The sequence below is a fragment of the Myxocyprinus asiaticus genome, chromosome 36 (assembly GCF_019703515.2).
Source record: "Myxocyprinus asiaticus isolate MX2 ecotype Aquarium Trade chromosome 36, UBuf_Myxa_2, whole genome shotgun sequence".
Lineage (NCBI taxonomy): Eukaryota > Metazoa > Chordata > Actinopteri > Cypriniformes > Catostomidae > Myxocyprinus > Myxocyprinus asiaticus.
The window spans coordinates 14,034,171-14,277,330 of record NC_059379.1 but is presented as its reverse complement, the minus strand read 5'-3'; the positions used below and the strand labels follow the sequence as shown (position 1 = coordinate 14,277,330).

The following is a 243,160-nucleotide window of genomic DNA, read 5'->3' as shown; positions in this document are numbered from 1 at the left end:
CTTCATGAGAAAGATTATGAAAAAGAACTCCGCTAGCAGAGTTGAAAAAGCTGAAATGTAAGTAAATGTGTGAATTATTGCATATGATAAATAAAGATTTGTTTTGAATGCCCTTCATGAACATGAAACATCTCACATGCGTTCCCCACAACCAGCTTGAGCACTAGAGGGCAGCCACAGACAGGCTTTTCTAAGTGGTTTATGACTTGTTTCAAGATAGATGGATGGATGGATTGATGGATTGATAGATAGATGAAATGCTAAGAGCTGCTTAATGCTTGTTTATTTTTTTTTTTTTTTTTACCAATTTAATTTTACTTCAGGTTATTGAAGTAGTCATATTCCTAAATCTATGATTAGAATTTATTTTCCTTTAATAGATCTTTCTAATAGTGTGTGTGTGTGTGTGCGGGTTTAGGTGGTTTACAAGGACATTTTTTTAGGTTACAAACTAGTAATTACAAGGGTATTATGCTATAAATGTGGTTTATGTGGACATTTCTAGTGTCCCCATAATTCAAATCGCTTAAAAAACATACTAAACACTGTTTTTTTTTTTTTTTTTTTTTTTTTTTGGGAAAATGTAAAAATGCAGAAAGTATTTTATGAGGGTCAGGTTTAGGGGTAGGGTTAGGTGATAGAATCTATATATAATTCTTACAGTATAAAAATCAATATGTCTATGGAGAGTCCTCATAATGATAGCTGCACCATCGTGTGTGTGTGTGTGTGTGTGTATGTGTGTGTGTGTGTGTGTGTGTGTGTGTATGTGTGTGTGTGTGTTTTTTTATTTTATTTTAAATGGTATTATACAATGACCAATCGTGACAAATCTGGCAAAACTTTGCAGATTACTGTATGCAGATTTTGTCCCCATATATGTCATGTCATGGAAAGTATTTTAAAGGCAAGAATTTGCTGCACAAAGATACTGTACATGGTAGAAAAGTATCCACCCCCTGAGCTTAAGTTCATGGCTGAGGTGGCTTTGCATAACAGAACGTTTCTTCTATAAAGACAAGAACAACCCGTGTTCAGCCTCATTCCCACAAACTCCCTTGTCACCTAAGGTTCTTTATGAAATCACTAACACATTGAAAACACTAATGAGTTGACTCTACTCATTTGATTGAGTAAACTCATTCCCTCAACTGAACGCAATTAAAAACATATGTAATTACATACAATTAACTTGGTGATCATATAGAATGAACTTAACTATTTAAGGTAACTAGATGCAAGTAGACTAAACTCAGAATTATTATTTAATTATTGTGGTTTCTACAGTTGTTAATAATTTAAATTGAACTGATTCAATTTTAGATCAAACAATAGCATAGCTCACAAAGATCATAACAGATTCTAGGTCAGTCATTAAATAAACTTAAATCCCCAAAGAAATACATATATACCTGCACTTCAGCTGCACATGCAAAGAGAAGTAAAGTCAACAGGGTCCAATTTGACCAAAGGGGACACAGATCATCCTAATGGTGACATCACACAAAAAAACTATTTGCAGCAAAACAACCTCAAAAGAGCTAAACGTATATTTTCTTAATTAAAAATTTTAAATGCCCCATAACTTCCCTTTCACCAAGGAAACCTAATTTAATAATTCAAGTGCAAAGCATTATGGGTTATTAACACTTAAAATCTAGTTTTAAAGTCTATGGATTTTTAACATAAATATATTTATAATATATTTGAGTTATGAGCCCAAAACTTGACATTTCAAGTAATACTTAATTAAGACAACTTGATATGTCCAGTAATGACAAATTTAGGGTTTACAGTGTATGGTCTCACTAGGCTCACAGAGTCAATTTGTGGTGCCTCTGCTTCTGCCTGATATGTTTTGGATGCTGGTGTCCCTACCAATCTTCTTAACTAGCTTAACCAGCAAGTATCCCTTCAACCAGCTTCATCAGAACCAGCATTTTCTGTTGGTAAACTCCAGCTAGACCAGCCACCAAACTAGCACAAACCAACATAAACCTTGGAAGGGCATGGAAATTCATGTGACTTGACTCTAAGTAGTTAGCGACAATCATCAGCCAATACAGGGAGCAAGACTGAATTCTACTATTGCAAACCTGATTGAAAAATATCGACCAGTTCTCAAAAGCAAATGTGCTCTGACGGATCTGGTATTTATCTTAAATGACAGCCCTGATTTGAAATTGTTTTGCAAAAGTTTTATAATCTTTCGTAATGGAAATCAATTGCTAAATTCATAACATAACCAACGCAATAAGAGCACCAACCACTTTCTGGCTCCGCCATTGGTGTGCTTTTTGCAGAGAGCATTAATGTGCCAAAGATCTTAGGAAATACTGCCTTCTGAGTATAGTTTAAACATCTTGTAAATTTTTAATGCACCTTCAAGCTCATTTTGAAAGAAAAACACTGGACACTCTGTTTTTTGTACAGCCAGTGAAGGGAGACACAGCGGACACACATGAAACATGACATGGTGGTCAGTCTGTTCTGTCCAGTTTTAGGTGAACCCTGTCCATTTAAAGAGTGCCACATGGCTTGTATAAAAAAAGCCTGACTAATGAGTTGTATACCACTGGAGTATTAGCTTTCATGAGTCGGCTTTCCACATGGAAAATAAGGAAATTCCTCAGACTTCTGAGCTGCAGTGCAAATTGTCGGAATTAGATCTGTAGATGGAAAAATTAACACAAGCTCTCGACCTAAGAACCTTAATGCAACACCAGCAATGTTACTTACAGTCGAGGACCACAAAGTGATGTAGCTAAATTAGGCTATTGGTCCATCACTGTTTCCTTGTGTGTGCAGGTAGCTCTTCCTTAATTTTCCATATTCTATGCACTACAGGTCTACTGTTCAATGTCTCTGTTTCACTCATGTTTTCTCTGTGGTACTGGCAAGGGGGGCAGAATAAATAAGAGTATGAAAGAGCTAGGGACTTGTTTCTGGGTGCCAGAGCAGGGTGACCTAAGTGTGAAAACTAGAACATAATGCTATGACAGGCCTCTGGGATTCCCAGCAGAGTGAGGTTTTCTTATGAGTTTTTACTGGACACGTTTCCATTGGAAAGCAACCTTTGTAGTGGTCGTTAATCATGTGCACAAATATAAAGTGTTGTGTGCTTCACTTTTGCATCATGGTTCCATGACATGACATTTAAAGCTATTTCAATGGCTGCCTGTTTTCACTCCTGCTTCGCCACAATGCCCAAGCTGCCCGTTTCTGACGTACAGGTTCACAGAGCCAGTGGGATCCTGCAGAGGAGAAAACAGGCGTCCCGTGTCCATAAAACAAAACAAGTCACATGAGTGTTATCATTTATCAGTAATTTTCACTGTGAGTTCATTGATAAGTTAACAAGCCTCATCTTGAGACAGCCTTTTTTAAATGGATAGTTCACTCTAAAATGAAAATTCTGTCTTAGTTTACTCACCCTTATTTTGGTCCAACCAAACCTGTGTGATTTTTTTTTCTTCCATGGAGTGCAAAAAGAGATGTTTTGAAGATTATTTGGTTGATATTTTTTATGCAAATAAACTGAAAAGGACTAAAAGCTTAAAAATGACATAAAAATATCATAAAAGTAGCCCATACAACTCATATACTATATTCCAATTCTTCTGAAAACATACGATAGCTTTGTGTGAGTATCAGACCAAAATTTAAGTAGTTATTCACTGATAATCTTCCACTCCAGTGAGCTGTTAACTCTAGAAATGCTGCGACTTGATCGAGTGAATGAGTTCTCGAGAACCAGATCAGTCTGATTTGAGAACGAATTATTAAGACCACTTTTGTGATCTGGATCAACAGATTCACTGAACATTTCAGGTTCAAATTAATGATTCGCTCATGAATAAAACAAAGAAAAAAAAGCTGTTGACTGGTTTAAGAAGACTTAGATGTTAGGGATGTTCACAACAAACACGTTATTGTGTCCTTCCGTGATGTTTTTTCATTTGTTGACAAATGTCTTTGACCGTCGCTCTGTGTCAAGTCTTTTTTTTTTTTTCAGGGTCTTGCATAGAAGCACCACAATTTTTTAGACGGCATGTCAAGTTAAATAAAACTTTAACTGTTAAAATGCATCTTACCTGCGTTTGTGGCGCTACCTCTAGCTTTTTTATTTTTTTATTGAAAGGACACGTTTGGTGTGAACGGCTCCTTAGAATATATAGCATGAGAAGTATGGAGCACTTTGTTAACACTTTACAATAAGGTTGTATTCGTTAATATTAGTAAACCAAATATGTTATCTATACACGAACTATGCACAATACTTTTGCAGCACTAATTAATCTTGGTTAATGTTTATTTCAACATATACTAATACATTTTTGTATTAAATGTTCTCTAAGTTAACATTGGTTAATGCATTCTGAAATAACATGAACTTACAAGGAACAACATTTTATTTGGATAAATTAACATTAACATAGATTACCAAATAAAGTAAAAATACTGTGTATTGTTCATTATAAGTTCATGATACCAAATGCATTTACTAATCTGAACAAATACAACCTTACTTTCATGATACTTTTATGGTGCTTTTGTGTCCATTTTGAAGCTTGACAGCCCCAGTTCTCATTCACTTTCATTATATGGAAAAGAGTGGGCAGGAAATATTTTCAAAAATGCATTTTTTGCGTTACACATGACAGAATTTTCATCTTTGGGTAAACTATTCCTTTCTATGGTATTGTCTCTTGTAAAGTAAAGAGAGGGTGCATTGCAATTGTTTGAAATTGAGTCATTCCCAGATGATCCTGCTGAGGTCACTCCCAAAATCCCAGAGATGAACCTAATTGCTGAGTTATGTCTCTTGGCTTAAAAACCAAGTCTTTCTTCAACAAATCTGCCCCTGGGGTCCAGTTATAGCTTGGTTTAGTGAATTGCATTCTCTCATGAGGTAATAAGAAGCATTAGGCTTGGCAGAGAAATCTGTGGAAAATAGATATCCAAAACTGGTAAGGTTTTCCAAATTGTGTTCAATTCTATGTACATGGGTCTACATAAAGTCACGTTACCTCCACTGGCAAACATTAATTAACAGGTATAAAGGGCAATGACTGCCCTTTACCTTGATGTAATCTTGGCTTACTGGTTGTTTTGACATTTACTTGAAAATGTCCAAATATAATATTTTTCTTATTTTACCTATGTTGGGTAATTAATGTTTCTCACTGATGTCAGGCAATGTGGTCTCTGTTTTATGGACAGATAATTGAGCAAGCACTTTAAAGTAACAATAAATTTTTGTTGGCAAATGACCTCACTAGCTAGCTTTTAAAATAACCTTTGTTAAATTACTTGATCTCCTCATAGTGTAGTAAAACAAATCTCTGCTAGAGAGTTTGAGGTTAAAACATTGGCCAAAATTTGTATCCTTCTTATTAAAATTATATGCCAATTATTAGGTCCCAGATATACTACATGGAATATGAACTCAGCTGTCCAAATGATTTGTTATGCAATATAAGAAGAGTCCCTTATCCTGTGCACTGACTGTAAATCTTTTTTTTAAATATCTTTGACCATTGCACTGCATGCCATGGCGCATCTTGAGATTTTGTTCCATTCCGCTGTGTAAGAACACGTTCTGTGTGAACAACCCCTTACTTACTTCTTATACAAAGGTTTAAGGATGGTTTATTTTGGGAGAAATTCAGAATTTCATTCATCATCCATTTTACTGGACAAATTTATCTAAAATGGAAAATGTCACCAATTCAGTGCTTTCCCCGTGGAAGATAGGTTGAATAATGTTTGAAATTATGCCATAATTGCAGGGCGTAGATTCCAAGGGGAATAATCAAAACAAGCAAGTACAACTTCCCCATTATTTATACCATGATCAGTGGAAATATGTAAATGCTTCATGCTGCAACCTCCCCAGTGTTCAAGCCAAATCTATGCCCTTGCATAATTACAGTGAATAAAACAAAATAGTTCTGAAAAACATGCATGTTAAATAAAACATTACAAACTGACATACCATCAGGTTTTTAGGATGGAACAGGAAACCAGCCAAACGCACAGCAAAGCAGCAGAAATGAATGTAAACCACAATTTATGACTTTTTGGGTGCTAATACTCCCAACCCTGGGATTAGCTCAGGAGACAGAGGAGATGAAAAGGAAAACATTTACAGAGAAGAGGGCATCTGTCAACAGACAGTACTGGAAAATGATTTTAGGTTTGGACTGCAGCATCAGCACATTCTTTTGCAACTGGCAGTATATTTGAAACATCACACTACCTTGTTTCCTCAGCAAACTCACGGATACCTTGGACAGTAGCCTTTCTCTGATGACTGCGTTATGTTCATTAGTCTTTCATAGTGTCCTTAACTGAACTCACCTTGCTGGATTGCCATGCCTGGTAGCAGGTCCTGGCCAAACACTGCATCAATTCAACTTCTTATACCTCTCAGTGTTCCCCACATGTCTTTGATAAGTTGTTCAAGTGCTTTCTAAAGAGGTTCCAAAACTTGCTCACATTTAGACTTCATCAATATTACTACTATAGTAAAACCATGGCTTATTTTTGTAAGGTTTAAACAAATAGGGTGGCAACATTACTTTGAACATAAATGTATAAATTACACTAATATAACTAGAAATCATCCTGTTTTACATAACTCAATCGAAATATAGTGATAAACAGCAGCAATCAACAAAATATTGTGCTTCAAAAATCAGGCAAAATCCCTTTAAAGCTGTGCATACTGGGCTCAAATGAATCACTGAATCATGAACCGACTCACTAAAATGAATCAGAGTTCCCAACGCTAGATATAAGGTAACCGTTTATTGTAAACTGTTCATTTACACAAACTGTCTGAAAGAAAGGTTTTTGGTTTTCCCAGTGCTTCGTATGAGAGAGAGAGAGGACAGTTTAGGTGAGTGGAGTGCATTTGTTCCTCGGCTCCCTCTGTATTGCATTCGCAATATAATGTCACAAGCGTTTTGTAAGGCAACACCGCAGCTAAATGTAGCTCAATCCTGGAAAAGCTACAGTATTGTAAAAATAGCCCAGCTACTGTCACGCTACTGAAACATTTTGTTAAATTAGTAGCTTCGCTACTTTTAGTGAACTACTACCCAACACTGAACACAGAGAACATATTCAGTAGAATGCATATATTCTGGTAGTAATGGAGTCATTAGTTGACAACATGAAACAAAATTACATTTAATATTGAGTATACATCTTTCAATTGCTCCATTAGATGACATATTTTTTTCCACCAGCCAACAAACCGTAGGTTTAGTAGGCCTGTTGCTGGATATAATAATCCTCAGAAAATACATCTGTTGCAAAAATGACCAGATCCACAAAGGCATCTAAGTGGACACGATGTTACCCAAACATGAGTGCCTTAATGCCTTTTTACGTCCGTATGCTCCCTGAGAAGGCAGCATTTTTCAGCTTTCGAACAAAGGCTATATGTCACATTAACAACATGCTAAAAGTGATGAAGTACAGCTGGTTGCCCAGCGGGATCACCCACTTACTTTCTTCATTCCCTTTTGCAGTATGTTGAAAATTAGTTTTGACATACATTTGGAAATGAAATTGATCCACCTCTGGTATGAAAGTGGCTTCTGGCGATCTGTTGAAAAAAATATTTGATTATAGCTAATAAAGTTCTCTGCTTTTTCTCTTCAGTCTTATTTTATGATTAGTACCTCTGAAACAGAGCCGTCAGTTCCCCAAACTCACCCTGCTATTACACAGAGCAGCTGAATGCCAATTAGGCAGCTCACCCTTGCTTTAAATTTATTCTTTAAACACAGACATATGTTTATCTCTGAAGTGTACATTTAGAAAGCAAATTTTAATTGGAAGGACCAGATTATTTGTGTAGCCTAGGGAGTTTTTTAAAAGGTTAGTTCACAAAATAAATAAATTAATGAATTAATTAAAATTGTTCCTCATGTTTTCACATTCATATCATTCTATACCAGTATGACATTCTTTATTCCACAGAACAAAAAAGATTTAGCAAGGTCAGGCAGAAAGATAGCCTCAATCACCATTCACTTTCATTGTATGGAAAAAAGATGCAATGAATTGAATGGTTACTGAGAGTAACAATCTACCTACTGTACCTTTTCTATTACATGAAAGTCATACAGGTTTTGAAAAAAACATAAAAGTGAGTAATTTATGACAGAATTTTCATTTTAAGATGAACTATCCCTTTTAGTGAGTCCAAAATAATAATAATAATAATAATAATAATAATAATAATAATAATACATAAATAAATAAAGCTACAAGAAATACCACATTAATTATTCATAAATAAATGTGAGTTTGATACAATTAAATTCAATAATTAAAATGTAAATTATTAAAAAATATTTGCTACTTTTACTGGCCTTAATCCTTTGATTAAATATGAATGTTTCTGACTGGATGAAAGAGCCATTAGCCTTTGACCTCTTTTTGGCATTCTAGTGTTTTAACAGCCCCCCCCCCCCCCCACCAATGTGTCTCCAAAAACGGCATGCCATAAAGGCACCACAAGGCAGTTATGTTACTTCAGGACTACCCACGCTGCATTACTCAAACAGGAAATCTGTTCTGAGAAGTCTCAAATCAAGAAATTTACTGTTTCTATCTTTTTGCCTGCAGCCATTCAAAGGATGGCTTGATGTTATATGAGTGTATTGTTTTCCTCTGTCTGATTATTTCCAGATAACCTCTGTGACTGTGGATAGATCAGGCAAAGTTCATGTAGGCCAACTGATGGAGGGGTGGAAGACTGACAGATAACTGAGGAATAGACTGGACTTAAAATTATCCCCAGGCAGTATTTCTAAAGTCCAACTGTTTAAAGGAATAACTGACAGCATTTTTGGCATAATTTGTATTACCACAAAAAATTATGAACTCCCTCCTTCTATTAAAAAAGTAAATATTGAGGTTACAGTGAGGCACTGACAATGGAAGTGAATTGGGTTTAAAGGCATAAATGTGAAGCTTATAATTTTATAAAAATGCATTAAATGTTCTGTAAAAACTCATGTATTACAGTATTTGAGATGTTTAAAGTAGTTTAAATGGTTGTTTACCGGGATTTCAGGGTTTTACGCCGTTGTGTTGTCATGGCAATGAAATAATTGTATATAACTTTACACAGAAAAGGGTGGTAAGCGAATTTATCACACTAAAATTATGCTAACACATATAGTTTGTGGCTATAGACCATTTCAAGGATGTAAACACATAACAAAGGAATTAGAATGCTACTGGCCTATGAGCACTTCCGGTATCATTATCAGGATCCTTTAAATAAGGCTCTGAGTTAACATATTTTCACAAAGAACATCAAATGTTTATCTGAAGTGACTTATCCAGACGTGTTGTTGATACTGAACATCTACCGAGAGAGGTGATGAAAATGTATCATAGTTTAGATGCTCACAACTATTTCTTCAGCAGAAAGATTAGGGATTATTGGATCATTTCTGTTTTCTATTACAATCAATGATGCCGTTCAGTGAAGCTGTCTGCGTGACCTGCGAACAAAGTAAGGATTTTTTTATTTTTTTATTTTTTTTGTATTCCTAATTTGTAAGTCATTTTGGATAAAAGCGTCTGCTAAGTGACTAAATGTAATAATAAATTACTTGCACAGCTTCATTCACTGTAATGGGAGCGATCTATAGTCACTTTTACAGCTCTGCCTCTCAGACTTACATTTAGTTGCCAGTTGGTACAAATTTCGTTCACCTACCAGAGATAAGAAATGTGCTACAGTTGTTAGTACTGCATTTATCCAGCTGTTTCGCTTCACTGCTGTAGTTCATGTGTCCCTTCGTGGATGTTTTTCAGTGATCTAAACACTTTAATTTCTGTTAGTTCCAGGAATCCAGGGAACATCCAGCCACCGAACATCGTCCACATTTTAATAATGACATTTTATGTATAATTGTGTTAAAGTCACTATGAATGAAGTGCCTCACGCTGTTGCATTGAATGAGTATGACAACTAGTAGGAAATGTTAAAGGAACATGACGTCACTTCCTTAAACCTATGAATAGTCCTTGAAATGGTCTATACTTTTGAATACTTGTTTTTTTTAAAGAAAAGGAGGGTCAAACTGAAATACATATTTGTGGTAATTATTCGATTCAATTTTATTTTACGAAAAAAACAAAAAAAAGAGTCATACAGGTTTAGGACAACATGACGAAGACTAAACAATGACAGAAGTTTCATTTTTGGGTGAACTATCCCTTTCAGTTTAACTAGCTTATTGAACTAAGCACCCTAACTTGTTGGTTTGGACTGCCTGACCGGGGGGTGCCAGGGCATATCAGGGGAGGCACAGAGAATTTTGATAAATTCACCAAGTAAAATCAAAAGATAAATAAATAAAAAAAATTATTGTGAAGATAAATGAAAATAATTCTTAATAGCACATCGTCCAGCTTAACAGACAGTAGATTTATGGTGTTATAATACAGTCAAATATCGAGAGCGCATGCATCTCAAGTGAGAATGCATCTGTACCGGTTGCGCAAGCATGAATCTCTCTGCTCGCAAGAGGATTTCCTGATACGTACGCTCTCAAATAGATGCTGCTCTATGAAATCTCCCTACTCTCGCTCAGAGAGTGTGTGAGCACTCAAAACCTGTCCTGTGCACTCACAAATCTATTATAAAGCCATATAGCTCTACCTTTGTTCATTCTTACAAATATTCTGCCTCTGAAGACATGATATATGTAAACAGAAACAATACCAGAATTTGAGAAATCAGCTCTCCATTTGGCCGGTAACTTTTATAGGAAATGCAGTAAAATTCATAGATGGTTAAATATTCTGATGCTTGCTAATGAACCATCAACTAAGAACATCTATTGCGACTCACGTCTTCTGTCACTTCAGTGGAAAACAGCTGAAAGACTTTGAAAACCCCTGGTTTAGATTACCCTAGTATGTTTAAAAACTACCCAAATTTAGAGTGTTGATTGCAAGTGTTGTTCTGGACCAGAACAAAAGAATGCAGTCTAAAGTGTAATCCATGATACATCTTGAAATAAACATATCTGTTGAGCATATGTAGAAATATGTCATGCAATGCTTGTTTGATTTTTTTTCATACTATCGGTCTTCGAGATTTGTATATCTGTAAATAATTAAACTTGGTTGTAATGATTCTTCATTATCCACATTGAGCTATGGTCTCTGTTTTATTCATTAATGATACTAAGAGAGTGTGTCCAAAGCCTAGCTTCACTCCTTCCCTGGTATGCCAGTATCTTAGCCATGCATGGTACAACAGTAATTACAAACCCAGATTCTGGACATATGTGATCCACTTCAGAGTGAGGCTGAGCCAAACCAAATAGAATTCTTTGATATACAGACAAGGTTTGAAAGTCCTAAAGGCCAAAAAGAAAAAAGAAAAGACAGAAGCATATGTAGGTCATTTTCAATTGCTTTGGTAATAAATTGACTGTGGAAGTAAGTGCTCCCTTAAAATGCCATTCAAAATGGTTTTCACATACTAAGAAATATCTGACAGAGTTCCTTGAGTTCTCTTCTGTGGTGCTTATCTATGTAGTGTAACATCATGGGTCTTATCTTCCTAAATTATTTGCTATCTCACAATCTTACATCTATTAAAGGGAAAATGAAGAATACAGTTTGATTTCTGAGGGCTTTGAAAATTGTGGGTATGAATAGATCTTACTACTCGTGCAAACTGCCAAACCAAGGAAGATGATCTCCAAGATGTCCATAGAGGCTTGGTAGTTCCATGAGAAACTGACAGTCTAATTTGAAGTTATCAAGGGATCTCCTACTGGCCCAATTCTTTTTGAGTTGTCTTCATATTTCACAATACAATGGCTCCAGAGGAAAATCATTATTGCTCACTGTTTCCATATCATTGCTTTCAAAATAGTTTTTATGGAGACCAGGTTTTCCTGACCACAGATGTTTCACAGCTACTGCTGCTGTGGATGGATATTCTGGAGACTGTCTGAGATGGTCATTGGATTGGACTGGATTTGACAAGACAAAGGCAAAAGTGTAGCTGACAGGAATAGGGATGTTTGTCACAGTATAGGAATAGGACAGTCTGTCACAATTTGGAAGAGTAAGGAAAGAGGAACTGCTGAGTTTTAGAGGGCTGGGGGTTGGTTTGGTGGTGGGGGTGGGGGGATAATGGGTGGACTGTGCTATCATTACATGAAGAAGGCTGAACAGATGAATATTATTTAGACTTATTTTTTAGTAATTCTCTACAGTCCCCATAGAGGTACAATTTCAAGCTTTTTTATTTATTTATTTTTTTTTTAATCTAATATTTTTACATGACCCTTGTATATTAATCGACAATTAATTCAGAGATTGTGTCTGTAGCACATCTCAAAAATGTCAAAAATGTAACATCAAGATATGGTTTGAAATATGAGGCCCTATTTTAAGAGCACCTGCGCTAAGTACAGCGCTATGCCATAAGTTATAAGCACAAAGTCAATGGGCATGGCCATAAAGTTTTGTTATTTTCATGCAAGCATGCATTAAATCCTGCCGCAAATGGGTTTGGCAAAATCGCCAATTTAAAGGGATAGTTCACCCAAAAATGAAAATTCTGTCATGATTTACTCACCCTCCTGGTATCCCAGATATGTATGACATTCTTTCTTCTGCAGAACACAAATGAAGATTTTTTGAAAAAAATCTCAGTTCTGTAGGTCCATACAATGCAAGTGAATGGGGGCGTAAAATACGGGATCGTCCCGTTTTTAAAGATAAAAAGTCGCGTCCTGTATTGTATTTTAATGTGGTCAGATGGCGTCACAGTGAAATCGTTCAAGATCGATAATTTAATCTTTATATTAGCTGTAAATGTTGCTTAATCAGGGTTGGGGAGTAACGGAATACATGTAACTGTATTCCATTACAGTTACAATTTAAATCATTGGTAATTAGAGCACAGTTACATTCAAAAAGTATTTTGATTACTGAAGAGATTACTTAGCATTTTATTGTCATTTGTTTCATTTAATATTTACAGGTGCATCTCAATAAATTAGAATGTCGTGGATAAGTTCATTTATTTCAGTAATTCAACTCAAATTGTGAAACTCGTGTATTAAATAAATTCAATGCACACAGACTGAAGTAGTTTAAGTCTTTGGTTCTTTTAATTGTGATGATTTTGGCTCACATTTAACAAATACCCACCAATTCACTATCTCAAAAAATTAGAATATGGTGACATGCCAATCAGCTAATCAACTCAAAACACTTGCAAAAGTTTCCTGAGCCTTCAAAATGGTCTCTCAGTTTGGTTCACTAGGCTACACAATCATGGGGAAGACTGCTGATCTGACAGTTGTCCAGAAAACAATCACTGACACCCTTCACAAGGAGGGTAAGCCACAAACATTCATTGCCAAAGAAGCTGGCTGTTCACAGAGTGCTGTATCCAAGCATGTTAACAGAAAGTTGAGTGGAAGGAAAAAGTGTGGAAGAAAAAGATGCACAACCAACCGAGAGAACCGCAGCCTTATGAGGATTGTCAAGCAAAATCGATTCAAGAATTTGGGTGAACTTCACAAGGAATAGACTGAGGCTGGGGTCAAGGCATCAAGAGCCACCACACATAGACGTGTCAAGGAATTTGGCTACAGTTGTCGTATTCCTCCTGTTAAGTCACTCCTGAACCACAGACAACATCAGAGGCGTCTTACCTGGGCTAAGGAGAAGAAGAACTGGACTGTTGCCCAGTGGTCCAAAGTCCTCTTATCAGATGAGAGCAAGTTTTGTATTTCATTTAGAAACCAAAGTCCTAGAGTCTGGAGGAAGGGTGCAGAAGCTCATAGCACAAGTTGCTTGAAGTCCAGTGTTAAGTTTCTACAGTCTGTGATGATTTGGGGTGCAATGTCATCTGCTGGTGTTGGTCCATTGTGTTTTTTGAAAACCAAAGTCACTGCACCCGTTTACCAAGAAATTTTGGAGCACTTCATGCTTCCTTCTGCTGACCAGCTTTTTAAAGATGCTGATTTCATTTTCCAGCAGGATTTGGCACTTGCCCACACTGCCAAAAGCACCAAAAGTTGGTTAAATGACCATGGTGTTGGTGTGCTTGACTGGCCAGCAAACTCACCAGACCTGAACCCCATAGAGAATCTGTGGGGTATTGTCAAGAGGAAAATGAGAAACAAGAGACCAAAAAATGCAGATGAGCTGAAGGCCACTGTCAAAGAAACCTGGGCTTCCATACCACCTCCGCAGTGCCACAAACTGATCACCTCCATGCCACGCCGAATTGAGGCAGTAATTAAAGCAAAAGGAGCCCCTACCAAGTATTGAGTACATATACAGTAAATGAACATACTTTCCAGAAGGCCAACAATTCACTAAAAATGTTTTTTTTATTGGTCTTATGATGTATTCTAATTTTTTGAGATAGTGAATTGGTGGGTGTTTGTTAAATGTGAGCCTAAATCATCACAATTAAAAGAACCAAAGACTTAAACTACTTCAGTCTGTGTGCATTGAATTTATTTAATACACGAGTTTCACAATTTAAGTTGAATTACTGAAATAAATGAACTTTTCCACGACATTCTAATTTATTGAGATGCACCTGTAGTCCTTTCAGATGGAAAACATTTATGCATATAAATGATGCGATCCAAAGTGCATTTGAACAGCGGTGAAACACTTCCTTATGATGTGTTACATTCATACGAGCAAACAGAGAAGTAAGTTTGAAGTAAGTTTGGAGCAAAAGAAATAGAAATAAACCTTGTGTATATTGTCAGCTTTACGCTAAGCTAAAATGCTATTTCTAGCCACTTTACATGCACATGTTACCAGGCACGATCATATTTTTTTATCAAGAAAATTTACGTTGGACCATAATTTATTTTTTTCTTGTAAGACCTTAGATAGTAGGGCAAAAATCGTATTCTTGATAATAATTTTTGTATTGTTTTCCTTTAAAAATATCTAAAAATCCTTAAAACAAGATCAATTTGATTGATCTTGTTTTAGAAACAACACTGCATAAGATATTTAGGTTTTTCAGAGAATGTATTTTTAACATGTGTATTTTGTCTTACTGTACTGGCAGAGTTTTTATAGTCAAAACAAGTGAAAAAATCTACCACTGCTGAAGAAGTAATCCAAAGTATTTAGAATACGTTACAGACCTTGAATAATCAAACAGAATATGTTACAAATGACATTTTACAGCATGTATTCTGTAATCTGTAGTGGAATACATTTCAAAAGTAACCCTGACAACCCTGCTAATATGGGTAAAGGGCCAACTAAAAAGTCCACACATATTGACCATAGCCCAGTAGGCAGGGGGCAAAAATATGAAACACCAAAATCAGAAGAAGGAGAAAGTTAAAGTGAAGGGAAAAGGGCTCAAATATGGATTTGTTTCTCACCCACACCTATCATATCGCTTCAGAAGATATGGATTTAACCACCAGAATCATCTGGAGTACTTTTATGTTGCCTTTATGTGGATTTTGGAGCTTCAAAATTTTGGCACCCATTCACTTGCATTGTATGGACCTACAGAACTATGATATTCTTCTAAAACTCTTTGTTTGTGTTCAGGAGATGAAAGAAAGTCATACACATCTGTGTGGCGGTGCAGGAAAAAATCCACCCCTTCCATGCCCATATATGGAACAGAAACAATTAGGTGGAAATGGTAAAAGGAAGGTAAAGATGGAAAAAAGGTAGAGTGGAGAGGATCTAGGAAAAAGAGAGGTGCACGGATTACCTGAGGGTGTACGAGATCAGTTCCTGAACTAGAGCGGGACGCACGCTGTGTTTGGCCGGTGTTAATGCCGGAGTGAAGGGGTTACGCGCCGCACTTCCTGATGCCGGCTGCATGAGTGTTGTCGTCTTCTAATGCTGAAGAGCATTGACAAGTAACCAGTTCAGGTATTCGACTTGCGTCTGCTTCTCTGGAACCTCAAGCTCCCCTGGAATAGTTCCCCCTGCCATCCATGGTCAGTGGTATAAACACACACACACACACACACACACACACACACCTGTTTGCATACATTCACAGCCCCACATTCGCACCTCGCTCAGAGTGAGTGAAGCGCTTAGAATTTTTTTTTTTTTTTTTTTCATTTTAAATTCAGTAACAATTAACCCTTCATTTCTTTTCTCCCTGTTTTTTTGTTTTGTTTTTGTTTTTTTTTTGGGGGGGGGGGGGGGGGGTTGATACGTTTGAGTGAAAGGGACACACAATTATTTAAATTTCAAAGTTTATTCTGGTTTTCGGGCCTGCCACCATTACATCTGGGATGGCATTAGGGTGAGTATATGATAAGAGGATTTTAGTTTTTGGGTGAACTAACCATTTAATCTGGAGGTTCTTCTCTGGTTATTGCGTCTGTGTCCTATTATATAGTCCATTTTCTGTCAATCACCAGCGATATAAACAAAGAGAGCACATTAATAAGAAGTTGGTAGTGTAAATGGACTGTATGCAATGAATTAGAAGAAATATGGACTATGGAAATATGGAAATGTGGACATTCTTTTGTGCATTAACTGGGTCCTTGTTGAATGTCAGGCATATTTATATGACTTTTATACTTATGCTTTAAGTATTAAGTATTATCCTTTTATATGCATGGGAAATGTGGTTCAGGATTTGGATGTAGGCTCCGTTAAATTATACACAACAGTGATAGTATCTACATACACTTCACTTTTTCTGGCCTAATTTAATTTTGAAATATTAAATCAATTTATTGAAACATGAAAAAATTAAACCAAAATATTTCTAAATTCAAATTATACTTCATACGAAATGAAAATATATTCAAAATAATAAAAGGATCATCCACCAGCCTCATTTGCAGTAACATAAAAAATCACTCTACAACAACAGGTGGAAAAATACCATTACAAATTATATCATAAATACAATTTTAAATATAAACATAATAATAATAATAATAAATGAAAAATGAACCATGACCTATAGATAGTTTAAAACAAATCTAATACATTAACATTTTTCATAATTTGATGTTCATCAATATTTTCAGAGTTTGGACATGAACTTTATTACCACCTGCAGGAGGAATATCCAAACTGCAAATGTAGGAACAGAATTTAGACTTTGTGCTAAAAAAAGACCTGCTTTTAACACGTCTTAAAGCAATGACTTATTTTCAGGAAAATAGCAAATTTCGATTTGCGCAACTTAATTACCAGACAATACACTCACAGTTTGTGTGCATATACCCACAGACAGAGCAAACAATCCCACCCACTTGCACTTGCAATTTCACGAAAATTGGATGAGACCTAGCGTACGGTCTTTTTGTGTAGTGCTGCGCTTTATGCGCTTACGAAAATAAAGTCATGTATTTATTAAAGAATTTAAACAATTCACATAGTCAGCAGCACAATGATTTGATATTTCTTTGCATTAATGTGAGTTCCTGAAATCATCGTGATTGGTGTTGTTTTTTTTTTTTTGTTTGTTTTTTTTATGAACACAAATGTGCATGTATATTTTATTCTTACACCTGGAAAAATACACAAACTCAAATGTAAAGTTTGCTTTAGTATGTAAGATGTTAGAGAAGTTGGCAAAGCACCTTCACAATCAACATTTACCTGTTTGAAATAATATCAGGGACTAAGGCTAATATGAATTACAGTCTGCATTAGAAATGTGGTTCTACTGCAAGCCAACAGAGGTATATATTTTAATATCAGCAGACTACGTTTGGTTGTGTGGGCCAAAAGTTTCCATCGCCTCTGCTTAAGGCTCGAAATACAGAGTCAGCTCAATAGGAATCCGTGCAACTGGGTATTTCACCTGATGGACTTCCAGTGGCGATGAAAATTCCCTATGCAAATTTAGCATGTGGTTTAACTTTGGTGAAATTTGCTCACATTAATTAGCTGCATTGACCAATAGGAAGTTGCTTGGTTTGGCAGTGACCTCTGTGTAGGCAGACTGATATCAGTCTGATTGGGCTTTTGGGCACGTGTGAGCTTAATTTTCCATGTAAAATGCCAATGAAGGAGTGCCAAAAGCGAGTTGTGAAGTGAGTTGTTTTCAGCTGTACATGCTGTGTAATACAATGAAGAGGAATGCTTCGTTTTTATAAACTGAACCCCCCGAAACCTAAACCTAACCATCAGTGGAGTAAAAATGTAATGTTAGAGGGGAAAATGCAATCTTCGACTCACACTGATCATTGAATATGCAAACGCAATAACTTCCTGGTTTCAACGCGAGATCCGAACCCGGGTCTCCCACACTGTTGACGAAACACGCTTTCAGCAAAGATAAATGTGACCGAGCCTTTACATCTAATTTGTCCCATTTTATCCTCTATGATTACTATATTTAATGCCTCATCTTAATAGTTCTCTCATTATTACTTATTAACATTTTTGTGACATTCATCGCCTATGCCTCTCTTCTGTGGTTTCGTAGCTTGTGGAGACAGATGGATGTCCCTGTAATGTTTGTGATACGTTATCTTAGTGTCAGATCCAGAATGACACTGTGTTCAGGGGAACCAAAATGGAAAACACCTGCAGTGATCATGGTGATGTGCTGTCTGGTAGAAAAATCTCAACATCTGGTTTCATCTGACCTCGCCAAATACTGTGGATGATTCTTAATGTCTTGTCCCTTTCTCTCACACTCTAATACCACTCGTTCCTTGGCCCCCCTTTTTTATTCGTATATCATATGGAAAATTCCTTTTTTCCCCACAGTGAGGACAGAAAAAAAGAGAGTAGTCTAGATTCCTCCACAGCAGCAGTGGTGATTGATAGAGATGTAACTGTTTTTATCTTAAAATGTTGGACAAAACAAATAGCTATAAATCTTCCTGTGTCCAAACAGGAAGACAGTGGCCCAGGAGAAAGCAGGGAAGAACACAGTGAAAACTTTATAGCAGCAACAATGTTAATGGCAGCTCTGGATGATTCCACCAGCCCAGTAGAATTAAATTCAAAATGCTGATGCCAGTAAATGGTGATTTCATTCATCTCCCATAACAGACTGATTTCTCTTTAAGTAACAGATTTAGTTAACTTCCAATATGGCATACCACAACATTGCATATTCATATCGTTTGTTTAACATATGGTTGGACCCATGGGCGTAGCAGACATTTTAAAATGGGGGGACACAGCTGTGAGTAGGTGGCTCGCACAAACCCAATAGTTACAGTGCAGTATTAATATTTTACAGTATATATTAATATATAAGTATGATAAAAGTACTATATTTATATATATGTATTATATACTTTTAATATTTGTAGTATTTTAAAGATTAAAGTAATGCAATTTAATTGCAAAATTAGCTGCAAAAATAAAGAGCATCTTGTGGAGCACTTCTGTTTCACACATGACAATAAAAGACTGAGCACAAGCTGGTCCTGAATAAATGATTTAATCAATTACAATAATGACAATTGTGCATGTGCACAATTTTATATTTTACTCTGCGCTTGTGCATTGTGGGTTTTTAATTTATCTAAGTGCCTCGAGTGTTTTGACTACATTCACCAAAATTCAGATCCATTTAATGATTCATTCAGTGACCATTTCTGGTGATGCCAGGTTTCCCTACAGTGTGTGAGCTGCTGAGCATGACTTTTACCAAAAGACAGCAATGATAGTTTATAATATTTATAATGAGTTTCAATATGGTCCATATGTTTTCATGTATAAAAATGTGTCTACATAACTGACTTCAGTAAAATGCATAAGTGTTCTAAGAACACAGCAGATCTATCTTTTTTTTCCCCTTCAGTTTGTCGACTGCACACTAACATAGAGGTAAAAAAAACAGAAGCTGGTATTAAAAATAGCTTTACATGTCACGTATTCCCTGGTTTTTGTCTAGACTTTTATGTTGAAATTCTTGTTTAGTTCCCCATTCCTGTTTCCTGTGTTAGTTTTGTAGTCCTTTTGTAGTTTTATTTTTTGATTGGTTCTCCCTGATTGTTTCCCCAGGTGTTCCCTGTTTTCCCTTGTGTATTTAAGCCCTTGTTTCCCCTGGTTAGTTTGTCAGTCTTTGTATGGGTTGTTTTTGTTTTTGTTTTGTTTTATTTTATTTTATTTTATTTTATTTTATTCTATTCTGAGTACTTTGTTTATCTTTTATTCCATTAAAGCTGCATTTAGATCCTCATTCCTCGCCTGCGTCGTCACATTACATATTCAACACAGATCTAGTAATCTGCTTAAACTGGCAAAAATAAATGATCAAACTTCACAATCATAATGTAAAAGAACAACTTAAAGGAATAGTTCACCCAAAAATGAAAATTTGCTGATAATTTACTCACCCTCAGGCCATCCAGGATGTATCTGAGTTTCATTCTTCATCAAAACAGAATTTAAGACTTTTAGGATTTCATTTCAGGCCTCCTCTAAACAATGTAAGTGAATATACTCCATTTTTTGACAGTTCAAAATGCATATTTAGGGTGCATCATAATAATCCACATGACTCCAGTCGACAAATAAAGTTCTTCTGAACACAAACGATTGATTATTTTTAGAAACAAAACAATACTTATTTACTTTTTAACTACAAATGTTCACTTCCATACATCTCTATGATGTAAGATTGTTGGTAAGGCCATGCGTCACGTGGAGGAGTCAGGAAGCATGTCATTGTTTACAAGAGAAACTTGTGCCGTTCACAAGTCAAAACAATATAAAATAATAATTTCCAAATAATAAAAATAAACAATGATGCGCTTCCTGACTCCATGTGTCGCGTGACCTTACTAACGAGCTTACATCATCTGTCATGAGCATACGTCACAGAGATGTACGGAAGCGAACATTTGTAGTTAAAAAGTAAATAAGTATTGTTTTGTTTCTAAAAATAATCAATCATTTGCGTTCAGAAGAACTTTATTTGTCAACTAGAGTCGTGTGGATTATTTTGATGCACCCTAAATATGCATTTTGAACTGTCAAAAAATGGAGTACATTCACTTGCATTGTTTAGAGGAGGAGGCCTGAAATGAAATCCTAAGTCTTAAATTCTGTTTTGATGAAGAAAGAAACTCAGATACAACTTGGATAGCCTGAGGGTGAGTAAATTATCAGCAAATTTTCATTTTTGGGTGAACTATTCCTTTAATAAAGACAGTGTGTGCTTAAAAGAAGGATTGTCCTTTGTTTTGTTTGTTTTTCTGCTGTGCATTTCAAGTAATACTGCCAATCGAGAACAATATACGGATAAATAAAACTTGTTTGTGTGTTCCTCATCTCTAGACTATTAATTTAGATCAACATCAATGGCAATAAAAAACATGGATAAATGAGCATTGTTGAAAGCAACTTAACTGAATGGGGCCTCATTGATTAGACTGTCTGACTGACAACCTATTACATAAGGGTTGTTTCAACTCATGAAACTCACCTGTGATTGGATGAATGGATGCTCAATCAGCTAAAAGTAACAAAACACGAAGAATCCTGTATACAAATCCACCATTTGGACTCGGTATGGGTTTAGCTTGAAAAAGTGCGGTGGACCAAATCACCTATTTAAATAGTGTGGGGGACTGATATGCCCTTGGTTGGACCATCATAACAGTGTTTTATTTATTTGTTTTACCTTCAAATTTAAGCAAGCGACTGTCTAATCTAAACACGGCCTGGATTTTGTTGTACCATCTAAGTTTTTCAGAACAGTGAGTCATTTACATGTGTGTTTCTCTGGAAAGTAGCATCTGAAGTTGCAGTACAAAGGAGAAATTAATTTATTTCTGTCTGGACAACCATGCACACAGAACTCTGACTTCCACAGGTGCAAAGCAGGAAGGAAACAGGGGTACGTCTTGTATTTTTCCTCTATAGTCTCCTGAAATGTAAAAGTGTACCCAAAGTCAATTCTCATATGTTGAACAACATTTGCTAAACCATATTGTGCAAATCAATGTCAAATCATCCGGTCATCAGGACTTATTCTTCCCTTGTGAAAAAACTGTTGAGACAAAACAAACCAACATTAAAGGAACTTTAAGTCTTCAACACATCTCACCAAAATGTGCCGGTAACTGAGATGAAATGTCTGTTGTTAGATGCTTCATCCCTCAACCAAGTGAGATTTCTTCCATGAAAAACCAAATTATTTTACTGATGCACAAATGTCTTTTCTTTCAACAGTCTGTGGCCACTCTTTGATAACTAATCACTAAAAACAAGCCAGACTATAAAGGGAACAATTTCCAAGTCTGCTCCTGGAACTTTCAACTTCACTGAGGGCTTATGTTTTAATGATATCTCAAGGCCTGTCTCTTGTGCTGTTTGGAAAGTACTTGGCATGATTGAGAAAAAAAAAAGTCATGTGCGATGACCTCACAGGTTCAAAATAAGTAGCAATCCTGTAATGATTTCACCCAAAGGTCCAGGAGAACGGAAAGGACCTCTAATGGTCTTTTATTTATCTTGATAAGCTCCCACACTCAAAGACAGTCAATAGAAAGATACAATTTATTTTTGTTTATATCTCCAGACTGTAATGTCTTACAGATGTGTACTTTATTCATCTGTACATTTAAAAATTGTAGCAGAGAATCATAGATGTGGCTTGGTGGGCCGTGCACACACTTGTGTAACAGCTATATGACAAAAAGCATAACATTTATATTTGGTCAGTAAAATCAACCAAACCTAATCACGTTCATTCTACTTAATTAAAACACACATGAAACTCTTTATTAATATTTTAGTAGCACTTGCCAACAAGACCCCAACTGCACTGATATTTGTAATATACTCACAACTTGATTAAACATATAAACAACAAGGTTTATGTTAGTGAGAAGGAACACTAACCTCCATGATGGTGACATCAAGTAAAATGTCATAATTAATAACACCATATAAAAAATAAACACACACACACACACACACACACACACAATTAAACAGAACTGTAATCACAACTACAACCCTTATTAACTATAAACAACAACTTTTTACATTCCACATGAGCTACCATATCTTGCATGGGCCAAATAATTAAATATTCCTGTCTAAGAGCCTATGGCCAATCCCGCAAATGCAGCTCCGCTGAAACAGCAAAAAATGTTCTTATTGACTTTAAATAATTCACAAACATTCATTCTAAACACAGAATACATTTAAAAACAATGTATTATTATTGAGTACAATGAAAAACATAATAAAATTAATAAAAAGAGCTAAATCTGATAACACAATTTTCTAAGGGCTAAATAGATTTTTTCGGTGCATTGGAATTATAAAGAGTAAGGTTTTTAATTTGCATCCTACATAGCAAATTCCATTTAACTGAATCTGAATCCAGTACACACACCAGTCGTAGTTCTCGGAGTTCTAGCTCAACGAATCTGAGGTGGAAAATGAATCCTCACAGAACTATTTGTCAGGCCATAAATAACCAAAATATGACAATGTTGAATTAAATTTGAAAACAGATTGTGCTAACTTGTGGCTATGTCATCTGGACACATATTCACAAACAAAAATGAAATATAGGAATATAGGTGTCCATCATTTAGAAGTTATGTAACTGCTCAGAGGGTTTAGATATTTACTCTCAGATGAGGACTGGAAACGATAAAAATAGCAAAAACAAATCATGCCAGTATGGAGTATGATATGCCAAATGACTGCATAATGAGGCTAATTTGGCAAAATGATCATATGGTTTAATTTTTTTTTTTTTTTTTTTTTGTATCAATTCAACTATGATGCATTACCAACAACATTCGAGACACAGGTTCTTATCCCATGGGAACCAGAAAGCAATCACATTAACAATGGTGATCTCAATTCAGAGGTTGCATTTTTACTTTAAAATGCCATTGTTACTCCACTAACAGTTAGGTTTAGGGTTAAGATTTTAGATAGGGATAGGGTTAATTAACTATGCATTTCTGTTGACTGTATTACATAAAATAAAACTAAAATTGCATCTCGCTTTAGCCACCACTGAGGGAGAGTGATTGGCGTTTCGTTAAGCACAGACCATTACAGCAGTATAACTTTCAACCTACTGTCACTGGATCCACAGTGTGATCAATCTGAATATAAGCACAATTGGCAGAACATGGCACTAGCAACACCTATGTCATTGACTCTCAGGGAACACACATACTGATAAAATGTATACCTTGTATGCACTGTGAATTGCTTTGAATAAAAGCAACAGCCAAATGCATTAAAAAGTAAATGGATAAGCTAAACATAGAAGTCAAAAACAGAGATGAATAATGCTTCATACTAGGAATCAAGTTTAGAACCTGAATTATAATTCACTTGGTTTAAGTAGCAAAGCAGACCCTTAGAAACCATTAAAAAAAAAAAAAAAAAAAAAGAAAAAAAAGTAGGCTAAGCAAGGCAGGAGAAAAAGTTGTTTGGTTCTTCTGAGTCATGCTGACCAATGCCTGACAGATTTTTGCTGTCTTGTTTCTTCTTCTGTACTGGACAAAGTGCTTTTCAAGAGGGGGTTGGGACTCACAGCCTGTTAAAGTAATCATATTCTGTTGTGAACCTCACCACAGCCTTGGGAGTTCTCTTGGTGGGGGGGGATCCTTGCTTGTGTCCTGTTCTAGACTATTCTGTATGTAGCCAAGTGGAGAAATTTCATGTAATTTAACTCTAGTCATAAATTGGATGTGGCCCCTTTAAGACTTGAGTTTTGTGACACTGGAGTTTTGCAACACCTGCTTTCAGGCATTCTCTCGTGTGAGAGATGTGAGAACATACATTGTGCAAGAGAGTCCCTGGTTTTGTTCATCAGTTGAGAATTCTATGGGTAAATATAAAATTTCACACAAGATGCTTATAAATTGCATTATGTGATCAGAAGAGTCATGTTAAAACTGAGTATTTGTTATGGATAAATTTAGTATTAATCTTATCTTATTTAAAGATTTATAGCCAAGTGTTTTCCAGTTGTGTAAATCAGTGTAATACGTGCTGTGAATGATATAAGCATGTATTAAGTATGTGTTTAAGTATATGGGTAAGCTAATGCCCTGTTTTTCCTTTAATTTGGGTATTAGCCTCTACCATATTTCATTTTTGTATTTCATTACTCTGTTTCATTTTTGTATTTTCTTTATTCCTTTTTTTAAAATACAATACAGCCCAATCGAACACTGTCCTTTTTCTGAGATAGCAGTCAGAAATAAAAAAAATGTCATGAAAGCACTGATCCGACTGAGCATCTCTGGGGGTCTTCCCGTCGGGAAGAACACCACTTAGCAAACAGACGCCACTTAAAGGCATACAGGCGCCTCGTAGAGGGGCCCCTAACCTGAGTGATCGTGTCTACCACCGCATCTCCGCGTCCCGTCCAGGGGCCAGACATGGAGATTCCAGAGGTCTGGTCGCGGGTGCCAGATGGTGCCCCATCCCTGAGAAAGAAGGTCCTTCCTCAGGGGAATTCGCCTGGGGGGGGGCTGTTGTGAGGAGCGTGAGGTCCGAGAACCACGTCTGGGTGGGCCAGTAGGGTGCTACCAGGACGACCTGCTCCTCATCCTCCCTGACCTTGCACAGGGTCTGTGCAAGTAGGCTCACAGGGGGAAACGCATATTTGCGCAGGCCAGGGGGCCAGCTGTGTGCCAGCGCGTTTATGCTGAGGGGGGCCTTGGTCAGGGCGTACCAGAGCGGGCAGTGGGAGGATTCTTGGGAGGTGAACAGGTGCACCTGTGCCTGTCCGAATCGACTCCAAATCAGCTGGACCACCTGAGGGTGGAGTCTCCACTCTCCCTTGAGGGTAACCTGCCATGACAGCGCATCCGCTGTAGTGTTGAGGTTGCCCGGGATGTGAGTGGCTCACAGCGACTTGAAGTGCTGCTGACTCCAGAGGAGGAAACAGTGGGCGAGTTGTGACATACAACGAGAGTGCAGACCGCCTTGGTGGTTGACATATGTTACCATTGCCGTGTTGTCTGTCTGAACTAACACATGCTTGCCCTGGATCGACGGCCGAAACCTCTGCAGGGCGAGCAGAATTGCCAACAACTCGAGGCAGTTGATGTGCCAATGCAATCGCGGGCCCGTCCACAAGCCAGGCCACAATTCGTGACCACGACACTCCTGGAGACCAGTTCTAGGGAACACCTGCCTGTAGAAATGAGAAGTCAGTCCAAGGGCTGAAAAGACGGTGACAGACCGACATGATGACCACGCGATGTGTCCCGTGGCACCATGCCCATCTTGGGACTCGAGTCTGAAGCCAGTGCTGAAGTGGTCTCATATGCATCAACCCGAGTGGGGTGGCAACCGCTGAGGGTGCCATATGCCCCAAGAGCCTCTGAAAGAGTTTCAGTGGAACCGCTGTTTTCTGTTTGAACGCCTTCAAACAGGCCAGCCCCCACTGGGCAGCTCGTTCGTGAGGCACGCTGTCAAAGAGACTGAGTCCAACTCCAAACCAAGGAAAGAGATGCTCTGAACCGGGAGGACCTTGCTCTTTTCCCAGTTGCCCGAAGCCCTAGTTGGCTGAGGTGTGAGAGCACCAAGTCCCTGTGTGCACACAACATGTCCCGAGAGTGAGCTAGGATTAGCCAATCATCGAGATAGTTGAGAATGCAAATGCCCACTTCCCTTAACAGGGCAAGGGCTGCCTCTGCGACTTTCGTGAAGACGCGAGGAGACAAAGACAGGCCGAAAGGGAGGACTTTGTACTGATACGCTTGACCCTCGAATGCAAACCGCAGGAAGAGTCTGTGTCGAGGTAGAATCGAGACGTGGACGTACGCGTCCTTCAGGTCGAACCAATCTTGATGCCGGATGCTTGCCAGAATGCGTTTTTGCGTCAGCATCTTGAACGGGAGTCTGTGTAAAGCCCGGTTCAGTACTCGCAGGTCCAAGATTGGCCGCAACCCACCGCCTTTTTTCAGTACGATGAAGTAGGGGCTGTAAAACCCCTTCTTCATCTCGGCCGGAGGGACAGGTTCTATCGCACCCTTCCGTAGGATGGTAAGGTAGCAGCGTTTTCGTCCTTCACCAAGGTTAAGTGGATACTGCTGAACCTGGGCGGACGCCTGGCGAACTGAATCACGTAGCCGAGTCGGACGGTCCGGACCAGCCATCACGACGGATTGGAAAGCGCAAGTCACGCGTCCAAGTTCCGCGCAAGAGGGACAACGTCATCGGATGTACCGGCAGGTGGGGCCTCGTGGCGGGGAGGAGCTCGAGGTGCCACACCATTCCACTCGAGGCGCCACAAAGATTCTCCTCCCAGCATTCGACCGGCGGATGGAGAGGTCTGCTTACCAGCTCCAGAGCAGTGGGTTTCGTCGTCCCTGGGTCGCCAGTCTCAAGGGCGCTTTGAAGACTTTCACGGGTTCTTGGCGGCCGCGAGACAGGTGGTGTCTGCTTTCTGTGGTGGGCTCCACGTCGGGGCCGGGCCGAAGGGGCGGGCTGCGGCGGAGCCAGTGCAGTCACCGCAGGGGGACGCCCTTGGCGATGAGCAGACGGGGTGCGGGATCTTGAGCCACACCAGGGCAGGATATGCCGGATAGCCTGCATCTGCTGCTCCACCGTCAAGAACTGCTGGGCAAAGTCCTTGACGGTGTCGCCGAATAGGTCAGCCTGGGAGATGGGGGCAGCAAGGAATCGTGTCCTGTCGGCCTCAACCATCTCGACCAGGTTGAGCCAAAGGTGGCGCTCCTGGACCACTTATGTGGACATCGCCTGCCCGAGAGACCATGCCATGACCTCCGTCACTCGGAGAGCGAGGTCAGTCGCCGAGCGCAGTTCCTACATCAATCCCGGGGCGGAATTACCCTTGTACAGTTCCTTTAGCGCCTTGGTGGACTTGCAGGAGAGCCATGGCGTGCATGGCTGAGGCGGCTTGTCCAGTGGCACCATAGGCCTTGGTCGTCAGAAACGACGTAAACCTACAGGCCTTGGACGGGGGCTTTGGGCACCCATGCCAGGTGGCAGCGCTCTGCGGGCATAGGTGCACTGCGAGCACCTTTATCCACCGGGGGATTGCCGAATAGCCCTTGGCCGCCCCACCATCGAGGGTAGTGAGGGCGGGGAAGCTGAAAACATCGGGACCGGGTAGTAAAAAAAGTGCCTCCCACGACATTGTCAGCTCTTCATGCACTTCCGGGAAGAAAGGAACGGGGGTGGGGCGTGGCTTTGAGCGGTGCCGCGAGCCCAGGAACCAATCATCGAGCCACAAGGGTTCAGGGAAGAGTGGAGGGTTCCACTCTAGCCGACGCTCGCGGCTGCCTGGGAAAGCATGTCATCATCTCCGCGTCAGCCTGTGACTGGGCAATCGTCCCCGAAGGGAGGAGCCCAGCTGAGGCTTCCGCGTCCGACTGGACAAGCCTGCTCTCCGATGCTGCACTCGAGAGCTCATCACTTTCGCGGGCTTTGAATAAGAGGTCGAACTCGCCGTGAGACGAGCCGGCGGACTCATCCAGAAGCCCGATCGGGGCAGACGAGCATGCTGGGGAATGGGAGGTCCGTGGGGGCCCAGCCTTATAGGCGTATCCCACCCACTCAGTATAGGGAAGTCAGAGAACATCTCACCATGCTCCTTAAGAAAGGAGTGATCCAAGAAAGCACTAGTGCTTATTCTTCACCTATCGTGCTAGTTAGGAAAACTTAATGGCAATCTCAGGCTTTGTGTCGATTACAGGCAGCTGAACTCAAAGACCAAGCAAGATGCTTTTCCTCTGCCTAGGATAGATGAAAACTTTGATGCACTACAAGGAGCAAAGTTCTTTTCTTCCATTGATTTAATAAGAGGATATCATCAGGTTGCTGACCATTGAGCTAGACAGGCATAAGACTGCATTTATGACTCCATTTGGGATCTTTGAGTATTCTCTGGTGCCCTTTGGAGTTTGCAAATGACCTTTGACGTTTCAACATCTTATGCAGGCTTCCATGGGTGATCTAATTTTTCAGATCATACTAGTATACATTGATGACCTACTAGTGTGCTTGCCCACTTTCCCTGAGCACTTGCAGAGACTGGAAGTAGTCTTTAACAGACTAAAAGAAACAAGTCTCAATGTTAAGTCTGAAAAGTGTCATTTCTTACAGTAAGAAATAACTTTATTAGATCATCAGATCTCAGCTCAAGGTATTGGTAGTGATCCAGGTAAAGCTGAAGTGGTCAAACAATGGAAAATTCCCAGTACAGTTAAGGAATTACGCTCGTTCTTAGGGTTCTGTAGTTACTACAGAAAGTTCATTGAGGGTTTTTCTAGAATTGCCAACCCTTTTCATGATTTAGTGAATCTGTGTATCAGGCAGTTTGGTGCCACAAATAGAGAGTTTAGTGCTTTGTGGTAATCAGAGTGCCAATCAGCGTTTGAGCTGCTGAAGGAGAAGCTTACTTCTGCTCCTGTGTTAGGGTAAGCAGATTTCAACCTTCCTTTCACACTGGAGACTGATGTAAGCATTGAAGGCCTGGGTGCTGTCTTATACCAGCAGAAGGGTGAGTGTAGGAGAGTCATAGCTCATACCAGTAGGAGACATCGTAAAGCAGAAAGGAATGACAGAAATTACAGCAGCATGAAGCTTGAGCTACTGGCCCTGAAGTGGGCTATCTCTGAAAAATTCTGTGAATATCTACTGGGTTCCAAGTTTGTGGTAATAACAGATAACAACCCTCTGTGCTATCTAAAAATGGCCAACCTCAGTGCAATTGGGCAAAGATTGATCGCTCAATTAGCTGTCTTTGAGTTTGAGGTGAAATAACACCCAGGACGGCATAATGCAGCTGCTGATGCCCTCTCTAGGCAGCGATCAGCAGGAGAGTCTGCCACTTCAGAGGATGCAGAATATGATAACTGTATTGTCATCTTCAATATCATAAACAAAGGAGCAGCCTTAGAGCCTGACTTAGTGATGGCTGGTGAAAAGTGCTGTAGGTTTAGACAGATTTGTGCTTTAAAGTGTGGAGTAGAGGAAGGCAGTAACCCTCAAGGAAGTATGCCTATTTTGCCGGCTTATACAACAGCTGAACTGAAGGATTTTCAAATGAAAGATCACACTTTCAGTTCTTTCAGAACCTTTAGGGAATGTAAACAAAAGCCCACCACTCGTGAGAGATCTGGTCTATCAAGGTCTGTACTGTCACTGATAAAGAAGAGGAAGTGTGTTAGAGAGCTAGATGGCTTGTGAATATACAACATTGTGGTGAATGTCAACAGCTGCTCTTACCCTCATGTCTAAAAGAACACATCCTTGAAAGTGTTCATGACAGTATGAGACATCAGGGCATTGAGTGCTTTCTAAACCTGTTGAGGCAATGACGCTTCTGGGTTGGCATTTATAATGATGTGGAGCAGTGGATCAAAAAGTGTGAAAGGTGCATCTTTACTAAGATGCCACAGCCAAGGATACATCCTCCTTTGAAGCCATTTCTGGCTATATAAATATAAAGTCTTCTCTCAGGTATTAACAAGGCTGGGTAGGGTGTTCTTTAGAGAAACTGTTAAAGAAGTGAAAAATATGTATTAAGTCATCAGGGACAATGATTTTAGCAGGGGAGAATGTAGCCAAGTGGAGAAATTTCATGCAATTTAACTCTAGTCATAAAGTGGATGTGGCCCTTTTTTGAGACCTCAGTTTTGCGACACCTGCATTCTCTCGTATTAGAGACGAGAGAGCGTACATTGTGCAAGAGAGCTCCCGGTTTTGTTCATCAATTGAGAATTCTTTGGGTAAATATGAAATTTCCACAACATGCTTATAAATTGCATTATGTGTTCAGAAGTGTCATATGTTAAAATAAAGTGTTTGTTATGGATCATTTGTGAAGGATGCATATGGATTGCATGTGGGAGTTTGACCACATATGTGAGAACTGGGAATGTAAATGTAGCATTAATTAGAGGTGTGCAGCAAAGCCATTTTCTGTATCTGTTACTATGACAAAATTATCTGTAACTGTATCTGTATTCGGATAGAACCGGATGTGGGCGTGGTTTAAACTGGAAGTGCGTCAAAACTCATTTTAAAATGTAACTCTCTTACATTAGGCTATAGCTTCTGTATATAAAGTATGCTTCAGATAGGCCTATTTAAATATAATAATAATCATAATTATTATTATTATTATTTAATTTTATTATTGATATATTCTTTATTTTTTCTCACCAGATGAAGCAGAATATGTAGGCTACATAAACTATGGAATATGTTGTTAACTGTGGTTTCTCCTGGTATTTTGGACATTAATATCTGCTGAAACAACATTTTCGTTTATGTCTGTGCAGTGTGCAAGTAACAATGTTATTCTGGAGGCATGAGGTGTCAAGCAATTGTAAAATGTCAAGTACACATTTTGCAACAAATATTAAATACAAATATTAATATTAAAAGAAATTAGAATGAATTAAGATAATCTAAAAACTGAAAGCACCGTAAATCTCTATCAGAAAGTTTATGATACACTCAAGGCTCATTTTGTGTTCACATATTTTTGTGGAGGACATAATTAATGAGTTAAATTACATGTGCAGAATTAGTGCAATGCAGTGGAATAAATTGCAAGATCAAGCCTCTATATATTTCTAAAAATTAAAAGCGAAAACAAATGTGCATGTTTTTTGTTGTTGTTTTTTGTAATCCTCCATGTGCAGGAATATTCTGAATAGATTTACACTCTACAAAGTATTTAAACCTTTAAAAAAAAAAAAAAATTGAATAAAGGATTACCCAGATAATTTCCTTAATGTGGATATAAATATGGTCAACTTACAGTTGAGCTCCACTATAAAATCATCACTTCTTTGGTCAGGAATTAAACATCGTGCTTAGGTTGGTTTATAAATCCTTACATGTGAATTGTGTGAAACATTTGTCGTTAATGTGATCAGACATTTCAAACAGACATTTCAAGAAGTGGAAAATGTGTATGATACAGTAAATACTCTTTACAAGCTTAGATTTCTAAGACGTGCACAATTAACAGAGACTGCAAATGGAGTCGAGAATGCGGCCATCCGATCTGAACTTAAAATCACCAAGTGCATTTTCATTCATAAGGTTTACATTCTAGTAATATTGGTTTCACTGACTCATCATTGCTTTGTAATTTTGTATATATTTAAAATATCACTTTATGCCAGTGCTCGTTGGGTGATCAGTCTCCCGCATATTTTTTCTAGTATTCTGATGAATTCGTTATTCATTTTCAAGCCTTTCCGAAAAAGGTATTCAGCTTCGGGCACATCCCTAGTATTAATCATATCTTATTTAATGATTTATAGCCCAGAGTGTTTCCAGTTTAGTGAATAAGTGTAATACGTACAAGCATGTGTTCAATGCATAAAATACTGTGAGTGTTTAAGTATGTGTTAAATGCATGGAATGAGTGATTTAAGCAAGTACTTAAATGCATAAAATGTTGTGAATGATATAAGCATGTATTAAGTATGTGTTGAAGTATATGAGTAAGCTAATGCCCTGTTTTTCCTTTCATTTGGGTATTAGCCTCTACCATATTTCATTTTTGTATTTCATTACTGTATTTTATTTTTGTATTTTTTGGTATTTTCTTTATTCCTTTTTTCTTTATTTATTTATTTGTTTATTTATTTTTTAAATACAATACCCCATTGATTGCTGTCCTTTTTCTGAGATAGCAGTCAGAAATAAAAATCCTGTAGTGATTATTTTCAACCCACTGGCTACATGTACAAAGGGCAACATGATTACAGCCTTGAATATTCCTTGTAACCTCACAAAGCTTACATCATTACAATGCAATAAGCTATGCTTGATTAGAGAGAACAATGTGAAAACCAGGAATCTTTGTGCAGGGGTTGGTCTCGTGCACAATACCTTTTCACTCTATCAAGACACTGAGAGTATGAGACATTCTGATCATAAGGGGATTGCCTGCAGTGTGTGAATGTGCAAACATGGTTGTTGTTCCCCTTGGTGTGGAAGCTCAACATAAATGCAAGACAGGCCAAATGGATATTTATCCAAAATAATATGGAAAGGTCTGTGGATTGGTTTACATTGAGTGCATTTGAATGAAGTCTCTGTCCCTAAAATTCTTTCAAATAATCTATGCTGCATTTACTTGAAAAGATGATTTTTGCTGTAAGATCAATTTACTTGTATGAGCTAATGAAACACAATCATTGAACATGTTGCAAAAACATCATTTCATTGCATGCAATCCATTTCAATTTGTCAAATAAATGTTTACGTAATCCATTCACACTGGACATAATTTTTGTTGGCATAACATTGCTGTAACTGGGCAGGATTTCCAGATATGTTGAAATTAAGTGTTATTGTATGTGATTTTGAGCCAGATGAGTGTGCTATAGAGTTTAATTTTCTGTTATGTTGGAATTCTTTTTTTTTTTAAATTTAGGAAAGGCTAGTCTGCACCTAGTTTAAACAGTATGTGACATTAATCTAAGAGTCATTTCTGGGTTAATTAGACATTAAAGATTGACCAAATAAAAGTTTTTGCCAACAAGTTTTGGTACTGTCTGTTATCTCCAAAATTTAGGATTGAATGTAATTAACAATATACTGTGCATCTATATTTTTACCCTCACTTTAATATGTATTTTTGTTTTGATTCAAGTGTTCTAAATATAAACTAGGTCATGAAACAAAAAGTATATGGAAACATGCCATGTCAGCACATAAATTCATTTATATTCTGATTTTGATAGATGGTGTCCCTAGAGAAAAGGAAAAAAGTCTGTTTGAATACTACCGGAATACAGGACATTTGTGACAAGTCATGGCTGATGATCTACTGTTGATGAAGTACTGCTCTTATAATATTACAATGTTTATGTCATAGTGTTTATATTGTAATACATTGTAAATGACTGTAAGAGTGAAAATTTTGTATCCTTTATCTGCTTGTGTGATCAGCTAGAAGCACAGACATTTCAGAATATAGTTCCAAGTGTATTTTGGTCTAGTTTACAGTTAAAAGTCCCACATTATGCAACAAATATTATTATTATTTTTTCTATTTTATTTTTTTTTCTTCTGGTTATTACTGGGATTTTAGTTGCACAAACTACGTCTGGGATTTCAATTTGGACTCTCGTCGCCTCTTGGGGCACATCACAGTATGGAAAGACTACAAAATACAAAAAAACTTGGCTAATTAATTGGTTATCAGGTTTTAACACCATCTAATCGGTATACTGGCCAGGGTTGTGCAGCATTCAGAACTGAATGAAGAATGCCAATTCAAATCCAGTTAAATTCCTGAATTTGGACTGAATTTGAATTGAGGTAGCAAAAAATATATAGAATTGCAATTTGAATTTGAAATGGAATTAAAATTGAATTAAATTCAAAGAAATTCATATGACTGTTTTTAAGTTTATTTTTTTTAATATTTTTTTTCTTCAGTATAACATGGAACATGTTAGAATATTATCTTATGCATTACAAATGGGGTATTTCCAGAAACATTACACTGTAAAACAAATTCTTAGATGAAAAATGCTGAAAAAACATTGAAAGATTTACTTGATTATTGTAATTTTATTTATTTATTTATTTATTTTAATTAATTTTATTTATTTTTTTCAGCTTTGCAACTTTCAGGAATGTAATAATGCAAATAATGAGAGTTCAAATTGGCCTGCACAAAACATTTATGTGGTTCAGTCCCATTTACTCTCTTCGCAGCATGCACTGGGACATGAATAATATGGTTGCATTGTTTGGCCATTTGCATAGTTCTATTTACATTGCTGTTGTTGATTTGTCATTGTAGGTAACTTGATGTTTTCCGATGTCAGGATGAGTTTGTTTCTCTACTAAAATTATAAATATCTTAATTATTACCCTTGTCGGGTTTTATGTACCAAATATATGATAATTTTTCAAAGTCAAAATTGCAGCTAGATAATGTTTAAAATGCCACCTACAGAAATTTGTATTTCATTTATTTCACTCTATTTAATACATTTTCATTTTAAGGACCATGGTGGAAGTACATATAATTTACAGGAACGCTCTAATTTGCTCGATATATTCAAATACAAATTGTGAATCTATTTTCATGAAGTTATCTGAAACAACATGGTGGACCATTTCTGGTGCTGTACAACAAAAATAAATCTTTTTATATTTTTTTTTAGAGAAAGAAATGTTAGGTCCAAATAAGTTAAGTAAAAGTAAAGTCTAAGTAAAAATGTAATTCTACATTTTAGGGAAAAAATAGGCATACTTGGTCAAAATTAATAGGCAGATGCTTTTTTGCACCCTGGTACAAATAATGGTAGATGCTATTTACACCCCAGTGCAAACAGTGGCAGATATTATTTGCACCCCAACACTGGTGCAATAATGGTAGATACTAATTGCACCCATACAGTATTTAAATACTAACATAGAATATAGGCATCACTGCAGTGTCTTTATTGTGTTTATTTGGAGTCCCACGGACACACTACCCCTTATTAAGCTCTACCCCTAAACCTAACCTTAACTTTACCTTACTTTAAAATAACCTTTGTTTAACTACAGTAACCATGTTTTCACGTGGGAACGAGTGCGATCGACAGACCCCGCCTCCAGATCAAACCCGTCTATGCACTCCTCTACATTCACCGTGACCAAATCACTGCAATTAAATCAACATTTATATTCATTTTAATCTATTATTTTTAGTGGTATTAAAGGAAATATTGAGTGGAAACAGGAAATCGAATGGGAAAAAGAGTGGGACAAAAGGCAGATTCGAACCACTACATATTAGCACACCGTCTTTACACCCCACTCCACTGCAACAACACCTATTGATATGTTTGTCATACATTTCTGTGGTTCCACCAGACTATTAGGGTGTTAGGGTTTATGTAGCTAATGAAAATCCCTGAAATTATCACATTTATTTTGAGACAAAATACTTATTTATCATTTTCAGTTTTGTTTAAAGGTAATTAAATCAAATATTTTTCAATAACTGTCGAATAAGTGAAAGGATAGCATTTGGGGTAAAAAGCCCCCCTGTTGCAGGGGCTAAAGACCCCTTTTAAACACAATGATTTTCTTAAGTGGGGGAATAAATTTGTTATGAAAAATGTTCACAGTGGGCTCTCATTGACTCATCCAATCATAACAGAGATTAGTTTGTTTAAAGAATATTGAGATGTAATAAAATGCCAAATGTGTTTGAAATTAACAGGAAATGGTTGACTTTTTCTGAAGTAGTTATTTTGAGTAAGCATCATCTTAATTTGTTACTCAAAAAAGTGTCTTGGTGTCTAAAAATTATTTGCAATAGTTGACAAATTGTGTTCTATAACTGTTGCTATCTACACGATATCTCTATAACCCTCCTGGGGGCCTTTTACCCCAAATGAGGGAGTCTTTTACCTCAAGTGTGGGGTAAAAGGCTCCCTCACCACCTTTATATCAAAAACTGAATTTTAATCGAAACAACCTTCCATTTGTCACAGTCTGTCTCCCTCATTTTCTTCAAGGACTCTTATTTTGAGGTTTTCCCCAGGACTACATCTCCCATAGTTCACTTCCCTCATCACTTCCAACTGTTCATCATCAACGTCACCTGCCTCCCATTCCCTCATTAGTCATTGTTTATATATATATATATATATATATACCCTCCTGTTTTGTTCATTCCTTTGTCGGTCCTTGAAGTGTTACGTTGTGTTTATGAAGTGTCTCCTTGTTATTTTGTTATGTTTAGCTTTATCGTTTGTTCCACTCCAGCATTTATAATTAAAAGTTTGAAAGAATCGACTCCTGCCTCTCCTCTCCTCTCCTCCTCTCTTCCACTCCGAGTACCCAACGTTACACCATTATTTCTTTTCACACAAATTATGTTGCTCCATCAATACTCAATAAAAATAAAATAAAAATTTTGACCTTGATACAAAAAAAACAAACCTTAGGGGGTGCCTTTAGTCCCTTTGTACCCTATCGGTTGACCTCTATTTGACATGACTGATTTTATTGTTTTTTACTCCCATTTACTGATTTCGGCCCGAGACAGCTGGAATAGACTCTAGCACTACCCGCGACCCTGCACAGGACAAGCGGCTATAAAAGATGGATGGATGGATAATTTCATTGTGGTTTTAAGGTTTCTTATACACTCAAGGATATTTGATTAGAGTTCAGAGTTCAGTTTCATGTTAAGAAACCCATTTCTAATGTTTGGAACCACTGTCAGCCAAAGAACGATTTTTTTAATGCTGGTTAGACAGCAGTAATTAGATAGATCTACTTAAATTTAATGTATTTTAAATTTCATATATGCTTTAAAATTTGTGTCTTTGCTGTTTTTGGATTATCATAACTGGATGACCATGTTGAAGGGGGAAAAACACAAGCCTTGATTTAGTTTTTGATTACTGGAGAAGCAAAACTCACTAGCCAGTCAAAATGATGTCTTAAAGATGTAAAACCTAAGCCGGGGTTATTAGCGAAATGATTAGAAAGGCACAGTAGATCATACTTGATTGGTCTTTTTTTGCGAATGTTTTCGTACAGCTGTGGGATTTCTTTGCCAGGCTTTCCTTCTGATCACACATCTGGGTGATTAAATGAGAAGATATGGAAAACATCCAGACAATGACCAAAAGCACAACGAATCTTGTTCAGGCAATCACATGCAACACTTACTCCAATGGAATTCTGGTTTTAAAAAACATTGCAGATAAATTTCAACACAGATTTTTTGGACAGGTGCACCCCATTCCCCTCGTGTTTCTTCCTGGGGTCTCCCATAGGAAATGTACAGCATCAGAGGTAAAAAGAAATGCCGGGTAGGCTGTAAAGATTTCATACTTCATAAGAAGTTCTAAATTTATATAACTGGAATTGTAAAGTGGGTCTTGGCTTCCCCTTCACATTTATAAGTGGGCTGTCTACCACTTATAAAAGAAGATTCTCACCATTTTAGATTTATGAGGTGCACCATGAGTTAGTTTTAACCAGGTGAACATGTGCATCTTGACCCAAATTCTGAACTCTTATATCAGGGTAGACTGCATTAGGCGTTGGCAATGTTCATTTTAAGATAGGATACTTGCAGTGCCCTGATTATTTATGGATATGCAAACTCAAAATATTTCTATGGTTGTAAATCTGTTAGGAACTGGTGGTGCAGGCTAACAACTGCCAAAGACCTGTGGAGAAACTGAATTTTAAAAATGGCCATGTTATCATATTTCTGAAGCAAATCAGATTTTTGCTAAACTGTATGATTTTATGTGAATTACTTCATAATCTAAAGCCCAAAGTCAGTTTTGTTTTTCTTTCTGCTGTCCGGTTCCTCGCACCATCGCGCGCACAGATGGGCTCTCCCTTCTATCAATCCACATCAGTTTGGTATTGTACTCCCACATTAAATTCCATAACCGTTCACCCCTCTTGTTCAAAATAAACTGTCCTAGCGGGATACATTTCCTCCTCTATGATACTACAATATATTAGGTTTGTACAGTATGTTAACTAAATAGCCAAAATACTTGGACATACATGAATGAGATTAAACCTGAAATAGAAATGTGTTTCAGTCACAATGCACATTATGTAGTTTAGAGACAATTTAGAGACATTTAGAATGTTAAAACTGGCTATTTCTATTTAAATAAATGTTGTATACTTAAAATGTTTTGTTTGTCCAAGAATCCTCTTGCAGCAATGCAGGTCTTTGGCATTTAGAAGCTGCTAGTTTAGGACCTGTGAGGAGTCTGTTTCTCAAACTTGAGACTGTGATTTACTTGTCTTTTTGTTGTGCATTTGGCCATCCACTTCCCTCTCTATCCTGGTTAGAGATTCTTTTATCAATACAGTAATGCATGGAATGGAATAGCCTTCATCTCTCTCTAAAACAATAGACTTTAGGAGAAAATATAATAAGAGAACGGTTCGCAACCCTCTACATAGTTGGCAGCTCCATGCATCATTCAGAGAGCACTCCTCACACACAGCGCCACGGGAAACTCGACTCGCAACTTATTTCAATACAGGTAATGTGAGAGGAACGACACGATACTCTAAGGAGCATACGCATTTTGGGTGAAATAGTCAGTTTTCTATTATATTAAATTATTTTGTATAGATACAGTATTTATCAGTATTAAATGGATTATAAGTATACTGTATTTATCATCAAAATGTATCTTGCTTCATCCACAATCTTGGATTTATGCATACTAGGATCACCTACCTGGGGAACATACAATTCTACCTTAAAATTTGGCATAAACAAGATATCTTAGGAGGCAGCATAATTAAGATACCTATCTTTTGGAACAGCCTTCGTTGTGGGAAACGCCTTTGATGATTTTAAGTGTTGTCTCCAGAGGAAGCTCACTAGATTTTGGAACAGACCCTCTGTGTCCTAGTGGGGATTTCTCTCCATTGCGTTCAAGCAAATCTCCAAAGCTTGCCAGGTAAGTGTGTTAAGGGGTTTTACTGGGGCACATTTGTGGAAAACACCATTGCACAGGGCCTCTGATTTCCTATATTTGTGGTGGAGCCCTGGAGGGAGAGCTGTCACTCAAAGTACGCAGGTCTGCAGAGTTGGGTATCGCCACAGGATGCTGGTGCTGATTATGGGAAATGGAGGCTGATCTCATGTTTGGCCTAAGCAGACTTATACTTAAAAAAGAGGTTAGAGCAACAGGCCAATAAGAAATGAACAGAATATTAAGGCTCCCATTTTTTGTCTATTTTTCTACCTCTGGAAATGTGTGTTTAGGCTTGGTGCTATCAATCAACTTATTTTAACATAAGTTTAAATGTATGATCTGCTGTACCAAAAGCCCCTGTCAGGAGGATCAAGAACATATTGAAAATTACTTATTTGTCTAAGCAGTCAATTTCCACTCTCTGAACATGCCTATCACATTTTGCCATTTGGGTGCGTCAGACTGTGCCATGACTCACCATCTCCAGTGCCTCTCCACAGGAATGTTCCTCTACCTCTGTGTGAGGCTGAATTCACATCTGGATGTGGGGATGAAGCCTGCCTCCCCATCTCAGCACTGGAACCTGTTTCTCTGTGACACGATTAGCACACATCAGCAGCCAAAGCATGGTAAACAGACTTCCCAGAGAAAAATATAATCGCTCAAAAGGAAAATGAGGTTGTTCATAGCTCAGGAGACTTAATTCTGTTCACAATTAGGATTTAAGTATTGACATTGCTTCAGAAGTTTTTGCTAAAGTTTGATGGGAGCAGGACTGGCCGATAAAACATTCTCAATATTTATAAATTAGAAAAAAACACATCCTCGATATTGATGATACACTTTTAAGTCATTTTTTTTTATATTTAGCCTATGTTCTACATCTAGACATTCAGGTCTGTATCGCTAAAAACGCAAGCAGTTCGGCAAAGTATTTGCTGGTGATCGGCTACCTAGCACTTCTGTCATGAAAACCAGTAATGAGGCTAGGTAGCTGCTAGCTAGTCAAAACATTCTAACGTGCTGACTTCATGGCAATGATTCAGTTAGCTAGTTGTGCGTATTACTTTGCCAGACTGCTTGCGTTTTCAGCGAGCCTGAAGCATTTTTAGCAGGCCTGAGCATAGGTGTCTCTAGCAAGCTATCCTGCTAATATGATCACTGTGTACTGAACACGACAGCAATGACAATACAATACAGCCAGACATGAACAACATTACTGTTTATTTATGTACCATTTAGTTTAATTTGTTTTGATGATCCATAGCGCTATCACATCCACAAATTTTCCGACACAGCAAGAAAGTCTTTTAGTGGACGTAATGACTTTTAGGCTACAGTAATTATGTCATGTACGGGTTACGTAGCCAACACACGATGAAAAAGAACACTGTTGGAAACTTAAAAATCAATGACAATGAGGTTACTCAAACGTTCACTAAAGACGATGAAATTGTGTCAAAAAGAGGTCACAAACCTTATTTAGGATTAAATCCTAAACTGAGTATATTCTTAACTTCAAATTAAAATGTTGGTTATCCTGAGTTGTCTTCTAAACAAACAAATTATTGGTAACACTTTACTTGTTTACTTAAGCAACATTTTTGTCCAATGGGTCATTTGATCAGTCGCAGCATTTGGGTTCCCATACAGCTCATAACTAAATAAAACAAGTTGCGTGAAGATGAGGGAGGATTATTGCAAGAAGTAGTCTGGCATTCAGATGTGTGGGACTTCTACTTTTCTAAAATAAACAACTATATAAAATAAATACATTTGATATTGAAGGCAATGCAACTCTATGTGGCACAAGCTAACAGGTTCTTTGACTTGTTTTCTGCTCAGTTTGCTTGGGCTTGCACGGTAAGGTCTGTTTTTGGCCATAACACATAGACGCGCATCTTTAACAAGGCAAGCCTTAGCCAAAACTGGCTGGCACACATCGCAATTTTGAGTCATTAAATTATATAAATCCACACATAGATTTACATTTACATTTATTCATTTGACAGACGCTTTTATCCAAAGCGACTTACAAAAGAGGAAAAAAATAAGCAAATCATCTTAAGGAGACAGTGGTACGAAAAGTGCCATATTACAAAGTTTCAATAGCATCAGAATAGCATTTAAAACAGATTAAAGTGCAACAAGGAATTTTTTTATTTTTTTATTTTTTTTGTGAATAAACATAGATAGTTAAAGTCTTTAGTTAAATATGCTCTGGGCTTTCCTGGTTCAGGTACACATTATGAGTTAGGTCACTAGCAGTTTAAGATAATCAGCAAAGAAGTCCAAGACCAAGCCTGGATTGGTAATCTGGCATTCCGGACATTTTCCCGGTGGGCCAACGCACTTTGGGGCCGATCAGGGGCGGACTGGCCATCGGGAGAACCGGTATTAAGCTGAAATGAGCCACAGCGTTATACAGAACGGACCACAAAATGGCGCCGCGATATGCCGAAGGGGGCAGCAATATGCAGAACAGGCAGTGCCAGGCAGTGCCCACATAGAGTTTGGTCTGCTTTTTGCTCTCAGAATAATACATGAGGAGATGCTACCTCAAGCAATGTTTTAAAAGGAGGAACTTCTGAAAATCGAATGTGGCACCGTGATTAACAAAAGAAATTAAATATGGCACTTCATGTCAGGTTGAGGTTGCAGACCTGTTCTAAGTGCTTGACTCAGTATATTTCTGCTGACAATGGCCAGAAGGACATATCAAATCAAAGAACATATGAACATGCCAACTAAATAGAAAACAGATCTTTAAACAGTCTTAAGGGTTCAGTCAGGATGCATTTAAAAGGAGGCACTCTTTAGAGTTTGAGTACACGTGAGCAGCTCAGCTTGATATTCTCCTGGCTGTCCAAAATCTCCACAGAGAACCCAGTATTGGATCTCGATGATGACAGACCTTCAGAGTACTTTGCTGGGCTCATGGGTGAGTTCCACTATGAAAATGAAAAGTAGCGTCTGGGTTTGGTTAGCTCCAATTAACCCAATTCAAACAGTCCCCACAGAAAAAAGGAACACGTCCTGGGGAAACACTCTCCCAAACTGGTGTTTTGTTTTGGATAGGATCCCCATCACACACACTAAGGGAGGCTAGGGACTTTAAACATACTTCACATCAGAGAGGAGGGGAAAAAACTTCAGCACAATTAATAAAGGCCACAGCTTACAAAAAAATCCTAAACAGACTTTTGATCTATGGGTTCACTCTTAGGTCTTTTTTGCAGCTAAATGTGGCAGGGTTGAAGGAAAGCTAAGCTGAATATTGTGCCATTTGAATCGTGACGAAAGCCTATGTTTTATTTACTATGAATTAAATGAGTCATCTTGAGGTAGATCAAGTGGTTTTGGAGGGATAAAAGGTTCTGATTAAGGTTATCTGGCTCAAAATCCTTCATGAAGTCTTTGACAAATGAAACCCTAGGATAATAAGTGTCTTGTAGTGATGCAATTTGCCATGAAAATAATACCTGGCTACATTTCTTAAATTATCAGCCACATGAAAAAACTTTTTTACAATATAAAAGCTCAAAATAAGTACTACTTTGGCTAGATAAGAGTAAATGTGCTACTTTGCTCTTGGAACTGTGTTATTAATTGATACTGTGGTATTAATGCACAGCCAAATTATTAAAATTTTTATTAAAATTTGGCAAAGTTTCTCAGCATTTAAACAAAAGCCTATTTCTACAGGGGTCTCCAGTCCACTGCTGAAATTAATTAAATGACTTCATCAAATGATGTAGTGTTTCGCTGATGTGGAATGATGTTTAGATGTGTATGCACAAGATTCCCAGTGTATGACCAAAGAGGGCGTTATGTTTAAATGAAATGAATTAATACAAGAATACAGCGAGCCTTTATTAAATCCTCAAAATCAAGACACAAGCAGAGTCAGCAGCTAGGGGCAAGTGTTATATACCTCCTGAACATTGAAACCATTATTGAGAGACTATTTTAGGAGCCCAAGGGCAAGGCCAGGAATGCATACACAGTAAGGACCATCCAGAAGGGGGTAAAATAAGCAAAACATTGAATAATACAATGCAGCAGTTTGCCTGTCGTTCTCACTTCAGTTCTGACAAGCTTTGAAAAATGGTACAACTGCCTCTCTCACCGCTTATCCATTTCCTCTACTGTCTCAGTGGTCATACATCGTTTATTTAGTCTTCACCCTCCTACCATATTTAAAAATGTCAAACTTGGGCATGACTCAGTCTGTTGAGACCTAATTACTCCATTGGTCTGCCTGTTCTTTTATTGTTTTCTTAAGTTCAACAGAGAAATCTTATGACCAGTCAAAAGTCATAACCAACAATCAAGAGTGGTGGCTCAGTGGTTAAGGCTCCAGGTTACCGATCAGAAGGTCAGGGGTTCAAGCCCCAGCACCACCAAGATGCCACTGTTGGGCCCTTGAGCAAGGCCCTTGACCCTATCTGCTCCAGGGATGCCATATCATGGCTGACCCTGTACTCTGACCCCAGCTTAGCTGGGATATGTGAAAAAAAGAATTTCACTGTATATGTGCAAAATGTGTGATAAAAAACTTTGTTACATTTATTTTTTTACTAAAATAGACCAATTCATGATTCTTTTGCAGTTGCTGATAATATTGGCCTTGAGTACAATAGATATAAAGAAAAACCATGATAGAGATTGTTAAAAGCAAATTAAAAGTTGACTACACCAAATCCTATCAAATGATATTAAAATCACCTACTTAGAAATTATGTGGGAAATCATCTCCATAGATCTTTCTAGGCAACACGTGCATTTAAAGTACATTTAATTTATGGCATGGTTTCTTAACCACAGATGCAGAACTTTCAAGCTCCTTTGCTAATCAAATTGGCAGAATTCAGAAAAGTCTGAATTTAAATGAACCAGCTCAGGTCACACTTTTCAACTTCAGTGGGAAAATGGAATTTATTTTACTGACTGATCCAATGACATCATCTCTCTTTTCCTGACTAAGAAATATTACCCACAGCCTGAGTTAAATGTTGCCCTGTCACACAGTTTGAATAAGGGATTGAAACTGGAGAGTCAACATAATACAATGCTTTCTAAAATACAAAGTTGGTAAAAAGCAATCTATTTACTGGATATCTCAATATTTCAAATGGAAACATAAATTATACTGTTCCTGAAAAGGTAACTGATCTCCCACTTAAAGTGGAAGTGTTCCCTGCAAAGTACGGCAAAATGTTGTTTCTAGCCAATTAGTCAGAGGTGGACCTGATTTCATTGATGATGACTTGAGGGATATATCACAGTCTACATTCTTTCTCTTCAAAAGAACAAGGAAAAAACATTATATTTACGTTCAGTCACTCAAAGTGAACTGTAAGCAGGCAGCCAAGAGAAGTTCTATAAGGTATAATTCATAACTCTTTCACTTTGCATTACTCATCAAATTAAATCACAAGTGCATACCATTTCTGACTTTTACAAGATTGGAAACTGTGTAAATTGCCCAAGCGGAAAGGAACATAAAAATTAAATTGATAGCAAAGTGAGAGAAACAAAAATTATATTCTAACAATAAAAATAATTTCCCTGGGGCCAAAGACCTAAGAAGTAAGATAAAACAGAAGCTGAGATAAGATAGGAATTCTACAGACTGCATCTCACATTCTCTTATTGTAAGCTCATAGACTTCAACATCAGTCTGGAAGTCATTAGCTAAATGTTCTATTTTAATGATAGATATATGAATACTTTGGGAACTGAAGAGAGGGGAAGGCTATCTCTGCATATTATGTAATGTGGGCATAATGTGTATGAAGTAAAAACGATCAGATGCTTTGCTATTAATTTTGACTGGGTTATGTGGCTATGTTATCACTTTGGAGACTGGAGCTACTAGACCAAGCTTCAAGGAACAAAGTGCTCAAACTACATTTGGATAGACCTTTGGAAATATGGTTTATCACATGTGGCCCCAAGAAAGCATGTTGGACACTTTAGTCACACTAAAAAATGTATGGACATCAAAATGAGATAAACAAAATATCAAAACAGGCAGTATTTTTTTAAAAAGAAAGGTAGCACAAGCAGACTTTACAATCAAAAAGTTGATTAGGTTTTACATTTTTAAACAATGCACATACAAATTAAGTCAAAAAGTATTTGGACAGTTTCTCATTGTCAGACCTTGGGGCCAGTTGGTTAAACGTCTTTGCACAAATGGCCAAGAAAAGAAGTTTGCAGCATCATTAGTTTGCAGATGCCACTTGGTTTGATATTTTGTAATGTAATTCAATATGAAATGAAATGCATATAATTAAAGTGTGGCTTAAGAATCCAAATACATTTTGGGGCCACTGTAGGCAAAAACGGTCCATCCAAAGCTGATGTAGTATTACCAGACTTGCATATTTACAACTTCAATTTAATTCACATGACAACATTTTACAGTATTTGCAGAACTCCAGTCTCCCCTTAGAAGACATATCTGTTATGTGCATTAGTTTACTATGCTCGCTTTAGTTATGGGTTGTAACGGCAACATAAATTCTATGAATTCCACTATTTATTACCTGTGAAAGAGGTGGTCAAAGAAAGAAAACAGATTGACGATGAAGATTGATGGTTCTCATGAAGTTTTGTTTTGTACTTGTTTCTTATTAGTGCACTAAAGCAGCTCATGCCTCCGGCGGATCCTCACTGGACGCTACTCGAGTTCGTGGAGGTGGCATTACAACTTTGCGGCTCACCATTCACTGTGGGTATGCAGGATGAGGACTTTGAATCTCCTCCCACAGTGGATTATGGTGGGAACCCCGGGCCAAAACCTGCATCTTCTGCTCCCTCGTCCAAGCCTTCCACGGCTCCTCCTTCTAAGCCTTCCATGGCTCCTCCCTCGAAGCCTTCCATGGTTAACGAGCCAGCGCCCACGCCAGCCACGGTTACCGAGTCAGCGCCTATGCCTGTAGCCTCGACCGTCCCAGAACCAGTGCCTGTAGCCTCGACCCTCCCAGAGCCAGTGACTGTAGCCTCGACCGTCCCAGTGCCAATGCCTGTTGCCTCTACCACCCCTGAGCCAGCTCTCGCCAAGTTAATAGACCTGGACTTGCTCCCCACCCTGGTTCCCACCCTGACTACCCTTCATCCTCTGCTGGTTCCAGCCAGCATAATGGACACCCTGGTTCCGTCCAGTGCCCTGGCCCTTCCTCCTCCGCTGGCTCCACTCAAGACATTTCCTCCTCCTCCTCCTGGTCAGCCGGCTCCTCCCAAGTCCCGTTGATTTCACAGGCAAGGGGATCTTTCGACCCTCCGACTCCACCTTGGCCCTCTGAGCCCTGGACTCCGCCTTGGCCCTCCGATCCCTCATCAACACCTCAACTCTACATCCCCTCGTCTCCACCGTGGGCCATCAGCCTTTCGGCATCACCGGTGTCCCTCGTCCCTCCAGCGCCGCCTTGGTCTGTCGGTCACCTGGCTCCACCTTCGGCTCCACCAGGGACCTCATCCCCTCCAGCTCCACCTTAGTCCTCAGTCCCACCGGCTCCGCCTTGGTCCTCCGAGCCTCCGGCTCCACCATGGTCCTCTGAGCCTCCGGCTCCACCATGGTCCTTCGAGCCTTTGGCTACGCTCCGGGCTCTAAGATCCCCAGTTCCGCCTCTTACGGCTCCGCCCTCTTCTCTTGAGTCTCCTCCTCCAGCGGTTCTGCCTCCAGATCCATTCCCAGCCCTGAAGCCGCCCCCCCTAGGCCCCCGGATCCATTCCCAGCCCTGAAGCCGCCCCCAAGGCCCCCGGATCCATTTCCAGCCCTGAAGCTGCCCCCCAGGCCCCCGGATCCATTCCCAGCCCCGAAGCCGCCCCCCAGGCCCCCAGATCCATTCCCAGCCCTGAAGCTGCCCCCCATGACCCCTACTGCAGCCAAATCTTATGAGAGCACTCCTTGATTGGTTTCACCTACAGCAAACTCTAAACATGTACATCATCTGTCTCATCTGCTGTAGGCTTATCTTCATTTTATGTGTTTTTGCCTGATTGCCTACTCTAAAATTGATGGAATGTCTACCTTTGAAAACATGCTCCATCCCTGTCTGAAAACACAAAGGAATGCAAAACTCTTGAGAGAACGGCTCAAAATTAAAGTCATACATCTTAAATTGTAAATGCCACATTGTGCTGTGCAGTGTTCATTGTAACTATTCAACAGCAATGTCAATATTTAAAGAACAGCTCCCTGAAATGTATTAAATTTAGGTCTCAGATTTTTCTGTCTGGACTAAATATGCATTACCAGGTTGTTCTTGTCATACATTACCTATTAAACTCTGCAACTTTGAAAAGTTTGTGTTGTAATTTAAGGAATTATGAAAAAAATAAAAAATAAAATAATAATAATAATAATAATAATATATATATATATATATATATATATATATATATATATATATATATATATATATATATATATATACAGTATATATTAATTTAGATAAAAAAAGTTATATGTCCTGTAACAAACATGTAATATAATATTAATTCTCAGTTTTTAATTTTAGAAGTTACTGCAAATATGTCAAATCAAATGCTATTTTCACTAAACTGTGATTATTATTAGAAACGTAACTAATATTTAAATTTCCATCTTTTAAAATTGTGAGTGTAATATGTATCCAATATATAATGACAGCCTAGGTGGACCTAAAATGTCCTACCTACATAGTCGGATTGACCCCGTTAGACATTCTGTAGCACTATATGGTTTACAGAATCTGGCATTTCTTCAAGTACATTATTTTTCCATTCCTTTTCAATATAAACCTTACCTCAATCTTAACCTTCTCACATAAGGGCTTCACCCTTACCATCCCCCCCCCCCCCCCCCCCAATTATAAAACAGTTATGAAGAGGGAGCACGCGAGTCCGGCCTCAAGAATTAAATTAGATTTTTTTGCATCCCTCTGTGAACTGTGTTACCCGTTTCGTGCGCGCATTTTACACTTTGCGCTTGAGGACCGGTGTCATCTCCAGGTTTTACGCAGTTACTTTTTGAAGTTTTTTGTGTGCTTACCATTGTGGAACTGACTGAGGAGTAGGACGGATAGGTATTTTCATCTAATACCGAAAATTCAACACACTCTCTCTTTTTATTTTTGTTATAATTCACGGAGTTCACCTTTTGTTCGGGTAAGGACATTTGCTTTACTATTGTTGCTGATTTTATGTCATTTATTAGCCTTTTTAGTGATATCGTCGCTAACCTATGTGTACGTTTCACCAATTTTGATATACTTGATAGTGTAGATGAACTAAAACACAGTAATTTGTTTTATTACAAAAATATACACAACCTCATTCGCAGATTTTGGAAACTTTGTGCATGACTGACATTTTCTCCATTGCGCACGGCGATGCCCAGTGAATGGCTTGACAAATGCACTTTGTTAGGTGTGTTAGGTGTGTTTTAAAATCTAATAATGTACTTTTAATGCTAGGTGAACAAATCAAGTTTTCAGCCGAGCAGGGCCTCTCGCGAGGGACAGATAATAAAACACTTTAACGTTCAAAGAAGAATGATTCTCCGAAGATGGAATGTCTGGTTGGCAATTTTGCTTCTTTGCACCTCCGTAAAAACTCAAGGTATAACATATATATATATATATATGTGTGTGTGTGTGTGTGTGTGTGTGTGTGTGTGTGTGTGTGTGTGTAATTTATGCCTTTCATGTAGTGAATGTTATTACTTTGACCCAGCAAAATTATTTGACCTTTAGATTGCTTATGTAATTATAGTTTTTTATTTATTTATTTTTTTTCTATAATAATTAGCTTTTTGTGTGTGTGCATAAAAGCATGTAACAAAGATTTGGTTTAAAGATTAGCATGTTGTTGTTATTGTTACTTTCGCGTTACTCTAATACATCATTATTATGTGATACAGCATTATAATATTTGCTACAGTTCAAAACGGTCTCTTTAAAGGGATAGTTAAACCAAAACTGAAAATGTTGTGATTATTTATTCGCCTTTATGTTGTTCCAGATCCAGATGCCTTTCTTCCTTCTGTGGATCAAAAAGATGTTAGGCAGAATGTTAGCCTTAGTCACCAACCATTCACTTTTATTGCATCTTAATTCCATACAATAGAAGTGAATGGTGACTGAGGCTAACATTCTGTCTAACATCTCCTTTTGTGTTCCATGGAAGCGACAAAAGTCATACAGGTTTGGAAGAACATAGGGGTGAGTAAATTATGTGATAATTTACATTTTTGGGTGAACTATGCCTTTAAGATGCAAGATTTAAAGCATGGATAAAATATGTATATTGTGCTAAAATTATACGGAATAAAAAAATGTGTAATAATAACAAAACATGTACCCTCAATATAGGTCCTTCCCCCTCTCCACATGCACAGCTGGAAGATGAGACCATTTTTGACTTGTTTGAAACCAGCGGAATCACACGTAAGACTGTGGGTTTGAAGCTTTTCAAGGGTCTGGAGAGTGATGCTCCAGCATACCGCTTCATCCGTTTCGACCAGCTCCCCTCTGTCAGCTCCACTGCACTTCAACAACTTCTTTTGCAGATACAAAACAATGAAGGCTTCATTCTGACAGCCACTCTGCGCCAGGACCGAACATCCCGTGGCACCATTCTTGCACTGGAGGGCCCAGGAGAGCGCCGCCAGTTTGAGGTTGTTTCAGATGGCCGAACCAACACTCTAGATTTGGTGTACTGGTGGGCAGATGGCTCACGCAACGTGATCTCTTTTGAGGATGTAGACCTCTCAGATTCGCAGTGGAAGAATGTAACTCTTTATGTGCATGGAGAGACCGCAACCTTGTATGTTGGCTGTGGACTCATTGATAGCTTCATTCTTGATGAACCTTTCTATGAGCACCTGAGTGCCACTGGTGGCCGTATGTTTGTCGCCAAAGGGTCCACCCGAGAAAGCCATTTTAGGGTATGTAATGTCACTAATGCTGTGTACATTACTCACAAAAATAAAATGGAGTGCATGCATTTATGACACAAGGTAGAAAGAGGTTCCTGTTAAAGCTCAACTGGTAGAGCAGGATGCTAGAAATGCCCTGGTCATGGGCAGGGATGGGCAGTATTTCAGATACATGTATTTGAAATATGTATTTGAAATACAAAATACTATATTGTACTTTGTGTTTTAAAGTCTTTGAGTTTGGTTTTAGTGTATTTTCAAAATACATGAAATACTTTGTGCCAGTCAGCCTCTTTGTTAGGCTGCTGATTTCCTGTATCAACTAGTTCAGGCATGTCCCCCAACCCCAGCTTTAATGCACGCGAACTGCAGATGCCAGAGAGAACAGCTCCATCTAGCATTGGGTGAGCTTATTTTTTGCATTCCTGCAAGGAAATATGGAGTCATGCTGCGTTCCATTCAACTTGGATGTGAGCTATTACTTGACATCTCCGATCTCCGACCATAAAGGCATTCCATTGCCAGATGCTCGGAAGATGACGTATAAAGGCCCAAACATACTCTACGCAAGTACGTGAACGCAGACGTACCTTGCTACGCAAGCTCGATTCCACACGTCGTTGCTTTGTGAAATGTGTCAATGCTCAATTCATAACCCAACGCAAGTATGCGCTGCATTCTCAGCATTGCCGCAAGGGGTGATAGAGCAGATTTTCTTCTTTCAATCAACAACTGTCATGGCGGACTCGGGCAGCAATTTGAGTTGAATCTTTTCGAAAAATAAATATGACTTTTTGTCCCCAGTCCATTCAAACGAACTTGTTTCTTCTCCGTGTCTCTTACCCATTCCTCAACTATCGACTCATCTACCACATACGGGCTGCATCTGAAAATGTAGGCAGCTGACTTGCTGCCTAATCAGTTTATGGCTTAACTGACAGCTGTTTTGAATGAATGGATCTCTTTTGGAAACTGGTTTCCGAACAGTTTGAAAAGCACCTTATTTTCATCCTGCTGCCGTGTACAGCCTCTGAAGGCAGCATTTTCCTGGTTTCAGATGCAGCACCGGTTTTGTGGTCATGCCTAAAAAATCTGTTGCCCTCTTGTGGTCTGAGGTTTGTAACCACCAGAGCAATGCAAGAGCACACATAATGTATGTACAACGGGACCACACATTGGCCATGCGTTTGCCAATTGCTTGCGTCTGCGTTTGCGTACTCGAGTGACGTATGTTTCGGCCTTTAGGAAACAAAACTGCAATGCTCCGGTTAGCATAGCAGCTGTTTGACTGTCACCAGAGACGTTTTATAGCAACCCAATTGATAAACAATGCTGCAACGCGAGCATTTGCAAGTACTCTGACTATAGCACGATGACGTAGTGGATCTAATCCCACGTGTATTGGATGTTTTAACACGTATTCACATTTTAATGTTTTATTTTATTACTGTAGCATACTTAACGGTTATTAATCCAGTATATATTCAAATAACACACATACACACATTTATATATTAGGGCTGTACAATTAATAAAAATAAAATCACGGTATGACATTGTGTGATTATTTAACTGCAAAGGGCTACAACGATTTAATTAAATTAATAGATAAATTAAGCCGTTCGCTTTAAAGTCTATGCACGCTGCTCTGTCCTGTCTGTATTGTGTATAAGCATTATTACAGTGTATTCAGAATGGTTCTGTTCTCCACAACTCCATCTTGTGCTCAGAGTAACAGATGTGCTCCATTTGGTTCCGTGTGTTGAGCGCATCATTTTTAAAGCACTCCAGATTCACTTTAATTTCACTTTTGCATACTTCCAAGTATGTTCGACCACTACATGTTAATATACAAATACAAATAATTCACCTCATGGCATTTATGTACAGCAGAGGAGATGTTAAAATGAGGAGCACATTATAGTGAGGAGTATATTGCTTAATTTTTATATTTGTTTTCTGTGGGTGAAGAGGAAAAACAAGGAAAAGTAATTTACGAAATCCATGGTTATGACCATTTTTAAAAGTTAAGCTATATTAAACAAATGTCTCAGTGTAATACTTTAATACTAAGTAATAATGTACTCAGTGTAATGCATAAAAACCTCCATTATGTCACCAAAATCCACTATGCAGAGGATTAGATCCACTGCGTCATCACGCTACAGTCTGCAGCGAGGACCCTCTCAGCATTTGTGCTGCAGGTGTACGGTTACCAAAAGAAAGTATAAAATACCATGTTTTATACACCTGTTTCTGACAGGCATTTGTTACAATGACATGTCATGCATTCATGCGGAAAACAAAATACGGAAGAAGCCAAACTTAAACAATTACGCAATGAACGATGGCAAAAGCCCTTTTTCTGTTGTACATTAGTGAATAAACCTGCATCACTTATAAACGACATATTATGATTTATTAATGCATGATATCTAACATATTATTAATTAATTTGCTTAAAACAAACCTTGAAGGGTGAGTCATTAGTTGACTGCCATATATAACAAATTAATATTATTGAAATAAATTACAGAAGTTAAAATAATTTTGCAAAATCATTGCTTTTCATCATGTTTCATGTCGAAATGCCCCAATGTCCCAACTCGGAAACTGTCATCTAGAATTCAGAATTTCCCACTCGTTAATATGACTTCGCGGGGTCATTCCTGTGCTCGGAACTCGTAATTACGATATTTCCGACTCCACTTGAAGGGCACATGTCTTGAAACTTTCCGCACGAGTTTCCCAGTTGTAAATCCTACTTGAAGTGGTGTTCCATTGCACATTTCCTAGTAGGAAGTTGGAAAATCTCACTTTCCGAGTTGAATGGAACTCAGCATAAGATAAAGTAAGGATCTGATGGTCGATCCTACTTGTTGTAAAAAACATAATAGTTGCTGGCAACTGTTATTTGATTTCCATTAAAAATATTATGGCAGATATGATACTTCTCGCCAGCCAGTACAATGCGTGTTAACACTGAGGAAATCAAACCTAGTCAGCAGCCAGCTAGTAAGCTAGTCTAACTATCGTTAGCGAGTTCACTAGCTGTTGTTAGCTAGATCGCTAGCTAGTAAGCTAAAAGGGAACATCATTCAGATTTGCCTTCAGTTAACATGAAGGAATAAAAGAGCACTGGCAAGGGGAAAATAGGGTTAGCACTAGCACTGGACATTAGCGCTAACTAGTCAGTCTTGCTATCTAATCAGTTATTGATGTTAGCTACTGCTTGTGAATTTACTAGATATTCAAGTGTGTAAATCATTACTCCTTGTTAGATAGCAAGAAAAGTACCCACTGTTTTACATGTGATTTATTTAAGAGGGTTTGCCACAAGTAAAAGCACACTGCAGTGTAACCTGGATAGAAATAAGTACAGAAATGGCTGCTATTTGGCATTTTGCACTACGTAAGTTTGTAATCATGTGCCTGTTTATATATAGTTGTCTTTAATTGATTGAAGAGGTAGGTGAAATGAAAACAAAAGTTTCCAAGCAGTTGTACACCAAAATGGTCTTTGTATTCAGAATAGGTCCAGATAGATTTCAGCCTAATAGTTATAATTGAATAGCCAATTTTACATGCATTTTGTGTATTTTCAAGAAACAAAATGCTTTATTTTATTTTGATACATTAAAACTGAGGTATTTTGTATTTTTATTTTAAACACATTTTCATGTATTTGTGCCCTTCACAGGTCATGGGTTTGATTTCAAGGATAAGGATACACACTTACTGATAAATGGAATATTTTAAATCCACTAAGTAACTTTGGATAAAAACATCTGACAAATGCATACAGACAACAAACAACAGTACAAATATAGGATGTCAATAGTCCATCAACATTTTTTACATTTTGCTCACTGTAAGGTAATTTAGTCAGCATAAATTGCAGTGCATGCCAAGCAAGTTGCTGGAAACTGAATAATAAATTATGGCTGATCCTCCAGTGTTCTGTAAATCCAACTTCCCAGTCATGGGGGATGTATGTGAACAGTGAAAACTGGCAAAGTAAGCCTGATTGCAGCTGTTGTTTCTTTCAGGGTTTGCTGCAGAACGTACGTTTTATCTTTGACACCCCGCTTGAGGACATTCTGGAGAGCAGGGGATGTGATTTTGGAAACCCAGGTAGGTGGGGCTTGTGAGTCTTAACATTCTCTTAGCCAGCCAGCAAGCCAGCCAGCCAGCCAGCCAAAAAAAAAAAAAAAAAAAAAAAGGATTTTTTAGAAATCAAGATGACGTTCCTGTTTGATGAAAATTGTTGTAAAGCATTTATAACTCACTTATAGGTTATACCACACTGACAAGAAGGGTTATTGTCAGGCAGGACAACCAGTGACATTGTTATTCCTATTTTGTGCTATGCACAGTTTAGAAATTATTACTGCATATGGCAGCTCTCATAAGTTACCCTTGCTCAACACAACGTGCTCTTAATAGACAAGGAATGTTAGTCTCACAAACCAAAGGTTAGACTATCAGCATTATTCTGGTCAATAGACCGTACATTTATGTTATTATGTTATGTTTAGGGTTGGGTAATAGCCATGCATGCATCATGCATTAGTTTGAGGTTATCTCATTTTGATATTGTAGAAAGATTTGATGCCATGAACGTAAACTTAGGCAAATCCGTTCCATAGCCGCTTATTGTAACAGCCGGTAGCCTACTTCGAAAACATGTTGTATATATTTATATTATGCCACTTAAGGCCAGGAGAGTGAGGTTTACACACTGCACAGCTATCACATAACAGCTGGCTACCATTACACCAATATATATTGGGATTATTTGCAAAAATACAGCTTCAATATGTATTACATACATGCAAACAAGGGGAGTAGCGGCTCCTTTTTTCCTCACTTTGAGCACTGTCAACTGAATGTCAGCCTTGGGTTGGTTATCATGGCTGTGGAAAGAATGGGGTCTTGAGCCTAACTGCAGCTTTTTAACATCTCTCCCTCAAGTGAAGTTTTTGGCTCTTGACTTTATAAATAAACATGCTTAGAGGGGCTCACACATGTGGTGACGTGTGTATATTCACTCAGATTAGCAGCAGCAGCAAGCCTGTTTGAGGAAATTATTATCTTGCAATTGCACTAGTATGCATGTATTAAAAGCCTGTATTTGCCTAAACTGGTCATCCATCAATCCAGTCTCAATGGGTTTTCAGGGCAGATCAGTACTCATGAATTAGGCTTAAGATTTGTGTGTTTTTGTAAGTGTAAGTGTGAAAAGTAATGCAACCACACACACACATTCACAATCCCATATACACACACAGAGACACACACATGTAGCCATTTGAGAATTAAATAAATTCTACAGATAGAAAACAGTACTGGCTTTACCCAAGGGAGAACAGACCAACATGCTATCATGATTTAGAGACCTTTTGAGTGTTTAGTGCACATTAAGCAGATATTTCAGTCCATACTGTTATAAAGTACATATATCCACAACTTATAAAGCTTGAGTATCTTTGATGTATTTTGAAGTGTTACTTTGTTTGTTAGTTAATTGTAATTTATGCACCACTATCAGAACGAAACAGAATTGGAAATATTATGACAGTTTCTTTCAAATAAGTTTCAAAGACATCCTCTATATTCCATTGTTCAGAAAAAGGTAGTCCCACCCCAAATTTACATGATTGGTTATGCCAGTGTTGTTATGTCTGGCCCAGTCTTTAGCAATATTCCCATTATACACCACTAGTAGTATCACACATTATCTTAAGAAGAGTATATTATTCTGCTGCGCAGTCATAGTCTAATGTACACACACTACTGCCCCACCCAAACTTTTATATTATACTATGTTCCTTCTGAACTATTTAAAAATAATTACAGAAAATTTTCACTTCAAAAGACTGCAATTGAGAGTTTCTGAGATTGGTCTGTGTGCCTAGAAATAGCTCATGGTTACACGCTTGTTACATCACAGGAGCGCATAAATAGTTTTTATTTGGCTTCCTATTACAATCTTCAAGTGCCTGAGTGTCGTGTATAAAGATAATATATTGCAAACAGGTTTAGTCAACACACTGTGAGAACCCCCCACTGATACCCTATAGTCTGCATTATCCGTCACCGCACTTGCCTTAAAGGCATGCACAATCTTCCTGTGAACATGAAGAACATGGTTGACTGCCATCCCATCCCCACTGCAACGCAGTGTAGGAATTAGTTGATTGTGACCGCCCAGGGAGTCCTGCTGATTTCCTTGCATTCATTAGTACTGCAAGCTTGGGATACAATTACCTTTCCAGACCATGTCTACTGTATCTGCATGGCTTTTACTGCCTTTTCCTAGTTCATTATTGTAAATGTTGTGGTGTGGGTAGGATATTTACTATGCTAGCCTCTTCTTACAGCAGTCATTTTTAGGGAATAGATACATCCACTAACATTAACCTAATAGAATATAACATTGTGTCCAAAACAGACATGATAAAGCGACAAGCAATAAAAGTGTTCCCATCCATGTTAATCAGAGTTTTTGTCCTGAACAGCCGAAGTATGCAACCACAACAAGTGACAAGCAACAGAACATTTCTGTAGCATCGTGCCTGGTAGCCCCAACCACTGTGAACTCTCAATGGTCCAAAATCCAGCTTCTGATAACAGAACATTAAAGATAAAATATTTTATGAATCTCTGTGATAGTGTTGCTTCGCTCTGCAGTTGTGGACAGACACAGTGCTTGTAGCTGGAATCGTATTGTATTCCATCTAGTTAGGACCAAGGTCAGGAAGACATTTCTATGCAGTGTCTAGTTTTTAGAAAGCTTGAAACTAGGAGTGGGAATCATCAAAGTCCTGGCGATCAGATATTATAAATTTAGTGGATTTATGATTCAAAGCTGTGATATATTGCGATCCTTTACGCACTTTTTCTCATTCATCTTCATTGGACTTCAGTGCTTTGCACATCAAGAACTGAACTTCCTTCTTTACTTCATGTTGGTTTCATAATGGAGTGTGGTGCTAAGGCATGATCTTAGATCTGTATTAGGATCTTTTTGGACAGTTTTGGACCTTATAAATGAAACTGTTTATTGACGAATACAATGGTCGAATAGAAATAATTGAGCATTCATTGACTTTACGCCTGGCAAAAAATATTACTGTGAAAAATATCAATTCACGGCATTAGCATATCTGTACATTATTGTGGGGTTCAATATCATGTAGCGAATTACAGTAATCCAATACACATTTCAAAATTCAGCAATGGAAATTCTATATGTTGAATCCTTTGCACAAAACTTTAAATATCATCTGATAGATCTGACAAACCTCAATATGTTCTATGGCTTTTAAACCAACCATCGGAGCTCATGTATTAATCATAGATTATTCTTCTGTAATTCTTCTGTCTTTTCCCAGTGGAGGTGAATGCAGTCAGTGAGAGTGGAGAGGTTGTGGACATTCCGTCCTCCATTGCCACCAATGTGATTGACCAGAACACAGATGTTCCAGCAACCAGCTCTTCAGAACTAATGTGTGAACGTTCCTGTGAGGAACTGGCCAACCTCTTCCAGGAGCTCAAGGGTCTCCGAGTTGTCGTTAGCAACCTCATAGACGGTCTGCAGAAAGTGGTGCGTCCTTAACTCTTGAGATGTTGAATAAAATTACTTTTTTTGCTTTGACAAACCCAAATGTATCCTCTGTAACATAAACATTTGACCTGCTTTTTTTGTTATCTCAAACAATAGCTGTAGGGGTATACTTTAATGGCAGGCATTACAGCATGAGATAGAACTGAAAGAAGTACCACCACACTGTTGTTATCCTGCCTTTGGCATCTGTCGAATTCCAATCCATTCCAGGCTTAAACAAGATTGAGCCATACCTTAAGTAGTGGGTATGGGACAGTATGGCTAGTTTTTCAACAACCAACCAGTTGATTAGTAATGTCAACAAGTTTATTTTTTTTTTGAGAAAATAAAAATATAACATTCAACAAATAAAGAAAGGAAAGGAGAAAATCAAAATCCCACAAAGGATACTATTGACAAGAGCTGAAATATTCTTAAAAAAATCTTCATTTGTGTTCAGCAGAAGAAAGAAAGTCATACACACCTGGAATAGTATGAGGGTGAGTAAATGATGAGAGAATTTTCATTTTTGGGTGAACTATCCCTTTAAGACAGAATAGTTGACTAGTTGATCAGGCAACCCACTGACTCGTTGATTTAAAAAATATGTAGTTGTGCACATCTCTAGCATACTTTGGGTTTTGTACCCACAACTGCTGTAACTGAGAAAAGACCAGATAACTTCCCTGTCTCTAAAGTTTCACATAAAGAATAGGCGTGCTGGACTGTCGAAGTAAACCGATTTTGTCAGATGTTAAATAAACCAGGGCTCACTGTAGCATTTTTTACTATCTCTGTATGCATAATCAGGGTAATTGGACAGTAATGTGGTATCTACCCAAATACCTGTGGCAGGAATGTGTGCTCAGTAAATCACTGCATTAGACATTTTTTGTTGCATGAAAATTTATAGCTACTTTGACTGCTGGTTATGTCTGAGTAAGTGGGAAGCCAGAATCCCTGTCTTTGAGGAATGACGTCCCATCGTTGCATGAAGAGATTCAAGTGTAATTCCCTTTAAACTGATTTTATTTTAGACAGAGGAAAACACAGCAATGAAGGAGGCGCTGAATAAGATGAAGAATCCTTTGGAGCAGAGCATGTGTTGGCAAGATGGCCGTTTGTTTGAAGATAAAGAGGATTGGATTGTTGATAGCTGCACTAAATGTACCTGCCAAGAGGGAAAAGTTGTTTGTCGTCAAATCACTTGTCCTCCAGTGGCATGTGCCAATCCATCCTTCATCGATGGAGAATGTTGTCCAGTTTGCCTTCGTAAGTGCACACCCAAACAAAAACAGATAAACACACATACATTTTTCCATTGGTACATGTTCTTTCTTATGATGTTGTATATATATTTGTCCAGCAATGGACAGTGAGGACGGCTGGTCTCCGTGGTCAGAATGGACTCAGTGCACAGTCACATGTGGAAGTGGCACCCAGCAAAGGGGACGCTCTTGTGATGACACAAGCAATACGTGTTCTGGACCCTCGATTCAGACACGCAAGTGCAGTTTGGGAAAATGTGACCGCAGAGGTACAAATACAGAACTGTTTTTTTTTTTTTTTTTTTTTTTTTTGGGGGGGGGGGGGGGTGGGTTATTGTTAAAGGAAAAGTTCGCCCAAAAAAGTTTTTGAAAAATTTTCATGAAGCTCTTGCTAGACATTGACTGTTCATAGTGACCACATCTGTCAAGGCAGCTATCCTTTAAAGCATGTGTCCAGCCCACTTCAAAAATGGTGCCTCAACATCATTGACATCCAAATGACATTGGTTCTCATGGGTGTAATAACTCAATTCAGTTCCGGACTCAAAAGCTGGTGTGAGCTTTGGTGGAGGTGAAGATTATCAGGGAATAACAACTTACATTTGGGTTTGTTCCTCACATAAAGGTATTGTATGGCTTCAGAAGACTTGGAATACAGTGCACAAGCCAAACAGTCTACTTTTATGTTGTTTTTTTGGGTCTTTTTTGTCTTTTTTTTTTTTTTGGAGCTTTACAGCCAAGGTCACTATGAACTGACATTGTATGGAAAAGAGCTGCTTACATATCCTTAAAAAATATGCATATGGGTTTGGAAAGACATGAGGGTGAGTAAATAATATCAGAATTTTAATTTTTTGGGTGAACAGTTCCTTTAAAGAGAACAGTTGGGGATTTATATGGTAACATTGTGTTTTGCCCTCTCAGTTCGTCAGGACGGTGGCTGGAGCTTGTGGTCTCCCTGGTCATCCTGTTCAGTGACGTGTGGAGAGGGACTGATCACACGTATCCGTCACTGTAATTCCCCTGTTCCACAAAGAGGAGGCAAAGACTGTGAAGGTGAAGGGCGAGAGACACAGAGCTGCCAGACAGAGCCCTGCCCGAGTGAGTATTATGTCCCAAACATGACAAATTAAAACTCAACCCCAAACTGAGCCCAGTCTTAACTGGAAAACATAGAAAGGGTGATGTCAGGGCTTATATTATCCTTATAGCAGGTAGGGTACAAAAATTGCTGGCAATTTGTTCATCAGGGAATTATGGGGAAGACACTTCTGACATGCTTAATGAATGAGATTCACCTCAGAAACAGCACATGACTGGGAACACCCTAAGATTTCTGCAATCTGTGGCTCTGAATGTTTAGGCCTCTGGCATCACTTTCACTGAGTATTTAGTTTCAGTGAAAAGCTTTGCCAGAGGTGTGAGAGCCACGTGTGTTTTCGCCTGCTCATTTGGGCATTTATGTGTTATTTCCACATAAGTGGGGAATGCGTAAGCACTCAGATTGCAGAATTTTGGAGTTATTATGTAACATAACATGAGGTCCAGATTCAAATTAATTGATTAAGTCATAGCTATCTTAAAAATATAGTATTCAACAGTGATATTTGCCTAGCTTCATTAGTTAGTTTCATTATAGAAGATTCATATCAGTTCTTTAAAGTCTGCATTCAAATATTACTAAGCTGTGTTCTCAAAGTTTTATATTGCATTTTTTTACTATGCCATTTGCATCAGTTGAACAATGATACAATAAAACAAAATAATAACCAGTTCAATTACAAGACAAAACTGAATAACAAGCAGATAGACTTTACATAAAAAAATACAAAAAATACAAAAAAAATATTAATTTAATAAAGTCAGAAAACCGCTGCTAGAGACGCCAGTAAAGGGCACTGAGTGACTGAGAGCAAGAATTGTGACTGAAAATGTTGGGGTGGGTCCCCGAAGAGGATTTTGAATGGATTATTTAAACTTCCAAAACATATTTGTACCTTCAATAATTAAATTAAATGACTCTTGCTCGAATAAAGATTTCTGTGGCAGAAATTCAAAATTTTGTCAGTCCAAATCCAGTCGAGCTTGGTGCCCCCTCAAAAAAAAAATAGGTGCATGATATCCCTGGTATCTCTACATAGTTGATGGTGGCTGGGGTCCGTGGTCTCCCTGGGCAACGTGCTCGGCAACATGTGGAGGGGGTCTGAAGAGTCGTGTTCGAGAGTGTAACAGTCCTGCTCCGCAGCATGGAGGAAGGAAATGTCTTGGAGACTCCATTGAGAATGAAGTATGCAACCGAAAGGAGTGCCCTATTGGTAAGAATCTTTTTTTTCCCCTCAGTTTACCAAAGTTGCTCAGATTTCATTTTTGGATAATTAACCCGTTTAAGAATGAATGATATGTAATAAAGTTTTCACACTAAAACATTGATGTGAGTTGTTATGTTGATTTCACAGACGGCTGTCTTTCAAATCCATGCTTTTCTGGAGTTGAGTGTAGCACAGCTTCTGATGGATCCTGGGAATGTGGGCCCTGCCCCAGTGGTTACCGTGGCAATGGAACTTCCTGTGAAGATGTCAATGAGGTTAACAAACTCACATCAGATTTATTAAATCAGAATAATTAGTGGTGCTTTATACTTCATACCGGGCATCAGACTTGCCCAAACTTTAAGTATTAAACTTCAGTGTCTAACTTGTACTACACTGTTAATGCTACAAACATGAATGATACCTCAAATCGTGTGAATTGAATGATCAAATGAAATTCCATTTTTTTCAACTGGTGGATAATAAAATGGGAAGAAATATTCAATAGATTTACATTGAAAAAGGGACCCAAGCCATATCTTGAGATCAGAATATCATTGATATTTGGAGGCGAGTAAGAAACCACCCTGAAGACCCTCGCAACCGTATAGCAATGCACTAGAGAGCACTCAGATCACCTGAACAATGACATAGCAATGCACTAGAGACCACTCAGATAACCTTAACAACCGCATAACAATGCCTTGGTAACCACCCACAACACCCTAGTACCATAGAATAGCGGTTAGTTTTGCATAGGCAACCACCATGTATGTACAGCATATACTATCGGGCAATTGTGATCCTTATACCACTTTTCTCTTCTTGTATCTCTCTTTATTACTTCCTTCGCCCTCTGTGGTGTGCAGTGTGATATGGTTTCAGATCTATGCCATAAGGTGGGTGGCCTACAGCAATGTGTGAACACAGACCCGGGATTCCACTGTCTGCCCTGCCCCCCGCGTTACAAAGGGACTCAGCCCTACGGCATGGGAGTGGAGTCAGCTAAAACCAACAAACAGGTCAGTCATACACACATCAGCTCACATACCACTCACTTAGCAGCTAATTTATGTCCATCCTCCCAGCAGATTCCCTTGACATTCTGGTTCATCTGTGTTTAAATAGACAACGTTTCATTTTCTGTTTCTTCCTCATGAATAGGTGTGTGAACCCTACAACCCCTGCAAGGACAACAGCCACAGCTGCCACAAGTATGCGGAATGCATCTTCCTTAGTCACTTTACTGACCCTATGTACAAGTGTGAGTGTCGTATTGGTTATGCCGGAGATGGCATCATCTGTGGAGAGGACTTTGATCTGGATGGATGGCCCAACCAGGACCTTGTGTGTGGAGCAAATGCCACCTACCACTGCAAAAAGGTATTGCATTAACACAATTATTGTTGTCCCATTGTGGACAAGTCAGTGGTCAGTTTAACTGGACAAATGTATACAACATTCAACATTATTGAAAGGGGAAGTTTTTTCCGATCCGATCCTAGTTTAAAGGAATAGTTCACCCAACAAGAAAAATTATCTCATCGTTTACCCTCATGCCATCCCAGATGTGTATGAATGTCTGTCTTCTGCAGAACACAAATGGAGATTTTTTGAAGAATATTTCAGCTCTGTAGGTCCATACAATGCAAGTGAATGGTGGCTAGAACTTTGAAGCTCCAAAAAGCACATAAAGGCAGCACAAAAGTAATCCATTCTTCATTGGTTCTCCAGTGGTTAAATCCATGTCTTCAGGAGCAATATAATACAGCATACAGCAACATTGGCCCAATCATTGTGTGAATTTAGGGTGGGACTATCTGTTTTTCTGACCAGATTGGGGGGGGAAACATGTTCAGAAAACATGTTTAAAAACATGTTTGTGGTTATTTTTGCATTTCCATTTGGTGACATTAGTGGTGCAGAAATATTACACTTTAACTTTTAAGGGTATACACTTTATGGGGAAATCAATCTACTAATGGCTGTAGATTTTCTGTTCCATGCAACAGTACTCTGTTTGCACCAACATTTTTTTAAATTTAATTTAATGTTAGCCAGACCTTCTTAAGGTTTATCTGTGATCTGGTGACTACTATGAATAGGTTTCATAATGATAGTTTAGTTTTAATAAACCCCACTGGACAGTGGCATCAAGTCAGGCAGAGGGCCCAGTGACCATTTACTAGAAGAATGTTTGGCTCAGTGTTTATTGTAGTGTGCCTTTTGGAATCGTATATTTCATTTACTTTAAATGTCTTTGTGATATAGTGTTTAGGAAAGGGTAGGGAGAGCAAAAGTAATAATTACATCATTCTTCTCCTGTGATGGATAATTGCTTTATTATGTCATGATACACAGTGGAGATAAAACAGGATCAGAATCTGAAAGACATCATTGTTTTGAAATATGGTAAACAAAGAGAGCCAAATGAGAAATCCATAAAAAAATATGTGCACAAAGTAAATAAAGGAAAATATTGGTAAAGCGAGAAAAACAGAGGAAGCCTGAAATTCTTACGTATTGCATGTGGATGATTTGATGTGGTTCATTTGATATGCATAACTATTATTGTCAGATGGTTTCCTGAGTACGTTTCTACAATAAACTTTAAACATATTTTGCAATCTCTGCAGGACAACTGCCCGACTCTTCCCAACTCTGGTCAGGAGGACTTTGACAACGATGGACAAGGAGATGCTTGTGATAAAGATGATGATAATGATGAAATTATGGATGAAAGGGTGAGCAGATTTGGTACATATGAGGTTTATGTAAAGCAGTGGTTCTCAACCGGTGGGTCGTGACACAATGATAGGTCACAGGTCTCCCAGGACTGTAGGAAAAAACAGCGCTAAAGTCTAATAATAAAAGCAGCTAATCATATAAACATGGGTAGTTAGGATAGAAAAATAAATAGGCCTATCATATTTTAAAAGAGAAGAGAAAATGTTTCCCATATTTTTTGTTGCTGACATCAAAAACTGTGCATTCAATCAATCTCTGCAGTAGTTTGGCCTCATACTCGAAAAAATATAAACAAATGACACAAATAAAAGATAATACAATCCAGATTACATTAATTACAGGTTCACTTACAATGAAGATAAACATGGTTTGTGCCAACTACAGTGTGTTATTTCTGTGGTGAATTATTGAAAGCAGAGAGCATGAAACTATCGAAATTAAAAATTTAGAAATCAGACACAAAATATCTGCCTATTAATGTTAAATTAATAAATTGTGAAGGTATTTTACATTTTGTACTTTAAATTACTAATTACTAAATTCTCAGTTTTAGTAATATGTTTGGTTGCCATTTAGGCTACACATTCACTCTAATCTGTTTTGATTTGAAAACTCAGTTTTCAGTTTCTTAACATTATCGTTTCTAAAGTATGCAATATTGGACAGCATTTTCAAAATGCTCTGTTTTCGTTAGAGGAATACGCTGTTTTAGTGTGAAGGCGTCAACATACCAAAATTGATGCAATTTTTTTCAAATTAAAATGTATTAGTGTGGAGTGGCCTCAAGTTCTAGTGTAAATTATACATTCTAAAGCAAAACTGTTTGAGAACCATTGATAAAAAGTTGATAAAAAATGTGCACTATGCATGTGGTTGCATGTACTGTACATTTATGACATATTTCTTCCAGGACAACTGCCCCTTGATGTATAACCCCAGGCAGTATGACTATGACAAGGATGATGTTGGTGATCGTTGTGATAACTGCCCTTATGAACACAACCCCACACAGACTGACACAGACAACAATGGAGAAGGAGATGCCTGTTCCTTTGATATAGATGGAGATGGTATAGTCCATTAAAAGTCATATGATTACTTTTGGATTGCAACAGTGTGAATTGCAGGTGTGTGATTCACATGTCTTTTTCATATTTTCAGAGATTCTAAATGAGCGAGACAACTGTGCTTTCATTTACAACACAGACCAGAAAGACACTGATTTAGATGGCATCGGAGACCAGTGTGATAACTGTCCCTTAGTCCACAACCCACAACAGGTCTGGATGAAAACAGACACTGTTATTTTGAAGTGTAAACAACTTAAAGGGACAGTTCACCCATAAATGAAAATTCTGTCATCATTTATTCACCGTTATATTGTTCCAAACCAATATGACTTTCTTTCCTAAATGGAAAACAAAAGGAGATTTTAGGTAGAATGTAAGCCTCAGTCAACATTCACTTTCATTGTATGGAAAAAAAATATTCATTAAAAGTGAATGGTGTGGCTCACAGTCTGTATGACTTACAGATGGCAAGTCATATGGGTTTGAAACAGCATGAGGTCGAGTAAATGATGACAGACTTCATTTCAGGGTGAACTTTCCCTTTAATTATTATTATTAATATTATTTTACCAATATAACCATCTTGTTTTCATAGACGGATACAGATAATGATCTAGTTGGAGACCAGTGTGATGACAACCAGGACATTGATGAAGATGGCCATCAAAATAACATGGATAACTGCCCCTACATTGCCAACTCTAACCAAGCCGACCATGACGGAGATGGAAAAGGAGATGCTTGTGATCATGACGATGATAATGATGGCATCCCTGATGACCGGGATAACTGCAGACTGGTTCCCAACAAGGACCAACTGGACTCTGATGGTGAAAACACATTTATACTTACTACATTATAATAGTCTGTTAGTCTCTAATAATACTAGTGGATTAATAATCCAATACATTTTCTGATGAGTCAGTTTTTGAGCATCCAAATCATGTAATTATTTTCACTGTAATTTGTGTGCTCATAGGTTGCATTAGACACAATCATTGAGGTTTTGTTAGTCTGTCAGCATGTCCACAGTCCATTCACTGACAGTCTGATGCATATTGCACTTATAACTGGAAAGCAGTTGTGGAAATCAGAAGCTCCAATCAGATTGCCTTGACAGCAAAATTGTGTTTAAAACGTATTGGGTTGATTGCTTGTGAAGAATAATTAATCTTTGGATTTGCCAAAAATTGCCATGGTTTGTGGCTTCACATTTTTAAAAGATGCTTTGAGGTACTCAGTAGCAAGCAAACTATACAGTCGAGAGCAGAACTGTTGTATATTACACTATAGTTTTCTGTCTGTGAAATCATTATTACTTATTACTTTTGTATGCACAGAAATGCTGATCAAAATTCTTCACTCATATCTTCTAATTTGGGATTTTCTGTAAAACTGTGTATGGAGACTGCCACAGCATATTTTGAAAATGTTTTTCCACGTCTGTTAATTATTCTGGTATCATCTATTTCAGATACGACACTTAAAAACAAAACAAACTGTAGTTGGTCACTTTTCATATCGGTCAAATGTCTCTCCCTGGCAAGTTGGCTGTTCTTGGCCATTAAAATTGGACCAGAATTTATGCCGCTAGTCAAAAGTCTGGGGTTTTTTTGAGAGGGTTTTGACTGTCTATACTCTTGACCCCAGACAGAGTAAGGAATGTGTTCAATGATGTGGCCTTTCTAGACTGCCTGTGGCGATGTGTCTGATTAATGATATCTGACACTGCAGCATCATGTGAACAGTTGCTCTGTAGATCATCAGAACACCACAGAGATAACCGATAAACAATGTCTAGAATTTTCCTCTAGGCTCCTCACACCTGTTTGTGTTAATATACAATCCTGCCTCCAATTTGTATGTCATGCAAGCCTCTATTGTTTTGGACAGTCTTCATATTTCCTATGAGGATCGTCCAAGAATCTGTCAAATAAAAAACAAAAGAAAAGCAAAGTGAAGGCATGTGTGACGAGGAGGAGGGCGTGGCGGCGCTGAATCGGCTGATTAGCGGGAGAGTGAGATAAAGGGGAGCTGGTGGCGCCAGTTCGAGAGAGAGAGAGATGCATGTGGCCACGTTGCATGTGTGTCTGTTTAGATTTTAGATCGCCAGCTGTGTGAAAGCCGTATGTCCTGTCAGTTTGAAAAGACATTGCACAATATTCCAGAACAGTCTGAAGGTCTGTACAAGGGATGTGCGAGACTAGTCAACTAAACAGTTCTGATGCTGCTGTTTTCAATAAATACAGTATGCCTTTTAAATATTCACTAAAGTTGATTCAGTGAATGTGTGTCATGTTCTATATTTAATGTACAATGATCATAATGCAAGGTGAGCATGTTGCAGATAAATGCCCCTTTTCAGTGGAATTTAGCTTTGGATTTGGAATAGATTAAGTATTTTAAATGGGTCACATAAACACATTTCTTTTTTACTGTTCTGAAAGTTGGTTTCTTTTTAGAGTAGTCGACTTCAAAATTTCCATTTAAGCGTCAGTGAAATTAGTCATTCAGCACATCCCTAGGCTGTACCAGGTTTGGTGGATGTAGCTTGAAAGTTATAGGAGTTAGTGTTAGAAATTTCGGTCTTGGTTTAGGAATAATAGTTTAAAAAAAAAACGAAACAAAGTTGGTAGAATTACAGTGTGGCTTTGTCAAGCCAACATAACAACAAATGCCCGACTCGTAGGAGCTTGCCAGCTGCACTTGAAGGCAGCATATATATAAGGAACTTTCAGAGCAGGTGGTGGTCAAGAAAGAGCTAGGTTCAATTGTTGCTGTAATGTCCTTATATCTTTCCTTAGGTGATGGTCGTGGTGACGCTTGTGAGAATGATTTTGACAATGACAATGTCCCAGATATCTTTGATGCATGCCCGGATAACAGCGCCATCAGCATCACCGACTTCCGCAAGTTTCAGATGGTTCACCTTGATCCCAAAGGAACCACGCAGATTGATCCCAACTGGGTGGTCCGAAATCAGGGCAAAGAGCTTGTGCAGACTGCCAACTCTGACCCTGGCATTGCAGTGGGTAATGAGCTTTGTCCTTGGCAGTACAAACATTTCAGTAGCTTGTTTCTCATACATGCAATATATGCAATCATATATTGATTTTGTATTCTGACATTGTTTCTGCACGATAACAGGCTTTGATGAGTTCAGTGCAGTGGATTTCAGTGGAACTTTCTACGTGAATACAGACAGAGATGATGATTATGCAGGCTTTGTGTTTGGATACCAATCTAGCAGACGTTTTTACGTTGTAATGTGGAAACAGATCACACAGACATACTGGGAAGACAGGCCATCCAAGGCATTTGGCATCTCTGGTGTATCCCTTAAGGTGGTCAACTCCACCACAGGCACTGGGGAAAACCTTCGTAATGCATTATGGCACACAGGCAACACCAAGCAACAGGTGAACAGTCTCTTGCTTTTTATTTGTCCAGACAGATTTCTCTTTTTTTTAATGCCATTACTAACAATAAACTGCCCCATAAATTTAAATTATTCAAAGCATTACCCTCTGTCTTAGTTCTTAAAATGATAGATGGCTTTACAATGCACCTTTTAGGTGCGCACTCTGTGGCATGACCCAAAGAACATTGGATGGAAAGACTTTACTGCATACCGCTGGCATCTCATCCACAGACCAAAGACTGGCTTCATTAGGTATAGACTCTGACTCTTGTTTAGTCATCAACACACTCTACTGGTTTTTCAAAGACACATACGTTTTTGTTTTAACTCAGTTTTTATCTGAACCTTTTGACCAATGAATGTCCATGACCAATAACTCTTCCATGACAATGGAAGTATTTTAATGACAAATGTCTTTGAAACAATAAAGCTTGCTGAATTGCACTTATTGAAAAATAAACACATTGCATTAACTGTGCTTGCATGTTTTGGGGGATATTGCACAAAATTCCATAATTAAAAATTCATAGTAAATATTCATCTTTCAAAGTTGAGTTCCAAAATATGCATTTTTTTTATTTATTTATTTTTTATTTCATCTTTATTATTCAGCAGGTGGTCCATATTTTGCTTTGCAAATACGCATCTAAAATTTCAGTGGCTCAAATTTGGTATTGCAGGAAAAGTAGTAGAATGCACAATCTTCACTTGTTGCTACTAGACTTTTCCGAGACAAATTATAATAGACCGAATATTACCTATTGAATTATAAAGATGCATTAAAAACAATGAATATTTTGGAACTGAACTTTAGAAGGTAAATATGTATTATTTAATTTTTAATGATGTTGAGCAAAATATCTTTAATTGAAATATTGACAGCTTAAATATACAACCATATGAAATTGCATGCCCAAAAAATTCAAGCACTGTTAATGTAATGCGTTCATGTGCAATTCAGTGTACTTTTTGTTTTAAAGACTTTTATCATTAATAGACTTCCATACATGACATTGACATGACTTTTCTGTTGTTCATGATAAGTGGATTTGTGATTTTATTTTTACATTTTCAGGATTTTATTAGTGTCCATGACTTTTCAGGACTGTATTAATTTCCATGACTTTTACTGGACTAGAAATTACAATGACTGCAGGAACCCTGATCATTCCAGTTAACCAAATGTTATTGTTGGAAAAGTTTATTTGTGGTACCATTTGTGTCTTTTTAGGAAATTTTTTTTTGAATGTTAAATAGCTATGTAAAATTTTGAATACTCAATATCATCCCCCCCCTAGAGTTGTAGTGTATGAAGGCAAGCAGATCATGGCAGATTCGGGTCCCATTTATGACAGGACGTTTGCTGGTGGGAGACTCGGGCTATTTGTTTTCTCCCAGGAGGCCGTCTTCTTCTCTGACCTCAAATATGAATGCAGAGGTAAACAAATGTGATATTTCTGATTTCAGTATCATAGCGAACATCGAACTTCAATCATTTTGTGATTCTTGTAATCTTCCTCTTTCCTATCATTGTGATTTTTCTTTGGTTTTGCAGATAATTGAGTTTGATTGGACTATCATGGACTTTGTCATGTACATTTTATCAAAACAAAACCGGAACAGAGCAGTGCATAAGTGGAAGCAAAATGTAGACTTTTTGCAGTAAGTGGCCACATGAGGGAAACACTTACATCCACAGACCAGAAGTGCCTTCAAGAGGTGAATATACCGTGCAGTGGACATCAAAATTGTGGGAGGAAACAAAAGTTTGGTTAGACCACCACATTCCTTTGAATAGTTGCACAAATAATCTTTGTAATGCTACAGTGAGTCCTGCCATCTTGAAAATAAACCCAAAGCTCAGTGCTGAGTGTTTTGTTTCATAACATTTAGTCTTTCATATGTGTCTTTCTAGTCATTCTTATGGAGAGAAATGTAATGCAGTAGTATTGTTTTTGTTGCAAGCGTTTAGTGGAGATGTATTATATTCAGACTTTTACTACTATCTACTGTAACTTATTTAAGTTCATTAGTTAACATCTCTTTTGTATTTCTTCTTGCTGGCAAATTGTAAATACTTATTTATTTGTTTACATTGACACATTCTTGCAAATGAAATTAAAAATGGATGTTTGCATATGTTATCAAATTGCATTCATGGTCATAGTCAGTAAGGCTTTATCATTGGCTATTGCTGTATCTACAGATAAAGTGAATGTGTTCTGATAGAAAGCGGACAAAAGAAAGTGTAAGATTAGTTCTCAATGTTACTTTTGTATATTCCTGAAGGTCAGCATTTCAGAAAAATCTGTGTTTCTCATTTCTGAATTAAATGTGTCTGAATGAAAATGACCAATTCTTAAAGCAATAGTTCAACCAAAATGTAATTTCAAACCCTTATGATTTTCTTCCATGGAAAATAAAGGGAGATGTTAGACAGAATGTCAGCCTCAGTCAGCATTCACTTGCATTGCATTATTTGTCCATACAATGAAAGTAAACAGTGACTGAGGCTTTCATTCTACCTAACATCTCCCTTTTTGTTCCATGGAAGAAAGAAAGTCATGCAGTACATACATTTGGAACAACATAAGGGTGGGTAAATGATGAAATAATTTTCTTTTTTGGGTGAACTATCCCTTTAATATCATGTTCCTTAAAGCCAAAACTAACTCATACTGTAGATGCATGTTTTGCAGTTTTAGCCGTTGTTTTTCATCCAAAGCATCTTGCAAACGCAATAGCAGAGACTTGCCTTGCTCATAGGTACAATGGTAATAAACCAGGATTGTGATCTCATTAACTATCAAGTTTCTAGGTCACCCTAATTTGGGATTGAACCTGCAATTTTTGAGTTATACCACAACCCTCTTTTATAAGCCCTTAAATTCAAGGAAAATAATAATTCAGAAAACGGCAAAGAGTAATCTAAAATCAATTCCATATATTAAAAAAAAGCTTCTATGAGCTGAGAAGGGAAAATATTTTATGCCTGTCACTAACATACTTTAAACCTCATTTGCATATATCAACTTAATTTCCAGTTGTTCTTATCAACTATTCAATCTATTTAACACAACGTGAACCACTTCATTTGACTATAAGATTAGATTCATCTACAGTGTACGGCTTGCTGCTAGTCACATTTTTTTGGTATCATAATTGTGAGTATTAACAGTTGTTTCTGATTTGCTTTTTTCACTCATATCCATTTTATGGCAAATGCTGAGTGTGATGAAATATTTTTTGTCAATAAAATGAAATAGACAAACTACATTGCTCTCGTTTGGGATAATTTATTTCCATTCACAGGTGCACTTTATCCAAATATGAGTCTGAAGGTACTCTTTGACACCCAAATAGCCTGTATATTCATACATTAATATATAAGATATAAAGCTTAAATTCTAAAATCAAGATTGAAGCTGTATTAAAAGAAATCAATACAGAGCTTATGCAGGACCTTAATTGACAAGCCTTGGTCTGAGGCTTTGTAACCTTGGTATTCTTGTAAACTATAGCATGAAAAACTCCAATAGCGGTGAATGAGAGACCACAGCAGTTATTTTAGAATTCCCATTAGCTCCAACAGCAAAAGAAAAAAAAAAAAAAAAGAAAATCCACGATGTTTCCACCACTTTCCAAAAAGAGGAAAACTATAGAGAGAGATGGATTACGGCAGTTTACTGTCACTTCCTTAGCTGTACTTGAAAGCTCATTGCAGCAGTGTTTTTATTTTTTAATTTTTTTATAAATAATGCCAGGGTAATACACTGATCAGCCACAACATTAAAACTATCTGCCTAATATTGTGTAGATCCCCTACGTGCCACCAAAACAGTGCCAACCCACATCTCAGAATAGCATTCTGACATGCTATTCTTCTCACCACAGTTGCACAGAGTGGTTATCTGCATTACCGTAGACTTTGTCAGTTCGAACCAGTTTGGCCATTCTTTATTGACCTCTCTCATCAACAAGGCATTTCCGTCCTCAGATCTGCCGCTCACTGGATGTTTTTTGGATGCACCAACAATCATGCCATGATCCAAATCACTAAGATCAATTTTTTTTCCCATTCTGATGGTTGATGTGAACATTAACTGAAGCTCCTGACCCGTATCAGCATGATTTTATGCACTGCTGCCACACGATTGGCTGATTAGATAATCGCATGGATGATTGTTGGTTCCAGATGGGCTGGTTTGAGTATTTCTGTAACTGCTGATCTCCTGGGATTTTCACACACAACAGTCTCTAGAATTTACTCAGAATGGTGCCAAAAACAAACATCCAGTGAGGGGCAATTCTGTGGACAGAAATGCCTTGTTGATGAGAGAGGTCAACAGAGAATGGCCAGACTGGTTCAAACTGACAAAGTCTACGGTAACTCAGATAACTGCTCTGTACAACTGTGGTGTGAAGAATAGCATCTCAGAATGCTATTCTGAGATGCGGGTTAACGCTGTTTTGGCGGCATGAGGAGGACCTACAAAATAAAAGGCAGGTGGTTTTAATGTTGTGGCTGATCGGTGTATAATACAAAGAATAATGTTATAAATGTACACAAAATAAATAACATTATATAATATTTTGCCAGATTTACGCTGCTAAATAAGGCAGAAACACGTCATAACAGTTGAGATGAGTGTGTAATTTAAATTTGAGATTTAATTCACAAATATAAACGGAAGCATAAACTTCTGGAATCTGTTCCAAATTACCTAACCATTTCCAATTTTGGTAGTGTTTTTTCTCCCTTCCATCCGGTGATCCTTGGGCTCACTTTGGAGCATTAAGATGAAAACAGTGCTCGGTAGAATTAAGAAAGCATGCTGTCCTCCAGTAATTCTTCTCTCTGAAAGAGTGCCCACTTTTCACTGCTTTCAGATGCTGCAATGTGATCTACAAAGTCAGAGAATGATGTGGTAGCAATATGTGTGAGTGCAAGTGTGTTTTTGTGCATGCAGCTGACACAACAGTGCAATTAAGGGGTGATTAAAGGGGAAGTGCCGTGTTAAATCTAATGATCACGCCACATAGCAACAGAAAAACAGAAAGGGATTTGTAACACGGACATGGAGACACGCATGTGGAGTATTTAAAGTTGAGCCTGTCCTTCTTGAAAACAGAGAATTTTTAGATTTTGGAGCACATCCTGAAATATGTCATCATTGCTTCTGATGCACATTAATGAAATGTTTTCATTCCCTTCACATTTTTTATCTCTCTAAAATTTGGCTGTTGCCTTACCATTGTTTAATAGACCTATAAACAAATCCAGCTGTGCTTACGGCAGACTCTATCACAGAACATTAGAAAATTATGAGTCTTCACTTTTCATTTGGAGAAAACCGAACAGGGTGTCTCCAGAGGAGATATCAGACAAGTTCTTGTTCCAGGGACAGGCACAATTTCAGCATCCAATTCTTAGTGCAGTGAGAGAGAAAGAGAGAGTGAACGATCTCAGAGGAAGCTTCTAAGAAGTTATCAAATTTAAGCCTCCGTTTCTGAAAAGAGCCATTATAAAGCAGAGATATTGCAATATTTAGCTTGAATTAAGCCCATATAATGAAAATGAAAGGTTTGAGATATTGCAGGCCACAGTGTTCTTTCATATTTTGAACAACAACTTCAGTGTAGCATAACATTTAAAGTAGTAAAGACACCTCTACTTAAATCTCCACGTTGTTAAAGGCACCTCCACTTAAAAGGGCACCTTTCTCCACTTAAATCTCTGTGCTCTTAAAGGCACCTCTGCTTAAAGGGCACCTTTAGATTTGTGAACGAAAGGGGCAGTGGCTTGGCCCCTGTAGCCCCTGTTCTGTACACGTCAGTGCATTAGTGGAGTAAAAATGTAATGTTAGGAGGAAAAATGCAACCTCCAAATTGTGCTTGTCACTGATTAGCCTATGTGAACACCATTACTTCTCGTTTCAATGCAGAACACAAACCCAGGTCACCCATGGTGCTGATACAGCACACTTCTGGTAGCACCACAAGGAAAGGTAAACAGTGAGGGAAGACAAAGCAAACATTTCAGTGAGTTGGCATAATGTGGCTGATACTAGGGTACGGTAACTGTTGGAAACAACATGCACAACTTCACGTGTGATCAGGTTTCAAACGGCCAGTTCGTAAACGTTAAAATCCTCACTGTTACAAAAGTATAGCCACAAAATGTGTGTAAACATGATTTTAGTGTGATAAAATCATGTACTAACCTTTTACTGTGTAACGTAGTCTAATTTTACAACTTCGTTGCCATGACGCCACAACACTGTAAACCATGTAAACAATGATTTAAACAACTTTAAAGCTCAAATAAAACACGTTTTAGAAGAATAACGAATGTAAGTGCTTTTTATAAAATTATAAACTTTGCATTTCTGCTTTTAAACCATCATAAAATTGGCCCCATATGTACCTCACTGTAACCTCGACTTTTGCTTTCTTTAAAGTAGGGACGAGTCAAATTATTTTTTTAAGGTACTAAACATTATGCCACGAATGCTGTCGACTGAAGTTAACTTGCATTAAACCCAGAATATTACTTTAACATTATTTGAGGTTGCTTTCCTGTTTTGTTCTACAGCAGAAATTACACACAGTCATAGGGCAGGACAATTATGAAAAAAAAAAAAAATGAAAAAAAAAATCATAATTGTCAATTATTTCCCTTGATATTGTAATAGCTAATTATTAATTCGATTAGTATAATTTGCATTAAAATACTTATTTTGTGTGGTGCAACTGCATATCATATTCTTTATTTAAGCTCAACTTTTAATGATTAGTTAATTATGGCAGCCATAATTTTAATCTTATTTTTATTTTATTTGATTAATTATGCAGCCCTACAGTCATAAATAAAACATGAATTTTGAAGCCACTGCGTTCTTTAAAAAAACATAAGCTGCAACAAGCTGCTATATAAAGACTACTATTCATACTAGTCTATGTATTCACAAATAATGATTTTGATACTTATGCTGTCTGATGTGCCTCAGTTCAGATGTCAGGATGGATATGAGCATTTTCCAGTTTTCCATCCTCTCTTTTACAATGACAGCTACTATCACATGTCTCTTGGCGTTGTGTTGAGTCTTGACAACTTCGGTCATTTTTATGGCAACCGCTGTACAGTAAATACTGCACACTGAATATTGTCTACACTGTCTGAACAAACAGATCAGAATTCAACACTTACAAAATGACAGTGTGAACATTCAGTCCTAAAGATCGGATCTGAAAAACAAATTGGATTTACATGCAGCGTGAACAAATCTGCCATTGACATCTGTGCCCTCTTTTGAAAAAGACCTGTACCTGCCATTTGGACCCATATATTTTTTGGAAGCCCACCCAAATGACAAACCCTTTTGTGGATACTGTTTGTGGAAAGATAATTGATTTATAAGTTCAGTATCAGAAATTGATAGTTATTATCACCGTTATCTCTTGCAAGTTGTGTGACCACAAGAGACTGTGTGACAAAAAGGCCGAACTACACCAGTCCAGAGCTAAACACACTAATGTCCAAAAATTCACATATAAACCTGGGAAACTGGCCTTTGGAAAATTGCTGTAGGTCAAAAGTATGCAGAAAGAAAGATGAGATGTCTTTTATCACAACGGTGTGTTTTTAAAATAATTTTGTCTGCTGATGTTGTCAGTCTTGTTCCAGCAGGGGTAGAGTGCAGAAGAGTAATGAACCATGGTAAATATGGAGCTCGGAGAGACTTCCAATGCAAGAACTGTATCGGGCTGTGTGGGCATAGATTCCTCAGTCGTCTATGAGACAATATGCTCTTGTTGTGGCCAAAAAGAACAGCTTGTTCCATTGACACCAGAGGAAGTTGAGGAACTGACAACATTTGCAGTTCTCACTACTCACCCTCAATTGTCATTAAGTGCTTAATTACATTAGCTTGCTCATCTGCATATTTGTCCCATTTTTGTCCAGTGGCTCGCTGTTACCATTTTCTCAGCGCTAGTCTGCACATATCTCAACACTTTTGCCAAATAAACAAATCTCCTGACCCAGAAATGTCTAAACTACTTCATGTTATCTAAACATCTTTACAAAAAGCAGAGATCGAAAGACCAGGCATCATTAATTACCTACATTAATCATATTTAACTAACAGCAAGACTCACAGTTTTGAGTAAGACTCAGAATAAGGAGGTTATTGGAAAGGGAATGACTTGGACATTGTTGTTTTACTTAATCCAAAGGTCAGCAATCCAAATTGCTTTCTTATGTTTACGCACAAATAACACTGGCCTTCATCTAGATTCTGTGTCAAAATACATGCCGTTCCCTTTTGGAAACCAAGCCAGTTTGCGATTTAAAACAGCTTGTACCCAAGAACTCCTCAGTTTATTAAGAAACCACATGTAACAATCCACAACAATCCATTTCACTCGTTCATGAGTAAAGGTGTATGTCATCTGCAAAGGTTACATGCTCATTTTGAATGCGTTTCATGTCAGTGCAAACAACTTAAAGAAAATGAAGATTTTTAGAAGAATACCTCAGCTCTGTAGGTTCATACAATAAAAGTGAATGGGTGCCAAAATTGTGGTTAAATCAATTTCTTCAGAAGTGATATGATAGGTGTGGGAAGAAACAGATCAATATTTAAGTTCTTTTTTTGCCTGAAATTATTCTCCCTGCCCAGTAGGGGGTGATATGCATGAAGAATGTGAATTACCAAAAACACAAGAAGAATGTGAAAGTTAAAGTGGAGATTGACTGAGCAGGAAGGATAACTTATGGTAAAATAGGACATAAATGTTGATCTGTTTCTCACCCACACCTATCATATTGCTTCTAAAGATATTAATTTAACCACTGGTGTCTTATGGATTATTTTTATGCTGATTTATGTGATTTATTGAGATTCAAAATTTTAGCACTTGCATTGTATGGATCAAAATTCTGAGAAATTCTTCTAAAAATCTTCATTTGTGTTTAGCAGATGAAAGAAAGTCATACACATCTTGGATGGCATAAGGGTGAGTAAATGAGAGAATTATGGCATATTGATGACATTAGTGTACATCAAAAGGATATTAACACTGCCACTGGTAATAAGATGAGCTAATGAAGAATGTATAGCACATTTCAAACACAAGCCACTGTTTCAGTTTCTGTGTTGAAGCCAGTCATGTATCTGAAAAAAGGTAATTAGCTTTCCTCTCAAAACACCAAAAATGTGCTGAGGTCATGAAGGTGGCAGATTAAATTAGGAAAGCATAAAATGATCCAGAAAGCCATATTTCTTGAATTGTGAAGAGATGTGCATTAACTTCACACATCTGTGCAGTAGTTTAATACCATTTAAAAGCGCATTCCTTCAAACAATGTTTAAGGGTCTTTATGAGCATTGCATTTTGATTTTATTTTCTTAAAGCTGATCAAATGTTAATTTTTCTTAGCAGGGTTATTACTACTATTATTATTATTATTATTATTTTCAATTACATTTAATTTGGTCAGTTTTCACTCTATGGCTGTAACTTGTAACTTAGTATTATCTGGATTGTTATGTCCCACCCCAGTCTAGGTTTGGGGAGGAGTAACAAAAACATTGTAGTACCCTTCTCCTGTCTCAGCACTCAAAAATAAGTCCACTTTTAAAATCAAATAATACATTTTAGTTCAAGAAACAGAAAAAGGAAGTATCAAAGGCTTCAGGAGGGACCAAAGACAAAACACCAAAAGTATAGTTACTAGGGGGAAAATCAGAACTAACTTACCTAACAACGAAAATGCAAATAAACAAACACAAATTTACCCTAGCTCCATAATACAAGACTAAACAAAATGGCACCAACCTCCCTACAACTTCCATATAATTTCACTATTTACAATAAATACAAAAAGTCACAAATTGAGTTTAAATTACATGAAATCCCCCTCAGTTATCAAGAGAAACAAGTTACCAACAACACAGTAACTTGCAACCAACTATTAACTGCTACAACAATGTGCCACAACGTGCACACCAACAACTGTCTGGAACGAGGGAAGGAAAGCTCCTTGCAATGGAGGTCTGCCTAGGCTTTACCATGCTTCACTCTCCCCACCAGCCAATCCTGACAGAGGAGTGATTGGCAATCATTATTGCAGACACCTGTATGTTGAGCAACCTGCATGGAAGAGAGAGACAGAGAGGGAGAGACAAAGCAAGAACAAAACAAAGCAAACCTCAACAACTGCAACAAAGCCAAAGCCATACATCCATGATGTATTTAAACAAATGAACAGTGAAAACAAACAGATAAAAGAATACACTTAAATACATCCAGGGACGTAACAGGATAGAAAGTTAGTTTGAAATTGGAAGGGTCTAAAAACAGCTGATGTATTTTATCGAATTATCAAGGACAAATATAAGTGCAGACTGTCTTGATTTCATGTGAACATTTTTATGTGGGTGGTGCAAATAATCACATGACCAGAGGCATTTACTTTATTAAAGGCAAACCTGTCATTATGCACATACAGTACCATATTTGCTATATATAATGTTTAAAGAATGTATTATTGATTTTTTTAATAAGATTGCTCAGACTCATAAATCATGCTCACAGGACAAGTAAACACGTTAGCAGTCAAAATTGTGACCAGTGGGGAAAACACTGAGCCTTATTTTTGAAAAGGCGACTTGATTGACTCCCATTATAAAATTGCAGATTTCAAAGTATCATTACAATAAATGAAACAAATTCAAATGAAAAAGATATATGCAATTATTCAGGGTTTATTATTTCCTTTTTCCCCACAATTGCAAGTTAATACAAAACAACTGTGTTACAGCTGTGACCAAGAATAAAGCACTTACTTTAACTTTATTATTTACAAATTTTTAAAGGCGTGTAGTTTATTTCATTGGACTAGTGAAGACATGTTTACAATAAGGAGTAAAAAACATGTCTTCACTTTAAGATTTGGGATTAAATGGGTTAAAATTTTCAGGGCCTTGTTAGTGTTATTGTTATTTAATGAGGCGGGTTGTAAGAATTTTATTAAAACTATGTCCAAAATTTTTAAATGGATGAAATAAAATTTATTTTAGTTAAGTTTCAGTTTTTACAATTATGTTCGTTTTTATTTTTATTTCATTAAACAAAAGTGTTCTAGATTTCATAAATGATAATAACACTGCTTCTTAGTTATTCTTATTGCTTCTTAAAGGAGGGCGACATAAATCAGAGAAGGTAATACAAGCCTTATTTCTCTGAAGAGTAATAATAATGCAGCATGCTTACCCCAACTCATGGACTAGACACAGTGTTAGAGCCCCTGTGGAGTGCACCTGCCAGGAGGGATGCCTTTTCCAGATGCTTCCTCTAAGCAGCATAAGCACAGCGAGCTCTCCTCTCCAGACCAGACCCTACATGACCAAAGTGAGACTTGGAGCTTGTTAGGAGATCCACTATGAGCCAGGAAATTTTTCCTCCTCTCAACCTGAAACATATGCGCATACATGCTGCATATGGCCCCAATCAATGACGTGCCCCAAGAAGTACAGCTGAAAACATACACGCTGAGTGGCAGCTTCTGCCAAAACACGCACACTGACTAACGAGTGGGCTGCCTGGTGGGTACATGGCGTCAGGGCACATGTGCGTCACAAAAAGAAGACAAACCAGGCCCAGCTGTCAAATGTGTCCTGATCTCACTTTCAGCCCTACACTAGTGCAACATAAGCCTGGGAACTTTAGGGGCACTTAGGATGGTCAAAAAAACTTAATTGAAGGCACTAACTGAGCTGCCAACCATTGAGACAGAGTGTTGACTCTGGCTGGATCCCCAGAAGGTATGCACGTGTTAGCTTCCTGTCTGAGAAGCTATTCCACGGTTACAGTGAATATACAGAAGTAGGTAAAGCTGTGCAGTCTTAGAGACAAGCTACAGACTAAAGACTAGCCCTGCGTCTAAACATGTGTACTTCCCTGCTGCACAGAATGCAAAAACATTAGATGAGCAGGATGTCCGAATACTAAATATTCATGATATAGTAGCCGAACAATACCCGGATGACGTACTGCATCTGTTGAGATTCTGAAGTGTGCAACCAGTAGTTATTTTGCTATTCCATTGGGCATGGGAGCTACGAAGCCAACTCAGTCTCATAACAAGTCATAATAATAGTCAGAAATGGTAAAATCATACAAAAATGTACAACTTTACACTTTGTGTTTGTTGATTGGTTGGTCTCTATTGTAAATTTTGTACGAGCCAAGTCGTATGATATCTTATGATTTTGTCATATCATACGAATTATAACGAGTTGTCATAAGACTATGTTGGAGGAGCCATCAGATTTGAAAAGTTGGAAACGAAATGTTGAAGAAATGTGAGCCGGGTGACCCTTTTAAAATGTAAGTGCTTTAGGTACCAAGAAAGTTGTTCTTTATGGTTAAATTGTACTTGTTAAATTGAGCAGCACCCAAGAAAAATTTTTCACAGTTGCTGTTAGTTTTTAATGGTCAAAGAATATACAGGTCAAAGGACAATCCCATTAAGGCAGATACATTATGTCCAGGAATGTATTTATAATACAAACCTACATACGTAAAGAACGAACTTCATCAAGGATCTAGAAGTTATTCAGTGAATTCGGTATATACTCTGAAAGTACAGGAATCAACAGGAAATAGCTCATTTGATTTATGTAGTAACCTTACTGTATGTTAGATGGTTGGGTAGGGACATAAGTTGCTGTTGTTTTCTACGGACAGGACATTTAAGCCATATGTGCTCACTGATATTTCATCTGTCTTTATTTTAAGTCAATAACTGGAAGAAAAAGGCTTCCTGTGAAGCACTAAAACGAAGTTGGAATGCTTTGAAGCATTTATGCTTCTCTGCAGTTCATTTATGTGCACAGGTGTAGATCAACAGCAGTGTCGACAAAGCCACCGATTAATCTTCATTTTGTGTCATCCCTTTGACTTAAGAAATATTGCAGGTCTTTAAAAGATATGAAAATATAAATAAGATCTGTATTACGGCACAAGTGAGTAATGGAAATAGCATTTTGAATAATGAATTAAGTATGTCAAAATGGCTTTAAACAGTAAATGAGAACCTAATGGTTGCCTCATAAAACAGAATGTGCACAGCACATCTCAGAACTCCAAGTAATAAACAACTTCCTCTATTTAATGTGGCTTCACATGAAATATGAGACCTTTAAAAAAAACACAAAAAATCGATAGCAGTTACTACTAAGTGCAGTACACATAGTACTGTTGGAACATCAAAAGGTATGCAGGCCATGAAACAGGAACAATAAATTATATCCAGGTGTAAGGTTGACAGTGTTCTAGACACAGTTTAAAGGACTATAACTCTACAGACGTGGCATGTTAAAACTGTGATATTTTTCCACTCACAGTACAGAGGATTGTGTAAAGCAAATATAAGGTGACCAGTAGAGTTTGCTATGCATTTCAATAACAAAGTCTGGACAATACCCAGACTAGATTTTAGACACTTTTCCGCAGCCTATATCTGACCTTTGAAATGTCACACCTCTGCAAACGTATTCAATTTTTGAAGGTGATGTTTTTATTTATTTATTTATTTATTTGTCCTGCTTACAGTATTTGGTGACATAGTTCCCTCTAGTGGTCATTTTAAAGAGGCTTCCTGTGTGTACCATGGTATATCACTCAGCTTTATGGTTTCAAAAATGGACGGGTATATGGCCCCCCAAGATTTTCCTTGCACCCCACCCCAGTCGGACGACAAAACGACCAAGGGGGAGATGAAAAAAGAACCTACTGCCCACCCAAATGGTCAAATTGCTTTCCCAAAGATTACACTCTAGTACTGGCCCTGGTTTCAAGGCCTCTTTGTATTAACAAAAATTATTAGATTAATGAATATAAGTAAATATTAGTGGGGTTTTCCCTAGAAATGATTTTAAAATAATAGTGAGTCATGAAATAAAATCAAATGGAAATATGGGAATTAAGTTGTGACAAAGACTAGATTTGACGAGATAACAGGTTTGCACACTGGACTTCTCTAAACCAACTTCATCAGGTATCCTGAGATGCTTTTTAAATAGTTTAAAGGAGTTCCCACATATGCAGGCAATTTGCAGCTTTATAGCTGTTTTTCCTTCACTCTCAATTCCAGCTCATCAATTTACTGTTTATTTGTCTAAGAAACTTTAAAGCATTTAAACAAAATCCTTTAGGTCAGAAGGTTTTTAAATTATGGTAGACTGATTTTTCTGTTAATCTATGACTCTGATTATCAGCGACTTCATCAGCACATCATAATAAATAGACTGTTTTTAATATTCAACTAATGATTGACCAGTTATGACATTGAGTCTGTGTGTAATAGTGTTATGAAGCCTGTGTGAGAGCAACAACCTTGACTACTGGCATTCATATCTCACCAGAGGTCTCACATTTCACTCTATCAATCAGAAATAACCCAAATGAGAAGAACAGAATATTAAGGGGAAGCTCTCACAGTATGCTCACTACCTAGAATGTATTTTTAAATGATTACCGTCATCCTATGATGCAGCAAAACTGCAGAGTAGCAAGAGGGACAAGTGTAACTGCCACATTAATACACAACTGGCTTTAAAACAGCCATTATAGAAATGAAATCTGGTATAAGACCACTGTTTAAAAGAGAGTTTATAATTATAAAACAATGACATACGGTTAGAGAGGTAAGGTGGAAGGAGAAATGAGCCCGCGTTATGATGACAGTGAAGGAACTTTTAACTTCAGGGAGTTTTTTGTCACGTCTACTTAGACAATGGTGAAATACCGAAATGTACCCAGACGTGTCTATTGAGATAACCATCTCCTGCACTGACCTCATGAAGGGTGGAGTGATGTTTTAAAAAAAAAAAGAAATGGTGGAAAGTTGGTTGTAATGACTTAAGAGCGATGGGTGATTGACATGTCTGAACAGTTTTATACATTTTCTTGTCAAATTAAATGATTTTTGGATGTTTTTGGGCCTAACCCATCCCTAATGAATAAAGGAGTGAAGGGAGTTACCAATCAACTTCTAAAAGATTATGGTTAAATCATCTATTTTAGAGTTTTTGTGCCTATAGCACAATACTACAGCTTCATTTATATTGTATTGATCTGATGCTATATTGAAGGTTTGACTGAAACAGGTCAACTTGCTGACAGGCCACACCACTACTTCCCTTCACTGAAACCAGAGAGGACATTTAGCAACAAAAGTGCTAATATAACCAAAAGCTTTTTGATGCATGTATCCTAGAGGAGGGCATAGAAAGGTTTCTCACCGTTAACACTCGTTTGAGGTCAAATCTTTTGTCATCATAAAAGACCATCCAGTCAGCACCTAGTCAAACCAGTTCAACCAGGCTACTGGAAGCAGAATATATATAAGAACTGCTGCTTACAGAGGATTTGACTTGAAAGAATGTGTATTGTTTCCTTGCAACAGCTGCTTAACTGCATCTGCCCTCTAAACGCAAATTTCTTTAGTTTACCTAAATGGGTGTGTCCTGGTATGATAAATGTGATGAATAGACCTGCTGGGTTAGGCCTGTGAAAAGACATCATGTCCTTCCTACTGCTGCAAAATTCTGAATCCCACTATGGTGAAGGTCAGGTTCCTGAATATTAATCAGGGAACGTGACGTTGCTTGGCAGCCCTTTAAGGGGCCGTTCACACCAAACGCGTTTTTGCGTCTGTCCGCGATTTTTTTAGCATCGGGTCAAGTTACAAAAAACTTAGAGGCCATTGGTTCAGACCGAACACGTTCATGTGCTAATCAAAAATTAGAGCTGTGTACCAAACGACACACTATACACGATGTGCTTACTAAATGTACTATGCACTCCGATATATAGTGTATGAATTTTCAAAGTGTAGTATTGTCCCAAATGGAACACTTAACGTTTTTTTATTATTATTACTACTACACAGAAGCGTTCGCCATTTTACAGCTGACGGAAGTGACGTTTCAAACCCAAGGTTGACCCTAGCTTTAGCTCACTATCCACCCTAAGTTCAACACTTATATCTCAATAATATACATATTCACACCATGGTATGATGGTAAAGTGTTTAAGTCACTTCTGTAAGGTGCTGTCTTCACAGAAGTTTCGCTAGTTGCCATATTCTCCATTATTTAAAATTGTTTTGCCAGATCACAATCTGGTAACTCCGCCCCTTCCGCTATGTATGGCAGGGAGTGTGCGCTCTGTGCATGAAGTATACAACATTCCACACTCCGTTTTGACGGTTCAAAAAGTGCATCATCCGGGTATTCGTAGTACACTTCTTTTTGTTGCATTTTCAGTGTAAACATAGGCCTACAAGTACTTGCACTACTTGCACTTCAAAATGACGTAAATTAGGCTGTGTCTGGTTTGGAAGGATGCATCCTCCTGAGGTCACATTTGTCGATCAAGGCTGTCTCGTTTCAGAAAAACGAGTAGGACACTACGAATGCAGCCTTCGAATGCGACCTTCTTTCACGGTAATTTGGAGGATGCATGAGGCATATCCTTCATGGGCACTCTCAACCCACAATTCTTTGCTTCAGCGGAAATGTCTAAAAAAGGAAATAACGGCAATTTGCCCGTAAATATGATGTTCAAATGCAAGGAATGTTAATTCCCAAGTTGAAGTACCTCAGTAGATGGGTGCAGAGTATATAATAAGTATCATTATATTAATATATAATTAAAATAAAGTATTAGACTAAAAGTACACCTGTAAAATCTATTTTCTTTTCTCTTTACATCATTTTAACTCTCCTAAAATGTACCTCATACATTCTCTTCCAGAGGGACTTTGTTCCCTTCTCACTCAAAGAGCTCGCGCTTGTTAAAGAGTGGCGTGCTGTCATAGCAACCATGTTACCTTCCGTTTCCGTTTGTCCTACGAAGACCGTCTCGTTTAAACGAGGCTTGTTTAAAGGAGGACACTCGGTATACTGCAGCCTTCAAAGGACGCGTCCTACCTAGCATGCAGCCTTCCAAACGAGACACAGCCATAGTCAAGGCGCTCCTGCGCGATACCCTGAAAAAACTGCTGGAGGAAGCGGTGCAAAGGTCAAATACGTAAATCTAGCGCATGTTTACATAGTAAACAATCCAAAACCTGCGCGAACGGACGCATAGCGCCTTCGGTGTTTTCCTTAAACTGTTAAAACCTGCATACGGTTCTTGGTGCAACATTTTGTTTTTTAGCACAAGTATACATTCTGTTTGAACAGCCCCCAAAGGCTATGGTCTAATTCATTAATATTAATTAGGCAAGTTTTCAGGGGCGGGATCGTCTCATGAATATTAAGATCCGTGTATACCCCATAGTACGATTCGTTAATGCGCCGCCTGAATGTCTGTCACATCAGCTCCGCAATACCGGCAGAAGACAACTAGGAAATTATATTAAGTGACAGCTTTAAGAGTGTTTACTGCCATTTATTTTCCGGGTTAGAAACATTCTATTCCTGTAATACAGCTGTATTGTTTCCCTAATATATTTTACTTCAGGAGACAATGCTTCAGTGTATATCGGGAAGTTCTTGTATACGTGTGGTAGAAGGTTACAAGTCTACGTGGTATTTTTTGGTCTTGGTGCTGGCGTATGTGTTATATCTGATATTCGGGGCTTTGGTGTTCTCCGCGGTGGAACTGCCGTATGAGGAGCTACTTCGACAAGAGCTAAGGAATATAAAACAGCAGTTTCTGCAGGATAATGAATGTGTGTCCGATGAGAGACTGGATGAGTTTCTGGCCAGAGCACTAGAGGCGAGTAATTACGGTGTGTCGGTTCTCAATAATGCCACCACTAACTGGAACTGGGATTTCACATCAGCGCTGTTCTTCGCCAGCACGGTGCTTTCCACGACAGGTGAGCACAGACAACTTTCTCATTTAATCTGCATTTATTTAAAAAGGACAAACTGTAATTATTCCCACCCAGGTATTGATTTACATGATTCAACAGTCCTTGGTCATTCTCTCCAAATATTCACCAACGCGAGTACAGGTGCATCTCAATAAATTAGAATGTCGTGGAAAAGTTCATTTATTTCAGTAATTCAACTCAAATTGTGAAACTCGTGTATTAAATAAATTCAATGCACACAGACTGAAGTAGTTTAAGTCTTTGGTTCTTTTAATTGTGATGATTTTAGCTCACATTTAACAAAAACCCACCAATTCACTATCTCAAAAAATTAGAATATGGTGACATGCCAATCAGCTAATCAACTCAAAACACCTGCAAAAGTTTCCTGAGCCTTCAAAATGGTCTCTCAGTTTGGTTCACTAGGCTACACAATCATGGGGAAGACTGCTGATCTGACAGTTGTCCAGAAGACAATCACTGACACCCTTCACAAGGAGGGTAAGCCACAAACATTCATTGCCAAAGAAGCTGGCTGTTCACAGAGTGCTGTATCCAAGCATGTTAACAGAAAGTTGAGTGGAAGGAAAAAGTGTGGAAGAAAAAGATGCACAACCAACCGAGAGAACCGCAGCCTTATGATTGTCAAGCAAAATCGATTCAAGAATTTGGGTGAACTTCACAAGGAATGGACTGAGGCTGGGGTCAAGGCATCAAGAGCCACCACACACAGACATGTCAAGGAATTTGGCTACAGTTGTCGTATTCCTCTTGTTAAGCCACTCCTGAACCACAGACAACGTCAAAGGCGTCTTACCTGGGCTAAGGAGAAGAAGAACTGGACTGTTGCCCAGTGTTCCAAAGTTCTCTTTTCAGATGAGAGCAAGTTTTGTATTTCATTTGGAAACCAAGGTCCTAGAGTCTGGAGGAAGGGTGGAGAAGCTCATAGCCCAAGTTGCTTGAAGTCCAGTGTTAAGTTTCCACAGTCTGTGATGATTTGGGGTGCAATGTCATCTGCTGGTGTAGGTCCATTGTGTTTTTTGAAAACCAAAGTCACTGCACCCGTTTACCAAGAAATTTTGGAGCACTTCATGCTTCCTTCTGCTGACCAGCTTTTTAAAGATGCTGATTTCATTTTCCAGCAGGATTTGGCACCTGCCCACACTGCCAAAAGCACCAAAAGTTGGTTAAATGACCATGGTGTTGGTGTGCTTGACTGGCCAGTAAACTCACCAGACCTGAACCCCATAGAGAATCTATGGGGTATTGTCAAGAGGAAAATGAGAAACAAGAGACCAAAAAATGCAGATGAGCTGAAGGCCACTGTCAAAGAAACCTGGGCTTCCATACCACCTCAGCAGTGCCACAAACTGATCACCTCCATGCCACGCCAAATTGAGGCAGTAATTAAAGCAAAAGGAGCCCCTACCAAGTATTGAGTACATATACAGTAAATGAACATACTTTCCAGAAGGCCAACAATTCACTAAAAGTGTTTTTTTTTTATTGGTCTTATGATGTATTCTAATTTGTTGAGATAGTGAATTGGTGGGTTTTTGTTAAATGTGAGCCAAAATCATCACAATTAAAAGAACCAAAGACTCAAACTACTTCAGTCTGTGTGCATTGAATTTATTTAATACACGAGTTTCACAATTTGAGTTGAACTACTGAAATAAATGAACTTTTCCACGACATTCTAATTTATTGAGATGCACCTGTATGTGACACTATCTGAAAAAGACATGTCTGATGTCAAGTGTAAAGTCGACCTGTCCTTCCTGAGATGTGTGCATTGAATAGTACCTCCTATTCTTAAAAAAATAAATAAAAATGAAAGAAAATAAATAAATAAATAAAAAGAAATGAAAAGGAAATGAAAGCGAATGGGCCAATTTTTGGAGGGTTTAAAGGCGGAAATAAGCTTAGAATTTTACAAATGCACTTAAATTAATTCTTCTATTAAAACTTGTGTATTATTTGTAAAGTTGTTTAAATCATAATTTTTATAGTCATTTTAGGGTTTTAGGTTTACGGCATTACGTCGTCATGGCAACGAAGATGTAAAATTGGATATAACTTTACACAGAAAAGGTTAGTAAATGATTTTATCACACTAAAATCATGTTAACACACATTGTTTATGTCTTGTGGCTATATTTTTGAAACACTGAGTATTTTATCATTTAGGGATTGGACCCCTTTCACTTCTATAAGTGCCTCACTGTAAGCCAGATTTATTTTTATTTTTTTAAAGAAAGGAGGGAAAAGTTGAAATTATTATTATTTTTTATTTATTTTTTTGTAATCAATATTTTGCCACAAATGCTGTTGATTACGCTTAACATTCATTGAACATAGATTATTCCTAAAAAAAATATATATATATATATATATATATATATATATATATATATATATATATATATATATATATATATCATTTGGAAGGAAGACTTAGCCTAAGCCTTTAAAGACCCCTGCTTAATGCATACAAATGTAAAGGTTAGTCTCTCTCTCTCTCTCTCTCTCTCTCAAACACACACACACACACACACACACACACACACAGAGAGAGAGAGAGAGTTTAGTATGCATATCCTTGTGAGGACATTTAATTGACTTCTGTTCTTAAACTAAGCTAATTATAATTTCTTATATTGCCAAACAGACATCTTTTTGCATTTTTAGAAAAAATAACAAAATAAACACATTTGTTATTTATTTATTTATTTTTTATGTTCAACTTAAATTGTGAGGACACTCTCACAAATATAGTTTAAAAAAAGTACACACAGGCATATTAATCTAACAGTCCATATGGTGCCCTGGTGGTTTTGTGCTTCATTGCGCGTGTGCTGTGGGTGCTTTGAAGGGTATCTGAAAGATAATCATACATTGTGTATTGATTCCAAAGCTTATGTAACTTAATCCAGCTGGATGTGAGTACAGCAACAGGAAGACTTCTCTCCATTCCGGCTGACCTTTAATTATTTGCCTAAGAGTGTTTAAGACATGTAAAACTGGTTATTTTGGGTAAAATGTTATAATATGACAGCAGAAAGTTAGATTACAAATCTCCTTAAACCAGAGATGTTCAACCTCTTTCAGCACAAGGACCCATTGGTGAATAGAGGCAAGGAGCCGGAACCCCCTCTAACATATTTTGTAAAATTGAGAGTTGCATTTTAAGCTTTGCCTAAAATAACAAGCTATAGTACTATATTTTTGGATTTACATTCTTTGCTATGATGCTTCTATTGCAAAGTGTTAAAGGTATCATTAATGATGCAGTCATATACTTGTTGTACATTCCTTACTTTAGCTTTGTTTGAATTAGGCCTAGTTTAAGACAAATAGTAATAGGCAGAGCCCCTGCTTTACCCCCGTGGACCCTCTACTGAATACCCCTGCCTTAAACCATTGCCTCAAAATGTCCAAAAAGCAGACAACCTATTTCAAGATGTTCATGTGTTTTGCAGGGTATGGTCACACAGTGCCTCTGTCGGATGGGGGTAAGGCCTTCTGCATTATTTACTCAGTGGTGGGCATCCCATTCACCCTCCTGTTCCTGACTGCAGTGGTGCAGAGGATCATGGAGTTCAGTACACGCAGGCCTTTGGAGTATCTGCACCGGCGCTGGGGAATGTCCAAGACTCTGCTGGCAGCCCTGCATGCTTCCCTGCTGGCCTTTATTATCATCTCCTGCTTCTTCCTCATACCTGCCATCATCTTCACAGTACTGGAAGAGGACTGGAATTTCTTGGAGTCCTTCTACTTTTGCTTCATCTCTCTTAGTACCATTGGCTTGGGTGACTATGTGCCTGGAGAGGGCTACCACCAGAGGTTCAGAGAACTCTATAAATTGGCCATTACCTGTAAGTGTCATGCCAGTTGAATTAGACATTTTTGGGTTGATAGGAAATAGTTAAATGATAAGGATTTTTTTCAATGCTACATTTTATTTTTATAACAACATATTTTATATTCATCCAAAAACTAATATATATATATATACAGTGGTGTGAAAAAGTGTTTGCCCCCTTCCTGATTTCTTATTTTTTTGCATGTTTGTCACACTTAAATGTTTCAGATCATCAAACAAGTTTAAATATTAGTAAAAGATAACACAAGTAAACACAAAATGCAGTTTTTAAATGAAGGTTGTTATTATTAAGGGAAAACAAAATCCAAACCTACATGGCCCTGTGTGAAAAAGTGATTGCCCCCTAAACCTAATAACTGGTTGGGCCACCCTTAGCAGCAACAACTGCAATCAAGTGTTTGCGATAACTTGCAATGAGTCTTTTATAGCGCTGTGGAGGAATTTTGGCCCACTTTTTCACACCACTGTATATATATATATATATATATATAGAGAGAGAGAGAGAGAGAGAGAGAGAGAGAGAGAGAGAGAGAGAGAGAGAGAGAGAGAGAGAGAGAGAGTTGAAGTCAGAAGTTTACATACCTATAGCCAAATACATTTAAACACAGTTTTTCACAATTCCTATCATTTAATCATAGAAAACATTCCCTGTCTTAGGTCAGTTAGGATCATTACTTCATTTTAAGAATATGAAATGCCAGAATAGTACACCTAGTAGAGAGAATGATTTATTTCAGCTATTATTTATTTCATCACATTCCCAGTGGGTCATAAGTTTACATACACTTTGTTAGTATTTGGTAGCATTGCCTTTTAATTGATGAACTTGGGTCAAATGTTTTGGGTAGCCTTCAGCAAGAATCTCAGAATAAGTTGCTGGAATTTTGGCCCATTCCTCCAAACAGAACTGATGTAACAAAGTCAGGTTTGAAGGCCTCCTTGCTCGCACACACATTTTCAGTTCTGCCCACAAATTTTATGTCTTGAGATGTTGCTTCAACATATCCACATAATTTCCTTCCTCATGATGCCATCTATTTTGTGAAGTGCACCAGTTCCTCCTGCAGCAAAGCACCCCCACAACATGATGCTTTCACCCCCATGCTTCACGGTTGGGATGGTGTTCATCCGCTTGCCCGCCTCACTTTTTTTCCTACAAACATAACGATGGTCATTATGGCCAAACAGTTCAATTTCTGTTTCATCAGACCAGAGGAAATTTCTCCAAAAAGTAAGATCTTTGTCCTCATGTGCACTTGCAAACTGTAGTCTGGCTTTTTTATGGCGGTTTTGGAGCAGTGGCTTCTTCCTTGCTGAGCAGCCTTTCAGGTTATGTCGATATAGGACTCGTTTTACTGTGGATATAGATACTTGTCTACCTGTTTCCTCCAACATCTTCACAAGGTCCTTTGCTGTTGTTCTGGGATTGATTTGCACTTTTCACACCAAAATACGTTCATCTCTAGGAGACAGAATGCGTCTCCTTCCTGAGTGGTATGATGGTGTTTATACTTGCGTACTATTGTTTGTACAGATGAACGTGGTACCTTCAGGAGTTGGGAAATTGCTCCCAAGGATTAACCAGACTTGTGGAGGTCCACAATTTTTTTTCTGAGGTCTTGGCTGATTTCTTTTGATTTTCCCATGATGTCAAGCAAAGAGGCATTGAGTTTGAAGGTAGTCCTTAAAATACATCCACAGGTACATCTCCAATTCAGTACACCTCCTATAAGAAGCTAATTGGCTAAATGTCTAAAGGCTTAACATCATTTTCTGGAATTTTCCAAGCTGCTTAAAGGCACAGTTAACGTAGTGTATGTAAATTTCTGACCCACTGAAATTGTGATATAGTAAATTAAAAGTGAAACAATCTGTCTGTAAACAATTGTTGGAAAAATTCCTCATGTCATGCACAAATTAGAAAAAAACTATAGTTTGCTAATATGAAGGCAGAACTGAAAAAGCGTGTGCGAGCTAGGAGCCCTACAAACCTGACTCAAATGTCTGGAGGAATGGGCCAAAATTCCAGCAACTTATTGTGAGAAGCTTGTGGAAGGCTACCCAAAATGTTTGACCCAAGTTAAACAATTTAAAGGCAATGCTACCAAAAACTAACAAAGTGTATGTAAACATCTGACCCACTGGGAATGTGCTGAAAGAAATAAAAGCTGAAATAAATAGTCTACTATTATTCTGACATTTCATATTCTTAAAATAAAGAAGTGATCCTAACTGCCATAAGACAGAGAATGTTTTCTACGATTAAATGTCAGAAATTGTGAAAAACTGAGTTTAAATGTATTTGGCTAAGGTGCATGTAAACTTCTGACTTCAACTGTATATATAAATGTGTTATATATATATATAAAACATTAAATGCAAATAATGTATTAGGTTTCAAATTACAATAGTAGCCAGAAATTTTACTAACTGTAAGTCTATGAAATCTGTTAATTCATACAGACACCTTTATTGAAAAGCTGGCATACGGTGAAAAACATTACTGATTTTTTTTATGCTTCCAAGACTAGTACAAGTCATTCTTGCAATTTCAACAAATCCATATCCATATTAGCCAGTTACAGGTACTAAGAAAAAGGGGTAATTAAAGTTCTCTCATCATATACTTACTCTCGTGCTTTTCTAAACCTGTATGACTATCTTCCATGGAACACAAAAGCAGATGTTAGGTGTTGGCTTGTTCAAAACATTGAAATAGCCATTTAAATATTTGTGAACCTATATTTGTCTTTCTTCTATGCAGTCTACCTGATATTGGGCTTGATCGCTATATTAGTTGTTCTGGAAACCTTCTGTGAACTTCAGCAGCTGAAGAAGCTCAGGAAGATGTTCTACACGAGGAAACAGAAAACAGAGGACCAACTTAACATTGTGGACCATGATCACCTCTCCTTTGCCTCTGTGTCTAACCAGGCATCCTCATTTAGAGAGGATAAGACTGATGTATTTCCGGAAGCCTCACCCACTGCTACCCCTAGTGGACCAAAGTAACGATGAGGATGTGTGAGCATCCTGTGTCTAGAATCCTTTGAGGCATGACACACTAATAATATTTCTGATTATATATCTACTAAGAGCATAAATGTATCGTAGTTATACTCTGCTGTCAAGTCCGCTGAAAAGATAGATCACTGTAGATATGGATCCTTGAAATAAAGACTGAAGTTACTTTATTGAGGAAAACCTGTATGAATGTTTAGAAAACAAAAATATGTCCATGCAGATACTGAAAAATGTGATGTGACCACAGCTGAATTCTGTGTGTGTATGTGTAACTGATAAATCCATCCATGATTTCTGAAACTAAATAGTTAAGGGGTAAGTGGTCACATACTAGCTTTACATATTCCGTGGCGAATAAGGAATGAACATCCTGTATTATAGTTTTCAGTTGTATTAACGCAGATCATGTTTTCAAGTTACCAAGTGTATGAATATTACTTACTCATTGCCAAACGATGAGATTTTTAGAATACACAGGGGCAGGTCCCAGGTGACATTATTTTGAAATGTACGTTCCTGTTATTGCCTAAGTACCTCATAAAGGGAATTTAAAAATAAATATAATTTCTAAAATTTTGTTAAGGGATTTAGACAATCAAAAATGATATAAATTATCATATTATTTATCTTTGCCTTTACAAGCCATTTGGTTCTTCTGAAGCTGTGCTGCTTATTGCAATAAGCCTTGTCCACCAGCTGGGGATGATGTTGTGCATTGAGTGCCACTACTGTTGTGTTGTAGGCAAAGCAAGGAATGCAAGTCACAATAGTGAATCTGAATGTTTTTAAAGATCTACTGGGCATATTACTGAAAGAAAAGGAATTATATCTTATATATATAGTTCTTGGTTTTATTTTATTGTTAATTGTATTGCATATGAAAGCCATGCATTTGTTGGATGTTTTCAGATGTACTTTAACAAATCAGAATAAACTGGAGATTTTTGTTTTAAGAGATTTTGTGATGCTCATTCTTCAGTGACTGGCTATGAATGGTGTACATACACAACAGAACTAAATGTAAGCCAAACACATTCGCTGGTAAACATTTTTAATAAATTCCCCTCTGGTTTCAGCCCTGATGCCTGAATGTGCGGTTAATCTCCCTCATTGTGCCCTCTCAGAGCTGTTTACCGTGAGATCATTGCTAGGCTATTTGCTACTGTGTTAAAACCTTGCTGGGGGGAGAGAGGCCTTGTGGATCTGAGCAGCTGTACGGTCTGTTAACAGTCTATCAGGATGTCTGCTGAGTGCTGTTAAAAGCGATATTTACTCTGCTGTTTGAAAGTGTATTTGATGCCGTCCCGTAAAAGTGGTGCTGAAATTGAGCCGAGGTTATGTTAACAAGTACCTGCAGCTGTGCTCACCTTGTTAAACTTACTTATTAAACAGAGTTTCTCTTAAGTAGCATTCTGCTAAGAGCATGTGAAACTGTAAGAGGCCTTCTAGAATTCCCACAGCCATTCCCTTAAATGTCTCGTCCATTATCTTCATCACAGCACAAGAAATATTATTGTTGGGAAAGCTGATCTTGTCAATGCATTATACTGGCATTAGAGGTTCTATTTCAGGGACTTTTAACTTTTCTTTGTCTTTGAAGGTACGTGCTTCGTTCATACCATGGAAAAATGTTTTGTTTGAGTCAGTATTCTGAATGAGTTCCTGTTAGTATTGGCTACTATTTTAGATGCACTGTATTAACCTAAAGGAAAATGTTCTTGCTCAGTGGTTGCTCTTTCATACCTCTGAAGACTTTAGGGAGGTCTAAATTAAGTTATGCTTCATTTAGTTTTCAACTTTGTCCAAGATATTTCTCCTAAAATTCCTTAGGAGATATAAAAATAGATACAAGTGAGACAGTTGTTGAAATACAGGAATATAGAGCTATACAATTACTGTGTGGTTTAGCTCAGATTATTTGGTATTGGATGTATTTGATGAGAACATGTCAATATTGAGTTCTTATTGAAATCACAAATCTGAGTACAGTCTGAGAAATTGTTGTGATCTCAAGTGAAATTCTAGAGGAGACAATTGCAAAATAATTAGGGTCTTTATCTCAGGAGAAAAAAAGCAAGATAATTTTGCATATGTTTCCATTTGATCTCTGTTCAATCTTATTTGCTATTTAGTAGAAACAACTGAAATATTAAATAGATCTCTTCTGTGATTTTTCTTTCCTATTTGAAAGTGTGATGTGTGGTACCAAAGCTAAATATAATTTGCCTTTTGAAGGACAGGGTTGGGAATAACAGAATACATGTAATGGGATTATGTATTTAAAATACAAAATATATGTAACTGTATTCCACTACAGTTACAGTTTAAATCATTGGTAATTAGAATACAGTTACATTCAAAAAGTATTTAGATTACTGAAGAGATTACTTTGCATTTTATTGTCATTTATTTCATTTAATATTTAGTCCTTTCAGATGGAAAACATTTATACAAAAAGATGATGCAATCCAAAGTGCATTTGAACAGCGGTGAAACACTTTCTTATGATGTGTTACATTCACACGAGTAAGTTTGAAGTAAGTTTGGAGCAGAAGAAATAGAAATAAACCTTGTGTAAATTGTCAGCTTTACGCTAAGCTAAAATGCTATTTCTAGCCATTTTACATGCACATTACCAGGCACGATCATATTTTTTTATCAAGAAAATTTACGTTGGATCATAATTGCTTTATTTTCTAGTAAGACCTTTGATATTAGGGCAAAAATCGTATTCTTGATAATATTTTTTTTTTTATTGTTTTCCTGTAAAAAATATCTAAAAATCCTTAAAACCAGATCAATTTGATTGATCTTGTTTTAGAAACAACACTGCATAAGATATTTAGGTTTTTCAGAGAATGTATTTTTAACATGTGTATTTTGTCTTACTGTACTGGCAGAGTTTTTATAGTCAAAACAAGTGAAAAAATCTACCAGTGCTGAAGAAGTAATCCAAAGTATTTAGAATACGTTACTGATCTTGAGTAATCTAATGAAATATGTTACAAATTACACTTTACAATATGTATTCTGTAATCTGTAGTGGAATACATTTCAAAAGTAACCCTCCCAACACTGTTGAACGATAAACATCCCTTTGAGTTTGCTGCAGACAAGGCTACTATGATGAGAACTACAAACTATTGAATGCAGCATTTGTTATTTATGAGTGCTTCTCCTTTTAACTTTGCCTTTGGTTTGTCCTTTGTAAATGCTAATAAACTCCACCAGAGAGCTTTGATAGTTCACACCCAAGAGTTTTCAATTAATCTTACTCTCCCTTGGCCTGTGTTAATCCTAGCCAGTCTGCCTCATTTGATGTCAGACCTCGCTACAGTGTGTGCCAAGCTCAATTTTGAGTTAAGCATATGCAGTGCAGACCTCATGGCTTCTCCCCACGGCATTCTCCATCGGAAAGTGTTGGGATGCTTATTGACGGCACTGTCAGAAGTTTTTGCTTGGCCAAGCACAGGTCTCCTGACTGAGGATTGTGCTGGGTGGAGACGGTTATTTTCGATCGATCGGTGCCAACCAGTTACAATGAGCTACCCCTCCTTCACCATGCACACACACACACACACACACACACACACACACACTGTGTCCCACACCCCCACTGCTAGCCATCTTTCAAAAACTGGCTGTGGCCAGTGTAGCCGTCACACTGCAGGGACAAGATCCCCACACATGATGTGCCGGCGCAATGCAGAATGAGAAGGAGAAAGACAGAGATAGTCTACAGAAAGACAGGTAAAAAAATTATTTGATCATTTTAATGACCATGGCACTGGATGCTTTCAGTTAGTTTTATTAAGACAGTTTTTTATTGCAGAGCATGTATCTTTTGATCTTTATTCTTGGCAAATTAAATTCTTGCTATATTTGAATTTTCTGCTTTGAAATCTCCATAGTTAAACAACTGGCAACAGCTTCACAGGGTTTATCACAACAACACTTTATTATTATTAATATTATAACTTGGTCATCTTTCTTTGTTAAACTTGCTGAAATGACTTAATGTTCTTAAACAGTAGCAATGGAAAAAGTGGTGTAATGTATAGTGGGAGAGTAAATCTGGTATAGTTATTAAAAAGATGTATTTATGAACTAACATACATGTATGATTATTATGAGCATGAATATAATTAGTCGTGTTTATTAAGGCAAACATCAGTTTAACTATTGTTCATACTTGCACAAACTCCTAATCTGATGTATTATATTTTGGCATGTAACTCACTCTGCACTGTTTGTGCTATAGGGACACGTGTGCTACCACTTTACTAAGCAATCAGGCTCACATTTTGCCTGGCAGATGATAAAATGGGAGAAAAGATTGCAAAGACAGATACTAAAGGATGAGCATGAGTTAAATCTAGGGAGTAGTTGGGTTAGGTTTAGGATTAAAGTTGGGGTGTAAAGAACCATCTAGCAACCACCCAGAACATCTTAGCAACTGCACTGCAATGCCCTGGCAACTAACCACAACACCCAAGCATCATGGCAGTGAGTTCTGCACATGCAAGCACATTTCACATTCTTTTTCTGAAATAAAAAAAAAAAAAAGACTTGTGCCAGTCTGCCTTATGGAATAACTTGCTTATGGAATACATAATTTAAAGAGCATGTATGAGCTATATGTGCATGGGATGGGTCTAAATCTATAGATCGGATAGTTAAACTATAGATCGCTTAGGTCTATTTGGATAGTGCCAGAGTAAAAGAGTCAGATTAAAGGTTGGATCAAAAAAGCCGTGCCTGAAATTCTTTCCTCTTGGGATGCCTACTCCCCTCCAATATCCACTTCCTTTCCCATCTACTCTTGGCCATTCATTCTTTTTCCCCTGCCATGCACTGCTGTCTCTGCTGAGCCAGACAGATGAGCTGTGCTTGGCTTCTGTCCTCGCTGCAATTTACCTGTCCAGCTGAGAAAGAGGTACAGTGAGGCAAGTTTAATGTTATATGTACCACAATGCAGCAATACAGCAAATGTTCACAAATGACTGTCTGATCAAGTAATGAAGCATCCAGTGATGAAGGTCCTTATGCTATGCTTGTCTATGCTGAACATAAGAGTGTGTATAATTACTTATAGACTTTTAATTTCTGCTTTTATTGCAGAAATATCCAATGTGTATTTCAAGGGGATTAATTTTGTACACCTTTTCATAGCTCTCCATAAGTATGATGCTATTAGCATGCATTAATATAAACAATATCACATTACCCTAATCGAAATGCATAATAATATAATTCAAGTTTCCATATCTTTTTGTTGGAAAAGTGTACATTTTAGTCAAGCATTGTAAAACAGACAAATGTAAATCTGAAAAGCTACTTCAAATATGACCATGTTTACTCTGACTTCAACACGTTTAACAAGATAACATAAAAAGGGAAGTGTCAAAACAGTTTCTACATTAATAAGTAAACATTCCATCCAATATATAATTAGAACAAACAATTTCCAGACACTAAAAGATGATATATTGTCATATTTAGGAGTTATAGAAGTTTTTCATCACTATAAAATGATAAATTGCAGGCTGTAATAAAGTTTTATGTATATAAAATGATTCAACCACGTATATGGGAGGAAGAAGACACAATAATTAGTAAATCGTACATTCTAGCAGCCCTCTCAGCAAAGTATATAGAGAGTGGCTTGTAAAATCATAACTTTGCATTTTCAGATGTTAGCACATGCATGGTGTGCGCACAGGCGGTCGTGTACAAAACTGCTGTGAACAGCTGTCCTCCACCTCAACGCACTAGATCCCCTTCTGTCTTTTTTCCACAACTCTTATTCTGAACAGTCACGATTCTTAAAATATTGAGTGTAAGTTTCTAACATTATTCTTTGTGTTATATTACCCTGTATTTAGTTTAAAAAAAGGAATCACCACAGCTGCGAGGGGGTTTCGATTACAGCTGCTGAGAGAGTGACTTTGGAGAGTTAGAGAGTGAATTTGGCACCTAATCCCATCTAACTGTCTTAATCCACCTCTCTCTGTTTTCTTTTTATTCTTCTTCTGGAAAGTCATTCAAATGTAATAGTGGACTTTTTCTTTGCTCTTGGAGCAAATAGGTAAGTGAAAATAATATTAGCTGTCATCTCCCATTTACCGCTGTCAAAGTTTAACCTGCAGTCGTTTACTTCCGCGTTCCAAAACCCGATCTATAGTTCCTAAAATGGGCTCATCGGAGTGCCAAATGAAACAACTTCTCTGTCCCAGAGTGAGTTACTGGATATATTTATTGCTGAAAAAACTACATAGGCTTCATAATATGCGCGTACGCCAGAACTAGTCACATTCTATGCATTGGTCTTGCAACTCTGACGCGACAAAACAAGAAACCCCTAATAAACAACGAGTGAAGCTGATTACACAGCAGTTTACACAGCACAAGCTCACACGCTGTTTGCGCGCTGGGCTCTGGACCGAATCTTGCATGCTTATAGTGTTGGGAGCTTCTTTTTTCTTGTCTTTTTGCATTGCGTCATGACTTGTGTCTCACGTTGCCTGTGTAGATGGAAGGTGTATTCCAATCGACCGTTAGGTCCTGCGAAGTGGACTTCACACGGTATTAAGCCATCTTAAGTGAGATTCCAATCTGCAGGGAACGTTTATGTTCAGTAGGAAGGGCACGGGGAGTAAGTGAACATCGATACATCACTTCACAGGAAGTGAAGAGGGATATTTACCACCAGTCATTGCGAACCAGTGGAGTACTAACGTAGTTTGTCTAAAATAAATGCTAAAATGAAATAAAAGGAGTTTGAGATGCTGTCATTTTTAATTAAGCTTAATTTACATCAGGTGTGCTTTCTGTGTGGTTGTGCTCAAGTGAAAGTGCACAAGATGCGACCGTTTAGGGGGGCGTGCAAGATGGCATCTGGTGAGGTCGTAGTTTTCAGTGGCTGAAAAACTTATTTGAATTACCACAATTTAAGTTGTGTTTGAATAAAAACCCAGTTGGCACGAATATTTTACTGTAGTCGAGAACAAAGTAGGTCAAAAATACTTTCCCAAAAATTTCGTATTTTAATTAGTGAAGTTTTGGCAATGCACGAGATGCGCGGGAGAGAGAAGAAACATGGCGCTCAGGAGAAGGAACCAATGAATGAGAAAAAAAAGGATTCAGTCAACTAAAATCCAATATCTCAACATTCATAAGTTCACACATGCTCAGAAGATGAAAATATAATGGAAGTTTCAACTTTGGGTCCTCCTGTCCCCAAAAAAGGTAAAACAGAACCGTCACTTACAGAAGTTCAAGACAATATTGTGAGGCAGCTGAGAGAAAATGAGAACAGATGGACTTTAAGAAATGATTAGACAGAACACGCTGACGATTGAAGGCTTGAAAAAACAACTTAATTTTTATTCAAAGAAGTTAATGATATCAAGACAGAGATAAAAGCTGAGCAAAAAAGAATCAGTGAACAAGAGAAGAGAATTACCGAGCTTGAGGACAAAGTAAACAACGCTGAAAGATATCAGAGAAGATGGAACCTAAGACTCTATGGATTACCTGAACAAGACAGCAAGGACCTCAAACAAAAAGTGATTGACATCTGTTCAGCTGTTCTCCCCGAGATGAAAGACACTCTGCACAGTGCTGTGGAGGTTGTTCACAGGCTTGGGAAAAGAGATGGCACCCAGCCAAGACCAACAATTTTGAGGTTTACCGTGAGATCCATAAAGGAGCTGCTGTGGACGAGAGCGAAGAAGAATGAATTTCTGCTCTAAAGGAAGCTACGTTTTGCAGAAGACCTTACAGTGAAGGATAAAGACACCCGGATGCAGCTGTGGCTGTAGGTGGAGGCAACGTGCAAAGATTTGAAGAAGGTGTTTTTTGTTGGAGCTCATGCGTTCATCAACGGAAAAGAGATAAGAGGAAAATGTTGAACTTAGACATCATACATGCAAGGACTTAGTTTCTGTTCAACTCCTTCTGGTTTTGGTGAGTTACTAGGAATTTTGTTGAGACGTTATAGTTTGGACGTGTTGTGGACGAGACGAGGACAGATGGTTGGAATATCTGAATATGGAAGTGTCAGAATGTCCAGCCTCCATTTATGGCTTTTTGGACATGAAACTGTGGAATGAAAATTCAGTTGCCTTCAATATATTCAAAGCTGGGAATTCATTTTGTTATTAATAATCTTTGTTAAGATGTCTTTATCAACATGTTTTTGAAAAGATATATATATATATATATATATATATATATATATATATATATATATATATATATTTTGTTAAGAGGTTTAAAGCAGATTTTTATTGTCTTCAAGAAACACGCAGTGCGCACAGATTTCAATTTCTGGAAGACTCATACGTTGCGTCCGAAATCATGTACTGTCACAGTATGTATTGTATTTAATGAGAAACGCACTTCTCGGCCAGTAAAACAGTACACTCTTTAGGCATGCGAGAGGCAGTATGAATAGAATTCAGACATGCATCCGGGAACGTACGCATGGTCCCGTGACCAGAATATATGACGTGACAACAACAACCATGAAAATAATCCACTCAAGTTTGGTTAAACAAGCGCCATTTAAGCACAATGAACAAAGTTCTTTGTGTATACAGCACTTACTGCTGAAAACAGCCTTCCGCCTCACAATTCTCAGCCATCTGTTTTAAATCCAGCGTCAGCACATGATGTCTCCTCAGCTCATGATGCATTGTGGGATAGGAAAGTGTTCAACCGATCCACACTTCGGATGCCCGCCTGAAGTAGTAGGTCATCCGGGCATTTCTCGCTTACTGAATTATGAATACTATGGATTCGGACATACTACTCCACTGGCATACCGTTTTTTGGCATACTATATAGTAGGGAAGTATGGATATTCAGACGCAGGGCCTGTAGGGGGATGACATTTGGTGTGCTAATGGTAGTACACAGTCAGCAGGTGTCGCTATATTAAAGGGAAATTTGAAAGGGAAAGTCGTTAGTACGAAAGCTCACAAATTTGGGAGATGGTTGATTTTAGTTATTAACATTAATAATGAGTGGTTTATTTTGGGAAATATTTATGCCACCAATAGCACTTTAAAGAACAAAGATCTTTTACAAGAATTTGAGGAGGAGATCAATCTCCTTTTAAATCAGTATATAAGTGCAAAAATTAATTTGGGAGGATATTGGAATTCAATTTATGATTCTCAGATGGATAGTTTACCCCCTTGATCGGCAAGTAATGTGAATAAGGTATTAAATAAATTATGTTTGGGTTTAGATATTATAGACATTTGGAGAATTAGAAATCCCGACAAAAAATTTATTTGCTTGGTGTTGCAGTGATATGTCCAAACAATCAAGAACAGACTTTTGGTTAATTTCAAGCATTTTGGAACAAAGAGTTTCAAAGGTTTCAGTAGAACCATCAGTTCTTATGGATCATAAAGTCTTTTTTTTTTTTGTTGTTTTTTTAGATATTAGTACACCTACACCTAATAGAACCAGAAGAAATAGCAACTATTAGAAATGTAATAACACTTTATTAAAGGATGATCAGTTCATGAGTGAAGCTAAATCCATTATATCAAATTGTTGGGCCAAAGCAAAAACCATTGGAATCATATGGTACACATTGGGACTTCATGAAATATAAAATCAGATTATTAGCGATTAAAAGAGGGAAAGAATTAGCTAAAGCTAAGTATCAGAAAGAAGAGGTTATTGTATAAAAAGAATTATAATAATTGCCATCTCTGGAAGAGTGACAACAAGTCCTGCAGAAAATGAGAAATTGCTAGAGCTGCAACTTAAATTAGATCAGATACATGAAGAAAAAGCAAAAGGGGCATTTGTCCATTCAAGACAAAAGTGTCTAGTAGCTAATAATTTTTTCAACTTAGAAAATAAATATGCTACATATAATTCTATAATGTGGCTCAAGATTAACGGGAACATATCTGAAGATCACAGAGAAGTCTCTACTTTTGTTGCAGCTTTTTATAAAACATTATACATTTTAAAAAAATGATGCAGCTGGTGACATTTCATCCTTTCTAAATTAACTTAAAGAAGATGCTAAGCAAATTGACATAGATTCTCAAAAAATTTGTGATTTACAGTTGTCTTTAATGGATATTGATTATGGGATTAGTAAATTGAAGGGTAACAAATCCCCCGGCACTGATGGTTTAGCCAGTGAGTTTTTTTAAAAGCCTTTTGGTGGGGTTTTTGAATTCCCATTGTCGGTATATAAAGAAGCCATAAGAAATGTTAAATTACCCATCTCTATGACTCAGAGCTTAATAACATTATTACCAAAACCTAACAAAGGTCTATTATTATTATTGGAGAATTGGCGACCAATAACATTGATCAACAGTGATGCAAAATTATTATCATTGATGTTTGCATCAAAAAAAATAAAAAAAAATGCCTTGGGGGGCCTGGGTAGCTCAGCGAGTAAAGACGCTGACAACCACCCCTGGAGTCGCAAGTTTGAATCCAGGGCATGCTGAGTTACTCCAGCCAGGTCTCCTAAGCAACCAAATTGGCCCGGTTGCTAGGGAGGGTAGAGTCACATGGGATGACCTCCTCATGGTCGCTATAATGTGGTTCTCGCTCTCGGTGGGGCACGTGGTAAGTTGTGCGTGGATGCCGCGGAGAATAACGTGAAGCCTCCACATGCACTAGGTCTCCACGGTAACACGCTCAACAAGCCACGTGATAAGATGCGTGGATTGACAGTCTCAGACGCAGAGGCAACTAAGATTCGTCCTCCGCCACCCGGATTGAGGCGAGTCACTACGCCACCACAAGGACATAGATTGCATTGGGAATTGTGCATTCCAAATTGGGGAGCAAAAAGGGGAGGAAAAAAAAAAAAAAGAAAATGCCTTGACCCAATTATAGATGACTTTCAATCTGAGTTTATGAGAGGAAGACATATTTTTAATAACATTAGATTAATTCTTGATATTGTTGATTACAGAGATTTTATTAAAGAAGAAAGTTTTATTTTATTTGTTGATTTCTATAAAGCGTTTGACACTGTGGATCACAAATTTTTATTTAAAACACTTGATTTCTTTGGGTTTGGGAAATACATTATATAAGCCATTCATACTTACAGTTCAATTAAACTCCCATTTGGCACTACTTCAAGGTTCCAGATAGATAAAGGAATTAAGCAAGATTGCCCAATTTGCCCTTTTTTGTTTTTACTGGTCACCCAAACAATGGCTCTTCATATTAAAAAGCAGCCCTTTAGAGGTATACAAATAGCAGATAAAGAAATAAAATGTTGCCAACTAGCAGACGACACTACCCTTTTTTTTTTTTGCAAGACTGCTCAGAGATTAAGAATGAACTAGAGAGTTTGAAAATATTCTCTTCGTATCAGGGTTGAATGTGAATGTTAAAAAATGTGAGTTATCCTCTATAAAAGATATACTCAATAATGTATTAGAAATTGAAGGTATCCCAGTAAAACATGTGGTAACATATTTGGCATAAAGATATGTAAGGACCAAACAGAGAAAGCTAGGTTGAACTATGGACCTACAATGGAAAAAATTAAGAAGAGATTTGATAGTTGGATGTTAAGGGATCTTTCTCTTAATGGGCACATATTGTTTTCCAAAAGTGAAGGTGTTTCCAGATTGGTATATGCTGCTGTGGTACTTGATGTTCCTCAAGAGGTAATTAAAGTGTGGACAAAATTATTTTCAATTTTATTTGGTGGAACAAACCCCATTATATAAAGAAGGATATATTATGCAATACTCGAGAACAAGGGGGTTTGGATGTGCTTGATTTTATGACATCAAATATTGAGTTTAAGGTTAAATGGATTAAGGATTATGTTAGTTGTAAGTATAAAATATGGTATATTTTGCCGAATCTCATATTTGAAATGGTTGGTGGTATTGATTTTCTACTGAAATGCAATTTTTGCATTGAAATCATCCCAGTTAAATTAGCACATTTTCATAGACAAGCCCTATTAGCTTGGCTACTTATATATAAACATCTTTTTTCTCCCCATTGATGCCTAATTTGGAACAAGAAAGATATCAAATACAAGAAAACATCTTTGTTTATTATAAAGTGGTTTGAAAATGGTTTAATCTTGGCAATACAACTATATAAGGATTAAGGTCAAATGTTCTTCTATTCAGATTTCCTTCAAACATATGGCATTCCAGTGACGGTTAATGACTATGCAATAGTTTTTGATGCAATTCAAAGCGGTCTCATGAGATTAATACAAGAAAATGGTGTCTATATGGTGTAAAATAGAAGTTTGAGTTTGAAACAAATTTACATAGTTGTAGCATTAAAGACAAATGTTATAATAACCGTTACATTAGGAGTTTGTGCACAGAAATTTCAATCCCTACTTCTAAAATGTTTTGGAATTCCAGATATGACTAAATTGATTGGAAAGCGGTATGGACTGTCACCTGAAAATATTGTATTACCAATAAAGTAAGGGAAGTTTCTTTTAAAATAATTCATCTTATATATCCTGTGAGCCATGTGCAACCAAAAATTAAGTCTGATATTGATGGAAAGTGTGTGTTTTTTAATGTCAGAAAAAACCTATGTCATTTGTTTTATGAATGTTTTTCTACAAAACATTTTTTGGATAGAATTGGAGTATTTCTTTTACAGAATAACAGACAGAAGAATGTATCTATGTAGTAAAGATATTTATTTAATTTTTGATCATGACACAAATTTCAAAGAAATGTATCTTATGAATGTACTTATTATTTATGGAAAATATTACATACACATGTAAATGGGCAAAATAAAACCCCAATTTTCTGTTTAAAACAGAAATGAAACTATTTTAAAATGCAAAGAATCACAAAACAAATAAGACTGAAGATTTGTGAAGCTTTGTCAGTTTCATTTTGGTATGTAGTGTATACCCTTATACTATAGTTTTGTTGCACTTATATGAACTATTGTATATTTGAATTTTCATTATCCAATGTGACGTATATGCTGTATGAAATAAACATTACACACATATTATAAAATAACTACATAACATTTATTTTTTTATATTAATAAGCAACAGTCATTAAACTTACGGGTTACAAATATAAATGTAAACAATATATATATATTATAACAATATATTTTTATAAGTATACACGTGGATGTATTATATAAATTTATATATATGGATGTAAGGTTATATATTGTAAATTTATATGTATTTACACCAGTATATTGTGTCATCTTACTTGAACCCCATGATCAACGCGACTCCAGCATTGTCTGTGTTTGATGACATAGCAGGGTATTCCAAATGAATGAATTTTGTCAAGTGAAGTGAACTTCAACAGATATCCCGTGCTCAGTGAGTAGGGAGCAGTGAACACTACATAGGGACCCTGCAGATTGGAATGCACCTGGAGTGTTTGTTTGACTTCAGGTTAGGTTTTCTTGTAAGACATTTCACAGAGATTCACAGTTCTCCCTCGAACATCTTTGTCTCTTCTTGAACTTTAGGGGAATAAGAAAGACTTCAGACATGAGCCCGCGCCGCCTGTCAGATATCAGTCCTCAACTCAGACAGCTGAATTCCCTCGTCATTGATGAAGATCTAAATGAAGAATTAAAGTCCTCGAGATCGGTAGAGTATCTCAACAACGCATCCATAGAAGAACGCATCCTGAGGATCACTGGTTACTATGGTTATGAGCCCTGGAGCCCATCTCTCAAAGGTATTACACTTAATTAATGCTTGTTTCTTAATCAAACTTGATGCCTTGATTATATGAAACAGAGCAGAATTATTAGAGATTTATATGAGTGTTTTATCAGTTAAGGGTAGAAAACTATAAGACTATTATATCAGTTATGGTATAGAACTATACAAGCATTATAATTCTAAAGAACAGTACAATGGGGCTAAAGGCACATTTGATTTGATTTTCACCCAATACACTATAATAGCTACAAAAACTATCACAGCAATTTCCTGAACACCTCTTTGTCACTGTGCACTGCAAATTTTTCCTGACTCATAAGATCATTATGTGTAGTGTCTAAAGGTTTATTTTGAGGCAGTTTGATGTAATACTTAATATTTTATTTAAATGTTTCACATTTATGCAACTAATGAAAAGCCCTGAAATTGTCACATTTATTTTGAGAAAAAATTTAGCCCTGTTGTACGTTACTACCTTGAAAAGGTAAAACATGGGTATATGGCACATTTTGTCAAAACTTAGTTATGAATGAAGGTCATTTAAAGTATAAAACTAAATTAAGGTTAAAAATTATACAGGATAAGCATTGTATAATTGCATTGCATTACTTGGCACTTGAAATAATCAGGTTGAGTCTTGTTCATTCCAAAAATGCAAAGATGGCTAAAAGATACAATTCTTTAATATTAGTTACTGCCAGCATGACAGGGTCTAACGGGGGCTTTTCACAAAGATGTTCCTTGTGCCACCATTTGCCCACCATAAAGATCCAAATGCCCCACACCCCATCCTCCAAAACTTGCATCTTGGTACCGGCCCTGACTGACAGGACAGTTTGTTCTTGGTTTTCATCTAGCTTTTCATCTATCGAGTTGTGGGTGTATGATAGATGTTTCAAATGCGAGAGCTAAACATCTTTGCTGAAGGTGGCGTAAACACGTTGATCAAAGACTTGTGCAGGATCCTCACACCCCTGAACCAATCTGGGCTCCTCCGCAACCTCATACACAATCTCTCTATAACAGTTCATTGTGGTCACACTTTTGAATACTAATGAAACAGTCAGAGAATACAAAGTCTATCACCAAGCACCGGCTTAGTCAGATAATTTATATATAAGAGACAATTTAGTTTCTCTGGGGTTAGTAAGTGTTTAGCCCATGGGACCCCTGATAAATCTATTGTGGTATTTGATTTAAACAACTGAGCACTCAGACAGCCATTCTACTATGCATGAGAAAGTAACTGAGCCAGAGCCCAGTTGTGCTTAGCCATCAGTTGCAGATGATGTCTCTTGCTATTCTCATTTCCATACTTCCACTGACTGCATCATAACGTGATGAAAACACAATTTGTGTGCACTCTCATGCACATTCATTATCCTTGTAAAACTGCACAGGGCACAGCAGAAGGGGATGAAAAGTTAATACACTGTTATGACATTGTTGTGCATTGGAGTTAACTCTACCCTCTCCTGTTTGTACTCACTGAACCTTACCACAACAGCTCCTTAAAATCCCAGTGATCTGCCTTGACATGTGTTGCAGCCTGCCAGAGCCACACACACACATACCCCCTTACTCCCATGCTGCTTCTTGTGCCAGAGTCAGCCAGGGAAACTGAGAAGCGATCTCAATACCGAGTCTGATCTCAGTTCAGGACACTCTGGGCTATCAGTAAAGGGTTAAACGTTCGACAACATGGCACCGACCGATCTCAGTGGAGTTTGTCTTTAGGAGAAATGGCAACAAAACTACATCTGGTTAGAAACTTCATTAAGTTTTACATTGAAACCTGTTTCAGTCAAAAGACTAGAGTTTCTAGTTTCATCTGATATGCCAGTTTGAAAATGTAATCAATTTATTGTGAAACGGCACGCTGTTAAACACAATGACCACGGACGTGGACTGTAGCACTTATTTTCCTTAGAAATCCTATAGTCATCCAAAAGCTGAAAAATGTTGCTTTCAGAGGCTTTATACGGAGTTAGGATGAGAATAAAAGTGCATTTCAAACTCTTCTGAGACAAGTGCAGACAGACAGCAACTGGAGGTTATGTTATTCACTAAATAGGGAGCAAGGAAGCATCCTATAGCTTTCCTATGCAGCTAAATTCATTCACTCCAACACGCAACATGGTTGGCAGACATGGTACAATGGTAATCAATACATAGATTTAGAATTTATGATGCTAAATTTTATTTCAACATGGTTGGCAGTGATTGGATAATGCTGGCCATTACTTTGAATCAGAATTAATTATGCTAATTTCTGACTGGTATAATGCTTCAGCACTGGCTATCCCTTGTTTGTTTGACAGTGTAAGAGAGAACATTGAGATTTTGTTGCCAAAGTAGAAAAAACATTGTAACATAACATTTAAATCAAGCCAGATCATTTTTATTTGAATAGTTTTTTATTTGTGCTTTTCCCAATATACATTGGTCCAAAGCAGCTTTACAGAAAATCTGCTGTAATGTTTGTAAAGTCTCAAAAACATGAATAACCAGCACTGCTGGAAACATAACAAACAATTTGATTTAAAAATCTGACTTTCAATAGCTTGGTATTATTTAAAATTCCACAAATTAGTCCTGCTGTCCCCATGTGAGGACATAAATTTTTTGGAAAACGATTCGCTCTTGAAATTATTTTATTTTATTTATTTATTTATTTTTGCATGTTTAATAGGGGCTACTATTGTAGTTACAAATAAAATTGGAAATGGAAAATGCAGTTGCGCTTGGGTCTCAAAAGGATATATAATTTTTTTTTAATCACAATACACCAAACATAAAAAATGAAGAACACTTAAGGGGGTCGCACACCGGACACGTCTGGCGGACAGAATGGCATGTTAAAAAATTTGAAAGAATTGCTTTCTGTGAATGTACGCACATTGCCACCGCCACTCGCCATCTGTCGGTGGCACACACCTACAACTCCGCAGGCTGCTCAAATTTCTGCCATGCCATGGAGTGCAACTCTAATATTTTCCATTAAGTTCGACCCAAATCATTATCAATGGACATATATTATTTACTCTAGCCTTGTTTTTTTTTTTTTTTATCCCCTTTTCTCCCACTTTGTAATGCCCAATTCCCACTACTTAGTAGGTCCTCGTGGTGGCGCGGTTACTCACCTCAAACTGGGTGGCAGAGGACAAGTCTCAGTTGCCTCCACTGCTGAGATAGTCAATCCGCGCATCTTATCATGTGGCTCATTGTGCATGACACCGCGGAGACTCCCAGCATGTGGAGGCTCATGCTACTCTCCGCGACCCACGCACAACTTACCACGTGCCCCATTGAGAGCGAGAACCACTAATCACGACCAAGAGGAGGTTACCCCATGTGACTCTACACTCCGTAGCATCCGGGCCAATTTGGTTTCTTAGGAGACTTTGCTGGAGTCATTCAGCACACCCTGGATTCAAACTTGTGACTCCAGGGGTGGTAGTCAGCATCAGTACTCGCTGAGCTACCTAGGCCCCCCGCCTTGGTCATTCTTTAAGAAGATAAAAACGTTAGTAACCTTTGTGTGTACTGTCTGCCACGTGAACCGTATCGACTTGCCCTGTGTTTGATACCTGCGCTGTGTCCTAGACGCGGCTTGACGCTTCTTGTCCGGTGTGCGACCACATTTACTCATGCTGTACATACCAAATAAAATGCATAAAATAGCTGCATTAAAAACAAGAATAAACTCCAGCCACTTGCTTTGCATCGAACTCCGGAATTCCATTCAGAAGTGATGATCCATTTGCCTTATTCCCATCGAAGACAATTACCCTCCACTGTGAGAGCTTCAGAGAGCTTAAAGGTGATAACATTTGGAACTCACTTTTTAAATGATTCTTATTGAAAAATCAGTTTGAAATTATCCAAGAGCATGGATTGTGCTCCCTTCAAAGTGCCCTGCAAAGGCATCATCAGCGCTTGTTAGAACACTGACAGACATGCTGACCAAATGTAGGGGGAGGGTGCGTTCTCCTTTTAGAACGCATTTGATTGGACAAAGTTTCTCAGCCGCTTTGTGACGTCAAGAATTTTCCTGGATCTTTTTAGCCCAGAAAGAGACTGCAAATTTTAAGTGCTTATATCTGCTGAAAGCGATTTATTAATTAATTTAATTAATTATTTAACTTAATTGTGAGAGATGTTTCCTCCAGTTACAGTTTGTCAAATATGTGATGTAAAAAACTAAGTTTGACAATGCTTTTTCACATCACACAACAACGATGGAGAGATGCTCAGACAGATGTGCATGGGAGCCTGTCTGAAAATGGCAAATAAAAGCTGAAATAATACTCAGTAATCTTTCTGTGCTGGTCAGAGATGGCTCAGAGCCACAACATACACCAAACTGGTCGTTTAAAGAGAAAACATTCTCAATTTTCTAAATTTTTATGGGGGTGAAATAAGCTGCATCAGTGGAAAAGCTGCTAAATATTTTATGAAATAGAGAATGGTAATAAGAGTTTAAAGTCTATTATTTTTATGTTCCTTTAATGTGAAAAGAATCAAGTTAATTGTACTGCCTTATAAATACATGTACTTCCCACACACAAAAAAAGGTGGATTCGCTGTCTGTTATACAATCTAGTAGAACTCTAGTGACATTATAGCAGTGCTGTCCCTGCTACATAAGGGCTTCCCTTTTTGGTTATACATAATAAAATCTTCAGCAGATGCTTTCATTTTCAAGGTGACTTACAGTACACTTATTACAGGGAATGTTCTCCTAGTTCCCTTACTACAGGGCACAATGGTAATAGGGGAACTCAGCAAATCTTCAGTTCATGGATTGCCCCTATATAGGTTTGAACCTTGGTCCTTTGGGTTTAAAGCCAAATCTTTAACCACTGCACCATTACAACCTAATTGATGTGCGGGTCAACGTGAGCAACACCGAGCTGGGAACAAATTAGCTCTCGCAGACTGTGGTCTGTGGTGTAACTGTAATAGAATAATCAGTCTCTTGCTCTATTGGCGGACTGCTTCTCAGGGACAGTCTGTCTGCCTCCCTGCCCTTAGTTCACTGACAGCTTTGTCCTAGATACATGCGCGGTTATTGCAATAAGATAAATGTTTCAGAGACTAACTTAGTATGAAAATGTTTTCTACAATTATTAAAAATCTAGAGGGAGAAATTTGTTTCACATATTCAGTACCACGGACAGCACTACACCACTTTTGCTGTCAGAATGCAAGTATACAGTATATTATTTTACAATTTTACAATATGTTTACAATATTATAAAGGTACTTTGTGTAAGTTGTTCCTTCTAAGGTTAAGACTTAGAAAAGGTACTGCAATTCAGCTTTGTCAGCATCATATTTGTCAGGCAAATTCTTCCTGCTGTACTACATGGCATTTTATGCAGAAACAATGGCAAAAAGTGGTGGTAGTTACATAATTTTCATATTACATAACCATTTTTAAAGGAAAAGTCATTTCTGCACCACTACTGCCACAAAAACGTAATTGCAATCTGTTTGTTTAAGTGGCTCGAACGTGACACAACATGACAACATTAGCTCAACCAATGGCATGACATTGGCTCAACCAATGAAGCCTGACTACCTGTTTGCCCAAACAATGCAAGGACAGGGAGAGTGTTCAAAAACTGTTTGAAAGCAGTCATTATTTTTGCAATTGTGTTTGGTACCACAAGTATACTTACACCTCTTGTTTGATACAGACACACACAAACAATTCACATGACCTTTGTTGTCTATATCTGCAGAGGAGGACCAATCTAGCATAGAGAGGGTGGAAGTGAAGGTAGATGGCCATGCTGCTTCAGGAACAGTTCAATCTGATCATCAGGAGAGACTGCAATCCTGTTTGCGTATGACCGCAGTCCATCTGCGCAGAGCAATATGGGGTGTCGCAGTGGTGATCTGCATCTGTTTGTCTTGGTCAGGCTGCACTCAGTTGGCCAAAATAACAGTCAGACGCTTGAATGTTACATTCACCCTCACTTGGTTCTCCACATCCTGGAACTGTGTCACCTTTCCTCTGTACTACCTGGGTCACCTGTGTTGTAGCAAGGACAGACACAGCCCAAGACAATGCTTCAGGTGAGAAGTGTTGTGTTTCATTTCATGCATGATATGAGGAGAAGGAGATGTTATTGCTTTTGTGACCTACAGAACTTTTCACTATGTTCCTAAATGAGAAGTCCTTGCAAAAGTGCTGCACTGTGTGAAAGTTTGGATTTAAGCAGACATACTCCAATTTAGATTGCAGAACCTAGTGAATGTTGACTTTGTAGTTCTGTTGGGCTGAGCTGCTCAGATAAATTTGACCCTAGCATAATTTTCTTTACAATGTCCAATGGCAATATTATCAGTTCAGCAAAAGATATTTAATGTTTTTTTGTACTAGGTAGCACTTTTGAAAGAATTTAAATGAATACAATAAAAGTTTTTCAGGTTTGTATCCAACTTGGATAGCTGATTTTATGAAGTTCTGCAACATGAACGCCACTGGACTGTCTCGGTGCTCTGTTCTCGTTTTGATGGTGTGAAAAAAAGCCAGGCCAGTGTTAAATTAAGAGAGAATACAAACCCTAAAATTATTCTTGGAGAACGGGTGCCTTTGTCACAGGGTTCTCATGGAAACTTGAAAATATCAGGGAATTTTATAAAAGGGATTTCCAGGCCTGGAAAAGTCATAGAAATTTCTACACAGAATATACACTGATCAGCCACAACATTTTGTGATGGCTACAAAACCAGTTGTGATGGCTACACATCTGGGTCAGAGCATCTCCAAAATGGCAGGTCTTGTGGGGTATTCCCGGTATGTAGTGGTTAGTACCTACCAAAAGTGGTCAACTGGAAGGAAGGAAGGACAACCGGTTAACCGATGACAGGGTCATGGGCGCCCAAGGCTCATTGATGTGCGTGGGGAGCGAAGGCTAGCCTGTCTGGTCCGATCCCACAGAAGAGCTACTGTAGCACAAATTGCAGAAAAACTTAATGCTGGCCATGATAGAAAGGTGTCAGAACACACAGTGCATCGCAGCTTGATGCATATGGGGCTGCGCAGCTGCAGACTGGTCAGAGTGCCCATGCTGACCCCTATCCACTGCCGAAAGCGCCTACAATGGGCATGTGAGCGTCAGAACTGGACCATGGAGCAATGGAAGAAGGTGTCCTGGTCTGATGAATCACGTTTTCTTTTAGATCATGTGGACGGCCGGATGCGTGTGCGTCGTTTACCTGTGGAAGAGATGACTGCAGGATGCACCATAGGAAGAAGGCAGGCCGGCGGAGGCAGTGTGATGATCTGGGCAATGTACTGCTGGAAAACCTTGGGTCCTGGCATTCATGTGGATATTACTTTGACACGTACCACCTACCTAAAGATTGTTGCAGACCACGTACACCCCTTCATGGCAACAGTATTCCCTGATGGCAGTGGCCTCTCTCAGCAGGACAATGCACACTGCAAAAATTGTTCAAGAATGGTTTGAGGAACATGAGAAAAAGTTCAGTGTGTTGACTCTGCCTCCAAATTCCCCAATCTTAATCTGACTGAGCATCTATGGGATGTAATGGACCAACAAGTCCGATTCATTGAGGCCCCACCTCGCAACTTACAAGACTTGGAGGGTCTGCTGCGAACGTCTTGGTGTCAGATAACATAGGACACCTTCAGAGGTCTTGTGGAGTCCACGCCTCGACGGGTCAGAGCTGTTTTGGTGGCACAAGGGAGACCTACATGATATTAGGCAGGTGGTTTTAATGTAGTGGCTGATCGGTGTACATATTTCTAGTTCTGCTCTGAAATGTTTAATGGTTTGTATATGTTCTTGCTGTCAACCATCCCCATTGAAATCAATGGATTTGCAGTATTCTCTGATGTAGCATAAACTCAATTTTTTCGGTACACTTTGACTTAAATTCAAGTGTGTCACATTCATTATAAATGGCCAGTACATGCTTTTTCCACTTTTTGTCATTTTTGTGTAGCGTTTCCTAGACTTTCTGGGGGATAATCAGTGATCCATGCCTTATTTTGTCCCCACAAATTTTTCCAATCATTTCTATGCCCCAACTTAGACTAGTTACAAATGTTACATGAAAGTGTGTACTGAACTGAATACATTGTTAGGATACATTATTTGTATATGATTGGATTCACAATAGAGAGTGTTGTCAGTTCTTGGGAGATGATGGACTGTCACTGAGGATGCTGCTCTCTCGGGTGGCCCCTTTTGGGGTGCTGTGGACTCTCACCAGCTATCTGTATCTGCAAGGCCTTCGCAGAATCCCTGCCACAGATGCCTGTGCCCTCTTCTGCTGTAGTCGTGCTTTTATCTTCCTAATATCCTGGATTATACTGCGGGATCGCTTCATGGGAGTGCGGGTAAGACTACATATACACTATATATACACACTGTATATTGCTACATAAAATGCTTTTATTGTGGTTATTACAGTGCATGGAAGGAAGCACTGAATTGATATTCCTCAAACATACTGGTTAGCAGATTTTTAATACCCTTACTTCAAGTGTTAAAACCTTTTAAATTAATTCAGCTTGAAATCCTTATCGTATAGACTCAAACTTTGTTTTGTAAATAATTTCAGCCTTAGGTTTGCTAGCCTTTTTGCTTTTTGAAAAGCGTATTGTGTATTGAAATACTGTACTGTGTTTGGTCTTTCTTACATAGCCTATATTCAACCATTTACCATAAACTGCACAGTGACTTGATGTGTATTTGATGTGTATAGCCGACTACAAAAAAAACAAAAAAACAACAACAACAAGACGCACACTGAGTGTCATGATAATGGAACAACTACATTGATGCAACATTTCAATTACACATCCACAAGTTCAATTACAACCAAAGTCTAAAACTTAAACTCACACAAATCTTTAACACTATTATTTTACTGTCTTGCAAGATGCATATCTAGTTTGTTTTGTTGGGTGTGTGTTTTTTTTAAAATATATTTTGTAAAAAGAGTTTTCCTATATTTTATCTAATCACAGATTGTGGCAGCTATTTTAGCCATTGGAGGCATTGTTATGATGACATATGCAGATGGTTTCCACAGCCACTCTGTGATTGGCATCTCCCTTGTGGTTGGGTCTGCATCAACTGCAGCTATGTACAAAGTAAGAGAAGATTAGAAGCTTGCTGATACTAGTATACCAACAAGCACATCTTAGACAGTCATACACCACTGACTTGGCCTTCTATTCCTAAAGAGATATTTCAAATTAGCATTTAATAATTTCATGTCCTATTTGGCTGTACAGCACTGTATAAGTTGTACATCTTTTTCATTAGGTTTTGTTCAAGCATGTTCTGGGAAGTGCAAAGCTTGGTGAAGCAGCAGTATATCTTACTGTCCTTGGTGGAGCTAATTTGGTCTTCATTAGTGCTGTTCCTCTGATCCTGCTTCTCACAGGGGCTGAGGACTTTGTTTCACCTGGAGATTTGCCATGGCTAAGTATATGTGGCATGTCTGCTCTTCTTCTGGGTAAGATGATCGACACACAAATACATCCAAACTCCTCAACATGTACACAGAAATCAGCATTAACTCCTTTAACTAATATCTTTACTTTTCCTCTTGTTGCCCAAGTGTTCAACTTCCTGTTGAATTTTGGTGTTTTGATAACTCTTCCTACTCTGATTTCTCTGGGTTTTGTCCTCAGTGTGCCTGTAAATGCTGGTAAGTCATACTTGCACCATTTGTTGTTTTTAAAACCATAACAAAAAAAAAACAAAACAAAAAAAAAAAAAAGCATCTATTTTGAACATTATTCATATGGTACTGATTACCAGTACATTAGTATCTTGATTATTGATCAAGACAAATTTTGATTTTCACTGTTACAATAGACTACAAAACTGAAAAATAAAATAAAATAAAGGTTAATGTATAGACCTTATTTACAGCAGCGCCATCTTTGATTTTTATTAGGATTGAAAACGAGGCAGTGTGGGATAAATGTACAGTCTCTTCAATGGACTGGTACTGCAGTTTAAAGTGTTTCTGGGTCAGTCCACGGACAAAACATTGAAAAAATATCTTTCTAAGAACATTCAGTAGATAAAAAATTCAGATGTGACCAAGGAGCTTTTACAGCTTCATACTGTGCTTGGCATTGAAGAGATGGTAAGTATATCCCTCACAGCCTCACTGTCATTCCCATTAAAAATCAAAGATGGCGCTACCGGATTTTAAAGGATTTTTTGTATTACGCTGTTAAACATGTCCAGAGGTAATCACCTACGGCTGTGTCTCGTTTAGAAGGCTGCATCCTCCGGAGGTCGCATTTGTCGGCTGCATACGTCATCGAGGCTGTCTCGTTTCAGAAAAGCGAGTAGGACACTTCGAATGCAGCCTTCGAATACGACCTGCTTTCACAGGAATTTGGAGGGTGCATGAGGTGTATCCTTCGTGGGCACTCACAACCCACAATTCTTTGCTTCAACTGAAATGTCTAAAAAAATAACACCAATTTGCCCAAAAATATGATGTTCAAACACAAGTAATGTTAATTCCCAAGTTGAAGTACCTCAGTAGATGGGTGCAGAGTACATAATATGCATAATTATATTAATATATAATTAAAATAAAGTATTAGACTAAAAGTACACCTGTAAAATCTATTTTCTTTCCTCTTTACATCATTATAACTCTCCTAAAATGTACCTCATACATTCCCTTCCAGAGGGACTTTGTTCCCTTCTCACTCAAAGAGCTCGCGCTTGTTAAAGAGTGGCGTGCTGTCATAGCAACCATGTTACCTTCGGTTTCCGTTTCCGTTTGTCCGACGCAGGCCGTCTCGTTTAAATGAGGCTTGTTTAAAGGAGGACGCTCGGAATACTGCAGCCTTCAAAGGACGCGTCCTACCTAGCACGCAGCCTTCCAAACGAGCCTGTGTTAGGGTGCGACCCCCTGCTTCTACTATTTTCTCGCAAAACATTTTTCTAAAAATCCTAAATGATCAAAAATCCCCAAAATGTATGTGAAACATCACAATATATGCACACAAATTTAATAATAATAATAATAAAAACCAGAGAATGTTTTCATAAAAATCTGATACACAGTTGTGAAACTTGAAAGAGATGCATTTGTAAAATAAACCTCTTCCTTCTGTCAGGAAATAGCAGCATTGTTTCTTTAAAATGTGCATAAAAGAACATATTAGTGTTCATCTCTAATAACTTGCTATTTTTGGAATTGTTGCTATTTTCAAAACAAATGGCATTTAAAATGGTGGTGCATGTTTTGTCACATTTCTCAAGAATTAGTGATTTATCATTTAGAAATGCCTAAGTGACCCTGAAAACCTTCTGAACTCCAGTCATAGATCGCTACATGTGTGAGATTCAGCTCAACAGTATCCGTGTTATAGCGGCGTCTATCATTTGCCTGGGCTTCCTTTTGCTCCTGCTGCCTGAGGATAGGGTCCAGTGCCTGCCTCAGTTGCGGTCCGTGCTGCACAGCCGGGAAGAGCCACAAGAGTGCGCCAGAGACAAACACTCAGAGACTCTTCACTTCAGGTCAAGAGAAGCCAGGATAAGCAACTCCAAAACGACCGGTACCCCCAGTATAAACTGACTTGGTGTCATATTCGTGCCATGGGCTCATTATTTGCACAATATTAGTTTCAGATTAGTTGTGGTGCAGTTTAGAAGAACTGCACATCAAAATGGAATGGCAGCAACTGCTAAGAGAGATGAGAAGACACAAAGTCCTCACAAGTTGATACAGTTGCATATAGGAGGGTGCTTTAGTTATCATATTTTATGATCCAAAGGAATATTGCACAATTCTATGCACTGCTTTTGAATTTGAATTAAATTGCTTTAAATGGAATGCAAAAATAATCAAAAAATTTGATTCTGCCATTGCTTTCCCTCATGTTGTTCCAAGCCCGTATCACTTTTTTTTTCTCATTCTGTGCAATACAAAAGGAGATGTTAGACAGAATGTTAGCCTCCTTACCATTTATTGTATGGAAGGGAAAACAAAATGCAATGAAAGTGAGTGGTGACTGGGGCTAACATTCTGCCTAAAATCTCCTTTTGTGTTCCATGGAATAAAGAAAGTATAACGGACTTGGAACAACTCACATGAGGGTGAGTGAATGATGACAGATTTTTTTTTTTTTTTTTTGGATGAACTATCACTTTACGTGTCACTACACTGTTACAGGTCTAAATGTTTGGAAACTGAACGAATGAGTGGGTAAGAGCAATTTTATCACCTGTCACAATATATGCTCTAACAGTTACAGTATATCTCATGTAGATTTGTATAATCAATTGTTGCTTCATGTGTTGAATGAAGTGCCTTTTTACTCTATATTGCCAGTTTCTCCAATGCTGATGCATTGTCACACTCTTCAACATACTATTCCTGATACAGTATGTGCTATAATCTCAAACTTGTTCTATACTCTGTGTATGTATTTGACTGTTATGGCCTCTCATGTAATCTGTAAGAAAGACGATACCCATGGATTCTTGTGATTAACTTTACAATATATCTCTATCAGTGGAAATACTTCTAATATTCCTGTGGAATTAAGGCTTAATGTAAACCTTTGTAAGGAAGATTTTTTTGTTACGTCTCAACAGCAATAATAAAGAATGAATACATACTTTGCAAGTTGTAAAATTACTGAAGATATTCATAAATGTTGTTTGGTTTTATCTGAAATGAATCAAGTTTTATTAAATCTATCAACAGTCTAGCATGCTTTTTCACTTAAATATATATATATATTCACCGATCAGCCACAATATTAAAACCACCTGCCTAATATTGTGTAGGTCCCCCTCATGCCACCACAAGATGCTCTTCTCACCACAATTGCACAGAGCGGTTATCTGAGTTGCCGTAGACTTTGTCAGTTTGAACCAGTCTGGTCATTCTCTGCTGACCTCTCTCATCAACAAGGCATTTCCGTCCAGAGAACTGCTGCTCACTGGATGTTTTTTGTTTTTGGCACCATTCTGAGTAAATTCTAGAGACAGTTGTGTGTGAAAATGCGAAAATCCTCCATGCGATTATTTAATCAGCCAATCGTGTGGCAGCTGTGCAGTGCTTATGCATATGAATGTTCATACAGATATGGGTCAGGAACTTCAGTTAATGTGCACATCAACCATCAGAATGGGGAAAAATGTGATGCCAGATGGGCTGGTTTGAGTATTTCTGTAACTGCTGATCTCCTGGGATTTTCACACATAACAGTCTCTAGAATTTACTCTGAATGGTGCCAAAAAACAAAAAACATCCAGTGAGCGGCATTTCTGGAGATGGAAATGCATTGTTGATGAGAGAGGTCAACAAAGAATGGCCAGACTGGTCCAAACTGACAAAGTCTACGGTAACTCAGATAACCGCTCTGCACAATTGTGGTTAGAAGAATATCGTCTCTTTTGGTGCAGTTTTGGCGGCACGAGGGGGACCTACACTATATTAGGCAGGTGGTTTTACTGTTGTGGCTGATCAGTGTATATATACACACACACAATCGATATACACCATCACAAATAATATTTTGTCAAATTAATATAGAAATTTGCTTCAGTTGTTGTTTAAATATATAAAAACAAAATCAGAATTCACATTATTTTACATATCATTTCAGGGCCATACACAGGAATTTCACACACAGAATGTGCCCTACAGAAGCAGACATGAGCTACTATTTTAAGCATAATTGATTACTTTAACTCTCCTATTACACTGTGGTATGATGAAATAAATGCACTAAAAAGCAAGGAATGGTAAGCACAGGAATAGACAAATATCATGCCAAGACAAACCTAATAATACAGTCCCCAATTTTCAATTTATAATAAAAATATGCTACGCTGGAAGCTTTTATTGTGTTTAACTACATGATAGCCATATGACCATAATACAGATTATTTAGGGCAAAAAGGGCCTACAACTAGAGACCTTTGTCCTCACATACTTTTATTTAAAATTACTAAAAGAGTAAAAGAGACTGGCATCTAAAATGTGCTTTTCTATAACTAAATAGGGAAACCTTCTTTAAAGATTTAAAGGAATTTTACGGGTCACATACATGTCAAGCGCAAAAAGCATTTGTGGCATAATATTTATTACCACAAAAATTTATTTTGACCCACCCCTCTTTTTTTCTTTAAAAAACGCAAAATTCTGGGTATCAGTAAGGCACTGGAAGTGAATGGGACCAATCAGTAAACTTTAAAGTACTCCATATTTCAAAAGTATAGCCACAAGATGTAAACAATATGCATGTTAACATAATTTTTGTGTGATAAAATCTAACCTTTCTAACTAACCTTTCTCTGTAAAGTTGTATCCAATTTTTACAACTTCGTGAACATGGTGATGTACGCTGTAAACTGTAATCCCAGTAAACAATGATTTAAACAACTTTACAGCTCAAATAATACACAAGTTTTAACAGATGTAAGAGCTTTTATAAAATTGTAATCTATACAGTTATGCATTTAAACCCTCCAAAAATTGGCCCCATTCACTTCCATTGTGTGCCTCACTGTAAACTTTTTATTTATTTTTTTCCTTTTTTTTTTAAGAAAAGGAGTGACAAGTGGAAATGAATTTTTGTGGTAATCAACATTATGTTAAAAATGGTGTTTATTGAGCTTGCCCTGGTATATTCCTTCAAAGGCACACAATAAACTGTATATATTGCAACCCTCTTGACCCAGCTCCTCAAAGTTAAAACCTATGCTTCTAAGAGATTTCAGAGGCAAGCTGAAGTCATCATGAAAAAATAAAACACAAACACACAGAAAAGAATTGGAATAGAAAAGAAAAACTCCCCTTCCATCTAGTATCCCTTCAGTTCCAATGGAACCAATAACGCATAACTCTCCTAAAGCCTGTTTATCCTTCACATGAGGTATGACGTGCAAATTCTTTGAAATGTAAAACCTTGAAGTATTAGTTCATCCAGAAATGAAAATTCTGCTGTCATTTATGTTGTTCGTGTCATTTATACACAAATGACTTTCATTCTTAAGTGTAACACAAGAGGAACATTTCAGAAGAATGTTGAAACTGCTCTTTTCCATGAAATGAAAGTGAATAGTGACTGGTGACTCCTTTTGTGTTCCATAGATGAAAGAATGTCATGCAGGTTTGGAAACACATGAGGATGAGTGAATAATAACAGAATCTTCATTTATGCATGAACGATCCCTTTAAATTGAGCCAAAACATGGATTTGGATCTTACAGATTACATCCTGCAGAAATAAACATTCAATGTTAAGAGAGCACAGCAAAGTAGCCCTGTCTTTGTCGAGCTAAATTATGTCTTTCTGGGTTGTCCTAGTGGACCGACGGAAGTACAAGTAGGCCATAAAAATGAGAAGTAATATTAGAAGTGAGAAGAGTAGCATAAATGTGACATATCCCCCATAAGGCATCAAGGGTGTTTCTGGAGCTTCAGCTGGGATCATGTTGGTCAGGTTTAGCATGTAACCCAAAGTCCAGCCTGCATCACTTTCTCCTATCTGCACAGGGAGATAGAGAGATTGTCAGCATTACTATCATCAACACACCTCTCAACACAGTCTTATTTTACACCCATATTTATTGAATCATTGTTTATAATTCAAAACAATGAAACATCAAGTTCATTTTTAAGTGCATAAAATAATAGCAACATAACGAACATTAATGACCAGAAAATCAACAGCAATGATATTGCTAAGTCAGAGCTTTCATCTAAAAACACTGAAACACTTTTAACCCTTACTGCTTACTGATAGTCCATCACCTATTCCAAAGCTGAGGCGAAAGATAATATCTTTTGAACAGCAAGAATATTCTAAAAGAGCTGAATATTTTCAAACAGCAAAGTTCCACTGAGTCACACAAGGAACAATTGTATCAAGTTTTATATCAAGTTTCATGCAGTGGACTCTACTGCATCAGCAGCAACCGTAGAGCGATGGGCTTTGTTCCATATTGCTGCACACATTGAGCAGTTGAACTATTTTGTACCCTGCGGGCAGGACCCTTAGAGATGGCATCTACTAGATCCTTTGAAGTAATTAAGTGCAATGTGTGAGCTGCACACCACTGGTGTAATTTCATTCTAAAAAATGAAATTATCTCTATAGATCCAGTGGTTAAATGCTGAGGTAGACTGCTCCATCTTCACCTGGCTAGCTAGTAGCGACACAACCCTCACCCTCCCTTTAGAAATCACTCGAAGACTTACCAAACGTATATCAGCGGTGTGCTGATTATGAATGAATAATGTAAAATATTAATAAGAGGATAAGAATGATCAATTAATTATTAACAATTTACTACCATTGCTTTGTTAATATGTAATCATGTAATCTGTAAAAAGTAACTGTAGTCCAATTACAAGTATTTTACAATATAATTTAATCCAATTACAAGTACTTGATTGTTGTAATCTAATTACATAATCCAGATTACATATAATCAGTTACTACCCAGCACTGTTTATCTGTTTCTTTACTCACAATGGTGCATTTGTGTGATTATCCTGGATATTTCAACAGAAAGGAGATCATGAGATTACATCTGTAACATTCCAATGTGAATACATCACACGAGAGACCGCTTGGACTCCACCCTCTCGTGAAGTTTACTGGAAGCATTGGATTATAGTTAAAAAGTACTTAAATATTTATCTTTTTTCATATCAAAAGCAACTGTATCACTTTAGAAGACATTAATTTAACCGCTGGAGTCGTATCAATGACATTTATGATGACTATCTGTGATTTTTAGAGCTTCAAAATTCAGATTACCATCCACTTGCATTTTAAGGGCCTACTGAGCTGAGATATTTTTCTTTTTTTCTTCAAATGTGTTCTGGTGAAGAAAGAAAGTCATTCACACTTGAGATATCATGAGGGTGAGTAAATGATGAGACAATTTTCATTTTTGGGTGAACTATCCCATTAAGCATACTTAACTGAGGCTGTACACTACACTGTACCCTAACATCTCTTGAAATTCAATTTAGCTTTCATTTACCTATCTGTAATTGGCCTAACTTACATAAAACAGAGGAGTGTTTGCACTGAAAAACAATCCCTGGTTAAGATGGATTGCGATTAATTAGTGGATAAGTTTTACACTGAAATAACACAGGCAAAAGTGCAACTGTTTAGTTATTTGCCCCTTAGTAGAGCGTGAATTAATTCATGCCATGTTTACCTTCTTAATGAAACTGATGTCTTTCCAGTTCTTTGAGGTGAAGTTGTATCCATTTTCCAGAAGAGTCAGAATGTAAGTTCCTGAGAAGCAGTATTCTGCAAGATACTTCTCTTTTATATTGGGATGATTTTCTACAATCTACAAAAGTCAAACGAGTTCATATTTAGACATCATGCCCCAACAAAGATTTTAACATCTTTTGAAGATAGAAAATAAATCATTTCACCTTTTGCCATGGGATGGAGCAGTACGTTGTCAGTTTCTGCTTTGCATTGTCTAATGTGTCAGTTGTCAGATTCAAATAGTTCATTACAAAGTAGAAAGCAGAAAAGGCCTAGAGATTGGAATGGGTGGGAGACAAGAAAGTTAACAATATTTATGACTTGTAACTAGCTATGATTAACTTCATTCATTCAAGCAATCTGCATTGTTTCTTACCCCAAAGTTTCCATCAACAGAAGGCTGGAAAATACCATTGAAAGAGCATCTTGAGTATTCACAATGGCTGGTATTAAAAATCTTTCTCACTGATTGTTGGCACTTCGTCCAATTACCCAACCCCACATGGGTTAAATCTTTATTTGGAAAGGTATTCACTTCTATGCAGGGGGTGTCAAAGAGACTCTGAAATGTCTTGTTGACCTTATATCCAGGGTGGAAGCAAGGGTCCTTTAACTCAATGGGGCCTGTCTTGGGAAAAAAACATTTAAGAATATAAGACAGTTATTCAAGAATCAAGTGTGGTCTGTACCAGTGGTTCTGCTTCAGGACCTAGATTTTACATAAAGACAAAGTGGCGACCCAACACATCACAGAATTGATGATTCACAAGCAAACAAAAATGCCTCCACATCCAATAATTAATTGCTCAAAACAAATTGCGGTCAGCACTAGTGTTGGGGAAACTACTTTGAAACTGACTGCAGAATTAAATAATATCACCTGATATATTTTTAATTAGGGTGACATTAAATTGAAATTTCTATTTAAAATGGAACTTTCTGAATTTCTTCTGAATATAAACTATTTTTAAAAAAAAAAAACAATATTGAGTATGCCATTCTTCACATGAATTTGTGCCAAAATACAATAGTTTGATTGGACGCAAAGCTTTTGACGTTGACAACAAAGATAAGGGAAGAGTTTTCTCCTCCCTTTTAAAAGTTGGTAAGCCTTTTTATTTTGCTATACTACTAACTATGCATGATAATGGTTAGTTGTGTTTTACTACTTGCATTTAGCATTGTTTTTTCCCTGCTGTTTGTTCAGAATAGACCTGTGACTCAACCCACAATTTGAGAATAATTTTCAATTGAATAATAAGCATTGTCATTACCTTATCAACCGCAAATGTTGACCGTAATTTTTCAGCCATGGAAAGCTTTAGAACCTGGTCCTTCCCATAACAGAGAAAGCTGTGGGTGTATAGGTGATAATCATTTCCGTACAGCCTGAAGTCAATAGAATTGTTGACTGATTCAATGTCATGTTTAGGTACAAAAGTTATCTGAGTAGATGCCCCACCAAGGTCCAGAGCTCCAAGGGTCCCAGTGGCCTGCAAGATCAAGATAAGGTCTTGCATGAAAAGCACACCCACGGAACAAACAGAATAATTACTTTGAGATGCATCAAGTGCACAATTTCAAGACACAACTTGTATTCAAGACAAAACTTGGGTGAACATATTTCTTAGATACAATCACTATACCTTTCTCAAGTTTTTGCTGAGGTAATTAACAGTGATCCAGCCGAAAGCTCCCTCCTCTTGGCCCGAAATGATACGAGCTCCCTGATAGGAGAAGGGGTACATTTGCAGAGAATGTGCTACTGAGTCTAGTACCTTTTCTGAGGCTGTTTCATTCTCCATCCTTGAGAAGATAAATATTATAATTCATTGACAGAGTTTTCAGCAATTCAATTTCAATTTTCAAAGTTTTATGTCACACACAGAGGCACCATAAAGTATTTGGACACTTAAGGCATATTATAAAAAATGTATTAATATTATTGCATTAGATAGGACAATATCAGCAATAAGCAAGTGGCATTTTTCTTAAAGAATGATAGCACAAGCATACATTTCAAAGACATTTCACAAAAAGAAGTTTGATTAGGTTGAAATAAAACAATGGATATGCAGTTCAAAATTAAGACAAAAGATATTTGGACACTTTCTGGTTGTTAAACAAAGTGGAAAAGGAACATGACCATAGGTATGTTAAGTAAATATATACAGTAACTACATTCGTGGTTACTCTGCTATGGTACCTGTGTAAACTTGAAAGGAACTGATTTCATGCATACACTAAAAATCACCTTGTGAAGTGTGAAGTTAACTTATTTTTGAGAAAAGGGCAAACAATATATGTTTTAAGATGACAACTTATGATAATACATTGAAAGATATTGTACAACTTGTCTCGTATGAAAAGGAATGACTATTATTTCTATAGAGACCAACCAATCAACAAACAATACAGGCAACACATTTAGCTAGCCTGCCATCCAACATTTTATTTTTAAGAAAGGAAACGGCTGTGAACAAATTTGGATACACATTCCATATTTATTTATACAATACAAATGACTGGTGTATGTCAATAACCTGTAATATGATTCTTTTTTCTCGTTCCACACCTGATTCTTTCTTATGTGGCAAGTTATTTTCCTATAAAAATCATGGTAAGGTTTAGGGTCTGGGTAAGGGTTTACAATTTATTTTTTTAGGTTCAGGTTTGGGGAAAAAATACAATAACATTACTTGCTGATTTGTTTATTTTTCTCTATGGGATTAAAATTTGTATGTGTTTGCTTGAGTTTACTCATACAATTTCTCACGATTCTTCCATCTCGTACTATTATTACAACTTGTCATGAGTCTGGGTTAAAAATAAAATGTATCATTGATTTTAAGTCTTCAGTTAGCCTACTAAAAGTTTCTCAGTTTGACATTTTTGTTTTCAGAATTATCCTCAACCCCCCTTATTTCTGAATAATTCTGATTCATGGCTGACATTTACAGTACTTAGAAGTAATTACTTGAGCAATCGCATGCCTGCTGTGGCCCCTAGGTAAACTGGTGTTTCCCTGTGTCTGTATGCAGGTATTATCTGCTTGGCCTCCTCCATACACACTTGCAGTGACGTGCCAGCCTTTTCTGGGTTAGCTGAGTAACTGGAGATGCCTTTGCCTACAGGGGAAACAGAGCAGCACACACCGAAAACCGGTTTCTCAGAACACCCATGCAGACTTTGCCTAAAGGCATTTTTAGTATGGAAAGTGCTTTTAGAAATTATGTGGTGTTGAACTAATTATTAACCCTTGTGTGGTATTCACTTTTTGGACCCTTTGGTACTGTTCGGGTCAAACTGACCCGGGACATTATTGGGGTTTTAAAAGCAATACAGAAATAAAAATGTACATAAAAAACTCCTTAACACATATTGTCTTTATCTCAATTCCAAACAATATAGATAACATATATGATTAATGTTTGCAATTAATCTCTGCTAGATCACATTTAACAATGGAAGTGTCATTCATTTTTTGTGATAAAGTTATAATTTATGTAACAAATCCACTATAATAAAGACTTGGATATCTTCAGAACAGAATGTCTTAGAGACTTGCGGATTTGCGCCTTTGAGTCAGGTTAGTAAGCAGCCAATAAGAATCACTCTGTTTAATGGTTAACCACTCCCTAGCAACCATTTAGAGCACCCTATCAACCAGCCCCATTGACATCCATTCAAAAAGGCTGAGAGGGATATCTTCGGATCAGAATGTCCTAGAGACATGAGAGTTAGCTTGTTTAACTTAGGTGAGCAATAAGTCTTCAAGTATCATCATGGAAACTACTTAGCCACGCCCTAGCAACCATTTAGAGCACCCTAGCAACCAAACCCCATTGACTTCCATTCCAAATCGCTTAGATGTGTATCTCAGGATCAGAATGTCGTAGAGACTTAATTGTTGACTTGTATGACTCAAGACAGAAAGCAGCCTTCTTAGTATCACCCTGGCAACTGCCTAGAAACCACATTGGCTTACCCTAGCAACCAAATAGCAAAACATATTTCTCTGCACCAGAAAATCGTAGAGACTTCCGGGTTGACTTATTTCACTCAGGATAGCAAGGAGTCTTGATAAGTATCACCCTGGTAACTGGCTAGCAACCATGGAACAACACCAATATCTCTGGACCAGAACTTCCTACTGTCATGTGGGTGGCCTTTTTCAACTTAGGGCAGTTGGTGGGACATTGTGGTGAGAAATTTTGCCACGGCAAGCACCACTCACATTTTCTTCAGGAAATGTACCTATCTAGTGAGTGAGTGAGTGTGTGTGTGTGTGTGTATGTGTGTGTGCGCATGTTTCTGTATGTCTGTCTGTGTGTCTCTGTAGGTTCCCACACTACAGAGGGTAAAGAGAGCGAGAAAGCGGGAGCAGACGGCTTCTCGGTGCTTGGAATGGAACAATGTAGCAGGTATATGTCTGTGTATGTCTCTCTCTCTCTCTATGTGTGAGTGTGTGTGTGTGTGTGTGTGTGTGTGTGTACGTGCGTGTATGTTTCTGTGTGTCTGTCTGTGTGTCTCTGTGTGTATGCGGGTCAAATTGACCCGAACATCATATGAAGGACATGAATGTGTGGGGTCATATTAGCATGTGTACTCAATTAATTTTTTTCTTTTACATATTCTTCACAGAAAATAAGCCAAGGCCATGGAGTTTCAGGTTGAAAAATGTTATTCTTGTATCATTTTTCTTTTAGTAAAAATTTGAAATGGGTCAGTTTGACTCGAACACCACATAAGGGTTAACATATTAAAGGGTTCTTAACCCTCATGCTCTGTTGATATTATCTTCATTGACTTCAAGGATTTATATATATTTTTTAAAAACAATTGTAATTTCAAAATTAAACTCATGTTTCCCTTCAAATTATTTTACTGTGTTCATAACCCAATCAAAACCAAAAACATGTAATGATGATTACTGAATCATTGACTCTCTATTGTAACAAAATAGGCATGCATATTTTAGAATAGTGAACTATCCAATATAGTAACGTTGCTTCTGTTTGGGGTCAATTTGACTAAAGAAAAGCAATAATTCAAATTAAAGTAGTTAGAAGTTTTCAACCTGATATTTCAAAGTATGCTATTTTTTCAAGCTATTAAATGACTTGGTGTATCTCAGATGCCAAAAATAACATGAAGATTAAATAAATGTCAAAACAGAGTAAAAACAGTAATGTAGCCATAAGTGTTCTTTGAGTCATCAGTGCTATTGCAATACAATCCATGTTACATTAGATCTTGAATACTGCACAGTAAAATTAGGGAACATGTACCTTTCACGTTGCAGGTGTGTTTCTGCTGTACCATGCCTGTGTTGTTCTCCTTCTCAGCTGGCCATTCATAGATGAACACAGAAGTATGGGAGGACCCAGCATCCAAAACTATTCCATACTGTATAGTTTACATAGATTTCATCAGTGAAATGTTCTAATCTTTACAAATCTGATGTCAACTCTTTTGCTGTAATATTTACTAAAGTGTTGCATTGTTAATTACTGATAGTGAATGGTTCATACCTTGTACTTCTGGAGTAAAGGCTTGTTCTGAACAACAGAAACTGACACCATTGTAATGATTCCCAGGGAAATAACAACAGTCAGAAAGATGAAGACTGGCCTGTGGCATGGGTTTTTCACTTGTACCTCTGAACAGAGTAAAATAAAGAAGGAAGGTTGGCATTTATTAACAATTTTAATATTTAACAGGCTCCGTGTTTGTTGGGAGTTTAATTTATTAATTTATAGTGTAAGCTATAGAGTTAAAGAAGAGAATAAATGATCCAAAGAACAACTGATGAAAAAAAAAAAAAAACTTACTGTTGTTAATATTTAAAAAAGTTTTTACATTCATCCTTCAAAGAAATATTAAAGAATGGTATACCCTTTTTAATGATTAACAACTGTATGGGCTGCTGTCAATATAATTTCAATTCTGCATTCAATTCAGGATATGAATCTATTTTTACTATTCCCAATACATTTTTCTTTTCCAAAATCTGCAATGCATAAATAGCATCAAAAAAAAAATTTGTTTTTCATTTGGCAAGATTAGCTGGATTCATGCCTTGCCTTGGTCAAGGCTTTGTGAGGTGTTTTAAAAAAAATAAATAAACAAAAGTTTACCCATACTGTCAGTTTAAAAAACAAACTTGAAGCCATGACATTGTGCATTTGCCGGTGTAAAAGACCTCTGTTCGGTAGGGAAAGGAGGAAGATGAGATCCGGTTGAGCAGTCAGCATAAAGTTTTAATGATACAAATGAACTTCAACAAAAAATAAAACACACACAAACATAACTCCGTGTGTCTCTCTCTCTCTTTCTCTCACTGGCGTCTCCAGCTCTCCTTTATCTCCCTCTTCCTCTGATTATGTGACTCGGTGCCGGCCATGCACCCTTACGGCCCAGCCACGCCCTCCTCCTCTTCACACTCCTCCACCGCCCGGTTCAGGCCGGGGAAACCTCTGGCTTGACGTAATCCCCTCCCTTCCTGGAGGGGAGGTGTTGCCTTTCCAGCCGTCCTTCTGCCAGCAGGTCTTCCCTGCCTCCTGGGACCCTGGGAGAGACGAGGGATGGAGAGGGGAGAGGGAAAGAGTGAGAGGGAGAGACAGAGAGAGAGAAGAGGGAGAGAAAAGCTGGCTCGCTGGTCCTGAACACGCTGTCCACTGGTCCTCTGCCACTCCGCCCCTTGGCGCATGGCAGCGGTTCCTCCGCTTCCTGGCGGACAGCAGCGACCCCTCTGTCCCCTGGCGGACAGCAGTGACCCCTCTGTCCCCTGGCGGACGGCAATGACTCCTATGTCCCCTGGCGGATGGCAATGACTCCTATGTCCCCTGGCGGACGGCAATGACTCCTACGCACTCTGGCGGACAGCGGCGGCGAGTTCTCCCAGACAGTGTTCTCTTCCTCCTTCCCGGGTTTCGGCACCAAATGTAAAAGACATTTGTTTGGTCGGGAAAGGAGGAAGCTGGGACACGACTGAGCAGTCAACATAAAGTTTTAGTGATACAAATGAGCTTCAGCATAGCATAAAAGACACACACAAACATAACTCTGTGTGTCTCTCTCTCTCACTAGTGTGTCCGGCTCCCCTTTATCTCTCTTTCCTGCTGATTAGGTGACTCAGTGCAGGCCGTGCACCCTCACGGCCCAGTCACGCCCTCCTCCTCGTTTCATGATGTGTATTTTGGTCTGATGTATTTTACTGATCAAAACAAATAGGCCACTGATGTGACGGTCATATTTTTTTGTCCGGATCTACTGTTTATTCAACATTACAGTAAAAATGCACTTCACAGAGTTCAAAGTCATTTTTATATTTTTCAGGTGTTTAAATGAAAAAATATCTACATAGATAAAGTAACCGCCAGAGACATTAAATAAAAGTTGAAATTCTTGAAAAAATAAATAAGTAGTCTTTTAGTATTTTTTCTTTAAAAAAAAAAAAAAAAAGCAGTTAAACAATTTTGTTTTAAAATATTATTATTATTTAAAAAATTGTCCACCAAATCAAAGTTGTAAACAACATGCTGGTAGTCCATTTTGTTGTCATGTGACAAAACCCCCCCATAAAATAGAGAAAACCTCTTTAGACCCTCACCATATTTTGATACATTTTTATGGAAAGGTACATTTTGTGCAGGTAAAAGTTTGATTTTTTTTTTATGATTTTTTAAATTTTATTTTTAGTAATTAGATTGTGTATACTTACGTGTTTTCAAGATGCAAGGAAAGTATTTTAACACCTTTTTCTAAATACTATGGATAACGTATTCTAAATACTTCTTCAGCACTGGTAGATTTTTTCACTTGTTTTGACTATAAAAACTCTGCCAGTACAGTAAGACAAAATACACATGTTAAATCAAATTGATCTTTTTTTAAGGATTTTCAGATATTTTTACAGGAAAAAAAATACAAAAATTATTATCAAGAATAGGATTTTTGCCCCAATATCAAAGGTCTTACTAGAAAATAAAGCAATTATGATCCAACATGAATTTTCTTGACAAAAAAATATGTTCGTGCCTGGTAACATGTGCATTTAAAATGGCTAGAAATAGCATTTTAGCTTAGTGTAAAGCTGACAATTTACACAAGGTTTATTTCTATTTCTTCTGCTCCAAACTTACTTCAAACTTACTTCTCTGTCTGCTCGTATGAATGTAACACATCATAAGAAAGTGTTTCAACGCTGCTCAAATGCACTTTGGATCACATCATGTATATGTTTAAATGTTTTCCATCTGAAAGGACTAAATATTGAATGAAACAAATGACAATAAAATGCAAAGTAATCTCTTCAGTAATCAAAATACTTTTTGAATGTAACTGTATTCTAATTACCAATGATTTAAACTGTAACTGTAGTGGAATACAGTTACTTATATTTTGTATTTTAAATATATAATCCCATTACATGTATTCCGTTACTCCCCAACCCTGTATATAATATATATATATATATATATATATATATATATACATACACACATCTTGAATTAATGTAGCCTAAATTGTTAGTTTACTTCCGTACATATAGTTCTGAAAACAGTTCTTGAAAAGTCCAATAGGCTATAGCCACTTCTCATAAGGTTGCTCTGTTGACAGGTTCAATTTAGTAAAGCAGAAAGTAGTTAGAGCATAAGACACGATTCGTGCATGATCCACCTATGCATTTTAAATCAGTGCGCCTCGCTGCGCTTTTCACCTACCCATCAAGACACAGAACATCAGCCCTTCATGGGCGGCAGACAGAGCTGTGTTGGCGGCACGAAAGAAAACAACTGCCGTGGTTTCTGCGGTAACTTCCAAACAAACTGAGTTTTAATTCACATTTGAGATTCCACTGATCGTGCGAACTTGCATTCCAGGTTATTTGAGTGTACGATCATTTACACACATGTGCGCGTAGCTTTTCTTGCCATACAAGAGTATATAAATGTGAATTTGAGGGAAACACCCATTTTGTTTGTGGAGCCAGGCTTGCAGTGACGCCACATGTGCCAGTGAGCGGAATTCCCTAGATCACCCCTTTTGGGGATCGACCCACTTTTGAGTGCCTGCATGAGCTGCATACAGATCAGCCTCGGTTAAACAAACATTATTTGAAGCTCCTGTCTTTGGCATGCAAGTCAGTGGCCAAGATATAAGTGTTTGGGTATATTTATTAAAACGATCTGAAGCTTTAATCTAACTATTTTAATGCATGAGCTTTTAAAAATATATTCATTTTATTACCTGAAATTGCACAGCAAATTCGTTTTAATACAAGTTAGGGAACTGTCCTCATATGAGGACACCATGCATGAAACGATTTATCCAAAAATAATACCATATTGTTTATTTTTTTACGCAATAGTTAACATTGATCTTAAAGGTAAGTGTTAAACTAATCAGAGAAAAGAGACAGAAATAACTCTGACTTTTTACCACTTAAAGGGATAGTTCAAACAAAAAAATAAAACTCCTGTCATCATTTACACCCATATCCCTGACATCGCCCCTAATGTAACTCCAAACCTGTATGGCCTTCTTTCCTCCGTGGAAAACAAAAGGATATTTTAGGCAGAGTGGAACTGAAAACCTCAGTACCCATTTACTTTCATTGTATGGGAGAAGCAGCAATAACATTTTTCAAAATTTCTCCTCTTGTGTTCCACTGAAGAAAAAAAGTCATACAGGTTTGGAAGTGACATGAGGGCGACTAAACGACAACAGAATTTTCCATTTTGGGTTAACTATCCCTTTAACTTCATGCACTGCATTTAAGGCATGTAGCAGATGACATGTTCCACCCAAACATTTTGACCAATTCCACACAATTCACCAGGGTCCTTTAAAGGGATAGTTCACTATAAAATTAAAATTATCTCACTATTTACTCACCCTTATGCCATCATAGATGTGTATTTCTTTCTTCTGCAGAATACAACCGAACATTTTTAGAAGAATATCTCAAGAATATCTCTATGTAGGTCCAGACAATGCAAGTGGATGGTGGCCAGACTTATGAAGCTCCAAAAAGCAGATAAAGGCAGCATAAAAGTAATCCATACGACTCCAGTGGGGTATTCAATGTCATCTGAAGCAATACAGTCATTTTTTGTGTGAGAACAGACCAAAATGTAACTCCTTTTTCACTTTAAATCTTGACAGCAGTCTCCTTGGTGATCATGATTTCAAGCTCGTTTACACTTCCTCTAGCACCATCTAGTGCTCTGTGCATGCGCCAGCACAAGGAAGTGTAATCGAGCTTGAAATCATGATCATGCCTAGAGATTGCAATGGCAAGATGTACAGTCAAAAAGTTACATTTATGTCTGTTCTCACCTAAATCCAACTTGATCACTTCAGAAGACATTGATTAAACTACTGGAATTGTATGGATTACTTTAATGCTGCCTTTATCTGCTTTTTTTAGTCACTATTCACTTGCATTGAAATGACCTACAGAGCTGGAACATTTTTCTAAAATTCTTTGTGTTCTACAGAAGAAACAAAGTCATACACATCTGGGATGGCATGAGGATGAGTAAATGGTGAGAGAAATGTTCTTTTTGGGCGAACTTTCCCTTTAACTGCTCTGAAATGACTCCTAGTGGAAAGCAATCATGTTCTGTTCATGATTATTTGTGTTGTTTCAGGTTCCTTATTCTTTGTGTCCTTCCCCTAATTGAAAGTCTGTTTATTGTGATAGCACTGTTGCTGGGACACAATGAAAACACTCAGTTGTATTCCAGATAAATCTGTAATGTTGCAATATTGTGTAGAATACAAATGGCGTCTCTGGCTTCCCTGTATCTCTCTACCGATGATTATTTGACTCAGTGCCGGCCATGCACTCTCACGGCCCGGCCACAACCTCCTCCTCGTCACACTGAGATACAGTTTAAGGAAAACTTACCCTGCAGATGACTATTGTATTTTATATTATTTTTTCAAACAAACACTGAGATGTAGTCTTGTGCTTGAATATCAGGTTCAGATACATCATCTTTGTTATTGTTTTTCATGCTTGGTTTTGCCGTATCCACCAGTTTACAGTAATTACTATTAAAATTCAGAATTTTAAGCATTGCCAATATGTTTAAAACATCTTATAGCCCAAATGTTTACATATATGAAATATCACATTTGACCTCTGATACAGATAGCTATAGCTTACTCTAATTTCCTTTCAGGACTCTGGTAATAATATACATTGCTTGAAGTAAAGACCTTAGCAGATTCCAAAGAAAAACAGCAGGACCACTGTTATGCGAACAAAAAATAACACCAAAATCAAACAGTTTATTCAATGGTCTTTTATGGAGAAACATGCCTCTACACTGTTTCTGTTCATTGCATTCTTCTAGACACCCATCCCAAATAAAATGCATCACCCTTGAGCTTTTACTGTTAGTTGATCTGAAGTTCTGCCAAATGGAAATTTTTACTAATAGAAACAGGGGCCAAAACCAATCACCAGTTGACATATTACTTAAAGGGATTTTCACCTACTATAGGCTTAGTCTCAGTCAGGGCCATAAGTCCTCCCAATAATCAGATATGGTCAGATTGTCCCCCTCAATAATTGATATCCTTGTTGCTGTTCTGCTGCAGTTCATTATGCACCGCTGTCTAATTGTCATTTAGTTGTTGCAGGAATAACGTAATGGTTTGAAAAAAATTATTTTTAGTGTGCATAGTAGTCTAACACCACTCGTCAATGTCTTTTGAGTTAGCCAATAAAATCGATGAAGGCGGGACTCAAATTTGAGAAGCTGAGCAGGAACCTCGTGGATTATTCCAGCGCCATGCATCAGTGCCAGCAGTTCAGGTTAAGAGTGTTAGTGTCATGTAAGTGTCAGTATATAACTAAACATGCAATACTTGCCCACTATTTTTGATTTAAATGTTGTACAGACCAACAGTAATTTCCAGTGGTGCAAACTATTCACCATTTGGCATAATTTGCCTTTTTGAATTAAAAAATGTCACGTACAGTACGTGATTCGTATTAATCATATTAATCATATTAATAAACATTAACGGAGCCGTTTTCAGCATTTCAGGCTCAAGACAAAAAGTGAATGTGTGTATATTGTAAAGGAATTGAATGAATGTGGTTATCTGGTAAGTTTCTTTCCCCCAACCCATAAAATGGTTTGATATCCCCCAGTGTTCAAGACATGGTTACGGTCTTGGTCTCAGTCACGATTCACTTTTATTGTATAATGTCTGACTGGTGTTTAAACAATATTAGGTAACAAATTGACACACTGACAGGTATAATTCCTAAAACAGCTCCATCAGCCAAAAGTGACGTGTGAATAATGCGCCATGATATTAGGTGATCCAGAGCTCACACTGATGAGACCTTACATCATCTCACCTTGACGTAGCATTTTAAGATGTCATTAAATTCCAACAGTACCGTAATAATGCACTTCAATGAAGTATTCGTTTCCCATTCATATGTGTGAGGCTTTTCTTAGAGAGATAATACAATATATTGTGCCTTGCTTACCATACTATCTAATAGTGTAAACTGAAACCCTGTCCATTTAATAGTAATCAACTGTTTTAGTGAGACCGCCAAAACGCCTCTTTAGCTCAAGGGGCTTAGATTACCCATGACACGTTTTTTTCTGTCTTACAGACGGGCAAAGACCAGAAATAAGTCAACTGAAAATGTGTGGAATTGTGGTTTAGGTCTGGGTTTATAAAGTATGCACTCAGAATTTCCAATAAAAGAGCAATTATAACACCCATGTTTGAAGTGCGTGCCAGTGTGATCTTGCAGTCAACATGAACTTGTCAGCACAAACACATGCTAGAGAAGAGCAGACTCCCAGCAGATGAGAAGACAGAACACTTCTTTGACTAGTCTTCTTGTGCCATGCTATTATATTAAAGGGATAGTTTTTTCTTCTGTGGGACACAAATTGAAATGTTAGGCAGAATGTATGCCTCACCATTCACTTTCATTGCATCTTTTTTCCACGTAGTGAAAGTGAATGGTGAATGAGGCTAAACTTCTGCCTAACGTCTCCTTTTGTGTTCCACGGAAGATAGTCAAATGGGTTTGGATGATGGTGTGTAAACATGAAGACAGAATAAAAATGTTGGGTTGAACTATCCCTTTAAATCTCAGAGTCTCTTTTTAACATTATGGTTTGAGAAAAGTGGTAAAGATCTCCACTTTGTCTCCATTGCAAACAGAGCAATAATGGTGACAAATAATCACAGATAATTTCCATTATTTGTCTTTTTTTTTTCTCCTTCAGAACATGGAATGCTCTCTATATGGGGAAATTACAAAGAATGAACTTGTGCCGACTGATATCACCATTTGTTTATCTTAGCATGCGCTGTCTGTTGTTTTTTGCAACGATTGCCTCAGGAAGTAAAGAGAGGAAGTAAATCAGATAACAGTAACAAACTTGACTACACTGAAAGTCTACACTGGTTATAACAATTTTCTCCATCATTTGATAATGATTTGATGATTGATAACTGCTATGATAATCAATTAAAAATATTCAGAAACATCTCTTTTAAATATTTTTTGTTAAACATTTATTGCACCAGGTAAATACAACTCAGTTTTGATCCTAAATATAGAAAGCTGAATGTTTGTGCTGAAAAGACAATAGTTTAATTTAAATACTCAGGATGCAGAGCTAATTCCAGCCTCATGTCAGTCAATTACATGACTGTGGTGACATTTTTGCAAAATTATATTACGTAGTTCCTTACACGGATCATGGATCACGGTCCCTGTGTTGTGTTTCAAGCAAGTTCAGTTTTCTCCCAAACAGTTAATGCTCTCTCGAGTTTTAAATCAACATAACCTACCTCCCTACCCTAAACCTAACCGATAATGTCATAAAAAAGAAAATGTGAAATGAAAAATGCAATTGCTGAAGCAACAACATCATTTACTTCTATGTCACTTTCAGCTCATGTGTCAACTCATGTGCTCTTCAGGACTCATACTCCAGACCTTTGGATCGCATGTGCAACGCTCTATCAGTTGAGCACTGTGTAACTTGTTTGTGCCCGAACAAGCTTGTAAATGTAGTTGGTTATGCAATGCAAACGTAAAAATGTATCGTCTTACAAGTAATGCACTATAGTAATGTTTTACTACAGTTATGCACTATGTTTTAATGTTATAAGATAGTATTGTGTGAGGAACAGGATGAAAAGTAAGTGTTTGAGGACTGATAATCTGTCGATTCACTAGTGATTTCTGTGAAAAGGAAAAAAAAATTTGTTGTTGTAGCACCTCTAGCGTTCATTATAACAGGAAACTGCAGCAATGAGCCAAGTAAAAATCATTTTGAAAAATGTAGGTATAGTAATTGTAAAAGTGATTCTTTGCAACCAGTTTGGCTATTCCAGCTCATTTAGAGTCTGGTTAAACTGGATTGCAGGTGCTTAGTGAATAAAACAAATAGCTGAAATACTGCACAAAGTCATCAGGGCCACATCGTGGTTACCATAAGGCACCGTAAACATGCACTAGACTAGATTATGTTCAACCGTGGGTTGTCGGCAGACACCACATATGGGGCCCCCTTAAGAATCAGGGGCCCTGGGCTTAATCCTAGGTAAGCACATGCATTGTGCGGCCTTGAAACTGGTGCAATGGTTCACTTAAAGGGATAGTTGACCCTAAAAGGAACATTTGATTTCTACATTTACTCACACATTTTATATGACTTTCTTCCATGGAGCACAGAATGAGATGTTAGGCAAAATTATAGCCTCTTCAATCTTATTACCAGGTGTTAATCAGTATTTGAGTAAATTGTGGTGGAAGATCACTAGAGATCAGAAATCACTTCATAAATATTCAGCTCAGACATTCTAATTTTACAAACTTCCTCTGTAGATATTTTCTAATGCATCTACTAACTACTAGTATCTGCATCTTATCTTTTCTCTCTAGATCTTTAATACTGCATTATTTTTGTAGAAGTTACATCTGGTGCCTGCTAGACAGGTAACATATCGATCATCAAATCAAGAGATAAAGCTCAGAACTTTGTTTCAGCTATCTTAACTGTGAAGATGAATCCATAGTAAATTGGAAAGTTTCTTTAAATAGATTTTTAAACATTCATCATCTGTTAGCATTATGTTACCTAACAAGTGACTAGCTGCCTAGTTTGCATTTCAAATTTTCTCACAGTGATCATCAAAATTAGACCACATTCTGACATCCGCAGCATCTTTTGAACAGTGGTAACGTGATTGGTGTGACTTCAATGGTGTAACGTTTGGAAGGAAGTCACGAGAGCTGGATCTAGATGCAGCTTTAAAAAGTTTAATAAAGTACAAAATAACATAGAAATCACTGGAACTAGGCAGAACTAAGAAATAAAACAAACAAACATCACATCCATGCTGGGCACTGATACGGGAACAGGAGGTGAAAAACACAACAACTCACAAAGATTGGGTAGAAATCAGGGCATTATATACACAGGGGTAAATGAGGAAATGAAACACAGGTGAGAACAATAGGGAACAGCTGGCAGTGATGAGGGCAGAAAATTATGGTAGTCTGGGGGAAACAGATGACAGGGGCAAAACACAAGGCAGTGAATCACAACAAACGGCCTTAACCCACGCATTACTTGTAGCTCTGTACTAAGGTGTGATTACAGAGCCCCTCATGCATGCAAGCCAATTACAACAGCATGCAATATACCACAGTGTAGGGGTCAATGATCACATTTTTACATTTCAAAAGATTTTCCTATATGTCCTATTTCAACTCAAAGAGTGAAATATCTACCCCCTTTTCTTATTATTTCTAGTATTTATCTTAATAAAACCAATTTCCATTTTTTTTTCAAAATGTTTATCTTGCATTGGCCCTTTAAGACAAGGGAATCACCCCAGCCAGGCTGGTAAAAGAGGCCCTGTGTGTGGGAGGGGTGGGACTTCCTCAATTTGACTGGAATAATAATGAAGAACAATTACACAGACCTTGCTGTGTCAGCTACAGGAAGTTTAGTTTCCTCAAGGCATTTAGTGTTGAGGAATGAGAGGAAGATGGAACAAAGTACGTTTCCCCAATTTAGCATGAGAATGAAACAATGGAACTTCTAACAGAAACATTCCCATAATTCCTTGTCTTGTGCAGCTCAAAAAGAGTGCGGATAATTAAATAGAATGTTTATTCAAAAATAAAACTTCTGTCATCATTTATTCTCCCTAATGTTGTTCCAAACCCATATGACTTGCTTTCTTCCATGGAACACAAAAGTAGATGTTAGCCAGAAAGGCAATGTCAGTAACTTTTCACTTGCATTATGTGGAAAAAGATGCATTGAAGGTGAATGGTGACTGAGGCTAACATCTACTTTCATGTTCCACAGATTCCAAATTTTCATTTTGGGAGGAACTGTCCCTTTAAAGCTGAAGTGTGTCTTTTTTTATGTTAAAGTAATTTATCTAAGCTTAATATGCAGAGACAACTATGAGTAAAGCCCAAAGTATACTTTCGCTCCACGCACAGTATGTGTGACGCAAATTGCATCATCAGCACAGCCGTGCTGCTTGACTGTGCACAGCCTAGATAATCTTGACCCACACACACGTTCCTCGGCTGTGCGCGTTGCTGATGCATGTGCCTGCTACAGTATTAACTGTCCTAAAAGAGTTTCACAGTGAAGTTGTAGTGGGTATGCGTCAAACACGTTTGTATTCACTCATGGTCAGAATAGTATACTCACAAAAGCAACCCGATCGACCAGGCATGAGCCGATCCGGAACGGAAAAAAATGAAGTATACCTGGGCCTTTAGCCATTCATAGGATGATTTTCGTGGGTGACCTGGGTTTGGATCCCACGTTGAAATTAGGAAATAATTGCATATGCATAATCATTGACGAGCGTGATTCAGAGGTTATAATTTTCCCTCTAATATTACATTTTTACTCCGTTGATGGTTTGGTTTAGATTGGGCTTTGGGATGAGGGGTACAGTTTCTAAAATACGCATTCTTCTTCACTGTATTACAGCTTGTACAGTTGAAAACAACTCGCTTCACTACTCGCTTTTGGCGCCCTTCGGTGGACATCACACACAGAAAATTAAGCTCACACCTATCCCTACCCCCAACAACATTTTCCACTTTGGCCACTGGGGACAGAGTTTCGAATTTCGGTAAGCACAGACTGATTTACTAAAGAAAAGTCAACCTACTGTTTCCTCTGTCACTGCGAGATCTGTCTGGACCAATGGCAGAGAGTCAAAAATTACATACTTCACCTTTAACTTCATGAGTAGTTGTGTAGCTTCAAGCAATCTAAACTAAACTGAAGCTATGGCAACAATGCAGAGATGTTGTTTTGTTACTCAGGATTGCTCAGCTACCAGATGGCCTGCCCACACTCAGGAAGAAATAATCTTTCTCTCTCTTTTCTTCTTTGACGATGCCCTGGCACTCTGAGTCCTGCACAAATACTCTTTGCAAGCTCCTGCAGTTAAAGTACTTTGATGGAGAACAGATGCTGACAACAGATACATTAGACGACTCTGCAGCCTGCCATGGATTCCTGCATTTGTCACCTTTCATGTAGTGTAGGATCTCCTTTCGTACTGAACAATGCTGGATCATCCTGTCACTTTTCCCTGATCCATAATAGGTTTCTTGGAGGTCGTAAATAAAATCGATGTAAATTTTTAATGAGCTGTTTGACTGATAGTCCATGTTTGCAAAAATTTGCATACCTCAATTTCTTTTTTAAGATAAGTCCTTTTACGGTCAGCTGAGAGAGTTTTGGGGGGTTGTGATGTTCTCCTGAAGTTTCCAATGAGATTATATCATTCACAACCGATCACATCACTACTATAGTCTTTAATCAGTCAAATCCAACAAATGCTAATCTTGTCATTTGAATTACTGTCACAGATTAGTTAGATGTCTGGTGAACAACAAACCACAGATCTGTAATGCACCACTAAAGAAAGCATGTGGTAAACTATATAACATATGATCCTTTAAAGATCTGCCTGATGTCAACACACAAAGATTAACAAATAATTGACCACACATACATCACCAGCATTAATATTAACAGATGCTACAGTTGTATTTTGAATCATATGTTTTTAGAAAGTTGGATTGGTTTAGTGCCAACAGTTCTCCAGCTCCAAATAATCTGATCCAAACAAGTTCTACTTTAAATTTTTCATTGTATTTTCCACCTTTTTATTCTGTGCACCACTGACCAAATGTCAGCCTGCCCTGCCACGAACCTAATATGGTGATTTGTGTGTTTATGTGTGAATGGAAGTAATAGACTCACCTCCCGGATCATCCATGTATGCAGCGTCTTATAATTCTCTCTGTCTCTCTCTCTCTCTTTCTCTCTCTCTCTCTCTCTGGCCCTCTTTCTCACTCTCACTTGTCCCGGCTATTAGTGTGTTTTTCCGTGTGCTTGGCTCGACTCTCTTAGAGGGTCTTCCCTATACTTGAGGTTCTTTATAAGGCAAGGGGGCATAAGTGGGCGGGCCATTCTCCAGTTTTCTTCCTCCCTCTGCCACTAACCATGTTAACGATCTGCCTGTTACCTCTCCCTTCTGTCTCTTTCTAAAAGGGAGAGAGAAAGACAAATACACTGACAAAGAGTGTGTCTGTGTAAGGAGAGAGAGAGAGAGAGAGAGAGAGAGAGAGAGAGAGAGAGAGAGAGAGAGAGAGAGAGAATTACCTTACGGTTTTTATCCACACTCTCCCTCACTAACTGTTGTTGTGCCACCATTCTATCTCAGAGAATGACTTTTGCCAGAGCTCTAATCACAAAGACATTTTTGTTTCTCCCTGAGCTACAGCTATCTTTCTTTCCCTGTCACAACTCTTCTTAGCCAAAACCATCAACATACAGCTATCAACCAAATTTATGATGAGATCTTTTGCTCTTTCTTTTTGTATTCTCTTGTGTTGTGTCTGGGCGTTTCACGCAGGTGTTGCCCTTGGGACAGAGTTTTGTTAGTGGATGTTGATTGTGAGATAAATTGTATTGAATATGAGAAATATGAGACAGGCTGTAGAGCAGATCTGTATAGTGAGTATCAACATACTTATAATAAATGTGTAATGTAACCTGCTCATGCAAAAGATGCATTAAAAGAAGTAAACAAGCAGATGTAAATATTTTGGTTGTATTGTATTTGATTATGGTATTCTGTTTTCCAAAGTCTGACACCTGAACATCTGAAATTCATAATTTTGTCAAAATTGAATTTAAATCTAATTTTAACCTGGAAATCTCTCTCTCTCTCTCTCTCTCTCTCTCTCTCTCTCTCTCTCTCTACTCTATATATATATATATTGAAGCGTTATGGCATAAAATGAATGCAAACTATTTAAGATTCTGCATTAGTTCTAGATCACTAATCAAATAAGGAAATTTGTGTCATTGACCATAATACCTATTTTAAACAAATAGATTTCCTTCCTTTCATTGGAGAGCATTCTATATGTAATCATGCTGGGATAACATGTATCATCAGGTTTTGCACAAATTCGATTACATGCCAGCAGTAAGAAAAAGGAGGGACATACCAAATATTCATATTCATATTTTTGAAAGGCAACTACACAACAGTGGAAACAATTTGGAACAATCATGGAAACTAGTTGTCCTTTTAAATTTAGAACATACAAGGGACCTCTGTGATACCAAATGCATAGTATATAACTTTAGAAAGTTCAGTCTTTATATGAATTTCCTTAAAAGAAAACGCATCATCTGAATGACTTCCTGGGGCCCTAAAATGGATTCAAACAGCATACTCTTTCAATTAAACCTTCAGAAAACTTTTTTTTTTTTTTTTTTTCCTGGGGGATGTTTATACACCCTTTATTTAGATGGTGAATACATAATCAAGTGTTTTTTTCCCATGTGATTATTATTTTTCTTTTCATTTTTTTTTTTTTTTTTTTCCTGAAAAAGTAACAGATGTGTTTCACCCATGTGGGCTCACTTGGTTTTTGGTTGAAACCTTTTAGTACAGAGGGCCTAATATTCACCACACATCTCCAAAATAAGGTCTGCCTAAAGACTAAAATATTGAATAAACTCCTACATCACTAACGGCAACAGAATTGAGCTCACAATAAGTAAACTAATGTTTGCAATGGTGATTTAGAGCCAGCATTTTTGTTATAATGGCTGTCTGTGAATGATGTCAACCATCTGCTTTCCTGTTGGAAAACTCTCTTCCCTGCCAAAAGGGTTTTCTGCTATCCATATGGTGAGAAGGACATGGTGCATAACTTGCAAAACGAAATAAGCGATGAAGACAATACAAACACTGACTCGATTATAGTGTTATAAGCTAAATTAATTTTGACCTCATCATTAATGACAAGGCTGAAGAACAGCTGTCTGACTGTGAGGTTTTATTATATATTTTTTTCTTAATACTGTACTGTTTACAACTCTTTACTGAACAGAGCAAATAAGAGACTAAAGGAATATTCTGGGTTCAATACATGTTAAGCTCAACAGGATTTGTGGCACAATATTGATTACCACAAAAACAAATTTTGACTCCTTTTCTTAAAAAAAAAATTTAATAAAATTATAATTAAAAAAAATCTGGGTGAAGCACTTGCATTGGAAGTAAATGGGTTTCAATCTGTAAACGCTAAAATTTTAAAGGAATAGTTCACCCAAAAAAAATTCTCTCATCATATACTCACACTCATGACATCCCAGATATGTATGACTATCTTTCTTCAGCAGAATACAAACGAAGATTTTTGGAAGAATATTTAAGCTCTGTAGGTCCACACAATGCAAGTGAATGGGTGCCAAAATTTTGAAGCTCCAAAAAGCACATATAGTCATCATAAAAGTAATCAGTTGGACTCCAGTGGATTAATTAATGTCTTCTGAAGTGAAACGCTAATTAATTAATTAATTTAAGGTCTAGGTGTGTTTAAGAAATAGATCAATATTTTCAACTTTTTTTTACTAAAAATATTTGCTGTGGTATGCGCGTTCATGAGAGTGGAGTTCAAACTGCAACAGGCTGCGTGACCTCGACCCTCATGAACGTGCATACCACAGCTGGCCGGAAGCAAACATTTTTTGTAAAATAAATAAATAAATAAATAAATATTGATCTATTTCTTACCCACACTGTCACGTATAACTTCCCCTAGCAGCCAGAAGGGGATCGCTAGAGGGCTGGACTTTTATTTTGAAATTTGATTTCCCTGTTATTGCCTTGTCTTAGTTAATTTTCCCTTCCTAATTGTTTACAGGTGTTTCTAGTTTGTGTCATTTAGTTCTGTGTATATATAGCCCTGTTCTCCCTGCCTCTTGTCTTGCATTGGAAATTGCATTGAGTTGAGTTTGGTGAGTCTGCGTCTTAGTCTTGTTTCTTTTGTGGTTCCTCTCGCTCTGGATTATTTTCAGTAAAGAAGTCTCTGCAACTGGTCCGTGACACCTAGTGTTTTGCTTCAGAAGACATTAATTAATCCACTGGAGTTGTATGGATTACTTTTATGATGAGTATATGTGCTTTTTGGAGCTTCAAAATTATGCCACCCATTCATTAAGTTGTGTGGACCTACAGAGCTGAACTACCCAGGCCCCCTGTAGTGCAGAATTCTTGAGGTTTTACCAGTGTTTTATTATGCAACTTTTTTATAAGCATTCTGCAGATGTTGGTTTTTGTTTTTTTGTTTTTTTTTGTTTTGTTTTTTTACTTAAATTTAACACTTTTGTTGTTTGCTATAACCAAATTCTCACATTTCTGCAAATTCATTTTCTCAACAAATTTGAGGTCTATATAAAGTTCACATTGAACCATAAAACATATTTTATGATTCAGCCAAGAAGCTGTTATAGTAGACGTGCTGGAAGCAGAGCCGAGTCACTAACGCACTAAAGAGGTAATAAAACTATGCAAAATATCAACATGGTCCATTGGTCCATTGTCTTAATGTTCGGCCCTTGGAATGTGGATGACCCATCAGAGATCTCTGCGTCCTCGTGTTTACACGCCGCCCTCTAGTGGTGAAAATTGTGCACATGGCCACGGTGGATGTTCACATTGACAAAAATACAATAGAATTTGATAAACAAATTAATAGTTTTTTTCTCCAGGAATGTCTTTAACATAAGTTCCGACACTTCATGTAGGCTAAATTAGGGTGGTTCAAGCCTCATTTTTGTCAACATGGCAAAGAATTTGGACACTATTACCACACAAATATGTAGTTTCAAGTACAATAAAAGTTATGTAATTCAAAGGATTATACAGTAAATGCAACCATAAGCAGACACATCCATGTTATTTGTGATCAATGTACATTCTGTATGCCTAACACTCAAAAGATACAGAATATATTTACATGGTCCTTGTGGATAGAAAATGGAAAGAAAACTTCATAAAATAATATATTTAGAATTATGATATTTTCTTTTTTAAAGAACATGTATTAGAAAATGAGAAATGCATTTTAAACCTTATTTTAATCAAATATTTTATGCATAAAATGATAATAGCACAAAAAGCCTTTGTATGTTGTATTTTGTATTACTAATCTTAATATTTATATGGAAACCCTTTTATGTAAAAAAAAAAAAAAAAAAAAAAAAATATTTATCTAATTGCCCAATTTGTATATTTCAACTATTTCATTTTATTTTAAAATTACTATTCAGATTGTATCTATCGTCTCTGTACTACTTATTTATTGGATATAATTGTTTGCTCCGTGCCTTTCACGTATGTATTCATGCAAATACAAATAAAATAAAAATAAATAAATAAACTAAAAATTTCCATGCAACCCAAAAACACTACTGAATAAATATTCCCTATTAAAATCACATTTAAGATAGATACTCGTTCAGTTTAGACATTAAAGCTTTGCGCAGGTTGCGTATGTGAAGTGGCCAGCGGATTATTTCTGAACGAGACCATATTTTGCGTAAATGTGTTTGTGAATAGAACAATTCTTCTCGAAGACCAATTAAAATGAAGCAAAGAGCGCGTACGCTCGTTGCGCAGTTACGTGGTTTAACGTCAACATGGCTGAATCCACGAGAGCAGCCGCGGAGAGTTGATGTGGCACTAAAGAGCGCGGCGTGATAGTGAATTTGAGCTGGATAAAGAGTATTTATTTAGCAGATTAAGGTATGTAAAATGAGATCATGTAATCGTATTGACACATTACTGCATTACACATAAAATTTGCATTAGAAATGCCATGTTGGGCCATTTAATCTTCTTGCATCATCCATTGTGTCCCTGAAAAAAAAGAGGTATTGTTTGTTATAAAGCCTGTTATTATTAATTTTTTGTTATGGTTTTAGAGTGGTTTGCTGAGTCTCTTTTTTAATATTGTTAAATGTTGCAGACAGCATGCATTTAGATGCAGTCCAATGCCCCATTCAAAACTTATTAAATATATTCATATAATATAGCACCTATTCCCTGTTACTCTTAATTTTAGTACAGTGATGCACTTGTTGAATTAAATGCGGGTCAGTTGGGTGTAGCTAAACTGTGTGATATAGCCTAGGTCAATTTTCTGACATTTAAGTTCAATGTAATACACGCATGGTTTTGATCAACTGCTTTGTTTCTCTGGTTTTGCTTACAGGAACAATTATCATAATCTTGAAGCAATTAATTTAGTTATGAATCATGCCTAGGAGGACTACAAGAGGGATATATTAGGTTCATTTTGTTCTTTTGATTTAGATTTCAGTTGAACAGATTCGATCAACATGAATCTCCAGAGGCTGCTCTCCTGTTCTTGGCTTTTAACAAGGCCAAAAGCTATGCAGACTTTCAGAAGAGCTGCTTCACAAGGGAAGAGTAAGTGTTTATGTTGTCAAATATGTAATAGAATGCTACGTGAGACATTATAGGCTTGCAAAGCTAATTGCCTGCCCCATTAAATACAAAGTACTAAAGTATCTTTTTTTATTATTATTTGTTAAAATCCATGAGTAATTGACTGGGATTGAAGAATAGACAATGTAGGAAATAGTTTTCATCCATTTCCCCCAATCTGCTCAAATCACTCCTAATTTACAGCATGTTTGTCTCTTTCATTCACTGCATCAGCTTTGGGTTCTGTGCTGTCAGCATTTGGTGTGCTGTCTGGCTTAGCTGATGTGGCACCTTTTACTATGTTATTTTCTTTCATAAAGAATGTGGTGGGGCTTTGGTGGATGCTGTACTGTGCAAACACACAGCTTTGTCTCAGATTTCTGATCACATGGTTTGTATTGATTTTGATTGCAAATAACTTTTGATTACTTTTATGATTATTTAAAAAAATGAAATGAAAGACAACATGCGACAGCATTCATGATGCGTTTAGCATAATATTACTTTTTTGAGTATTAAAGAATATGCAGCAGGAAATGTAGGGATGTGTCCTGTTTTATACAGTGAGTTGTTTGGATATTTTATTACAGCATTTGCTACATGTTAACATGAAAATAGGATAATTTTTAGTTCATGTTAGTTCATAATTTGGGATGCACCGATTCTGATATCGGAAATCTCAGTATCAGCCGATCCCAATCCGATACCAGTATTGTTTTTTTTTTTGCATAATCCGTTTAGAATATCTTTACATTATTGTGTGGAACTTATTGGGAGTATTCTTTAATATGTAAAGAAACACAAACCTTTAACTACACATTATTTCAATATAAATGTATAGCTTATTAAGAAAAACTTTATTGTTAACTAGTATACTGGATAATGTAGCAGCAAAATTAACAGAAATTCCAGTATAAGTCATCAGTAGAAAAGAAGCTGTTTTTTCAACTTGTATCTGGACTTTAAAGGATTCAGATCTCCTTTTTTTGTTGTTCAATTTAGTTATAAGATATCAGCTCACTTTTCATTCACACAGTTATTTTTTGGAACCCTTTCAACTTAAATATTATTATAATTTGTAAACAAATGATAATAATAATAATATATTATAATAGTAATATATCTCAATCGTGCACCTTTTGTCACGGATACACCGGTCTCTCTCTCTCTTTCTTCCTCACTGCTGTCACAGCGCTCACTCTCCCCTGAGTTCTGATTACACGCACCTGCATATCATTAGTGGCTAATCAAGGACTGCATATATACCCCCACTTTCACACACACTCTTTGTCTGTTCTCATTGATAGTATCTCTGAGACTTTACACCTTTCTACTGTGTCAAACATACCTGTGTCTTCATTATTGCCTTTAAGTATCATAAGACTGTTGTGAGTTATCTGTTCATCGTGTCTGTACCCTGTCTGGATATTACTCACCTGCTGTTTGCCACTCTGCTCAACTGGATTTACTCACAATGTTTACATCACTGTTTCAATCATCTGTTCAATAAACCCTGCTACTGAGTTCATATCTCTGCCTCCGTGAGTCTCTCTGTGACAACTTTAACTTTTAAAACCCTCACGCTTTTATTTTGACATTCTGAACTCTCCAGGAAGTCCTGTATGTGTCTGTTTGTAGGCAAGTTCACAGTAGTTTAATTAGCTTCTTATTCAAATTCTGTTAAAAATGCATATAAGTGAACCGAACTATTGATTATCTACATCTGAGATGTTGTTCGTGAGTAGCGCTCAAATATTTCGCACTGCGTGAAGGCTAAAAATAGCCTTGGGTGTGTGTAAACAGAGCGGCGCCATTCAGTAAAGTGCTGGAGCTGTGCGTGCATTTTATATATTTAATTATTAAACAGCCTTTTGTGATTCACAAAGCTATCGCACGTCTTCAAGTGACTTTGAATAAAATGCATGAGTCATATGAACTACTTTAATTGTGTTTTAATGGTTCTTTTATGTCATTTTTTGAGCTTGACAATAACGAACATGACTAACACAGTATCGGATTTGGATCGGGCTCGTCGGACCGATACCTGATCCATCTAAAAACGTCAGTATCGGAGCCGATACCGATCCAGGTATGGGATCGGTGTATCCCTATTCATAATCCTTTAATTCATGTTAACGTATTACTTTTCATTTTAAAAATGTATCTGTATACAGTGCATTCAGTAAGTATTCAGACCCCTTCATTTTTTCACATTGGTTTTGTTGCAGCCTTATGCTAAAATGCTTTAAATTATTTTTTTCACATCAGTCTACATTCCATTACCCACAATGACAAATCAAAAACCAGACTTTTGGTAACTTTGCAAATTTGTTAAAAAAAAAGTCACAAGTATTCAGACCCTTAACTCAGTACTTAGTTGAAGCACCTTTGGCAGTGATTACAGCCTCAAGTTTTTTGGTTATGATGCAACAAGCTTTGCACACCTGGATTTGGGGATTTTTTGCCATTCTTCTCTGCAGATCCTCTCAAGCTCTGTCAGGTTGGATGGGGGCTGTCGGTGCGCAGCCATTTTCAGGTCTCACCAGAGATGTTTGATTGGGTTCAAGTCCGGGCTCTGGCTGGGCCACTCAAGGACATTCACAGAGTTGTCCCTAAGCCACACTTGCATTGTCTTGGCTGTGTGCTTTGGGTCATTGTCCTGTTGGAAGGTGAACCTTCGGCCTAGTCTGAGGTCCTAAGGGCTCTGGACCAGGTGTTCATTAAGGATATCTCTTTTTTTTTTTTTATTTATTTATTTTTTTTTGCTGCATTCAGCTTCCCTTCAACACTGACCAGTCCCTGCTGCTGAAAATCACCCCCACAGCATGATGCTACCACCACCATGCTTCACCGTTGGGATGGTATTGCACAGTTGATGAGTGGTGCCTGGTTTCCTCCAGACATAACGCTTGGAATTGAGGCCAAACAGTTCAATCATCGTTTCAGACAAGAGAATCTAGTTTCTCACAGTCCTTTAGGTGCTTTTTTTGCAAATTGAAAGTGGGCTTTCATGTCTTGCACTGAGGAGAGTCATAAAGCCAAATCAGTGGAGTGCTGCAGTGATGGTTGTCCTTCTGCAAGTTTCTCCCATCTCCACACATGATCTGGAGTGCAACCAGAGTGACCATCGGGTTCTTGGTCACCTCTTTTACCAAGGCCCTTTCTCCCCTGATTGCTCAGTTTGTCCGGGCGGCCAGTTCTAGGAAGAGTCCTGGTTGTTCCAAACTTCTTACATTTAAGAATTATAGAGGCCACTGTGCTCTTGGAACCTTCAATGCAGCCAAAATGTTTTTGTAGCCTTCACCAGATCTGTGCCTCGACACAATCCTGTCTCTGAGCTCTGCAGGCAGTTCCTTTGACCTCATGGCTTGGTTTTTGCTCTGAAATGCATTTTCAGCTGTGAGACCTTATATAGACAGGTGTGTGCCTTTCCAAATCATGTCCAATCAATTGAATTTGCCACAGGTGGACTCCAATCAAATTGTAGAAACTTCTCAAAGATGATCCAGAGAAATGGGATGCACCTGAGCTAAATTTCAAGTGTCATAGCAAAGGGTTTGAATACTTATGTGATATTTCAGTTTTTTCTTTTTAATAAATAAAAGTTATCAAAAATCTGGTTTTTGTTTTGTCATTATGGGGTATTAAGTGTAGATTGATGTGATTAAAAAATATTTTAAAGCATTTTAGCATAAGGCTGCAACATATCAAAACGTGAAAAAAATTAAGGGGTCTGAATAATTTCTGAATGCACTGTATGTTGAAATGAACATGAACCAAGATTACTAAGTTCTGTTAGGGATGGGAATCGTTAGGAATTTACGATTCCGGTTCTGATTCCTCTTAACGATTCTGTCAATACTTTTGAGAGGGTTATTTGGAGATATGAACTGCAATTCTTATTGCATTTACTGCCCTTAGCAGCCTGTTGCCAAATGATGAGTTCATTTCACAGTTCTACAGCAGATGGCCTATAACAAATCAGAAATTAATACAATTCTTGTAAAAGGCATGTTTGTTTACTTTTTAGAGGCATAAATGCAATCAATGAAAATATATTTCATTCACTTATTTTATAAAATTCCTTGACACATTGTAATACCAGCAACTATTCAGGAACTGCACTGACTAATTGAAATCTCACAGGTCTGAAGTACATTTCTTAACAATAACAGTACCAGAGATAGTTTAGACTGTGTTATGTAGCCAAATGTTGTACTTCAGTCTTGTGAGACTTTAACAGTTCTTGCTGCCTTTCCCAAAAGCATCATACGCTTAAGTTGAAACACTGTCAGAGTAATTTAGTTCTGTGTTTGGCCCGCATCGGCTAACAATTGCAAATGTGAGAACCTTTAACCTAACTGAAAGTCATGAAAACCATACGTTCTGGTATTTTTCAAAAACTGGAAGCGGTTCTGAATAAGATTCCCAACCCTCGGTTCCCAATCCTAACTATTGTTTATTGTTGGTTCATGTTAACTATTGTAGTCAACTAAAATAAACAAATGTAGCTTTATTGTGAAGAGTTAGTGCGGTATCCCATAATAATCACACATGATGGACATGCATGTTTTGTCTGCTTGGTTTTTGTCATTCACCTTTTTCTGTCCTATCCATCCTCTCCTGATTATCTTGACATTGTTCATAAGTGACACAATCAATTGCTGCACAGTAAAAGTAGTTCTCTCATCACTCCTATTTTCCCTCTATCCTCTCACTGGCTCTCCTGCATGGCATGGCCGTTCATTGGGTCCTTTCCCGGCTCTCTCTCCCCTGCAGATCCCTCTTTCTCTCCATCTCTCACACTCCATGCTGTGCGTCAGTGGAGTAACGTGCCTTTTTTTACAGTGCCGCTGGCGCGAGCGCACGGTAAGTCATTTGGCCACCGCAGCGAGCTGCGCCAGGCCAAAAGAATTGTGGTCAAGCTGGGCAGTGCTGTTGTAACCCGCGGTGACGAGTGTGGCCTCGCTTTGGGGCGGCTTGCCTCGATCGTAGAACAGGTAAAAATAAAGGCTAGACGGTTTCACTCATGCATTTTTAATTTTCAATGTAAGTTGTTAAATGTAAAGTCTTGAAGGGGTCATATCATGAAAGTCAACTTTTTCTTGTTGAGATAAGTTAATGGTGCTATGAAAACATATTGTTACTTCTAGAACTCAGAATTTTATCCCTACTCCAAAAATACCTATTATTGTTAGAAATTATGCAGTCCAGATTTGATACTGCCGGTCTTTGATTGAGAAGCAGATCTGTAATTAAAATTGTACTTCACTGTTTATTAACTGTATGCTTATGATTTCTATTCTGATAAAGCAACCACACAGGAGAAAATTTACTTGCTTATTTTGATTTATTTTGGTGAGACATTATGAGGCTTATTTTGGACTTGTTTTTCCAGACCATGTTGCTTGTTTCTCTTGCGAGATCTGGCAACACCGCAACTGGTGTTTCACCCACCCCTTAGCGCAGAGTACTGTCATTTTAAAAAGAACATTATTAACCGTTCTTTTATTTTGTTCTATCTGGTTACCATTTGGAAAGGAGACTGCGGAACTTATGAACAGGAACGAAAAAATTAAGTTTTTGCTCCGAACGAGACGGAGGAAAATTGTTAGAAAAAAACAATGTATGACTTTTTCACACAAAAATATTTACTAACCTTAAAAGTGGACCTTAGAGGAACAAATAAAATATGTAAAAAAAAAAAAAAAAAGTATGATATGTCCCCTTTAAATATTAAAAGTTATACTATCCCGCTATATAAAAAAATTATGTATTATGTAATTGTTGGCACATTGTGACACTGTTGATGAATTCTGATTGTTTTAAGGTGGCAGTGCTTCAGAATCAGGGCAGAGAAATGATGATCGTGACCAGTGGCGCCGTGGCATTTGGTAAACAAAGGCTGAGGCACGAAATTCTCCTCTCACAGAGTGTAAGACAAGCCCTGCATTCTGGCCAGAATCAGCTCAAAGATATGGTAAGGGTGAATAACTTACTATATTTATTGCATTAATGTGTTCCATGCTGTCCTCGTGTGCCAGATACAATAACTGCATTGATTGATACAGGATGAATTGCTCTGAATTCAGAATGCTTATAAATGTGTTTCTGTGTCAGTCACTGCCGGTTTTGGAGGCAAGAGCGTGTGCTGCTGCCGGACAGAGTGGGCTCATGGCACTATATGAAGCAATGTTCACTCAGTACAGCACCTGTACAGCACAGGTAAATACTCACACTTACACATGCATGATGAAGCTAGAAAATAGATTCTGTTCAGGGTTCCAATCTTCATAGAAAACCTGGAAATATATAATGGGGATTTCCAGGCCTGGAAAGGTCATGAAAATTGTTAAAATCATAAGGAATGGAAATGTTTATAGTGAATCTGTTTTCCAGCTTTGCTGTGCTCTAAGATGTATAATTGGCTGGATATTGTTCTTTGTGAGTACTTGCATAGAGTAAAACTTCCGCAAAACACAAGCCAGCGTCATATAGTCTGTCCATATGTGTAATTTTTTCAATTTAAAAATTATTTCTCGTATCTCAGCATGATATACAGTGAATTATAAGTAAGCCATTTATAGATAGATAGATAGATAGATTGTGACATTAATATTGACTCGACCAGTAGTCTGAGTTTGGAGTGGGACTATCTGTTTGGCATAACCAATGGAAGACGGGGGAAGTTTTCTGGAATCTGTTTGAAAACAATGATTACTTTTGCAGTTCTGTTTGGTGACGCTAGTGGTGCAGAAATTGCACAGTTTTAGAGTCTTATTGGAGATATTTGAACACTAATAAGTATAATCATTAAATTAATTCAAAAGATTCCTTGCATATAATTGGAAATCCATCAAGCAATTTCTATTAAATGATTTCTAAAATATCCTCAAAACATCCCCATGAATAACTGGGAAAAATCATGGAAATTTATAGGCCTTTAATTGATATTTTTGCTGCTTTAGATTCTGGTGACAAACCTGGACTTCCACGATGACCAGAAAAGACGGAACTTGAACAGCACTCTGCACGAACTGCTGCGGATGAACATCGTGCCCATCATCAACACCAACGATGCTGTGGTGCCTCCCCCAGAACCCAACAGTGACCTACAGGGGGTAAATGTGGGTACAGAGCACAAAGGGGCAGGGATACAAAGTCTGCCATGCAGCCTTGCTGCCCACCCTGTCCCTGTTGGCACTGCATGCTGGGAGGGGCTTTTACAGATGCATGCTGGGAGTCAGAGTGATATAGAGGCTTGATATTTGTCTTCCGCACTGTTGCAGCCTGAGGGTGTTTTCTGTTGCTGTAGAAACTGGGAAGGAAGTAAGATTACTTCATTGGCTGTGTAGCAATGTTGCTTATTCTCTGGGCTGGCCTACGCTTGCTCTGTCTTGCACTGGATACAGTTTCATATGTGGTTTTATGAGGAATGCTGCCATTTCATAGAGCAGAGACTGTTCTCGTTCATCAAAGCCAATGTGATGTCACAGATTAAAGGGAAAAATCTCAAGACACTAACTCATGGCAACATTAAATATAGCTATGATGTCTTGCTTTGTGTGTTTAAAAAGATAATGGGTCTCATTCACTAATAATTGCATCCAATTTTCTGCCATATTTACAACATGTGAATGCAAAATGACTTATTGTATGGTCACCATAGCCATCTTTACCCCGCAAAGGTGGCAGAGATGCTGCAACTAAAGTGACACTTATGTCTCTGCAGAACAAAAATGGGCGTTTCATTGGATAATTCAGAAACGCCCATTACGGTTTGAAAACACCCATTATTGCTCAGCATAGGAGACTTGTGTCTATGCAGACCAAAAATAGCGTGCCTTCTAAATTTGCCTACACTAAATTTGCCTTCTACATTGAGTTTACCTACTTTCATTGGATGGTTCAGATATGCCCATCCTAGTTTGGAAATGCCCACTGATTACTACATTGAGATTCCCTACTTTAATTGGATAGTTGAGAAACGCCCATACCGATTTGAATACACCCACAGATTGAGAAATGCCCATTATTGTTCCGCAGAGACCTATTATTCCAGTAGAGACCTATACTTCACTAAAGGGGCATATATAGCAAGAAAAGGTGTATTTACATAGACTGTTTAATGCTTCACAGAGGTGGAATAAATGTATTTACACAGCAATAACAATTGCATAAATATTGTTATGTTTTGCATATAAAATTATTAATATATAAACACAAGATTTATGAGAACCTTAGATTATACTTTTAAATATGTAGCTTGATAATGTGCAGTATCATGACACAAACAAATTTTAAGTCCACTCTGATGTTGCATTTCATTTGCACAGAACCAAAGCAGCATCAGAACTGCCTTTGATACTAGGGGCTGAGGTGGGTCAGAGCAGGCATAATTTAGTCTGGCTTTGATGCGGCATTGCGTCTTTACACAGAATTTTGAGCAGGCACAGAGCAGCCTTAACTCGGCTGTGTAAAGACGCCTTTAGTTATTATAAGTCTAATAAAAATAATACATACTAAACTAATTCAAAATATTTCAGCTAAACACATTGCATGTGTCCCAGGCCACCAGGAGTCTTTGTTTTTTGTGTACTTGTGGTTTAAGTTGGTTCTTAATTGAGAAAAAATGTTGTGAAACATCGTGAAACATTCACACACAGGTTTTAAGCACAAATTTGAGTGCATGTACGGTTAGTGAATGAGACCCAGTGAGCCTTCTCACTGGGTCTCATTCTTAACATATATTAACATATATTTCTTGTTCAGGTTATCAGTATCAAGGATAATGATAGTCTTGCGGCCCGTCTTGCCGTAGAGATGAGGGCAGATCTTCTTATCGCTCTCTCTGATGTAGAAGGTAAGATTTCAAATGACAGCTTTTACTCTATTTTTGGAATATGAAGGCAAAATGGTTTGATGGAACTGCTGTCGCTAGACCATGAACTCAGTCAGTCTGTGGCCAATTTTGTCTCTCTATGCAGGACTTTACGACAGCCCACCAGGATCAGACGACGCAAAGCTCCTGGACACTTTTTATCCTGGGGACCAGCATTCCATAACCTATGGCACAAAATCCAGGGTCGGCATTGGAGGAATGGAAGCTAAGGTGTGAATGCAAAGCAACAAGGCAGCTTTTGTAAGTGAATATTTATTATTTGGTTGAATATCTAAACATGACAGTCTGTGCTATCAATAACTCTTAGGTGAAAGCTGCTCTCTGGGCTCTCCAGGGTGGGACGTCTGTTGTCATTGCAAATGGTACACACCCCAAAGTCACAGGTCACGTGATCACAGACATTGTTGAAGGCAAGAAAGTCGGAACCTTCTTCTCAGAGGTCAAGCCAGCAGGTAAGCCATTACACATTCTACAAGATCAGTTTTCTTTTGAGGTGATTAGTTTGTCCTTGTCTGTGAATTTACCTGAAAGTGATGTCACTTTTTTTTAATCACAGGTCCCACAGTGGAGCAGCAGACAGAAATGGCTCGCGCTGCTGGCAGGACTCTAGCTTCCCTGGACTCAGAGCAGGTTAGCTCTAACCCACTATATTAAAGGATTGCCAGGAGTCATATGTCCCTATTTTTCTAGAACGTGTTGATGTGACATTCATTTATGAACATTCCTTGCATCAAAAAGCAGTATTCTGGGCTATTGTTGACATGCTGTCAGTTACTACAAATGGAAACAAAGTGGAAAATTAATCGGCCACATTTGCTGAATTGTACCAACCATTTTGATTTTTCCATTTCAAATATATAGATTAATTCACTCAGTAAATTTTTTTACCAAATTGACCAAAAAAAACAAAACAAAAAAACACACGAAGTTCTCTTTGCATTCCCTCTGTTGCTAGCCTTAAAAGTGGGGCAACATTTTGAAATGTTGCCTTTGAAATGGACCCAAACTGTTCAGTCCATTGTCAGCATCTTTGGAATGCTCTTGGGAGGCTATTTCCAGTCATGCCAGTGTAGCTCCTATCTACTTGAATGGGGAAAGACCAAAATCTCAAAAACGATTGGTCAAGATTACGATCAAAGAACATATTTAAAATCAGCAATAAAATTTGACTACTGGAATCATAAATTATGCTTCTTTAACTCATATTATGTAAAAAACTAAATGTTTCCAGCTTGTATAGCTAATGCGAGTGTGCGTTCTAGAGTTGATTGACAGGCGATGTCCGTATCTAAAAGGTGATTGGCTCTTTTACCTGTAAGGCGGGACTTCCTTTCTTCGTTGATCATTGGGAGCTTAGAGCTCCTTGGTTGGGCATTCCAATTTCTCCCATTCATTTTATAGAACCTGCCCATCTCTGATAAATAGTCTCTGTTTAAAGTCACATGTGAGCAGACTGTCCCCTCATTGGTCAGAATGTTTGTGCGCTGTTCCGCAATTAAGCTCATATATCAATATACTGGTTAAAATGAAATAGGCCTACCTGTAAAACTTTGTCAGTGGCTACAAATTTTTGAGTATTGTTTGTCACGGTTACGCAGAACGTTACTGAATGGTCCAGAATGCATGTTCCAGTCAGAGGTTGCACAGCAAATTAACATTGACCATCACTCGGTTGTAAAAGTTTCGTCATGGTTATTTTTATCCATTATTTGTTGCTTTTGCATTGTTTCTGCATTGAAAAGTGCCTATCCTCACACTCACAGAGCTCTCTCTTTCTCTAGCACACAAAAACACACACACACATACAAACAGCAGAAAGATTGAAGCCATGTGAAGATGGTCAAAAAGTTGCTTACGCCGTCCTACCTGTCTGTTCGGCCACTATCCAAAATGGAGAAACGATCGTACTATAATTAATTATTCAACAACTCCTATTTTAAACGTGCAGTTATATTTAATATAGTCGCCAAAAGCTATATCCACGGTTTGATTATTATTGAAGTGACTTGCTGACCTACAAATTTCTTCTCTGCCAATCCATCAGGTATGCTCATGGTTTTTATAGGGATATAATTTGGTTCATTGGTCCGTTGGGTCGGATTTCATTCTCACCTCAAGCGAACCGCTCCAGAGTTTGTTTGCAGTCAGGCCGAGACTACCTTATTCAGGTGGCCACGAACCGATTGTTTTGATGCAGATCCAAGTGCAATTGCCATGTTCATATATGCCTTAACCAACCAAACTAAGGGAGAAAGCGCACCAGTTTCCGAAACAAATGAGCCATATGTGAAAATGCCCTGACTCGTAGCCTTACATACTAAGAAAGCACTATGAAGTCTATTATTAATCTCTTTGCCCACAGAGGAGTGATATCATCTGTGCATTGGCTGACCTCCTTACTGAGAGAAAAGATGAAATTTTAACAGCCAATAAAAAGGACATGGAGCTTACTGTCAGCACAGGTAACATTGTCATTGCTGCTTGTCAGGCCAGACAATGTGTTTTATTATTTTTTTTTCCACATTGGAATGGCAAATCAAAGTTATTGCATCAAAGAGGATTTTTGTTTTAGTTTAGGTTCTCATCTTGTGATGTTATAGGTCGCCTGTCTCCAGCTATGTTGAAGCGACTCAGTTTGTCATCATCTAAGCTGAACAGTCTGTCCATCGGTCTGCGTCAGATCGCCGTCTCCTCTCAGGACAGTGTGGGTAGGGTTCTGCGCAGGACTCGTGTGGCAAACAATCTGGAGTTGGAACAGATCACCGTGCCCATAGGAGTACTGCTGGTCATCTTCGAGTCACGGCCAGACTGCCTGCCCCAGGTCAGTCACGCAAAAACACTCGTGCTCAATATATTAAGCAAGACATCAAGAGCATGCGGTTGTAGATGATTTCAACGGAATTGATCATTTGCATAGTTTATTGGTTATCTGTATTTTATAGTTTTCATGTTTGCAAGCATATGGTGATTGGACTAGTGGTTACAGATCTGGGCTGAAAGTTTGTTGGTTTAAACCCAGCAAGGGGCAATTCGCACCAGGTTGCTCAAGGCATATTGTTCCTGCAATAAATGTACTGTAATTCACTTTGTAAATAAGCATCTGCTAAACAGCTACAATTTTTTTTTCTGAGTAGGTTTCTGCTTTATCCATTGCCAGTGGAAATGCTCTTTTGCTGAAAGGTGGCAAAGAAGCTGCCAACACAAATCGCATCCTGCATGAGCTCGCCCAGGAGGCCCTTTCCATCCATGGAGTGAAAGAGGCAATCCAGCTGGTAAATGATACACTTGTGTACAGTAGATTTCACATGTTTCATTAGTGTCAGTGAGCAGCTCCATGATCGCTCTCATATATTAGATATGTAACCAATAATAACGTGTTATTGCAGGTGAGCACACGTGAAGAGGTGGAGGATCTGTGTCGTCTTGAGAAGATGATAGATCTGATCATTCCCCGTGGATCCTCTCAGCTGGTCAGAGATATTCAGCGTGCAGCTAAGGGCATCCCTGTTCTTGGCCACAGTGAGGGCATCTGCCATGTCTATGTGGACCATGAGGCCAGCATTGACAAAGCCATCAAGATCAGTAAGATAGACTGCTTATGAATAAGCCTTCATATAGAAATTTGTAAGTTAATTCTGTCATTAACTCAACCTTATGGCGTTCCAAACACAGGAGACTTTATTTCGTCTGCAGAACACAAAAAGAGGAATTTCAATGGATGTTCATTTTTGACATTTTTGGGTCATTTTTTTAAGCTTTAAAGTGAGTCACTAACTGCCACTGCATGGAAATCAGCAGGTGGAACATCCTTTAAAATGCCTCTTTATGTTCCGCTGAAGAAAATAAATCATATGGGTTTGGAACGACATGAGGGTGAGTAAATGACAGTTTTCAGTTTTAGGTGAACTGTTCCTTTAACGGCTTACAAAAATGATGCTGGCTTATCTCTCTAGTCCGAGACTCCAAATGTGACTACCCTGCAGCCTGTAATGCCATGGAAACCCTGTTGGTGCATCGAGATCTTCTCAGAACCCCTCTGTTTGACCAGATCATTGACATGCTGAGAACAGAACATGTAAGAGCATTTATATACACAGAATATCATTCATCCTAAAGGCGGCACAGATGCTCAGAACTGTAACAAAATCTGTCAATTCTAAATCCCATTCCTCATGATTATTGATGGCTTAATTCGTGCAGGTAAAGATCCACGCTGGCCCCAAATTTGCATCCTACCTGACTTTCAGTCCATCGGAGGTGAAGTCTTTGCGGACTGAGTATGGGGATCTGGAGTGCTGTATAGAGGTTGTGGACAGTATGCAGGAAGCTGTGGATCACATCCATAAATATGGCAGCTCCCACACTGATGTTATTGTCACTGAGAATGGTAATGCTGAACATACAGCTGTCCTGCAGTAATGCAAGATATAGCTGTTCACATACTTAAAGGTGCAGTATGTAATATTCAGAAACCCTTGTTATTAATGACACCTGTGGCCGTTAAGTGAACTGTAGCCAGCTACTTGTTGCTCGTGCTTGTGCACACTCCATAGGGATGCGAGTGAGCGAGCATTGACCAAAACAGTGATGTAACGTACAAAGAGGCTGAACGTGATTCACAGACATCATGCTGACAGATGAGGTAGCATAATTAAAATTACACAGTTATGATTGTTTACTACAGACTTTGAGACTGTATATTATATTTGACTCTCCAGTGCTGGAACAGGGCTAAAACAAAGTGTGGATATAGGTCTGGCTATGCGAGACTGTAGTTTAAAGTAATCACTTTTCTTTGCATGATTGACTGCATTTATACGATAGCCTATGTCCGCGTTAGCTAGCTAGCCAGCTTTATCAATGGCTGTTAGCTAAATTTGGTGGATGATGACAGTAGCTGTTTATAAAATTGACTGTACATTATAAATATGTTGACACAATTCAGTATTGATGTGATTCACAACTGTCATTTTGATATATCGATGCGCTATTGTTTTATAATAATAGAATGTATATATTTTCTGTATAACCAAGTTACGTTACACTAATGAATGGGTCTTTTTGCATTATCTTGAACATTGTCTAGCATTCATTTTGTGTTATTGTAGTTTACCTTGCTGAATAATTACAGATTAACATTGTTTATGTCAGTTACTGTGAATCAGATACCTGACTTTTAGTAGAAAGAGAAGATCGTTGAAATTATTTATAGGTAGCTTGCAATTCGTCAGCGTTAGCAGGCAAGATCAAGTTAGCTAAAATTACACAGATCAATCCTTGTGGCACTATATTTCACATGCTTTCCAGTTATGTAAGCTTACTTGTCCAATAAGAAGAATGCCAATTCAGGGTCAGTTTTGATCCCCAAAATTGAACGAAGGTCCCTCCAGGATTCAAATGCCCTGCCGATAGTTCACTTTATTTTTCACTCGACCACAATCACGTTCCCGCTTAGCCGGACTGGATTCAGTAGATAAATGTTTTTTTTTGTTTTTGCTGGATTCCATCACTAAGATAACGTTACCTTGTGTTGCAGACTGTTGTCGCTGTTGAATACTGGAAGAGATGCACTGAGTCAAGGCTCTTGGGAGCACGCATAAACGTCACATCCTCTGAATTTTCCTGGCGAATGCGACCCGCTCCCTTCAAATGAAAATCAGTCTACAGGCTTTATTTAATAGGCAACCTAGGAAGTTCGGGAAGGGCTCATTTAAGTTGCATTACAAGCCGTTCACACATTGGCAAAAAAAGAGCAAATATTACATGAAAATTGTTACATATTGCACCTTTAAATAGTTTGTCTAAATTGTCTAGATTTTGCATTCAAGTGTGTTGCTGTTGAGGGCCCTGTTGTGGCAAAAAAAAAAAAAAAAAAAAGCATTAAGTACTTCAGTGCCATCTAGTGACAAGATTGTTATTGCATCCAAACTTGTAACTACACCTAAACATATGCAACTTACATTAACCTTGCATGCATATTATGTATTTGCATATGACATTAACCATTTTCTTTTATCTTTGATTCATAATCTGTGTAGAGGAGACAGCAGAGCAGTTCCTGCAGCAGTTGGACAGTGCCTGTGTGTTCTGGAACGCCAGCTCGCGCTTTGCAGATGGATATCGTTTTGGCCTTGGTAGAGAGCCCTTATATTACTTTTATTTTTCTTCTATTCAACCTACGGTAATAGTTCACCCAAAAATGAAAATTATGTCATTTACTCACACTCATGTCATACACTTTCTTTTGTGGAACACAATGGTGAACTTTTAAAGAATACCTTTGCCACTAATTTCCTTGTAATTAAAGTAAAAGAGGACTGGGTCAGTCAAGAGCTAAAATGACAGCCGAAAAAGCAGCATAAAAGTTGAACATATGTAATCATGTTATATACAATAAGTCTTTGAATGCCATAAAATAACTTTGTGTGAGGAACAGACTAAAATTTAAAGCTATGGTTCACCCAAAAATGAAATATCTCTGATCATTTATTCCCCTTCATGCAAACCCAGATGTGTATGACTTTCTGTCTTCAGCAGAACACAAAATAAGGTTTCTAGTAGAATATCTCTGCTATGTAGGTCCATACAATGCAAGTGAATGATGATCAGACCTTTTTAGCTCCAAAAATCACATAAAGGAAACATAAAAGTAATCCATATGAATCCAGTGTGTAAATCCATATCTTCAGAAGCAATATAATAGGTGTGGGTGAGAAACAGAACAATATTTAAGTCCTTTTTTACTCTAAATCTCCACTTTAACTTTCACTTTCAGATGTGAAAGTAAAACTAAACAGGCACCACATGTGATTTTCAGATGTGAAAGTGGAGATTTAGAGTAAAAAATGGACTTAAATTTTGATCTGTTTCTCACCCACACCCATTATATCGCTTCTGAAGATATGGATTTAACCACTTGAGTCTTATGGATAACTTGCTGTGTGATTTTTCGAGCTACAAAGGTCTGATCACCATTCACTTGCATTGTATGGACTAACAGAGCTGAGATATTCTTCTAAAAATCTTTGTTTCTGTTTTGCTGAAGAAAATCATACATGTCTGCGATGGCATGAGGGTGAGTGAATGATGTGAGAATTTTAATTTTTGGGTAAACTAACCCTTTAAGTGGAATTTTCCATTTTTGTTTTTGGGTGCACTACAGTCGTATTAATTATTCAAACATTTCCCTTTTAATCTCCTAACGACAGTGTTGTGTGTTGTAGGTGCGGAGGTTGGCATTAGTACAGCCCGTATACATGCCCGTGGACCTGTGGGGCTGGAGGGGCTTCTCACTACAAAGTGGGTCCTGCGGGGTGAGGGCCACACGGCTGCAGACTTCTCTGAGCAGGGCAGCATGACGTACCTACATGAGAATCTCCCGGTTGCACAGTCTCTGACTGGACGCAGAAACATTAGCTAAAGTCATTTATTAAATGCCCCTTTTGTAAAGAATCCTCTTAATGCACTTATTGCAAATCCCATTTAAGTGAAAGCACACCCACTTAAAACAGCATTTTAAAAGGTCCCATCAGACAGCGTGTTTGATGCGCAAATATATGAAACCTTACATGAACAGATCAATTCGGTGCACCCAATTACATAAAAGAGACTTTAATAGCAAATTTTCCATCGTTTGTGTCATATAGTTGGGACTGTAAGAAGGGCCAAACAGTTTTTGACCTCCCTCAAATCTTATTTGGGGTCATTTATCTTGTTCTTGGAAAAAACAGTTCACTCCCACCTGCTTGTTAAAAATGTCATGCCACAAAGGTGGAAGGCGAACCCTACGTTGATTAATACATTAAATATAGGTTGGCTTAAAAATATAACCTATCTTGTTTCTCTTACAATTTAAGGGATGTTTTGTGCATTGGATTGTTTCTTTGGGTAGTGAAACATTAAGCCAATCATGAATTTCATTGTAAATCTAATGACGGAGCACAAGTCCAACCCAATACATTTCTGATTCCTGTGAGTCTGAGCTGATGAAGAGGTAGTGCAACTGGCCCCTGTGATGCCAGTGGTGTATTTATGTAATATGTGCAATTTGAAATTTCCCTGACACAGGCTGTACAAATCAGTCCATCAAAGCATTAAAGAATCATTGTGCTAGTTTGTTTATGTGCTCAGCAAATTGCATACACATAGCTTTAACAATCTAGAATGAATAACTTGTAGCAAAGTTTTGCTCATTACATTACATTAACCTATTTGTGTTGTATTATCTGAATGCTCAAGTCTGCACAGTATCAGTTGCTTTTATTGTAAAGAGAACAATGGAACAACATCTCCCAAGTAGACGTATTCCCATTTTTCCATTGTATTGCTTTCAATCTCATTTTGCATTATTTTATGCTTCTTGATTTTTAATAATGAGGAATGTGCAGTACTGTAAATGATTTCCTGTCATTTGTGTAAAGTTCACCTGGGGCAGACATCTTTTGTCCTGGACTGCTGAAAAGGGCCTTGTTATCTTGCATAAAAGCGCCGTTAACATTTTGCAAAATAGTGACAAATATGGTGTAAAGTGTCCACAAGATGTTCACCAATTTTGTATGTGGAATAAATAATTTTTTTGTTGTTGTTGTAATTTTAAGAGTGCTTGTTACATTTGTCACTTCTGACATAGACTTGAAAGTTGAATTTGTACCTGAAAGATGTTTTTGAGAGTAATTTTGGCAGCCTATCAGAATGCAGGGGAAAATTAGGAAGCTGACAAGTATTGTGGCCATTTTGAACTTTTTTAAGTATGGGAAACATCAAGAGGCCTCTCTGTAGGGAGGAAGACATGCCAAGCAGTAAAGTGGGAAACGGAAGAGTGAAAACAATACTACAGAGGATTAATTAAGTAGCTATAAGGAAAAAAGTGACTATGGGAAGATGGGGGCTTGCTATGAAAGTGCTCCTGCCTTTTGACTGGTGAATCCTTTTTATTTTCCCAAATGTGCTGTTTACGCTCAATAAGCCTTCATCAAAAACCAAAAGATCCAGAGATGAAGGGAAAAAAAGTATTGTGTTCCAACTTTTCTGCATCTGAGATATATGATCAATGACTGTTTCAGATGAAAGATGTTTAAAAATCTCAAATGATAATGTTACCACTAAAAACGTAATAGAAAGTAAATACGCGCGGAGTCATATAGCCTGATAATACAGTTCTTCTCATAGGTTTACTTATTCACTTGCAGAATCTGAGAGAGGTCTTTTTAACAACCGATTTTTACTTATACGTAGTCTATTGCACAAGACAAAATAATAACAATGTTAACAACTTGTCCTGTTTGAAAGTTAACATGCCCTTCGTCTGGTGTGACTTTCATAAAGCATTAAAAATGACTGTTTGTAGCCTTTTGTGATATTTGTGTGATAGACATTGGTTTGATTGATGAGGGACATTACATTAGCGACCTAAAAAAAACCATTTTTGCTTACAATATTTATAAGCAATCATGTTGTGTGCCCCATATTTTCTGTCGGCCGTTTAGAATCAGAACCATATGTCCGAATCGTGAAAGAAACACTCTTTAAAGGCCCAGGTATACTTAACTTTGCGCGTTCCGTTCCGTCTCGCGCACAGCTTTGAAAGTATACATCACGCTGATGAGCGAATGGACGAGTTCGACACATGCGCAGTAAAATTGCCTTATTATACGCAACCAGACGTTAGAGGGCAGCACCGAATCGTGTCATTTACAGGACATCCGCTCTGAAGGATGAAGAAGAAAAACTGAGGGTGGCTGGGTCTCACTTGGAAGGCTGTGTCCTCCGGAGGTTGCATTTGTCTGCCGCAAACGTCATCGAGACTGTCTCGTTTCAGAAAAGCGAGTAGGGCACTTCGATATGCAGCCTTAAGAAGAAATAAATGAATAAATAAATAGCCGAGAAAAACACGAACACATTCGAACTTCGAATGCAGCCTTCGAATGCGACCTTCTTTCTCGGGAATTCGGAGGATGCATGTGGTGTATCCTTCGTGGGCACTCACAACCCACAATTCTTTGCTAAAACGGAAAAGTCCAAAATAAATAAATAAATTTAACGCGAATTTGCCCGTAAATATAATGTTCAAACACAAGTAATGTTAATTCCCAAGTTGAAGTACCTCAGTAGATGGGTGCAGAGTATATAATATGTATCATTATATTAATATATAATTAAAATAAATTATTAGACTAAAAGTACACCTGTAAAATCTATTTTCTTTTCTGTTTACATCATTATAACTCTCCTAAAATGTACCTCATACATTCCAGAGGGACTTTGTTCCCTTCTCACTCAAAGCGCTCGTGCTTGTTAAAGAGTGGCGTGCTATCATAGCAACCATGTTATGTTCCGTTTCCGTTTGTCCTATGAAGCCGTTTCATTTAAACGAGGCTTGGTTAAAGGAGGACACTCAGTATACTGCAGCATTCAAAGGACACATCCTACCTAGCACACAGCCTTCGAAATGAGAAACAGCTTGTGTCTCGTTTGGAAAACCCCATTCACACTGCCAGAGACATCGCACGGCGACAAATGCGACCTCCGGAGGACGCAGCCTTCCAAACGAGACACAGTGGCTGTCTCGTTTAATTTTTATTAAAAATTTTTGTCTTTCTTTTTCTTATTTTTTATCTATTGTCAATGCCTTTTATGTATATGCACTTACATTTATACAATTGTTAACCTTTTTTGCATTCCAAATAAAATAAATATATAAATGAAACTAGACAGCCTGACGTATGCGGCTGAAGAATGCGACCTCTGGAGGACGCATCCTTCCAAACGAGACACAGCCTGAGGATCCGACATAGAGGAAACAAGAACAACAACAACAAAACGATGAAGAAGGATATGTTCTTTGACTACTGCTTGACAATACAGCCCAACTGTGCATATTGCCACCTAGTGGACTCCTCTATCTCAACAGTCAACCTTGCGAATGCGCGTTTGTCCGCGCACAGTCCGCGTGGACAGAAAAATCTGGCTGCAGGCAGACACTTTGCGCGGACGTCCGCGGACACTCCTGATGACGAATATTACATCACGCGGACCGTCGGGGAATGCAGACAGGCGAAGTATACTTTAGGCTTAAGTCGATTCTGAATTTGTTCACAATGCAGTTTAAAGGAATAGTTCACCCAAAAAAATGAAAATTCTCTCATCATTCTCTCACCTTCATGCCATCTCAGATATGTATGACTTTCTTCTGCAGAACACAAATGAAGATTTTCAGAAGAATATATTAGCTCTGTAAGTCCATACAATGCAAGTGAATGGGTACCAACATTTTAAAGCTCCAAAAAGCACATAAAGGCAGCATAAAGCAATCCATATGACTGCAGGGGTTAAATCTATATCTTCAGAAGTGATATGATAGGTGTGGGTGAGAAACAGTTTGATATTTAAGTCATTTATTACTATAAACTCTCCTTCCTGCCCAGCAGGTGGTGATATGCACGAAGAATGCAAATCGCCAAAATCACAAGAAGAATGTGAAAATGAAGATTTATAGAAAAAAAAAGGACTTAAAATTGATCTGTTTCTCACCCTTACCTATCATATCACTTCTGAAGATATAGATTTAACCAATGGCATTTTATGGATTACTTTTAAGCTGCCTTTATACTATGCAGTCTATACTTTAAGCTTCAAACTGTTGGTACCCATTCACTTGCATTGTGTGAACCTAATTTACTAAAAATGCGTTCATCAGAAGAAAGAAAGTTATGCACATCTGGGATAGCATGAGGGTGAGTATGATGACAGAATTTTCATTTTTGGGTGAACTATCCCTTTAAACTGAGATGGACAGCTCATTCAATGCTGCACACTTTGAATTGAAAGAATGCTGCCCCCAAAGTCACCAGAAATGAGCAGTTTGGTTTTCTTTATGGAGGATACTAGTTAAATATAGGGGTTATGCTTACATTTACATAAAATATCTGTTAGGGAGCAACTGAAAAACAAACCCACAAATTTTATTGTCTTATTAAAGAATAAAAAAAATACTAAAGATCTTACAGATCCTGAAAGGGTAATGTAAACTTGTGTAAGTTTGTAAGAGTGAAAGTGTGAGAGCTCTTGTAATGTTACATATAATTTGCCCTTTTCTTTGACCCTGCACCTACAAACATGTAGAGCTTGTACTTTCAGAAGTATTTTGTGAAGACAGTTTTATTTTGTTCTGCAGAAATTATGACTGCTATATAATGTTTTAGTTTGTATTATCAACCTGGTAAAGGCTAGAAACTTAAGGTGAAGTATCATGTCAATGCCAAACTTGAGAGCCTAGGGCACATGGATGTGAAAATTAAAAGAACTGTTCTCATGTCAAACCATCATACTTTCTCAGCCAAGTCAGTACAGCTTCAATTGAACATTACTTGGGGCCAAAACTCATATTTCAGTTTTTTTTTCTTGATCTTTAGAGACTCAGAAGTGTTCCCTGCAGAGATTAATGTTTTTTTTTTTATTTTCTTTTTTTTTTTTTTAATCAATAATTAATCGTCAAAGTTACTTATTCATTTGTATCTTTACCAATTACGGGGTTCTAATTAACAATTTTAATAATTGATATTTATCTCTGTAAGGGCTCGGTAACCATACCTTATGAAATATGCATGAGCTGAGATATGGACTTGGTTTTATATTGTGTTCTGAGAGAGCTGAATGCTCGGGGCTAAGACCAGGCCACTTTGACTTTTCCTCTTTGAGTCTGCACTGGCCTATGATGTGCTGCTAATATGGGCCTCTTTCATCGGCCCTAAGCGCCTGCTACACCCCATGTGATCTGATAAAGACTTCTGTTCTTGCATCCTTAGATACCCTTTTTTTGTTCTTTAATAACTTGGTTCAAAGAACAAGCCCTTCGTTTCCTTAATAATTGTCTTTTGTTTCTTGGCACAAGATGATACCATGCCAAACCAAGGCCATACACTGGACTATATACTGCATAGTATAAGAAACTCTCTGTTGCATAGTTTAGCTCCCAGTGGTTCTGGTACAACATAATGTTATTGTGCAACACCATTGCATTCAGTTTCAACAAAAGTAATTTGTATGATTTTAATCAAGTTTTCCTTTATTTCCATTTGGGAAGGGAAGGGGACTGATAAAATACACAGTTTGCTCGGTCAACAGTGCTAAAAGAGACAGATATCACTGCTTAAGCGAGGTTAAACAGGCACTTGGATACAGTGCCTGATCATAGCAAGCATCACAAATACATTCAACACAACGGATCCACAGACCCTGTCATCCTAAGGTGACTGAAGGTCAGTTGTTGTCATTGCATGGACAGTCAGTGCTGTTGACACATTAGGAGAGGGTTCCATTAAGTGGTTGCATTATTTGGATCTTCAGTTGAGGTCAGTCACACGTCGCAGGGAGCCCATGGTTGGACTTGGACTGCCCCACTCAATGTGCCTCCTGTATTCACCAGGGCGCAGGAAGAACTGACGGCCAGTGTAATTGGGGTGTTCGTGGAGGATCCAGTAGCCTTCCATGACGTTGGCTGAAGAGACATCTCCATTGTGGAATCGCTGGCGCAGATCAGGGCAGTCTTCATTCAGCTCCATTGCCTGACCACCAAAATCGGAGCGCTCAAAGATCTTCATCCTGTAGTTTCCAGTGTACTGAGGAAGAATCAATCAGACTTGTATTTTAAGCTCATACTGTATGTTTGACCTGTTTATGTAAAGAGAAAATTATCATTTTGAAAAACTGCTTAAACCAGCCTGGTAAGTTTGTCTCCCAGCTTCACCAAGGTTGTAAGGCTGGTATGCTTTGCTGGCTTTAGAGTGTTTTGGGCATGTTACTGTAGGAGGTCAGACTGGGAGATCAGCTGGCCGACCAGCTAAACACCAGCTTGACCAGACTGGGAGACCTGCTAGACCAGCTGAACATTAGTGGTGGGGATTTTGTTCATCCCAATGACTCCATTTAAATGTTTTGAATCCGTTTACCAAAAAGATTCATTCAGATTTGTGCACTGATTCATTCAGTGACCATTTGTGCAGATTGAAAAAAAAAAAAATAAAAAAATAAAAAAAATTTGCAAGGCAAGCAATGGAAGTGAATGATAATGATTTTCTACTTTAAAAAAAAAAAATATATATATATATATATATATATATATATATATATATATATATATATATATATATATATATATATACAGTATATATGTATATATATATATATATATATATATATATATATATATATATATATATACACAAACACTGATTTATTCACAAACAAACTACCACTAATGAACTGTGAAGCTGTGAGGGCAGCTAAGAGCATAAACCACCTTGGGCTGGATTAAGCTGGGTTTTTTCCAGCTGGGAAAAACCTCCTTACTATATCCTGATGCAAACTCTTTAAAAAAACTATTTCTCAACTACACAGTCAAACACTCACAGCAGGAACCATGCGGCAGGAACGAATGCAGTCATTGAAGCCAGCCCAGTGCTGGAAATCAGGGTATTCACCCTTGAACAGCATGTACTGGTATCCTGCATAGTTGGGCTTCTCGTAGGCCACCCAGCATCCACTCTCTACACGGATGGAGTTGCAACGAGAAAAGTGGGACTGCATGTCAGCACAGTCTCCAGAGCACTCATATTGACGGCCCTGGAAGTTTTTGTCTTCAAAGAAAGTAATCTGTAGGATGGTTATAATAAAGGAATGAAAAAAGTAAAACAGGGTTACAGGGAAACCATAGTTTACTTTTCAGTACCTTTTAACTTGAAAATAAAATCAGAAATCGTTTTGAAGATTATTTTGGGAAGCTGGATTGTTCATTTAAATATTAGTTTTTTAAAAGGTATTGCCAGTTTAAGGTCTGTCAGTTTAAATTTTACCCTCAGCATGACAACACATTCTATTCTCTATCACACACATACAGTATACGTGAAATACACTGATACAGATTTTTTTATTTTTTTTTCAAACATACTAAATTAATTCATCTGGACTACCTTTTAGGTTAAAAGCAGTTTTTTCCCTAGGCCCTTAAACGTCAATGTTGAGTTGAACATTTTCGGTGTAAACCATTTGAACATCGTGAGATGAATGGGAACCATGAGATTTTATTATGGACTATTATGTATTCAAAAGAGAACTGTAGACCACTGTATTTCAATAATCTTATGTTAACCAAAGCTGAAATTCATCGAAAACTTCCACTGTACTCACATTGCAGTCCATTATTTTGTCCATAGCTAATTGCCAGAATATGTGCATGTTATTACAATTTTGACACCCACAACTCTGCAGTTTTAGTTTCTTGCATGACTTTTAAAGTACTACATATGTGCTGTATATTCTTCATTCACTGTTTATTTTGAGGAGTTTAAAGTGTGCATTAAAGTAATAGGGTGGCATATCCTAACTCCTGTATAACTGAATTTACAGATACCATATAATTTGGTCACTTACCTTGCCCATTATGACTGTTCTCTGAGCAGACCAAACCATTTATGAGTCCAGGACCTCTTTATAGAGCCAGCATGGATCAGGGCTTTGTGTTTGACTCACAAAACTTTGTCTTGTCAGCACAATGTGTTCTATAGAGTGTATGCAACTGTAGACCTGGCAGTGTTCGCCCCCCTTTGTGTCATTGCAGCCTTTTTTTTTTTTTGCTCTCTCTCCAAAGATAGCACCATTGCACTTTTCAGTGCTTGACAAAAAAAGTTGCAAACTCTGCTTTTAGTTGCTCCAGGGCTTTACGTGTATAGGCAGTGAACGGGCAGAATACACAGATGAGGATCAAATAGTAATATGAAGCAGTTTGCTTTTCAAGTTCAGATATGAATTTATGAATATGAGATGAAATTGGAATTGTTCACTCAAAGGGGGGGGGGGGGGCAAAGTTATTTCATGTTCTGGAATCAGAAAAAAAATAATTCTTCAATGAAGTCAGATGTGTAAAGTTAGATTTGGTTTGTTTAATGGGCAGAGGATTAGTGGATTCTAACCCTAAAAACAACTGGCAAGCTGAGCAAACTATTTCGGTTTCCTATGCAACCAAACAATTGACAGTGGAATAAATAAAAGAGAATCAATTTATTTAATTTAAAAGTCTTTAAAGGTGTTTAAAAAAAAGACTGTTTACATTAAACTGCTCCTCATTCTTCTGAAGGAACCAATCATAGGATTCATGCAACCCCAGTCTCCACAAGCTCTGTACTCTCCGGGCCTCAGGAAATACTGACGGCCTCTGTAGTTGGGGTGCTCGTAAAAGATCCAAAAGCCCTCCATAACATTAGAGGAGTAGATGCCGTGGTAGCCGAAACGGTCGTAGACATTGGGGCAGTCATCTGTGAACTCCATCATGTGTCCATACATTTCAGGCCTGTTGTAGACTCTCATGCGGTAGGCTCCTCTGTACTGTTGTGTTGGGAGAAAAAACAGGAGTAAGGGTTTGAGAGAAACCGCTAATCAGGGCGTTATAGAGACAACCATTCAGAACATTTGAGAGACAAACGCTCCGGACATGAGAGAAACCAGTTGTCAGAATATTAGGGGGGCAAAACTGAAGCTCTGAATTCTTGATGTTGCTGTTGAGACGAAAAGCCTTTGAACATGACTTCCTGCTGTAAACATGCAAATTTCAAAGATTTTCAAGTAGACATTTATTCATTTTGGTTGAACAAACTCTAGTGACAGTGGGATGATTTTTCCACTGCCAAAAACAGATGAATAGAATTATGATGAGCTGTGCAGTCACCGGAGTGTGTCTTGCTCCATTTCAAATAACTAAATCTCCTAGTGGACCTGTGAACCTGTCCCCTTCAAAAGGATTGATTGATGTTCCTTTATATATATATATATATATATATATATATATATATATATATATATATATATATATATATATATATGTTGAACTGTGTGGAATATAACCCATCAGTTTGAGTGACTTACTGGGGGGAACATCTGACAAGATCTGATACAACTGTTGAAGCCCATCCAGTGGTGAAAGTCAGGGTACTCCCCACGGCCCAGGACGTACTGATACCCCATATAGTTGGGCTTCTCGTAGGCCACCCAATGACCCCCCATGACCCTCATGGAGTTGCAGCAGTTGAAATGCCTGTAGGTGTCAGAGCAGTCTGTAGAGCACTCGTAAGAGCGGCCCTGGAAGTTGCGACCTTCGTAAAAGATGATCTGTCAAGAGAGAGAGTCAATAATCCAGGTAATGTAAGTGACAAATGGCTTTCCTGTGTTATTTGGTGTATGTTGCAAGTTTTATATTAATGAACATTTGAATGAGTCATTTAGCTTAGTACAAATTTGTCTCAGCAAGATACATTTTCTAACCAGTAATTTGAGTGAGAGAGTATCATATACATCTACTTCATGGACAGTGTTCTAGCTAAGCAAGGAAGGTTTCCTGAACATCTATAGATCTGTCCCGCTGTAGTCATGTCAAAACTGTTTTATGTGTTTGATCTAATATGAATGCAGTTCTGACACAGCTTTTCATGCTTGTGTGTTGTGTATCTATATTCATGAAATGTGAAATTGTCCACAAATAGAGGTATTATTCTAGAGAATCACAATGTCCTTTTATAATCTGAGATGTGTTTGCAAACTCATATTCTCTGAAGAACTTCTGACTCTGTGGTCATTGGGTCATTGTTTCTAGCCAATGTGAAGCACATACTATATATATATATATATATAAAACATCCATTTGAAACAGCTGATGTCACTCTAACTTGAGTGTACCCCGGCCATTGCCTACCTTTCCCATGGTTACAGAGCAGTACGTCCACGCCAATTTGCCGTACTGCCATAGAGGACCTGTAGGAGCTTTTATACTCTTCTACAGATGTTTGCACACCGTTGCCAGAGGCACGTCACAGAGACTAGAGTTTACCTTTTACAACGTCACATACCTTTCTCATTATTCATGTCTCTAAAGACAACTAAAGCCACACTCCCATTATTTCCCAATGCTAGAGTTTACCTTTACAAATTCCCCTCACCTCATGAGCCTTACCAACACACCAAGCCTTATTCACCCATGACCTGGTGATGTGCACTTTTCACAACGGACCACAAAAGAATCAGGAGGCATTCTAACGGGCCTTTCTATATATGACACAATGTGTGGTAAAAATGGCATGTAAACACAATAATACACAATACACAATACACATAATACACAAGAGAATACACAATTTTTTGTTTGATTCAAACTGAAGGCAAGTTTAGGTAATCTCTTAAACAATCTTTTCCTGACCTTTTAGAAATTTAAATTCCCCACTATGTACAGTTCACACACTTTTTTGACCAATGAATTGCCAGGTCGTTGACATAAGGTTGCCTGTGATGATAAAAAACATTTTTAAATCTTTAAAAATCTAGTTTAAACGTGTGTCAAGTTTGTGTCTTTGTGTCCATGTTGATTTCATACATTTTTGAAAAACATTTGTAGCACTTTTTGCCAAAAAAAAAAAAAGAAAAAAGAAAGAAAAAAAAAGAAAAAAGAAATGTCAAGTGGTGTAACCATCAAGTAAAATCATTAAAAGACTTGCTCCTTGAATACAGGTGTACACAACAGATTCCAGAATTTCAAAAAAAATTTTAAACATACTTTTTAAGGTAAAAAACAAAAACATAAAAACAATATATATATATTATATATATATATATATAATATTTTTTTTTTAATATCATGAATTTTTGAGTTATGAATTAATTTATTTTTTTTTATTTTTTTTGGAGTTACTTTGTTCATTTGACTTAAACAAAATGTGCCTTTTCATTATAGTCAATATCTGATATATTTAAAAACTCCACACACAGTCATGATGGTCTAACTGGGGTCCTCTCTATTTTGTTTTGTTTTGTTTTGTTTTTCAATGTTTTATTTTTTCTCATTACAACAAAATGGATACCTGCGTGTTGGTTAAACCACCTGACATTCATTTGGTGGACAAAAGTTTTAATAAAGTATTAATATTAATAATATTTTAAAACAAAACTGTTTCAACTATTTAAGCCAACATTTAGTTTTTTTCAAGGATTTCAACTTTTAATAAGACTTTTATTTCAAATTCATTACCACCTTTTAACTTTTAGGACCAGAAAAAAAGATTAAATGACTTTGAACTCTGAAATTGAAAACATGTTCATCATAGTAGAGGTGTATTAAAGTAGTAGTATTCTAGTTTTGTATGAACTGCATTTTTAATGTACTTATAACTTAAGGGTCTGAAAAAAAATGTTGATGCATCACATCATTGACACTGCCATGACTTTCCCAGTCATATGGTATTACTGGATATGGCATTTTACAAATTATATTATAGAAAAAAAAAAAAAAAAAAAAAAAAAATATATATATATATATATATATATATATATATATATATATATATATATATATATATATATATTTCTAGCCAATGAAATACGTTGAGCCAAGCTCAACTAGAACTATTTATTTTTAGAAATTTGCATGATATTTCAATGACTCTTTAAGACTTGAATGATTCTTAACATTATAGCTTTTTCCCCCTTTCTTTTACATATGAACTGCACACCTACTTCAAAATTTGTTAAGATAACTTTTCATCACAGGTTTCTGAAATCCCTGTATGGCAGAAATTGTTCTCTATAGCTGTTTTTTGATGTCACCATCAAATATGCAATTGCATGGAAACACAAGTATTACATTCTGTTTAGAAAGGAAAATTGACAGACATTTTGTCAAGCAGTTGATCTGGAAATTTTCATTGAATTATTTATTTTTAAACACCGGTATCATAGAGCATTCTGGAGTGATTTCATTACAGTGCACATTATAGTACATCTGGTCTCTCTTTTACCTGCCGTGCGCAGGTTCAGGCATACTCATTTAAGCGATTCTGACACTATTGATTGTTCTGGAATGTGCTGACATAACTTCCGACAATATGTTGCCTTCTTTTGCTTCCATAGCCTGAAGACCTGCTCTGATGCAAGGCCTTGATAAGGCTGTATTGAGGTTGGCCATATGTGTGTGAATATGAGTTTGTGGTATTGTGTGATGGGTTTTTTCAACTCCAGGACAGTACACTTTGGCATGTGAGCAAACCTCTCAGCTGACAGAAGAAAAAAAAAAGAAAAGAAAAAAGGCCAAAGAGAGTTGACCTTGTTTTTATTTTTTCAAAGCTGAACTTCACTCCTCTCATCTCTCCTTTCATCAAGATGAGGAGCAATGCTCTGTTTTGTTGTATTGTTTCGTGCACTTTGCTTATTTTACTCTGGAGAAAGACAGCTTTTGTAAAACAATGGCCACACTGTTCTTTGATATCCACTTTGGCATTGTATTAAAATAGTTCAGCTCAGAGAGTGAGAGAAGTTGTAGCTTTGTTTCTTTATCTAACAATGGCTTGAGCTGACAGTCACATGCATTATTAATTATTTCATCAGTCAGATTTCTTAAAAAAAAAAGCCTAATATTGATCCTCAGACATCAATGAGTTATAGCCTATATGAACATTTGTCTCTTCTATAGTGTTGAACTAATGTACACGAGCCCCCTCACATTTTTTGAAGCACGTGGATTTTAAATATGATTTTCATGAAAAAGCAAGGTTTTATTTAAGCTACATGATTATTGTAGGTAAAAAAGAGTTTGGGGCAGAAATCAGCAGATGTCGAAATCTGGTCATTCCTATGAAGTCACACCTGCAGATCCAGCCTGTTCTCATTAATATATGTAGATATTTGTACGTTAATATTTGTAACATTTAAATTTGGATAGACACTAAAGCGTACAATATGGACGTTTGAAAGTATTTTTACGTATTTACAGCTTTAGAAACGTAAAGTATTGATGAATCCATTACAACTATATTTGAATACACGAATCGATTATAAATATATTTGTACATTTTTACTGTTTTATAGATATTTTAGGCCCCTTAAAGGTGATATATGTAATATTTTGACTGTACTAAATCATAAAATGACCATAATATGTCAAGAATTAGGAAACATGCTAAGTTGAAATACTGGCTTCTCCGATAATAATGCTACAGCCAGTATATTCTACTTTGAAGTTTCCATTTCGGGATGGAATTTCTGTTTATGTTTTGGCCTGTGTGATCCTGCCCACTGCCCACTCACCAATAGTATTTCAACCTCGCCGGGTTGCCAGATCTGAACAAGTTTGCAGGCAAACAACGCTGCTTGCTGCATCCATGTATGCCAGCAAACGAACTAGATCAGAGATAACAGATTCCACCTGACATAAAAAGCCTCGCCATTCATCTAAAAACCACCATGACCAGAGGCGTAGTAAAACAAGGATGAATACTGGAGATGCCTTTGGAAGGTGGAGACAATTTAAAGCCCAGAAATCCTTTAAAACAGATGCTGACTTGGCTAATTTGCATGTCAACATTCTGGCAACCCGCATGAGCTTCGAGCCTGGGGCCAGGCAGACAAATCACCAATATTTTGAATTTGGACTGCAGTACCCATTTCAAACGCTTGTTGTCAATCTTACATATAGCACCTTTAACCTACCCCAACCTCTAAACATAACCACATTTTAACAATATAAAAACATGTAACAAGTAGATTAATGTACAGTAGCAATAATGTTTGTTACAATATATTAATTTATATATATATATATATATATATATATATATATATATATATATATATATATATACAGCTGCTAATCCCACACATACTCCTAAACCTAACCATAGCCATTTATTAAGCATATAAAACACGTAAAAGGCAGATAAATTTAATCGCAATAATTTATTCAGAAAAATGGCTAAATTTAGTACAAAAGTAGTCCAAAGGGCAATGCGCTGCATCCAATGTGCTCCCTGACAGCATGCAATAGCATTGGGTGAGATGGAGAGTAGAATTTAAATGATTAATCGCTGTAAATCTTCTCCTGATGCACTCCATAACGGCACTGTCATATCTCACTCAAACATATACATCGCAGAATATGGCATGTTGCAAATGGTCACGAAACACTTGAGAGCCAATGAGCATTCAACATCACTGCTGTAAAACCGCTGGTCGTAATGCTTGAGGTGGCAATTTTTTAATTTTAAAAACGAAACCAACGCGTGTTGACAGTTACAGCGGGCGCAACGTTGCTGCTGCAGATGGAGATGGAGATTGTTGAATAAAAGGCTTGAATTTGGGTCTGTTCTTCACAGAAAGCAGTCTGAAGATTTGGATTATAGCAAACAAATGTATGGATTAATTTTATTAATGTTTTATAGTGCTTTTTGTGGTTTATTTTGTTAATTGGCATATTCTGAAAACTCATTTTGTGTCCCATGGCAAACAAAAATAAAATAATATGCTAAATAAATGATTAAATGATTACAGAGTTTTTATTCATTTTTATATTTTAAAGTTTAGTCTTGGTTAATGTGATGTAATCCTTCAAAACGTTGTATAGGGCAGCAGAAATCACACAGAACTGAATGAAACCATTAAAATATCATAGTATAATGTCAGCTGCATTAAATAAATGTGATGGCATTTAATTAATCTCATTATAAATTAAATGTAATTAACTGATTAAATCTATTAATTATTCAATATTAATCAATTCAAACAGTACACGTAAACATCTGTACATTTCTGTTGGTGTTAATATGTAAAATGATGATGCTTAGATGCTGTCAATATGTCACTATTGTATATTTCGGTGTCTATGCAAATGTGAGAGAATGTACGTTTGCTAGAACCAAACTCTACATAAGAATACATATGAATTCTCATGAGATCACGTTGGCAGATCAATTGCCATAAGCTATAATTTCTGTCATCATGTACCCTCATGTTGTTCATGCTGTTCCAACTATCTATTAGATCAGGTGTTGAACAATGGTCCCCTTACATGTTAAACCTCACAATAGATACATGACACCACAGCTTGCCCTTGTTTTTGTGAGAAATTATTTTTGTAATCTAAAATTTTTCCTATCCCCTTTTATTGTTGCTTTTTTTCTTGGCTTAGTTGGTGATTACTTTATCACATGTACTCTGCATTACAAGAATGGTTCTCTCACATCACAAACTTGCAAATAGTAATCTTGAAAGCGCTACAAGCGTTAGATTCTCACTTTTATAAGTGCAGCATATCGATCATTTAAACTTTATCGTACCGATTTATTGATGTGAACTAGGATGCTAACTGAACTCTGCCATCTCCTTGTTGTAGACTTGTGTTGTAACATTGGGGAAGTTGTTATTGTATGCCAATTTACTGTCACAAATTTGGCATGTTAATTAATAAATTAATAAATGTAATCCAAAGTAAAATACCGGCAGACTATACTAGATAGCAGATATGTTGAAGGGCTTGTGTGATTGCTTCACATAGATGAACAAACGGAGCGGATTCACAGATGCTGACGGACTAAAAAAGACTCAAGATACAGTCATATTCTAAGACTTTTTTAAATGGTTTTTAGTGCTGTTAGGCTTCTGAAATGTGTAGTAGTTCAGTGGTCGAGGAAATAACCACAGTCTGAAAATATCAGCCGGTTTCCCCGAAAGGAGTCGACTCCTGCTGTGGAATCGATTCCAACGTTTCGAGTCGATTCTCGATTCCCAACGCCTTGGAATCGAGGAGTCGATTCTTTTTGGAATCAATTCCCAGCCCTACTATGCGCTGAAAACAGACCTGCTTTTGAAACGCCTTAAAACAATGACCTATTTCTCATGGAAAAATGCAAATTGCACTTTGTGGTACTTCATCAACATACAATAAGCCCACAGTTTGCGTGCATACACCCACAGATAGTGCAAACAGTCCCACCTACGCCCACTGGAATGAAAATTGCACTTAGAATTAGCACTCTCACGATTTGCGCACTCACGAAAATAGAGACCACGGTGATTTGAAATGAAAGTTTCTGATGGGAGATGGCGCTTGTCAGTAACTCAGCATAATGAGACTGATGTCAGCCAGGGTACTGGAACATTCGGAAGCAACACTTTCTGTGTGATCATGTTTTTGGCTTACAGGGACCCAGGTTCAAATATGACCTGGGTCATTTCCCAATCCTATTCCCTCTCTTTCCCTACTTGCCTGTCTGCCTCCACTAACCCAGTCTCATGACAAAATGTAATGATGTTGTAAGAAATCATACGAGTTTGCTTGTACACAAACATATGAATTTTAAACCAGTAGACAAAAATATATGAACCAATGAACAATTTTATTAAGATTTGTCCTAAATTGAACCCCAAACCTAAACCTAACCATAAAGTCTAACCCCTTGCCCAAACCCCAAACCTAAAAGTGATTTTAATAGGAAAATCACTGTTGTGTACCATGGAAGAAAGAGAAAGATCTGAGTTTTGAAATTCTAATCCAAACCCCAAACCTAAACTTAACCATAAAGTATTTTGGTAAGGGGTTTTGAACAAGACAATGTAAGTGTATTACAGGTTATTAAAACACATCAGTAATTTTTACAGCATAAATATGGAATAAACAATCAACTTTCTTAAAAAATTAAAAAAAAGTGTTGGATAGGATGCTAGCTAAACTTTTATGCCTGTATTGTAGCCTATCGATTTAAAATTATTTTGATTGGTTGGTCTAAATGTCATACTTTTTGTACGATCAGGTATTGAACAATGGTACGATTTTGCCATCTTGTACAAATGATTTTGAGTTGTCATGAGACTAAATTGACCTCTACTGTCCTGTAAATAAAGGCAAAAAAATTTACTGGTTATGGGACCATCATATGCATCACAGGAAAAACTAAAAAGATTCTGGTGCCCAAAAATGTCATGGAACGTTTTAATGTAGACATCCTAATTAATTTTAGATAATTGTAAATACATGAATACACTGTCAGTTTACAACGAGAAATTGGCATTAACTGGCAGCAGTATAAAGTAGCCATTTGTTGACCGCCCTAATACACCAGGAAGACAATATGCCAGTGACTTTGCAGTCCCAGATATAAGTATTTAAAAAAGCCATCAGAGCAGTTTTTTATAAAGCAAATCAGTAATTTAAAGCGCATTATGGTTCCAGGACATTTAAGCGCTGCCCTGGTGAATGGCAGCAGCCGCCACGTACGGCTTCTCCCAATTAGCCTCGGGTTTGTACGAACAAGCCTTAATCTGCTGTCGAAGACAGTGTGATGTGGCTGAGCGAGCCAAAGCCTCCCATGTGAGGAGGAGGAAGACGAGGGCCTCTTTGCTGAGAGATCATCCTCCTGTTGTTGTGCGGAGCTGCAGGCAGCCCCTGTCTGTCCCTGCCAGCGCACGAGCCTCGCTATCGGCTTTGCCAGACGGTGCCTACGCTTGGCGGCTACTCTGAGAGCGTGCCAGGGACAGCTTTGTGGAGATGTGTCTGATGTGCTCCATCTTTTCTTTTGGAGGGTATTTAAAAGAGGAAATAGTGATGGAATATACACTAAAGAATCGAGGGATTGGGAGGGATGGTTCTGAAGCCAGACAAATATTGGATGTAGTTATTATTTAAAGTTTGTGAGCCGTTTTTCTCTCCCATTACCACCACTCTCTCTTGCATGTTTCATAGAACTTCTTTTACTGAGGATTTAATGATGAATTAAGCCTCAGATTAAACCCAACTATATGTACTGTATGTGTAATTTTTAATAAATGAATGCATTCCCTGAAAAAATAAGTTAAACCAGCCTAAGATGGTTTACTGATATTGGTTTAAGATGGTCTTGCTGGTTTAAAGGAATATTCAAGGCTTAATACAAGTAAAGCTCAATCGAAGCATTTTGTGACTGTTGATTACCACAAAAAAATCATTTCAACAATAAATTCTTAAAATAATAATTAAAACAAAAGATAAAGGTTACAGTGAGGCACTTTCAATGAAAGTGAATGGGGCCAGAGGGTTTAAATGCAGAAATGTGAAGCTTATAATTATATAAAAACATTTACAATAATTCTTCTGTTAAAACTTGTGTATTATTTGAGCTGTAAAGTTGTTTAAATCGTTTTTACAATGTTTTAAGGGTTTTAAAAAGGTAACGAAATGCTATTTTTTATAATTTTATTATCTTCCCTTAGGTCCACTAACAATGACAGTAAAGTTTTTGCACCAAATTTGTCATAGTTTAGTAATAAATGATAATTGTCCATCCTGTCTCTGGCCCTATGTCTGAAATGCTTGGTTTTGACCTCAGCGTCTCCTTTAAACTTCAATATAAATGATAACTGTTCTAATTGGCTAGCATCATGCAGCCCTTCAAATACAGCAATAATTTAAACTCAATTTACACGGAAAAGGTAAGTGATTTTAACACTTACACTAAAAGTGTAAGTCATGAATCATGAATGCATGAAAAAACATTAACATGCATATTGTTTGTTTATGTCTGATGGCTATACTTTTGAAACTACACTTTGGACATGATTATTTTTATATTTACGAATTAGCCCCATTCAGTTCCATTGTAAGTGTCTAACTGTAACCCAGATTTTTTTTTTTCTTTCTTTCTTTCTTTCTTTCTTTTTTTTTTAAGGGACAAGTTTGGAGTTTTTGTGGTAATCAACATTATGCCACAAATGCTGTCATTTGAGCTTAACTTGTAATGAACCCAGAATATTCCTCTCAGAATGTCTAACTGATAAGTCCCCAAAAACCCTTTAAAACCAGTAAACCAGCTTGGAGACCAGTCAAGACCGGCAAAACGGTTGTTCATGCTAATGTGTTTTTTTTTTTTTTTTTTTGTGCTAAATTTAGGTTGTACTTATTTTCTGTATTCTTTTTTTTTTTTTTTTTTTTTCACTGGTTTCAAATCTAGATCCCAAATTCATACCCCAGATTAATGTGCTCATATCCAAATTCAAACATGAGTATGCATTATCGTTGTGGGGTTTGTCCATTCCGCATCTTGAGACGAAAATGGTCCGGAAAAAGACAACACTGACGTGAAGTATCCCATGGCTTAGAGTTTAAAGTGTAGCTTTCTTTTCTGTGATCTGCCCTCTTTTAAAACCCACTCTCTGTGTTTACTGACACATAACAAAAAAACTCAGATCTTTTCATCTCTTCTTTTAGACAGAGGAATCACCTTACAATGCATTCTGTGTGTTTAAGGCAAAATAGCAACACACACACAACTTCAATCGAGCCGCTTGAACACATGGGGAAATGGTGCACCAGAGCTGCCGATCTACCCCAACCTTTCTACAGCCTTAAATATATAATCACATATGATGCCATTTTTGCTTCTTCAAATTTGGCATCAAAGCAAATGTGTTCTGACAACAGTTAGTGACAAGGGTTCCATAAGAAAAGAGGTAAGTCAGCTGTACCACACCATATCTATTATTGATCGTGCGGCTATCGACCAGAACTGGAGAGAGAGAGTGTCTTGTCATAATGAAATATGTGATTTAAAAAAAGATAAAGGTCGTTCCTATTGTTGTGAAGACTTATGAGTTTGATTGACAGTCTGCAAATTCTCTTCATTCAGTCAAAAAGGAGATCAAAAGACAGTTATTTTCTTTGCCCAAGGCCACTTGCAATTTATTTAGAAGCCCATTGCATGTGACCCAGCGGGTATCACTGCTGAGCCGAACCAATCAGGATAATCACAACTTCAAGATGTCTCTCCTTCAACACACTTCCTTCTGCCTCTCTTTCTGTCAAATTTATGTAGCCAAGAATCATGCTCAGTTTCTTGGCCCGACAATGACAATATTTTGATTTTACAGGAGATTTAAATGACACTTAGTTAAGAAACATAATTTGCACTTGACAAACCTCCTTGCTAATGTATTATTAGATCCAAAAAGTCTGAGACTACACTGCAAATCAGGGATTTAAAATCTAATTTAAACCTGGAGATAATGTTTTTGGGTTTTGATCATGTTAGTTTACTTCTTTATACAAAAGGTCAGATTTCCTTGCTTAAATTAAAGCACATTAGATTATCTTTGAAACGTTCTCAAATAATGTTGCGATAAAATGGGACATTAAAGGTTTTGCACAAACTTGTGAAATCAGTGCTATAGCTTGAGTGCATACTGTGATTAAAGCAAAAGGGGGACAAACCAAATAGGCTATTAAGAAATTCTGAAATTGTAAATTTTTCAATTAAACTTTTCACTTAAATTTTACACTGATATTATAATTAGAAATTAAAATGCTGTAATTGCATTACATTTAAAAAATGCAAAATAAAAGCTTTGCATTAGTGGTCTCATACTTTTGGACCCCACTGTAGGTACATCCTGGCTACATACAGTATGTATATTTATGTGTAGGCTATGTGTTGCCAGTTTCTTCGAAGAATTTTGCATGGTTCTGGTGTCATAATTGATTGGGAGCGTGTGCATTGTTGATTATCATTACCGACTGTTATGTTTTTGAGTTTCTGAGTGTAGCTTCACATAAGAGCATAAAATATGCAATCGAAGGTAGTGAAAGAAGCCAATCTACTTTATAACCAGCAATAAATAACACTGTTTATTTCAAAGGGATGCACCAGTTCTCATGAGCAGTAAAAGCTTGAAGAAAATGGGGCATTCATATGGGAGCAAGTGAAGGCATGAAGAAAAAAGAAAGTAGAGAACAGTGTGAAATTCCTTTTGAGTGGTTTGAAATGAAGTTGCGTTTGAAATGAAATGTTTTGTTCACCTTCGTGCTGGTGCACCATGTCTCTCTTTTATGAGTGTTTGAAAAACCTTACGTATCGCATTAGTAATACACGGGAGGACGATTAATGGGGTGTATGGCTCATCCCTCATATCGATAATGATGAAACTGTTTACCTCTTTCTAACACCCAAACGTGTTGCACAGTTTTTATCTGAACTCTATCCTGTAAATGCCTTCAGTCTGGTTAAATTAGAATAGAATGACAGTGTGAGGCAAAGTAATAACTATATTATATTAAATGAAAGTACACAACAACAAAAAATAAAAATGATCAAATATAGTAAAGGGATACATGGAGCATATAATTGCCATATGCTTAAAAGTTACAATTTTTTCCTTCAGTTGCAATGTGGTTACCTCTCTCTCTCTCTCTCTCTCTCTCTCTCTCTCTCTCGCTTCAGAATATTTTTTAGTACTTCAAGGCAGGCTTCAATATGCTGTAAAAAAGTGGTCACCTGCAATTGTTATATTAATGTTCTATCTCTACTTGATCTAACCCATTTAGTCAGGTAAAATATGTTATATTAATACATATTTTGACTTGAATAAAACCAATTAATAGATGTTACCACATGAAGCACATTTTTAGGCTACCTTAAACATTGTTTTGTATTTTTCTTTTCATGTGGAATGAAACAGTTTATATATATATATATATATATATATATATATAAACTCAGTAAACAAAAGTACTATCATGCAATAATACTTACCAAATAATTACCTTTTATTAATAACCTAATACATGTTATGTTCATTTATATATATATATATATATATATATATATATATATATATATATATATATATATATATATATATATATATATAAAAATGAACATAACACGTATTAGGTTATTAATAAAAGGTAATTATTTGGTAAGTATTATTGCATGATAGTACTTTTGTTTACTGAGTTTGTTTACTGAGTTTTATAGCAAAGCAAAACCAATAAATAAATAAATATTACTAACTCAATCCTTATTAATCTACAGTTTAATTGACCTGGCAAAGTATTATTGTACTTACATTTGCACTTATTGAATTACGCTATATGCTGTAGGCATCCAAGATAAAATAGTTGCTTTGGTTGCAGATCATTTGCATAATAGTGATACCGGTTTGCCATGGCATGCATAATAACTAACAAAATATTAAAATGTTGAAAATCGATCAGATCACTCTGCTGATACATCCTTGCAGGGACACTATATGAACTATTAATTTTTTTCCCTTTAAACACCACTAGAGGACAGTAGAGCTTTAAATGTGCTTCCACTTATCCATTTTCTCTCTCTCTCTCTCTCTCTCTCTCTCTCTCTCTCTCTCTCAATCTCTTTATATTTGTAAAATAATTCCTGGAAGAAGCATGCAGGCAGATATTTATTTACTGGCTGTGTCATCTCTCTGTGCTTTAAATCCTATCAGCTGCAGCAGGTGCTGTGTTGGGCTGAGACTCAGACGCAGGTCATTTTAAACAGCTGCTGTGAGGGAGCTGACCTGGAGCACAAGCCACAGTGGGCATTCATACACACAAACACACACACACACACACACTCTTATACAAACAAAGGTATGTGCACACACAGCACACATGCACATATTGAAAAGCTTTTTGTTTTGCTGTTGCAACATTTTGGTGTGTTGCATGCAAGGGCATAGATTTGGCTTGAACAAATACTACATTACATCATGAGTGTCTAAAACTAGATTGAAAAGTCATTTTCCATAATTTTCCTTACCTCTAAAGCTGTTTAAGACAAAACCAGTATAACTGTCTTAACAGTGTTCAAAGTAATACTGAGTAAACTGCCAACTATTTTTTAAATAACTCTAAAAAGTGAAATTGTTAACATACAGAGCTGTTTCTACCTCATGTGACCCTTAAATTTAGTTTGTTGGTGTAACCAAACATATTTGGTTAATTCAGTCATAATCATATTTCGGAATTGAATGAAACCAGTTAATTTAGATTACACTTTTTTGGTTACCCTTGATGTTACATTATCACATGACCTCACTATGACTGTCACATGGCATCACATAGCATGCTTAATTCAGCAATAGATGTCCATTTATCATCTTTATAAATAAAAATATTTTAATGTTATTTTGTGTAAAAATGTCTTTACATTTGGCTGTCTGATCAAATAATGAGTCAAGAAAGAGGTCATGGCTGAAATTACTGCCGGTTTATTTGTCATACTTGAAACGGAAGGTCAAGTGCATTGCATTGTGAGATAGAGGATCACTGCATATTGTGCGTATACTGCACATTTTGTCAGTTGTAGTAGGTCATCCAGGTGTTACATGCATACAGTATACAGTGTAAAAATATTTTGTCAGGTAACTATATATTGCTGAATCAATTACACCAACGAAATTAGTTTGTAAGGGTTAGATCAAGTAGAAATAACTTCTTAAGGTAACAATTGCCAGTTTTTACTGTTCAATATACAGCACAATGCAGAGATAGCAAGAATAGTATGCAATTCAGAACATAGCCCGAGTTCTTGACTGTGCTACTGGGATTGCCGTAGCCATTCTGTATAGCATATTAAGCGCTTCTGATTATCAAGCTCTTGTGTCAGCAGATTTGTTCCACAGTGGTTTGAAAATGTTTGTATGGAAACACATGACCTCCCTTTAACTCAGATCCCAGTGATAAATGCATATGCTATAACTCTTTTAAGATCTGCATATCTTACACATCATTGGAATGACTGACACCAGTCTGAGTCACGACTCTCTATGTTAGCTGAAGCTCATTCTCAGTAGGTGAGCTGCTTAGAACTTTGAGGTTGTTTGAATGTTTGTAAAAAAGGCCTGAAGAATCAAGAGTAACTTACTGCAGCATCCCTGGAAATGCCTGCAGCCCCTCGTCAGAGATCACCAAATTAAAAAAGTCAGGGAAATAACACCAATTCCCCCCATCAATACCGCGGTTCTTATTCTTTGCGCTTTTAACTTTTGATTTCCCCTTCTTTCTTGCGATCTCTCTACTCCCCTCCCATCCCACTGTTGTTTTCTTAGTATGTTTTTCTCTTATTCTTGCCTTTCTGTCGCTGAGCACTGCAGCCACTTTCAAAGGCTCGGCTGTCACGCGCCGGCTTTGAGCGCTAGTTTAATTTTTAACGTACATGTTGTCAGGGTGCCGTCAGCGGTGATTGACAGGTTCGTCCCAGAGCAGCCCTGCTTGGCAGGCTGGCGTCTTTTGTCAAAGCTAGCGAAGAGAAGCAACAAAGAAAGGAGAAAAGGAGAAAAAAAAACACACATAAATAAAACACAAACCCCCTCTTACACTTTTCAGTAGAGATTCAATTAAATGAAACTTAACACAGAGCTTTTTCATATAAGGAAAATGGACTTGATATTTACTTTTGTTCTAAAATTGAAACCCAGTTCAGAGCGTCACTATCTTGGAAGTGCTTCAGCAGTAGACGCAAAGAAGAAAACAAGATAAACATAGGTGGCAATAGCAAAGATGTGTTCTTTGTGATTTTATTGCAATATGTATGTCCAAAAAGAACAAAAAAGTTGTCAACATTTTATGCAATAGATTGTTTATGCCACAGAGTGAAGGAACACAGCATATTGTGATCCTTTATGTAGGAGAAGGGGCACAGTGGCTGCTTTGTGGTGTTCTTAGCTTAATGTGTCATCCTAGATATCACTGTGCAGGTAGCCTACTGTGTGACTATAGATGGAATACTAGTGATGGGTTTATTTCCTACGGCTACTTTAAGTTCAGAAAACATACAAACCAAAAATATATCTACAGTGCATATTCAGGACCAGGGGAATGAAATGTAATCATTTGATGATCAACCATTGGGAATCCTATATCAGTCGACCACTCTGCCCTTTAATGGCAAATCGCAGTAACTACGCCAACACCGAAACTGAGACAATGGCTTCAAAGCAACTTGGTTTTAGTGTGGATTTTGTAGTTACTGCAGTTTTTACACTCTATTTTCTCAGATTTTAAGCATAGTTGAGCCAAATTCATCTATCTCGGGACAGAACATATTAAAAGAGACACGATTTCTGTCATAACTCAATTTTGACAAAATATGTTGTTACTCTGTTGTTCCTTTGCATGACAGCGCTAATCTAAATATGGTGTCTATGGTGGTTATGTCCCTGATACAAACATAAAACTACTTGTAATACAAAATATTTTTCACTTACATAAGCAGTTGTGTATATTGCCCTAGATGATCTTTCTAAACAAACTGAAGGAATCTGAGATGTGGTACATTTGGAGATATATTTTTATTTTTTATATTTTCCACTCCAGCGAGATAAAGACATGAGGCTCGTGTAAACACTGAGTAGGACACTCTTTGGTGTGTCAGCATTATGTCAGGAGAAGCCTGTTCATCTCAGTGCATGTATCCACACTGCCCATAACTGTTTGAGAATGAAAAGAACTGGGCAAGTAGTGCACTAAAAACTCTTAAAGTAGAGTCTAGCTATTTATGAGACTCAGGGACACAGCTCACACATGGTATTAGAGAAATTAAAAATGTAGTTTTAATAAAGAAAAAAAAATAGCATGATAGTAAATTATTTTTATAAAATATATTGTTCAGATAAAATAATGTTAGATCAGCCACGTTCAAATTTGTTGTAAAATGACTACAAAGGCACACTTGTGACTACACATTCTACAGTACGTATATCAAAGAACAAAGTTGCATTAAAACATATTGTTTGGTTAATGAATTATATTACAACCCCAATTACGAAAAAGTTGGGACAGTATGAAATATGCTAATAAAAACAAAAAGGAGTGAAATGTAAACTATATTCACCCATTTGCTATACTGAAAGCACTACAACTAAACATTATATGATGTTTTACCTTGTGAATTTCATAGTTTTTTTTTAATGTACAGTAATTTCAAACAGATGATTGCAACACGCTCCAAAATAGTTGGGACAGTTGAATGTTTACCACTGTAAACATCACCATTTCTTCTGATAACACTTATTAAGCATTTGGGCACTGAAGACACAAGTTTGTTAAGTTAAAAAAATTGCTGGTCTTCAGATGCACAATTGTACGGGGTCTTCGTTGCCATATTGTGTGCTTCATAATGCACCACACATTCTCAATTGGAGACAGGTCAGGACTGCAGGCAGGCCAATCTAGCACCCACACTCTCTGCTTATTCGGCCAGTATGTGGTTTGAAGTTGTCCTGCTGAAAATTCTGGGACATCCCTGGAAAAGACAGTGCTGGATGGCAGTATATGCTGCTCCAAAATTTTAACATATCTGTCTGCATTAATGGTGCCCTCACAGATGTGTGAGTTACCCATGCCATGGGCACTGATACACCCCTGGCCCATACTGACACTGGCTTTTGGACCTGACGCTGATAACAGCTTGGATGGGCCTTTTCCTCTTTGGCCTGGATAATACGACGGCTGTGTTTTTCAAAAACTATTTGAAATGTGGACTCTTCGGACCAAAAATCACAGTTCCACTGTTCTACTTTCCATCTAAGATGAGACCAAACCAAGAGAAGTCAGCAGCGCTTCTGGACAGTGTTGATGTAGGATTTCTGCTTTGCATAGTAAAGTCTTAACTTGCATCTGTGGATGCAGCGGTGAGTGGTGTTGACTAACAAAGGTTTGCTAAAGTAATGTTTCCATGTTCATGATATCCATTACAGATAAAATATGTTTTTTAAGAGTTATGTCTGAGGGATCAGAGATCAAACGCATTCAGAAGTGGTTTTTGTCTTGCCCTTTACACACTGAGATTTTACCAGATTCCTTGAATCTTTTAACTATATTGTGCTCTGTAGAGGGTGAAATGCCCCAAATCCTTCAAATTTGTCTTTGGGGAACATTGCTTTCAAAGTGCTGGATTATTTGCTGAGGCATCTGTTGGCAAATTGACAAGTCTCAAATGATCCTTGCTCTTGAAGGACTAGGTTGCTTTTGGAGGCTCCTTATATACTATGACACGATTGCCTCACCTGTTTAACATCTCCTGTTTCATACTGCCTTGAAATTTTAACTCGTCAAATGGTTATTTTTTGGAGCATGTTGCAATAATCTGATTTGAAATTACTGTACATAAAAAAAAGAAGAAATTCACAAGGTAAAACATATAATGTTTAGTTGTAGTGCTTTCAATATAGCAAAGAGTGAATATAATTTACAAATCACTCCTTTTTTCATACTGTCCCAACTTTTTCGGAATTGGGGTTGTACTTGCCGGAAGAATTTTTATAATAATTAATATTATGTATTATAAACAATTATTTATTTAATTTTTAAAATAAAATAATAATACTTTTTATAATAATTATAATAATAATTAATAATATTTTATAAAAAAAATTAAACTCTTGAACATTGGTGTATTTTATCATAATGCTGTATAAAAATAAAAATAAAAATAAAATAGGCTTCTGGCTTCACGTTGTGCCTAAGAACACCCATTGCCTGTGGTAAAATCACTGTAACACACAGCCTCTTGTGGCTTAGTGCTTTATTGAATAATTGAGGTAATTAAAAATGTAATTATTGTTGACACATGATATGGCGTGTGGCCTAATCAGAGGCAGTGAATTTAATATAACTTTTATTACAACACTCCTTGCATTTGGTTGCACTTCAACACTCTGATTGCATGACAATATGTCCTTAAAGGGGATAGTTCACCCAAAAATGAAAAGAAGGTGTGTATGACTTTCTTTTTTCACCAGAACACATTTGAAGAAAATCAGTAAAATATCTCAGCTCAGTAGGTCCTTAAAATGCATGTGAATGGTGATCCGATTTTTGAAGCTCCAAAACTCACAGACAGTCAGCATAAATGTCATCGATACTCCAGCGGTTAAATTAATGTCTTCTAAAGTGATACGATCACTTTTGGTGTGAAAAAATATCAATATTTAAGTACTTTTTAACTCTAAATCATCGCTTCCGGTAAGCTTTACGAGAGAGTGGAGATCATGCGGTCTCTTGTGTGACATGTTACGGTTACCATGATACGGACATAATCTCACCTTCTCCTCTTGGTTGAGACATCCAGGATATGCACCATTGTGAGTAAAGAAACAGATAAATATCTAAACCAAAACCAACTAAGCTTCTGTACAGCGTTCCTCCTGCTCACTTGTAAACAGCGCTGCTCTTCCGGCTGTGACGCACGTGCGTCAGTTCTCAAGTGTTTCAAATGCCAATGTGATTACGTCTTACGCTACTCACCGGAAGCATGATTTAGAGGGGAAAAAAGTACATAAATATTTATCTTTTTTGCACCAAAAGCGATCGTATCGCTTTAGAAGACATTAAGTTAACAGCTGGTGTCGTATCGATAACATTTATGCTGACTGTCTGAGATTTTTGGAGCTTCAAATATCGGATCACTATTCACTTGCATTTTAAGGACCTACTGAGCTGGGATATTTTCTAATTTTCTTCAAATGTTTTCTGGTGAAAAAAGAAAGTCATACACACCTGAGATATCATGAAGGTGAGTAAATAATAAGAGAATTTTCATTTTTGGGTGAACTGTCTCTTTAATCTTGAATCATATTAATAGAGTTGAATATGCATTTCAGGCAGAAAACTTTTTTTTTGCCACCTATATTATTGATATTTTCATGTTGACAGTGTTTGCTACTTATACAGTATACTATAGTCTATTGCATGTGAAAAAAAAAGATATTGCAAAATGATGAGTCTCTATAAGTCTGTAAGTCCCCCCATATCTTTCAGAAAACTGAATATTTGCTAGATGTCATTTTCAATGCATGTGTTCTTTGTGAGGTCCTTTTTGGGCCACTTTAAGGGGCCACACATGATGCCTGAGCGTCTTGCACCCTGACTCAAATAGATGTAAAAAAAAATTCCCACTACCAGAATCTTTTTAAACAAAAAACACATCTTACATTTGATAACGCCTTGACATTTGACAGTCTGTTCAGACCAATCAAATGAAGCAGACTTTTTTTTCTCCGAGCCATCTAGCAGAGCAGCATTGGGGAAAAATAGGACTGTCAGTCCTCAGAAGCCTATCAAAGACCGCCTTAGCCACAACAATCAACATCAGATAGCGCTGCCACCACCCCCTTATTTATTTATTTATTTTATTTATTTATTTTGTAAACCAGTCTGTTGAGACATCACATCAAACATCAGAGCTATTCCATGATGGGATGAAGTGCCCCACATTCCTCTGAGAAGTACCGGGTTGTTTTTGTCTCACGGATGGAGGGAAGCAATGGTGACTCTCTGTCACTCATGACAGAGACAAAATCTCAGGGAAACAGGAGCAAACCGCTCCTCTATCATGCTGGACATCACCTCATACCCTTATTATGAAAGTAAAGCATGGATCAGATTATGTATGTGGGCTCCTCCAGTGAGATCACTCTTGAAAGAAGCAACAAAGCTTCCAGTCTCCATGGTTCCATAATTTATGGCTGCCAAATTCAAACAAAATTTAACACATTGCCATTCATCTAAGGCCACGTGTATTAGAGCACTGTTAACTCCAAAGTGATAAATTAATAACGCCACATCAGGGGATTATGAATGAGTGTGTTTAATGATTCTGTTTGACAACAAAAGGAAAGTATCTGAATCCCAGGGAGTCACTATTTCCTTCCTTTTCTTGTGTAACATTATAAACCTGTATGTATGTACATTTGTTAGATATTATGATGAATGTCATTATAGGAAGCATAGGTCCGGTCCTAGATGCTAATTGGTCAATACAGTATTCCAGCTGTGATAAAATACACATATACTGTAGTAACACCTGTTCACCTGTTTATACAGTATACATGTAGAGCGGAAGGCACTAAAAGGGACAGAGAACCCAAAAATCAAAATTCTGTCATCATTTACTCAGCCTCTTGTTGTTTAATACTTTTATGACGTTTTTTTCTTACATGGAACACAAAATGAGATTTTAGGCAGAATCCCATGCAATGAAAGTGAATGGTGGCCAAGGCTGTCAATCCCTAACTTTTTTACCAATACTGTATGTCCTTTTGTGTTTCACAGGAGAAGTCATATGGGGTTGGAACAAGGGAATGTTATGAGTAAACGGAATTAAAATTTGCCTGTGACCTGTCCCTTTAATGAATTTGTTGCGTTAAATAATGTTTTAATGTTTTCATTCCAATGGACATAACTTTTCTCTGGTGTTTTTTTAAAAAAAAATTGTTAATGTAATTTAGTGCCACTCAAACCACAAAGAATTATTAGATTAGATGCTGCTAATTTAAACTATGAGTGTCATATCACACACTGTTACTTTTTGAACAGAAAATTTTCCTTTGAAATAAAGCACAGTGGCATGTGATACAGGTGTGTGTATATATATATATATATATATATATATATATATATATATATATATATATATATATATAATCGGTATTGGCGGCCAAAAGTTTGGAATAATGTACAGATTTTGCTCTTATGGAAAGAAATTGGTACTTTTATTCACCAAAGTGAAATTCAACTGATCACAATGTACAGTCAGGACATTAATAGTGAAAAATTACTATTACAAATATTTTTTTCCAAAAAAAAACAACTTTTGAACTACTTCAAAGAGTTCTCATCAAAAAATCCTCCACGTGCAGCAATGACAGCTTTGCAGATCCTTGGCATTCTTGCTGTCAGTTTGTCCAGATACTCGGGTGCCATTTCACACCACGCTTCCTGTAGCACTTGCCATAGATGTGGCTGTCTTGTTGGGCACTTTTCACGCACCTTACATTCTAGCTGATCCCACTAAAGCTCAATGGAATTAAGATCCAAAACACTCTTTTCCAATTATCTGCTGTCCAATGTCTGTGTTTCTTCACTCACTCTAACATTTTCTTTTTGTTTTTCTGATTCAAAAGTGGCTTTTTCTTTGCAATTCTTCCCATAAGGCCTGCACCTCTGAGTCTTCTCTTTACTCTTGTACGTGAAACTGATTTTGAGCGGGTAGAATTCAATGAAGCTGTCAGCTGAGGACATGTGAGGCGTCTATTTCTCAAACTAGAGACTCTGATGTACTTATCCTCTTGTTTAATTGTACATCTGGCCTTCCACATCTCTTTCTGTCCTTGTTAGAGCCAGTTGTCCTTTGTCTTTGAAGACTGTAGTGTACACCTTTGTATGAAATCTTCAGTTGTTTGGCAATTTCAAGCATTGTATAACCTTCATTCCTCAAAACATTGATTGACTGATGAGTTTCTAGAGAAAGCTACTTCTTTTTTGCCATTTTTGACCTAATATTGACCTTAAGACATGCCAGTCTATTGCATACTGTGGCAACTCAAAAACAAACACAGACAATGTTAAGCTTCATTTAATGAACCAAATAACTTTAAACTGTGTTTGATATAATGGCAAGTGATTTTCTAGAACTAAATTAGCAATTTAGCATGATTACGCAAAGATAAGGTGTTGGAGTGATGGCTGCTGGAAATGGGGCCTGTCTAGATTTGATCAAAAATAACTTTTTTCAAATAGTGATGGAGCTGTTTTTTACATCAGTAATGTCCTGACTATACTTTGTGATCAGCTGAATGCTACTTTGGTGAATTAAAGTACCAATTTTCTTCCGAAACAGCTAAATCTGTACATTATTCCAGCCTTTTGGCCGCCAATGTGTGTGTACATATATATGTACACACACACACACACACACACACACACACACTATATATTAAAAATGTAAATAGATTGACAGCCCTATATAGGGCTGTCAATCTATTTACATTTTTAATCGAATTAATTACGACACGCCGATTAATTATTCGAATTAATCGCATGCATAATTTTTTGCTGAGAAAGGTGCCCAGATAAAGATAATTCTTATAAATAATGCATAATAATTCAAATATTGATAAATATAATATGTAGAGCCTATAATAAATATATAATACTAATTTAAATTCAGTTTGAAATAAATTGCATTATTGTGGCAGATGAATAAACCATTGATTAATAGACAATATAAAAAGTGGCTTAAGCAATCAATTTTGTTTTAATGTTCTATATTGTTTGTTTTGTACTCATATTATTGAACAAGACTCCAGTTGACAGCAATCTGTTTTGCAATGTGTCCAGTTCTCAAAGTTTGTGTTCTTGCATTCCGTCTGCGGTATTTTTAATTGTTGCTCTGTGTATATGTGCGTGCCTAAGACGGACACGTTTGAGTGTCTCACTGGTATTCAGCATTATAAACGCCACATTTTTAACTGTGTCATAGCTGAAACTTTGAAAATTACGTCTCAAGATTTCTGTATTCTATTGTGCTACGCCCACATGTTTTGCCTCCTCATCAGTGAGCAGTTCTCATTTTATGGCTGCGCTGCTTGTGGCGCGCTGCCACCTATTGACGCGGCTTGTAAAAACAGGTGTACACCACCGGTCAAAAGTTTTGAAACACTTACTCATTCTTTATTATATATTTTTTTCTTTACATTCTGAATAATAGTAAAGTCATCAAGACTATGGAATAACATAAATGGAACTATGGGAATTATGTTGTGACTAAACAAAATCCAAAATATATCAAAACTGTGTTATATTTTAGCATCTTCAAAGTAGTCACCCTTTGCCTAGAATTTGCAGACATGTACTCTTGACATTTTCTCAACCAACTTCTTGAGATATCACCCTGGGATGCTTTTTAAACAGTATTGAAGGAGTTCCCATCTATGTTGGGCACTTATTGGCTGCTTTTCTTTATTATTTGGTCCAAGTCATCAATTTCAAAAAAAATTTATTATTATTATTATTATTATTATTATTATTATTATTGGTTTAGTTTTATAATGAAATAAATGATGGTGGCACAATTATATTTTTGTCTACAAAATTAATTTCAAACATTTAAGCATACGCCTTCAGACCAAAAGATTTTTAAGATCACGAGAAACATTTCAGTCAAGTGTTTCAAAACTTTTGACCAGTAGTGTACCTCAAACTTGAATTGCTCGTATGGTAGGAAAGTCCGTACAGTACTTTTTATTACGGAATTTATGGACACGTCAGTGGGCATGATTAATTGCTATGACTGCTATGAAAACCAATGGGGTGGACTTAAATTATAATCAATTAAAAAAATCAGCTTATGGTAATATTTTAATATACAGTATGTATGTATGTATGTATATATATATACAGGGTTGGGGAGTAACGGAATACATGTAATGGGATTATATATTTAAAATACAAAATATATGTAACTGTATTCCACTACAGTTACAGTTTAAATCATTGGTAATTAGAATACAGTTACATTCAAAAAGTATTTAGATTACTGAGGAGATTACTTTGCATTTTATTGTCATTTGTTTCATTTAATATTTAGTCCTTTCAGATGGAAAACATTTATACAAAAAGATGATGCAATCCAAAGTGCATTTGAACAGCGGTGAAACACTTTCTTATGATGTGTTACATTCACACGAGTATGTTTGAAGTAAGTTTGGAGCAGAAGAAATAGAAATAAACCTTCTGTAAATTGTCAGCTTTACGCTAAACTAAAATGCTATTTCTAGCCATTTTACATGCACGTGTTACCAGACACCATCATATTTTTTTATCAAGAAAATTCATGTTGGATCATTATTTCTTCTTTTCTAGCAAGACCTTTGATATTAGGGCAAAAATAGTATTCTTGATAATAATTTTTGTATTGTTTTCCTGTAAAAATATTTAAAAATCCTAAAAACAAGATAAATTTGATTTATCTTGTTTTAGAAACAACACTGCATAAGATATTTAGGTTTTTCAGAGAATGTATTTTTAACAGGTGTATTTTGTCTTACTGTACTGGCAGAGTTTTTATAGTCAAAACAAGTGAAAAAATCTACCAGTGCTGAAGAAGTAATCCAGAGTATTTAAAATACGTTACTGACCTTGAGTAATCTAACGAAATATGTTACAAATTACACTTTACAATATGTATTCTGTAATCTGTAGTGGAATACATTTCAAAAGTAACCCTCCCAACCCTGTATATATATATATATATATATATATATATATATATATATATATATATATATATATATATATATATATTAGGGCTGTCTATTTAATGCGTTAATTCAGTAAGATTAATTATATAAAAAATAACACGTAAAAATAATAATAATAATAATAATAACGCAAGTAATCATGTCCCCGGACGTGATAAGTAATATTCCTTCCATCTGTGCAATTCAAGCTTGAAGTACCACCTGTTTTCTCCAGGGGGCAGTAAGCGGAACTTCAGCTGTTTGGGCAACACGCTTATAAAGAGAACAAACCACACTCCCCGACAGTAACAAGATGAGAACACGTACTTGCGTTCAAACGCAGCTTGATGGAGCGCAAATACGAATGCAGGGATCTAAATAGATGTTTTTCTAAGCTTCAAACTATATTTAACTTGACACATCGACCTAAAAACTGTACATTTATGACGCGACGCAAACGAGACACTCTAAAAGTGTCTGACGCAGGTGTACATTGACGCGTCTTTAGAAAAGCCCTCATAATAAGGGGGCTTTCACATTGGGCAAGTTTGCTGCGGTCCGATTCCGAGTGCGATTGTTCCCGGTGTCCCCCGCATCTTTGGTCTGGTTTCACACTCACTTGATTCTATCGAACCCCGGTCCATTTGCGTTCATCTTATGTCATCACAAACACGCATGGAGAACACAACGCGACTCATCATACTTTTCTTTTTCTTTCTTTTTTTTTTTCTTTCTTTTTTCTTTTGGTGCCATTATGCACAGCAGAGTGAACGACAACTGCATTTATGTGAGCTTGTCCAGGGGAAGGCGGCTTGCTGCTGCTCGCAAACGGCGTTTTTTGAGGAGACAACTGATTGCAAGGAATTAATTTGCAACTTTGTTTACACTGCACGCTTACTCACGCTCCTGTCCAAGGTGAAGTTATCGCCACTGTCATCTCCTATTATACCCTATATTTATAACCTATAATAGTATTTATATATAGTATTTATAAGGTGTATAGATAGATAGATAGATAAATGTCGTCATCGGCTAAAACGCATGCGCAAGTTACTTCCTGAACGAGTGCGCACCCGAGTCCGAGTTGCTTTCACATTCGCGCGAATCGCACTACAGTTCCATTGCAACCGAGCTCAGACCACCTCCTACAGGTAGTCTCGGGTTCGGTACCGCAGTGCGCTCCCCGGTCCTTATGACAGCTTTCACATTACCAATTTTTCATGCAAACCGTGCTGTGTTTCAAATTAAACTGCCAGTGTGAAAGCACCCTAAATCTATCTCAGACTGATTGACGAATTCATTTGCAAAATGGATTGTGTGAACTGTAGGCTAATGATAGGCAGATGACATAAGTTAAATAATATGGAAATAAACATATATTGCATACTAAAGCCTCTTTTTGAATTGTCTTTTTGGTAACACTTTGCAATAAGGTTCTATTCGTTAATATTATTTAATGCATTAGGTATCATGAACAAACAATTAACAATATCTTTTTTTTACAGCATTTATTAATCTTTGTTAATATTAGTTTATAAAAATACAATTGTTGATTGTAAGTTCATGTTAGTTCATAGTGAATTAACTAATGTTAACAAACACAACTTTTGATTTGAGAAATGTATTAGTATATGTTGAAATGAATATTAACTAAGATTAATAAAAGCTGTAAAAGTATTGTGCATTGTTAGTTCATGTTAACTAATGTTATTAACTAATGTTAACAAATGGAACCTTATTGTAAAGTGTTACCATCTTTTTTAATGCTTTACTCATATGCCACAATGATGTAATGCATTTTAGTTATCTATATTATAAATTTTTATAATATATATTTTATTTATAATGATTTAAATATAAGTATTGAATCATTATTTATTGAATTATTGTTATTTGAGGGACTTTCTAAGCAAATATTTTTATATGCGATTAATTCGATTAATTAATCGGCATGCTATGTAATTAATTTGATTAAAAATTTTAATAGATTGACAGCCCTAATATATATATAAAATATTACCATAAACTGATTTTTTAATTGATTATAATGTAAGTCCACCCCATTGGTTTTCATAGCAGTCAGTATCACAATGTCTTTTTCAAAACTTTTGGTGTGAATGAGCAAAAGTAAGACTAACCATATTAAATATTCAGTACTAGTAGCCTATTATTCACTAAACAGCAATTCAGCAGATGTGTAAGCTTACACTGCACAGCTGAATCAGTGTAGAGCTGAGTATAAGGACACTTTTAAGAAAGACAACCGAGAAAACAGATAAAATCTGATGCAGCTAGTCAATATTAAAGAGATTTCACTAAAATTCACATCAGTTGCACCTCCTTTCTTCATATGAAAGGGATTCAGTTGAAACAAAACAATATGTCAAAAAAAAAACAACAAAAAAAAAAACATCCGGACTTCCAGTTATTACAGTTCTTCAGTCAAAAGGCAGGTGTCGAGTGTTTTGAGAAATTATTTGAGTGTGTGTTTGTGTGAAAGATTTTTATTTCTCACTTGTAAAACCTCTCACTTAGAAGTCCCTCGCAACACACTACAGATAAACAAAACTTCAAATTTCAAAAGAGAAATCTCAGACGTGGATGTGTGATTCTTTTTTCATCATTGCTGTTCTCGCTTATCATGAAAGGCAGCTTTCAATGTCAGTTCGATAATAGACAGCCTATTGCCATATGCGCTTAAATATTGCAGCGTTGCAGACGTCTCTTCATGGAGTGACGCAGAGCGCTTCTTCCTTTTCTTTTTTCAGTTTTTTCTTTTCTCTGGATGCTTTGACCTCTTCTTTGCACCAGGTGTGGGTTTCCTTGATCCCCCTCTCCTCTATTTGGGTGCCCCCACCCTCTGCACCCCCCGGTATGAATGATTCACTGTGAAAGCAAGCGGTTTGTCTCCCCAAGAGTGTGGAGCATGGTGAAAACCCATACAGCAGAGCCAAAGCTCCACTCTGATCTTGCCATGTTGTGTAACTCTTCAGAAAGCCAATGTTCCTATCTCATACTCTTTTTTTTTTTTTTTTTTTTCAACGGTAACACTCAGTATTGACTGTTTATGCTTTTTAATGTTTGTAGAGAGGGCCTGGGGCTTGCGATGGGGAAAACCGTTCTTCTTGACACACTTAACGCCCCTGTAGTGAACTCTCGCTCCCAGCACTCCTAGAAGTACATAGACCCCATCACCAGCCGGGAGTGGGTTTGAAAGCCAGCACCCGCCGTGCCACTCAGGAGAGATCACCCAACGCACGATTAAGACACTCAAAAGGCATTCTTTCACACAGAATATTTACACAACAGCCCCCCTCTCCATCAAAGCTAAAGAGGCTCTCTTCTGCTGTGCTTTCTTTGGGGAAGTTTGAGGGCACTAGAGATAGAGTAAGAGTTGGAGAGAGAAACAGATAGAGAGAGAGAGCATGCACAACATTGAAAAGGGCACACTTTGGTCATAAAATACAAGGAACAACTAAGTCTTTCACTCTGTGTGATAGTCTTTTCGTCTGTCTGACTGTTTTATGCTCTTCTTTCGTTCCAATGTGAGTGATTGCATGGAAATGTTCTTTGATCGAATCTGCCAATAAATATATGCGGGTCAGCATGTAAACGTCAGAGTTGCTGTGGTGTTATCTCAGAAATCTATTCTAGCTGGAGTGTTTACAAATATCAGATTTTAATAGACTAGTCAACATTTATTAGGTGGAACTTACAGATTGATTGACATATATCCATGAACTTGATTTTTATAAAAATTTCACTTAAAAATTAGGAAATTACATGAGCAATCAACTAATCAACTTGTTCTGCACCAGCTAGTTGACTACACTGCTCGAACATAGCAAATGAACTTTCCTTTAAATTTTATTGAATTATAATGCTGAATTACAGTATGCTGTACTTTCCCTCTGAATCTCTCACCAAATCTTGCAGTTACAATTAAGTTCACTAGGGGACAATGTGTCTACAAGGTTTTGACTAAGAGGTGGTTACACTTGTTTTCAGGCAAAGCCAAGTTTGGCAATACTTGCAATATTTTGATTCTATTAAATTATACTCTTTTGGTGTTCGGTTCTTGTTGGTGTCATGCATACCAAAGGATGAGGATCTGCATTTTTTTGGAGGAAAGAAAATGTGAAGCGGTACGAGAAACTCTGAAGTTTTTTGTGTATTTGTAATGCAGCCAGGATTGGTTTCTATGCAAGCTCCAGGTGAGTACAAATGTTTTTACTGTTATTTTTATTTTTTTATTTTTTTTCTATTTGCATATTGTTCATTAAATTTTCCCCAAAAGCATTGTTGTAGTTAGCTTATTTTGAAATGATCGGTTATTGGAAACTTCTGAGAATAAAATATAAATTTCATGTAAATGTTTTACTTGTTATTTTCAACTTTTTACTTAACATTTTAATTTGTGAATGATTACTCTTTTTTGGGGGGGTTAGAGTACTCTAATACAAAATTATTTGATAATGCCCATCCTTTTTTTGTTTTTTACGATTTTTTAATAATCTTTTTTGCCTTTTTTTAAATGGTCCTGCAGTATACTATCATTTATAAAATATACTATAAATATGAACTTGCATTTTTACACATTTTCCGTAAATTCAAACCATAACCCTAGACCTAACCATAAAGTCTAAACACTAACCCAAACCCTAAATTAAATGAAAACCCAAATTCCATGATTTTAATAGGAAAAAATCACTGTTGTTTACCACAGAAGAACAAAAACATCAGGGTTTGGTACGAGACGAGGGAAGCGTATTACAGTTTATTGAAATAAAATAGTAATTTTTATTGAATTAATAATTACATGAAACGAGTTTACAAATTTGTTTACAGACATTTCATTTAAAAAAAAAAATGTAGGCAGCTAGCTAAAATTAGACATGAGTATTATATCGATTTTAGAATTCTGTTTGTTGATTTTTTGGTTTAAAAGTACAATAAAATGTTGTACGGTATCTTACAATTTCGCTATCTTGTACGAATTATCCCACGTTGTCATGAGACTATGTTAATCTTTTTTCAATAATCAGAATGAACATATCAAAATCTCTATGTCTATAGATTATTGCTGTGCAGTGATCAGATGGTCCCATATGGTGAGAACGGCTATTGAAGACTGTTGGGGACCAGTGGTGTCCAAATCCAACCCCCTCCCCTTTTTCCAAAAGACAAAGATGTCATAATGTGCTAATGAGAGAAGATGGCTAAGACCTCCTACCTTTCTTCCCACCACCTCTTAGTGGCCATGGCCGCAGGTCTTCTCCAGGCAAGTAAGGCTTGCTCGTCAAAGGGACCAGCTCTCGCACCATATTGATCGTAGACTCGATGAAAGGTCAGCGGACCCCCACTTCTACTCATCACCATAGTTGCAGTGTTTTTGTGCCTGCCTCCAAACAGGCCGAGCCCACCATTGCTGTCCCTCTTCCTCCACAGCCCACCCCTTCTCCCCCAACTAACCACCTCCTGGGGGAGAGGGAGAGCTTGCAAACGAGCCAGTCAGCTAATCATCACTTACAATGAACACCTCCCGACTGGCTGATAAATGTCAGGGTGACTTGTACGGAATATACAAAAATAAAAAAATAAAAAATGAATTAATTGCACTGGTTAATTAGGTCCCTGAGGCCTTAGCACTAATTGCAAGCCACAGAGCTGGCGAGTCTAGAAAGCCCAAACAAAAGACAGAGCGTTCAAACAAACAGGCGAGCTCAAGTGCAGACATACCACAAATACACACAAACACACACTCATATGGGTTTTGTCCCCGCTTTTGCTACACTGTAAAAAATTAAATAGCATTTTATCCAGAAGACAGTACTTTTTGAGTCACAGAAATGAGAAAATGTGAATCTCTGAATCTGCATAAAATTACATGTTAGGCCAATAATTATTCCCCAAATGTTGTAGCAACAGATTTAATGAAGCTGTGTGGATAGAGATTTTAATGTTGAACAGCAACGATTTCGATATATAATTGGTTTGCGCATGCGTGAGCCGTGCCAATATATGGGATTTCCTCCTCCCCAATTTCCTTTCAAAAGTTTGCTCGCCGCCATGTTGGACATCGCTCATATCGTGATTCTTCAAGGATCGAAACATTGGCCAACATTTACAGGTAACTAATAAAACTTTTCATTTTATGCAAGTGAAATGGTGGGCGAACATGTGTTGTGAGGGATAAGAATTGTGGTGTTACTTTTATTTGTGTGTGTGTTAGCCAGCGGATAATCCATGTATAGTTTTAATGAAGTCTTGACTTATTAATGTTGACATGTATTTATAATGTTTAAGAAGGCATATCATGGAAAGCAGTCTTTTCTTGCTCTTTTGAAATAAAATGGTTCAATGTAAATGCAAAAATGGCTTGTGGCACAGACATGTTTGATAGTTGTGGTCAGAAGGATTAGTGCATTGAACCCCTCAGAGACCCAGGGTTGTAGAATTACAATGTTTGATTAAACAATTCAGTCATAAAAAATAAATAAATAAATAAATCAGACAGATTACTGGTTGAAAAATGATTACATTTTCTTAAAATGTAAATTTTTATACATTTGAGCAACGCTGGCCATTCATGGTGAAACTCTTTCTATATTAACACAATGGAGCCTCTTCAGTAAATCATAAACTATTCACATTTTTAGCCGTTTTTATATGCTGTCCACTAATAATAATAATACAAAATAAAAAATAAAAACAAATATTGTATGCATGGTATTGAATAAAAATGACAAATAATTATTATTTGTATTTTTCTGTTTATTTCTGTCTTTTATAATGATTGACATGGCCTGTTCATAGTCTTAAACCTTAAAACCCCACTTGCTTTTTACAATTTTATTGTGGTTAAAATGCTATCTTAACTTTTAGATTTTTATGCCCAAATATTTATTTTTATTATGTTTGTCACAGGAAACTGAAGACGGCATTGTGTTTGTTTTGGAGGATAACACCAAAACAACATCACCAATGGTGCAGAACATTGTTATTGTGTTGCAGGAGGCTGTTGTTCTGGAGCATCTCCCAGACCTCTCTACTGCTTTGGCATACCTTTTTGGCCTTCTCTATGCCCTGAAACATTTCCTGACCTAAAGACCTCAAGCACACTTTTGATGCAATTCAGAATGTCTTCATGGAGTGTGTGCTTTCTTTAAAAAACAGTTATTATAACTTATATCGGAACAGTGTGGTGGCATATCTTTTTTGGCCTTCATTGTGTCAAACAAAGACCTCAAGTATGATTTGGAAACCAGAGCTGGTGTCTGGATGCACTCAGCATGTGCTTTCTCTTAAAAACAAACTTTAAAATTTAAGCTGGACATTGATTTTATTGTAGAAACACTTCAATTAAATGTTCAAATTTAACCTGGAAATTGGTTTTATTTTATTACTACAATACTGCATATTTTGTTCTTTGCAGTTTGTTGATTCAGAGTATCTATTACAGTGTCAACTCAAATTGAATTAGATTTACCAACTTTTGTATCTTGCAATCTTGTACATTCCTTAGAACTGTTTTTGCTGTTCTTTCCAATTGAAATGAATGTATAAAGTAACAAGGCCATGTTTGTTATTTGTAAATTGATTTAAAATAATTTAAAATGAGGAAAATATGGTGGCTTATAAAACTTTGTTTTTCTAATTCTGTTTTTTTACATTCACGAAACAGAAAAAAATTAATTGGCTGAATGAAAGTAATTGTAGATGTAGTTGTTGTGACAAGAATATCTTTATTGGCAGAGTAAGACAATCAACATTCCATGAACAAACAAATCCAAGTTGGCAGAACAAAGGATCATTAATTAGGACAATTTGAAAGCAATCGTTGAGACAACTCAAAATTCTTAATGCATCATGTTGCGTTAATTTTTATGTTTTCTCGGCAGTTTATTTTTTTTACAGTGTAGCTTCCCCTCTGCTTGTCTAACTCTATGACCTGCCAAATGTTCTTGGTGTCTTGATGTGCAACGGAATGAGAGAGGCATTCAGTCGCAGATATCTGCCACTTTCCACAAAGCATCTGTCTCGGTACCAACCACATTCATTAAGTTTGTATCAATTAGCTGTTATGACTTAGCAAACCTCTAGTTGTGCTTTCCACTTTGAAAATATTCCTAAAATGACTGTCTCTCAGTGTACTTGTTGTGTCATCCAACTTTAGCATCACACAGTGTCTCTAACACTTAATTAGAAAGACAAAACTCTATTTGTTCACTATACTCTCTGCGACAGTTTCTTTGCCTTTTTTTCCCACTCAGCTTGAGAAATGGTGTTTTTCAAGGTTGTTTAGTTTTACCTTTGAGTCATGTGTTTTTTGCATCTTGTTTTCTCTCAAAAGTCACTGCTTAAAAGCAGATTGTGTGGGTGTTATTACATGCTTGAATTCCTCTAGTGAAACGGTGTATGTTTCAATTTAATCTGGTATGAGAAGTTTGTATGTCAGTGGGTGTTTATGTATTCTGTCATGTATTAGAGGAAATGTTTGTGGATTTTGTCATGGCCCAGTCACCTTGTCAGGTTGAGGTTCTACCTGACTGGACCTTGGCAGTATCTGCCTGCCTTTGTGTTTTGTGTTCCCCCTTTGTGTGAGTGCACGGGTCCGGTTGTTTGGACCGCCGTGCGCACGTCACCGCTGTGCTCTCTCCGTTGATGTCATGGTTCTGTCAACCGGTCAGGTTGGGCTCTGTCTGACGAGGACCATCAACATCGTACCCTGTCTGTCCTGTGTTTCGTGTTCGTGTTTTGTGTGGCCGCATGGGTCTGGTGGTGGGTTATCGCTGTCCGCGATTTGCCACCGTGTGCCCTCTGGTGATGTCACGGTCATGGCACCTTGCCAGGTTGTGTTCGCCTGTGGAGGACCATCGCATCATCGCCCCTTGTCTGTTTTGTCAAAGCGTGTTTATGGTTTGCCCTTATGTGTCTCAGGTGTCGTTGGCATGCTGAATCAGCGTTTCCATGGGAACGCTGATCATTACAACCTTCAGCTGCGAGCAACACCTGCCTCCTCTTTGTTTTTCTTATTTAAACTCCCACGTGTGTCATGTCATTTTTACTGTTCGGTGACTGTTTCTGTTAGTGTTTGCTGTACCTTAATGTTGTTCTCCTGTTTAGTGTGAAGTTCTGTCCTGTTGGTTGCTCTGTCTCCAGTGGTGTTTGCCCATCAGATCGCCGTTGCCTGGTGATTGCGCTCGAGGAGGATTCCTTGGTTTCTGCCTACATGTTGGGAGACTGGTTCTGGGTTCCACTTCGCAGCACAACACGCTACAACGTATTATTCCAGACTTCCACAGCACACGCACTGACGAACACACTACCCTCGGCCCAGCGGCTTCCGTGTTGAGCTCGGACGAGCTGCCGCTGGAGTGCTTTTTTGTGTTTTTCTGTGTTTAAGAAAAGACTGACATTTATTTCCTCTGCTCTTGGGTCCTGTTTTCCTCAGCACTCTGACACATTTGTTTGTGTGTGAGATATAGTGTCCCTGATTAAACACAGAGAAACATGAATATATGTGGACATCACGGCAAACATCCTTGGTGGTCCAGCTGCTGTCTCAACTCTTCAAAACGCAGTGAGGACTCCCCGGTTTCGGATGCAGTGAAGGCCCCCACAACTCCTCAACTCCTTAAACAGTTAGCACTGTCCATCACAATCAAAGTGTTGATGGGAACACTTTGCCTTTGGGTGTCGCAATGCATTTTATTTTATGTTTATGTCTATTTTTCTGTTTATACTTTTTATTTCATGTTTATGAAATGTGTAGTGCTAATCTCTGGGTGGTATGCTGCATTGTTTTGCTTTATGATGTGTACGATCTTTGTTTTCTACATCGCCTATGGTTTTCTGGAAGTCCATTTCACTGTGGAACTTGAAACAAATGTTACTAACATGTTACTAATTAAAAAAATCTATATATTTATATCCATTTGAAACTACTCACTACTATTAGGCCACTACTTTGAATAACTTCAGAAGCTACAAGCTACTCATAACTTCAAGTAGTTAAACTAAAGTCAAGCTACTCTTACAACAAGTAGTTAACTACACTGCAAGCAGCTAACAAAAAGTAGCTAACTACATTGAAGCTTTTTAAAGAAAGTATTTTAGATATATAACAATCAGATGATATTATTTAATTCTGCACTCAGAGCTCTGTTTAACTAAATATTTCACTTCAAAATAGAGGGCAAAGTCTCTCTAATGTTGTGCAGTGCCCAAGTAAATCAGTGAATCATTCTTGAACAATCCTGTGAACTAGTTCATTTACATGAACCAATCAAAAGAAGTTCTCTTCTTTTAGAACGTGAAATATAAGGGAATCAATTATTTTTAACAAGTTCATTGACATGAACTGCCCGAAAGATGCTTTGGTTTTCTCAGACCTACATGAGTGAGAGAGGACAGTTTTGGTAAGCACATTCTATTACTCCCTCGGCTCCATTGCTGCATTTGCAAATACAAGGCAACAAATGTAGTGAGGCTACAACGATACTCATTGGAAAATGTAGCTTGTTACTGTAAAAGCTACACTGTTATGAAAACTGCTGAGCTGCTGTCCCTTTACTGAAAATTTAGTAGCATCACTACTTTTAGTTAACTACTCCCCAACACTGATCCCCAGCACACAGTTTATATAACATTTTAGGGGTTAACCCACAGCCTCATGGCACCCTATTAACATTCAGAAATGTCCCTGACCTTGGAAAACCACTTTTATCACATCCTGATTCTCTGCTAAACATCACTGCATTCTGTACATGCCCTTTGCACCATCCCAGTACCCTTACTCTCGACTTTGCTCCTGACCTAGTATCCTTTGCTCTGTCGGAATTGCTTACACATTTGCTTGAGCATGGAAAAGGAGTGCCTATGGACCAAGGGTCATGCACAGGAGTAGAATGAGTGCATCTTCAGACAGACTGAGAAATTACTGGAATGAAAAAGGGCAAAGAGTTTTGGGAAATAGCATGTGTTAAAAGAAAATAAGAAAACTCAGATTTGGTATGTGATATTTAAATGTCTATATAAGCCAGGAAGTATGGCTGCTTTCATAATTTGATGCTGGTGGTCTGTAGTGCAAAGAGCGCCATTTGCAATTTTTTAGTTTTCCCAAGACATTTAATGCCTAGCAGTCAGAATCCTTTCTGCAAACCATTAGCCTTAATTTGTGTGTGCTGCGTTTATGGAGTCAAACTCCAAAGGCCCATTAGCATTATGATGTGGCTTTGAATTTGCGACGTGTCCAGGTCTTCACAGACTAACTACTCCTTAGAGACCTGCCTGTCCCAATCCCCCCAACACTGGGCCCTATCGATCTGGTGGTTATTGACATGAGGGAGGCTTTAGCTATTGATAAGCAATGGTATTTCTGCTGCAGATCAAAAGGCAACTGCCAGCTTTCATGTTCGTAAACAGTATTGATTTGCATTATAACCTTAAAAATGAGTACCTGGGATTAGGCAAGGACAAATGCATTTCAGCGTTCATTATGATGTGTACTGTGAAAGCCTAATTAAGGGGGAAAAAAAAAACACACCAAAAAAAAAAAAACCACATTGTGTTCGGCTTGAGCTTTGCCAATGCACAGCATTGCCAATGACACCTATTGGAATGCCACTGTTAATGACATTTTTTAAAATAACAATATAACAATGCTCTCCATTAATAAATAAATAATAAAAGCTCACCTTTCCAGCTCTCAGCAGACAAAGCGCTGATGCGCCAATGTTTCCCCTTAAAGATGCAAATTATTGCTGTGTGTTGCATTCATTTATTCATGAGCTGGTCCCTGTGCCTGCATGTACCTGTTTGTCGCAGTTCCAGCCCTGCATCAAACTTGGCGCTAAAAGAGATGATGAGGTAGACACAGACATGTCTTTCCTCGTCTCTGCTTTTCACCCACTTCCAGTAAGATGCCTTAAAACCACTGAATTATGCATGTGTCTCTGTCACTTATTCATTTCTTAACCACAGCTGCTGTCATTAGGTGATGTGCATTGTTTGCCTGTGAGCTCTTCCCAGTGGACATTGTGTGCAAACTGGGAATCCAAGTTCATAGGATAGTAATTGCTTATTATGATAATGCACCAACTGATCGTGCTTTATGCATGACAGCATTTGTGAGGTAGCTGTGTTCTACACTCTATATATAATTAATTAAATATCTAATTAACATTTATTTGAATTCATTTGTGAAATATGGTTCTAAATCTATGGTTCAAAATATTTATTAGCTAATATAATTATTTGCACACATCATAATGGAAGCAGATATTACCTGATTCAAAATCCAGCTTTCCAAAGGTCTGTCACATACCGTTCTGTCCCACCTCTATTTATCCACTGAAGGCCTTATAATACCCTACACTCTTAAAAAAAAGTTTCAATTAAAACCTTAAAGGGGTTTACAGCTTAAAAGGAATGTTCTGGGTTCAATACAAGTTAAGCTCAATCAACAGCATTTGTGGCATAATGTTGATTACCACAAAAATTTATTTAGAGTTGTCCATCCTTTTCTTTTGAAAAGCAAAACCCAAGGTTTGTATTTCAGGGTATGTTTACACAACAACGATGTACTAAAAATGGTTCACACGGATCCGCAAATATGACTAAACACGCTGTATTATGCATGCCAGGCCAGTAGTTGACAATGTCACTTTGTAAAGAAACACTATGTGCCTGTGCACATAAGCATTCTTCCACAGAGCGGTGAATACAAACAATGAAGATGGCGAAAGCATCGAGCAATTTGTCTGGATGGACGATGAGGTTGCTTTATTACTACAATTACTTTGTTGGAGAAGCGACAATAAACTCAAAATCTTGAGCAGCACAAACACAGTCCTGTAGTCTGCCATTGTAGTTTTGAATGTCTCGCGCGTTGTTTTGAAGTACTCGCGCGCATGCCTATAGACTGAACTCTCAAGATGATTCAATAAACTCTGCTCATTTTTACCAATATTTCATCTCCTGTCTTCTTCTGTATTCCCCCTGCTGACTCTTGGGCAAGTAGGAGAGTGAGTTAACATAACTAGCTGTTGATGTTGACTGGTTCTGGATATCAGACAGAACTCTGATATATGGATATCTTCTGACGGAGAGAGAGGTCTTGTGTACACTGGATCTAACATGCATGTTTTCATATTCTAAGCATTTCATTGAATACTGTACATGGCATCACATTTCTGTCTATAGACTATATACATAAGCAGTGGGTGAATGAATTGCAGATAAAGGTACATCAAATAAAATTAAGTAAATAAATAAATAACATTTAAAATACAAATACATTTTTCCCATCTGAATCCATACATTAATTTCAAGATTTTTAAATTGCAGGTTCTGCCTACTGTACAATGTTCACACTCCATACAAAACACTCCAAATGAATAAATTGTTGATTATTGTTATTTGCTCAGACACCAGTATTCATATTGATAGTTATACATCTCAAATTGATGCCTATCAATCCATCATTCTTTATATAACACGTAATACGCGTGCGCATGACGTCATCATTTTCACAAATGGGCGTTTTTGTATGTTTACACGGAGACGATAATGGCATCATTTTCAAAAACGTGCACTTTGAAACCCGTTTTCAAAAGTTTGCGTTTTTAGGCCCCAAAACGCCTTTGTCGTGTAAACGAACAGCCAAAACGCATAAAAAGTTTTCAGTTTTTAGTTGAAAACGTTGTTGTGAAAACGGCCCCTTAGTAAAGATAATAATACAAATACTATTTAATTTACACAGTTAGGATATGGTACATTTTGTGAATTATTTACAATAATCAGGGCTCTACAGTTTGAACGTTTTACTCGCATTTTCGAGTGAAAATTACTGCTTGTGAAAACAGAAATTTATTTGGGAGCATGGTGCGAGTAACAGCTGATCTAACGCCCAAAGTTATGAACTTATTATTGCAGCCTACCATCAGAATTAAAACTCCCTAATGTATCTTCCCTCATATACCAAATACGTTTCAGTAGTTCACAAGTTAATGTAATCCTGCTTAGAGGACAGTGTAAACGCGTGTGACTTGCTGTCCTGGGCGAAGGGCACGAGGCTCGAGGCTTGATCTGAGCTCGAATACCCCCCAAAAGATGCCAGCAAAACGGGACAGCAAGCTGTTGTCTACAGATCCTTGTGTTTGAGACGAGATGAAATATATTGCGAAGTCTCTTGTACCCCCCAAAGAATGTAAAAACAAGTTGCCAGGGGGGATGTCACTTGCTTATCTTGTGTGAGGTGGGCAGATGTGCCAAAGAAGATAGACTGGAGTGGGGCCGCTAGCTGAGGCAGCCTCATGCTAGGGACCTCGTCGGGGGATAGGAAATTGGGAGGTGTAGGATAGGAGGAGGTTGGAGAGTGAATTCAGGTTGAAGCACTGAAGGGACAGTGGCATATCAGCCACAGCGAAATGTGCAGGAGGGATCGTTAAGTCCTAATGTAGGAGACACCCCCGCAGAGGGGCAGGGTCTTTCCGGACGGAGGCGTGAATTCTAACCACCCAGATTGACCTTAAGTCTCCCTTCAGGTTGTTCGACGGGTGGGCTTGTACAGCAAACAGTGCGAGCCCCTTAGGAGAAGACTCGGCAGCCGCTTGAGCAGGCAAGCCCAGCCGCAGGAAGGGCCCTCACTGCGTTCGACAAGTGGGGTCATCCCAAGCCACGAATGAAGGAGCCCTCGATACAAATGAATGGGAATGTCTCACGCTGCGTTTGGACAGGGAATCATTTACTGCAGATCGAACAGGGAGAGCCCTTGGCATGATTGTGTTGGAGGGGTCTGCAACGCCCTAGCACAGGGGTCACTCCCACGGTCTGGCAGGATTGCTCCGAACGGAGGCGACCTGCCCCCCCCCCCCCCAGACGCAGTGTGGGGGCCTTCACTGCATCCGAAACCGGGGAGTCCTCACTGCGTTTTGAATGGGGAGCCCATGATACAAATAACCAATAGTTAGCTTGCACGCATTCGAACGGGAGAAACCCCTGCTGCACTAAAGAAGGGAGAGCCCTTGAGTTTTTAGGCCCTTTAATAGTACCGGAGTGAAGGTTTTTGGTTTTGTTGAGCTGTGAGGCGAAGGAGGATACAGAGAGGAAAAATCAAGAAATAGCAGATTGTACTTTAGGTGGAAATCTTTGAAGCATTTCCAAGTTGTCCGATATGTTTGTAGGGTTTGGGGGGGAAATGGCTTGAAGAATGGAGTCCTGGAGGGCGTGGAGAGGGAGTATGAGAGGGTGATTTGTAGGAATTTCTTTAATGAATGGGGAGAAACTGGGGTTCGCTTCAAGGGCCAAGGCTCTGGATCTCTGAAAGAAAAAACGAGAAGAGTCAGCAATGTGGTTTTCTGAGCCTGGAATGTGTTCTGCTTTAATTATGGTTTGCTGAGGAGGGATTTGGGATGAAGTTTGCTTGCGGAGGTGGCCTCGTGTAAGGAACGGTTCCAGAGTAGGACAAATTTAAATGGTAGAAGGGAGGGGGATAAAGTGGAGAGGGGAATGGTTCTGGGGCTCTCCAGCAGAGGCAGCCTTACGTAGTAATCCGCTCTAGTGGCCCATGGATAGGAAGGGGTAAAGGGATGGATATTGGCAGAGAGAATAGGTTGTATGGAAAACGAAGGCGTCTGGAACATATGTGAGGCAATGTCAGGATACATGCTTGTGTGGCATTTGTGATGTGAATGGGCTGAATCCTCGGGCGTGGGGCCACACAGTGTTCAATGGGAGAGCATACGATTCATGTGAGAATGTTTATGCTGAATTTTACTGAGCTTGCTCAAAGCTGTGAGCGGCTGTATCCGCATGTGTGGGCCTGCACGGCATTTGATGGTAGGATGAGATTGTTAAAATCGATCTTGTGAATAAAATGACTTGTTTATATTGATGACTTGTAATAAATTCTACAGAAAACTGAAATATTGGAGTATTAAGCAAGGTGCCCAGCTGAATTGTTCAGCGTCGATTTAAACCGGTTACTTTAAACTTGGATGGAGCTTAAAATTATGGCAGATTGTTGAACACTTTTAAAAATCATGCAGCAATTAAGTAGTGTGGTCAAGCTTGTAAATAAAAAGTTTGTAATCCAATGATTCGGGCAAAAGCAGTACAGAAGACTGTCTGTAAAATAAAATGATAGATTGATTTTACTGCATGAAGCGTTTGTCATGACGGGAGGAGGGAAAATCATGTTATAGTGTAGAGAAAAGTGGAAGTTTGTAGCAGTGCTTGCTTCGAGTTATAGGGGCGAGCTTGAATACTGAGAGGAGGCAAGGTGAGTTTGCAGAATGATTATGAATGAGTTTTGACGCGGGGCGTGATCTGCCTCTTGCTGAGCCAAATTCGGCTTGTGTCTGTTCAGACAGAAGCTGTGTATAACTGCAGTGTGCTGTGGAATGGTCAGAGCGAGTGCTTCACGGCAGCGGGCTCAAGCTAAAATGTCTGTGTTGGTTTGAAAAGAAGTTGTAATTAGAGTATTGGTCGATTGGAAGGAGTTCGCTGTTGCATGATTGCCCCTGTGTTCCGAATTAAATAAACTGCACTCCGAAGGGCACTTTGAAGGGAGAACAATTGTGATATGTTAGAAGATGAACAAAATCACTGAATGGATCACACCCTAAAAGAGCTGTGTGGCGAGGTAATGAGGCTGACAGGAATCACCTGTACGGAAGAGCCAGATTGAAATGCTGGGGAGCGTTGGAATGATGTCTGAATTAAATAGTCAATCTTTGTTTCCCTCGCATTCAAAATAAGGCTGTAATGGAACTCGAGTGGCATGAGCCGGAGCAGAGCTCGTTCACGGAGGCAGGCTTGCGCAATGAACCGCTCCGTGTGGAAATATAGATAGGATGACATATTAGCAGTCATAGAGAGCTGTTTCACATGTATATAGAGCCGAAGCAGCCAGTTAGCAGAAGCAAATTCATGCTATAAACTGCTTCGGCCAGTGGAGCATAGAAAGAAAGACAGAGTAAAAATATGACACTTAACATGGTAGCGGTCAGTACTGCAAAAAACAAATGAGCTGCTATGGCAGCTTCTGTTGAATAGCGAGATTGTTTGGATGGAAGAGCTGTTCTGATGAAGGCGAAAGCTTTGCAGCGAAGTTGCATCTAATGATCCGAGTCACTGCCTGGGTCTGTTTGTGGGCAATGGGCAGGGCCGAATGCCGGAAGACTCGATGCCATGTAGAGGTAAGCAGCTGTTTATATATTTTTACTCTGGTGATCTGATTGGTCAGATTAAATGACCTTGCTCCTCCCAAACCTAGTTTATAAAACTCCATTTAAAAGAGGCGCGTTAGTTATTTTTGCATTAAAAGCACCTTTTTTCACTCTCACATGGCTGTGAGCGCTGTCCTCTCCCTCCCTCTCTTTCTTTCATGCGCACGCAAAGACAGAGGGAGAGATATACCATATGAAGGTGTTTTTTTTTTTTTTTTTATATTTTTATTGAATTTAGTGTAGACAAACAATGTGCTGACAAATCAGATATAGGAATTTGTCTACATTCTATCAGAAAACATTTTGTTCAGCTGAACATTGGTTAAATGGGCTTTATGAAGCACCTTACATTGCAGCAAACTCTGCCTGGCGCATATGGATGAGAAATGCACCAACTCTAATATGCCCTTCCATTGGTCGTCAGAGATAAAAATTCCTAAGTTGTGCTCCCAGGAGTCTTTAAGAGATACAATGGGATCTACATTTAAGGAGCTGATTAGATTATAGATTACTGATATAAGCTGTTTATGGGTAACATTTAATGTAAGAAAAAGGTCAATTTGGGATTCAGGAGGACGGTTAGGAAATTGATTCTTTACAAAATGCCTGATTTGAAAATACCGAAAAAAGTGGCTGTTGGGTATTTTAAACTTGGTAGACAAGGTTGAAAAGGACATGAAACCTCCATCTTCGTACAAATCGCTAATGAATTAGTCAACCATATAGGCAGAAAGCTGGATCAGATATTGATGGAGAGAACAGGTATACAGAATACAGAAGTCGAATCCAGGAAATAAAATTATGATTGAAGCCAAATTTTTCCAAAAGAAAAAAACAAATAGCCCCATTCCACCCTATCGAAGGCTTTTTCGGTATCAAGGGATACAATAATTTCAGGTAATTCAGATGGAGGGGAATAGAGGATATTGAGTAGCCTTCTGGTATTAAAGAAAGATTGTCTCCCTAACGTAAAGCCAGTCATATCTGGTGAAACAATAATTGGAATTACCTTTTGAAGATGGAGGGAAAGGACTTTGGCAAGGATTTTGAAATCAACATTTAAAAGGGATATTGGTCTATAATTGCCACAGATAATAGGATCTTTGTACTTTTTAAGAAGCAAAGAAATAGATGCTTCAGATAGAGTTGGCGGTAAGTGGCCCTCGCTAAATGATTCATTGTATAACCTTACCAGAGCAGGAACTAACAGGGAAGAGAACACTTTATAAAATTTGACTGTAAAACCATCTGGGCCCAAAGATTTTCCATTTTGCATGGACATAATTGCCTCTTGTATCTCTAAAGCAGAGACAGGACCCCCTATATCTTTGGCAGTTTTTCATCAATTTTGGGATAACTAAGTGTATCCAGGGAGTTGGGACTCATTAGGATGGTTGAGGAACATTCCGAAGTATAGAGTTTAGCATAGTAATCCGAAAAAACATTGTTAATTTCCACCGGATCAGTAACTATTTTGCCTGATAATGACTTAATTCAAGGAATTAGTCTGGAAGCATTAAGAGCATGGGCTTGATGAGCTAAACGTTTCCCTGTTTTATCCCACTGCTCTTTGCATTGTTTGCATTGTCTAAGCTAATTTTCAGTTATACGCGTCATCAATAAATCTTGCTCCATGTGTAAATGAAGCCGTTTGGTGTAAAGAGAGGGGGAGGGGGACGAGGCATACATCTCATCAAGTTTAAACAGTTCATCCTCTGTTTCAGTTAGCCTGGACCTTTAGACTTTTCTGACTTGAGAAATGTATTAAATAACCTGTCTGTGAATATAAGCTTTCAGGGCCTCCCACAAGGTACTACTAATATTAGGAGTGTTGTTAAATTCAAAATAAAACCTCATTTGTAAGGCCATATAATACTGAAATTTATTGTCAGATAACATGAGTGAGCTAAATTTTAGGTGTGGGAAAGGGGAGACTGATATCAGGTGATATATGGGCGTGGTCTGAAATAGCTATAAAATGATAGCTACAGGAGTTGGTGCAGTGCAACAGCTTATTGTCCAGCAAAAATAAATCAATTCTTGAAAAGGAGTGGTGTATATGCGGAGAAAAAAAGAGAGAAAGTTATCCCATGGGGATTTTTTAATCTCCATGTGTCTGATAGACCCAGTTGAGATGAATAATTTAGCACTACCTTAGCTGATTTAGATAAGGTGTTCTGCTTAGAAGAAGATCTATCAAGATTCACATCTTGCAACAAATTAAAATCACCCCCTATCATTATGTAATAATCATCCACGTTTGGAAGATTTGAGAAAAATTTGACAAAAAAGTCATCATTGTCCCAATTAGGGGCGTATACAGAAGCCAGGATCACAGGTACGTTCTGGAGTCTGCCCAAGACTATAATATAACGCTCATTCGGATCTAAAATAGTATCTGTAGGTTCAAATTTAATGTTTTTGCAGATAATGATAGCTGTACCACAGGATCTTTCAGAAAATGTAGAATGAAATAGATGACACATCCAGGTTCTTTTAATATGAAACCTTTCAGAAATTTGAAGATGAGTTTATTGCAGAAATATGATATCACCCTTAAGATACTGTAAGTGCATTAATACCTTACAAATTTTGACAGCCTTATTCATCCCATTAGTGTTCCATGAATGTAAGTGCAATCCTCTACTGCACTGAGTCATGGCACATCAAGATACTTTGTACATGTGAACCAAAGGCCTGCCACCTCAGAGTCCAGAGGAGAGATGAAAAGCAAAAATGGGAGAGAGGGGAGAAAAAACTTGTCGATGCTGCTCTAAGAGACTGGCTATATTAGCCATGTTTAGTTCACTGTACAGATCCTCTGTCAGATATGCCTTGGGTGGTTCTTTTTTGCTTTTTGTCGTCGATTTAGACTCCATATGTATGAAGTGAATCTGTCAAGAATGCTTTGGTCCACTTAAAGGCCAAATAAACTTATTAAAAAAAGGTTTGAAAAGGATAAATATTGAAAAGTTCTGGGAGCGAGATAAAAGCACACCTACTCCATTTCTACCGTCACCAGACGAAGATGGTTTAAGCGGAATTTCTTGCTTGTTTTTATGTGTCAATATTCCAGACAGCATTTTGAATAATGATGGATTAATCTCGTGCTCACACTCAAGATTCTGAGAAAAATAGAGTCAAATTAAAATGTGTGAATCCATAATATGCGCGATAACAGTAAACAGCATGTCAGCGTCCTCGTCTAACTCAGCATGATAAGCAAAATCTCAAACATAATTTTTTTTTTTTTAAATCATGAAATATCACTCTACCAATAACAGCCTCTTTGCACAACTGCGTGAGGATGACGTGCACAAAATTTACAGTATTCTGCTTCTAACGCAGGTGCACTGGCTGTTGCGTGGACCAGTGCTTGTGGGTTTCTTTTTCTTGGATCTTCAATGGTCATGAAAATTCTATAACATCATAACCACGCACTGCAAGACTGTAAAAACCTCTTAAAAACGGCATACCTTTTTGATGCTTCATGACGAGACCATCAAGCAGCTGCATGGCTCTGCGTCAATGTGTAATAAACCAGTAGAAATGTCAACCACTAGAAATGTATCAAGTATCTATCGCGGTTATGCAAAATCTGTGGCATTGTACGTTCCCAAAAATGATAATATGTATTATAATCATACTTTTGCATTTCTCACGGCCATCGATGATAGTGCATCCATGGCGGTGATATACTGTATGTGTAGACTTACTGTATATACTGTTTAAGTAGAGGGGGCTTCAAGGTAAAAATGTTGGGAACCACTGGTTTGGCGCATATTTTCATAGAAAAACAATAAAAACAGCATATACAGACACAGAATTACTTCTTTATGGTAGTTTATGTCATATAAAATATATTAACATTGCATAACATTCATGAGTAACCCATTAATCATTATTACATTATACAATGCTTAATATATAGATAAAAGTGAAAATACATTAATGTAGTTATGAATGTCATGAAAGTTTGATTTAAAAGAGTTAAATGTTGATGAACTAGCTACTAATCTGTTAAGAATTAGGCCTACCTAATATATGTTTGTTAAAGGCAAATGGAAGTATAAAGTTTCATCAATATATTATTAGTTTATTGGTGGCTTAAGGAGATCTGTCAGGACTGATGTAGTTTGGTGCTGCCTGTAAGGTTAATTCGAGCAATAATAATTTGAAAAATGTTTATCAGAGAAGACGTCCTTTATCATGTATGAAGAATCTTATCCACATTGTAAGTGGACCTCAGTGAACATTATAAAATAAAATAAAAATTCAATGCATGACACCTTTAAGTTCCACAAAGAACTTTTTATTGTCAGATTTTTTTGAAAATCTTTGCACCAGTGCTTTAAAGAGCCAAGAAACCAATATGCTGATCTAAAGAACCTGTAATTACATTATACATACATTTTTGAATATTATGTTATAATTTCTGACCTTCCTGTTTTTCGAAACCTGTATGACTTTCTATTGTGGGACAAAAAGTGAATGGTGACTGAGACTAATATACTGCCTAACATCTTCTGTGTTCTACGAAACAAAGTCATATGGGTTTGGAACAGCATGGGGGTGAGTAAATGATGACCAAATTTTCATTTTTGGGTGAACTATCTCTCATATAGTATATAAATGTCAAACAGTAAAAAGTGAAGTAAATAACCCTATATACAGTAGCTATAAAAATGGTTTGTGATAAGAAAATGATTCATAAAGTACTTAATAATTTATCTTTTTTCGCACCAAAAGCGATTGAATAGCTTTAGAAGATATTCATTTAACCGCTGGAGTCGTATCGTTGACGTTTATGCTGACTGTCTGTGATTTTTTGAGCTTCAAAAATCGGATCACCATCCACTTGCATTTTAAGGACCTACTGAGCTGAAATATTTTTCACATTTTCTTCAAATGTGTTCTGATGATGAAAGAAAGTCATACACACCTGGGATATCATGAGGGTGAGTAAATAATGAGAGAATTTTCTTTTTTGGGTGAACTATCCCTTTAAAGTGTAGGTTCCATTTTTACTGCTTTGATACAGTATAAGGCCAAGATCTTGAAAACTAAAACTTTTTAGATTCAGAGCTTGGTTTCTTCACCCCTGGTGAAACACTATGCTCAGTACAGGAGCCCTGACTCAAAACATTACAACATTATGTTTGACTAGAGTAAGATGCAGCTACAGTCAACAGAAAAGATTGACTGTAGATAGATAGAATATGGAGACAGGGAGGGAGAGAAAGGGATGAGTAAGAGTGCTGTTCCCCTTTTAAACCATGTGCTGCTCACAGCGAAGCAGAGAGATAGCTCTCCCAGACGTGACTTGAAAAAACAGTACCACATGTGCCTGAGCAAAAAACCCTCTTCGCACACTTGCCGTTATTTACGGAGTGCTGACATCGGGGCCTGAAAGAATTAGTATTCTGTTAGGTAAATGTTTTCCTCTGGGTTCCTTCTCAGCAACAGTTTGCAGATGTTTGGGCGATACAGAGAGAGAAAGCATGTTCCCACTGCAGAGTGAATGAAAAAGCATGTCAAAAAAGTGTTTCTCAGCCGAGCTCTGACAGTGATCTATGACTTCACACTGCCTACTCACTGCCTTGCCATCCCCAACTTCAGGGCTGCGTTTTGGCTGCCAGAGATTTCACACTGGCTCTGGAAATCTAAAGCAGATTTTTTTTGTTCTCTTTCTCCTAACACATTTATTTTTTTATTTGTAAGTGTTGGACCCACCTTGGCTGAAGTCCAATAGCAGATGTGTTTGCAGCTCTGTGTTTTAGTTGCAGATTTCACACCATATGCCCTGTAGAGACCAAACCCAAAACAAGGGCAACAAAGGTCTTGATGTGTGAATTTGTTTATCCAGCTAAAGATGTGAAAGTGTGCCCTATATCTGGCTAAGCTAATATAATCTTTATGCATTTTCCTTTAGAGAGTAGACTTATTTGTGTGGAAGGGAATGGAGCTTAGTTTTATGAATTGACAATGTTTTGATATTTTATAGTCATGTTTGTGGTGAAGTTATTTGCTTTTCAGTAAAGAAAGCTAGTGTCACTATCCATAAATAGGATACACAAAAGAGCCTGAAACTCACAATAATTTTATTTTTTTTTCAACAAATGGTCAGTTAAATGAGACAACCTCAAGGGGGAAAAAAAGTATTTATAGAAACGATTTTATTTTCCATTTATTTTACATGAGATTTGTAACACTGCTACAAAAATTAGGAATTGTAAATAGTTTATCAAATTAACAGAATGGGTTGCAGGGTTGTAAGTGACAAAGTTGCAAATTGGGGCCAAATCAACCTATCACTCAAAAGTGGCTACAGTAGTTTGGGACCACATGTTGTTTTGTATTTGTGGTAAACTTATATTTCCCATCAATTAAGGAAAATATTTTTGATCGTTTTTCTTGCAATAAATTGGTTAACAGGATTGAACGGTTAAGCTTGACAAATGCGGTCAACACTTCAATTTGTGTAAAAATAAGAAAATGGAAAGATTATTTACTTGTCTTCTCGCCATGCTGTAAATAAATAAATAAATAAACAAATAAAATAAAAAAAATAAAAATAATGTTACTTGGTGTTGTTATCAAATAATGTTGCTAGGGTACCTTAATTTTAAGGAATGTTAAAAAAAAAAAAATTTATTGGAGGAAATCCCCATTTTAAGGGGATTTGATGTGTTTAAAACTAGTAACTTTTCATGCTAGGTTAAGTTTATGTTGGATAAGAGTTTATGTACCATTTCTAATAGTTGTCACTACAAAAACATGCCTTTTTTAAGTAATGGGACTCCAAATACCCTTTTCATGGAAAGTGCCAGGTATTTGGGAAGCTGCCTAAAACACCTGCAAGACACACATACAGAAAGGATATGTAAAATGACCTAGACTTGTTTGAGTGCAGAGGTCAGTCCCTATTGGCTGCATGGTGGTGGAACCAGACAGCATTCCTATCATTAATGCTAGTGTAGAAGTTTTGAACTGTGGAGGAGAAAACATCCTTATCAGCATGCAGGACAAAACTCTTCCAGGACGAATGGCCCGCTGCTGGGCAGATGGAAAGATCTTATCAAAGTGCCGCAGTCAGGGAGGGAAAACGCTCTCTGTTTAAAGGCCAGTTAAAGTGGACACAGTCTGAGCTGGAGAGAACTATAAGGAATAGCTCTGACTCAGCCTCTGTCTATACACAACATCTTTGAAACAACTAGTGGTCAAGAGTAGCAGTTTCAGGCACAGGTGTAGGCAAATCAGTCCTGTAGTTGTTTCCATTTTCTATTTACAGCGTCGTTATCAGAATTTAGGGAAGCTGTAATTTCTTGCCAAGCATTTTCAATCGCTGTTTTATTCGAATGGAGAGGGGACGATGGGTCGTAAATATGTTTGTATTATCTAAATTGTTCGGCAAAACTCTCCCCAAATTGCTGCTCCGCCATGACAGTTGTTGACTGAAAACAGAAAATCTGCTCTAGCGCCCATTGCAGCAATGCAGAGAATGCAGCAAATATTTGCGTTAGGTTATGAATTGAGCGCTGACACATTTCACTATGCAACGACACGTGGAATCGAGCTTGTGTAGCAAGGTGCGTCTGCATTCGTGTACTTGCGTGAAGTATGTTTGGGCCTTAAGATTATTTTAATAGAACTTATTTTAAATAATTTTAAGTCATCTCATGGCCCCCTTGGAAGTTTGCTTAGGCCCCCTTGATGAGAACAACTGTGCTAGGGTGTCATGATTGGTTGCCAGGGTCTTGCTGTGTGGTTGCTATGGTGTTCTGTGTTTGTTAGTGCATTGCTATGCAGTTGCTAGGGCATTGCTTGGTGGTTACTAGAGTGTTCTGGGTGGTTGCTTGCTGACCAAGTCAAATAGCGATGCTTGTTTTCCAAAAAAAAAATTTCAAACACTCCCCCATCTGCCATTGGTCAGGAAATGGCCCCCAACTCATGCCACTGGTTGAGTCAGTGTTGCTGTGTTGGGCTAGTCAGGATGCTCAAACAAACAGAGGAATATTTTGAAAGCACCAAAGAGCCACAGTGTTTACATTTTTCAAGGGAATCAACCTGTGTGCATGTGTTGTATTAAAGTTCACGTTGAGCTCATACAATCACCGGCTCAAATAAAAAATGGGACTTCTGAGCATGACTAGCCACTCAATCAAAAAATGCAGTGGTGTTTTAAATTTATAGACTTCATAGTCTCTTTTAGCTTCATCCGTGATCTCAGAGTCCACTTTTTTCTGCTCATTGGATCTGATTTCGGAGATAATGGATTTCTCAAATGTTAGTGACATTTTGATTGCTGCAACAGGCCTGTGTTGTCCGTACTGACGATCGTTTCACTGATAGAACACAGATGGACTGGTGATGATTTATAGATCTGACTCCAGTTCACCAAGTGTGTGTTTCCGCAATTGGAAACAGCAAGTTCAGTGTTTAGTCTCTAATATGGTTCACACATTCACTTTCACACATCTTCTGGTATCTTTCATTCTTTTCCTTTGTGTTTTCTTCTTTTTTCCCCTTTCTCTACCCTCACACTTTTAGTTCTCAGTGTAGCTGTAGGTGTGTGAGTGCCGTAGGCATAAAAGCGAGGCATGTTTTTTTCAGATTTTTTCCTCCACTCTGTACAAAGAAAGGGCCTCATTTGCGGTATTGCGTCAAGGGACGGTGTCTCTGTGCACCTACTCTATGAAAACAGGTCCATACTAATGCAAAGCCCAGTCTGCAGCTCATGCACTTATCAGAGGGATTCATTATTTTAGTGAGGCCAGAGTGGGTGATAGACAGCAAGCAGGTAAAGATTAGATGGACAGGGGGTGGAAGAGAGAGAGAAAATGTTACACCTGTCAGGGGCATTCAACATAGCCCACAATAGACTATGGTAAACAAGGATGCTGGACAGTACACCCTCACACACAGGTGCAATTATGCACACACACACACACACACACACACACACACACGTTGGTGTGGCTATCCTTATAAGGACTCTCCATAGACATAATGATTTTTATACTGTATGAACTATAGATTCTATCCCCTAACCCTACCCCTAAACCTAAGCCTCACAGAAAACTTTCTGCATTTTTACATTTTCAAAAAAACATAGGTTAGTATGTTTTTTAAGCGATTTGAATTATGGGGACAGTAGAAATGTCCTCATATTTATAGCATAATACCCTTGTAATTACTAGTTTGTAACCTAAAAAAATGTCCTCCTAAATCTCCCAAACCTGTACACACATACACACACACACACACACACACACACACACACACACACACACAAAGACTGAAAACAAACACAAACCACAAATGCAAAGCACTGGCAGTGACAGAATTTGGCATGGTGGAAAAGGAAGTCTTTCATTTCTTTCTGTGCTTCATTTGGCTTTCATGGTGAGGATGGGATGAGAATGTATTGGCCTGCCTATCTTACTGCACACTGGGCTACATTCGAAGTATTTGGTGGCTGTTCTGCCTTCTGTTGCTTTATCCTCAAATATAAATGGAGGCATTCATGCCAAACTAGATTAGAGGAAAAGATGAAACACAGAAAGGCAGCGTTGATACGTATGTTTGTCAGTTATCAGATGTTTGTGCTGGCTCGAGTAGCTATATTTATCTGTTATCATTTTTGTACAACAGTTCTACATACAAGAAGTTAATATCAACACTGTAAAAAGTGGTTAATGTGCAATTGTTACTTTAAAGACCTATTTCTACTAGATCTAACCCTTAAAATTACTTTTGTGTGTGTAACATATGATGTATTCAAGTTGGTTTAATCATATTAAATATTTTTGACAAAAGAAACCATGTGACACACATTTTAGGTTACCCGACAAAACATGTATTTTTTTTTTTTTTTCCAGAAACATTATTTGATCTATTTTTCCATACAATAGTGAAAATAGTTCCAAACGTAGACAAAGCAGGGGTCAACTGCCTGTTTGGAACTGGGGGTCAGGAATTGGCCGATGAGCGTCACCCATGTAGCCCTGATGGTAGATGCCATAACTACACCATGATGGCAAAAAGCATGTTTCCCCCGTTGACAGCCATTCAAAAGTATGCATTTTATTTATTTATTTATTTATTTATTTATTTATTTATTTTTACATCTAAATCACAAGTATTTCATTTTTTCTGTTTTCTTTTCACCAGTGATCAATTGTTTCTGAAGGGCTTTTAAAAATATGAAATGTGTCCATTAAGCCATGAAAGGCATCCTCCAGGTCGCGTATTTCTGGGGGTTCATGTGCAAGCTGGGCAACTGCCATAAAGATGAATGGAATGCTAACAGAAAACTATTATAGAACGGTACAAAACAGACAAGCGGAGTGATACAATTAGTGACGCATCCCAGTGCTGTTTTACTAAATATCAGCAATCTTTGAAAACAATTTGTCCAATAAGATTAGTCAACTGAAACTAAATATAACTATATTATTGTGTTTGTAAAAGTGAGCATTCTGATATTGCAAATGTTGTGAGAATGGATCCTGAACCGAAGAAAAGGAAGGTGATTGCCAGTTCACGATTTGCTTTTTTGTTTTAGATTTCATCTCTATGAAATCAGCAAAACTCATTATACAACTAACTTGATAAATGCTGTCATGCGCAATAGTATAACAACAGACTGACGAGAGCTTTACATCCATGAAGGACAGAATAGTGGGTGGGATAAGTTAAACTCCTATTTTTCTGCAGGAGAGAGTGTTCTAACATTTGGTCACCTGGTGGCGGTAAAGTACAAGACAAACACGCACTTCTCTGTGTCGTCAAAACTCTGCTTTAAGGCGACTGATAACACGCCATTCTAGAACATCTCAAAGAATACATGTATGGCAAAATAAATAAATAAATAAATAAATAAAACTTTTAAATTCCTTTTAATGGGAAACATCAAGAGCTTTGATACAAATGTATTCAGGGAGCTTTATAATAAAAAGAAAATAGTGGTAATTATTTTACCATTTTGTCGTTGATGTTCTTATATAAATTTAGACAAAAATTGCAATTTTTAACAAATAAAATCTACGATATGCATTAATCAGTAAAGCCTAAAATGAAATGTAATTAAGAACGCAGGTAAAAATTAAATCAGTTTGACAATATCACTCCCCCTAATACTACTACTACTGTTTGTACTACTACTACTACTACTAATAATAATAATAATAATAATAAATAATGGTAATAATAATAATAATAATAATAATAATAATAATAATTATAACTGTTATTATTATTATTTTTATTTTTACTTATTTTTTTCTTTATTTTATTTTTTTACATTAACAGCTGTTCAATATTAGCAATAACAATAATTAAATAATTGTTATTTTTTAATATTTCTTTTGGATTCTTTTTTTTTCTTTCTTCCTCTTTCTCTTTCTCTGATCTCAGATATATATATTTTCCCCTATTTATTTATTTATTTATTTATTTATTTATTCTATACATTTTTTCTGTTTACTGTCATACCTGTATTTGGTCATGAAGTCACTAGTACTAGTATGAATTATTATAATGAAACGTAGCACTAACAATTGCACCCCATGTTACACTACATAATATAAAGGCTTAATATAAACAAGTTAAACAAGTGTGTTTAATAATCAGTTGTATCTTGATTACAAGCAACTTTTTTGGTGTGTGGATCTCATGTTTAGGATATTACATCAAAATGTCTACAGAATCCAAAGTTAAAACAATTTAGTTTCTTCCAAAAATGTGCAGTTTGGCAAGGCCTAAAATGTTTTAGAGGGTTGCTAATGTTTGAACATCAAAATAGTTTTAATATGTGCATTCAAGAAGCCAAATAATGTTTTTTGTCTATCAGTTCAATTAATTATTTTTTGGAGAATATTCAAGAAGACCTTAAAAAAAACCATCATAAAGATGAAGGAATGAATTTAATCGGAATGCATTCCTGACCCACAATAAAAAAGACAGATTAAAGCTATTTACTGTATATACATATATTTATTTATTTTATGTAAAACCTTCTTAAAGTGAACTGGATTAAACTAAGCATTCACAATTTACAGAATTCTCCTGTTGTGTCTGTCTTTAACTTAACTTACCATAGCATTTAATTATTTCTTGTGTGTCTTGTCATTATATATTGAGTATCTCCTGAGCTCTTGGCTGACCACTGTCACCATGGAGACTGCAAGGTTCTTTAGCTCATATAAGGGAGATTTGATGTGGTCCAGTCAAAGCCGCCTTACAAATGATAGATCTACAGATACAATTTATAAAGAAAGGGACCTGTTTATTATTGTGTTTGCATGTCATACTGTCTGGTACTGTATTTGAGTGTGTGTGGGCATGTTGGAGTGTGTGTTCATATGCATTTGCATGTGATGTGACAGGGTGAGCTTATCTCAATTCAAACTCAGTTCAGTGTGCTCGGCGGGAGATGTGGCTCACACACTCCCCCATACACACTCTGTGCACCATCAGCCCATGTCTCTACAGAGCTGCCACGCCAGTCATTTAAACAGCATAATCAAAGCAAATAAGATGTTTCACGTGGGAGAAGAAATCTGAGGGAAAAGTGATTATCAGTGTTTGTGAGGTGTACAAAATGTGAAGGGGACTTTGATTTTGATATTTTCTCCAGTTAAAAGTGACCCCTGGTTCAACCAGTAGTCCTGCAAAAAAAAAAAAAAAAAAAAATAAAACTACAGCTGCCATTGCATAAACAAAAGTTTTTCATCATTAAAATAAAAGGAGAGAGAGAGAGAGAGAGAGAGAGAGAGAGAGAGTAGAGAGAGAGATAGAGAGAGAGATAGAGAGAGAGGGAGATGGCATGAAAACTGCATAGTTTGCTAAGGGGGCATCAAGTCAATGGTGCTTTGATATTTTATTTTTTTATGTTAAAAATGCATCGTCTTGATCTTGTGCATCCATAGTCACAGACCAAAATGGTAGAGGGAGCATGTTCAAATAGGAATTCAGGGAAAAATGGAAAATAATATAACTCCTGAAAAAAAAAAAAAAAAAAATACACATCACATCTAAAGAACACTGATAGAAGGTATAAATAGTGCATGGATTAGCATGCAGTTATCTCCAGTTGGTGGTTAATAATTTTGTTGGGTAAGACTTCAGGTACTTAGACTATTGTGAAGCTGAACTGTTTAGTCAAACACTCCTTATCCCCGATCCTGTTGAGGTTAGCTAATAGAAGCAGTTGATGTTGGCATCACTTGTATTTGATGTAGCATCACTTGTGATGAAAGGATTTGTGTGAATGCCGCATCAACCCATGTGTGAGAGAAACTACTTAAAACAATAAACAGCAGACTGTATCGCAGACCAAGATATTGCTAAACTGATCCCTTTAATGTCAAACACAGAGGTTTTTATTTAATGGTGCTATCCACCAAGTGCTTTGGTGGCAACACAAAAGGCAGTTGCTCGGAACAATAAACTGTTTTTAGCCTGGATGGAGAAAACGAGAGATATGTTAGTCCCAAACACCAAAATCAGTGGAGACTTGATTTGTGTTTGTGCCACCACTGTGAATAAATGATGCATGTAATCAATGCATATAATAAATCATATTTACTTATAATGTTGCATTGGCACCTTAAATGTTCCATTGGTAACACATTATATTAACGTTCCCTTTGTTAAGGGTTTATAAAGAGTTTCAGTAATGACTTTTAAGTAATTTACTAATGTATAATAAATCATTGATACATGGTTATAACAACATGAATAAAAAGTTTGCTGGAACAGGCATGATATAAAAAAATATGGAACATTTTAACTTGCATGTTATCAATTCTTAATGAGTGCACTTATACTGCTATTAATCAAAAACATAAAAAATTCGCTAATTTATGATTTGTCACAGTGCATCAAAAATAGACTATATTGAGATTAAATGGAGGGATTGTGTCATTTTGCTACAGTATGCTTTGTGTTTATATTAAGTACTGTAAATGTCTAGATAACTTTCCTTGTTACGTTGATGTCAAAAGAATGGTGCTATTCAGAGTGGGGTCCCAACTTACAACTGTACCTAGTCCTAGTTACCTAAAGTCCTCTGCTAAAACACTTTTCAGGTCTACGTGCTCAATTAACACCAAACATTATATAATAAAGCCTGTTACCATACAGAACTTTAGTGTACATAGGTTTATAATGTTGACAACTCTTTAATAAATACTTCAAATGTGTCCACTTTACTTTAAGGGATATTTTCATGAGTTTCTAATGTTAAATAATTGTTATTAGGCATTCATAACATGAGGTAAAATGGCTCACAATTTGGCAAGTAGTGCATAAAAGTCTCAATTTTTATTCATGTTGTTGTAACCGTATATCAGTGATTTATAATGCATTTGTAAATTGCTTATTAGCAATTAATAAAGTCCTTTATAAACCCTTAACAAAGAGAACATTAATGTAAGCTGTTACCATTCACTTTTTATGATTTTTCACTTAAAAAAAAACACAAAAAACAGAATGTCCCCAACTTAACTACCTCAATAATTTGCCAAAAAAAAAAAAAAAAAGTCAGTTCAGTATCTTTAGTGGTGTTGTGGTGCAGGGCCACAGATGGATTTCGAAGAAGGCATCACTGTGATGGGATCAGGCTGCAGAATTTCTCATTTGGAGTTCATGCTATTCTTTTTTCCTCTTTTCTAAAACTGGAGACACTCCCAGTTTAGTGCCATGGTGTACCTTCGGTCAGGCCATTGGCTCTCTCAGTTGATGTTTTCAAGGAATTGGGAGGGAAAAAATAAAAAAAGGTGGAAATTGTTGGTTTTGTTGACATATTTATTTTTAAGTATTCCCACCCCTTGAGAGAACATATGAAGGTAAAATAGCGCTTAAATGATTTGCATGTGCAGAGTAAGATTTGTAAAAGGGGTAAATGAAGTTATAAGCTTGATAAGAAAAATGTGCATGCACCGAGTAAGATTTGTGAAAATCAAATTGCAAGCATAAAAATAAATTGCATGGACACAAAACGTTTTGTAAAGGTGTAAATCAAGTAGCAAGCATAAGAAAAAAATATTAGAAATGCTTTAATGCTTTGCATAAGTGTAATTCATGTCTTGTGAAAATGTGAATCTGTAATTTCATATTAACACAAAGTAAATTTGGTCTGTATTCTTCTAACTTTTTTCGCACTACACTTTTGGCACTGTTTTTGCACCTAAACATGGCCAAAAACATTTCAAACCTGCAATGAGTGATATGCAAGCAGAGAAAGTGTGTCATGAAGAGCAAAATGGATTGATCGTGTAGAATCAGTCTGTATGTGTAAAGTAAACTAATGCAAATGTGTAAATGACTTGTGTTTGTGGCACAAATATTTTCCAGAAATAATCCGATATACACTGTTCCGTTTTCCCTCTAGTTGCGCTCACACATTTGCCACGAATTTCTCACTGAAAAAGTTTTGCAAGCACAAGGGGAAGGCGGGTCTACCTGCTTCTATTAACCAATGAAATGAGGTTTTCGTTGACCAGTTTACTCTGACCTGATTGGTTTAATAACGTGACAGACCGCTTGTTCTTCATATGGCTCAGCGTTGTTCCTCTGGGTATCTCTCCTCTCTTAAATATTAAACTGATATATTAATACATAGACGTTCTTTTATTGTGAGTGTAAAGTTGAGCTGACACCATTTATTGCTATAAATCTCAATCTGGTGTTCAGATATTTCTTCTTGTTGCTGTTCTATATTTTAATTACTTTCAATTATCATTGGCATGGCAAATGGATGGATGGATGGATGGAACTTGCTGGTATCATTGAACTCATTCTAAAAAACAAAATGATATAAGTAAACTATCTATCTGTCTGTTCACAGTGTTTTGTTTTATATGGCTTACTTCATTAATTTGTTTTCTATCATGAGTTCTGTGATGCCAGCTAATTCACCAAAATGCCTCGCCAATGTTAATTAATAATAAATATAATTAAATTGTGTATGTATTAATGTTTCAGTTTAATATTTAAGAGAGGAGAGATATCCAGAGGAATAACGCTGAGCCATTTGAAGAAGAAGCTGTCTGTCACATTATTAAACCAATCAGGTCAGAATAAATTGGTCAGCGAAAACCTCATTTGATTGATTACTAGAAGCAGGTAGACCTACGATTTACACTTTCACAAATCTTACTCTTGGCATGCACATTTTTCTATCATGCTTGTAACTTCACTTACGCTTTTACAAATCTTACTCTGCGCATGCAAATAATTTTGGCATTATTTTACCTTCATAAAAACAGCTCTGCCAAAATAGTTCCTCAGGTTCATAGAATGCATTTATTCAGCTAAATATTGTGGGAAGGGGTTAAGGGTTGACACTGTGTTGCATTCAGAATGTATTTGTGTATAGTACATAAGGACATAATTTATGATAGATGTTTGCAGAAAGCAGTATATACATTGTTTTCCATTTTTCATATGCATGCAAATGTACATCACTATATGTTTGAGCATATTTTGTCCATGTAGCCTCAGAAATATGTGGTTCAGATCAGAGAAATCACCAACAGCACTGGCCAAAATGTTCCTGAAAGAGCAGTCAGTCGGAGCCCTGTTTGTTTATTTAAATCTAACTGGTAATTATGGCTCTGAATTGTAAAGAGCTTTAGCCTAAATTCTGCACCATCTCTCAACCAGTCATTTAATGTCCATCATTATGTTGTTGCAGGGCTAGAAAAGGACAGTTCCATTCCAAGGGCAGTTGTGTTTCTCTCCTGTCTTTATTGCATAGATTATGTACACCTTTGACCAATCGTTGTAAGTTAAAAAATAATTTACCCAAAAACGAAAATTCTAGCAAATCATCAAGAAATCGTAGTTTGAAGTTAGATCTTTTCAATGCATTGTTTGATCCAGTTCACAAAAATTATAATTTGTTCACTTTAATGATACTTTTATTGTGCAAGGCTTGAAAACTCCAAATAACATTCATTGTAATTGCATAAAAAAGAGCAACTTGTACATTCTTCACAATTTCATACTTTGTGTCCCATGGAAGAAAAAATGGCATATGGGTGAGTAAATGACCATAGCATTTAAATTTTTTAGTGAACTATTCCTTTAATGGGGATGCCATATGTCATATGTCAATATTATGTTGGATGCTACAGTATATGTACAGTACGTGTATGTATGTGTCCTCCTCTAGGCCTGGAAGAATGATTTCGCACTTAAAACAGATTTAGTAAAATGAGAGTCTCTTTATGAATGTAGTAGCTTTAAAAGAATAGGCCTATTACGGGTTCAATACAAGTTAAGTTCAATCGACAGCATTTGTGGCATAATGTTGATTATCACACAAATTAATTCTGACTCATCCCTCCATTCCTTAAAAAACAAAAAACAAATCGAGGTTACAGCAAAGTCTTTCTAGCAAGTCAGTCCACTGGCGGCCATCTTTGGAACGCTCTCGGGAGGCTATTTCCAGTCATGCCAGTGCAGCTCCTATCTACTTGAATGGGGGAACACCAAAATCTTAAAAACATTTGGTCAAGATTACGATCAAAGAAAACATTTCAAATCAGCAGTAAGATCTGACAATGCTGATATCACAAATTGTGATTTTTTTTTTTACCTCATATTAAGCTAAAATAGCAATTTTCCCAGTGTGTATAGCTGATGCGCATGCACGTTCTAGGGCTGATTGACAGGTGATGTCTGTATCTAAAAGGTGATTGGCTCTTTTAACTGTAAGGCTGGACTTCCTTTCTACATCTGTTGACCATTGGGTGCTCAGAGCTCCTTGGTTGAGCATTCCAATTTCTCCCATTAATTTTAATAGAAGTGGCCCATCTCTGTTAAATAATCTCTGGTTACAGTCATTTACAATGGAAGTGAATTGTGCCAATTTTGGGGGCGTTTAAAGGCAGAAATGTGAAGCTTATAATTTTGTAAAAGCATTTACATGAATTCTTCTATTAAAACTAATGTATTATTTGAGCTGTAAAGTTGTTTAAATCATCGTTTTTGCAAGATTACAGGGTCTACTGAGGTGCGTCATCATGGCAACGAAGTTCTAAATTGCAAGTCTGCCAGCTGCCTTAAGATGTCACACAGGTCACATAAACTACAACACACAGAGACTGTATCACCTAGATATCATGTAGAGACTGTGTCTGTTCCCTGAACAACCAAACACAAACCCCTCACTAAATCATTTAGAAAAAATGTGATTAAGGTCAAACTTGAAAAAACTAAAATACTGAAGATAAATATCATATAAAGGTAGGGCTACTAAACATTAGATCTCTTTCTACCAAAACACTAATTGTAAATGAAAATATTACAGATAATAGTTTGGATGCGCTCTGTTTGACTGAAACCTTGCTTAAACCGGATGAATATATTAGTTTAAATGAATCTACTCCCTCAGGTTATTGTTATAAACATGAGCCTCATCTGAAGGGTCGAGGAGGAGGTGTTGCTGCAATTTACAGTGAAGTTTTTAGTTTTACTCAGAGGACAGTATATAAGTTTAAGTCTTTTGAACTAATAATGCTTAATATGACACCGTCAGATATAAATAAAAGATCACCCGGGCCGTACTTAGATTTCCTTGGTGAATTTGCAAATTTTCTATCAGATCTAGTAGTTAATGTAGACAGAGCTTTAAATGTTGGTGACTTCAACATTCACATAGATTATGAAAATGACACATTGGGATTAGCATTTATCACTATTCTCTTGGAGTCAGACAAAATGTGACATTACCAACTCATCGCCATAATCATATGCTAGATTTAATTCTGTCATATGGATTTGATGTTGATACAATAGAAATTGTTCCACAGAGCAATGACATCTCAGATCATTACCTTGTCTCTTGTTTGCTGCGATCAGCTAGTGTCACTCAAACTACACCATGCTATCGTTCAGGTAGAACTATTCTTTCGACCACTAAAGATAGCTTCACTAATAATTTTCCAGAATTGTCTCACATACTTAGTAAGCCAAAAAGTCTAGAAGAACTTGATGTAATAACAGAAAATATAAATACAGTCATCTCTAGCACTCTTGATAGTGTCACCCCCTTTGATTAAAGAAAATTCAAGAAAAAAGATTTGCACCATGGTACAATGATCACACTCATGCTCTCAAAAGAGCAGCTCAGAAAATGGAGCGCAAATGGAAGAATACAAAATTAGAGGTATTTCATGGTGCATGGAAGGATAGTGTCTGTAGCTACAGACAGGCACTAATAGTCAGCATAATTTAGCAAACTCATAGATAATTTACCACAACAATCCTAGGTGTTTATTCAGTACTGTAGCTAATTTTGTTAGAAATAAAGCATCGACTGAACCAGATATTCCATCACAGCACAATAGTAATGACTTCATGAATTTCTTTACTGATAAAATTGAAATAATCAGAAATAAAATTGGAACTATATAATCAACTGTCACAGCACCTCAGAAAACAGTATCTCATAATTTTCCTCACGAGCAACTTCAATCCTTCACTGTCGTAGGTCATAAAGAGCTAACAAAACTTATCAAAAAATCAAAAGCCACAACATGTATGTACTCAATACCCAATACTAACTAAGCTCTTAAAAGAGGTATTCCCTGTAATCTCAGAACCTCTTCTTAATATTATTAACTCCTCGCTATCCTTAGGACATGTCCCAAGAAACTTTAAAATGGCAGTTATCAAACCGCTTATTAAGAAGCCACAGCTTGATCCTGGAGAATTGGTTAATTACAGACTGATTTCAAATCTACCATTTATGTTGAAAATACTAGAAAAGGTAGTGTCCTCCCAACTATATTCATTTCTACTGAGTAACTTAATTGATCCAATGAAAAATAAAGAATGAATATCACATCCATTAAGCTTCTAATCCAATCAGGGTTCGCCATGTTCAATGCTCGCGCTAAAACTGAAAGAAGAGCAAGTGCGATTTTGCTCCACCCTCCCATCGATCCGCCTGCACACGGTAAACTTTAACATGCATTGTCTTCTGTTCATACCGAACATAGGCAAAGGAGGAAACATGTCAAATTATTTTGATAAAAACTGTATGTATTTACAGAGTGGGCTGTCTAGGGCGGAAGTACACATGTGGAATCGGCCACATGCTGCAACCCGATTTTCTCTCTGTTTTCTGTTGAAGTCTTGTGGAGATCAACACACTTGTCTTTTAGACACATCATTTTATTATTTTACTTTATGTTAACAGATAAGACTTTTAAAACATGTAGTAACCGTGAGCACCAGCAATTAAAAGCATTATCCTGCTAAAGGTTTGTAGCCTATGCAATTATGTTCAATTATTTCAATGATTCATAATTCAATGGCAGAAAAAAATGTTTTGAATGTCTGTGAATGTTTGTTAACTGTCTGTTTGATTATATGAATAAAATGTAGGAACAAACACTTGAGTATTCATTACTAACTGACAAGTAACACCTCAGTTACTATTAATGGTTTATAATGTGTTTTCACTTTAGAATAATGGTCCAGATAACCTTTAACTTCCAAGGAATTTAAAAGTAAGATTTCACTAATTAAAAATGCATTACCATGACCCTCACTTTAGAATAATGGCCCAGATCATTAGTAATTCCTTAACACTTATGTGTTAACACTTGACTCATTACTTATGGGTTACCAGAATTATTTAAAAAGACCTTCAGCAATATCAAACATGCAGAAGTTAATAATTTTTTATTGAACAGAAGAAATATCCCAAGGAATACACATGTTGGGCACATACATCCCTATATTTCTGTAAGGTAAGCTGACTATGATCATGGCCGTAACCACCATAGACATTGAGGTCTATGGTGGTTAATATTATATTTATAATATTGGTCTACTGATATGGGTTTTTTCCATGGTAAATTATTAAATTAGATCCCCATCAATCCTGAATATGTGGTTACATCCTTGTCTATGATACTCTACCAGACACTGTAGCCTTGATTTAGCAACCTGTTACATTCATAAATTAATTCCCACAAAGAACCCATGCATGATCTTGTTCACAATAAAAACATAATGATTCACATTTTAGACACATGTGAATGTTTTGATTAGTAATTAATTAGTAGTTATATTAAATTAGCCATAGTTAGTTAATAGTTCTCAATGAGGCAGATCAAAATCAGTAATTTTTGATTGCCTAACAGTGAGCTACCTCAGTCATCAGTTATCTATTACTTACTGATTGGTTAATCATGTTTCCATATTAGTTAAGAGTAGTAACTAAAGTGTTAATGTAGTACTATTCGTTTGTCCTGCATTAATTCCTGCATAGTTACCTAGTAATGATGGACCATTATTATAAAATTTATTTTCTAGTGATTTTAGATCTTAGTGCTGCCTTCAACACGATAGATCATGACATTCTCTTGAATAGGCTGGAGAATTATGTTGGCATTAGTGGACTTGCATTAGCATGGTTTAGGTCCTATTTATCAGACCGCTACCACTTTGTATGTGTAAACGAGGAATTGTCAAATCAAACAAAAGTTAAGAATGGAGTGCCACAGGGATCAGTTTTAGGGCCTCTGCTTTTCTCCTTATACATGCTTTCCCTGGGAGATAATATCAGGAATCATGTAATAAGTTTCCACTGTTATGCCAACGATACCCAACTTTATATTTCTTCTAAACCCAACAAACATTTACAATTCTCCAAATTAGCAGAGTGTATCAATGAAATCAAAGATTGGATGGCCAGAAATTTCCTTATCCTCACTTCTGACAAAACAGAATGAATAATTATTGGACCAAAAACCTCTAAAATAAGCCACTAAAATATAACTTTACTCTTGATGGGTGTACTGTTACGTCGTCTTTTACAGTGAAGAACTTGGGTGTTATATTTGATACCAATCTGTCCTTTGAAAATCAAATTTCCAATGTTTGTAGAACAGCATTCTTCCACCTCAGAAATATTGCTAAGTTACGACACATGCTCTCTGTTTCTGATGCTGAAAAACTAATTAATGTGTTCATGACCTCAAGACTAGATTATTGTAATGCATTACTGGGAGGATGTCCATCAAGTTCAATAAATAAACTTCAATTGGTTCAAAATGCAGCTGCCAGAGTGCTGACTAGAACCAAGAAATATGATCATATTAGCCCCATTTTATCGTTGTTACATTGGCTACCTGTTAAATTTCATATTAATTTTAAAATTCTGTTAACTACATACAAAGCTTGGTCACACTTTATATACTATGTACTAACATTAAATACATACAAGACTATGTATATGTACTGTGTAACTACATGTTGTTCTGCAGAATGCCCACATTTGCTGCTACTGAGGTTGAGGTACGGGTAGGTTTAGGAGTAAGGGTAGGGTTAGGATTAGGGGTTAGAGTTAGGTTTTGGGGTAAGGGTTGGGTTGGGGGTAAAGTTAACAGTGTAACTACAAAATGTCATTAAATGCAAGTACTTTAAATGTAATGTACATAATATGTACATTGTATCTAATGGTTAAGTACACAGTAGTTAAGGCCACCTAATATAATGTGGGTCCTAAAGCTTTGAAATGTTCTAGCTCCACAGTAATTAATTGACCTTCTGACATGCTGTATTCCATCATGTTCTTTACGATCACAAAATTCTGTCTTGTTAATAGTTCCTAGAATATCAAAATCCACAAAAGGAGATAGATCCTTTTCCTATTTGGCTCATATGGAATAGTCTCCCTAACACTGTTCGTGACGCAGACACACACTCACTCAGTTTAAGTCTAGATTAAAGACTCATCTATTTAGCCAGGCATACACCTAATTTATCCATCAACTCACAGTTAGGCTGCTTTAGTTAGAAACATTTATCATGATCTATAACTCTGCATAAAATTGAATGACATCTACACTAATATTATTCTATTTGTTTCCATGTCTCAACCATATCCCGAGGTTACCAGAGCCGGCCAGATCCAGCTCCATTCCTGCTTGGTGTCGGACTCCACTGCTGTATCTCTGAGTGATGACAACTAAATGCAGTCGGTGCTAGCCAGACATCAATTCAGTCTTTTACGATGGACTTCAGAGGATGAACTGATGCCAACTCCAACTGTAAGACATCGGATACTTCATATGCCACTGCCTGAATCTTGGATTTAGGATGGACCCCACCGAACCTCACCGAAATGACCTGCCGGTTGAACTGCGATGCACCTCATTGATCTCTGCCTGCATCACCTTTGTCTATTGATGGACTACACTCTTGAAATGGAATACATAGACTATCATTTAAATGCCAACAAAAGCCTTCATCCGCCAACTAACAAAGGACAATGCATCTATGTGAACATCTGCAGTTAATTAAGGATGGACTTCAAAGACATTAGTCATTAATCTTACAGTTCATAAATTTTTTTTTTTTTTTTTTTTTTAAACACTGGACCTTAACAATTACTTAGTTTACTAATCTTAAACCATGACCTGCACTGCACATAAATAACAAATATTGGCATTATATTCATGTTGTTTAGCCAGAGGGGAAAGGGCCCCCACAGTGAGCCTGGTTTCTCCAAAGGCTATTTTTCTTCATTAACCAACATCTTATGGAGTTTTGTGTTCCTTGCAACAGTTGCCTTCAGCTTGATCACAGGGGTTCTAAATACAGTTATTATTTAATTATTTAATTTCTATATACAGTTTACAATCATATTTAATCAAACTACACATTGATCACTCTAAGACTTTATAGATATTACAGTAAATGTTTTGTTAATGCATGATTTTCTGCAAAGCTGCTTTGAAAAGATGTGTGTTGTGAAAAGCGCTATACAAATAAAAATGACTTGACTTAAAATTGGATATAAATTTCACAGAAAAGTTTAGTAAGTGATTACCAAAAACATGTTAACACGCATTATGTCTTGTGGCTATAAATTTGAAACAGTGAGTATTTAAATTTTTGGCCCAATTCTCTTCCATTGTAAGTGCCTCACTGTAACCCAGCAGGAACAACTCAAAATTAATTTTTGTGGAAATCAGCATTATGACACAAATTGCAGTCCATTGACCTTAACTTGTATTGAACTCGGAATATTCCTTTAAGAGCATTTTACAGCATTACTTCCTACTAGTTTTCACGGCTGTGTAGTGATTTTATTCTTCAGATTTTCGTTTAGAATTAAATTATATTCGGCGTAATACTAATAGCCAAAACTCAAAGAGATATAAAGTTTTCTGTTTCTGAAACCCTCCTGATGACCTCATAAGGAAAGCACCCGTGTCTCTTCCCTTCACACAACCGGCAAGTCGCTGAGGTAGAGAAAAGCTCCAGCACAGATCTCCAAATTGAACGTGTCTCTTCTATGCGAACCCGGAACAGACCCATACTTTCTTCCCCCTGCCTTTCATCCACTCTCACACTTCTCACATTCTTTCGTTTTCTCTTTCACTCTGTCTCACTGGCTGGTTGAAAGTTGTCCTGCCTTTTATTTTCAGCAGTATTAATTTGGCAGAGTTTGCCAGCTCGGCAGTGGCGCACTCTTCTCACTTGACGTTTTGCTGAAGTTTGTATGCCACTTGAGCTTGCCATCTCTCTCACTAATGATAGCGGCGCGGCTCTCTGGGGAGTGCGGGCCGCCTCGCTCCCGCCTCGTGCGGCTCCTGTGCTGGATATTTTCGGAGACAGAAGGGAGCCTGTGAGGCACATCATTGCCGGCTCATCCTCCTTCCTTTTTCTCGTTCTCGCATTCTCACACTTTCTTGCGCTCTCTCTCCCTCTCTTTTTTGTTGTCGTATGTCTGTACACACGTTCATTCTTGGGCGTGCGTTTCTTCTCCTTCAGACATATTTTTGATTTCTAAGGGAATGATGAGAGGAGAAAAAAGAGAAAAGTGTGTAAGGGGCGTGCGTGTGTGTGTGTGTGTGTGTGGGGGGGGGGGGGGGTCTCCTTTTTATTAAGGAGAGAGAGGCTCTCTCTTCTTGCTTAAGCCAAATTAATGTTTAAAGAGGTAATTTACAGGGCCTTGCAAGGATCCACACAAACACCAGAAAAAAAGAAAATTCCAATCTAGGGCATTTCCTAAAGCATTTTTGCACCCTTGAAGGGCACTTCAAGAAGGGGACGCCACTCGAAGGGTAGTTCCAAACAAAAGTAAGAAAGTACATTTTTTCCCCTGTCACAAGACTTTTAGTGACTGCTACATTCAAACTGTAATGTCATGCTCCCTTCAGAGTGCCCACATCAAGAGCTCTGTCCTTCACCCCAGATGGTAACATGACTGAACTGTGGAATCTCTGCAGGAGGTCAAGATAAAATATACAACAATATGTGTTCTCCGTTGTTTCATTTAAAGATGTTTTTCAAGGCTATTGCTGGGTTCAACATCACATAAAATGTTTTACACATGGAGGTCAAGTCCATATTGACATATATCAGAAGAAAGAAAAAATGTACCAAAAAAAAAAGAAGAGGTAAATAAAATAAAATAAAAACCCTGGAGATAAGCAAACATAAAGCAACTAGGGAGAATGGAGGAATGTACTTTGCTGTAAAAATATGCATGGATTTTTATCGAAGAGTGTTTTTATACTGTACATAGAGATAATGGGAGTAGCTGTTGCACCATCAAAGACTAGACAATGGAAAGTACAAGGAATACTATTAGACATGGTACTCGGTAAGATTTATTTATCCTTACAAGGCAGTGCATTCCTTTATCATGAGTGTTTACTATTTATTTTTGTTTATTTATTTTTTTTATAAAATGGAGAGTTCTGAATCTAAATTCTAACCAGATTAGCCTTGTTTTAAGCCATTGTACAATCTATGAAGTAAATACACACCTGTGAATGCCCATTCTATATTAATGTGTCAAGTTGCTATGTTGCCACCTAGCAGAAGCGGATTTAGGCATGGGCGACGTGGCATTGCCCAGGGTGGTATCTTGTGGGGGGTGGCACGAGGCACCCCCCACAGACCCCCCGTCAACAACTTTGGGAGCCTGTTGAAGCGGGGCGCCATACAAGCTAGAACCGCCACTGCAGCCTAGGATAATGAAGTATATTGCTTGGTGGAAAAAAAAAAAAATGTATCCTGATGATTATTAATAATGTAACTGTTTATTGAACATTGATGTCTTTTATCAAGTTTGTGTGTTAGTGATTTTACCACATTATAAATTCACTTCAACACGACCTCTTGTGACTTATTACTTGAATTGAATTTTGTTTTGTATGTTCCATTGTATTTTATTGAAATAAACTCACCATTTAGCTGTTTGGGCCATTGTTGATGAAACTTTATTTTACTTTTCACAACTTTATTTACTTGAATCCTCTCTAATGCTTTAATATTAAAACAATAATGTTTCTTTTGTCTTGATCTCATGGTCATTTCTTTCTTTCTTTCTTTCCTTCTTTCCTTTTTTTTTTTTTTGCTAATCGTGATCATACAAAAGCAAATTCAACAATAACATAGGTCTGAGGTCCAAGGAAAATCTTTAACGCCAGTGACAAACATGCAGGTCAACTGAGCTTCTATTCATTCCTCGCTTTCCACTATTCTTCTCTATGCCAATTGAAGTAGTTATGTTTCATTTCTTAACATGCTCTGTGACACTCTGTCTCTCAGTCGCTCTGTCGCTCCTTTCTCTGTGTGTGTCTCTCCTCGGTGTCATTGTGTCAGGTACTGACAGAAAGACTCACCCACCCTGAATCTCCTCATGTCAGCTCTTATTCCCTCACAGCTCATCACCCTCACGCTGTCACAACAGTCTTTCATACCCCTCCTACGCAATTCACCAGAGCTGATCATACCTCAACCAATCAACAGGCCACAGCTTCTGATCTAACCTGTTGCCCTGAGCCTGTTTTCTCCTGACAGGAAGACATTGGCCTCTGACCTCCCGAAGAAGGGAACTCAATTG

At 37.4% G+C, this 243,160-nt stretch overlaps 7 protein-coding genes across 12 annotated transcripts; 4 read left to right on the top strand and 3 right to left on the bottom strand.

Annotated features, from left to right (window-relative positions):
* Nucleotides 1-48,359: 48,359 nt before the first annotated feature.
* LOC127426875 (thrombospondin-2-like) lies at nt 48,360-70,687 on the top strand. The gene is made up of 21 exons (XM_051673946.1): nt 48,360-48,605; nt 48,914-49,058; nt 49,811-50,385; nt 54,426-54,510; nt 57,774-57,985; nt 59,023-59,257; nt 59,352-59,522; nt 60,178-60,354; nt 61,395-61,568; nt 61,710-61,837; nt 62,432-62,584; nt 62,727-62,945; nt 64,199-64,306; nt 65,221-65,380; nt 65,472-65,590; nt 65,976-66,210; nt 68,185-68,412; nt 68,528-68,799; nt 68,956-69,053; nt 70,100-70,239; nt 70,357-70,687. Exons 2-21 carry the CDS (start codon nt 48,992-48,994, stop codon nt 70,362-70,364), a joined length of 3,564 nt encoding a protein of 1,187 aa, XP_051529906.1. The 5' UTR covers nt 48,360-48,605; nt 48,914-48,991; the 3' UTR covers nt 70,365-70,687.
* Nucleotides 70,688-85,754: 15,067 nt separating this feature from the next.
* LOC127426896 (potassium channel subfamily K member 1-like) lies at nt 85,755-94,578 on the top strand. The gene is made up of 3 exons (XM_051674018.1): nt 85,755-86,703; nt 90,183-90,578; nt 93,351-94,578. The coding sequence occupies exons 1-3, from the start codon at nt 86,349-86,351 to the stop codon at nt 93,596-93,598; spliced, it is 999 nt and encodes a 332-aa protein (XP_051529978.1). The 5' UTR covers nt 85,755-86,348; the 3' UTR covers nt 93,599-94,578.
* Nucleotides 94,579-97,256: 2,678 nt separating this feature from the next.
* On the top strand, nt 97,257-120,186 carry LOC127426887 (putative thiamine transporter SLC35F3). Its single transcript, XM_051673997.1, has 8 exons — nt 97,257-97,360; nt 107,114-107,328; nt 113,066-113,402; nt 115,479-115,698; nt 116,332-116,457; nt 116,633-116,825; nt 116,931-117,020; nt 118,666-120,186. Exons 1-8 carry the CDS (start codon nt 97,314-97,316, stop codon nt 118,920-118,922), a joined length of 1,485 nt encoding a protein of 494 aa, XP_051529957.1. The 5' UTR covers nt 97,257-97,313; the 3' UTR covers nt 118,923-120,186.
* Nucleotides 120,187-120,866: 680 nt separating this feature from the next.
* On the bottom strand, nt 120,867-143,206 carry LOC127426885 (ectonucleoside triphosphate diphosphohydrolase 1-like). Of its 2 annotated transcripts, none has more exons than XM_051673996.1 (10): nt 142,932-143,206; nt 130,137-130,264; nt 129,894-130,011; nt 127,580-127,730; nt 126,249-126,408; nt 125,877-126,095; nt 124,979-125,230; nt 124,767-124,874; nt 124,541-124,678; nt 120,867-122,850 (listed from the first exon to the last, which is right to left on the bottom strand). In XM_051673996.1, the coding sequence occupies exons 1-10, from the start codon at nt 142,945-142,947 to the stop codon at nt 122,641-122,643; spliced, it is 1,500 nt and encodes a 499-aa protein (XP_051529956.1). In that variant the 5' UTR covers nt 142,948-143,206; the 3' UTR covers nt 120,867-122,640. The 2 variants fall into 2 exon arrangements, with proteins under 2 accessions (XP_051529956.1, XP_051529955.1); XM_051673995.1 differs by lacking the exon at nt 142,932-143,206 and adding an exon at nt 133,332-133,733.
* Nucleotides 143,207-147,653: 4,447 nt separating this feature from the next.
* On the top strand, nt 147,654-165,977 carry LOC127426880 (delta-1-pyrroline-5-carboxylate synthase-like). 5 transcript variants are annotated; one of them, XM_051673969.1, is made up of 18 exons: nt 147,654-147,780; nt 148,351-148,467; nt 153,334-153,485; nt 154,316-154,465; nt 154,606-154,710; nt 155,454-155,612; nt 157,258-157,348; nt 157,473-157,597; nt 157,695-157,839; nt 157,944-158,017; nt 159,750-159,849; nt 159,988-160,208; nt 160,522-160,659; nt 160,774-160,969; nt 161,341-161,462; nt 161,588-161,774; nt 163,426-163,521; nt 164,611-165,977. In XM_051673969.1, exons 2-18 carry the CDS (start codon nt 148,377-148,379, stop codon nt 164,805-164,807), a joined length of 2,349 nt encoding a protein of 782 aa, XP_051529929.1. In that variant the 5' UTR covers nt 147,654-147,780; nt 148,351-148,376; the 3' UTR covers nt 164,808-165,977. The 5 variants fall into 5 exon arrangements, with proteins under 5 accessions (XP_051529929.1, XP_051529925.1, XP_051529927.1 ...); XM_051673965.1 differs by having other exon boundaries at nt 153,265-153,485; XM_051673967.1 differs by having other exon boundaries at nt 147,658-147,780; nt 148,250-148,467.
* A 4,446-nt stretch (nt 165,978-170,423) lies between these two features.
* LOC127426911 (gamma-crystallin S-1-like) lies at nt 170,424-172,965 on the bottom strand. The gene is made up of 3 exons (XM_051674045.1): nt 172,814-172,965; nt 171,794-172,036; nt 170,424-171,003 (listed from the first exon to the last, which is right to left on the bottom strand). The coding sequence occupies exons 1-3, from the start codon at nt 172,850-172,852 to the stop codon at nt 170,728-170,730; spliced, it is 558 nt and encodes a 185-aa protein (XP_051530005.1). The 5' UTR covers nt 172,853-172,965; the 3' UTR covers nt 170,424-170,727.
* Nucleotides 172,966-173,421: 456 nt separating this feature from the next.
* LOC127426912 (gamma-crystallin M2-like) lies at nt 173,422-175,220 on the bottom strand. Its single transcript, XM_051674047.1, has 3 exons — nt 175,125-175,220; nt 174,302-174,544; nt 173,422-173,764 (listed from the first exon to the last, which is right to left on the bottom strand). Exons 1-3 carry the CDS (start codon nt 175,131-175,133, stop codon nt 173,486-173,488), a joined length of 531 nt encoding a protein of 176 aa, XP_051530007.1. The 5' UTR covers nt 175,134-175,220; the 3' UTR covers nt 173,422-173,485.
* Between the last annotated feature and the right edge of the window lie 67,940 nt (nt 175,221-243,160).

Bases quoted from the DNA above. Each gene is read 5' to 3' on its own strand.
- LOC127426875 (XM_051673946.1), top strand. From the start codon at position 48,992: ATGATTCTCCGAAGATGGAATGTCTGGTTGGCAATTTTGCTTCTTTGC. The intron at 59,523-60,177 runs GTACAAATACAG...TTGCCCTCTCAG, and splicing joins GGGAAAATGTGACCGCAGAG to TTCGTCAGGACGGTGGCTGG. The intron at 64,307-65,220 runs GTGAGCAGATTT...TATTTCTTCCAG, and splicing joins ATGAAATTATGGATGAAAGG to GACAACTGCCCCTTGATGTA.
- LOC127426887 (XM_051673997.1), top strand. From the start codon at position 97,314: ATGCAGAATGAGAAGGAGAAAGACAGAGATAGTCTACAGAAAGACAG. The intron at 116,826-116,930 runs GTAAGATGATCG...TTGTTGCCCAAG, and splicing joins CATGTCTGCTCTTCTTCTGG to TGTTCAACTTCCTGTTGAAT. The intron at 117,021-118,665 runs GTAAGTCATACT...TCTGAACTCCAG, and splicing joins CAGTGTGCCTGTAAATGCTG to TCATAGATCGCTACATGTGT.
- LOC127426880 (XM_051673965.1), top strand. From the start codon at position 148,377: ATGAATCTCCAGAGGCTGCTCTCCTGTTCTTGGCTTTTAACAAGGCCA. The intron at 155,613-157,257 runs GTGGGTACAGAG...TTTCTTGTTCAG, and splicing joins GTGACCTACAGGGGGTAAAT to GTTATCAGTATCAAGGATAA. The intron at 157,598-157,694 runs GTGTGAATGCAA...AATAACTCTTAG, and splicing joins TTGGAGGAATGGAAGCTAAG to GTGAAAGCTGCTCTCTGGGC.
- LOC127426912 (XM_051674047.1), bottom strand. The intron at 173,765-174,301 runs GTAAGTCACTCA...CCAACACAACAG, and splicing joins CTTGTCAGATGTTCCCCCCA to TACAGAGGAGCCTACCGCAT.
- LOC127426911 (XM_051674045.1), bottom strand. From the start codon at position 172,852: ATGGTTTGGTCTGCTCAGAGAACAGTCATAATGGGCAAG. The intron at 172,037-172,813 runs GTAAGTGACCAA...ACCATCCTACAG, and splicing joins GAACAGTCATAATGGGCAAG to ATTACTTTCTTTGAAGACAA. The intron at 171,004-171,793 runs GTGAGTGTTTGA...ATTCTTCCTCAG, and splicing joins CCTGCCGCATGGTTCCTGCT to TACACTGGAAACTACAGGAT.
- LOC127426896 (XM_051674018.1), top strand. From the start codon at position 86,349: ATGCTTCAGTGTATATCGGGAAGTTCTTGTATACGTGTGGTAGAAGGT. The intron at 86,704-90,182 runs GTGAGCACAGAC...TGTGTTTTGCAG, and splicing joins CACGGTGCTTTCCACGACAG to GGTATGGTCACACAGTGCCT. The intron at 90,579-93,350 runs GTAAGTGTCATG...TCTTCTATGCAG, and splicing joins CTATAAATTGGCCATTACCT to TCTACCTGATATTGGGCTTG.
- LOC127426885 (XM_051673995.1), bottom strand. The intron at 125,231-125,876 runs GTAATGACAATG...TTTTTTCCCAAG, and splicing joins CAACATTTGCGGTTGATAAG to ACAGGCCCCATTGAGTTAAA. The intron at 124,679-124,766 runs GTGAAATGATTT...TGACTTTTGTAG, and splicing joins GCTCCATCCCATGGCAAAAG to ATTGTAGAAAATCATCCCAA.